This window comes from Micropterus salmoides, unplaced genomic scaffold, assembly GCF_014851395.1.
Source record: "Micropterus salmoides isolate LMB-PRFRI ecotype aquatic unplaced genomic scaffold, ASM1485139v1 Ms_hic_scaffold_3, whole genome shotgun sequence".
Classification (NCBI taxonomy): Eukaryota; Metazoa; Chordata; class Actinopteri; order Centrarchiformes; family Centrarchidae; genus Micropterus; species Micropterus salmoides.
In genome coordinates this window covers 1,228,608-1,492,110 of record NW_024042261.1, presented here as the reverse complement: position 1 = coordinate 1,492,110, position 263,503 = coordinate 1,228,608, and the positions used below count along the sequence as shown (strand labels likewise).

At 41.3% G+C, this 263,503-nt stretch overlaps 2 protein-coding genes across 6 annotated transcripts; both read left to right on the top strand.

Moving 5' to 3' along the window:
* Positions 1-34,503: 34,503 nt before the first annotated feature.
* Positions 34,504-70,446, top strand: aldh1a3 (aldehyde dehydrogenase 1 family, member A3). 4 transcript variants are annotated; one of them, XM_038693742.1, is made up of 13 exons: positions 34,504-34,663; positions 34,828-34,932; positions 35,460-35,600; positions 38,419-38,548; positions 43,881-43,942; positions 48,252-48,380; positions 51,052-51,165; positions 52,239-52,341; positions 55,048-55,232; positions 64,460-64,624; positions 66,415-66,572; positions 68,496-68,570; positions 68,672-70,446. In XM_038693742.1, the coding sequence occupies exons 1-13, from the start codon at positions 34,565-34,567 to the stop codon at positions 68,739-68,741; spliced, it is 1,536 nt and encodes a 511-aa protein (XP_038549670.1). In that variant the 5' UTR covers positions 34,504-34,564; the 3' UTR covers positions 68,742-70,446. The 4 variants fall into 4 exon arrangements, with proteins under 4 accessions (XP_038549670.1, XP_038549668.1, XP_038549669.1 ...); XM_038693740.1 differs by having other exon boundaries at positions 50,998-51,165; XM_038693741.1 differs by having other exon boundaries at positions 35,460-35,615.
* A 6,221-nt stretch (positions 70,447-76,667) lies between these two features.
* On the top strand, positions 76,668-256,558 carry lrrk1 (leucine-rich repeat kinase 1). 2 transcript variants are annotated; one of them, XM_038692603.1, is made up of 38 exons: positions 76,668-76,817; positions 82,387-82,533; positions 118,662-118,852; positions 122,223-122,394; positions 122,504-122,683; positions 129,644-129,780; positions 131,474-131,700; positions 132,871-132,998; positions 137,754-137,917; positions 146,572-146,709; positions 147,177-147,289; positions 152,787-152,857; positions 157,433-157,562; positions 158,683-158,795; positions 159,829-160,043; positions 162,161-162,325; positions 166,088-166,260; positions 166,379-166,499; positions 174,724-174,883; positions 177,231-177,409; positions 177,518-177,615; positions 178,506-178,677; positions 178,767-178,936; positions 182,254-182,393; positions 185,225-185,534; positions 194,999-195,168; positions 201,991-202,188; positions 202,293-202,432; positions 202,547-202,684; positions 219,934-220,128; positions 227,638-227,789; positions 229,947-230,064; positions 230,483-230,599; positions 231,029-231,226; positions 237,947-238,161; positions 239,263-239,712; positions 241,113-241,214; positions 249,962-256,558. In XM_038692603.1, the coding sequence occupies exons 2-38, from the start codon at positions 82,464-82,466 to the stop codon at positions 250,137-250,139; spliced, it is 6,108 nt and encodes a 2,035-aa protein (XP_038548531.1). In that variant the 5' UTR covers positions 76,668-76,817; positions 82,387-82,463; the 3' UTR covers positions 250,140-256,558. The 2 variants fall into 2 exon arrangements, with proteins under 2 accessions (XP_038548531.1, XP_038548530.1); XM_038692602.1 differs by having other exon boundaries at positions 131,471-131,700.
* The last annotated feature ends 6,945 nt before the right edge of the window (positions 256,559-263,503 follow it).

Here is a 263,503-nt window from a genome sequence, read left to right as displayed (position 1 = left end):
TTTTAAAACGTTTCAACATTCCTCAGAATGTAAAGACAGATAAGCGGTATGAAAACCTTCCAGCTGTGTTTTCCTCTGCCGTTGTTGCTGCAGCGGTCTGTGTGACGGCGGGAGCAGAGGGCTCTGTGAACGGGCGGCTGGCCGGCTCGCCAGCTCCTCCCGCAGGTTGACACAGGCTTCCCCCGCAGCCACTTGCAGAGCTCCTCAACTACTGAAATATTCAAGCACATTTTTGTTCCGCCATCACTTCTGGTAAAACTGTCAATATTGGAAATCTACACAGCTGATTTCTCACCTCAAAACTTCTCAGAAGTGGATTTAGTGATGAAATTCCATACAAAAACTGTAAAAAAAAAAAAAAAAAAAAAAAAGAAAAAACAACTTTCTGCTGCTGGCCTCTGTCTGGCGCACGCGATGATGATACAGTGAATAGTGACGATTCTCTCTGACCGATCGGTACTCTGCCTGTTTTCACGTCACAACCAACAAAAGGCGAGTAGGGTCGAGGCTTGTCGAGCTGGTACCATGCAAAGGGGCTTTCTGAAACACAATCAGTTCACCATGCCGGTAAACTGAGAGAAATCAGATTAAAAATGGCAGTAGCTTTAAGACAGCAAACAAGACAAGAAAACAGAGTTAAATTGAAAGACCACAACCATAGACATACACTCCCGCGTCCCATTTCAGGGGCTGCATCCCTCAAAGTCTGCCTTTCAAAAGTAATTCCACTATACCCAGCCCATTCTCATTACCAGGACGTCAAATAGCTATGCTTTCTCATGTCCTTCAGTGTCTGGTACCAACGCACAAGGCACCCTTTAACTAATTTAATTTAGCGCACTGGGGGAAGCTAAACAACACAAGAGTCTGAGTAAATCCAAGTAAGGCGGTGGATGGGTGTGCCAGAAACCGGACTTTCATCCAGGAGACCTGTGTGTACTTGTGTTCTTAAAAGTTGTCAGTGATGGAAATGTTGGGAAATCTCTGCTCATTAAAGGTGCCATTTAAATGGTGAAAGTTATGTTAACATTTAGCATTACGCACCAACCACGCGTTGCGTGTATCCATGAGGTCTAACAAACCTCTGGAGCGCATTTGCTTCCTCATCAAACCTTTGCAATGCCGATATTTCTTAAACGTTTGAACCCTGCATTGTTTAAATCCACATTTGCTAGCTAGTGCTCTTCTTCTTCTTTGACTTTGTTGGCACATTGCTGCATTTTGTTTTTTGCATTACCGCCCCCTGTCAATCAGTGTGAAACAAATGTCTTTCATATGTGATGAGTTGGGAGGGAGATCCTGTTGAATTCTCGCAACGTGACTGCAGCTTTGACATGGCAACCAATCAAAAAACAGCGTGAAATTACGCAATGTGTCTGTTGCAACATTCTAAGCACCCATAAACACACACACTTTATTAAGTATATTATGGTACGTGCCACTTTTGCGCAATGGCTAATGCATTTATCTTTTCTTTTTCCATCTAGATTCACAAAAGCTTCACACAATCTGCTGACATGCCTCAAAATTCATATCACAGATTGTGGCCAAGGTTATGTGTGTGTATATATATGTGTGTGTGTGTGTGTGTGTGTATATATATATATATATATATATATATATATGCAGTATACAGCAAACCTCGCCCAACTGACATAGGCCTTGATTCTTTGTCTATATTGGTGCGCAGGTACAGCCCACTAGACCAGAGTCGTCCGAGTGACACACTTTTGCAGGCTGCATCCTCTAAAAGAGTCAGCTGCTGAAATGGAACTTTAACAAAAGCAGGAGTGTTTGTTTAACAAGGTGTTTATCTTCACTTATTTAAGGTGTGTTTTGTCATTTTGGCCTGGGTTTTTGCTGATGTTTTTAATCCATTTGGCTATCACTGCTAATTCTTTTCATTATACGTACTGAATACAGCGTTCTCTCTCCCGATCATTTTTATAACACAGTATTCTAAGATCTGAGTGAAAGCAAACGCTGGAAGTTCTTCCGTGTTCATTGTGCCAGAATATTCTACAACACATTTCAGTCCTGTTTCATGTTCCATACTGTCCTGCTCTCTGTGAGGCTGAATTTGATACAATGCCATTTTGCAGCAGCCATTTTGTATTTTGTGTGAATAAGTCTTGACTGCCTTCTCCAATCGGTTCCTCTGCAGATTTTGGTTGTCACAGTCAGGGAAACACTTTGTACATGTGTTATGTGGCTATCAAATGGCTGTAAGTCTTCCTCACCATTAACTACTGAATGTACAGAATATGCAGATTTTCAAATGTACAGACCAAAATGTGTGAATAAACAAATGTTTCTGGGTTGTCAGCTGTTTGCTCTAAAGTTTGTGTGTGATATACTTTATTGGAAGTCAAAATGTGAGTTTTTAAAGGACTCCTTTTCAGCCTTTTTGAAAACATACAGTAGATCTTTCAGTACAATGCACTATTAGTGATAACACTGTACTCACCAAGTTAATACAAGGGAAGTCAGAAAGGTCAAGAAACACAAGCAGTCATATTATCAGAAGAAACTACCAAGGTGAACAGTGAAATTATTACTAAAACTATCTGTTTTAAACATCCTTCAATTTACATTCCCACTGTTCTTGCTTGCCTCTCTTTGAATAGAATAGAAAGCCTTTATTGTCATTGTGTAAGTGCTACTCCTAATCAGTGCAAACTGAACAGAAAAAAGCAGTTAAGACAACAATCTACCAAAGTGCATGAAAAAATATTACACTTATATATATACTCATAATATTGCATGTAAGAGGCTATTGTACTGATTGACTGACTGTATTGTAATAAAAAACTTAAAAGAAATAGCAGATGCTTTCCTGAGTAAGTTATTGACAAATTGAGTCTTAAAAAGACACTGATCTTAAGGCTGCTTTTAATGCACCTGTACCTCCTGCCAGAGGGCAGGAGATTGAACAGGTGGTGACCAGGATGGGAGGCATCTTTAATTATTTTCCTGGCTCTGCTGAGGCCCCGGGAGCCGGAGAGATTTTCCAGGGAAGGCAGAGAGCAGCTGATGATTTTTTAAGCGGTTTTGATGACCCTCTGCAGAGTTCTCCAGTCTGTTGCTGAACAGCCAGTAAGCCACATGTGATGCAGTACACCACCAAACTCTCCATCATGGAGTGGTAGGAGGCCACCAGCATAGACCTGTATATAGGGGAAACTAAACAACCACTACACAAACGCATGGCTCAACACAGAAGGGCCAACTCCTCAGTTCAAGACTCTGCAGTCTACTTACATCTGAAGGACAGAGGACACTCATTTGAGGACCACCAGGTGCACATTTTAGACAGAGAAGATGGATGGTTTGAAAGAGGTGTCAAGGAAGCCATCTACACCAGGGTTGAGAAGCCGTCATTGAACAGGGGAGGGGGTCTACGCCACCACTTATCCCCCACTTACAATGCTGTCCTTTCATCACTTCCCAGGAAACTTAACAAACGTAACCTATTGGCCTCAGGTGAAGATACCAACGATGGTCGTTCAGTCTTGGCCTCGGGTAGTCTTAACGACTGTAACGACTGTCGTCACAGCAACAAGGAACACTAACGAACCAGCGGTATCGATGACCCGGGATAACGACCCCACTGAGGTTAAATAGCTGAGTTTCCCTGCCAGTCAGTCAGAACTGAAGAAGTCCTTTGGATGAGGGACGAAACGTCTTCCAGAATCTTTAACCAAGTCCATTTGCCGTTGACTTTAACCTTCTTTGGATAACTTGGACCTGAATGACTGAGAACCTTCATAGACGATATTTACCACTGTGTTTCATTTTTGCCAGCAGAGGGCTGCAGCCCCCACAACATCCCCCTTCTATTGGAAACAGGATTAGAACTTGGAAAGTGTCTTTTTTTTATTTTCTAGTCTTTCAAAGACCGTAAATTCAGTAACTGTGGCCCCCTACAAAGCATGACACTGCTCCCTAACAACTGCTCTAAAAAGGATTTATGACTGATGGAAAGGGTTGACAGTATCCCTCTGTAAACACCTAAGGCATAGGTTTTGATTTAACCTATAGTTAAAGTCAAATTTCAGCTGATATCACCACTCCAAAACTAGACAGATGTGTTGTACACGATCAGGTCTTAATTATTTTCGCATTCACAGTCACTGTTTACTTTGTGATACAGAATGATGATGGGAAGGTATGCCTCACTTCATCACTGAATTCTTCACTTATTTTTATTTAATCCTTTCATTCACTGTGATGAGTTGTAAATGTGGTGAGCGAAGGTTTGCAGTGAAGACAGCTTCTTATATGTGTGTCACTGAAAGCAACAGATTATTGAGCTTCTTCAGTTTGCTTGATGTTGTCTTCATTATCAAGTCTCTGCCGACATCAGAGTGGAGAGAACCAAACCTTTTAACACACAACTATAAATACCCATTTTATCCCAGAGGTGTTGTCAGTAGTTAACCATGACGTTGAAACTCGATCATTTGGGGATCATTTGATTATCATCAGCAATATGTCATTAACAGTGTCATTACTTCAGTTTTATTACATTTTAAGGAATACCAAATCAAACTAGGGCTGGGCAATAAAACAATAATTATCAATAACAATATATCAAATGTTCGATAAAAGTTTGATTTATTTGATTTCAATGAACGAAACAGTGCTTAATAACTTAATTTTAATCTCTCTATTCTAGGAAAAAGGACTGAAAAATATTTCAAAAAATGATCATAATAGTTTTGTATGTTCTACCTCAGATTTGTGAAGTGATCCACTGTTTGGCATCAAGAGTTTGTTCTGACCATAAAGAAAAGTTTAAAACCACAATTAACCATCTGGTTTCTTCAATTTTCACTCAGGAGCAAAAATCAGCCTCTAAACTTGAAAGAAATAACAATTTGACATTTATCGTGAAAACCATCGACATTGATTGGTATTACATTTGTTATTGTTTTAACATTTTTGCCCGTATTGCCCAGCCCTAAACCAAAGATGAAAATATTTTGGGAATATTTGAGTGAGATGTGGAAGATAAGTTAACAATACTTTCTTCTTACACATCATGTGATTCACCACCGAGCCTGTTCAGGTTGTTCACACTGGCACATTACCAGGGTTTTACCTTTCAGAGGACAGCTGTGCACATGTGTGTGTCTGCTTAGATTGGAGGGGCTGTAAGATATTTAATTGATTTTGAATGGTCACCCCACCCCCACCACCCCCCAAATGCCAAATACAAAAGTATCAGAAAAATTTGAAAATGGCACTTCATCAAGCATCTCTCCTGAGCTCTGTATCATTTTACAAAAGGCATTTTCCCTTTTCTTTCTTTATTTCCCGTTTCTTTTTTCCCTCTGGAAGGCTGCCTTAAAGAAGGTGGTTTCTACTTTCACCTCCATTTGTTCTCAGCAGGACTCAGTCAAACACTACACTGAGCTGATGTGACCTAATAGTGGCTGTGATATACTCCTGTCTTACTTTACCAAACAGAGTGCTATCGTTGAACAGATCACTGGTAGCATTACATGATAAAACAATGCCATCCCTCTGTGGGCCAGTGAGCCTTCAGACATTAGGAACAATAGCAGCTTTGTCAGGAGTCTGTACAGCTCTGTGTGCTGTCTAAAAATATCTACATGCTTCTTCCTTTCCTACCTGATACAGGACATCCATACACCTAAACAAATATGTGCCCATGTCCTCTGTGATGGTTTGGGAAACAATTCATTTCCACTGCTACCCTGATGATACTCAGCTGTATGTGCCCGTAAAAGCTGATGATTTCTTAGTTTAACAGCAAAGAATCCTAGTTTTACATTTGATCCTACTCTCCCTTTTTCCCCAACACATTAAAGAAATATCCAAGACCGCCTTTCTTCACCTCCTCCATTGCTGATGCAGAGACCCTACTTCACGCCTTTGTTCCATCTAAACTTGATTATTGTAACTTGTGTTGTCAGGCCTGTGGCGTGCTGGTCAAATCTGTTTCAAATGGTTTAGAATGCTGCAGCTAGAATTTGAACTAAAACTGGAAAATTTGCCCATATTACACCACTTTAAACTTCCTTTCATTGTCCTGTTAGTGTAATTACAAGCTTCAGGAGAAATGTCCATGTAGTCACTGAGACGGAGCTGAAACCATGAGGATCAGAATACCTGATCTGATTTCTTTCTGAATCATTCTGAATGCTGAAAGGACATCTGCTCCTCTGATTATTTTAGAAAATACCCAGCTACTAACTACATATTCAAACAAGATCCAGTTGTTTGTCTTGAAAATTGACCGTGAAGAAAGGAATAAAATAATTGATCACTTCACTTCAGACACACACAAGGCCTGTACATTATTAACTGTAAGTTATTACTGAAAGATACATTGAAACATATTCATCCTGCAGGAAACTAGAATGCATTCCAGAAGCTGCCATTGGTGTACTTCCACTGAGGCTTTCTCAAGGGACTCTTTATCCTATTGCTTGGTCCAGGAAACAAGCAGCTATCAGGGGTCAGCTGTGCGAAGTTGGACTGCCTTGTGCTGAACTCTGAGAAAACAAAGAGGTTCTTTCTGATGGCCTTCACTCCCTTTACCATAACCAGCTGTTAGCGGCATCATTTTATTAAGACTTCATATTGTGGTGAAAGCACTTCACCTTCTTGCCACTGAAGCAGAACACGGAGGCCAATGCAGGAATTCCCTCATGTTGGCATCCCAAACCCGTCTGTCCCACTGCTCCAGCCTAACTCAAATCACATACTTTCTTGTTTTCCTTTATTCTATAAACATGGTTAATCTTTTTTTCTAACAAACTCCACAACCAGTTTTAAGTACTCATCAATTTGAGATGGTAGTTTACAAAGTTTTCAGACAAACCAAAATATGTTAAAGCCTTAGTTCAGCCACATTACTCAAAAACAGTTTTTGTCAATTACCTCTCCATTGTTCAGGTTCTGAGATATCTGCCTTCACAAAACAATGGAGGTGAATAGTTTGTGCTGCTCAAAGCAATGATAAACTGCTTTAAAAATAAATGTCCATGAAACAATGTTCAGTTTTCATCGAAAACATGGACACGTGCAGGAAAAAAACATTTTAATGCAGGTGCAAATGCACACAGAACACATTGCAATCAAAACGCCGCCAGATCAGCCAGACCACATCTGGAGGGAGTCTGGCCTATGGAGATAATGAGAATACCATTAATACCAGATGTAAATGCAGAGGCCTGTGATCACATGCCTTTATTAGTTATCAGATAAAGATCATATTTTAGCTCCAAATAAACAGACCCTGACAACTGTTGATGGTGTGTTCTATGGATTATCTAGCATAACTGGGACACTGCCTATATATTACTTCACAGTAACAGAAATGACACCTTCCCATTTAGCTGACAACTAAACCTATCACACATGGCCATCTTCCACAGGTAAAATAAAAAGGTTAAAGACAGTCTGCTTGTGGGCTGAGAACACAGAGCTGAGATTGCTTCTGACCTGTATTGATGAATGCCACAGTGTAACAAAAGGTCACACACTGTCATTACCCACACACACTAAGCTATTATGAAAATCTCTGCCCACACATCCACTGCTGTGTGAACGACCAGGGTTTGAACCCACAACTTTCTTGCTACAGCGCTATCCGAAGACCACCATGCAGCCCTAATGCTTTGCGCACACACACAATTGATATCTAGCAGGCTACAGGTAACTATAGTACTGATTTCCTCATTAGCATACTAGGTGATGTAGGTTACTCTTTAACACTACATGCCGTCTCATTTAACTTGCAAAACTCCGACATAAATCTCATTCCTACATCACGAACAATCCGTCATAGTCTTACACCACGTTTGTACATATTTTCATCACTTTTGCTCACCTGTAAATACAGAAACACAAGCACAAGCCAGATCTCAGTCCAATTGAGCGTCTATGGGATGCACTGGACAAACAAGTCCGATTCATGGAGGCCCCAGCTCACATCTTAAAGGATCTGCTGCTAACATCTTGGTGCCAGATACCACAGCACACCTTCAGAGGTCTAGTGGAGTCTATGTCTTGATGGGTCAGAGCAGTTTTAGCGGCAAAAGGGGGACCTACACAATATTAACAGATCAATGTACTTTTTTTGTATGTATGTTTTACAGGCCATACTTGTATGCCTCTGCAGAACATCACAGATGGGCAGCTGTGGCTCATAAGATAGAGTGTGTTGCCTGTTAATTGGAAGATCGGCTGTTCAAAAGTTCTCCATTGTTATAATAATAAAGGTCAGGTCAACTATGGAATGATGGATATTCTGCATTTTTACAGGGTAGTTTAGGGTAGACAGAAACTAAAACACAGGGGCTGGGGAGTTGGTAAAATCAGTGCTGCAGCCTCATTTACAACCATCACAAACCCCCAAAACAGTGCTTGCCACTATTTTATGAAAACAAACTTGATGGGAGAATGAGCAGAAACTCTGGCATACAAACATTTTGGAGACTGGGGGAAACTGGTGAGACTCATGGAAAAGTGTGATAATAAAGCCAATGACTGTCCTAACAATAAATTTGCTCAATATCCCCATTATTAGCTCTAATTATAATGCAGGCCAACTTTACTATAACAAATAATCACAGCAGTGGTGTTAAATGATGTTCAATACCAGCGCAAGAAGCAACACCTTCTTTACCTAAAAAGGTGGAAAGTGAGGGTTTGAAGGTTGGGGTCAGGGATGGCAGGCATGTAGAACGTTTCACTTTCATTCAGGAAACTAACAGTTTGTGTCCTGTCATAGGTCTGCAACTAATGGAAATGTTTTTATTAACCCTAGCCGCTATCTTTCTCTAACTGTAACCAAGTGATGGTGGCTGCAGCTCAATAGGGAGAGTTGGTCACCTGCTATTTGCAGAGCTCTTGCTTTCAATCCCTGACTCCTGCTGTCCACATGTCAAAATGTCCTTAAGCAAGACACTGAACCCCAAGTTGCTCCCGTTGGTTAGGCCAGGTATCGCTGATATTGCTGTGTCAACGGGTGGAGAGGCAAACTAGAAAAATAAAGCGCTTTAGATAAAAGGCAGTCCATTTACTATTTACCAAGTGTTTTAGCTGCCTAAGGCTCTAGGTACAACATAGAATATTTTCTGTTCAGGAAGAGTGATGAATTTCTATTGTACAAACCAGTTTGTAAAGAGACTACAAGAACCTTCTGAACAGGGACCAAAGCAGGCTGAATGGCTCATATGCATGAAAGAAGACAGATTCAATACAGTATAGAAAAAGTTGCTTAACATTTCTGTTCCAGTAGAGCCAATTTAAACTTTGCCTTTGTTCATACATACACTGTAAAAGCACTTAACAACAGCCTAGGGAAAGGTGAAAGCAAACATCGAAAACGGCATGACAGTTTCAAGTGGCAGATGCTCAAATCTTACCAGGCTTCCTGTTTCAAATGGGCTTACTCGACAGCTATTTACAGTTCATTTGGAGCACCAATGCCTCACATTTGACTCTGGTTAAAAAAATAGAAACATTTCTTTCCTCTTCCATTCTTATCTTTGTTCACATTAAGAGCTCTTGATGCTTTCTTTTCTCCTCTCTTTTAGTAAATACTAATTGCTTTCATTGCAGTTGTGATTGTCTCTGTTCTGTAGTTGCAATTTTGGGAGAATAATTGGAAGTTTTCATACTTCACTACATCATAAAAGGAATTTAGATTATTTTTTATTCCCATCATCATCAAGAAAACATTCACACACCTCTAATTGACCTTCAAAAGTAGTGCATCACATTGTTTAATTTCAACAACTAACTGTGTCACTAACTGCATCAATTGTGGATTGACCAGCAGCATTGAGAAGCAGAAGGAGAGTCCCACAAGTTTTTACATTGAAAACATAAAAATATTTTGCACAATCTATTATTTACTTTTCTGGATGAATAGAAATATACAGTTGAACGCTGCAATTCACAAAAGAAATTCGTAAAAATTTTTTATTGCCTACCAGATTGACACATGAGCATTTTCAGACAGATATTTGCTTTTATCCCTCACTGGACGTTATTTAATTTGTTTTCGCTTTTTCTTGTTTATTTCACATGGGGCCTTCTTGCAGGGTGAACAGGGGGCCTGGTCTGTGCACAGCCCAATTTGTAATGTGTCCAGTCAGGATACTTTCAATTGCTCCTCTGTACAAGTTGTAAAACAAGAACTTGGCATGGGAATTTGTTTTCTTAAATTTCCATTTATTGTTAAAATAAATGTTAAATAGCTCTACGTTGTGACAGCCATCACTGTGACACTCAGTAACATCAGTCTCCCAGTCCTTTTGCTGTGCAGTAAACAGAAAATAAATTTTTTGGTATCCACTTCCAATTTTATCAAATCAAACAGAAGAGCAACAGAGTGACTGACCATGGCTTAATAGGCTACCAGCACTCCCAGGAATGGTTTAAACGACTAAATATGCAAAGCTAATGAAGACAGCTAAAGAACTGAAGCCAAGATATGAAAAGTAAGACAAGAATCATACAAAACCTTTGTTGGTGGTTTTTACCCCAATAGCTAGACCCAAAAGTTAGACACCCGTCATGTGTGGTGGACTTCAGCTTGGTTTGTTGTGCAACAATAGCAGAGTCGCTTGTTGTTAGCTAGGTAGATAACTAGCTAACTAACATTACATGTTGTTATATGTGTTATTTTACCAGGCCCATTAGCAGGTGAGCCAAAAAGTAAATTTCTACCCCTGCTTTCACAAACACACACTCCACATAAGGATAAAAAACCAACAACAAGGTTTTATGTGCTGAAGCCCGTCAGGTCAAAAGGCCCTAAAATTTGACGAGGAACTAGGCAAAATCCACAGGATGACATAGAATAAATTGGGCCATTATGAAAGACAGGCGGAACAAGACCAAAAGTAGGAAAACTCCAGAGAACTCCACTGAAAGGCATGATGGTGACTTGGCGCTAACTTGGTCAGCTAGCGCTAACAACAGAAGCAGAGGGGAGCAGCGTCATCCACGGGAACAGAGCCTGCAAAGAGATATGACCTACAGGGACAAGCTGCAGCAGTTCCGAAGAGAGGTCACAAATGCTTGCGTTATAGACCAAAACGGACAACAGGTATTCGTCTTTAATACAGCTAATATTAAAAGAAGGCAACTTTATAATTAAAATAACAGAAATAATAATAACTCAGTATCTTACCTCAGAGACGATCATAAACATAAATAACATAATCATACAAAAAAAGACTACAACTGCCTGTTATACTAACATGCCAAGAAGATATAATTTTCACTGAGATAAGTGCGTGAACTTTGTGGGATTACTATTCCAGACGAGGGCCCCCCTAGGAGGGAGATCTACCCTCTCAAGGGCTCATTCACTCCAGCTCTTCTGGGGTTATTGGAAAAACCCTATGTTTGGAAGTTACACCAGTCCTGTTTTTTTCTTTATGTTTATCTGTACTTTACTCTTGGTAACTGTGTTGTATATTGTTGTTCTGCTGCTGTTCAGCGCAGCACTAAACGGTCTACAGACAAGTGGGAATGTTGAGGTTAAACAGAGGGGTCTCCCCTACCAGTAATGATGGCAGGAACCAGTCAAGGACTGAGGATTCTATCTCTTAATGTAAACGGCATCGTAAATCCACAAAAAAGGTACAAGATCCTGACTAAAGCAAAAAAGGAAAAGGCCCACGTAGCTCCATTCCAAGAAATACATTTGTCTGATACTGAGCATGTTAAATTAAAGAGAGGGTGCTATAAACGCGCTTACTTTTCTTCATATAAATCAAGACATAGATGAGGGGTTGCCATTTTAATTTCCAACCAGGTTCGGTATGAGCATATATCAGAAAAAAAAGATAAAGAGATATATTGGTCAAATAGAGAATTGATGAGATATTAATGACCGTACTCAACACATATGTCCCTCTGGGCAGCAACTTGGCCTTCTATCAATTATTTGTCCACTGAAAATCAGGCCATATGAACATTAGATTATCCAAATTGGACACTTCTCAGATAAGACCTATCCCAAAAACAATCAATTGGTAAAAAAATTAATGTTAAAATTATGCTATGATCGACTACTTTTTTACTTTTAGTAAGGCCAGACATAGAATTCAATTGACTGTGATCGATTTCATCGATTGTGAAATTGGGACAATTGACACATCAGACCACTCCCCTGTAACATTGACAATGAGCATTAATAACAACCCGAAATCCACAATTTCGCGACTAAACTCAAGTATCCTGAACAACCTCCAGACAAAAGAACAGATAAAGAATGAAATTGAAACTCAAGGAGAATGATAATGGAGAGGTTTCTCCCTCAGTACTTTGGGATGCCTGCACAGCAGTGCTAAGGGGTAAAAAAAAAAAACACTTAAAAAGGAGAAACTTAATAAACTACAAGCTGACGTTAAGGAATTGCAGACACAAGGACACATTGGACTAAAACAAGAAATTAGACATAAAAAAACTACAAAATGAAATAGAGACATTATACTCGATAGGAATACGAAAAAATGTGTGTGGCAGAAGAGGAACACTTGCTGAAGAGACGGAACTCCAGCTTCACTGGTGTTGTGCCGAGTTGTTCGCACGTCGTGGGACTTATAATTTATAATTTATCACCGTTGGTGAACCAAACAAAGAATATTTTATCGTTTTTAAATAGCTGGCTACTTGAAATAGACCCGCAAGGAAACGCGATGTGCATGTAGTTGTTGGCAGCACGGCATGCACGTAAAACTCACACAAGATCACTGATTGACAGGCGAGAGAGAGAGAAAAGGGTCTTCAAAAAGACTCAGTTTATGAATGAATAGCTTGTCAAGATTAAAGCAGAGATGGAAGCGATGTTAATGGGACTAGATACAGAAAAAGCCTTTGACTCAGTGAGGTGGTCCTTCTTATCTTACTTCTTAGTCCTTGAAAAATTTGGCTTCCATTACACTATTATTAAAGCAATTCAAACACTCTACAATAAACCCACAGCAAGAATTAAAATTAATGGCAACCTCTCCAACCCGTTTGTTTTGGAACACGTGTACACAGGGATGCCCCTGCTCCCCTGTGCTTTTCTCGCTATTCATTGAACCCCTTAGCCAGTGGATTAGGCAAGATGAAGGTATAACAGGAATACAGATACAAGGAGCGGAATATAAACTAGCCCTCTTTGCTGATGATATTTTGATCTATCTGGGCCAGCCATCAGAATCACTAGCAGTATTAATGTCTACTTTAGAAGAATTCAACCAGCTAACAGGATATAAGCTGAATGTTCATAAAACACAGATTCTGACCTTCAATTATGATCCTCCAAGGGAAATAAAGTGCACATATACGTTCAGATGGGACCAGGAATCAATGAAGTATCTTGGGGTGCACTTACCTAGAAACACCACAAAAATATTTGATATCAACTTTTTACCCCTATAAACTCCAAAATTAATATTATATATATATATATATTTCAAGATGAAAATAAATAGAAGAAAGAAATACTCAAGGTCCCCCAGTACAGGCTATGATGACAGATGGAAAATTGATGTCTAATTTAATAGATAGAGATAATCCATGGACTAATCTGACTCTCAAGACTTGGCAGGAAGTCAGTAAAAAAATAACCTAATGAAGGTTGAGAAAATGTACTGGTGTGCATACGATTCTGACTTGCACCTTCATGCGCAACGGGCAGCTAGAACAATTTGAAACTTTAAGGATGAAATACAACTTAGAAAACCAAGACTTTTACAGATACCTGCAGGTAAGAAATACAGTGCCTTGCGAAAGTATTTGGCCCCCTTGAATTTTTCGACCTTTTGCCACATTTCAGGCTTCAAACATAAAGATATAAAACTGTAATTTTTTGTGAAGAATCAACAAGTGGGAGACAATTATGAAGTGGAACGAAATTTATTGGATATTTCAAACCTTTTTAACAAATAAAAAACTGAAAAATTGGGCGTGCAAAATTATTCAGCCCCTTTACTTTCAGTGCAGAAGTTCAGTGAGGATCTCTGAATGATCCAATGTTGACCTAAATGACTAATGATGATAAATAGAATCCACCTGTGTGAAATCAAGTCTCCGTATAAATGCACCTGCTCTGTGATAGTCTCAGAGGTCCGTTTAAAGCGCAGAGAGCATCACGAAGAACAAGGAACACACCAGGCAGGTCCGAGAAACTGTTGTGGAGAAGTTTAAAGCCGGATTTGGATACAAAAAGATTTCCCAAGCTTTAAACATCCCAAGGAGCACTGTGCAAGCGATAATATTGAAATGGAAGAAGTATCAGACCACTGCAAATCTACGAAGACCCGGACGTCCCTCTAAACTTTCAGCTCATACAAGGAGAAGACTGATCAGAGATGCAGCCAAGAGGCCCATGATCACTCTGGATGAACTGCAGAGATCTACAGCTGAGGTGGGAGACTCTGTCCATAGGACAACAATTAGTCGTATACTGCACAAATCTGGCCTTTATGGAAGAGTGGCAAGAAGAAAGGCATTTCTTAAAGATATCCATAAAAAGTCTCGTTTAAAGTTTGCCACAAGCCACCTGGGAGACACACCAAACATGTGGAAGAAGGTGCTCTGGTCAGATGAAACCAAAATCGAACTTTTTGGCAACAATGCAAAATGTTGTGTTTGGCGTAAAAGTAACACAGCTCATCACCCGGAACACACCATCCCCACTGTCAAACATGGTGGTGGCAGCATCATGGTTTGGGCCTGCTTTTCTTCAGCAGGGACAGGGAAGATGGTTAAAATTGATGGGAAGATGGATGGAGCCAAATACAGGATCATTCTGGAAGAAAACCTGATGGAGTCTGCAGAAGACCTGAGACTGGGACGGAGATTTGTCTTCCAACAAGACAATGATCCAAAACATAAAGCAAAATCTACACTGGAATGGTTCACAAATAAACATATCCAGGTGTTAGAATGGCCAAGTCAAAGTCCAGACCTGAATCCAATCGAGAATCTGTGGAAAGAACTGAAAACTGCTGTTCACAAACGCTCTCCATCCAACCTCACTGAGCTCGAGCTGTTTTGCAAGGAGGAATGGGCAAAAATTTCAGTCTCTCGATGTGCAAAACGTACCCCAAGCGACTTACAGCTGTAATCGCAGCAAAAGGTGGCGCTACAAAGTAATTTTTCAGTTTTTTATTTGTTAAAGTTTGAAATATCCAATAAATTTCGTTCCACTTCATGATTGTGTCCCACTTGTTGTTGATTCTTCACAAAAAATTACAGTTTTATATCTTTGTTTGAAGCCTGAAATGTGGCAAAAGGTCAAAGTTCAAGGGGGCCGAATACTTTCGCAAGGCACTGTAGATATGAAGAAATTTTATAAAAAAGCTGAGACCCTAGATAGTCCCATTTAGCAGATATTTTCATTGACTTATACCACAAATATCAATAGGAAAATTATACCAGGGGCTTCAAGAAAGCAAATCAGAGAGCACGTATGTGAAAAAGAGGCAAACATTTTGCTTTTGATTTTTAGGAAAAAGACTGGGAAGCTATGTGCATCTACAATGGAAGACAACTTTCTCTCTATCATGGAGGGAATTTAGCTGGAAAAACACTAAGATATTTTATTACCCCAACACAGAAGAGATGCCAAAAGACAGGGACAAGTTGCTGGAGACAATGCGGCACCAACAAGGCAAACCACTCTCATATATTCAGGGTATGCCCTTAAATTCTACCCTTCTGGCAAAAAGTACATAATCGTATAGAGGCCATTTTAAAAATGACCACTCCTTTCCATATATAATTTTTGTACCTAGGCCTTGAAGCACCTCACCTTCTGACCCCTGTATATTGACTGGATAAAGAGAAGGTAAAGAGTTAAAGGGGAGGACAGGAAATAAACCAATTTAATACCCACATGTCGTGTCTATAAAGTTTGTTTGTTGGTGTCATGGGGCTACCCCATGCCTTCATTTAAGCCAGCAGTAGTATTGGTCTTAGCATGCTAAGCTAACCTTAGCTGAGCATTAGCATAGGACGGTTACCCTTAGCATATGGGCTAGCATCAATGGACACATGGCTTGTCATTTCATGTCAGTTCATTTAAGTACTAGTCGGAAGAGTTGAAATCATGGTTGGATAAATACAACACATACACAGTTCATTTCAAGTCATTTATTTTAGCTTATTGGATTTACCCAAGGTCATTCAAATGTTTGCATGTTTTATTCACCTGTTCTCATCCTCAAGCAGGGATCTGGGCCAAAGGGGCAAACAGGAAGTGATGGAGTGTAGAGTCATTTATAGGGGGAAGACCTGGAATGGTCCAAGTGTGAGCCAGTACAGAGGGGTGTATGGGAGTACCTTAAAGTTGCTGTTTTGAGAAGCTTTTGTTTAGCATGTAACATTTCATTTCTGGTTTTATAGTTGATGTGTTGTGTGTTGATGTAGCCAGAGATGTGTTGGATTGTTGAGGTAACATAATGGTGTTTAATTGATTGTCAATTAACTTTGGTTTGTTTTGTAGGAGGGGCTTCTGGTATAAAGGAAGGAGGCAGAGGCTCCCCTGGGGAGAACAGCTTTGGCCTGGAAGGGCACATGTGCTAGAGCCCAATAGTCAGGGCCTGATATAGGTTTTGTTTTTGTGTTGTGTAATCTCAGTTTTTAATGATAATTTGAATAGTATGTACTTAGTTTCCTCGTTGTTTGTTTTTGTTAATTTTTGATATATTTTTACAATACTTCACTTGCACAACTGCACTTTCCACGTATCTGGTGAAAAAATAAATTGAAGAACTCCATGTCCATGTCTCCTCCTTCCACCATGGGGCTAAACCTTACAGTTGGTTTCTGCCTTTCTTATTTTTCCCTTCATATATTGGTGAGGAGGTATGAAAAACTTGGATGGGAGATGGATAGTCCAGCTCCTTTAATCAGAACCACTTTTTTTATTTCTTTTAATTTACTCTCCGTGCCATACCAAACAATTGGAATAGTGGTCCAAGGGACGAATTGTATCTAGCGAAACTTAATTCACCTTATATAGTTTATCCATATTGTATTGATGTGTGGAGTTTGTTTGCCCTACATTGTCCCTTGGGTGTTTTATTCATTATTATTACTAAGGTATAGTTTTAATTGCTACCACTAGCAAATGTACGTGTATGTGGGAGAGTGTACAACTAGTGCGATTGTAAATGGGTTCTATGCATGTACGAATATACAAAATATATACAAAACTTTTCGTGTATGTATACATGCATATGGATAAGTATGTGTATATTTATTTGTATAAATTTATTTATTTGTTTTGCCAGTAGAGTTCACAGCCTAACAAAAAAATAAATATGGGTAGAAATTAACAATCTGCTGCAAAATTAACCTATATGGCTGTTTTTCTGGTGAGGACGGGCTGCCGGGAACCTTTGCTGTCACATTACCTTTGTAGGAAAGCTCAATAACAATTTACCATAGGCCTTGAAAAACTCACAGAGCATAAAGAACAAAGGTTGAGGGCCAATTCTTACAACCAAAGCCAGTTTAGTAAATTACAGTTTGCTTTCCCTGACCATGCATAGCACCAACCACCCTTTTCAAGGAACATCTCATAATCTCTGATTTTCAAGTGGAACTCACAACTCATGCTACTCATGTACAAAGGACAAAGAAACCCACTCTGCAATGCAGAACTGAAATGTACATTAATTGATATGTTATGTGTCATTAACCATGTAAAAGAACGTGAAATTTTAAGTTAAAGGTCCTCCAGCATCTTGGCTCTTCTTCATCCAAAATATGCAGTAAACTATTATAAATCTGCTAGTGGTTTATTGCTAAAAGGTCCTGGTTGTGCCAGATTGGGGTATGGGATGTGGGTTATCCAGTTGTTTGGTTGGATTTCCACCCAGCTCCCAGAGTCACTGCTATGAATGGATGTTTGAAACATTTATGTTTTTTGGGTGGGTAATGAACATGGAGGTCTGGGGCAGCTGTGTCTCAGGAGGTAGAGCGGGTTACATATTAATCGGTTCAATCTCCGGCTCCTCCAGACTGCATGTCAAAGTGTCCTGTTAATTTCTGTTTGAGCACTTAGGCTCAGTGAATGAATGAGAGTGAATGGTGAATGCAGATGTAGTGTAAAAGCGCTTTGAGTGGTCGAAAAGACTAGAAAGGTGCTATACACGGAGCATTTTAATCGTTCTTGGCAGTCGAATTGTTCTGTTTCCAGCCAAGGTTGTTTTGATTGTTGATTCTCTTGCAATTATATGAGTATACTGAAGATGATTTTCTAGGTGGTAGAATCTTAAATTTGGGGTGGCTAGGCCTCCATGATCTCTTAGTTCCTGTAGTGTGGATAATTTGATTGGTGGATTCTAATGTTTTCAGTAGAATTAGTTACTTAAGTGACTTAAGTCGATATCGATACATCTATAATGCTTTAATGCTACCTGTTGTTATTGTCAAAAGGGTGTTTTTAGATGTAGTATTCTAGTGTTTCTTACAGAGTGGGATAATTTTAGATTTAGACCAATTTATGGAATGATAACACATTTTGAGAATATGGATCAGGAATGAAGACTTCTGAAGGAATGCTGAGGGATTTGTTAGGTGTACGTCATCTGTATATAAAATAATGTTGTGAAGATGTCTTGTTTGTATATCTGTAATACAAATTTTTGTCAATTGGTGGCTACAATGAGGTTCAATGAAATTGTCAAACAATATTAGAGAAAGTGGACATACTGTGTATGAAGTGCTGAGAGGTGTGACTATTGGTTATAACTGATGCAAACGGAGAGATGTAGAGTTCCAATAGAACAGAACACACTCTGTGCACTAATTCAGGATCCACTCATGCTTCCTTGAACAGCATACAACAGAGGAGAGCCGGTCAGCTATCTTAAATGCTGTGAGAGTCTCTCACAGAACCACGCTGAGTTTCCACACAATAGGGCGTATTGATTCGACATGTATCCAAAACAGTACCACTGGAGCTGTGTGCTGTGTGCAAGTAGCCTAGGAGAACAGGTGATACGTCCTCTGTGGCACTGCCATTAAAGCATTGCATTTCTCAGCAGAGAAACACAGCCCCAGGTGTGTGTGTGTGTGTGTGTGTGTGTGTTTCATGTTTTTATACGGGATTTAAAAAATGTTGGGGACTCTAACCTAAAATTGTTGGGCTTCTGTAAATAGCATCACAGAGTATGGTCTAGACCTGCTCTTTTATGAAAAGCTCTCTGAGATAACTGTTGTTGTGATTTGGCGCTATATAAATAAAATTGAATTGAAAAATTGAATTAACCTGAATGCACACTAACCGATGGGGACTTGTGTCAATAATGTAACAAAAATTGAGGTCTGCAAAGGTAGAGATGCTTTTTGAGGGCTAAGACTTGGTTTTAGGGTTTAGGTTACAGTTGGGTTAAGGCTATGGTTAGGGTAGTTTTAAGGTAAGTCATGTTGTTGTGATGGTTAAGGTTAGGGTAAGGGGCTAGGGAATGCATTTTGCCAATTAGATGTCCCCACAGTGTGCCTGTGTATATGTGTGTGCATGTGTGTAGAGTTTGGGCTACACTAAGGACAGGACAGGACAGAATATGACTGGACAGGGCTGGAGTAGACCATTTTATACTGATTTTAAGACCAATTCAAGACCACTCCCTCTCGAGTTTGAGTCAAGATCTAGTTTAAAAGGGCAGAGATCAATGCAAAACTTACTTAAAAGGTACAAAAATGTATGAGTCTATATAGTTAGGGCCCGAGTACGTACCAGGCAAGGTCGCTATTGAAAATGAAGTGATTTTTTAGGAACCAAGCACGAACAGTGTGAGGTCCCTATTGAAACTGAAGGGATTTTTTTTGAGGGCCTGAACATGAACAGTGCGAGGTCGCTATTGAAAATTAAGGGATTTTTTAGGGCCCGAGCACGAACCGTGGAAGGTCCCTATTGAAACTGAAGGGATTTTTTTTTTCTGCAAAGTAACCTCAAGTTTGGGGGCCTAACCATACTCGAAAACTCACCAAACTTTGCACATAATTCAGACGCAGCCAAAATTTTTGTATTTTATGGGTTTCCCGTATGGGCGTGGCAAAATGGCTCACTAGCACCCCCTACAGAGCAGCCCCTGGACTAAGTTTCACCTACGTGTGGGAAATTTCTGTGGTACGTGTTTCATGTCCAGAAAAGTTGACCGGTCGACCGGTTTGCCCGTCGTAACTTCAGTCTGCATGCTCACATCTGCACCAAATTTTACACGTATAATATGAGTCACGTCCTGAACACATCCACATGCCAATATTCACTCAAAGTTAAAGTTGGCTACAGGAAGTGACACGTTTTACGATGTAATGTACTACTCCTAGCAGGTTGGACATATCAACTTCAAAACTGTCCCAGGAAACCCTTCACACATTGATGCATGCATTGATACATGCCAACACTCGCCCACTGTCATAGCGCCACCTGCTGGCAACAGGAAGTGAACTTTAACAAAGCAGCCCCCGTGGCACGTTTCACCTACATGTATGAAATTTCTGTGGCACATGTATCATGTCCAGATGTACCAAAAAGCCTCTTGGAGCGATGCTCTACACCCAACAGGAAGTCGGCCATTTAGAATTTTATGGTAATTTTTGGATGATTTACACACTCTGTACTTTAACGAACTCCTAGAGATTATTCTGACCGACTTCAGGTTGTCGCTGTCTACTCTAAACCCGCTGATGATTAAAAGTTGTACAAACGATGAGTTTTACGTGGAACGGCATGTCCATGGCGTGGTATCCAAAAAGTGAGGCAAATTCACAAATGCAGCTGTTTTAACGCAAGTAAACACAATCCGCAAATATTTGCCTTTAATCTCTCGTTTACTACAGCAGTATGAACCCAAAATACATATTTTGCTTATTAGAGGAGGAATATCATTCATAGAAGTGATTCTCCATTGACAAAAACCTTGGGCTTGTTGATGATAGATTGATGTTCCTTTCATTTGTCAAGACGTCCAAAGTGAAGTGGGATTGGTTATAGACAAGACATTCTGCTTTCTTCTGGTTTATTGCATTCCTTTATATGTTCTACTACTACTTATACTACTACTACTACTTCTATGTATCACTTCTTCTTTTCTTCTTCTCTACTTTTGAACAACAGAACACAACACTATGTCCCTAAAATGGACAAAATGGGGAATGAGATGAGGATGTTAACATTATTATTATTAGGCAGAAGCCATCACTAATCCTAGGGTGTATTAACATGTGATATGTTGTGAAACCTTAGGCTACTTCAGGGTAATTTGAAAATATGTCTAGCCCTCCACCTAACGTGGCTGTAACCTGAGAGTCTTGTCCTGCATATATTCATATGTTCCTTTCGGTCCCCTGTAAGTATCTTCTGTTTCCCTGGTCAAGGAGGAACAAATATGATATAATAATAAAAATAATATATCAAAGATGGATATTCATGGAAGAAGAACAAAATATCCATTAATTCTTATGAAAGTGCTCATTGGGCACATAAAAGTCTTGAGGGCCCGAAAACATGCACTCTAGATTTTTCTGATTTCCTACTGGGTCTTGTTCTGGAACTTTACAGTGTCAGCACTGAAATGAAATGAAATGAAATAAAATAATTTAATCATATGGATCTCCTAGACTTTCTAAATGTTATTGGACCAGTCAGTTAGGATGGTTGTGATGCTCTGAAAAACAGTTTTACAGATGTACCGGATTTCAGCAGGAGATGAAATCATGGGTTTTGATGATGTACTTTTGTCTACACAAATCAGCAGTAAGTGCAGAACCAAGTATGGCCAAACTGAATCAAAACTATATCACCAAGGGCCAGCCAGGTGGTCTGGTCATAACGATGCTTCATCTTCACCTCAGCAATTGCTGAGGCATTTTGGTTAGAGAGCAGGCTTGTTGAAGACATCAGTGTATGTGATGACATACCCACGATGCATTCTCTTTTCTGGAGTGACACACTTGTCTCCAGAAATTTCTTCTTAAATTAGCGGAATGCCTAAAAACTACTTCATTGGTATTGAAATTCAGTTGTAGAAAATAGAAGACAGTCTTCCAGTTTTTCTGTTATGCACAACATTAAACTGATGAATTTTCTCTAGTGCTCAGCTTGGGTTTCAACATGTTGCACCAGAGATTTTGTGGTCTCCCTTGTTTTTAGTATGTGTCATTTTGCTTTTGTTCCTGTCCTTGTATTTTGAGAGAGAAGCTGGGAGTTAGGATTAAAATCTACTTCAGTACAGTCTTCTTTTTTTCAAATCGGATCTGGACAACATGAATAATGATGGTGGTTCCTTCTTGTTGCTTTGTTAAGTTTTATTTTAAAAATCAGATATCTTCCATAGAAATATTTCCAGAAGATTTTTTACTGCAGCTGGCCTGTTCAGTAAAATAGACCTCTACTTCAACCACTCAAACCAGTTTCCTAGATAAGCATAACTAAGTTTCTTCCCCAACTGTGCAGTTAAATAACTGAAATGCCATCAGGTAGGAAAGTTAATCTACTGGCCATTAGAAACCGTGATGAGAGATTCTGTATCTAAGCTCCTTTTGTTTAATGCTGTTCGTGAATGAACTTGCAAATTGTTCTGATCTGAAAACACAAAGCACTCTCTCACTACTTCTAACAGGCTGGGTAAGAGGATGGACTGATGGACTGACTGAATTGGTGAGAAACAGCCGGGGGTAAGAACCTCTTCCTGACATCAAAAGACTGCCATCTCACTACTGTCAGCTTAGCCAGGGAAGGATGACAGAGGGCCGGCAGGCAGACATATATCCCTCTGCAAGCTGAGCCCACAGAGCGCTCTGTGTTGAATGGATGTTGATGTAGAGGCCTGCACCACTGATGAAACCCTGGGTAAATAAAATGCTGAGAAAATGACCAGTCATCCGTCTCAGCAAGCGAGCTATGGTTCCCAAACATGAAACCTTAGACATTTTGTTCAATTATGACCTAAAAATCTTCTTTACACCAATTCAAAACAACCTCCAAAATATCAGTTAATTTTTAATATCAGTTAAATTCTATAAATAATTATTAAATAAAAGTAAAAATAATAGTAATAGTTCCGTCCTCACCAGAAAAATAGTAACATTATTTAAATATTACTACAGATGCCATTTAAACCCAAATTCCAAACAGTATCTATTAGGGAGCAATTGTCCACTTTAGATGCAATGCATTTAACACTAATAAATTTATGTTTATATCAACATTCACAGCCAACACATGAAGTTGTGTAATGTTCTTATGTAGTGAAAAGGGTTTGTGTTTGTGTTTCATTTGTCTTTGCATGTAATAATAATAATAATAATAATAATAATAATAATATTCTTTTATAGACCACTTTTCAAAACAATGATACAAGGTGCCTTGACAAGAGCAAAGAAGGTAAAACAAAAGCAAACAAAATAAGATACACCGTAACCTCCATCTTATTCCACCAGTCTAATGTATGACATTTAGCTGGTAAACATTTTAGTTTATGAATGGACAGATAATCTGAGTAAAAAGAGTCCAAAGACTGATAACCTCTGCACTCTGATTTATAAACTGTTACTGGGACAAGAGTCCCATGTGTGGTGCTACAAGGAACTCGGATCAGGGTTAAGAGATGATAGTAATTTTGGGTAAATGTTAACGATTTCATTATGTCAAATCACTGCAGACATTTTCTGTATTTAACCAAGGCCACGATATTTCCTTACCTTAACTAAGTGCTGTGACTGCTTAAACAGCAACCATGAAAAAGTTTAATTATGCTGTTGTCACTATGATTGAATATTGGATTGCAAAATATTATATTTTGGTGGAAAACAAATTAACTATATTGTCAAAGACCATTTTAAGGTTATATATATATATAATATAAAGATATATAAAAATATCAAACTGACAAAATGTACAATAAACAAGTTGTAGTAGAAAAATGCTTTGTGCGCTATGGAATTTTAATTATTTACATTTGCATAAAAGAATCAAATGAATTCTTCATTATGTTGATAAAAAACATAATCTTAGTTAGCTATAAATGATTGCCAAATTTATATTTTTCATAAAGGAAATAAATTAGTAATTAGCATTTGTAGCTGGATTGAGTCTCCCTCTGATGAACCAAATATTATGGATGAACGTCTTCCTGTTTTCTCAGAGCTGTAATTTAATAATACCTGCAGCAGAAGTAAGAGATCAAGCTGCAAGTAACCAATGAAGAAGCACTAAAGAGAGCAAAAGTAAAACCACTTTCTGTTAAGCAGGCTCTAACTGACAAAGAAATTCAATAGCAAGACTCGGAAACACAGAGCATGTGGAATAAAAAGTGATTTACTTGTAAGGAAGGTTCAGTACAGCAGTGTTAATCAGTCCAAGAAGGCAAAGGTATCTAAAAACACTAGGCAGAGTCAAGATCATAGACAATAAACAAGGGAGGAAGGGTAATGAGGGACAGGTGACACTATTCAGGGTAGTGTAGGCAATCACACAATAACCCTAGGCTAAATGTACCTTTTGCAGATACACTATAAAGCTATAGCTATGCTGATGTCCCTAACACAACTCCTAAAGCAGTATTTAGTCAGTCAGTGTGGGGGTGGGCATGGTTGGCATTTAGCTGCAGGGGAGAGAGATGGGGAGATGGCTCAGGTCAGCAGCACCAGGAGAGTTGCTTGTCACACTTGAGTAATGTACTCTCCCTCTAAATGCAGTAGCGTGCTGGACCTCAGATAACTGCCACATACCAGGGTCAGACAGGCACACCATTCTTCATTTCTGAACGGTGTTTTGTTGAACTGGTCTGCAGAAGCAAGCGACTGGACTACCAGCCTCTGAGAGCAGGACAGCCAGAGGTACTTGTTAAGGATTTGTGTATTTTGTGTTGAAGGTGTGTGTGTGAACAGTCAGCTAAAATCTGTTGTAAAGGCTCTACTGCATCTGTGATTTTGCTGTGGGAACCCATGGTGGCAGTGAGCTCTGCTACGGTCATGCAGGTGTAACAGGACATACACACTTTTAAGGGGGAGAGTCTAACCCATGTTACTAGGCTTTAACCAAGCAAAATAGTGCACTACTGTATGAATAAAAAAACTTTGATCTTTGTCTGTCATGGAATTCAGGAGTGAGTGAATTAGTTGAATCTGACCTGTGCAAACAGTTAAATGGATAAAAGCAATCATTTCAGTAGTTATGTTGGTTCATTGGTTGTTCATTAGTCTCTTAGAAACCGTCAAATCATTCATTCATGAATTCAATGTTATTTTTACACATGGTGTTTGCAAATCAGTGCATCGTAATTTGACTGTCTGTGTTTATTTTACAAATGTGGTGCTGGTAAAAAAAAAAAGGAGGTAGATTGTTGGTGAGAGCAACTAATTCATACAGCAATGTTTATCTGAAAAAAAAATGTATCCTGAAGGTGATTCTTGATCGTTAGCCATGTGTATAGTTGATTTACAGAAGAGTAATGACACACAGAATGAAGGGGATCATCAGAGGACCGTCACCAGTCCAGATTTTAAAAAGGTCACTGAAAACTACATAATGCCCCTTTAATAATTAATGCTATTAATATTACAAAATTATTAATAAAGTTGAATAAATACACCCTGGAATCAGGGACCAATAGCCAAATGTAAAAACAATCTCAAAAAGGGGTTTGCCTACTTTAATTGACAATAATTAAACACTATTTTACATAGGGTGGACAGTGAGGGTGAATCCAAGCACTGACCGTCACAACCTGTTATTACAACACATCCAGAAATGACCACAGGCAACTGATCTTTAAAAATACAAGAGGATTTATTTAAGCACAGTTCAATGATCATTGCCAAAAAACTGCAATCATTTATTCTAAGCAAAACAAAGCATACATCAATCTGCAAACATATTTATGTAGGTGTGTGTATGTGTGTGTGACAATAGAGGGGGAAGGAGCAAGGAACATGATGATCCACACTTGCGGGCAGGCCCACAAAGCTTAAGAAAGGGTTAAAGACCCCAAATGGTGAAGACCCTCTGCCTGTTCTCACCAAAATGCTGTGGAACACAACTAGAGTTTGGACTACAGCTGTGAGCTTCAGATATGTCTATATGTAAATGTTCGTAGGTCATGTGAATGTGTATGTGTGGAGGTTAGTATAAGAAAAAAGGAAAAGGGAAAAGGCACACAGAGTAAAGTATACAAGATCCACAGCTAGATACATTATAACACCCAGCAGTGAATTTGCATTCAATCAGCAGGTACCAGACTCTAGTCACTAAAGTCTTTACACACAGTAGCAGGAACTAACACAAGCAATTTCCGGAGAAAGACGCAATAATTACCACTTTACCCCACAGGAACCACAAACAAAATTTCATTCAGCACTCGGATTTCTGGACTTCAGTCTTGGTAAAGCTCAGTTGTTGGCTACACACTCGATGTTAGGAATATACAAGTAACAGAACAGTAGCATGGTGCCAAAAATGAAACATGCTAGACATAAAAACACACAGCAAAGAACAGGACACGGCAGCCCTTAAATTCCACAACAAAGCTTCAGATAATCATTACAGGTATAAACCTAATCTCTGCCCAGACACACAGCCTCTTAACTTGGAATCAACACAATTTCATGTGTCAGGCCGTTTCAGTAATCCAGCAGAGTTCTTCTTGAAGCACAGCTGATTCTTCAGGAGGAAGAGAGAAACAAAAGAAAACTTTGAATTTGAATTTGCGCTATTAAAATAAAATTTAATTAAATTATATCACACATTGTCTACTATAGTAAGTTAGAGCTGAGCCCAGTTACAATCGTGTTAAAACATATTTGCTGGTGCAAATTAGTTGTATTTAAATGTGTTTAATAGGAGACAAGGATTACTGTTCTGTAGCCATATTTACAATTACTTACTCTTCCTACTGATGTGATTTCTACTTATAAACCTTGATCCTTTCAAAAACTGATACATATTGCAACTGCAATACACACAATTAACTTATTGTCGGTGGTCACACTTCTGACCAAGCTAATACTCTTTTTACTGGCAGCAATGAGCCTCATGTAATTGGGTAGGGCTTCCCCTGATCCATGTTTTGGTATGGTAACACAATATAAGCTTCTGCCTGGGTTGTGCTCTTTTATCTTCCCTGTATATTTGCAACAAGTGGAGGAGCAATGCGTTCTCATGAGGCCCTGAAAAGAGCCTTTGTTTGGCTCCGAACACCTGGACAGAGTTGTCTCAGTGGTTCAGACTCTCTCCCTCCCTCCCTCTCTCCCTTTTTCTCTGTCCATCCATTCCTTTTTCCAATGTGAGTTGTTCTCTCCTTCTCCCCTCCTCTCTCTTTTACACTGTGTGTCTGTGTGTGTCCAGCTATAGTGACTTGAAATCCAGACAAACGATAGACAGTCATGGGAAAAGTGTTTTAAGCAGCATGAGGTATACATGATATTAATTATCAAGGCAATTTTAATGGTCATATCTAAAGACCTCTTGAGTTTGATTCCAGAGCCTGGCGAATATGTTGGTGTTGCAACATTGTTGCGTCATCCCTTATGACTGGGCATGAACATATCATTTTGTGGCCTTGTGGGTTCTTTATGCCCCACCATGGGCTTTAATTACATAAAATGCTGATATTTATAATTCCCCTTATTTGCTTTGATTTGCTGTATCCATTTACTGCTACAACTCCCAAACTGCATCAAGGATGGCCGCCGCTAACACTTAATGAGCTTGCCGAAATGCAACCTCGAAACCCCACCAGGGAGACTGCTCTAAGTCCGAGATCGATAATGATCTGACAATCCCACGGCTTGGCTCCTGCGTCGCGGAAGTTTCAGGGTTGATGACCAGTAGCGCATCACAGGAGCGCATCCTAAGGAGCCCCTCAATACTACTCCCTGCCGGTCTTCAACAGAGTCAGCAACTTGAGTGCTGTTCCAGCGGCTCAAGCCACGCCATGTCCGTTCGTTGATGAGGGTAGGCTGTCTGCCCTGATGAATTCGACACCACTTACACACTGTCTTCCTGTACAACCCCGACATCTCGGACAAACTGGATGGACTTTTGACAACTCTCCCAACATCCTGGAAAATGAGAAAAATCATTATTCACATCGGCCCAAATGACACTGCACGCCAGCAGTCCCGGGAAATGGTACTTTATCCACCTCTTTGATCTGCTCAACAGCAGTGGAAAGCTGGCATTCATCTCTGGCCCAATTCCTACTCTGGTTCATGGAGTTGGGTGTTTCAGCCAGATTCTCAGTCTCCACACTTGGCTCCAGTCCGCTTGCTGTTCTCATAACATTGGTTTTATCCACAATTTTGACTTATTCTGGGACCACCCCTCCTTCTTCGCACGTGACGGTCTTCGTACTAACAAACTAGGTAGCCGCATGCTGGCAGCAATTTGGCAGTACAGAGTTCTGTCATCCCCGCTGTATTGACTATCTACTGCATGTACTTCACCTGGCTCTTCTTTGGTCTCTACCTGGCCTTCTAGAGAGAGTCCACAGCCTCTGACTCCCCCTTGTGCATAGACATTAATACTATCACCTATAATCCTTTCGATGCGACAGTGTTGGATAGGCCCAGGGCCGCTCTAGAGTCCTATGATTCCTGTTGTAATTTCACATAGGTCCGCCAAGCTCAATAGAAAATCAGTACATAGCAACATTAATTATTTAATCAAGATCCAGGCCAAATCCCCTGCTCCAGGCTCAATGCCAGTTACGACCCTGCACAAACGGCAAAGATGGCCCTTCTAAATGTTTCCTCTTGAACAAAACCTTTATTCTTAATGATCTTATTACTTATTACCACTGATTTAGATTTTAATTTTATAACTGACTCCTGGTTATGCCCTGGTGATCACACCCTCCTTGTCGAACTGTGCCCCTCGGAGTGTGATTGTTTCAGTCATCCTTAGAAGAGTGGTCGTGGTGGCGGTCAGTGCTTGAAGTGGAAAAAAACAGCTGCCAGTACATCCAAATGTTGTAGTGCCGCTACGCCGTTATGGCCCACTTCAAGCACTCGTGGCGGTCTGATAAGTGTCTATAAGAAGCATCTCAAGTGAAACCAAATTCTCTGTGATGATGTATCTACTTTTGAAGTGCTTATGCTGAAACTATGTGGCCCATTCCCAACCATATTGGCTGTTATCTATCGTCCCCCAAGTCCTACTGCCCCTTTCCTGAGGGAATTTCCTGATTTTTTTTATTAAGTCTAGTTTTAAATTATGACAGAATTGCTCTCTGCTGTGATTTTAATATGCATATTGACGTGCCCTCTAATGCCCCTGCTAATGACTTTTTAAGTATTACAAATTCTCTTAATTTTCAGCAACATTTTTCTGGTCCGATTCACTGCCATGGCCACACTCTTGACCTTGTTTTTACGCTGGGATGGGACTCAACTTACCCTCCTTGGAAGTAAGGAATTGCCTGTATCAGATCACAAAGTTATTGCTTTCTACTGTGAAATACTGACAGTCAAATCCCAGCCAAAGTGCACATGAATTTTAAATCAGCACAGTGCTGTGAAATTCTGTACTTTAACTCAGTTCCCAGTTGATTGTGACACTAATAATCTAGTTAATTTATTTAATTCTTTATGCTCGTCCACCTTAGATTTTATAGCTCCCCTGAAAATTAGACCTAACACAAAATCTGCTCGGCAGCCTTGGCGAAATGACACTATTAGAGACTGTAAACTGAGCGCAGATGGAAGAAATCTGGTCTCCAAGTACACTTCACAGCTGTGAAAGAGCTTTTAATCTGCTATAATATAATGGTGAAAGACGCTAGAACACACTTTTTCTCTAATGCTATCATAGCACAATCCTAGATTTCTCTTTAACAGTGTTGACCTCTTAATAAATCCTACCCCTCCTTGTGCTTTGGCTGACAGCGGCACAGATTGGGAAAACACTTCTTTTCAATAGTTTTGTGTCTTAGTCTAAATTTGAGTTCTAGTAAATTGACACCCGATAGAGGTGTCCATCTTCATAACAGGCACCCCAACCTGGTGCCTCCCCCTATTGGTAGAAGTGGTTCTGACCAGCTTATGGTTTGGAGTGGTACTTATTAAATGTGGTGCATTTTAATATGGGGTATCAGCAGTTTGCAGTGTTGCTGTGCGTTTGCAGTGGTTCTCTTAGGGTGTGTGCAAAGTTCCCTTGCAGTGCTGTGTCATAGGGTGGTAGAGTGGCTCCGGTGACCATTAGCGGTTGACCTTTGTGAGGGCTCTCTGCTTGCGGTGTCCTTTTTAAAATGAATTTGTATTCATTCCTGTCTAGGATAAGCGGTTGACGATGGATGGATGGATGGATTCATTCCTGTCTCTGTGGTTCTGTTCTCTGCCTCTGACGCCGGACCAGACCAGGTAAACTAAGGTGGTGGCAGTGTTATGCTGTCTTAAAATCTTTCATTATTTTATTACACTATCTATGGGCCCTTCAGGTGAGCTAAGCCAACATGTTCTTACTCCCAAGTTGTCAACCATGGACACATGGTCAAGACCTTTTGGCGTCAGTTTGTAAGCCCTTTAGCGTCATTGTCGTGGAGCTACCCCATGCCTTCATTTAAGCCAGTGGTAGAATCAGTATTAGCATGCTAAGCTAACCTTAGCATGAGCATTATCATAGGCCTGTTAGCCATTGAATAGATCTAATGGTGCATTCCATTTGACATGGGAAGTCGGAAATTTCCAAGTTCAAAGTCGGAAATTTCAAAGGGAACGCCCCCTTACCCCTTAAGTTGGATTTCCGACTTGGAAAGGTGGGAGTACCACTACCCCGATTTCGTGATCCAAGATGGGTGCTCTGCATATCAACAGTTAGTGAAAGCTGTAGTTTATACTGTTTATTAGCACTTCTGCGTACTTGTGTCTGGAGTACTGGAGTACCTAAGGTTTTCTGTTTTGGGAAGTTTTGTTCAGGATGCAACATTTAATTTCTGTTTTTAAAGTTGTTATATTGTGTATTAATGTGGCTAGAAATGTTTGAGAATGTTGAGTTAGCATAATGGTGTTTGATTGATTTTCAATTAACTTTGGTTTGTCTTGTAGGAGGGGCTTCTGGTATAAAGGAAGGAGGTAGATTCTCCTCTGGGCAGAACAGCGTTGGCCTGGAAGGGCAGCATGTGCTAGAGCAGGACCTCATAGTTTTTTTTGTGTTGTTTCACTAGCAAGGACCACACAATCAACAGGTATGATTAAATTATTTATTGATGATCGAAACAGAAGATGTACGAGGCTTGTGGTTGCCGAAGAGACATTCGAAAGCGTTATGGGGAAGCTACGATAGGGAAATCCGCCGTAGCACCCGGGCACGACGGATCCCTTATAATCCTATGAAGAGGAAGAAGATCAGGAGGCAGGACAGAGAAAGGGGTGGGGGGGAGGGATGCAGGATACAAGAGCGAAGGGGAGGAGTTAGGACGTGTGGGTATTTATGGAAATGCTGGCGATGACGTACGTGGTTGATGTGTGGTCCCGCTCCTGAAACTCTGCTGATTAGCACCACTTAATATAAGTTCAGGATGTTAGTTTGAATAGTTTGTACTTAGTTTCCTAGTTGTTTGTTGTTTTATTTTATTATATTTTTGCAACAATACACTCTTTGCACTACTGCACTTTCTATGTGACTGGTGAATAAATAAACTGAAGCACCAGGTGAAGAGCTCCTGTACTCATCTAGTTGACTGGTATTTGTTTCCCATGTGAAACAAAAAGTTAACATTCATTGTTTTTAGTATGTAGGCTGTGTAGGTTGCGTAAGTAATGTTAAGTAACTTACGTAAATTAGTTATATTTTAGTATCGTAATATTTTACCCCAAACCATGATATTTACCTAAACCTAACCAAGTAGTCATCACATATGGACGCTTGGTCAAGACCCCTCTCTGTTGCTTGTTAACACCCCGGGCTACCCTTTAGCATTGTTTTTTGGGCATGGAGAGCTCCACGTCAAGTTAGCAAGAATAAATATGCAACATCTGGTTAGACTTAAAAAAATAAAACTATTGTTGCACAACTAGTGGTGCACTAGTTGTGCAGCAATAGTTTTATTTTTGATGAGAATGTGTTGGTTTACCGACACACTGTGCATTGGTGTAAGCCATCCGTGTGCGTATTTTCACTATTGTCTGTTTCTATCTTATATTGTATGTTTCTTATATTTTGTCATATTTTTTTACTCTTGCTGCAGCCCAAATGGCTCACTTGGGACAAATAATGAATTGAATTGAATTAAAATGTTGCTAAAAGAAATGATAAGTGGCCATGTGTCTTTTCTGTGACATGCTTTTTAACACATTAAAAGGTCTCAAGACATAATGCTGCAATTAGCTGTGTGGGTAGTGATTCTAATTGGCCCTGAAACCTTCATTAGAAAGTGTGCACTGCCAATTAGCCTGAGCAGCCAAGCCTGGAAGAAGAGGTCACCTGGCTCCACTTTCCCACGACAGGACGCTCTCCTAACTCTTAGTCAGCTAGAGGACGTTTGTTATTCCTTGTAGATTTCAAAAAATATATAATATATAGCCTGTTCCTACAATGAATGAATGAAAATAGTATGGTGGGGGTGGGGGGGGGGGGACTTCTGTATTTGTAATTACTACTTAACTTACTGTAGGTTCAGTGTGCACAAAAGTGCTTTACTCCTAATGTTGGATCAAAATCTAGTACAGCATACAAAATGAAAACACCTGCGTCAAATTAGGCGTTATTTTGTTTATATTCATCATTTGTTTTTATCAGTCATGCATTTTTGAATAAAATTATCCTAATGAAAAATCCATAAAACAATTACTTTTATTAATTTGCATTCTTGTCAAACAGAGTATGCAGTGGTCATTTCCTTAAGTATTTTTAACAAATAACAATGAAAAAAGAGCTTCTTACACAAAAGTATTTAAAATGATACAGTTCAAATTCCTTTAGAAAACCTTACTAAAATACAGTGACGTATTTTAGTGCTGTACTGTAATATAGATAATGTAGACTAGAATCTTACTCCATGTACATTACAGTACGGTGTTGCTGTAGCCCAAGAATTGAGTATGTGCTTTAGTTTTAAGCACTTGTTTTCTTCTTTCCAATAAATGTAGGGATTTGGTGTGAGCCACTTTGGCTCGTCGCATGAATAGATTTGCATATTGAAGCTCTGTTGGGAAAACTGCAAAATATGAATAAATAATGGATAAAAAACAGTGGACAGGATTGCAGCATCAGTCTAACCCTATTTAAAGGATGAGAGCAAAACCAGCAATGACTGTAGTAAGTATTGTGTGTGTATATCCAGAACCTGATATATCTTTTTTACACATACTGCTCTGGTGACATGTTCCTTCATTATTATGAACACACATGCTGTAGTTTATTTTGACTGAATCCCACATGTCCTCCTCTTTTGAGTAACATTTGATAGAAACTACCTGGCCCTGTTAAAAACTGTAATAACTAGGCTACTTCTGTTTGCAAAGAATATTTGAGGTGGGTGTGTTGATTTCTCACTTGATGCAAATCCCTCAAACTGTTTGAGCAATCAACTCATCCCCAGAGCAGGTTCCTGCTTATTTGCATGGGTCTCGGCCCATGCTTTGCATTTCATACCCCCCCTCCCCACACACATGCTCCTGTGTTTCTCTCTCTGGGTCTCTCCCTCCATTCGGTCAATCCCTTTGAGTTTCCCTCTCATTATGAAGTGTTAGAAAGTTGCTGAAGTGAGAAATGAGCCTGCGAAAGCTGTTGTCCTAATTAAACTTTGACATAAAGACAAGAAGCGATGGAGGGGAAACAATAGCAGACTGTGTATGAGTGCGAGTCCGGAGCAAGCGAGCAGCTTTGTCCCCAAGAACAAAAGCAGTTGTTTGCATGTGTCCAGCTACATTCAACTTCACCAGGCCCAGGTGCAAAAAACAACTTTGCGAGGAGAATCACCATTCCTAACACCTTTGCATGGTTGAACAGCCCGCAGTCGGTCCAAATAGGCCGACTTAAGCAGATCAAAGCTGCTGTGTTGCGATGTAAATATTGTGCAGCAGAATGAATTCCGTCTCATTACTTGCATTGCCTTGACTGAAAGACACAGCCAAGTAATTCAGGTGTGAAATTTTACTCGACTCTCCCTTTGCTTTTTGAGAGACCCCCCACCACCACACACACACACACACACACACACACACACACACATTGAATGCGTGCTCACCGTCAACCCACCAGTTAGAATGAAAATAAAAATGCACTGCATTTATTCACCATGCCGTGGCTGATCATGGCAGCCGGGTGCTGCCTTGCTTAAATTGTACAGTAACAAGGTACCAGCACAAGGCCACCATGGTCCACACTATCCACACTGCATTATTAAATAGGATCCATGCTGATGGATGTTTAAAATGCGCTGCAGGAACACGAAGCCCCTCAAATACGGGCTCCTTGATTCTTGACCGGGGCGGAGCTCTCTTCAACTGTTGTGCGAGGAGGGAGGAACTCTACATTCTTATAAAACAGCCAGCGGATGGTCTGACAGCGTTGAGTAGACGGAGCAGACACGCTGGTTCTGGACTATACAGTTGACCTAGAATGGCACAGAACGGAACAACAGAGAACGGAGTGGCCGACGGGATTCCAGCTTTGCCTTTTCCTCAGCCTGTCAAAGTCCAGGAGGTCAGACACACGAAGGTAAGGGGGCTCTGCAAGAAAACCAGGTCTCACCGCTGCAGGTAGGGTGTGTGCGTCAAAGCATCTGCGCTAGTTGTGATTAGAACTTTTGTGACATTGTAGCCTAAAACGGGTGTCAGTTGGGGCACAACAAAGCAATTACAAACACTTTCCACTCTCCACAGATTTTTATCGGCAATGAATGGCACACATCCAGCCGAGGAAGGACCTTTCCGACGTTCAACCCGGCCACATGTGTCAAGATTTGTGATGTTGAGGAAGCAGACAAGGTAAGAAGGCACCAATTCCATTTTATTTATAACATTAATAATAATTAATTAAACTTAGTGGATGCCTTTAATTGCGTTAACTTAGCCCACCCAAAGTTGGAACAAATGTCTGTTTGTGTTTTAATTATGGTGGAATGCGAAATGACGTGCTTTTGTACATAATTATGTACTGTGTGTCTTTGTATTGTGTCGTTTTATACTATTTTATTTTACTGACATTGACCTATGTGTCTGAAATAAAGTTGAGTTTTTTGCCAAACCTCATTTAAACATCTGTTAATTTACTTGTAAGAACTTTATAAAATAGATAAGGACCTTAGCCAAATTCTGTCAATAGGCTATGTTATATAGCCTGCGAAGTAGCATTTTATATCCACAAAGTAGATTTGCTTTTTAAGTTTTAAGCATGTTTGAGTTGATGTGGGTAGGCCTATTTCAAAAGAAATATTGCTGTGTTGTGCTCATACAGGGGATCACTGTCCTGACACTGTCCCACTTTGGCCTACTTAATTTTTTCTTCTGTGTAGGAAGATGTGGACAAGGCGGTGGAGGCAGCAAAGGCGGCCGGGCAGAGAGGCTCTCTGTGGCGGAGAATGGACGCATCCAGCCGCGGGAGGTTGCTGCATACCCTGGCAGACCTGATGGAGAGGGACCGGCTCCTGCTGGCGGTGGGATCATTGCCTGTACTTTCTTTATGCTGCCCACACTGCTCTATAGCAACTGAATGTTTTCTGCAGTAAGCTAGGCCTACTAACTTTTCTGAATCATTCCAAGGCTACAGCCTACTGTTCAATTCTGCATACAGTAGGGTGGTAGCCTACATATTGTAGGCCTACACTTTATTTAAATAACATTGAAAATTGTGATTGCTTTTCCTCATAAATGTGATGGACATAAACCTATACCATTCCAGCATTACAACAGTGGTTCAGTAAGGCTGACTAGAAGACAAATAAGTTAATTGAAAACATATTAACTGTGTGGCATGAGGCTACTTCAAACTACATATTAATTAATTCCAAAACTGAAAAACAATATAGCAATATTAAGTGGTAGGCTACATGACAAGATGATTTGAATTGCTCACTTCCATAGTGACAGCACATTACTGTTGCTTAGGACACGAAAATAACAGGCTGACTGCAGGAAGTTGACCTGATCGATTATTTAGTGGTATAAAAGTCAAGTGTAGGAATGCAAACCCTATACTGAAATGACCACTTCATTAAGAAAGAAGTCTTGCATTCAAAATGTTGCTTAAGTAAAAATAAAGAAGCATTACATGCTAAATGTAGGCAGCTTTAAGTAGGCTATCAAAAGCAGCATGTCCCCTGGCATTATATATTATGTTACTTGATTATTATTACTAGTGCATTGACTTGTAATCTGCTGTAATGTTATGTTCTTAATGTTATATCTGCTCTAGGTGGATTGGTTGTATTTATATTTTGTTCTGTAGCTTATTTTACTGTAGAACAATGCATCATATTTTATTAAGATTAAGAAATCTTAATCTGCTAAGTAACTATATGTTTCAGATAAATGTTGTTTCCTCTGAAATGTTCTGAGGTAGAAATATAGTGTATAGCATACAATGTAAATAATACATTTTATTTGATGGCACCTTTCATGACACTCAAGGTCGCCTTACATTATAAAATATGACAAACAGCAGTAGTACATAGCATTATTAAAACAGCATAATAACAAAGAAAACAAAAGTAAATAAAATTAAAACATCAACAATCAAATAGGAATCAGTTGTACATTATTACAGTGAGTAATTACAGTGGGCAGTTCAGCCACCACTGCTGATTTATATCTGCTTCCAAACAGGTTTCATTTTTGCTGAATGTTTCCTTATCTCCTCGTGTCTTAGTGTCCGATCTGGACCATCACCGGGCAGTAAGATGTAATGACCGGTCCCTGCAGTACACAACTTTTGCATCTGAAAAATGTCCGTGTGTTGTCATTATTGACTTATTCATATCAGGGACTGACCTACATTATTGCATGACATCATGACACTGTAACCCCACCCCAGTCTCTCCTTTTCTCTCTCTCTCTAATGATTGCTGCATTTTACTCTTGCTCTCCTTCAGATATTGTTTGGAAAGAAATCCCAGTTGCTGTTCTTTTGCACTCAGTTTTAGCTGCTAGTTTGCATTAAGACTTAGATTTGTAAATGAACCCTTACAGATTTGAGTAACGTAATAATACCAGATCGCATGTGACTACTAATTGCAAACATGCTCTAGAGTGGTAGTGTGCAGGGTCTGGCTAATTACACTAAACTCCCAGCTATGTTTGGGGAAATAAGGACCAGATTCAGAGCATTTAAATGTAGAGTAAAGCTGTTCAGTGGTTTCAGTATCTGCTAGAGCCTCAGAGACTCACTTCTTCTTCTTTTCATTATTATTTTATTTCCTTTTACAAAGTAATTCCAGTGACCGTATTTGGGAAGGTGTAGGGTGCACAACACAGCGTATATCTTGTCTGGCACATTTAAACAAAATCAATTCATGCCGTAACAAAATGAATTATAAACTCAGTTTTACATGCTTGGCTTATTGCCATGTATTTATCAAGACACTATGCATTGCAGTGTCCCGCTGTGGCTGACACCCTCTGCAATTCCCTTGGCATCACATAGAAACTACCTCGCCATTTCAGCCTCATGCAACTCACTGTTTTTGTTAGGCCCTCGATTAATTATTATAATTTTTATAGTAAACTATTATTATTATACCTGGAGCCAAGTATAACATCATATTAAATTCCACCATATTGTATAAAATAAAAATAAAACCTGCACTAAGCAATGAGAGGCCTGATATTTATTTTAGGATTACTTTCGTGGAATGGAGGATTTATTACAATTTTGGTCTTATTTTTGTCCAACATTTTAGTTAGTTCTAACATTGTATTCATGAAAGTGATTGCTAAGATCTGGAACATGTCTCTACAATAACGTCAGAGAAACCAGATGATCATACATGTTGGAAACAATGCAACAATTTTTCTAGATGACAGATCACTTCATTTGGAGGTCAAACTGAAAATGAATAAAATGTTACTAATCATCCCTCACTGCTCGGGAAAAACTGTAATTTGTGAGGTAATTACAGGGGTAAGACATAGGAAAAAATGTATTTGATTATTTTTTTGGATTTATATAATCACATTCATATTTAATTCTTATCTTTTAAAATACTGAATATTTTTTATTATTAATATTTTTATAAACAATATATAAAAAATATTTGTATTTAAATAGATTGTATTTATAGATTTATATACTACTGCTCAAAACAGTTACAATAAAAACTAATAATTAAAACTAAAACAAATAAAAAAAATATTATTTTAAGAAAAAGCCATTAGATAAATGTGAGTTTTAAGAATGTTATGGGCCTCTTTTTTTAAACATTATTAGATAAGAAAGTGGCGTAAATATTAAACAGTATAATTTTTCTGAATCTTTAGACCCTGGAGACTCTGGACACAGGGAAGCCCTTCCTGCAGGCTTTCTTCATCGACCTGGAGGGCAGCATCAAAACCCTTCGTTACTACGCGGGCTGGGCTGACAAGATCCATGGCAAGAGTCTGCCTGTAGGTGAGTGTGTGTCATCTTCCTCTTACTTTCCTCTTAATTCAACACATGAAACCATCGTGGCCAACAGAGGTGTGAGAGATCCTGTGTGGCATTAATAAGGTCTGGACCCAGGGCCTGCCTTGACAATGTTGGAGCCTTAGGTGAGATTTGAAATTGGCGTCGCCCACATGCCTATTCCCAAAAACACCACCGCTGGGGTTGGGGTCATCACCCCCTCATTAACTGTGTGTAAACCCGGATACTGTTGCATTGTAATAAATTTATGGGGTAATTTTCCTGAAGCGGTAGAACCCTTCTATGTTTGTCTGTTTTAATTAGTATTATTAAAGGGGCATTATGGAGTTTTCAGCGGCCACTTGCAGTGCGGTTCTAAGATTGCAACCAGGTGTGTCCTCATACGCGTTCTCGCTTGAACTTATGAGTGAGCATAATCCGAAACTCAGGTAAACTCCCACTGCAACGTTACAGTAATAGTTTTATCAGCTGCAGGTTGAACTAATCCATGTTCGTTACATGATAACGTTACATTTACTGCATTTAGCCGACATGCTACATCGTTAGCTCGCCTGCTGCTTTTCAGTAACATTAACTATCTTTACTATCTGTGAATCTATCTCCGGAGGCTCAGCAATGTCAGCACAGCTACATGTACTGGATGATAATGAAACAGTTAGTAAGCTGGACTGAATATTATAATGCGATTGTGTCACACTTTATAACAGTTAGACCGCAGTAAGTAACTTTACGGTAACTAGTGATAATGGATGGCTCTTCCTCTGGGTTGTTGTTGTTGTTATGTTGCAATGTTTTATGTTATGTGGATCACGTTAGTTACAGCGACTGAGGTGGAGAAGCTGTGTACCTAAGTAACGTTATTGGTAAAACCCATAGACTGTATATAAAAACCACAATAAACTGAACGTTACGAAGCAAACAGCGGCAGGTCCGAGCTACTGTAGCCTTAGCTGGCTGCTCCTGGCTGCATCACTGTAGGCTAACATCAGTAAACAAATTTGCTTTTTACCGTTACATCCTCTCTGCAGTCTAAATCAACAGTGGTACACAGGATAGTAACATGGGTCGCATTAGTTGGTGAAGTAATATGGAAAGCTAACGTTAATATACGTAACTTTGCACCAGCTAACATAAGCAACTGCTTGGCGTTAGCCTGCGAGCTAACGTGACTTTCTGTGTTTCTCCAGCTTTACTAATGCTCACTTTGTTCTTACTCTACATCATCTGAACCTGTTTGGTCTCATGGGCTTCAGCACATAAACCTTTATTGTTGTTTTGTATCCTTGCATGGAGCCGGTTGTTTTATGGTGTTAGTGGACTGCATGTCGTTAGCTGCCGTGTTGTCGCTGTAGTGTGAGAGCCTCGGGAGCGCGCACAGGGCTGAATCCAACCCGGTGTCCTCACATGAAAAGCGGAATAGTGGCTGATGAAAGCAACGGAGAAAACAGGCGTGTGCTTCATTTCTAAGTGAGTTTTGAGCCAATTGATAATAAGGCAATGAAAATTTGATTAATTTTATTGAAAAACTTACATATAGTCCCTTTTAAGTCACTAGTGCAAAAAAAAGGTTTGAACCCGCGAATGGCCGCTTGCTCTGCTGTGCCGTTTGTCCCATAAACTTCATTCCAACTTCAAAATGTACATCCTGTTCAGGAGATTTATGCTATTACCTGTGTTGCTAATATCTGTAATGCTTGATTTTATATTAATATTTTTATGTGAAAAAAATTAATGAGGCTCAACTTTCTTCCACCTTTAAGAGCTAAATGCTCCGGCATGTGTGCAGCTACAGACACCATTTGAGCTGTAAGTTGCAGAAAAGATGTTGATCTTTCAAAGTTGTATTTGATGTTTGCTATAAAAATGTTTAGTTTAGGAGGTATGTCCTTCCAAAGTGAAGGGTTTTACAGCTTTTAGCAGACTTTAGAGTGTGTCATGTGATCATGTTAGAGGGTGGAGAGGAGGATCTGGCAGACCAGAATAGTTTTTTAAACTGCTGCGTATATTTCTCTCCATAAGCACAAAAAAGGCGGCAAAATGTAGTCACATACCTTTTCTCCCTCAAAATGTCAAAATCCTGCTCAGTGGATGTTTAGTGTTTTTATCTCTGATCCTTAATTGATTGGAAACTCTGTCGTCTCTCATTCACTCCCTGTTGTAGCTGCAGCCTGAGGTCTCCCCCTGTCACTAATTCTTTAACTTGCTGTATCTTCCTCCCTGTTTGGAGTTTGGACACAAGATGTATATTTTTATGCTCAGCTACTCAAGCACTAACTAAGAAGTCGAAAATGATAGTTAAAAAGTTTTTTTTAAGCAAATACACTTTTTGTATCAACAATGGATGAAATTGTGTCACTACCAGCAAGTTGGCTAGTGGTGCAGTTAGTTAGACTTCAGTCACTAGATTGGTACTTCTTATTCCAGTCGTGAGTTTGAATCCCGCAAATGGCAGCAGTTGTAATTGCTTTCAACTTTAAACACCTGTATGGTGTTTGAACTTGATGATAACAAACTAAAGATCTCTCCTAACTTAAAACACCAAAGTCATAGCTGAAAAGCTTTTTTTTAAGTAATTGCACATTTCCATCAACAAATGATCAAATTGTGGCCTCTTCAGATCTCTCCCTGTATAGCTTGCTTGATTAAAATGCTGGTTTCCCAAGCCGCTCTTTTCATTCAGACCCAGGCTTGAATCCCACCTCCAGCAGCAGTGACAATTGCTTTCAACTTCAAACACCTGTGTGAGTTCAATTCCCATTGACTTGCAGTGGTCGTTTTTAAATGTGTATATTGTTAGTCTTTTTAAATGAAGAAATGGTATACGTGGCATAAGTTTTTTATATAAGATTATTCACTTTCTGTGTGTTGGACCGACTTCAGATTTTCCCTGTCTAGTGAGTTTTCGAGAAACAGCGTGCCCGTGGCGTCCAAAATCGATGTTTCGCCATGAAAGAGGAAGTTGCTTTAACTTCAGTGTACATGCTCACATTTGCACCAAACTTTACGTGCTTGATAACTGTCCCACCCCGAACACATCTACATGTTCATTTATAGTTGTAGTGCGAAGTGCTATGTAACGGCAAAAAGGGGACACAGGAAGTGATGATTAACATGTTTGTGCAGCGTCCAAAGTGTGTGGAAAATTCAAAGCTTTAAATTTCTTTCTTTCTTTCTTTCTTTTTTCTGCAAAGTAACCTCAATTTTGGGAGCCTAAACATGCTCGAAAACTCACCAAACTTTGCACAAAATTCAGGAGTGGTGAAAAATTTCGTATTTTATGGGTTTTGTGCCCCCCTACAGAGCAGCCCCCGGACTAAGTTTCACCTATGTGTGCGAAATTTCTGTGGTACGTGTTTCATGTCCAGACGTACAAAAAAGCCTCTTGGAGCCATTGCCTAAACCCAACAAGAAAGTCAGACATTTTGGATTTAATGGTCATTTTTGGCGATTTACACTCTTTAATTTAACGAACTCCTAGGGATTCCCAGGGAATTAGTCCAGTCGACTTCAGATTTTCTCTGTGCAATCTAAATTGACAATAAAAAGTTTTTACCAGTAATAACGGTTATTACCAGTCGACCAGTTTGCCCCCTTTCAAAAATCGATGATTCACCATGAAAGAGGAAATTGTTGTATCATGCTCACATCTGCACCAGATGTCCACCAACAGTCATGCCCCGAACAAATCTACATGCCAATATTCAGTACGATATTCAGTCGTAGCGTCACTAAGGCGACACAGGACATGATTATTAACACCTTTGTGCAGCGTCACACCACCCATAGTCAACCACTTATCCTGCGTACAGGGTCGCAGGGGGGCTGGAGCCAATCCCAACTGACATCGGGCAATAGGTGAGGTACACCCTGGACAGGTCGCCAGTCCATCGCAGGGTCACACATAGACAGACAACCACTCATGCTCACACCTAGGGACAATTTAGAGACACCAATTAACCTAGTCCGCATGTCTTTGGATTGTGGGAGGAAGCCGGAGCACCGGGAGATAACCCACGCAGATACGGGGAGAACATGCAAACTCCACAGTTTGCACTGTTGCCCCGGGATTTGAATCCGCAACCTTCTTGCTGTGAGGCGACAGCGCTAACCGCTGCCCACACCAATTAATTTTAATTTAGTTCTAAACTCCTGTAGTTCCTGTGTTTCAGCAGGTTTTCTCCTCATGTTCAAAACGTTCTGCACATTCAGAATCTCTGTGTTCTCTGACGATGATGTCCAGTGCTGTGATGTGCTGTACATTTTGTAATTGCTTGAAGGACTGAAATGCACACAAAATAGTTTCTGTTGCACAAGAGAGCCTACTGGGGATCAGGCGAGTTTTCTTTATTGCTGTTCCACCAATTTGACAATAATGTGAGAGCATGCATAAGCCGTTTGTAGTAGTTGAAAGCATAATATCAGGCAGGGTTTCAGGTTTCTACATGGTACACTGAATGGGAACGACATGCAACATGGACAAACAACAATCCAGCAAGAACCGAACAGAAAAGGGGCCAACAAATACAGATACAGCATGGAGGGTGCATTACAGGTGACACACATTAGGGATAATTAGGACAAAACAGGAAACAAAGCTAAACACGGACACAAGACACAGACAACTTCAACCCCAAAACAGTAAGTGGAAAGAACTTATACCAAAACACACAGAACAAAACCTGACACAAAACCAGTGTGCAATGGCTTAAAGCCTCATGTGTTTGCAAGTTTACAAAAATCTAAATCATCTCAAATGATTTTCCTTGGTCCTCTAAGTTATTAGTTATTACCTTTGGTAAGATGTCTTCTCATCATGTAATGTTTTTTTTGTTTTAATTTTTAATTTTTAATTTTAATTTTTGAATTGTGACCATTAAAATGGTTGTCATTTCCAAAACAGTACTATTACCTTTACTAACATATATACCACAGCTATGTTAATACTGGCCTGTAATACTAGTTATATACCTGTAACACATATAATATATTGATCCTGAAAGTTCAGTTTTGACCTTGGATACAATTGTTGAATTTAAAAAATAATGATTTCAGGTCCACTCGCAAACTTTTTCTGTAGGTTTCACATCCCAGTCTTTTCTCGTTATGGAACTTAATTTATTTTATGTTATGATGGTTGAACTGTTGAACTGAAACTATCTAAACAATTTTCTTGTGCCAACATCCCTTGGCCTCAGTTTACCTTGATTTTTATGGTACCTTAAAGCAATAACAAAACAAATTTATTGTGGAAAAAAAGAAAAACTTCCACCTAGAGTAAAGTGGATCAAACTGATTGTGCTCTTTCTGTTTATTACAGATGAAAGTTTTGTGTGTTTAACCAAACACGAGCCCATTGGCGTATGTGGAGCCATCATTCCAGTAAGTCCAGACCAGATCTGGTTTGAATTTATGAGCAATAATGTGTAATAGGAATTACGGTTCATATTACTTTGGCTTGGTGTGCACAATATTTTATTGATATATATATATATATATATATATATATATATACACATATATACATATATACACACACACATACACACACACACACACACGCACACACACACACACACACACTATAAGTTCTCAATAAAATATTGTGCAATTGTGCACACCAAGCCAACACACTGTTGTGATGCCAGCTTCTGAATATGTGTTGTGGTAAATGGCTCTGCTTTAGTATTTTGGGAAAAACATAATGTGTCAGAGAATATCAGTATCATCTCTGTGGCTAAGTACAGAGATACATCCAAACCCCCAGTGAGCAGAGCTGGGCTGTGTACACAGTACACACTACACACAGGTCTGAGCTCTGTCCTAACTAGTTTTGGAGTTGCTGGAAGGTGTACTTTTTTATGTTGGTCGTACCGCAACCTTGTAGGAAGGAGGTCGTGTTGGTGGATTGATTTACTTGATTTGTCAAGACAGTACGGTCCTGTCAACGGTTCTACTGGCATATCAGTCTTCTCATCTGACTGCATGGACATAACTGTTCCCCAAAATGTCACAGTGTTACTTTAACACAGTAGTGGTCTTACACTTAAGCAGGTTACAGTGTTTAGTGAAATGCACTATCATTTATACTGCCAACATCTCTGGCTTTCTTGGATCCATATTCAGGCTTAATTGGAAGCACTAAGACTGAAATTAAATTGTGTAGTGCTAGTAAGTCAGCTGCACTCAATTTAAATGCACTGTCAGATTGTAAGGATGAAATTAAATTCTTAAATGTTTGCACTCCCTATAAAGCCCTTTGCTCTTGCAGTATAGTTATTAGTTTTGATAATAACTTCATCATTTTTGAATGAAGGGTGGGGAAATGTTTGGTGTTTCACCGTATTGTGTTGCACTTGAATAGAATTTCAGCATTCTGACAGAATACAGACATTCAGTTTTCTAACTTTGAGCGTAAGCCTATAACCTCTAATGTTGCTTTGGCAACAAAAGAACAAAACAGCTATTGTTTGACATGGGAGATTATATCATAAAGGTGAAAATTTATACTGAAGGACGTTGTGTAATTACTGGAAGTGCTGCTGGCGTGCACAAAGCATGAGTCATTGTCAGAGGACAACAGGAAACCTTTCTCCTGACTTGTGATTCCAAGATCCTTTTATGGCGCTGAGTGTAGCCAATGAGTTGTAAAAGTTAACAATGCTTAAACAACAAACATGCACCACTCGCATATATTGCTGTCTAAATTGGGTTTGAGTGCCCAATTATTTGTTCATTGGTTTCCAACTTGGAAAAGAGCAACTGGAAAATAAATGACCTTTTTCTGAATGTGTTTACTTTGAATATTCTCTAGTCCTAATGACTTAGAGCTCTTAGGAGTTAACTAGGGAAATCAAAGTTCTGATAATGTGTGTGCTGCTTGGATTGTTTCCATTGGAGACTGTTGCAGTGATAATTACAATTGAATTAAAGAAGTAAACCATGGTTTACATCAAAAACTTTAAGTATCAACAAAGCATGAAAAACAGAGTACTTCTGTTTCCATTCCTGGACATTTGCAGGCTGCAGCAAATGCGGCAAACTTTGGCTTAGCTTCAGTAAAAAAAAAAAAAGAGAGAACGACACAGCAAAATGCAACACCTGCAGTAAGGAGGTTTGGTGCGAGGATGGAAGCAGCACCAACATGACAAAGCATTTACTTAAAATCGGCGTGAATCTGAAGGAACAAACCGTGCTCCATGCGTTGCTTTCTCCCAGCTACAAAGACACCCCAGATACAGCTAACGATAACAGCAGCAACATCTCATGCTCAGGTACAAAACACAGGTTAGCTGACCGTCACCTTGTATATTGAAGGGAAATGAACGATGTCTACAAATGATTCCAATATATATTTCTCTCAGATACGAGTCCCCAGAGACGCCCCTCTAATACAGACACTCCTTTCATTTTAGCCATGAAGGGGAGGTAAGAAAGGAAAAAGAGGATGAAGGTCACTGAGCAGTGACAAGATCTGTGGTGAAGGGTCTGGAACCATAACCGAGATTTGATAAGTAGAAGAATCAGAATTGATAAAATTGAAACGATAGCCAACCCTAAAAGAGAAAAGTGAGATGCAATAATTGTTCAAATGGGAATAATGGCACACACTGTCAGAAAGTCTCTCCTCGTACAAATCCATGGTGTTGCAGTGTTGCAACGTAACAGAAGGATTTGTGTGGAGAATGAAAAAGGAGTTTGACAGAAAACTTTTAACCCTGCAAACTGTCACATCCACACACCTGGCCATGCTGCCTGAAGTAGGTTAAATGTCATATTGTCGGTGTCGGAAAGTTACAAAGTTGTCGGAGGCAGCCACCACAACTTTGACATTGGAAAGGTGTGATGGGAGGACCTGAGAGAATGTTCGAAGCACCGATCTTTCAATTAATAAGCAACCCGCTCTACCTCCTGAGCCACAGCCGCAAGGGTGTCAAGCAGGAACACGGGGGCAGCAGGTGACTCGCAACCACAGATCCAGACTCCACAGCTCCAGAGCCAGAAACACCTGCAGGAAGTGATAGGAGGAGAGAGGAGAGGGACGAGAAAGCACAAGACTACCAGAAAGGGGAGAAGTTGTGTTAGTAACATGCAATAATGGGATAAGGTTGCATACAGAGGGAGAGAAAGTAGAGGAGAGAGGAGCTCAGTGCATCATGGGAAATCCCCCGGCAGTCTAGGCCTATAGCAGCATAACTAAGGGATGGTTCAGGACTCACCTGAGCCAGCCCTAACTATAAGCTTTATCAAAGAGGAAAGTCTTAAGCCTACTCTTAAATGTGGAGATGGTGTCTGCCTCCTGAACCCAAACTGGAACCTGGTTCCACAGGAGAGGAGCTTGATAGCTGAACGCTCTGGCTCCTAGTCTACTTTTGGAGACTCTAGGAACCACAAGTAACCCTGCATTCTGGGAGCGCAGTGCTCTGGTGGGGTAGGAAGGTACTATGAGCTCTTTAAGATAAGATGGTGCCTGACCATTAAGAGCTTTTGCCTTCAGAACTGTCTTAATTCTTCGGGGCATACAACAAGGTGTTGGAAACATACCTCTGACTTAGGTCCATATTGACATGATAGTATCACGCAGTTTCTGCAGATTTGTCGGTTGCACATACACGATGCAAATCTCCCGTTCCACCACATCCCAAAGTTACTTTATTGGATTGAGATCTGGTGACTGTGGAGGCAATCGGAGTGCAGTGAAATCATTGTCATGTTCAAGAAGCCAGTTTGAGATGATTTGCGCTTTGTGACATGGTGCATTATCCTGCTGGAAGTAGCCCTCAGAAGACGGGTACACTGTGGTCATAAAGGGATGGACATGGTCAGCAACAATACTCAGTTAGGCTGTTGCATTTTAACAATGTTCAATTGGTACTAAGGGTCCCAAAGTGTACCAAGAATATCCCCCCTTTACACCACCACCAGCATGAACCGTTAATACAAGGCAGGATGGAACCATGCATTCATGTTGTTTACGTCAAATTCTGTTCCCTGCCATCTGCAGCTCAGACTCAGACCAGGCAATGTATTTACAATCTTCTATTGTCCAGTTTTGGTGAGCCTGTGCAAATTGTAGCCTCAGTTTCCTGTTCTTAGCGGAGTGGCACCTGGTGTGGTCTTCTGTTGCTGTAGCTGCTTCAAGGTTCGACGTGTTGTGTGTTCAGAGATGGTATTCTGCATAGCTTGGTTGTAATGAGTGGTTATTTGAGTTACTGTTGCCTTTCTGTCATCTCGAACCAGTCTGCCCATTCTTCTGTCCTCTGACATCAACAAGGCATTTTGCATCAGCAGTGCGCAGTGCTGTTACAAGGTGTGGTGGTAGCACTGCAAAATATATAACAACCAACTTAGTCAAGCAACTCCAGAAGAATCATGCTAAAGAACACTATTCCCAGTCTCTTTCTCACAGTGAGGAATACAGCTTATTTATTTTACACTAGCATCATATCGGTCGGTACTTGGCATCGGTATCTGGACCGAAAAAATAAGATCATAGCATCCCTAGCTTTAGTTAAAAGCAACATACAGTATTATGGTATATAAAATGACTTCATAAATAACTTCTGATTAGGCTGATTAGCCTGATAGAGGGAGGTTATTTCAGTTGGATTGTAGTCTAACTGTGTTGTTTGTGACTTGTGCAGTTACACATTGAAAGCAGTCAGCTAACATGTTCTTTTGTCTGTGCTAGTGGAACTTTCCTCTGCTGATGTTCATGTGGAAGATAGCGCCGGCCCTGAGCTGTGGAAACACTGTGGTCATCAAGCCTGCAGAGCAAACCCCCCTTACGGCCCTCCACGTTGGATCACTTATCAATGAGGTCTGATATTAGGCTCAACATGTACAGCAGGATTGATCCTAGCTGTGGGCTGTGAGAGGTTTTACACTTAGTCTTCTTGAACACAGTCTGGTCCTGTATTCTTATAAAAGTCCTGCTGATTAGACTGCTCTGCTCCTATTATGTTCTGGTGACTGTTCCGAGCACAGGAGACAATTGACAACAAAATTAGCTGTGGATTTTTAAGTGTGGTTCAGAGACTCACAGAGGTCCTTGTCCTTAACTAGATATTTAATAAATATTTAATGTTGAAATTGTAGGTTTCACTGGCACTGTGATTTGCAAATAACTTCAGAAGAAAAGACCTTATCTGATAACATACTAAGGAGTACACTAACACACTTAAGAAACTCAACAGCAGCATTCCTTCCATATGGACAAAGACTTTGCACAACAAGTGTACATTTTATTTACTTTTTTTTAATCCATCATTGTAAAATTTGTTATGCACATTTAGTCTTATGGGTTTCAGGAGTCCAATCTATTGCACTGACAATGCTGCAAAGTCTCATCAAAAAGAACCAAGCCAGTTATACACCTGTATTTTATGAACTGCTAGTTAAGTGCAAGTTATATTTCCTGTCAATTGTATTTGCTTACATCAACATTTTTTGAAATGCTGTTTCAATTTGTTACTTTTCATACTACATTATATTTCTACTCCACTACTATATTTTATATATTTCACTAAATTTATCTGACAGCTTAATTAGTTAGTAGTTTGCATGAAAAACATATGAAGAGCTTATAAAATATGATGCTTGGTTATGGATGAAACTGAACAGTTGAAGCAAGTAGAGCTGAAAGATTGGTCAATTACAGACAGAAAATGGCTTATTTTGATTGGACAAAACAAAGCACTGAAAGTGTTACTTTGGGTAGTTGTGATAGCATTTCTTATTAATTCCTACATTTTTACAAATTGATCAAAGAATATAATCAGGAGCTTAATCCATAATGAAGATAATCTTTAGCTGCAGCCTTATATATAGCCTAAATAGTTTAAAAGTAGCTGCACCTCAACCATCTACAATAGTAAAATGCTGATTTTACATTAATGCTTAAGTAATACTAATACTAAAGATCTAAATATAATAGTAAAACACTAACAGGGGCAATCTTTCTGCACAGAGCACTTTTAATGCTTTGAGCACATTTACCTAATTATACTTTTACTTTAAAAGTTTCAGTTGTAGAATGTTAACTCCCCGTATACATCCCTGAAATTCACCAAAAAATACAGAGGGCATGACCTCCGTGCCCTCAGAGTAGTTACAGTCTGTCACGATTTAGATGAGTGCAAAGCAGGAGAGAGCCCAAACACAACGCACAAGAGAGCAGAGATACAGCGGGAGCAACACAGGTGAGAGGGATCAGACAAATGAGACAGACATGCATGCAGAGTGAACAACAGGGGAAAACAGAGAGACAGGCAGGCAGAGGGATTACTGGGGTAACAGACATAACACAGGTTACTAACACAGACAATATCAAAATAAGACGGAACAGATCAGAAATATATAAATAATAAACTAATCCAGAAACAAGCATACCGTTTACAAGTAAACTACGACCAACAGGGATAACAGACCGAAACTAGGATTAAACAGAACACACAGCAGACAAAGACTAAATGATGCAAACACCGAACTAGGAGTAAATACAAATATACATACAAATTAACTAAGACACAGAGCTAAAATGCAGGGCTAAACCTAACATACAAGACAGACAGGTACTGTGTGAGCTAAACAGAACATGCAAATGAACAATCAAATAAACAAGGCTAAACAGAGAAGACACAAGACAAGGAACAAAACCCCAAAACAGAAAACATGGACCAACTGCTAAACAGAACAGGGTAAGGAACAGAGACAGGACCAACCAGGAAACAGGACAACACTAAACATGGAACAGTTCAGAAATAAGGAAAACACCAAAACACCACTAAACACCAGCTGACAGATCATAACCAGATAAACAATAACATCAGGTAGAGGAAGCACATTAAGGCAGCAAGCAAACTATAAACTAAATCTAAACTAAACAGAAAAGCAACAGGGAGTCAAGGCAAGGCAAAACAAACAGGGACCGAACTAATAACACAGAGTGGATAAAGTAGACAAGATAACAGAACACCACAGACAAACTCCTCAACAGACTAAGATAAATGAACACAACAGATTAACACATAATGATCATAACCAAACAAATCAAGCAGACTGGACACAGGACAACAGACAGGACTGAAACCCAAAACACAGACTAAATAACAGATACCGAACTGGACAATAAACAAAACTCACAGAGAACTAAACTAGACAGAGCAGACAGGCAGAATGTGACACAGTCTGTGTCATTTATTGATACAGAGTAATACTAAAATAGAAATATAATGTGTGACATTATTTAGACATAGGAACTGTGAAACAGTAACAGATCATGTCATGCCATCACCCAGACCTACCCTGAACTAGGCAAATGGGGAGATAGATGACCAACGCTCTAAATCCTTAACAAAGGCTTACATGGCTTCACAGGCTGTTATGGGGTCAAATGCCTTTTGACTCCATATGCTGGGCCTTTTGTTGTTCCCCAGGGTATCACATCACTGGGGATTCCCCACACTAACATGTCTGGGTTGCCATCTCAGGCAGGTTTCCCTCCTGGAGTTGTGAACATCGTTCCAGGGTTTGGTCTCACGGCTGGAGCAGCCATTGCCAGCCACATGGACATCAACAAGGTGGCCTTCACTGGTTCTACAGAGGTATGTGAGTGTATGACTGTGCACTTCTGCTGCATAACTGTCATTTTGACAAATGAAGGAAAGATAAATACTCTCTGATACATTGGTTTTGATATAGAATCTAGCAGCTGAGTGATAGAATGCTGCTTTCAACGAGACCAGACGATTTCTTTGTTTCACTTAGAGTCCTAATGTAGTGGTGACACTGGCCATTTCTAAAACTAAAGCAGTGCAGGTGTTTGTATAGTAAGAAAATACAGATGCAATTTTTGGCTTCTACTACTGTATGTGATCAAACTATTCAAAGTTAATTAACTTGGTGAGTTATAGCTTAAACTAACTGGGAAGCATAACATTATTTTCACTGTTAATAAACATTACAAGAAGTGTCCATTGTCCTAATACTGATACTAGTGGCACTGATACTCCATTGCTTTGTGAATGAAGCTGTACATGATATATGTACATATAACATAGTGTCTCTATTTGACCACTCAGCCCTGCAAACTCTGCCTTGATAGTTTGTGAACCACCAGAAAGTACAAGCACTAGCAGACACTATTTTATACCTGGAGCTTTTATACAGGAACTGAATTTAGTCCCTGATTCCTCCAGCTGAAACGGTGGTACAGTTCTAACTGTTGCATGCAAAGTTCAATCAAAACTACACTTAATACCCCATGTTAGATTACCATAATGGTTGCTTTATAGAGTTGTAAGTTGTTCAGTTTTATAACGCAGAAATCTGAATTGCCACCATGTCATTAACTGTTAACACAGTGATGTAGATAAAGTGTATTTTGTATAAATACACTGCAAAATGCAATTCTTGAAATAAGGGGAAAAATCAAGTTCAAGAAAGATTTCATCATATGAAATGAAGTTGCTTTAAAATAGACTTTCCTAAAAGTTGTTGGCCATAGTCTTACATCAAGAAGAACCTAGCTCATCGTCAACTTCAGATTATTAACAATCATGTCTGAAGACTCTCTTTTTGGTCTAGGTTATATGTAAAGGAGTTTTTTATTTTTTCAGTATTACCCATGATACATTAAGGTATGACTCATCATTGCTGTGTTTCGCCCTCTGGGCAGGTCGGCCAGCTGATTAAAGAAGCGGCAGCCAAAAGTAACCTGAAAAGAGTTACTCTGGAGCTGGGAGGGAAGAACCCCTGCATTGTGTTTGCTGACTGTGACTGTAAGTAAACATGCTCTTTGTCGCTCTCTCTCAAAGTCTCACTATAACCAATCCGCTTAGCTTGTGTGTGTGTTCAGGTGAACAGACAGACAGATAGACAGACAGAGAGACATGTGAACAGACAGACAGTCAGATGAACAGACAGAGAGACAGGTGAACAGACAGACAGACAGACAGACAGACAGACAGACAGACAGACAGACAGAGACAGACAGACAGGTGAACAGAAAGGCAGTGACAGACAGGTGAACATACAGACAGACAGACAGACAGAGACAGACAGACAGTGACAGACACATGAACAGATAGACAGAGACAGACAGGTGAACAGACAGACAGGTGAACAGACAAACAGAGACAGACAGGTGAACAGACAGACAGAGACAGACAGGTGAACAGACAGACAGACAGAGACAGACAGGTGAACAGACAGACAGGTGAACAGACAGACAGAGACAGACGGGTGAACAGACAAACAGAGACAGACAGGTGAACAGACAGACAGGTGAACAGACAAACAGAGACAGACAGGTGAACAGACAGACAGAGACAGACAGGTGAACAGACAGACAGGTGAACAGACAGACAGAGACAGACGGGTGAACAGACAAACAGAGACAGACAGGTGAACAGACAGACAGGTGAAAAGACAGACAGAGACAGACAGGTGAACAGACAGACAGAGACAGACGGGTGAACAGACAGTTCGCCAGTCCATCGCAGATTATTATTATTGTTATTATTATTATTATTATTATTATTATTATTATTATAACACTAGCATGTCAACATATACACATAACACCACATAGCCCTAATGTCCAAACCAACTATATATTCCTTGATTTTGGGTGACCTGTTGGTCAGTAATAAATCACTGCCCAAATCTCAGAGATCTAACTGACAGCTATTTACCCAGTTGAAAAAAATGAGCCAATCAGAGATTTGAATGTGACATCATCTTCCTGTCAGAACAAGGAATAAAGCTGCAGAAATATTGGCCACAAGGCTGTCTTAAATCCTGGCTGCAGCCTTGGTTAAGTTACAATGATATGACTAATCAAGGTTTGTTATACAGTAGTTAAGACAACTAGGGCGGCAGCTAACGATGATTTTAGTATTCAAAGCTTCTATAGATTATTTCAACGATTCATCGATGCGTCATTTAAGAAGTACTTTTACTTGACTGATCGGTGACCAGGGGGTCACACACACTACAGGAGCTGACAACACCTATGGCACCCGAACCTGGTTTCCAAACCACTTTTATCAAAAAAACACATGTGAAATGTGAAACGGGAAATGAGCGATCCTGCACACGAACCAGCTGTTGTTTGTTATTATAAAGATGGCAATTATAAAGACAAAGAATCTTGGTGAAAGGATGGATTAGCACACGCAGGTAGCAGGGATTGTCTGAGCTACAGAGAGAGCTGCAGGGGAGTTATAAGGTGCAGCTCCCCGACACCCAGTTAACTCCTGACTGTGAGGTTACAACTCACGGCCCAAAAGGAGAACAACAAACGCACGTGGTCACATTATCAGCTGAGGTCTGCAGCTTACTTTGGCTTCAACTCAACAATCAATCATGATTTCAGTTAAATGCTAACGTTGCTGTTACTGTTACCTTGTCTGTGGTCCGCTGGCAGAACACCGGCTGCTTTCTGATAAGGCGCCGTCGTGCTGTTGCCGAGGCGACAAAAGTTTCGTTTTACGGTGGACGGACGGTAACATTACAGAGTTGTTGTTTTCTTTAGCTTGAAATAATATCATACTTAATAATAATACCATACTAGCATTTTATGAATCGATTTTATCGATTTAATTGTGAGTCGTTTCAGCCCTAAAGACAACTATACCCAACTACAGGTAGTGAATGTAGGAATGACAAAGAATAACAATGTATGCAAAATGTAAATTAGCCACCATGTTTGCGTCTTTTAATGTAATACCAGATAATGTGTCTCTCTGTTTCACTGCAAAGTGAAGTGAGTCACCAAATATACTGTGGCGATCGTTGTACCTGGGCGGTCTACCCAAGTAAAGTCTGTCTGGGAAACACATTTTTATACTTAAAGGTAGCCCATTACAAATTGTGAGATTTGGGTCATCTTCACTCACAGTGAAGAACTTTGGCGCATGTGTGTGTGTGGCTGTGACAATAGTCTATTTCTGTGCCATTGAGCGCGTGACATGAACCATCATGCAGTATGTGTGTAAATTTGACTGCTGTTCTGTTGATTTATGCCACCTAGCAAAATGTGCACGTAACCCACAATCTTGGTCTCTCTCAATGCCCATAAATCTATGCAACCTTGCTGTCGGGCATGCTGCAGAGACTGTGGCTTTTATTGTGTCTTTTGACCTGTAAATTTTCTTTAAACAAAGGTAAATGAGCTAGCTCGTTGTGTGTACTTTCGACAAGGCAGAATAAATTGTCAGAACACCACCACTGAATCCTATATGACTTTGATCAGCCTCAATAAACGGTCATGGCCTATCAAGCAGGAGTTTGTCCGATCCCAGCCGCCAACTGATCGATCTGTGCATCTCTACACTGAACATCCCAGACTGATGAAACATAGTAGTAGGAGTAGAGAAGGTGTCATTTTCTCCTGGGCAAAAAAATAAATTAAATGTTAACGTTGTTTCTTGTTTATTGCACTTGTCCATTTTGTGTGTGTGTGTGTGTGTGTGTGTCTACAGTGCAGCTGGCTGTGGAGGAAACCCAGAAGGGAGCTTTTTATAACCAGGGTCAGTGCTGCACGGCTGCATCTCGTGTATTTGTGGAGAAAAGTATTTATGAAGAGTTTGTGCGTCGCAGCATAGAAAATGCCAAGAGGATCGTCACAGGAGACCCATTGGACCCCCAGACATCACACGGGCCACAGGTAAGAACACCCAGTTAAGGTCATATTATTTTGAAGTACCGTATTAGAAAAGGTTTTCGAAAATTTCACGAAAACATTTTTGGCAACTGCCAATAAACCTCAGAGTTGGCAAACAACTGGTTTTGCTTTCACTCTGCTTCTTCTACTCTGTTTATTATAGCCATCCGTAATGTAGCCTATACCAACCAACATTTGATAAAAGTAAGCTGTAGCCCAGTTTGTTTGTTGAAAACCAGATGATGGAAACACACCTAATTTGTAGGGCTGGCCCGAATGTCATTTTTTGAGCTTCAATGCTTCAATACTAATTAAGAGCGAATAATCGAAGACCCCCCGCGGTGGCGCTCAGCGGTCCCGTCATGGTGATTCTTTACACATGTGTTTTTTCACGAGCTACAGCTATGTATTTAATGGATAGAAGTAGAACAGCAGAAGAAGGATAAATGCCCGCTAAGTTGCTGAGACTTCAGAGTGAGAGAGTCTGATCCGAGCAGGTCCAGAGCAGTCCAAGCGGAGAGCACACAGGATGAGCGGTGTTTCCGGTAGCGGAACTAAATCTAACACGTTATTATGCAAAATTCACTTTTAATTTTAATTATAGCGACAAAATGCTCTTCTTCTACAATCGGCCTAATACAATTAAATGAAATAAACAATTGAAATATATCAGTCTGTGTGTAATGAATGAAAATAATATCCAAGTTTCACTTTTTGAATGGAATTACTGAAATAAATCAACTTTTTGATGATATTCTAATTATATGACCAGCACCTGTATAATTAGGCTTATTTAAATGCGTTCATTGTGTTGCTGTTTGTTTCCAGCCTACAGTTTGCTACTGATTCATTTTAAAATATAGGAAATTAAGCAATTGTAAAATTAAACACCATAACTTCCACACTACTGCTGACATCACTCAGTTTAAAGTGCTCCCACACAGCTGAGGGCTTCATTTGTTTTCCATTTGATGTGAACTGGAACGTTACGTTCACTGCTGTCGGCGGAGGTCAGGGGTGCGGAAAAAACCTCAATAATCGAATATCATAATTGAAAATCGAATGTGTACCCAACGGTTGAATATTCGTGTCCAGCCCTACTAATTTGCATTTAATTAATTCAATTCAATTCAATTCAATTTTATTTATATAGCGCCAAATCACAACAACAGTTATCTCACAGCGCTTTTCATAAAAGAGCAGGTCTAGACCGTACTCTGTGATGTTATTTACAGAAGCCCAACAGTTCCCACCAAGAGCAAGCACTAGGCGACAGAGGCAAGGAAAAACTTCCTTTTAAGAGGCAGAAACCTCGAGCAGAACCATGGCTCAGGGTGGGCGGCCATCTGCCTCGACCGGTTGGGGTGAGAGAGAGAGAGGGGGGAGGCAGCCTACACAATATACACACAGAGGTACAGACAGTGAAGGTAATGTTGCTATAGACTAAATGAAAAATGGTACAGATATTTATAATAGTGTTAATGGTAACCATCGTAATGTTAATGATTATAATAACAATAATAACAATAAGACTAGCAACAATAGTCGTTGCAGTAGAGGTTGTCGAGCAGGAACACAGGGGCAGCAGGTGACCCGCAGCCACAGCTCCAGACTCCACAGCTCCAGAGCCAGAAAACCTGCAGGAAGTGATAGGAGAGAGGAGAGAGACGAGAAAGCACAAGACTACCAGAAAGGGGAGAAGTTGTGTTAGTAACATGCAATAATGGGATAAGATTGCATACAGAGGGAGAGAAAGTAGAGGAGAGAGGAGCTCAGTGCATCATGGGAAATCCCCCGGCAGTCTAGGCCTATAGCAGCATAACTAAGGGATGGTTCAGGACTACCTGAGCCAGCCCTAACTATAAGCTTTATCAAAGAGGAAAGTCTTAAGCCTACTCTTAAATGTGGAGATGGTGTCTGCCTCCTGAACCCAAACTGGAACCTGGTTCCACAGGAGAGGAGCTTGATAGCTGAACGCTCTGGCTCCTAGTCTACTTTTGGAGACTCTAGGAACCACAAGTAACCCTGCATTTTGGGAGCGCAGTGCTCTGGTGGGGTAGTAAGGTCCTATGAGCTCTTTAAGATAAGATGGTGCCTGACCATTAAGAGCTTTGTAGGTAAGAAGAATGATTTTAAATTCTATTCTGGATTTTACTGGAAGCCAATGCAAAGAAGCTAAAACAGGAGAAATGTGATCTCTTTTCCTGGTTCCTGTCAGAACACGTGCTGCAGCATTCTGGATCAGCTGAAGAGTCTTAATGGACTTTTTCGAGCAGCCTGATAATAAGGAATTGCAGTAATCCAGCCTAGAAGTAACAAATGCATGGACTAGTTTTTCTGCATCATTTTTAGACAGGATGTTCCTGATTTTCGCAATATTACGTAGGTGAAAAAAGGCGGTCCTTGAAATTTGCTTAATGTGGGACTTAAACGACATGTCCTGATCAAAGATAACTCCAAGATTCCTCACAGTGGTGCTGGAGGCCAAGGCGATGCCATCCAGGGAAACTATATCTTTAGATAATGCGTCACGGAGGTGCTTAGGCCCCAGAGCAATAACTTCAGTTTTATCTGAGTTTAACATGAGAAAATTACAGGTCATCCAGGTTTTAACATCCTGAAGGCACATTTGAAGTTTAGCTAACTGATGAGTTTCATCTGGCTTGATCGATAGATATAACTGAGTATCATCTGCATAACAATGAAAGCTTATGGAATGTTTCCTGATAATATTGCCTAAAGGAAGCATATATAAAGTGAAGAGGATTGGTCCAAGGACAGATCCTTGAGGAACTCCATGAGTAACTTTGGCGTGCATGGAGGACTCATCATTAACATGTACAAACTGAAATCGATCTGATAAATAGGACTTAAACCAGCTTAGAGCGGTTCCTTTAATGCCAATGAAATATTCCAGTCTCTGCAATAGGATCTGATGGTCAATGGTATCAAATGCAGCACTAAGATCTAATAAAACCAGTACAGAGACAAGTCCTTGGTCTGATGCAATAAGGAGGTCATTAGTAATTTTCACCAGTGCTGTCTCTGTGCTATGATGAGCTCTAAATCCTGACTGAAAATCCTCAAATAAACTATTGCTCTGTAGAAAGTCACACAGCTGTTTAACAACTGCTTTCTCCAGAACCTTAGAGAGAAATGGAAGGTTAGATATAGGTCTATAGTTTGATAAAACATCCGGATCAAGTTTGGGCTTTTTCAGAAGAGGTTTAATTACAGCTACTTTAAAGTACTGTGGTACATAGCCTGTTGATAAAGATAGATTGATCATATCTAGTATAGAGGTGCTGACTAAGGGTAGAACATCTTTAAGCAGCCTAGTCGGGATGGGGTCTAAGAGGCAGGTTGATGGTTTAGATGAAGAAATTATTGAAGTTAGTTGGTAAAGATTGAGGGAAGCAAAACAATCTAAACATTTATCTGGTTCTACAGCTGTTTCTAAGGTTCCTGAGTTAAGAGATAAGTCGGTGCCAATTGAGGGCAGGTCTTGGTGAATTTTGTCTCTAATAGCTAGAATTTTATCATTAAAGAAGCTCATGAAATCGTAACTACTGAGAGCTATGGGAATACTTGGCTCAATAGAGCTGTGACTCTCTGTCAGCCTGGCTACAGTGCTGAAAAGAAACCTGGGGTTGTTCCTATTTTCCTCTAGTAGTACGCTGCTCTAGCATTACGGAGGGCCTTCCTATAAGTTTTAAGACTATCTTGCCAAATTAAACGAGAATTTTCCACTTTGGTGGAACGCCAATTCCTCTCAAGTTTCCGTGATATTTGCTTTAATTTGCGAGTTTCAGTATTATACCATGGAGCTAACCGTCTTTGTTTTAGTATTTTCTTTTTTAGAGGGGCTACAGAGTCGAGTGTCATTCGCAGTGAGCCTGCAGCACTATCAACAAGATGATCGATTTGGGAGGGACTGAAATTAGCATAGGAGTCCTCAGTTACTTTGTGACTAGATAATGTATTTAGAGCTGATGGAATCGCATCCTTAAATTTAGCTATGGCACTATCAGACAGACATCTTGTATAGAAATTTTTGCCCAATGGCGAGTAGTTCAGCAATACAAACTCAAAAGTTATCAAACAGTGGTCGGATAAAGAGGGATTCTGTGGGAACACCACTAAATGTTCAATTTCAATACCATACACCAAAACAAGGTCGAGGGTGTGGTTAAAACAGTGAGTCGGTTCATGAACACTCTGAGAGAAGCCGATGGAATCTAACAAAGAGATAAACGCAGTACTGAAGCTGTCATTCTCAACATCCACATGAATATTAAAATCTCCTACAATAATAACTTAGTCCGTTTTAAGGACTAAAGTTGACAAAAACTCTGCAAATTCAGATAAGAATTCAGAGTACGGGCCAGGTGCTCGGTACACTATAACAAAAAGAATTGGTTGCAGTGATTTCCAACTTGGGTGCGAAAGACTAAGAACAACACTTTCAAATGAGTTATAGTTTAGTTTAGGTTTAGAGCTGATTAGTAGGCTAGAGTCGAAGATAGCTGCAACTCCACCTCCTCGGCCTGTGCCTCGAGGAATGTGAGTATTAATATGACTGGGAGGGGTGGATTCATTTAGGCTAACATATTCTCCATCACCCAGCCAGGTTTCAGTAAGACCAAATAAATCAATATCATAATCTGATATTAGTTCATTTACTAGTACACCTTTAGAAGAGAGAGATCTGATGTTTAAGAGTCCACATTTAACTCTCCTGTTCTACCGCTTTGCGGTTTGAACCCTAATAATAATAACTAAAAGAGACAAACATAGAAGGGTTCTACCGCTTCGCGGTTTGAACCCTAATAATAATAACTAAAAGAGACAAACATAGAAGGGTTCTACCGCTTTGCGGTTTGAACCCTAATAATAATAACTAAAAGAGACAAACATAGAAGGGTTCTACCGCTTTGCGGTTTGAACCCTAATAATAATAACTAAAAGAGACAAACATAGAAGGGTTCTACCGCTTTGCGGTTTGAACCCTAATAATAATAACTAAAAGAGACAAACATAGAAGGGTTCTACCGCTTTGCGGTTTGAACCCTAATAATAATAACTAAAAGAGACAAACATAGAAGGGTTCTACCGCTTTGCGGTTTGAACCCTAATAATAATAACTAAAAGAGACAAACATAGAAGGGTTCTACCGCTTTGCTGTTTGAACCCCAATAATAATAACTAAAAGAGACAAACATAGAAGGGTTCTACCGCTTCGCGGTTTGAACCCTAATAATAATAACTAAAAGAGACAAACATAGAAGGGTTCTACCGCTTTGCGGTTTGAACCCTAATAATAATAACTAAAAGAGACAAACATAGAAGGGTTCTACCGCTTCGCGGTTTGAACCCTAATAATAATAACTAAAAGAGACAAACATAGAAGGGTTCAAGGACATTCTTTTTTTCATTTTTATAAACATCATTGAAATCCAGAATGCACCGGTATAAGCAACACATTGAAAAAAAACAAGGTAAGCTAATGATATATGTGTATATTCCAAGCAGCAAACTTCCGGTCTCCGGGCTGAAGCTTTCCCGGAAGATCGAAAACCTGCAGTTCATCAAGTGGCCACTTGAGGCTGGCTCCAAAAGGGAGTCAATCCCCATTGACCCCCATGTTAAAATGGCCAACTTTACAGCAGAATAAAACATGCTTACAGCCTGGTACAAAAGATGGTTTTAGTGTATATTGCTAATTTGCCCTCAATGACAACTGTTTCAATTATATTAAGCCTTAAAGTTCTGCATTATTAGGGGCGTGGCCATTTTGAGTGACAGGCGTGTATGTCGTTTCCACGTCAGTCCACACGAACAGATACAGACTTCCACAACAATAACAAGGCTTCCAGGTCTCTGCAGCTCTCTGGCACCAGGTGGGACATCTGATCCACAGTGTGACTCTAGGAGGAAAATGTGTAATAAATGCTTCAGGTGATGAAAAATATAAAGTAAACAATACAGATGAGTCTTTAATAAATAGAATATTGTGGTGAAGTTAATTTTCTAACGTAATTCTTTTCAAAAAGTGAAGCATTTCAAACCGTTTTTGTTTTCATCTTGATTACAGTTTACAGCTCGTGGAAATAAAAACTTCAGTATCTCATAATGTATAAACATTTTAGAATAGCCTAAATACATTTGGAGCGGCTGTGGCTCAGGAGATAGAGCAGGTTGCCTGTTAATCAGAAGGTTGGAGGTTTAATCCCCAGCACCTCCAGGTTGCATGTTAAAGTGCAAGATGCTGAATTGCCCCTGGCAGCTGTTCCGCCAGTGTGTGAAAGTTAGTTTCTGTTTCAGTGCTCAGTGTGTGGATGTAGTGTAAAAGCGCTTTGAGTGGTCAAAAAGGCACTATACAGAGCATTTACATTTCTGTATTATACAGAAATGTCAAATGGAGAAGAGCTCTCTAATCAGCTAATTACCTCAAAACACCTACAAAGGTTTCTGAAGCCTGTAATCTCCTAGTCTGGTTCTGGTGCTCACAATGAACTTTTCCTCAGTATTCTAATTTTTTGAGATGCTCTTCTAAAAAATGCCTCAGTGTTTTAATGTTGACAGCACTATTATGTCACGTGGGAGAAATGGAACAAGGGAGACGGTCTTTAAATGTTTTTGTGTTGTGACAATTTTATATCAGCTGTCAAATGTCCAGTAGCCAAGTTGTCATAGTAACATTACTTACAGTTTAAGCTTTGAGTAGCAGACGTGGAGGCATCAGCTCCTCAACTAAAATCTTGTGACAAATACCTAAAGCTAGAATGTCAGAAAACACGTATGGGGTCAGCTAAATTACTCTAAGCTAGACCTGTCTTACTTTTCCCTGTTACATCAACAAAGCCCCAAAGAAATATTCTCAACAAATATAATCAGGTGACGACCAAATAAACGTAAGTAACGTTATATAAAAGAGTTCATTGATTTGCTTCAAATTGTTCGTTTGAGGTGCAAAATAACGTTTCCACATTTATATATTAAAAGCATTTAAAACCTTGTTAAGTATAATGTCAATAACAGATATGTGAGTTATTTTAATATTTTCCAGTGTCTTACCTTGACTGTGAGCTGGTAACGACCATAAACTGGTAACAAAACGTCCCCAGGTTCCAACCTCCACCGTACAGCACCGGGAGTTTAGAAGCTACCTCTGCTAACACAGAGTAGCATATAGCAATATAGCATTAGCTCCTTAGCATGAGCTAAGTCGGTCATGTCGAACTAGGCAGGAGTGGTTTCAGCAACACGTCACCACAGCTCTACCCACGACCCGCCTCTTTGCCCATTTATGGTTATCCGGGAGTGACGGGTGACATCACGGATACTAAGTCCACTTTTATATACAGTCTATGGTATATTCATATATGTATGTGTGTATATGTGTATATACACACATACATGTATATAAAAAAAAATCCCCCTCTCACCCCTTGCAGGGTGGTAAGTGTCATCCTCAAGCTTGGGTCCTCTACCAGAGAGGCCTGGGAGTTTGAGGTATTTTAGCTGTTCTTAGGACTGCACTCTTCTGGACAGAGACCTCTGATGTTTTACCAGGAATCTGCTGTAGCCACTCTCCCAGTTTGAGGGTCACAGTCCCCAGTGCTCTGATTACCACTGGCACCACTGTTGCTCTTACTTTCCACATCTTTTCTAGCTCCTCTTTCAGCTCTTGGTATTTCTCAAGCTTCTCGTGTTCCTTCTTCTTGATGTTGCTGTGGGACTTCAGTCTGGATCTTGAAGTCCCACAGGATCTTAGCTCGGTCATTCTCAACTACCTTAGGAGGTGTCTTCCATTTTGACCTTGGGACTTCCAGCCCATACTCATGGCAGATGTTCCTGTACACTACAGCTACCTGGTTGTGGCGTTCCATGTACACACTTCCTGCCTGCATCTTACACCCTGTCCTCACCCTCGGGTTTCTGCTGCCTGAGGTTTTCACTAAGCCCTTCATCTTTGGGGGCCATCTTCTTGATGTACTCCTGGATCTTTGTCATTTCATCCTGGACAGTGGTCTTGACACTCACTAGCCCTCGGCCTCCCTGGCTAAGCTTGTTGTACAGTCTCAGGGTGCTGGATTTGGGGTGAAACCCTCCATGCATTGTGAGGAGCTTCCTTGTCTTGTGATGTCAGTGGCCTCTATCTCCTCCTTTGGTCAGTTTATTATACCAGCGGGGTATCTGATGACTGGCAGGGTGTATGTGTTGATGTATGTTAATGTATATATGTATGTATGTGTGTATGTATGTATGTATATATGTGTGTGTATATATATATATATATATATGTATATATGTATATATATGTATACATATATACATATATACATATATGTGTGTGTGTATGTATATATATATAATCGTATAGACACAAAAGTGAGAACCCCTCACATTTTTGTGATACTTGATTATATCTTTTCATGTGACAACACAAGAAATGACACTTTGCTGCAATATAAAGCAGTGAGTGTACAGCTTGTATAACAGTGTAAATTTGCTGTTCCCTCAAAACATCACACAGCCACTAATGTCTAAACTTCTGCCATCAAAAGTGAGTGAGATTCAGGTGATAATTCTCTGAAGATCACCGCGAGTGATGCCTTTCACATTATCACATTGTCATTTGAAACATTGTTATTATAACAATATTGTTTATAACCGCTTGAAGTCTCAAATTGAAACTTACATTTCATTGTGTAACCAAATGTTGAAATTGAAATTGAAATTGAAATTGAAAAGTAAATTGAAATAAAATGAACTTGACCTGCATGTCTTTAATTGCTGTAGGCCATCATTACTCTAGGGACAGTTTAGGTCACTTAAAGAATAGTTCAACTTTTTGTGAAATACACTTATTCACTTTATTTCTGTGAGGGAGATGAGAAGATGGATATTTGATGTATGTGTGTTATATACAGATCTGGAGTCAAAACATGGTTAGCTTAGCTTAGTAAAAAGACTGGAAGCAGGGGTTAACGCCTTACGTGTTCAAAAATACACCTGCCTACAATTCAAAAACTCACTGATTAGCATGTTGTTTACCCTGTACACATTTAAGCTAAGACGCACAGAAATGAGACTGATATTAATTAATTACTGTTTCATTTGTCAGCAAACAAGTGAATTTCAAATTCCCCAAAATTTGGTTTCATTCCAGTGTTATTAAATTGTCTCCTTCCCTTGTCTCCTTGTCTGCCTGATGCTGGCTCCAGATCGACCGAAAGCAGTTTGACAAGATTATGGATCTGATAGAGAGTGGGAAGAAGGAGGGAGCCAGGCTGGAGTATGGAGGAGCAGCTGTGGGCGAGAAGAGCCTCTTCATTGAACCCACCATTTTCTCAGAGGTCAAGGACCACATGCGCATCGCCAAGGAAGAGGTTACAACTTGTTTCAGTTCATAACAAATGAGCCTGACACAGACAGGGAGGGAGAAAGTAAAGCCTGACACCCTGTGGAACAGTGCTGTAGATACACCACAGACAGCAGAGAGGCTGGCTGCACAGCAAGCCAGGGTGATAAAGTAAAACATGGACAGCACACTTTTAGTTCTGTAGAAGCCTGTTTATAAACAACATGAGTCATCAAATTATGGAAACGTATCATTTTAAAGGGGTAATATGTTGTGTGATTTTAAGATAGCATTGCATCATTTCTTGCTGGCTAAAATCAACACTTTGACACAGTTTTTAGTAAGCATGACCCCTTGTAGTCTTTTCACATCAGCAGACAACGGGGTCTGAGCTCAGGTGAATGTCCTTATCAGTGGAAGTATAATCACGTATTAGTGATGTGAGCAGACACATATTTCCCCCTTTATACAGAAATGTTGGCATTTGGATAAACTTGGGTAATTTCCTGCAGAGCTGCCATGCTGACTCAAAATCTTGTGGTCTTCCTCTGCTTTACAACATTTGATTAACATGTGCATTTGCGACACAAAGCCTTTTCCTTACAAGCTTTTGACCAGTGTTTTCAGAGGTCATGTGAAATCAACTTTAAACTTAGGTTGTGTTGACTGTCCCACTACTAAACCAGCACACATCTCAGAGGTAGATCTCCATATTGCTCATCAATTTCCAGAAAGCATAGAACTCCAGATGATTAAGCCCTCTTAATTGGATGGGAAAAATAGTTTTCCCCACGGTACTCACGGTACAACTGATTCCCATATTTTGAAAGTGATACCTCACGTTTACCACAGGAACTGCATTTTAATTAAGTCAATATTATTAAAATTTTACAAAACAAAGTAACTTACAGGCCATATAAATGAAGGTATTGGATTAGTTTTGCCAACCCCTGGACTCAAGAGTCACTTAAACAAATGTTCACATTCACACACTCTTATTTTCACTTTGAAATGCAGCAAGATGTCCGCACTTAAAATAAAATATATGTTGTTATGTTATTATAATTATAATTATCTATTTTTAATTTATATTTTTTTTATAATTTATAGGCTCTCCGAGATTCAAACAGTTAATGTTGTCATATTTTTGTGTTTTTAACTAAGTTCCAGTTATTACTTTCTCAGTTTAAATTACACATTCATTAAGGGTCCAAGCAGCGAAGCTGTTGTTTTGTTTCAAAATTTTATCACCAACATACATACTGTAGCTTGGGATATGAAGGGCCTGAGGGTTCAAGTCCAACGTGCCTCAGTTGCTAACTGAGGTCATAGTAACTCAAAGTTTGCCCATTGTACTTGGACCCTGTGATTGTTTATTAGGGCCTGAGCATGAACCGTGCGAGGTCACTAAAGGAATTATTTTTTTAGGGCCCGAGGGATTCTTTCTTTCTTTTTTTCTGCAAAGTAATCTCAATTTTGGGGGACTAAACACACACATCAAAAACTCAAAAAATTTGCCCCTAATTTAGGGGCGGCAAAGAATTTTATATTTTATGGGTTTCGCTCATGGGCGTGGCAAAATGGCTCGCTAGCGCCCCCTACAGAGCAGCCCCCGGACAAAGTTTCACCTTTGTGTACAAAATTTCTATGGCACATGTATCATGTCCAGATGTACAAAAAAGCCTCTTGGAGCGATGTCCTACACCCAAAAGGAAGTCGACCGTTTCGAATTTTATGATCATTTTTGGACTTTTTCTTCTTAATGGAATTTGAATTGCACAGTGTGACTGGTCTTTACTGCTATCTTTCCCCTCTCAGATATTTGGTCCCGTGCAGTGTATATTCAGCTTTGAGAGCCAGCAGGAGGTCATAGAGAGAGCAAACAGCTCAAAATATGGCCTGGTGTCAGCAGTCTTCACAACGAGCATGGACAGAGCTATGTCTGTGTCTGCAGCCCTGGAGACTGGCACTGTCTGGTAAGTCCCCATTCACGGTCTTGACAGCAGGGGGAAATATTTGGACAGCCATTTGATTCCCCCCTTCATTGTTCATTCAAAAGGATTTATCCATTTTAATTTGACATTGCTGAACAAAATTCAGGCACAAGCCGATTATGTAATGTAAATGTTGTAAGGCTGTTTCATTCAAACACAACAACAATGAAGAACAGGCTCCCCCTGACCCTCAGTACAAGTTCATCAAATTCCTACCATTTTGCCAGAAATAAAGACACTTGAGAGGTAGACAAAGTTTCATTTACATTTACTAATTTGGCAGATGCTTTTATCCAAAGTGACTTACATTTGAGAAACAACATAAAAGCATCAACAAAACATCTAATACAGCACGAGATCTACAACTGACAATAAATACTAGTAAGAGCTAGTATTTGGACACTCGTGTCCAAAGTAGTATATTGTGTCAAGGCACAACTGATCATAAAATAAATCAGTTTATTAGCTGCGAGGAAACAGCAAATTAGACTGAACAGCATGTGAAAACCAGCACAGTGAAACCAGATGCTGCATTTCCATCCAACGTCATAACTGCAAACACACGAGTCCAAGGTAGGTTAAAGCAAGGGCAACTGGACATAGCTGAAGATACTTGAAGACATTTCGCCTCTCATCACCTTGGTTACAAGCTAGGACTCCCTGCCAGTCGGTCAGAGCTGACAAAGCTTCTTGGCTGAGAAGGTCTCCCAGTATCTTCAGCCAAGTCCAGTTGCCCTGAATTTAACAATTATTGGATAACTATGGCCTGGATGACCGAGAACCTTCAGACAGTGAGACTGAGCATTCAGACAGATACATTTTCCATGTGGAAGAACTGATCATTTTCTTGACTATCTTGGTCTTCAGTTCATTCTTCCCCCAACTTTAAAAACCAGCCCTGTCCAAATCTTTACTGCAAACAGCCTGTAAAGTCTACAAACTGACCCAATCTGTGGGACGAGAAAAATGAATAGGTAGATGTTTTTTATTATTATTTGTGAAGGGGAGGATGTCCAAGCTAAAATTGTGTGTTAAGTTGCAATCTACGTTCATATTGCAGGCCGTAATGCTCAATTCTGATATATTGCTCAGATCTGGATTTTTTTGATTGACTGTTCACATAATTTATTTAATGTGGCCCATATTAGACTCCAGTGTGACCTGGCCATAGCCATAAAAGAATAATACGCAACACGCTATTGTACTGAAGTAAATATGGAGGCCACAGACGTTAGCTCATGCTTGCTAACTCTCCTGATTTTCATGAGAGCCTCCCGTTTTTCATCGCCCTCTCCAGGTTTCCTCTTGGGATCACAATTCTCCCTATTTCCTGCATTTCTCCCAATTTATGACAAATGTTCAAACTTTGTGTCCTTTTCATTGCATTCATTACAGCGTCTGGCACTGGACAGTGCGTATAAGCCCTACAACTGTCTCTCTACTGTTTCTACGTGTAGCATGCACATAACGCAGAACTATGACGACGGCGGCATGAATTCCAATCTGACTGCCCACACCGAGATCGCATTTAAAAAAAATTTATCCAAAAAATTTCAATCTGTATCTGATTTGGACCACACATGAAAGCCGCCCAAATCCAAACAGGAAAAGGTCAGAGTCCACGTAACTTGCTGTTCACACTGTTATAAAGAAATCGGATCTGAGTCTCACATGAGCAAAAATAAATCTGATTTGGGTCACTCCTGCAGTCTGAACTCAGCTTTCGTCTTCCACTTGAAATGAAACCAAATTGTTGGACTATTACATTAAAAGCTGTCAGCTGGCCTACCTCTCATTGGATTTATTTATTTGATTAAAATTTTGTTTGCCCATTGAAATGTTTTGTGTATGCTTAACAAATTAAATGAAATCAAAGCATTGCTCTCTCTCTTTCTCTCTGTTAAGGATAAACTGCTATAACGCCCTTCATGCCCAGACTCCCTTTGGAGGGTACAAGATGTCAGGCAACGGACGAGAGCTGTAAGAACCATCACTGTTCCTTCATATTTCATATTCTTCCATCGTTCCTGTTCACTGTGTGCTCCTTAACCCTCCTCAACGTGTTGTCTCTGTCCTCTCAGTGGAAAGTACGCCCTGGCTGAATACTCGGAGGTGAAAGCAGTTACCATAAAACTGAGTAAAACTCTGTGAGAAGAATCAGGACAGTCCATCGCTCTGCACGTCCCATTCCATCAGGCCACAATCACAATCTTTACAACCCATGCCCTCCCTTTGTCTTGAGTTATGCTTGTGATGTTGAGAAGGTTAGGCCAACGTGTCAGTTGGTCTATAAAATGTATCAGCGCCCAAAATGTCATGTCGATGGTACAGTTGTTGTATGGGGGGGAGATGGTAACCCCTGTCTCTGTTTAAAGATGCTCTCTGGTGTCAGTAACCTCTTCCACTGGCTGCTGTGAGAGCTTTTGGTCTGGCATTCACAGAAAGCTGACGTTATCTATTCCTGCTCTTCATTGCGTCTATGTTTAGGGTCCTTGCTCTTTGTACATCCTTTGTTATGTTTCCTGAAAAGTGTTTTCCTGACTCTGTGACTCTCTCTTTGAACAAAGATGGGGTGGCTGTCTCGTCTCCATATGCAACCACCTATTATCAAGTGATAAAAATTCCATTTGACAACAAATGAACCATCTCCATGACAACACGGAAGAAACTTCACCAGCTTATGAAGCCAATGAGTTGGAGACCCACGGATCACCTTCAGTGTCCCAGAAAAAGTAGTATAAGGAAATGAGAGGATGTCTCTGGGGTTGTTTTCTGTCTTGTCCATCAACCGATGAGAGTTCAGAATACTCCAGTGGTTATAATGATACAAATTTGCATGTCTAGTTTGGTCCTTAAAGCAAATTATATGCTGATTATATGACAAATATAAATGCACAAAATATAGCGACAAATTAGTATGACAGAATTCTAGGGGTAATATAACACAGGTTTCTTCCGGTCACGTTAGGGTCAATTGCTGAGCTAAAGTAAGCCAAAGGTGAAAGCCTGGGACTCTCCAGAACAGCAGGTCACACTCTGTCTCACCTCTCTGCCTGCTCGAGTCGACTGACTGACGCAGCTGTCTTGAAAAAGATGCTCTCTGTGATCCATCTCCAACCTATATAACCCAGGGTCAAGACTGGGTTATGAGTTGTATGTGGCTTGAATGCCACATAATGTGACTTAGGTTAACATAGGTAAGCATAGTGTCTTGTTTTGAATCAATATCCCATGGAATCTCACACATTAACCTTATTTGGACACTTGATGAATCTCTGTAGGTCTAGGAGGGGGAAATAATCCCAGATATGAAGTGTCCTTCAGATTAGGTTGTGGTACTGCATTGTATTCTCACTCTGTATCGCTTTTGCCAGTCTCCCTGGACAGGCTTCAATAAACAATGCTTTGTAAGACATCCTGAGATTTCCTGAGACCTCCTAAGAATTTCCAAAACAATCAGCAAAGATAGGGTTTTACATTTGAATTCCACCAGTTGTGTGCGTTCGTCAGTCTCCCTACATGGGACAATGAGGGATGGTCAGAAATGAAAACTGTTTTTTTATCGTTGAGTAGCTGATGCATTGTTTCTAACCTGTTGTGATCTAATATGAATGTTCTCTCTCCTGAGGAGAATGTACCTTCCCTTTCAAATGTTGGAAGGAACTCCATTTCCTGTCCCAGATAAGGTAACATTTACCTTGCCAGTAACATGTTAGTACTGTAACAGCAGCGATGTTATTATTGCACAGATAGTTGTGTGTTTATTATCACACATGGGAAACAAGTCTGTCTCTCCATTTTTCTCACATTAGTTTTGTATTTAAATAGAAATTATGAATAAAGAAAATTGAATACACTTTCTGTGTTATTCTTTGCACCTGTATGGGAATGGATCTCCTGTAACAGAAAGCTTATTAAAGTTGTTCAATCAATACATTTCGCTATGTGCACACACAAAAGTTTGTTCCTCTTATCTATTCATTGCACTGAATTGCGACGAAGTTGTGCGACCGTCTAAACAAGACGACTATAATTAATAATAATTAAACTGAATGCAGCATTGTAGACAATGACATTGTATTTTGTCCTTGTTATGATCAAAGCCTTTAGAAATTGTTCTGATCTCCCCTCCTTAAGGGTAAATTATTATAATAATCATTTAAAAATGCATTGCATTTAAATAGCACTTTTTATACACAAAAAGCTATTACAGTACTTGCACTCTGCCAAAATAGTTGTAAAAAGAGGCCTTTCTGCTGGCTCTGCCTGCATTGGGGGGGGGGGGGGGGGGGGGGCTCTGACTGAGCTGGGGGACTATCGGCCCTGGTTCTCCTGCGTTCTCGCTCCCTGGCAGCGGGGAGCGCCCTGGCACGGCTCTCTGCTGTTCTCCCATGGGGCGGGGCGTAGCTGTCCCTGGGGCATGTGGTCTCAGGTCCTTTGCGCTTTGGGGGGTTGCTGGTGCACTGGCTACTGGGGTTCTTGCCTGCTACACTGGGGGTCCCCAGGCAGCCAGTAAGACGGACAAAACCCACCCGACAACAACGGCCATGTGCTCTCAGGACTATCGCACGCCCTCATTGTGAGAGAGCCAGCAGGGGGAAGCAGCGGGATCGCCACCCCTGCTGAAGAAGGCCCCACCGAGGACAGGAGACAATGGATTCTAGGCCCAGGAACACGTCACCCACCCCAGTTATGAGCAAAAGCCAGAGGCCCGAGGCCCCAGCCCCCCAGCCACCCACACACACGCAGACCCGCCCCGGTCCCCAAGGCAGCTCAGGACAGGTTGCAAGGTTGCAAGCACCCACCCCCACTAAGTGATAGAGCTGATCATGGGGGACCAGATAGACTGGAATTTTGCCAATTGTTTTTTTTGGAAGCAGACATTCTCTCAATGCTAATGTGGTCTATAGGGAGATTACTATATTGGGTGATACTAAAATTCTTTTTAGCCTTCCAGTTCACAAGGATAGTTTAATGGCGATGCAGTGAGACTCGCATCCAGTGCCAGTCTAAGGAATAGCTGACCACTCAAGCAGGGGTTGAGCCATATCAACCACCTATAGAGCCCATCAACGCAGATCACAAACACTACTGAGGCAGCATCGCTTTACAGCTCAAAATGATGAGTTCTTTTCGAGAATCTAGCCAAGACTGCTATGGCTCCTTGGAGTCTCTCTGACAGGATTGACAGCTTTCCATCTTTCATCAGGAAACCAAAGTTTGGCAAAACTGGAGCAACCAGCCAAAAAGCAAGGGAAAAGCTCAGTCTACAGCCACAAGAGGTCTTGCCAGATCATGTGGGTCAGATGAGTAGTGTAAGTAATGGTTCTGATGATGTTGACAAGAAATGAGAGAAACCCCATCCTCTCAGCCATTGCAGGGTGTGAAGGAATAAAGCTCTAGAGGAGATTCTTAAAGGAAAATGGCATATGCTTCAGATGTTATGCTACAACTACTCATCTGGTAAGGAACTGCAAGGCAACCATCAAATGTCTAGAATGTGACAGTGATACTCATATTGCAGCTCTCCATCCAGGACAGCTACCTTTAACCACTACTAGTGTAATGAGGTTTGTGGAGTTGATATGAGTACAAGGTCCTGCTCCAAGATCTGCCTAACTAGGGTTTACCCAGACGACAATTCAGAGAAGACAATCAAGATCTACATATGTATAGATGACCGGAGCAATCAATCGCTTGCAAGAACGGAGTTCTTAGATGTTAAATGAGCAAGTTCGGCACCCTACGCACCTGTGCAGGTGTGACAGAGACCACAGTGAGAAGGGCCACAGGTTTCATTGTGGAATCCTTAGATGGAGCGACAAAGGTAAGGGAGGAAACTGCCGACTCTGATTGAATGCAATAATATGCCAAATGACAGGGCCAAAATACCAACTCCTGAGGCAACGCAGTGGCATGCACACCTAAAGCCCATTGCTCATATCATTCCCCCACTCGATCCACAGAACCACAGAAGCCCAGATTCTTCTGCTCCTGGGTCGTGACATATTCCAGGTCCACAAAGTGCGGGAGCAACAACATGGTAAACACAGTAAAAACCCTAGGCAGACAGACTCGAACTAGGTTGGGTTGTGGTGGTCCGTTTGCCTAGGATCAGTGCACGGGTCTGCGGTTGTGAGTACTTTCCGCACACACGTATTTGATAATGGATGTCCTTCTCTTCTTCCTCCATGTGCTAACCGGTTCTGTGTGATGGAGAAGTTTAGCTTCAAGCCTCCGCCTAAACTCATGTGACACTTTCATCTTCGACAACTGTGCAATAGGAGTCACAATCTTTGAAAGATCAGGTAATGATGATAAAGTTGGACTTTCTTGGACACTTTTTGGACACCATGGACAGAGAGATGGTAATGGATGACAGCAACAGTTGGGTGGTGCTGCTCCCATTCAGAACACCATGCCAGCAACTCCCCAACAATAGAGACCAGGCATTAACACAACCCAACTTCTCTCCTACACACACTGGAATAGAAGCCTGAGATAAAGACCCACTTCGTGATCTTCATGAAGACACAGTTTCATTGTAAGAGAGGACAGTAAAGATTTCCTTTGTTTTCCTTTGTTTAAAGATAACAATACCAGCAAGGAGATCATCAAACACCGCATTATGGTACATGTGTTCGGAAACAGTCCGTCTCCTGCCGTGGCCATTTATGTTCTCCGACGTGCATCTGCATATGAGTACGGGTCAGATACCAAGCAATTTGTGGAGAGGGATTTTTACATCAATGAAGGACTTCTGTCAATACCCACAGCTGCTGGAGCTATTGAACTGTTAGCACAGACACAGGAGATGCTCGCAACCTCAAATCTTAGGCTTCACAAGTTCGCTCCCAACAGCAAGGAATTAATGGATGCATTCCCCATCGAAGACCGTGCAAAAGGACTTAAAACTTGAATGTTAATCCTACTCCTATCCAATGCAGCCTCGGGCTTAGCTGCAACCTGAAGGAGGTTGTATTTGTCTTCCCTGTAGCTGACACCAAGAGGCCTTTTACATTTAGAGGGATACTCACCACTGTCAATAGTCTTTTTGACCCACTCGGGTTTGCACCCATCAACTTCTAGGGAAAGTTCCTGCTACGAGAATTATCAAGTGTAGCTCTTGACTGGGATTCCCCACTTCCAGAGAAGGAGGAAGACCAGTGGAACACTTGGAGGAAATCACTGCATGATCTCGAGCAGTTGGAGAAGCAGCTGTTTTAGCTGCAGAGATAGCAGAGATTGTTACAAGTGAACTAGACTTCACTCTAGATGCTGTGGAGTTCTACACGTGTAGCAGAGTCATTTGGGATATATCTATAACCAGACAAGATGTTTCAATGTGTACGTCAGCAACAGAGTGCAGTGTATCAGGGAGGTTTCAAGCCCATCACAATGGCATTATGTTTCTACAAAGCATAACCCTGCAGACCATGCTACTTGCTCCGTACCAGCAGACCTGTTGAGCATCCCCATCTGGCTAACAGGACCTGCTTTATTGTTGCTGTGAATAGCTGAAGGAAGGGTAGAGGAAGGGATGATGGGATGAAAGGATGTATGTGCACGGGAGTTTTATGAAGACATGACAGATATGAAGGGAGCAGGTACATGGGGAAATACAAAGGAGCTGGTGATGCGTTCTGTGGCCGTCAAGGCCCTGTGACATCATGCATGATGCCACTGGCGGTGGCTGGCACTGGCGGGGAAACTGGAAATGCTGGAGACTCTGTGGTTGTTGTTGCCGGAGTATTGATGGAGGCTAGGTAGAGATGGAACAAAGTTGTTTTATTGTCGTTGCGGTGGTAGGGAATGCCTTTCCCTCTGTCGGGCTCCGTTTGTGGAGGTAGCCGCACTATGGAGGAGGACGCGATGCACCAGGAAGAGTATCAGGTGTTTGTACGGGAGGAATGCTTTTGACAAGGAGAGGGTTGATGCCGACTCCTGTGCCATTTCTGTGGCATCCTCAATTTCCTGACCATGCTGATGGAGGGGATGAGCCTGAGAGCCACAGAGAGTCAAAGATATTTCGTTGGAGAAGCGGAGATCCTGGCGAGACCAGGGTATGGTGACCTCGGATCGTAAGCGGCTCCCCTGAGACACTTGACTAAGGTCTGACTGCTGTGGTGTGACTGAAACATATAGTATCCTCGTATAGATCATTGTCTGAATCGGGTAAATTGATTTCAATGGATGTGGGGGCAGCAGACTTATGTCAGCGGGTGCACCGTGGTCTGGGCGGCGAGTTTGCTGCCAGGCTGGGACTTGCTGCTGGTGTGTTTCTCTGCTGGCTTTCGCCGTTGTGTTCTGCCGCTTGTTCTCTCTCATTTGCTCGGCCTCGCGCGGGATACGCAGGGGGCTGCCGGGCACTGGGTGTCGCGGTGCTCGTGCGGTGTGCGGGTTGGGGTCGTCACTTGTGCGCTAATGTTTATGATTGCGTGGCATTTTGTCGCTTTGGTTGCCCGCTCCGGTGGTGGGGTGCCTTTTGCTTTCCGACAGCACTGCGTTGTCAACTGGCATTTGGATGGCCGGTTACATAGTAAAATGCATAATGTGTCATCAATCAGCAGTAAACACCCAATTCACCACAACTTACAGTTTCTGTGACTGTCTTATTTTCTTTGGTATTCGTGTCACATAGCCCACATATGCAGTGATGATTGCTGAGTAATATATGTACGGCTGCCCAATCTTAAGTTTGTATTTGATCATGTGACAAGACTCCAGAAACTCGGTGAAACGCAAACTCTGACAACAGACTAGCAGAGCACACGTGCAAGCCTGCAGTCATGCTACACATAAAAGTAGTTTCAAGAAGAGACTGGAGAGAAAAGAACAGGAGGAGAAGGTGACAAAGCACCCAGATAAGATTGTTTTGGATTTTTTTACTGAGGACATTGTCAATGCAGGCTCGTTGGATGCCTTTCAAATAAGTGAGTAACATTGCAACTGCTTTTTCAGTGGATTTGGTGTGGCTGCCGTGCCGCTGTTTTAAAGGCTGTTTAATTGTGTGGATGTGCTTGTGGGTATTAAACTGTGTGTGCACCTTAGCTGGCCTTTTTTCAGAACATGATGTTATGTTATGAGTGTGTAGGCTACTTTTCTTTCTTTTTCACCATAATATCTTGGCTCTCTGTCGAAGAGGAATGTGGTTATTGTACTGAAATTGCCCGAAAAGGTTTGCGTCATTTCAGCACTGTAAACACCTTCTGCACTCAGCTGTTTGTAGTGACATTTCAGGATTTTGACAATGACAGCACTGGCCATGCTCCTTTCTCTTTGACTTCTGTACTTTGCAAATACAAAAGTCTAGGTGACACAGTCCGACTCTAAAATCCATCACATGATGGTACTTTACTTACTAGACTGCTGCGTCCAGGTGCACACAACACGACCGCAGCAGCACATGTGTGTTGCACTGCTAAAACTAAAATCTAAGTAAGATTAATTATCTTAATTGAAGGCAAAATATACTTGTTTTTTGTCTGACAAGATAGTTCTTCTTACCAGGCCGCTTTTAATTTCACTTGTTTCAAGTTTTTTACCCTTAAGTAGTAAGTGAAATATTCTTGTTCTGTTGGCAGATAATTGTGCTTCTTTTTAAGTAATATTTCCATCCATAATCCATTTTAATGCCTTTTCCCCTTGTTTTTGAGAGCTCACTTTTTGCAGTGTGGAGAAAAACGCACACAAAGAGAACTGTTGAATTGAATGTGTTAATATTGAATTTAATTGATTTAAGGAGCTTTAAATTAGGTATTTACTGCATCTAATCTTATCAGTTGTTAAACCGTGGCAAAACGAAGATAAATAAATTTGCCAATATGGGTTTCCTTCTAGACAGCAGTATGTGTGCGTGCGTGCTTTGTAACGGTGTAGCCCAAGGGCCCATCATTACAGCCTGCACTGGGGCCCGTTGTGACTAACTTTACGTCTGACTTCAGTTAACCTTATTACTGTTCTTTTGTTTGAATACATCTGTTAAATACTCTTCCTTGGCTTGTTTTAGGCACCAGGTTTTTCTTGACATTATTTTGAAAATTACTACCGGAAGCGCCTCCGCTGTACCGTCTGCCTTGATGGAGCGTGTAAATGGAAAGTTTGCATTGTGGAATCAGGAAGTTGAGTAAAACGTCCGTGTCAGATAGTACTGTATGCCTGCCGCTGCTGAGGACCTTTAGGCTGTGAACCGCTGTGGAGATGCGTACTGGACCTCTGAGCCATGTGGTGAGCCGGCTTATGATAACTGTGTTGGAATGTTTTATGGCTGGAGTGTTATTCTGTGCAAGTGCTCACGTGTCGCTGCATCGCTTCATCAGATCTACGTGACGTTGGCATTAGAGGAAAACAAACAACAAAATCTGCATATTTCATACATTGTCGTTATTTGTAAATAACACACACTGTGAAATATATTTTTCATACTCTCAGAAAGTAACGTTACTTTCCGTTTTGGTAGTGTCATCAGTCAGGAAGAGGCAGTGATTTTAAAACCATCTGAAAGTGCAGCATGCTCACCCTCTGCTGTCTGCTGAGCCGAAGCTAACGTTACTGGGGATAAAATCCGAATTCATTCGAATCTTATAAATCAACTCCCAGTGAATCAATTAAAGCTGGGATAGGCAATGCTTTAGAAAGTAGCAAGAGGCAGCCGGGTGGGAAAGTATCCAACCGACCCCCCCGCCGAAGCCACTCCCCCAAAACAGTTGTACGTGCCCAGTGAGTGCACAGGCAGAGAGCGTGCAGGTAGGCCGGTTGGCCAGCCAATCATCAGGGATGGGCAAACATACAGCAAATGTATAAAATAAGACACCCTAATTTTAAGTGTATCAAAATTAACTTCAAAATACAGCAGCCACGCCATGTGTCAAAATAAACGAGGCTACTGAATTTTTGAATTTCACAATACTAAAAACACTTTTCCAATGTGCATGAAATCAGTTCACAAAACTTTTATCTATCAGCCTATTTCATATATCCCTTCACCAGAGCACTGACTAAGCTGATTAATTGGACAATGTTTGAAAGCAACAGCTTTTCTCTGCCTGATGACTCATGCAATAACTCTGACAGGCAGCCAGTTAACAGATTAAATATTCACATGTCCCTGTGTTTACTCAGATGAAGGTTAGTTTTAAAGTCCCAGTTTCATATTTAACTAACAGTTTGCTAATGACTCCTAATTGTATCCTAATTTAGTTACTTGGTCTTTGGTAATGAAGGGCCTACTTTACATCATTTGAACTACAACAAACATAAGGGGTGGATGGGTGTGCAGTGCATGTGTGCATGTAAGTTACACTATCTCATGGCATTATAGGCAAGGCAAGTTTATTTGTATAGCACATTTCAACAACATGGTGATTCAAAGTGCTTTACATAAAACATATAAGAACCAGGGAAATATAGAAATATTTAAAAGTTAAATAGAAACTAAAAGCAACAAACAGGACTTCAGTTACAGTGCAGTGTTAGTTATCAATCTACTAGTTAAAGGCAGTGATAAAAACAAAAATATTCAGTCTTGATGTAAAAAAAAACTGAGAATTTCAGCAGACCTGCAGTTTTCTGCGAGATTGTTCCAGATATATGGAGCATAAAAACTAAACGCTGCTTCTCCTTGTTTAGTTTTGACTCTGAGGACAGAAAGCAGACCTGCCCCAGATGACCTGAGAGGTCTGGATGGTTCGTAACGAAGCAGAAGATCAGAAATGTATTTTGGCCCTAAACCATTTAGTGCTTTATAAACTAACAGCAGGATTTTGAAGTCAATTCTTTGACATACAGGAAGCCAATGTAAAGACCTCAGAACTGGAGTGATGTGATCCACCTTTTTAGTCTTAGTGAGGACTCGAGCAGCAGCGTTCTGAATCAGCTGCAGCTGTCTGATGGATTTCTTAGGGAGCCCTGTAAGACACAGTTACAGTAGTCGAGTCAACTGAAGATAAATACATGGATAAGTTTTTCCAGGTCTTGCTGAGACATAAGTCCTTTAATCCTTGATATATTCTTCAGGTGATAGTAGGCTGACTTTGTAATTGTCTTAATGCGGCTCCTCAAATTCAGGTCTGAGTCCATGACTACACCAAGATTTCTGGCTTGATTTGTGGTTCTTAACATTACAGATTGAAGTCGAGCACTGACTTTCAATCGGTCCTCCCTGGCTCCAAAAACAATAACTTCAGTTTTATCCCTGTTTAATTGAGGAAAATTCTTGCACATCCAGTCGTTGACCTGCTCAATACATACTTACTTAGCGCTTCTATGGGATCATAGTCCCCTGGTGAAATGGTTAAGTAAATCTGTGTGTCATCTGCATAATTATGGTAACATATTTTGTTCCAGAATGGAGCCTTGGGCAACTCCACAAGTCATTTTTCGTAGCTCAGATGTGCGATTACCTATAGACACAAAGTAGTCCCTGTCCTTTAAGTAGGATTCAAACCAGTGTAGTACTGTGCCAGAAAGTCCCACCCAGTTTTCAAGTCTGTCTAGTAATATGTTGTGGTCGACCGTGTCGAATGCAGCACTGAGATCCAATAATACTAAGACTGAAATTCTGCCACTGTCAGTGTTTAAATGGATGTCATTGAAGACCTTAACAAGAGCCGTCTCAGTGCTGTGGTGTGGCTGAAATCCTGACTGAAAGACATCAAAACAGTTATTTAGTGCCAAGAAAGCACTAAGTTGTTGAAAAACAGCTTTTTCAATGATTTTACTTAAAAACATCAGATTTGATATGGGCCTGTAACTGCTCATTAATGACCAGTGTCGGGGTAGTTACTCAAAAAAGGTAATGGATTACACATTACTAGTTACTTTTTTTTTAAAGTAATGCCTTACTTTAGTAGATTACTCAGTGCTGAAAGTAACTACTTAAACTACTAGTTACATTACTTTTAGATTACTGCGTAACATCACCTGTGATGCACAATAACAATATATAGTTACACCTCATATATGCTCAGATCAACACAAATCCTTATTATAATGAGGACATCTCATTTCTCTTTTATGGTCTTTAATACTACAAAGTGAAGACAGAGTTGTGAACATCAGCCCAACATTTGTTAAGAGAAGAACAAGGCTAGAGGACAGCACTACAGACTGTGATTCTTACTGCTGAATCATTAATAGCTGCAAGCATAGAGGCCTGGGGCTGACAGTGAAAGAATCAGATGTCTTATTAAGGGGTGCTAAGCTCATCCTGGCTCCCCCGTAGTTCGCACCCTGGACAGGAGTCTCTCAAATCATTTGTCAGACAACCTATTCCTCCTTGGAGTCAGCACAAGACTTCTTTCACAAAGACTTCTTTGGCATCTCTGCAATTTCTGCATCATGTCATAATGAACCTGAAGATTTGTTTTCCGCCTCCTGCGTTCAGACTCCATCTTTTCTTACCAGAGACCACCTTCACCTTGGCTGGTGCAATGGCATCAATAATCTTTGTAACTTTAGAATTGAAATTATCTACTAGCTCATTGACTGAGACCCGTGAGAGGACGGGTGTGGAAGAGAAAGCCTTAGTAAATATTTCACTGGTGTTTTCACTGATAGGAGACAACTAGATGAACAACAGCAACAGACAGCACAGAAAAGAAAACAGTCAGGCAGAACAAACAAAACAATACAGCGCAGCAATCACAGGCAGAATAACAATTAATTTAAATAAATAACTCAATGAAAAGCATAAATAACAAGTTTTCTGATGTTGCCTTTCACATAAAAACGATCTCCAGTCTCTTCCTCACAGTGAGGAATACAACTTATTAATTTTACACTGGTATCGGATCAGTTCTCAGCAATGGCCCAGGTATTGGGATGGGTACCAGGACTGAAAAATTAGGCGCGGTGTATCCCTACTAGGAAGTTTTTTTTTTATGGGTTTAAGGCATGGGTGTGGCAAAATGGCTTGCTAGCGCCCCCTACAAAATTAGAAAATTTTGCCCTCGTCCACGTTCAACCTACATGCACGAAATTTTCTGGGGACATGTATCATTTCAAGACGCACAAAAAAGCCTCAAGAACCCATACCCTAAAGTCAACAGGAAGTCGGCCATTTAGAATTTTACGGCCATTTTTGGATGATTTACACACTTCGTACTTTAACGAACTCCTCCTAGGGATTTAGTTGGATCAACTTCAAATTTCTGCTGTGCCTTCTAAAGGCATTGAAGATGAAAAGTTGTGCTATCTGTGAGTTTTCGTCAGTGGGTGTGTCCGTGGCGTGGCGTCAAAGATCAACTCTTCGCCATGACACAGGAAGTTGTTGTAACTTCAGTGTACATGCTCACATCTGAACAAAACTTTACGTGGTTGATAACTGTCCCACCCCGAAGACATCTACACGCCAATATTAATTTATATTCATAGCGCCAAGTGCTATGAAGCACCACAAAGGGGACACAGGAAGTGAGGTTTAACACCTTCATGCAGCGTCCAAAGCGCGTAGCAAATTCACAACCGCACCGGCAGAGCTCCAGAAATGCAATGCGGCCGCCTCACACCCCGACGCGCTACACGTGCGAGGGCCCGCCCAACGCTGCTTGCAGCTTTAATTGTGGTTGTTGTTTGCCTAATAATTCTCAAAACTAAGCTAATCCCCCACAAAGCTATCAGACCTGAGGAATTAATACACAGTATTATTAACTTTACTTACTAAGATATGTTAATAAGATAATTAAGTAATTATATTCAGTAAGCTAATTTAATCAATGTTGTGTACATTTTCCCCGTGGTATCAAAAATGTTTTTTCAAGGTATTGTATCGAAGTTAGAAATTCCAGTATCGTGACAACACTACTGTAATGTCAGTTAACTGAGAAATCCTCTATGTTCTATGCAGTGTCTGCTGCCTTTGTTTTAGAGGCGTTCCACATGATCACACTATGGGTGACTCACTACTGAAGTGGTCCTTGATTTTCTGTGTGGCCCACTTCAACTGGTTTACCTCTACAGATTTATAACCAGTCCTGCTCCAATACTTTTCACCAGGCATAATGGTTGGAAAAGGTGAAATTGAATTTGAAAATGTATTGATACTCATTGTGTTTGATGTTTTTATTTTGGACATTGGATATATCTGTTGGATTAAAAGAAATACAATTCTGCTGGCTTCATTCCCAGCAGAATTTATAATTATTTTCTAAATGAAATTATATTAAAAATGCAATTAAATTAAAGACAAAATTTAATTTAATTGTGAATGAATTTAAAAGTAACACTATTTTATTAAACATTTATTTTTCAATATAATTAAATTTTCAATTATTTAAACTTGTTTAAATTAATTATAAATTAACTTGCATTACAAACTTACAAGTTAAATGAAATGGAATTACATTAAAATGTATTATGAATTATGTTAAATTGATAGATTTCATTATCATACGTGAAACAAAGTAAAAGAAGAAAATCAGCAAATAGCATTATTAATAATAGTTACAGCCAATAAAATTTTTGGTGGTACATACTGGGGACCAAAAGTCAGGATAGCTCAGTCTTTTTTTCTGTTTGTTGTTGTTTCCACATCTTTTATGGAAGTGCAGTACTGAGTCACTGAGTACTCTTCTATGTTTGTTGCACACAGATGCACTCATTAACCAGAAACAGGAATACCTGTGCAATCTAATGCAGTCCAGCATTATGGCCCTGTAATAATTCCTTTTGTGAAAGTATGATTTCTTCAGGAGGTTGTGATATTACTCCAGCTTGTCTGTAAATTCGTTTTTTAGAATATTTGGTCCAAAAAGTGACTAGTTTCTGGTGCAGATTCAGGATTTTTGTCTTCGTGCAGGGTGACAGCTGAATCCAGACCTCTTCTCTGTGGAGGAACTCTGCTCAGATAGTGGTTGACCTTGGACTCCAGTAGGAATGTCCTACTGGTCAGTTGGCCTTCCCCAGGAGTCTGGAGACACTGCCAGCAACATGGAGCAGCAAAGCAGTGAGTAATCACCCTGCATCTCATCCATCTCTAGATTCTGTCACTACACACGGCCTTGTTGTCTTGGTGTTGAAGAGGTGTGAAAAGGATGTGACTGCAAGCTAAAATGTGTCCACGTGACTGTGCTGCTTAAATTTAGCAAAAAGAGAACTGAAACTGTGATTGTTTGATTCGTAGGTCATGCTGTCTAACTGTATGTATGAAATGGACTGAATGTAGGGAGTACATGTTAGTCTCACACAAGGCTTTTCTAGCTTCTCTACAAGCAGATTTCAGTAGAGTGTGGTACAGCTGTATGGTAAATGACAGCAGAGTTAATAATAGATGATAAGGCTTTCCAGTTGGAGATTGAGATTTTAGTAGGTTTACTATCCACTTTTTCCCCCCGCAATAAGGAAGCTGTTTTGATCTGCTGTCCTATTTTGTCTTTAAACTTCCTGTCTATATCAGAAGTGGGGAATACATATTAGAGCAGTTTTACAGTGCAGTTTTTCCACTAGGATGGAGTTATAGCAGCGGAGGTGAAGCAAAGGTTTTGTCTGAATATAAAAGCCCAACACAACATGTCTCAGCAGTATTGCTCTTGTGCAGTGTTGGGCAAGCTACTTGGAAAATGTAGTGAGCTAAGCTACCAGCAACTCTACATTAAATTAAGCTTCACTACACAGAAGCTTCTGATTCACACTCGCTACGCACCTCCTGATTCAGAGTTACGTTGCTCGAGCCAAGCAACCTGATTCAGAGTTACGTTGCTCGAGCCGAGCATTGACTGCTGCCGTGCTCACACAGTGTGCGGGTGAAAACATTTGTAGCGCATAGTTTAATGATCGTGGGAAATTTTAGTAGTGATGGTCATGATTCAGCGGCGGCGTGCCACTGTTGAATGCATATAGGGGAAACACTGCAGTGTTTAAGACCGCCAGAGCTACAACAGGCTTACAAACATCCACTGCTTTTCAGCTTAGTGCTCCTGCATGGTGCTGAATCAGCTAGTTTTGTGAATCGAGCATGGCACTAGTTCAGACAGCCAAGTCAAGCTCAGCTCACACGTCTTATTTATTTTTATAATATCACTAGGAAGAATCCCATTGAGATATAATGTCTTTTTCAAGGGAGACAGCATTTAAAAGTTACATTGACACACACATGACAATACAGTACATTAAAGAGGTCATATTATGCTCATTTTCAGGTTCATATTTTATTTAGGAGTGGTACTAATAGGTTTACATGGCAAGGCAACCCAAATGTATTTACATTTACATAGCACCTTCCAAACACTACAGTCAGTCAAAGGGCTTGAATATTTGCAAAGATACAAATACAGATTAGGTACTTTATACTATAAAAATGGATAACTAACAAGCAATAGATCAAACCGATCAAGAATAAAACAAAAGACATATATATGTAAGTGCTTTATGAAGAAGTGAATACAAATACAAAGAAAAGAAGAAAAAGAGAAACATTTAAATACTTAAAAAAAACAATTAAAACAATGAAATTAAAAGAGAAACGTATTAGACTGAGCTAAACAATTGCCAGATAAATAGCGATGACTATGACTGTAAAGCCTCAGAGAACAGGAAGACCTGATTTTAAAGGACTGTAAAGTGCTAGCCAATCTCAGGTGTTTGGGGAGTTTATTCCAGGAATGAGGAACTTATAAACAGAAAGCTGCTTCTGAAGAGAACTGCAAGCAGCCCAGTATCTGAACATCCTTGGACATGTGATTCTTATTTTTTGAGATATTATTTAAGTGATAGTAAGCTGATTTTGTAATGTTTTTGATGTGGCTGTTAAGATTTAAATCTGAATCAATAATTATACCAAGATTTCTTACTTATGTTTTGGTTGTTAATGAAAGGGTCAAGATGAGCAGTTAATTTCTTCAATGCATTTGGTTAGTGAATCAATTGGACCATATTCATCAGCTGATAATGCTATGTAGATCTGAGGGTCTGTCATCTGCATAATTATTGTAGGAGATATTGTTATTTTGGATAATTTGATCAATTGACAGCATACAAATTAAACAGGAGAGGCCCAGGGATCGACCCCTTGGGAAGTCCACATGTCATTTTATTAGCTTACATGTACAGTTGCCTATGGATACAAAGTAGCCTTTGTCTTTTATGTAGGACTTAAACCCCTTTATAACTGTGCCGGGCAGACCTACATATTTTATTTTTCTATTTACAAGTATGTCATGGTTAAAACGAACATCATTTACAACCTTTATTAAAACAGTCTCTGTGCTATGATGGGAACAAGATATCTAAAATATTATAGGTCAAAAAACTATTTTTCTACTATTATTTTGGATAAATTGCTCGTTGTCCCCCAGTACCCGGGACTTTAGGGCTAGACAGGCTAGTGTTTCGTGGTTGACTGGATTAAACTCTGACATGATTGCTAGGTTCGTTTTGTGTAATTGTACCGGTGTCACTGAGACTAGACTTGGAGTGGAGGAGCTGATTTATTTCCTGATCTTCATTATCTTTTTTTTTGTTGATGAGTTCAGAGAAAAATTACTTTTTTTTTCAGTGCCAGCCTGCAAGTGGATAGTTTTCCTTTGCCTTGATGGACCAGGAGTTTTGTCTTGACGTTTTATTCATGGTATTAACAGACATTTAAAATTAAATACAGTAGGGCTGTACATAACTATTATTTTTCAAGTTGATTAATCAAACGATTATTTTTTCGATTAGTCGATAATTTTGTGTATTCTAAAGAAAAAAGTTGCCTGTTAGTCGATTAACATGCCAATCTATCCAAAATAAATATCAAAAACTTGTCTAATCAATATTTTATTCAATCATCCTGATGAAGCACGTTATAATATTATTATTATTATTATTATTATAATCTTAAAATGAATCCGATTTCCATGTCACTGATATGTTGTGATAATAACGATAACAGTCATTAATTGGGCTGCTTTACTTAAAGAGGTGGTATTATGCTCCTTTTCAGGTTCAGATCCTATGTACCAGAACAGGTTTACATGGTTTCATTTTCAAAAAACACCATATTTTTTGTTATACTGCACATTGCTGCAGCTCCTCTTTTCACCCTGTGTTGAAGGCTTCATTTTAGCTACGGAGTGATACATCTTATTTCTAAATGATCTTTATTGGGAGTTGCACATGCGCAGTTCTTAGTTAAGGACTACTAGCCAATCAGAAGCAGAGAAGGGCAGGTCAGCGAAAAGACAGTAAACTGCTTCAATTCAGCTGTAGGCTACATGTTGCCGACCAGGTTGCCAGGAGTGAGAGAGAGAGAGTGAGTGGTGAGTTATTAATCTGGAACAAAAGTATCTTTCATCCATAAAGTTTTAACTGAGCTAAGGACTGGACGATATTGCCAAAAATGTTATCACGATATAAAGTTTTATATCTTTCGATATCAATAAGAATCATGATAAGTATCAAATCTGTATTACTTTTAAGTTTAAAGGCTGATTTTTTGCTCCTCAGTGAAAATTGAAGAAACCTGATGGTTAATTGTGGTTTAAACTTATCTTTATGGTCAGAACATGACAAACATGTGATTCCAAACAGTGGATCACTTCACAAATCTGAGGGAGAACATTCAAAACAATTATGATAAAATCTTTTTCAACAAATATGCACGAGTAAAATTAAGTAAAAGCTTTCTTTCTGTCCTTTCCTCAACAAAATAAATATCTTAATAAAAAATTCAGTCCTAATTTGTGTGTGATTCAAGTGAATCAAATGAAACATTTATTGAATATTTATTGAACATTTGTTATATTGTTATTCAAAAAAATTATATCGCGATAATTATTTATTTTATTTATTAATTTATATTTATATACAAATGAGCTGTTTTCAGGCAGTTCAGAGCAGAGTTTTCTGTGGGAGATGGGAACTCCCTTTGGGCTTTTTCACTTTGCAAACCTGTTACATGCACAAGAAAGATATATAACTCAATAAAGGAGAGGAAAAAAGCCAAAAACCATAATGCCACCACTTTAAAACTTTAAATGTTTCTTACATTTATTTCAATATTGAGTAATGCAGTATGATAATCAGATGTATTTCTGCATTAGTGTGGGGAAAAGAAAACAACTGAAACGATTCACAGACTGTGCAGACAGTCACAGATGGTCAATAATGGTAGTTTCAGCTACTCGCTCATATGTAGCCGTTAAATAAACAGAAAATGTAAAACGGCCGAATGTTAGATGATACACGGCGTAACGTTACGTTACCATGACAGCAGTGGGGCAGAAATAAATTTTTACCACGGGCGGACTGGCCAATCAGGAGAACTGGGCCAAATCCCGGTGGCCTGCCATTGATAATCTCAAACAACAACAAAACATCATCTAGCAAACTTGAGCCAGCACACACACTATTCACTTTCTACAAATGCAGCTTCACCCCAACAGGTATTAGGAAGCTTCAACTCATCATATCAAATGAAACAGTCTCTTCACTCATGGCCTCAGTGGTAAACCACCACAACAATAACAATTACCTACAAAAAACATTATATTCTAAGCAGACACGTTTTAAAAATACATCAATCATGAAGTAACATTTGTATTTCAAACAAATGGCCAACTTATTAGCTAATTAACAAAACTCCCTTCACTGCTATGCATCATGGGAAGTCTGAGGGGCGGACTTAGGCTACCTAGCCTGTCACCCCGGACTCAGTGTGTGAACCGCGGTTTAGTTCTGTCCTCTGACCGGCTTCAACTTCCACTGGAAGCCCCTCAGCATCTCAGCAGCAGAGTGTGCAGCCTGCACAACATTAATGACTTGTTTTTTGTCCAAGGAGCATGTCAGAATAAGAGCGTTTTGCCTGTGTGATTTTGTTGATTTGGTTATTAGTGTTTGCTTTATGCACTTCTACTATGATTAATTAGGCTATCTAGTTAAATTGTTTCTTTTTTTTGTATGTTTTAACTGTGTTTATTGTTGATATATGATCGGGAGTCTGTACAGGGTATTTTATTTTGAAAATTGACCGCATTCTCGCTGTTTTATGTCTAACTTCCTGCCCGGGTTCATCTGCTCTGTGCTGCTTGACGGAAGCCGCACAATACACTGGTTGCTTCTCTCTGGAGCGGAGCGGGAGACACTTCTGGGGCGCACTGCAGCGCTTCAGGTGTGAGCAAAGACTACAATGGCAATGATCCGCTCCGGCACCCGTGATGCAGACAGACTCAGTGGGTCCGGGGTCATGTAAATTTGGTATTAAATGACTTTGTAGCAGGTGGGCACCGTGATGAAGCTCCGCCCTTGTCTTGAAAACTCAGTGTTCACATAGGCTACTTTAATGATCAGCCCCAAAAGTCAGTAGATGAACATGGCGAAGACTACACCTGGTTTGGTACCCGTTACATCAACAAATAGGGTTTGTCCCATAGACCAGGGGTTTTCAGAGTGTGAGGCGGGCCTCCCCAGGAGGGCTTCAAACTGTTTCAGGGGAGGCTCAGTGAATGGAAATGAAACAATATTTGTTGTTGAGAGCTATGACTGTATGTTGCTCTAGGGGGATTCGCTGGAACACCTCATCCACACAGACACTTCGATTAGAGAGCGAGGCCGGACACAGTAGGACTGTTAACTCTGCTTTACTGATGAAGCACAACTCCAAATGAAATACAGCTCTGTGTTCCTGGTTTGCTGTTTACAGTTTGATTCATTAGAATTTATCTCTATTATCTGTTCTGTCTGAGACTTCACATTGGACTGATTGACTCTCTTTCTGTACTGGTATCTGCAATAAACAAAACATAATATACATGAGAATACTAGTTTAAAGAGCACGTTAGCTCGAACTTAGCTTTAGCTTATTACCAAATCAGCCAGCACGTTAAACATCACATAAACACTGCTACGTTAGTAACGTTATGTTACATTAGCGGCGAAAATCACCGTTTCATTTGCATATCAACGGAACTAATTAGCAATCATTAGCAGATCGTTGCCACCCACCTTCATCACAAACGCAGACAGGTATTGACGTAAAATAAACAAGAATGCCGTGAACGGCTGAATATTATAAGGACCCCCTTAGCTGCCTAACGAGGTTCCTGATGCAAAACACTAAATTCAGCACTGAACAAATCCTGCACCACAAACAGTAATAATAGGGAATTTACAACAGCCGCCCCCAGAATAGCCTAGCTATTATGTAAAGACTACTAAATTCCCGAAGGTGCTGCTGGAGTCCCTGAACTGGTTCCGTCGTCATCTGAAATGGCCGGCAGCTGGACCAGACGCGCTACTGGCCGCAGGTAGGTCTTCTCCCCGACTCGGACCTCGGCCGACCGGACACGGCCATCTGCACTCTCAATCACCTTGACGATCTTCCCGATGGGCCACTGCGCTCTCGGAAGCTGGGGATCGATAATCATGACAACCGTGCTCTGAGTGATGTCATCAGTGGGCCGCCGCCACTTCTGACGGACTTGTAGGGAAGGAAGGTAATGTCTAAGAAACTGAGCCCAGAAGTGGTCCACCATCATCTGACAGTGGCGCCAACGTCGTCTCGTGAGGGTGTCAGGAGCGTATGACACTTGTGGTAAGGAGGCGTCCCTCCGCCCCATCAGCAGCATGTTAGGCGTCACTGGATCGGGATCAGCTATGTCTGACGAGACATAGCCTAAGGGCTTTGCATTGAGGATGCCCTCAACTTCGATCAGAAGGGTGAGAAGGACATCTTCATAGAGTGATTGTGTGCCAACAACCACTTGGAGAGCCTTCTTGACGGATTGTATTTCATGCTCCCAAGCACCGCCGAAGTGAGGCGCTGCTGGTGGGTTGAACTGAAACTTAATCTGGTTCTTGATGAGTCTCTCCTTTAGATCGGGGCCCATAGCCGCAAAGGCCTCTTTAAGCTCCCTCTCGGCCCCTCGAAAATTAGTCCCTTGGTCTGAGAGTATCTCGGCGGGGGTTCCTCTTCGTGCTACGAACCTTCTCAGTGCCAAGAGGAAAGTGTCTGTGTCGAGGCCTGCCAGCAGGTCTAGGTGGACACAGCGTGTCGTGAGGCACTTGAAGATCACTCCCCATCGCTTCTCGTTCCAGCGTCCAACTTTAATGATGTATGGACCGAAACAGTCAACTCCTGTGGAGTAGAAGGGGGGCTTTAGGAGTCGCAGGCGGGCCGGAGGAAGATCTGCCATCGTGGGGACCGAAGGCTTTCCTCTCCATTTGGTGCACTCCAAGCAGGTTCTCTGATATTTCTTCACGGCTTGTCTCCCACGTAGGATCCAGTATTGCCGCCTGAGCTCGGCGAAGACTCTGTCTGGGCCCGGGTGGAGCAGGCGTGCGTCCATGTCTTTGATGAGGAGTCCCGTGACAGTGTGCCTGGGATCAAGCACAACTGGGTGGATGTCAGTAGGACCGGATTCAATGTTCCTAAGTCGACCTCCAACTCGAATAAGACCAGACTCCGGGTCTATCTCTGGTGCAAGTGAACTCAGCTTACTGCTGGGGAACACAGGCTTACTAGCCTTTAGGCGCTTGACTTCTTCAGGAAAGCTCTCTGCTTGGCTGGTCTTCAGCAGGTGGACCTCCGCGTGACGGAGATTAGGAGGCCCTGATAATGGGTCTGCGGCCGCCCCGTGAAGCGACTGGTGCGTAGCCCTAACCAGGTCTGCCCAGTTGTTGAACTGTGAGGTGTCTAGAAGTGGGTCTGGAGGGCGTGTTTGCATAAGGCCGCAGAAGATTGTCTGCTTGAGCTCAGAGGTATCTGCTGGGTTGACGGAGTCTGGAACCGAAGGCCATTCTTGTGGTGGAGAGCGGAGGAACGCTGGACCCTGGATCCATCGATTTGAAGTGGTTAGCTCGGCCAAGGTCTTACCCCTCGTTAGGTCGTCAGCCGGATTGTTTACCGTATCTACGTACTGCCAGGTGTGAGAAGCAGTCAGGTCTTGGATCTCGGAGACTCTGGTCCCAACGAAGACCTTGAACCTGCAGGACTCAGATGTCAGCCAGGTCAGGACTGTAGTGGAGTCGGTCCAAAGATAAGTCTCTGTGATGTTTAGAGTGAGCTCTCGATGGATGAGGGAGGACAGCTGAGCCCCTGTTAGCGCTGCGCAGAGCTCTAGACGTGGCATTGACTGTTGGCGTTTTGGGGCTACTCTTGACCTGGCCATGACGAAAGAGACGTGCACTGCCTTGTTGACGGTGGTTGTGGTGAGATAAGCGACCGAACCATACGCCTGTTCCGAGGCGTCACAGAAGACATGGAGAGTGTACTCTGTAGCTTCAGTAGCCACTTCCGATGGAGCGTATGTTCGGGGAATGGACACACCAGCCAGTTCAGGAAGCTCACTCTCCCAGCTCGACCAGGCCTTGATGATCTCTGGAGGAAGATTAGGGTCGTCCCAGCTCCTCTTCTTGGCCCACAACCTTTGAACGAGAACTTTAGCTCTTGTTGTGTAAGGGATGATGATCCCAAGCGGGTCGTATTGCCGGGCGAGCACCTTGTAGACGTGGCGCATGGTGAGTGTTTGACTCTCCGGAGGCTTGGCTCGGAAGCCGAGTTGGTCAGTTGGACAATACCAGCGCAGGCCCAGCGCTGGCTCTTGCGGGTCAGGGCCTTTCTCTGCCAGCCATTGCTCTGCACTCTCGGAGCGGGCAGTAGGGGGTAGATGGGCGACGACAGATGGGACGTTGCTTGCCCACTGCCGAATCTCAAAACCACCCAAAGCGAGGAACTGCCTTAGCTTATCGATGAGAGCCTTTGCTGACTCGGGCGTTGAGAGGCTCTGCAGGCAGTTGTCAACGTAAAAACACTGTTCAATGGACTGCAGGATGTCCTCATGCCCTTCAACGTGGTCCTTGGTGTGTCTTTGCAGCGCAAACGTGGCGCAGCAGGGGCTACTAGTCGTCCCGAATGGGAGGACACACCACTGGTAGACCTGCGGTTGCTGTTCTCGTTGTAGGTTTCTCCAGACGAATCTCAGTAGGGGCTGGTCATCTGGCAGGAGACGAACCTGGTGGAACATTGCTCGAATATCCCCGCTTATGGCCACTGCATACTGACGAAATCGCAGGAGGACACCAATGAGAGATGGACCGAGGGTGGGACCTGCGAGGAGCTGTTCATTGAGTGAGAGGCCATTATGTACGAAGGAGCAGTCCCACACGAGACGGGGCTTGCCGTTGTGGTGAACGAGGTGATGGGGTATGAACCATGACTCATTGGATGTCTTTACCTCGTCTTCACCGAGCTTGACAACACAGCCTCCACTGATGAGCTTCTGGATCTCTGCCTCGTATTGTTTAGCTAGAACTGGGTCTCTTCGTAGTCGCCTCTCTGTGCCACGGAGAAGGGGGATGACTGCTTCAGGTGTGGCCTTGAGTGGTGGTGCCCCTTTGATACGGAGTAGTGGTGTGGCATAGCGGAGTGTGTCGACCACTTTGACTCTTTCGGTGCGTGTCTCAAGGATGTTGATGGCTTCTTGGTCAAGACGGGATCGGACTGCTAGCTTCTCGTTTCGAAATGGGAGGGTGTCTAGCTGCCAGAGACGTTCGACATGTTGGTAGAGGTCATCTGGGGCTGGTGTGAGGGAGGTAAAGTAGCAGGAAGCAGCAGTAGAAACCATACTGTCTGGACCTTGAAGTGCCCAACCAAGGCTTGTGTGGATAGCCGTCGGGCTGCCCTTGGGCCCAACTCTCACTGGCTCTGCAGCTGTGATCAGGTGGGTGCAATCTGCGCCGATTAGTAGCAGTGGTTGCACTCCACTAAATTCTGGGAGTGGGAGGCCCTGTAGATGGCGGTAACGTTCCTGTAGTGCAGCCATGGGGTAGGATTGCTCTGCTAAAGCAAGTTGGCCTGCTGTATAGGCGTCTCTAATAAGGTGGCGCTCTTTCGGGTGTGCTAGTGGGGCTACATAGAAAGACACAGACTCACCAGCAAGATGGGCGACGTCTTGGCGGATGGTGCGGAGAGTGAGGGTCTCTGCTTTACCTTTGAGGCCTAGACGTTGGGCAGCCGCTGGTAGTATTATTGTTCGTTCGGCTCCATCATCCAGAATGGCGTAGGTCTTCAGTGACTTGTGGCCGTAACTTATTATGATGGGCACCACCTTGAGGTATACCTTTCCTCCTTGCTTAGAGTTGCTGAGGGTGGCTTGGTCACGTGGAGTGATGAGGTAGACACGTGAGTCTGACTCAGCAACGTTGTGTAGAACTCTCAGATGAATTTCTTGACAGTTGCTGCATGGTTTCTTTAAGGTGCATGCTTCGGGCTGGTGGCTTGTCCGACCACAATTACGACAGCGCTTATTACGTTCGAGCCATTTCCTGACTTCATCTGGTGACCGCTGAACGATATCAGTGCACTGTGACAGATAGTGCTCTGTGCTCTTACAGAAGAGACATAACTTCTTGGACCTTTGTGATTTGGGATCAGAGCGGGCTGTCTCTGCAGGATGACTGTTATCAGCTTTGGGTTTGTCGGAGCCATGATAAACAGACACAGACTGCACTCGGGGCTTGGAAGCTGGAGCGTGTCTGTCTCTCCTGGAGACATGGGACTCTTCAGAACGATGGCGCTGTGCCATTCTTGCAGATAGTCTTTGAGCTTCTGCCTTAACTTTGAGCCAATTGGCGAGGTCTCTGAGGTTGTAGGGGTTGAGTCGACTTGTGTTGAGACGACCTTGTGTTTGGAGGTGCTCTACAAAACTGTCTCTCATATGCTTGGGCAGCTTACTAAGCAGTCTGTCGACATGGCCAGTTGACATCAGTTCTGTCCCATTGGGCCCTTCTAGTGAAGTGAGCATTCCTACTAGCAAGTCAACACTGAGGGCGAAACTCTGGAAGCCTTTTGTGTCTCCCGATCTAACTTCAGGGGCATTTAAGATTGCAGCAATCTCACTTTGTGCGAGCTGATGTGGTTGTCCATACTGGCGCTGTAATGCTTCCATTGCAGCCAAGTAGGGTTGGGTATAATGTCTGCAGGACTGAGCAATTAGCTTGGCTTCATCCAGGACTAAGTGCTCCATGAGTACCCGGTACTTGTAGTGCTCTGACAGCTCTGTGTGGGGGCCAAGCAGGTGGTCTAGCGCCATCTTGAGGTCAGTGAATTCTCTCTCACTGTCATGCACCAGCTTGGGCAGTTCAGGTACAGGAACAGGCTGCTTCGGCATCTGGAAACTGTATGGAGACTGCAGCATGGCGTACTGCGGCAAGGAAGTATTGTATACCTGATTAGAATGACCTGGCATTATGGGCACTGGCTGGTAGACAGGCTGCACTGCGGACGGAGGCTGAGGCTGGAGAACAGGTTGTATAGGCAGACCTGGCTGATAGCTCTGTGACTGGATCATGGGCTGCGCCGTAATGGCTGATGGAAGCTGGTACACAGTGTGTGCAGTAATAGCTGGTGGAGGCTGGTACGCAGGGTGTGGAACTGCAGCAGGAGTGTATGACAACTGGCCGTAATGTGCAACGTTACTTGACAGAGTGGTGGGTTGAAGCACAGGGAGCAGTGCTGGTGAAGCCAGGGGCTGGCATGCTGGATAGGTTGGAGTTGCAGAACAGGGCTGGTATTGGACTGGCATATGTGTAGATGGGCTACTATGCTGGACACTTGCAGCCGTAGTCACAGGATGCATTATTTGATAGGCTGGTTGGTATGGCGTAGATGCTGTTGGCTGTAACATGCTTGTTATTGTGGGGAGTGGTTGCTTAGGGGCTGGTGCAAACTCTGATGCAGAGGTTAATGTCACTGGAAGGGATCGGGTTAGAATGTCACTTTGGCCATGGCTTTGGCTTGAGGTAGTGGATGTTATAACTTGGGACAGTAATACTGTACTTGCGGCACTGGCAGTAAATGCAGCTGCTTGTGTGTTTCGCCAAGTTGTAACATCTGGCAGGAAGCTTGGGCTAACTGATCGCTGTGATGCGGGAGAACATGGCTCACTGAGGCCGTACTCTGTGAGGGGATGGCTGCGCAGGCTGCATTCACTTAGGGCAGGAGATGGTGGCCTCTCCCACACCATTGGTAAGCTAGGATATGTAGTAGCTTGTGGTGTTGCGTTCCACTGGCTCACCTTATCGACTACTGCTGCAGGGGGATGACAGGGTGGGTGTCCGAGTGCTTGAAGTAGCTGGCCATCATGAGAAACAGACCCGGTCTGCAAGCTGAGTGACTGCAGCTGCTGTGCACTGGCACCTAAGTCTCCATCCGGATGAGCAGCAGTATAAGGCATGAGGGACTGAGGGAGGCTGACCTGGTAGCCCTGGAGATAAGCTGGTAGCTGCCGTGGCCGTCCTGTCGCTTCACTTGCGATAGTTGATGTTCTCGTTATGTCCATTTTGCTGATATGGGTGAAGCAATCCGGCTCGAAGGACCAGTGTTGTTGAGAGCTATGACTGTATGTTGCTCTAGGGGGATTCGCTGGAACACCTCATCCACACAGACACTCCGATTAGAGAGCGAGGCCGGACACAGTAGGACTGTTAACTCTGCTTTACTGATGAAGCACAACTCCAAATGAAATACAGCTCTGTGTTCCTGGTTTGCTGTTTACAGTTTGATTCATTAGAATTTATCTCTATTATCTGTTCTGTCTGAGACTTCACATTGGACTGATTGACTCTCTTTCTGTACTGGTATCTGCAATAAACAAAACATAATATACATGAGAATACTAGTTTAAAGAGCACGTTAGCTCGAACTTAGCTTTAGCTTATTACCAAATCAGCCAGCACGTTAAACATCACATAAACACTGCTACGTTAGTAACGTTATGTTACATTAGCGGCGAAAATCACCGTTTCATTTGCATATCAACGGAACTAATTAGCAATCATTAGCAGATCGTTGCCACCCACCTTCATCACAAACGCAGACAGGTATTGACGTAAAATAAACAAGAATGCCGTGAACGGCTGAATATTATAAGGACCCCCTTAGCTGCCTAACGAGGTTCCTGATGCAAAACACTAAATTCAGCACTGAACAAATCCTGCACCACAAACAGTAATAATAGGGAATTTACAACAATATTACATTATTTATCGCATTAGTTATCCAAAGGAGATCACATAGAATAGCCTACATGTGAGAAAGTTCAGAGATACAGTAGTTTTTGGGAACTTTTTTCCCCCCATCAGAATCTGAAACTAATAAATTCCTTAGGACAGACCTTTTTTTAAAAACTATTTGGTGTAGTCAGAAGTTATGTCAAACAGCAATATTAGGTTATTTTGGCTCAAATGTTGAGTGTTTATGGGATAAGATAATATAATCCTGATCTTATAGACATCCAGGAATTGAGCGAAATTTACCAACTAAATTAAGGGGGGGGGGGGATTTCCCAAGCTTTGGATGAGGAGAGGCTCAGACTTTGAAAACCCCTGGCATAGACTGTATATAAAAAGGTTAGTCCACAAAAATTAGCGGTTTGGTGGTTTGTATGAACAAGGTGGCCTGGGGTTGAGTCAAATTCCCGGCCTGAATTCTTGTGCCAGTCTACCCCTTGTTTTAATATAAAGGCGATGAAGAAATACTAAAATATACATTTTACCAGACTATGTGTCCTCGTGTTGATAATGTGCCATCAGTTATCGTTAAATCGTTAAACATGATTTGCGGTGCTGCCGTCAGTGCTCTGGGATACTTTCGCTTCATGTGTTCGTGCTGCTTCACGTATTTGTGGACAGCAGTTGTGCTGCAGTGAAGCTATTTCCAATTCACAGAGCTCACAGAGCAGCACGTTGTTGAGTGTCTGTCTAAAATACTCCCAAACTTTAGATGGTCAAAGGCGTGGTCTTGTAGCTGGAGCTTGTCCGGGGGAATCACTGGATGCAACGAAACTTCAAACCACGTAATGCAAGTAGACGTATTTCTGAAATCGATTACATCGACAAATCACCCAGCCCTAAAATACAGTAGCAGTCACAGAACGCAACATCAGTGACTGACACTTTGGAAATATCAGGACCTTTGGATATAATTAAGTCCAGCGTGTGGCCTTTACAGTGCTGAAAAAGACCAGGAGCTGTATGTCATGAAAGTTTGCTGAGAATCCTGGGGGCCTATATACCTTGAGTAATAAGACACCTGAGGATGATTTTAATACAACTGCAAGATATTGAAAGGTTGCAAACTTTCCAAATGATATCTGCTTGCATTGTAGAGTTTTATTAACAGGGCAGCCACTCCACTGCCTTTTTTGTCGGTTCTGACTCACTCATAAAGCAGAAATTGGGCGGAGCTGATTCAAAGTACCACACCACTATTATTTGCATTCAGCCAAGTTTCAGTTAAAAACACAATGTCTAATTGGCGTTATATTATGATTAAAGTCTTTATTTAAACATTAATGCACAGAACAGACAGCATATTCATTGTACAAGAAAAAGGTAAGGAAGCGTTCCCATGATCTCTCATATCACCGTCATTATTGATTCTGGCCAACGTGTTCATAGGCCACTACTTCTGACATAAGTTATATCTATTGCTTAAACTCTGGAGGTGATGTGCTTTTCCACAATCTGAGGATCACTTGAGTGGCTGTTATTGCCCCTACCTTTATCACAGTAAAGTCATATTTCGATTATTGTGGCACCTCTGATTTATTCCCTAATAAGCAAAGCCTCTGTGATGTGGGTATTGTCATATGTAATCCTTTTCCTATGTGCTCCATAACTTTTTCCCAAAATGCGTTATAAATGCTAGCTTACATTCCCAAAGTGCAGGTAAAAATGTTCCTGTCTCTGTCTGGCATTTCCAGCATAAGTCACTGGACAGTATGCCCATCCTATATAGTTTAGAGGGAGTAAAGTAAAACCTGTGTATTAACGTGTATTGAGTGAACTTCCCTTTAGCCTCCCTTATATACTTCACGGTATTTGATAGAGTTAGTGGAATATGCTATCACTCCTAAGACGTCATCTGCATACGTAAATAGCTTATGTTCCCTACCACCTGCAAGCACTCCTTTAGTTCTTGCATCTGCTCTTATTGCCAGGGCCAGTGGTTCTAGGATTATTGTGAATAGTGTAGCAAACCTAGATTTGTTATGCATTTTAATAAATTTATGAGAATTAATACCCAATTACGAATTTTAATATTCATAAAATCAACAATATTCCTCGTTTCAGGGCACCACCGGAGTTGTTATAATCCTAGAGTCTCCGGACCTCTAGGTAGTTTTTAATAACTATACAATTATTACTAGTAATCAGTTAGTTAATAATCGCTAAATTATCTTAAGTCAGTCAGTCTCATATCTAAAGGGTCAATTCTCTTGGCAGGGACGTAGAGATAGTCAACAACACACAGTTCTTGATTATATTACAGTGAATTTATTCTCTAACTAATGCGATATAAAAGGGTGGTTAAATACAGGGAAAATAAACAATTGCTGAACAATGAGAAATGGAGGTTCGATTGTGGGACACATTTGACTCATATTGCAGAGGAGAACTGATGAAAGTAAGCTAACACTATGAGTTTAGGAGTTAAAAGGAAATCTCTGACCACAGAACGTGAGTTAGGTCTTACGGCTTGTCGGCCTGCTTTGGCCTGTTGCAAGGGTCCCGCGCTAGCTGCCCGATCCTGGCTTTTTGCTAGGGATTCTCCGGGGTTCTCCGTGTCTGGCAATTCGGCTGTTTTCAGGTTTCCTTCGTTGCCGCTGGCGAGACCACGTGGCTTGACCTCGGTGAAGTTGGCTCGACGAACAAGCTTAAAAGGGAACTTGGTCATTCCTAAATTAGTCCAATGTAACTTAACAGACTGATAACTTTAACAAAACAAAAGAAAGAAAGAAAATAAAACAAACTGAGGGGCAGATCGATGTCGCGGCACTTCGCGTGTGTAGCTTCAAGCGAACAAAGGGCTGGGTGCACTGGCCGAACTCTTAGGGCGTTGCCTGGCGAGGCACGCCGGACGCGTGCCGAAGCGTACAGAGAGCAGAGCAAGCCGAGAAGAGAAGAGAGCAGAAGAGAAAGAGAGAGAACGACGTCGCGTGTCGCTCTTTTGTTGCCTGGGGCGTGGTTCCCCACAAGGCGTTTCAGGTTTCCCGAGGGACTGCCTTTCTAAACTTTAATGTCTAAAAGAAAAGAAATCTATTTGCACGTATTATAATCAAATATTTTCCACAATCCAACCTCAATGGTCGAACGGTTGTACTGTTCTAAGTTAAGCATTTGGTAACAGGAAACAATTGTCACATTATTGGTCAGGATATTTATACATTTAACAGCATTTCCGATGAGGGCATGTAATACTTATTTCGTCCACTTGGGGGAGCTCAGGTTACATGAGGAAAGCTTAGATTAATCCAAGATCATCTCTCCTTAGGAACTGGGAATATTGTTAATTCATCCTTAAATTCAAGCTGGCGATTAAGAGTATAGTAAAACATTCCTTTGTCATCATTTCTAAAGAAATTTTGTAGGAAAGTATTATGAACAAGCATTGATTACATTAGATGAAGGAGTGTCTTGCTGAACAAACAGATAGCAACAACAGTTAACATAACTACTCAAATAGAGGCAAACGTAATCGGGTAACTAAAGATTTAATTAAACTTTGACTCTGCTTTGAGTCTTTGGAGACTCCAGTCTTTAGTTATTTAAAGTTCGGCTTTCTGGGTTATGTCGCACTTGGGTGAGACAGGGGTTTTCCTTTGATAGGGTAATAAAACAAAGAGCAAGGTCAGTTGCCACGGAAACATGTGTGGGGGGGGGCAGTTTTGATAGGCTGTTCAGGGAAATGCTAATCGCTTTCGTTTCGTGTCACTTTGTCAGTTTAACAGTCAGGCCCCGCGTTATCAGCTTCGGAATCAAAAAGGTGCCAGTTTTATGGTCGGGATAGCACTTAGAGAAAGCAACTTTGACCCCTCCCCTTCTTCTCTGGGGAGGAGAAAGGAATTTGGAGTAGCTCCAAATTTATTCAATATAGAATGCACAAATCCACACCGTTGTTCACTACAATAGTAAGGGCACAGCCTTGTCTTTTCACCCTTGAAACACTGAAGAAATTGGATCTCACTCCATTTGTAAGCACTGCTGCTCTTGGGGTAGAATGACAGAAATCAGGCCTGTTTTTGATCAAGCCTACTTGATCACCATTGATGATGTCTGTGACGCCAGTGTCTTTGTCAGTATCTAACAGTCTACCCCAAATAGGCTAACGCTTGAAATTAGATGGATGTGAAGTGTCTCTGTCCTTTTTAGGGATAAGAGTGATCAGTGCTTCATTGAATGTACTGGGCAGAGAACTAGATTTGAATGCTTCCAGTTATACCTTATGTAGAATAGGAGCCAAAATGTCAATATATTTTTTGTAGTATTCAACCGGGAAGCCATCTAAACCAGGTGACTTTCCTGTTTTCATGGACAGAATAGTGACCCTAATCTCCTCCTCTGTTATTGGCATCTAGACTTTATTAATTTGTTTTGCTGATGTTACTACCCTATTTCCCATCTTAATCATTGGAATATTGTTGGAGGTATCCTGTAGTTTCAATTGTCTAGCTTGTAATTTACCACATTTTTCACCACCTTCATAAAAATTGGATTTGAGTCTGCATAAAGTGTATTCTGCTTTTCTGTTATATATTTCATTTAGCTCATATTTAAGTTTACAGATATTATGGTATGATTTATCAAAGTTTTGTTTTGCTAATTGTTTGTCCAGGTTACGGATCTCCTTCTCTAATTCCTGTTCTTTCATTACCTTCTCTCTTTTTATCTTTGTAGAATGGGCAATGATTTTCCCTCATATGTAAGCTTTGGATGCTTCCCAAACAGAAGATAATTGTGTCGTAGATCCAATGTTAATTTCAAAGAAGGATTTAAGATCTTCTGGTAGTGTGTTGCTAAATGTCTCATTTTGCAGCAGCATAGTATTTAGCCTCCATCGACCTTCTCTAACCTTATCAGTATTCAGATCTAGATGCAGTGCCACTATGCCATGGTCACTAAGGATGATGGCTCCTATCTCACAGTTCATCACTGACTCTACTAAGGTATTAGATTTTAGAAAAAAGTCGATCCTTGAATGCGATTTGTGACAATGGGAGTAGAATGTGTATTCTCTTTCTCGTGGATTCACTAATAGCCATAGATCCACCAGACCCAAATCCTCTGCCAACAACTGTCTGTGTTCTTGAATTTCAGATATGGCAATATTTTCTTCCTTTTAATTTGGTTACCACAATTATTTATGTTCCATGATATTACATTTATATATCTATTAACCACAATATTTACCCTTTTGAGAATGAGAAGTTGGACAATAGTTGACATATATTGCCTTGGATCAACTCCATACTGTCTTGATGCAATAATCAAACATTGAGAATAATAAAAGAAATATCCCCACGCGCAGCATCCCATCAAACCCCCTCGAAAACGAGATGGTGCATCTCAAGGGGTTTATCCTAATAAATAAATTTTGAAACCTTTTGCTGCACAACACTACCCTCCCCACCTTAACAAGATTCAATAACAAAAACAACAAAACTCAGCAACAAACTTTAATGAAACTCCTTTAATTATTTCACTCCGTCTGTGAAGTGCACCGATATTCCTTATGGCAGCATCACCACCACAGCCCAGACAAACCCCATCATAACGGTTACCGTACGTCCGTAGATCCATCCACCATTCAGTGTGTATTCAATTTTAGAACCCGCAGTCTTCTATCCAGCGTTTTGAAGAAATGTCTCTGCCTTTTTACCGTCTCTGTATGTTTTCTGTTGTCCTTTCCATGTGAAGATAAGCGTTGCCGGATATGCCAATCTACGGTTCACAGTCAGCTCATGCAGGCATCGTTTCACCCATAGGAAAGCCTTCCTCTTTTCCACCAGCGCCCTAGTCAGATCCTCAAAGAAGGACAGCTTGCAGTCTTCCCATTTGAGTCCACCTTTTTCATTAGCCATCAGTAGCACCTTGTCTCGAGCAGATGAACGTAGGAAGTGTATCAAAATAGTCCTAGGTCATCTCCCCCGGATCGGGCATTGGGGCGAGGGAACGATGTGCACGTTCAATCTCAAACTCATGGCCGGTAAGACCGTGCCCTTTCGTTTATGATCTTTTCCACGTATTGTATCACTTTGCCCTTCTGTTCCAAGTTTTCTTTCAGTCCCACAAGCCGTACATTGTTCCTTCTGCTCCGGTTTTCCAGGTCCTCTACCCGCGTCCACAGTGTTTCCCGTTTCTCTCTGTATTTGTCCATGTCCTTCACCATTCCAGCATTCATTCATACAGGGTTGGTGTTGGCGCAGTGAATAAGACCCATGCTTTTGGTGTGAGAGACCCGGGTTCAATTTAGGGTTGGGCCAATACACAATGCCATCGTCCATCGTCCAAAGCCGACGTGAGCCACACGTTGGCTTTGACGTAGCCTATCAAACAACTGAAACCAACATCTGCACCCTGTGTGTTCACTGCTGCTTTACCTGGTCTGTGCTTAAAATATCCACTGCGACTTGTAACGTAATAATATACCAATTTTTTTTTAACTGAGTGAACACATGCACATAAGACGACTGTTGCCCCCCTGCGCGTGCCCACGCACCCGATGTCATCGTCCATCCCGATGTTTCATTGTAGACCTCGCCTAACCCTAGTTCAATTCCCCACTGTGACACATCCACCATTGTGTCCCTGAGCAAGACACTTAACCCCTAGTTGCTCCAGAGGCGTGCGACCTCTGACATACTTAGCAATTGTAAGTCGCTTTGGATAAAAAGCGTCAACTAAATGAATAAATGTAAATAGCCACTGATTAGGTGAGAGGGAGGCCAGGTGAGGCGGATGAAGCCAGCAGTAGGTCCACCCTGGGACACTTACCGGAGAGCCCGGTGTGGTTCTCCCAGAGGGTAGCTTCTCCTGCGCTCTTGGGGCATTCATGTGGTGTCGGAATAATCATAATGTATTTTCCCTCCTTAAATCTTTATTGCAAAAAGAGAAATAAAGTGTAGTATACAGAACTGTGGTTTGTGCAAAATTACGTATTGCATATACATATTTTGCAAACATGTAATTTTTAATATGGTTCTAACGGTTTGTTTGCTGCCCATGTAAAGTGAACTAGATGTCTGTGTGTTGTTTATAGGCTCTGATAATGCCAATCCAACAAGTCTCTGTAGTAGCATCCGTGTTGATTCCACATTCTGACTTAAGAGCACATGAATACACCCTGAAGAACAACTTCACAACTCGGGATATGGGACCATCCGAGGAGCATGTGAATGCATCCTGAGCCGCTGGATGCAATTCGCAACCTTCACCACTAAAACTTTCACACTGACATTTTATGTATGGATATGCCACAACCCGAGGAACAGGGAGTGACCTAGTCACCATCTGGACTGTAGCAGATTCCTCTTGCTACGGGTAACCCCAGTACAGACACCGACTCAGGAGCTCGTCCAAGCAGTGACTTTATTTCACACACCCGCACACATATACACTCAACATAAAGTACTTTGCCTGGGCCGGCCGTGCACTTCCCGGCTCATTCACACCGGTCCCTCCGGGCAGTCCTCCACCGGTCACACCAGCGTCCACGTACAGCCTTACTGGCTGTTCTTCATGTCAAGACAGGCAGCAGGCAACTGAAGTCCAGCATACTACTGAGCCACCTCCCCCTACCACTCCCCACTGCAGCTGAATGCAAACCATGCCCACCTCCACAAGGACAGAAACAGATAAAACAACGATGAATTGAATGAAATGAAAATGTATTTTTATAGTGCCAATTCATAACAGAAGTTATCTCATTGCACTTTTCATATAGAGCAAGACTAGACCATAGGACTGGACCCATATATTCGATTGGTACACATTTAATTTTCAATTTTGAGATTTGAATATTGAGGGGTTTTTTTTGCACGCCTGACTATCGCTCGAGTTCAAAAGAAAAACAAAACTTTGAACTTTAAACCGAGCGATGTCAATGGCAGTGTGGCAGTTAATGGGGTTTATTCATTTTACAATTGCTTAATTTCATTACAGATCAAAAAAGTCAAATAGTTGTAGTTTTTAAGTTAATCAGTAAAATGTAGGCTACAACAAACGACAACGTGATGAACACATTTACAATTCTATTAGGACTGTTGTAGAATAACAACATTTAGTATGCTATAATAAAAACAACTCTGGACTCACAGCTACGGTTCCCCCTGCTCTCTACAGCATCCACCAACCCGGTTCTGCAGTATTTGGGCGGCTGTGGCTCAGGAGTTAGAGCGGGTTGCTTGTAATCCTTGCCCCCTCAGGCATGTCGAAGTGACCATGGGCAAGACACCAAACCCCAAATTTCTCCTGGTGGCTGTTCCACAAGTGTACAAAATGAAAGCTTCAGCTCTTTGAGTGGTTGCAAAGAATACAGAGCATTTACATTTAGTCTTTCACTCAGATTCTCCCTCACTCATGTCATTGCCAGAACTTCTTGGGCATTCATTCTTCTTTTGCTCTTCTGTTTCTATCAATCAAATACATAGCTGAAAAATGACAGTCTGCTTATCAACAGATGTCTCCCTCTCTCTTTACCTGTATGTGTCTGCTCTGTTGACTTTCTTCGTCTGTTTTATAAAGATACCCAAAAAACACAACTCTTGTTTGGGATTTTTCCCTCATGATTCTGTTTTCACAGCAGCAGGTGAGCCTCTTGTGGAGGAGGCTTGTTGCGAATGATAGTCTATCAAAGCGATTGAGACCAATGCGGTACAGAATGGCATTGGCACCAACAGTTGTGTTCACTGTTGCTTTTCCTGCTCCGTGCTTTACAATATCCACAGTGTCTGCATCTAACAGCAGATAACATCTCTGTCTGTTTTCTGCAAAGTGCTAAAAGGGGTCACCAAAAAGCCTACTCTGGTGAACTGGGCGGTCGGCCCAAGTAAAGTCTGTGTGGGCACATGGCTTATGGCTTTTGTTGCTTTTCAGCACCTTCATGAATAAAAAATTCCCATTTTAAAGGGAAACAACAGATGCTGGAATTTGGCCATTGGCCAGGCTAGAGGTAGCACTGCTGGGAACTGATACCTTGGTGGTGGCCAAGAATTTTGCTAACAATTTTTATATTTGAATCATTGTTTGAGTCATCAAATAAAATGCAGATCATACTCTGGTTGTATTCTCTCCAGTGTCTTAGATGTTCTGCTTTTCTTTGTTTGATCATAATAAACTGGCTTTTCACTGGTGGTTGGACAAACAACACTTTAGATGATGTCACCTTGGACTTACAGGATTACAGTGGATCAAAGCAGAGGGAATGAGAGACAGGAAGCTCAGAGGCTGGTGTGGCTCTTTAACAAAAGAACATCATTCCCCACTCCCTCTGCCTGCTAGCCCCTCCTTCTGTTCCACTCTCTCTCCTTCCTTGCGTCCCCATTCTCTCTCTCTCCTCAGCCTGTCACAGGGTTAGAGGGGAGGGGGATCATCCAGGGAACACAGCCAGGATGGCTGAGGATGCTGGGTAGAAGCCATACAGCAGTTGAAAGGAAGCCATCTAAAAAAAAGCGATCACCTTTAGATGTAATGGAGGCTGGAGGAAGAGGAGTACTTGCTACTTCGGTATGAGCAGGTTAGTAGGAGAGAGAAGCAGAGCTAGGAGAATTAGTAGCTATACTCTGACTGAAACCTTGTGTATAAGCTGCACTTGCAGGACTGAGTGAACCTTAAAGCTGCTCTGCTCTCAGCTCTGACTCTGTTAGCAGTTTACTGACATCAGATCTGGATCTGCCAGTGTGGTCTGCAGATTTAAGGTAGAGCTGATTAATACAGCAAAGGCTGTTCATGAGAATCCAAGAACCTGGCTCTGATGTCCCACTCTGAATATATTTCCCTTAGGTACGTACTGATGTATTACACTGGGTTTTAATGGAGGATTTTAGTGGGACATTCCACATTTCAAAAGAAAATCAGATATTGGAATTTGTAGTGATTTCAATTAAAAAGATAGTATTGCTTTTTCAACATAAATTTAAATTAAACTATCTGGCTACCATAACTGTGTTGGTCACAAAATAATAGGGAGCAGTTATAGTATCTGCACAACTTTGCCACACATTGACATTTGATCCCACTGACCTAACTTGTATCATACGTTTCAGCAGCTACTATGAACCTTGTAAAATCTCATAATGTACCTTAACAGAGTGGGTTGTAGTGTAAAGAATACAATAGCCTCCACAATTTAAACTTTTTTGAAACAATACTTGCATGTCATATGTTCATTAAAAAAGTTCTTGCACGTGCACATTCTTCATCATCATTTTGAGATGTCTGTAGGTGTTGCTCTTTAAACCTTTTTATTGTATCAATTTTCCACCTCCTGAAAGTACATATGCTTCAAAAATCTGCACCCAGAAGCAATTCAAGGACGGACATGACCAAAACGTATAGCCTATTGTTGCTGCAAGTTAATTTATGGGAAAAAGCAAGTTTGCGAGTTTGTAGCCTGAATGTCTCTGTGTTTCCCCTAGGATTTAGGTGGGGTGGTAACGCAACTACTAGTGTCGTGGAGCGGACATGTTAGGAATATGTGGTGTGGCCCACTAAGTTTTACTTGTCAATTTCTCCTTTACTCTTATACATTTTTAGTTTTAACCTTTAGTTTAGTTTTAAGATACTACCTCCTGATGGAGCTTTTTACGGTTATGCTACATTCATTTATTTAGTTGCCAGATTCCTGGCGTGCAGTCTAGGAGGTTTTCCATCCCATAATAGGTTAGGAAGTGCTAAGCCGCTCTGTGCCCTAGGCCTTTCTAAAAACTCACGGCAGATTCTAAGTTTTCCATCCCATAAAAATGTAAAAATCAATCTATTGATTGGAAAGAGGACTTTGGTATGAAAATTAGGAGATATTTAAATAGGTACAAAAATTTAGGAAGTACATTTATCTTAATGCTTAATGCAGCACTAAGGCTTAAAATTAATGCTATAGAGATCAGAGAAAGCACGCGTGATGATAATTCCTAAATATTTAAAGCCAGATTTGAATATACGAAAAGGTATCTCATTGTCTAAAATCTGGAGGGCTAAATTGTTAATCGGAAAACATAAACTTTTGGATAAGTTTAATCTATAACTATTTAAACTTTCAAAATCGCTCAGTGTTGCAACAAGATTAGGAACACGAGACTGGGTCTGATAAGTACAACAACAAATCATCAGCATATAGGGAAACAATGTTCTATGCCGATTCTGCAGATTCCATGTACGTCTGGCGAAGTTTTTAATTAAATTGATAAGGGCTCCATAGCCAAGGCAAACAGGAGTGGGCTAAGGGGGCAACCTTGTCGTGTGCCTCTAGACATTGGAAAGGGTTGCGACCTCAGGGTGTTGGTTATTAGTGACACTTTCGGAGATGCATATAACAGGCGAACCCTGGCAAAAAAAAAAGTAGCACCAAATCCAAACCTCCGTAAAGTTGCAAATAGGTAGCCCCACTCAATTCTGTCAAAAGCCTTCTCCGCGTCCAGAGAGACAACCACTTCTGGGACATCCTGAGACAAAGGAGAATGCACCACCGTGAGAAGTTTACGAACATTTGTGAAAGAGTGACGATCTCTCATAAAACGTGTTTGGTCCGCTGAAAGCATATGGGACATCACTTTATCCAGTCTCAAAGCTAAAAGTTTGGCCAATATTTTAATATCTGTGTTTAAAAGCAAGATTGGCCGGTATGACTTAGTGTCCAGTGGGTCTTTTCCTGATTTGGGAAGTAGTGTAATAGATGCTTCCATTAAACTTGGTGGCAGCTTTGATTTACTCAACGAGTGATTCAACATTTCAAGAAGGACAGGGGCAGAGAATTTTTTGTAAAACTCCACTGGAAAGCCATCTGGTCCTGGAGTTTTTACATATTGCATTTTACGAATGGAATCCATTACTTCCTGCAGTTTCAAGGGTGCATACAGGCATTCCTTAAATGCTTGATCTATTGTTGGAGTGTCTAGATTATTTAAGAACTCTAACATGTGTGAGGTATCATCAGAGAGAGTGGATGTATAAAGGTCTGTATAATATTTTTTAAAGGTGTTGTTATTTCAAGAGGGTCAGTAGTCAGGACTTGTGGGGACTTGCGGATGTGCGGGATCTGTTTTGCACTTCAGTTGGTGTGCTAGCAAAAGGCCTGCTTTTTCTCCATGTTCACAAAAGTGACCTTTTGACCAGAGTAGTTGTTGTTGTAGGTCATATTATGTTTGTAATGCGATTCTGTCTGTTTAGTTCTGAAGTTGGGGTTATAGAGTATTGTTGGTCTATTATTCTGATAGATTTGATCAATTCCTGTCAAATCCCCTTATAACAGCCTGCACTGTCTCCCATAGAGTGGATGGGGAAGTTGAGTCTGATTTAATAATCAACAAAAAGCCATCGAGTGCCTTAGATATGTTCATCTGCCAGCAGTGCTGCATTCAATCTCCAAACTGGGCGCTGTGTTCTATGCCTGGAGAACACAATGTCTAAAATGACGGGTGTACCTGATACCACGATGGCAGTGTATTCTGCTTTCTTTACTGTCGGGAGAAGCTTTTTGTCAATTTAAAAGTAATCTATTCTGCTGAATGTATGGTGGACTTGAGAAAAGTAAGAACATTCCTTCTTGTGAGGATATAGAAACCTCCAAGGGTCTATACCACCAATCTGATCTAAGAAGTCACAGAGGGCCCGGGACATTTTGGAACTCGCAAACGATTTACGATGCGAACGGCCTTTAACAGGATCAGTTACATTGTTCAGATCTCCAGCAAGACTCAGCTTGTGAGAATTCAAGTTGGGCAAAAGAGAAATTAGTTGATTAATCAAACCAACATCATCCCAGTTCAGGGCATATACACTAGTATATGCCCTGAACTATGAGTACCACATGTGTATAAAAAAAGTCCTGACACTATTATAAATCGGCCTAGTGGGTCTGAAATAGTTTCTGAGGCAGTGAATAATATTTCTTTATGAATTAATATTGCTGAACTTCTGGCTTTAGTGTTAAAATGGGAATGAAAAGACTGCCCCACCCAGTTCTTTGTAAGCCTGATTTGGTCCACTATGGTTAAATGTGTTTCCTTGTAAAAAAAAGCTATTTAAGTGTTTAGTCTTTTAAAGTGGGAAAATATACACTCTCTTTTAATCGGCCCGTTCATGCCCATAACATTCCAGCTTGTAAACTTGGCAGATGCCCCTCCACATCTCCCTGGTGGCCGTTTTAGCCTCAGTTGATATTATACAAAGTTATACAAAAAGAAAAAGGTTAGATACAAATCTGTATGCTGTACAGCCGCTCTGTGGCCCAAAAGGACAAGCCTGACCAAAATAAATAAGCAAACAAAAAAATCCCTCATACGGCAGCAGGAGAACCTATCCCACTATACAACATCACAGTACACAGCATAAAGTAAACATGGCCTATGTCTGCCTCTGGAACATGGGAAAACTGCAGGCCTCTTCCCCGAACTTGTGTCTTCATAGATCCAACTACTTCTACTACCTAAACTCTAAGGAGCTACCGACCTGGCGACAGCATAATAGTTTTAAACCGCAGTTAAACCTGAAACATACATATTTAAGCTAGCCATTTCTCCACCACTGAAACATAAAACCAGACGAGTGTCCCTGTTTCTAAAAGTAAAATTAACATAAATCAATCTTGCCCTACGGTAGCCTACATTATCACAGGGGGAGGGGCTCGACCTCGCGAATCACATTACCTTTAAACTTCGCATTTGACATAATAGATTGGTGAAGGAAAAAACAAACAAAAAACATCTCGTCTTAATTGTGATTGAGTTCACTGGTCCAGCTCACCAATTCGAAAGTGTTTAACTGTGGTGGACACAGTTATAGCAACATTGTCCCAGGCGGCCAACATAACTTATACTTGCCATGCAATCTAGTGAGAATCATCAACCATTACCTTCTGATTGTAGAAAGTCTTTGCCTCCTCTGGCGTGTTGAATTTGAGGGTTTCTCCTCCAAAAAAAACATGGAGGCAGGCAGGGTAGAGCGTGGAGTCTTTGCCTCAGTTCGTGTTGTCTGGCCCATCGCAGCATTCGCTCCTTTTCCTGAAACTGTTGGAGGCAGACTACAAATGGAAAAGGCAGTCCTCCACGGCAAAGTTTCTTTCCCACTCTGTGGAATCTCTCCAAAGCTGGCGCTCTGTTGAAAAACTTGTCGCCCGTAATTTTCATGGGCATGTCTGACACAAAGGCAACAGGGTCCATGTTACCTTCACTGTCTTCGGGGACATTTATAATCCTTAAATTGGCTCTGCGAGAGCGATTTTCCAGATCTTCAATCTGGTCCAGGAGCGTCGCATTCTGTGTCTGAAAAAATATTCGCTGCTGAAACATTCATTCAATCTCTCCAAAGTTTTCCCCTGCGAGGGATTCTGTTCCGGTCAAATGGTTTTAGAAGTTATCTACTGTATCATGTAAAGCAGACACAGAAGCTTGAATAGGGTCAACTGCTTCTCGGATTAAAGTGGAAAAATCCTCCCTTAAATCGGCATGTTGTTTGGACAGTTCTTGCACCATCTTTTTTGGAGGAGCTGGTTTCTGTTAGAGAGGAGCTGGTTTCTCTCAACAAGCAGCTGAGTTTACAAGGATTTGCTAAATTTTAAGGTATGTAGCATCTAAACTAAACAGGCTATGGACAGAGAGGTTTTGTTTTAGCTTGTTTACAACAAGCTACCACATTTGCTTGTGTAGAACCAAAATATAGCTGCGGTGGATGAGACGGAGCAGATTAAAATCGTTTTGTACACATTCCTGCTTGTTGTACTCATGCAGTAGCACCCTTTTACTAGTACTGGTGGTTTTGCTGCACTTACAGTAACAAGCATAGTTATGATTAACTGTTGTAATCTACACTGATCTCCGTTCACTTGGCTCCGAGTGGAGCTCTGCTGAGTCAAAAGGGGAGGGGCTGCAGCGTGAAGGCTGGCTCGTTCCATTGGCTTCTTCCGCACAATAGTGTTGATAGGCTCTTATATTACTCATGACATGTAACCAATCAGCTAGTACCGTGGGTGAATGGTTAGAGGGCGGGTATGGCGAGAAAGCTAGTGCCGCTAAGATGGACTTTGATGGAGTGCATTTTGTAGCAATCATTGACTGGGCGTGCTGATGAAATAAGATGTGGTGACTAGGGCTGGGCCGTATACTGTGGTTATTAAACAAGCCTGTCCAATAATGTTCTGTGTATTTTCCTCTATTTTTGAGGCACTAGCACATTGTTAGTGCGCACACACACACACACACACACACACACACACACACACACTACTACTTTAGATCCAGAGGCTCGATTTATTATAGTTAACATTTTGATTCAGAATACTCATTTATGGATCGCTAATATCTGTGGCCTGAATGTTAACGAGCCCTCCTATTTTCATTCTTTCTTCACCTCACTCTCTGCTCACTCAGACACAGCTCTTATAATAGGAGGGGACTTCAACCTGGTGTGTAATCAAGTAGTTGACAGGCTCAGTACAGCAGGCAATTACCATATTTGAAAATCAACAGACACCCTTAAAGAATCTTCCATCACTTCAAGACCTGTACGCCTCCGGGACTCTGAGGCGAGCAGGAAAGATTGCAGCTGATCCCTCCCACCCTGGACACAAACTGTTTCTGTCAATTTACATATTTTGTTGTAATTCGTCTGCACTACACAAACCCAGAATAATGCACATGTTCTGCAAATAGTTGTATATTCTGCAAATATTTTTCTCTATTTTTGTTAATATTCTTATATAACTTGCATTGTCTATTCCATATTTATATATTTCTACATTTATTTATGTCAGCTGTATGTTTGTCTACGTGTAGCACCTTATCACCAAAGCAAATTCCTCGTATGTGTTAAACACTACTTAATAAAGCTCTTTCTGAACTGATCTTCTTCTGATCTGATCTTTATAACTTGGAAACTACAGTTGTTTCTTTAGATGCAGAGAAAGCATTTGATAGGGTAAATTGGAAATTTCTGTTCACTAATTTACATCAATTTGGATTTGGAACCTTTTTCATAGACTGGATTAAAATCTTATACATATCCCCAAGAGCTTATGTCAGGACAAATGATCATACTTACCAGGTACCAGGCAAGGTTGCCCATTCTCTTTTCCTCACTGTTCACCATTGTTATAGAGCCACTATCGGCTGCTTTCAGACAAAATAGAAATATTAAAGGAATTCAAACAGAAAATGTATCTTTATGGATATGATGTATTGCTTTTCCTCCTAAACTCACAAATGTCTCTTTCTGAGACAATCACACTTACATATACATTCTCATCCATCTCAGACTACTCCATTAACTGGAGTAAATCCATAGTTTTACCTATAATGTGTGATTTCCAGAGTATATATACTACACCGCTAAGGGATTATTAAATATCTGCGTGTCAATATTTCCTCCAGGCTGTCAGAACTGACATGGCTAAACTACGCGCTTGACTTAAATCAATTGAGGATGACCTTGTGCGATGGACAACGTTGCCCGTATCACTCATGGGAAGAGTCGCCACCATAAAAATCATGGTCCTGCACAAAATCAATTACCTGTTTTCAGTGTTACCCACCCAACCATCTGCTGTCTGGTTTAAGTCACTGGACTCAAACATCTCTAAATTTTGTGGAGAAATAATCCTCCATGAATCAGTTTAAAGACTGTGGTGCTTTAGAACTGCCAAATTTTGCTCATTACTGCCTGTCAGACTACAATGTATCTCAAAATAGAGCAATCAAAGCCCCCTGGACCACTCATGGATGGACATAAAACAAACATTCTGTAAGGAAATTAAAATTTCCAATATGCCATTCATCAGCTCCAGTATCAAACATCATACACTGAACAAAATTAAAACGCAACATTTTTGTTTTTGCCCCCATTCATCATGAGCTGAACTCAAATATCTAAGACTTTCTATATGTACACAAAAAGCCTATCTCCCACAAATATTGTTCACAAATCTGTCAAAATCAGTGTTAGTGAGCACTTCTCCTTTGCCGAGATAATCCAGAGGGATAGATAGATATATATGGGATATATAGATGCTTTGAAACACATCATCAACACTGACAAAGAAACAACTCCTTGCTCAGTGTTCTAACATCTGCAAACGGCAGCTCCTATCACAACTAGAGATTGATGCAAAAAACTGCTGCAGATGTTTTTTAGAGATGCCATTCGACTGGACAGAGCGGGCTCAGTGGTGGGCTCAGACCTGGACTCTCTGGTGAAAGTGGCAGAAAGAAGGACCCTGGACAAACTGTTGTCCATACTGGACAATGCCCACCACCCCCTACACCACACCTTCATCGGGCATTGGAGTGTGTTCAGTGGCAGACTGCTGTCCCAGCCCAGCTTCACAAACAGACTCTTTCGTCCCCCTGGCCATCAGACTGTACAACAGCTCCTAGTCATGGCACGGAGGACAAAAGACAAAATAACTATTTCTACCTCCATCTGTACTGTTTACTTCCATCTGCACTTCATTTGCACTGTTTACTGTGGCTTCTGTGTTACAAGTTATTTTTATTTTATTTTAATATAGGTTTAATGTATGTATATTTTGTATGCTACTGGATACTTGAATTTCCCTCGGGATAAATAAAGTATCTATCTATCTATCTATCTATCTCTCTATCTCTCTATCTCTCTATCTATCTATCTATCTATCTATCTCTCTATCTCTCTATCTCAATTTGCCCCCTTAACATTCAAAGACATGAAGCGAATGTTGTACATGCATGAGTTGTTTCTTATGTCATACATGTTGCTCTGACTCAATATGTAAGTGTGTAGTCCAGTGTGCTGAGGAGAAAGGAAGGCAAGGGGTGAAAAAAACAGAGATGGAAAGTGATGCGGCAGACCAGACTAGACCAGGTTGCTAGCTACAACTAACTGGGCAGTGAACCTTCCAAAATTACAACCCTGTTTATAAACTGTGTGATTCAACAACATGGTACGCCCATTCCCGGCTTGCCCAAGTACATTGTCGAAAAACAGACTGAGAGAGAAATGTCCATTCATTTTGCAAGCTACTATACATTTTCCGAGCAGGGCAGATATAAATCCATTGTGTTGTTGGCTGTCTCATCCAGGTATCAGTAGGTCAAGCATGTCCCTTCTCTTGCTACAGGCAAAGTCATTAACTTTCCATGCATGGCAGCAAGGGGCCAAAGTAGCACTGATAATGCTAGTCCACCTCCCCTGAGTAAGCAGCTGGTGTTTAATTTGGATCAGTCCCCAACCGATGGAGAGCTGTGTTTCTGGAATACGTACACGAACTGATGTACCTCTTTCACTGATGAGAGATGCCATCTACTACCATCATCTGTCCTGATGAACAGCCGCGCTGGGTAAAGCAGTGAAGGCTTAAGGTTGTGGCTGAACAGCTGGCTCATGACCTCCTGGTATTTGTCATGCTGCTCCATCACCTCGGGACAGTAGTCTTCATATATGTAGACCAGCTTGTCTTTATAATTAAGTTCGCTTTGGTGTTTGCGGGCTGCCAGAATGATTAAGTCCATAGTCTGGAATTTGTGGAAACGCATAAGCACAGCTCTAGGTCTCTCCCCCGCACCCGGTTTGGCTCTGAGAGCACAATGGGCCCTATCCAGCTCTGGAGGAGAAGAAAGCCAGTACTTCTACCAGGAGGTTGGAGAAGAACGACATTGGCTGGGCACCCTCAACTGCCTCAGGTATCTATCAAACATAGATTACACCGTCTGCTTCTCCCCTCCAAATCAGTGTGTTTAGCTCTCATATGGCATTGTCGTTTACCTTACCTTTGACTCCAGGGACTACAGCTGATTAAGGCCAGACTCCAGGTCAGAGATGCGCTGCTTGTGGTTGGTAACTGTGGTCTGTATCCCGTCCAGCTTAGAATCGATAGCAGCAACTTTGCTTTCGAATCTAACATCTACGGATTCAGATTTGGTTATCAGGTCGGTCCGCAGCTCATCTAGCATGCTAGTCAAAGTTGCATTGTCAGCGGTAGCTGTGTCGAGCCAAGACCCCTCGGACTGTTCTGCCTTACTGGTGGGCACAATATGGTCATAAACCGTTTGTTACTTAGTATTTGTTAAATTAAGCAAAGTATATTGAGTAAGTAATCGAAGTGTTAACTGTGTGGTAGAGACAGAGGATAACACCGCTACTCTGTGCTGCTCACCAGCCAGAAGACCATACTTCTGTACTTTTAGTTAACTAAGGATGTGAAAACGTCTTTCTCCACTGGTTGAGTTGGAAGTTGATTTAACTTGGCTTATAAATTTTGTTGCCACCAGTGTGTTTTGCCAGTTTAGACTGGATACTGTCCACAGTGGATGTGAAGTTGGTTCCTTCTTGTGGTTCAGCACTGACATAGGGAAAGTGAAACAGTTGATGACTGTTTGGTGTTGAGAGTATAGAGTTGGAAATTCCCCATAAGGAAGCATACTGGTACTGATCAGCAGCACTCATGAACATTTGATGATTTGTGATTGTCATTTTGTAAAACACTGTATTGTTTAATATATTAATATCTATAATACAATATATAATACAAATCCCTTCCTCAAGTCTCAAGGGTTTATTTATTTTCAAATAGAAATGCTTCCGAATTAGCATGTAGGGAATTGTGTAGAGCTAAAAGTGCTGAATTAAATTCTGGTGTTTTGCGGCTTCTTAAGGATCTTAAGGCACCATTGAGGCAGGATTCATCGCTATTTTTTCTTTAAAGGTTATTTTTGTGGAAATTCCACCTTTTTATTAAATAGATGACAGGAGAAAAGATAGTCAGTATGTTTCCTTTGATCTGTAAACCAGATGGACAAGTGAAAGGGGAAATTCAGTAATGGAGGAGATGATGGCAGCCTCATCCCACCCAAAGTCTTTTTGTAGCTTTCATGGATAGGTTATGTAAGGCTGTGTGATAGGGGAGTTGATAGATGATGGGATGTACATGAAGGTCTAATGGTTTCACCCTTCAGACTTTCTCATATTGCCTCAGCAGTGAGACTCTCTCTGTCTTAATTATTCATAGAAAACCCACTGTGCTGCAGGAAGCATGCCCATGCAGCTCAGACACAGCTGAAAGAGGAAACAGAAGTGTTTGTTAAATCAATAACTGCTCTGACAGACACATCAATAACCAGCCAAACTGACAGAGAGGTCCAGGTTCACCAGCATTGGGAGGGCAGTTTTTATTTATATTTTGTCCTTTAGATGCTTTAGGTACGAGCAGAGGTTTTATTTTATTTATGTACAGTATGTTGTGCAAAAATAGCCCAGAAAAAGAAAATAAGCAGTCAGCCAGTCCTGCCAGGTCTAAATTTACAGGGCTATCCTGTACAACAACATTCACTCCTTTTACTGTTGCAAACCAGGATACACTTCTTTGTTGTCTGAATCCTGTTTGCACAGGACTAATATGAGGAACTTGGCGCCATAACCTGCCTGTCTTTTTATAGTACAGTAAGTGTCATAATGCCAGGATTGGCGAAAATCGCAACGTTCTGCTAGGGCTGGTCAATAAAACAATAGATTATTATCGCAATACAATTTTCTCAATACAAATATAACAAATGTTTAATAAATGTTCAATTAATGTTTGATTTATTCATTTGAATCATGAATAAATTAGAACTTAATTTACTTAATTTTACTCATACATATCCACTGATCCACTATTTGGCAAGTGTTTTTTTGCATGTTCTAAAGAATAGTTTAAAGCCACAATTAACCATGTGGTTTATTCAACTTTCACTCAGGAGCAAAAATCAGCCTTTAAACTTAAATAATGATTGGACATTTATCCTGATAATTATCAACATCGGATGATATAAAAAGTTTATCTTGTTAACATTTTTGCCATATCACCCAACCCTACATTCTGCTGTGATTGCTAATAGGGAAGCAAAATCCAAGAAGAGATGTTGTAGTTGTTCCTTACATTTCTCCTAGACACAAATACTGTTAATACTAAGGTGAGACCAAAGGCCTTTTCTCCTATTTCTTCAAATTCAGCTCAGGAGAAACAACCATACAGTATAAAATGTCATTTATGTCTTACTCTGATCAAAACAAGAGATCTCTAACTGATCGTAAATAAGTCTTATTTAAGTCTCCTGACCTTAGGACCATGACATCAGAGAAAGACCTCAAAGAAAACTCAGCTATGACTCCTGGGATCTCATGATTCTTCTCAAATATGTCTCATTTCTTCTGTGTCTTGCTCTTATCAAAACATGAGATCTCTAAATAATTTTAAATAAATGTAATTTAAGTCTCAGATATGTCTCAGTTTTGTCTTAGTGACCCACTTTAGGGTGGAAAATGAAGGTATTTTGCTCAAGTACTTTACTTAAGTCAAATGTTGAGGTACTGAGTATTTTCTTTTTAGGGGGCTTTATACTTTTACTCCTGAATTTATTGACCCTGTAACAAGTTACTGAGAAGAAGAATACAATGTATTTCGTCATTGTAAATAAGGCACTTTCAAATTTCATGTTTTCCAATTTGTTAAGGTAGTCACAGCTAGCATAACTGGAACACCCACCACTTTGACATGATGTTTAGAGATTAATTCATGAAGGACTGAATGCACGCAAGAACTGACATACAACGTCACACAGAATAAGCACTTTTACTTTTGATACTTAAGTACATTCACTATAGAATACTTTTTACCTTTACTTGAGTAGAATTTTGAGGACTTTAATTGTGGATACGTTATTTCTCCTCTCGAGTCAAGGAAAATTGTTCTATATTTAAAGACAATCAGTTCTTCACTCTATGCTAAGTGCAGGGGCATTATTATCGCCCTTTGAGCAGCAGGACTGGGGTTCAAATCCAGCTCGGGACAAGAAAGGTTCTCTAAGCATAGACCATAATGTGATACAATAAAGCTCTCTAACATCTCCCTAGTGCTCCTAATTGCTTTTTAGGAGTAATAAGCAAGACATTAATGTACTCAAAAAGATACAATGATGAGATCTCTTCCATTTCTCTGATTGTAATCTAAATTCAATATCCATTTGTCTGACACTAGTCTCAAAACCTCAATCACTCCTTATCTTTTCTCCTAAGTAGGTTTTAGGAGCAACAATTCAGACTGAAGTTATCTCAAAAAGATAAACAATTGAGATCTTACTGCTTTCTCAAGAGTTAAAGAAAAGACTATTCTGAGCAAAAGATTTTTCTTCTGGATAGGGCATGACCAGGGGTCTTTATAGAGAATTAATCTTATCAACTTAAAATTGGACAATCTAAAGACCTTTGCGATGCTAAATTGATAAGCTTCTTAGGATTCATCAAATGTCGTTGAAGCAGATGGCCGCCCACCGTGAGTCTAGGTTTTGCTTGAGGTTTATACCTGCTAAATGGGGGGTTTTCTTTGCCTGTTTGGCCAAGTGCTTGCTCATGGTGGGAACTGTTGGGTCTCTGTAAATAATATTAAAAAGAGTATGGACTAGACATGCTCTGTATGAAAAGATTAGATTAAATGAGTTAATGTGTTTTTTATTAAATCAACTTTCTTTAATAAATATAACTTGTCAGTTATGGTGCTGTTAGATTGCTCCCCCATTAACAGGCAGGTACGGGCTCCTATTGTGTGCGGCAAGCGGGTTAACAAACAGTTTTTTGACCACAGTGAAAATGTTGTTTTTAAAAAAACTAAATGCCAACAAATATGGATATATATTTTGTTAGTAAAAAATATGTTGTGAATTTTGGAATTGATTACATCTATTGTTTTTTTTTCAGTAAATGTTGACTTGGAGCTTCTTTCTACTTTGACTTTTGGACGCTCTGGAGTTATTGGAAATGTTTGGATCACACGAGTCAGAATCAATCCTACATTGGGCAATAGGACAAATATATTAGTTCTTTGTGTCGTTGTCCTGTTCTCAGTTCTGAATTGAATAAGTCTGAACTGAAGTTCTGAACTGAAGAAGTTACTTGGCTGAGGGACAAAATGTCATTTTCAAATTCATTTTAACCTGCTGTGTTAAATTGAATTTCCCCTACGGGGATCAATATTTTTATATCTTATTATCTTATCTGCAGCATGCTGCCAAAAGTCTCCGTTTGATCCCATTTCTCCTCACAAATACTTTTTCACTTCTATTTCACAACTGTTTTCCTTTTGTCTGATGTCCATGCTGCCAGGCCCTGGGGTGGAAATGGGAGCCAAGGCATCACTGGTAGAGGATCAGGGGCCCGCCTCTGCACTGGTTTGTTCTCCCACTCTGGAGAACATCCAGGCAGCGTATGAGGATGGAGCGGAGGAGTCTGCCAGGGAGCTCATCCAACAAGCCTGCTGCTTGGAGTGCAGCGCGGGAGCTCCCCCTATCGATGGGGTGAGTACACACAAAATTTACATAACTATCCCATTTTCACCTGCACCGCTTGTTGGGCTGTGGTCATGATTTTATCATCATGTGTTATGCAGTGTGGAAACTAGGGTTATGGCGATATGCTGATATACTTTATAGAAAACAAAAACAAAAACAGTCTTTCTTGTCCAGCAAGTTAAGACCTTCACCTAGGAACTTCTGTCAATAAAATAAGTAGCTTGCTGCTTCCTGGTCTGAATGTCCTGTCTAAACACTGCAGTGAGCACTTTTAATAACCTATAAGTCCACTACTCTGTAAATCAAATACAGTGTCTGTATTAGGTCTAGTGTACTTGTGTTGTAAATTTATCGATGATGTGTAGCTGCCTACTGCTGCAGATGTAACGATGCTTAGTTACACTTAGCTGTAACCGGCTGGTTCAATCAACCCCTCCCCCTGTGGGTTGTCTGGAGAATGATGAGCGGGAATCTTGTTTGTCTTTTTATGTTGCAGTTTATCTGAACATCTGAACAGGAACAGAATATATTCATATATTCATACAGCTGGCTCACTACAGGCAGCTCACACACAGCACACTCAGGCACGTCTCTCATAAACTGGCATTGTTTTAAAAGTGCCAGTGACATTTATCTACTACCTCAGCCAGACCCAGGTCTGTGTGAACAACAATGACCAGATATTTCCCAGAGCTTCAGTCTGGTATGAATTATTCAAATGTAGGCAATACTTGTTTATTATCCCACATCAAACAAAAGGTTTGTGTTTGAAAGTTGTCGTAGTGTCATTCAGGCTTGGGTTCTTAAACACCAGTAAGTGTTGAAGTGAAAGGTTGCCTTACTGAGTTTGAAGATAAGGGTTGACCAGCTGTGTAGTACTGCAGGGATCTCAAACTTCAGATTCTTCATCCCAGTCTGAGCCTGCAAATGTATTAGATTACTTTTCATACATTGGGAGCTGGTAAGTGCTACTCCACCAGAAGGAATGAAAGTGGAAAAATTGTATTGCCAAGTCAACTGCAGAGGATGGCAAACAACACAACAACGGCAATGTTCATACTTTACACTTCAGTGCTTGTTAAATTATGTCTTTATAATTGCTGTCTTTATAATAACAAACGCTGTTTCGTATGTAGGTTCACGTCATTTCCCATTTCGCGTTTCACGTGTGTTTTCTTGACAAAACGTGGTTTGGAGACCAGCGTCGGGTGACACAGCCGTCAGGTTGTCTAGTGTGTGACCCCCTGTCACTGATCAGTCACGTAGTGTGAACGCCACAACGACTTCAAGACTCCTGTCACAAGTCAGCAAGTTGTGTAGTCGGCACAAGCCTTTAGAGAAACACACAAGATCTCTTCTTCACTGAGATTTATGCTTGTGAAGAAATAGAAATCAGTGATTTCATGTTCTTAGGAATAATCTTAGATCGTCATCTGAAATCTAGCAAGTGAATGAAGATTTAAAAAAATGTAAAGACCAACTTTAATTGTTTCAAATGAATGAGGCCCTACATATCCCACTCAGGCAATCAGTTATTTATGTGCACTGTGATCTTCTCTCATTTTTTAAATTGGATGATGTTTGCTCAAGCATGTTCATCTACAATCAGACACCTCACTGTCACATACTAAAAAGTTATAATCTACTTAGCTTTGAGAGCATTACTCATTTTTGTTTTCTCAAATTAGTTTTGAAATTTATGAACAGACTAACCTCAGAGCCTCTGTCCAGATATATATATATATTTTTAAACCTGTCCTACCTGGTATAGAGTATGATGACCTGGATACCATATTGTACCAGACAGATTTTACTTTAACAAGAGAGTATTAATATACTTCTTTGTGTGTTTTATTATTTATTTAATTATGTATTGATTTGTCACCAGGCCGGACAGGGGGGCAGATACAGGGGAGCACAAACATCGCACAACAGGCAGCACAGAGAAAGGACAAGACCTGTAAGAGAAGGGGGATGGAAGGTGGGGACAACAGGGAAAAGCAGTGGGAAACACCAATTGCAGAAAGCAACGAAACCTGCAATAGAACAGAGAGGGGGGCTTGGGGAGGAGAAAAACAACAAACAAACAAACAAACAAAAAACAAATAATAATAGTAAAAGACAACCAGCCGAACAGCAGCAATGAACAGCTGACATAGTAAGACAACTAAGAGAAAAATGAAAACAAGAAACAGTCCAGCACACTAAATAAGCAACACAACACAGCCACGAGAGCTGGAATAATAATTAATTTAAATAAGTAACTGAAAGAAAAGCATCAGGAATAATTCTACCAGGGACAACCTAAATTTGTTTGTGTCTATGTGTGAGACTGTGTGTGTGTGTGTGTGTGTGTGTGTGTGTGTGTGTGTGTGTGTACATGTGTGCGCATATGTCCAGATATATCCAAAGACAAGACAGTAACTGAGTAACTAGGAGCATGGTTAATGGTAACTGTAAAATACCACATCGTAGATCTAAATATGAACAATCAGCTTTCTCCATAAAGCGCTGTCAACTATGGAGCACTTTACCAATTGAAAATCAAATTAATTTCAGACAGGTTAAGTTCTAGCTCAAAGCAAACCAGAGCTGTACCCATTTTAGCTAATTGTACTCTGAATTACAAAGGTGTATTGTGGTATGTATATTGTGATATGTGTATTTTATTGTATTTCTGTAGTGTATTATTGATACTGAAATTTGTATATTTTACTTGCACGTATGTAAAAGCCCAACTAGGAAAAATAAATTAATATTAGCAGCAATAGCTGAAAAACTCTGACATCACTTTCATGCTCTGTATTGGAACTATGTTGAATTGCAGCGTCCCTATAAAACAAAATTCAAACAAAATAAATATATGAAACTAGTGCAGATGTATTACTTGTGACTACTGTAAATTGGCAGTCTTGGAAAGCTTGGCTTCCTATTGACAAATATGGAGGTTTAATTTAGCTAATAATAAATTGTGTGGTAGAATTCCCTTTGATCAGTGAACTGTCAGTAAAATAACATAATATGTGTTCTCTACTGTACTGTACTGAACTATGAATAAACAATCAAATAAATCTCAGTCTCAGTAAGGTTTAGTGTCACTGTTTTTTGTATAGCATACTGAATATTGTTTGCACTTGCAATTTTTCTTACGCTAATTTAAACTTTTATTCTGATGTCAGACACCCACTTATTGTTCCCATAAATACATTTTTACTGTGCAGTTCAGCAAATCAACGTCCTCTTGCAGTTTATTGTGTGTAATATTTAATCTGGACTAAACACAGACAGAGTCAGCATTACATGAAGCTTGATCGGGAATAATGCATATTCCTACTATTCGTCAATAGTGGTTTTCTCACTGTGTGTGTTGTTATAGGTACGTCTCCTGTGCATAGCCACTCAGCATGGTGATCTGCAGAGTCTGCAGTACCTCCTAAAAGAAGCACGTATTCCTGTGCCCCAGGAGCCATCCAACAGCAACCCAGCCATCCTGGCAGCATACTATGGCCACACAAGCCTGGTTAAAGAGCTGCTGGATTCTATACCTGGTATGAGGAAAATAAACAGCTCAACATTCACGATCTATGGGACAGGCCTGGCCTTGTATGGATTGATCTGTTTCATCCAACTGGTGTTGGGTCTCTGGTTCCCTCTTAGGTCCATGTCTGAGGAGAGACTTGCTGAACAGGATGCTGGCCACGTCTTGCCAGCAGAGTCACCTGGACGTAGTCCGGCTGCTGGTCCACGGCTATGATGCTGATGCTAAGGACTGTGCCTTCCTCAGTGATGAGTTTGCTGTCATCACTGGGCTGCCACTGTATGCTGCTGCGCGAGCAGGTAAGGAGACGCACACATGTCTAGCTGATAGGCTACTTTAATTAGGGCTCGAAGCAAGCGAGGACCCTATTGAAACTTGAATTGAAAAGGATTATTATTCTTGTCCTGAATGAATCGCACTTTTGATGGCCTAAATGTCCCCGAAAACTCACTTTGCACACAAGTGAGGTGTGGCAAAAAATTGCGTATTTTAGGGGTCTTGCACATGGGCATGGCAAAATGGCTCCATAGTGCCACCTACAAAATTGGAAAAAATTAGCCCCCACGCCATGTTCAACGTACATGCACAAAATTTTGTGGGGACATATATCATATCAAGACACACACAAAAGCCTCAACAACCCATACCCTAAACTCAACAGGAAGTCAGCCATTTTGAATTTAAAGTAAAATTTTAACTCATTTTTCAGCGTTTACAGGGTGCGTACTTTAATGAACTTCTTCTCCTACAGAATTAATCCGATCAACTTCAAATTTCTGCTGTGCTTTCTAAAGGCATTGACGATGAAAAGTTATCTGTGAGTTTTCATGTCTGTGGCATGGCGTCCAAAATGAAACGGGAACTTGTTATAACTTAAGTGTACCGTACATGCTCACATCTGCACCAAATTTTAAATGTACAGTAAGACTCCTGCCCTGAACACACATCCATATGCCAATATTCACTCTAAGTCATAGCACCTGCTGGCAACAGGAAATCACACATTTTATGCTGTAATGTACTACTCCTAGCAGGTTGGACATATCTGCTTCAAAACTATCCCAGAAAACCCTTAACACATTGATGAAGCCATGTTGTAAAACTTGTGAGTTTGCAGTTAACGGTGTGGCGGTGGTGTGGCGGCGAAGTTAAACTCTTCTCCATGACACAGGAACTTGATCTAACTTGACTGTACATGTTCACATGTAAATGTAAATGCTCTGTATTTGTATTGTGCCTTTCTAGTCTTTTCGACCACTCAAAGCGCTTGTACACTACATCTGCATTCACCATTCACACACATTCATTCACTGAGCCTAAGTGCTCAAACCGAAATTAACAGGACACTTTGACATGCAGTCTGGAGGAGCCGGGGATTGAACCGCCAACCTTCCGATTAACGGGCAACCTGAGCCTCTACCACCTGAACCTCTCACATCTGCAATTATAAGCTAACAAATGTTTGCGAAAAATGCTAAAAACAAGAAGTGATGTCATATCTTAACTTTGGAATGGCTGATCGACACCAAATTGTGTTATGTGCCATGACCTTCTGACGGGCTGTATAAAATTTGTTGCAGCTAGCCCCCTAACAAGTCAGATTGACATGAAAGTTGAGCCGAATTGTTCAGGATGGTCCCCTGACTCCAGTGATCAAATTTGACCCTAAGGTGGCGCTGTTATTGCAGATTAAAGACGTCAAAAAAAATTAATTTTATATCTCCATAAACACAAGTCCGATTCATTCCAAATATAGGGCAATTGTTCCCCATGGGCCCCTGATGACACCTGACAAATTTGGTGCAATTTGGCTTAAAGGTGGCGCTATAATTGAAGCTGAAATACCGTGGGAAAATCCTATTCATTTGAGCAATGTTTATTTCTGAGTTTTGTTAATACAATAAGACAATTCACTGTTTTAATGCAGGAGTTTGTGTTGCTACAACGAATAAAGCAAGGGAAGTTAATGGTTATAAGAGGTCATCAGTCGTCTTGGAAAGCACATCAAATATTAGCTGCCAAAAGTTTAACAACTTAGGGCAGTCCCAAAACATATGCATTAGTGTAGCTTGGTACAACTTGCAGCGATCACAGATCAACCTATATTGGGTGAGAGCCATAATAGTCTAACTTTGGTCCAGTGCAAACGATGGAGAATTTTAAACTGCATAATAGTATGCTTCATACATATCGAAGATGAATATATTCTCCCGATCATCTTTCACCAAAGTGGTTCAGAGATCTCAATTCCGAGATCTGCTTCCCACTGGGCTCTGAGGGAGTTAAAACTGGTCATATTTTCTCTCATTAATAAAGAGTATATGTCACATATCTTCCCCTTTCTAGATGAAGTAATATCAATAATTGAATCCAAGAGGATATCTGTGAACTGTGAGGCGAATTGAACGATATTTGAAGCTAAGAAGCTGCAAATCTGAAGGTATCTAAAGAAATGTGTTTGAGGAATATTAAACTCCTGACTAAGCTGTTCAAAAGAGGCAAACAAACCATTTATGAACATGTTTTTAAAAGAGCAGACCCCACATGCATGCCAAGAACTGAATGAAGTATCCGTCAAAGATGGCAGAAATGTGTGATTCTTTACAATGGGAGAGAGTACTGTACTGAGTTTACCAATTCCAAAGGATAGTCTGAATTGTTCCAATCCATCCAATTAGCAATTTAATATTTGCTGCCCAATAATAGAACTGAAAATTTGGCAATTAAAGACCTCCCTACTGATTTGGTCTTTGCAGTATAGCTTTCCGTATACGCAGGTCCTTTTTATTCCAAATGAAGGAAGAAAGCTTTCTGTCTAGGGAAATGAGGAACGAACTGGTTAAAAAGACTGGAACACACTGAAATATATAGGGGGGAAATTTGCTGAAAAGAGGTCTTTAAATTTGTGTTTTACCCATACACCCAAATATTTTATTTTGTCCATACGCACTTTAAACTGCATTGTGAGGATAAACAGCGATTCTCTCGCTGCCAGATTCACAGGCATCATTTTGCTCTTATGAGTGTTTGTTTTGCCAGAGATTTTGCCAAAATTGCTCAAAAGGTTAAGGAATGCTGGAAGAGATGAGGAAGGGTCAGACAAGTAAAGTAACATATCATCCGCATATAAGGAAATTTTATGTTCCAATCCTGCCCTTGTAACACCCTTAACATCCTTACTGCTACGCAAAGCTACTATGGCAAAGAGAGGGGCTATAAATTATGTTATACAGACGGTGGATATTAAAGGTGGATTGTCAATTTTTTATGAAGCCTGTCTGGTCCAGTGAGATTATAGTTGGAAGGACAGTTTCAAGATGGTGAGCGAACATATACAAATTACGATAAAACCTCATAAAGCGCGAATTAATGGCAACATGATCTGTACAGACCTTACCAGTTTCGTCACAGATCTCAGGGATTGCCTGATTTGCTGCTTTTTGGTGGAGCTGGTGTGCAAGAATCCTCCCTGATCTATCACCATGTTCATAATATGTGAGGCGAGATTTGATCAATAGGTTCTCAGCCTTCGGTGTAGTAAGAAGATCAAATTCTTTTTGAGAGCAGGCGTTCCTTAACCCGATCAGCCGAGGTTGATATTGCCAACTGTGAATCAATTTTGGTCACCAATTTTGTTAGTTAATTCATTAAAACAGCTGTTCCTAGCTTTTCGTAGCTGCATGGTATAAGAAATAATCTCTTAAATAAGCTTTAAGTGCTTCCCAGATTATTGACGGTGACACACCAGATCTCAGATTAATTTCTAAATATAAACCAATCTGTGAAGAAATTAAATCTGAAATTTTTTGTGGATTGAGTCGCCATGGTCTGTAGGCAGGTTTCGTGGTTGGAAGATCAAGTCTTAACATATGCGGAACATAATCAGAGATTACAATCGCATGATAATCACGTTGTTGAACTGAAGAAATAAAAAAACGCTTATCCATGAAGATGTAATCAATGCGTGAAAATGTCTTGAGGACAGCTGAAAAGAAAGAATATTTACAGGTGGTGGGATTGAGAAAACGCTAGACATCAGTAATACCATAGATGTCAAGAAAAAGCCGAATTGATAGGGCAGTTTTAGAAATTGGCACATTTTTTGCAGAGCTACGGTCCAAGTTGGGTCAGTCTGGAGAAAAAATTTGTGAAAAATGTGTGGCATCATTCCAATTAGGGGCATAGACACTAGCTAAGATAAATGGCGTATTATTTAATTTGCATGTAACAATAACATATCTGCCTTTAGTGTCTGTATCGATCTGGGAATTCTAAATTCATATGGTGTGACCACAGGAGGGGGGGCTAGAAGCCCAATTCAATTTGTGAGCTGGAATGTTAAGGGGATGAACCATCGTGTGAAACGCAAGAAGGTTCTGACGTATTTACATCAGTTAAAGGTAGATATCGCTTTTCTTCAGGAGACCCACCTCAAAATTCACTTCCAAATCAAGAAGCTGCCCCTCTTGATTTAGAATGGAATTTTGAGTGATAAACCTCACCAACCCATCTAGTGCACAAGCGTGGATGGTCACTCATTTTTCTCTATGATTATGCCTATCTTCTAGCTAAAGCTAAATAACAGTTTTCATTTGCATTGCTAAAGTTGGACTAACTTAATTACCTGTCCAGAAAACAGGCAACTTTGGACTCGCATTTCGAAAATCTTTGTCCCACATCAGCGCCTTCCATCTGGGAAAAGCCACACCGATGTTTATATCCGTGATTTCTGGCTTCATCATGTTCTTCGACGTTGACTATTTACACTCTTTGTTCCTATGTGGTCCTTCATTTGTCCAAATTTCACTCCTCTTCTTACTTCTAATAAACCAGACGACTACGACCACACTGTACAACTACTGCTACTTATTCTTCTTCTTCGTATAGATATTCAACGTAGTGATGAGCTTCTACACTGCTAGAATTCCACAAGAAGAAGAAGAACCTAGTGATGAAACGCGCTCTGTAGAGCAGATTGTCCGTTATGGGCTACTGTAGAAACATACGGCCAACATGGCGACTTCCATGTAAGGGGACTCGCGGTGCATGTAGATAGAAATGGCTCATTCTAAGGTAATAAAAACGTAACGGTTCATTATGAAGGGTCTTTGTACACCATTGAAAACATAGTTATGTGTATTATATTGCATTTCTGTCAATAGATCCTCCTAAATATTACACACTGCTTTAACTTCCTGAATTAATATTTCATCTGTCTTACCTCGTTCAATGATCAGAGTTGGGCTATCCATCAAGGAAACATGCTGAGAAGTGTTAGCTGGATTAATGAATATTGGATAACTAATTTATATTTATTGAAACTTTGTTAAAGGTTCTATGTGTAATTTTCAGAAAACCCTTGTTATTAATGACACCAGTGACTAAACTGCAGGCAGCATGCTGTTGCTAGCTCTCACACTCCTTAGACGTGATCCTCCTGGGTATCGGTATCAGTTAGCTATTTGGCCTCCCCTGTCTTGCATTGCTGTTGGCCAGTAGAAAGCAATCGTTAGATACTCTATACGACGGTGCAGCCTATAACAGAAATACACTCATTGACACTAGAAACGGAAGTGCAGGGATTGGATTTAGTGCAGCAGACCTTGGGACTATCACTTCCCATGGCATCTTCCAACTACCTAGCCAGACCAGGCGGACCAAACGCCACTGCAAGTGTTGCAGTTACCCTGGGAAGAGAGTGAAGAGAGCCAGGATTAGAGCTAAACTCACCCAGCTTGGAGAGAGCCACTTTGATTATGCAATAATATAGTATTGTCCTAATGATAATGTTAGCGAGCAAGCAAGGTTTGCCAGTCTGTGTTGGACTCTGTAGCCAGTCTGTGTTGGACTCTGTGTTGTGGTGGGTGCTAGTCGTTTGTTGACGTTAGCAGACTCCATTTCTAAGTTAAATTTAGCTAGTGTTGCAAAGGGAGTGGAAGAGAAGGCACTCGGGAACATGCATATATGTTACATCCTTTCCTTTTTCCCCCCAATAGACTCCTTTAAATAGAAATCAGTCTACAGGTTTTAGACAACCGAGAAAATCCACTCCAGATGAGATGTTGGATCAGCAGCTCATCAGTCCTGTATGTCATTGCCTCCTTTCCAACTTTCTTTCTAACAAAAGTTTTTTTTTTCTTGAAATGCTTTACCGTGCCACCGCTGTTGTCACATTTTGATGTGACCATTTCTAAAAGAAAGTCATACAGTAGAATTAAAACTGAACAGCCTTTAACAATGTTTATTATTTTAGTTTCCATATTATCTGCCTTTAGCAATTTTGTGGTACTTTGTGTAGCTCAACAGATCGAGAGATATTTGTTGAGTTATTGTTGTTATGCTTCCCTGTTATTAGCACTGCTGTTTCAGAGTGATGAGACCAGTAATGTGGCTGCTGCACTTTGCTCTGCTACTCATATACGAACCAAAATCGCAGGTGCACTCGGAGAAGCACACACAGTCCTTACGCCCTAGATGCACTTATCTTTGTGCTTGTGCAATTAAAATAGGGCCCGAAATCTTAAATGCTTTTATCCAAAAATGGAAACTGTCTCAAAAAAAACCCAGAATCATCAGAATCAGAAAGCTTTATTGTCATTGAACAAACCCCAATTCAAGACTAAAGCTAGACCTGGATTGAGCCCAGTTTAACAACTAGTTGGTTGCCCCCGACTAATTTTAGAATTGTTCTGCCAGGTCAGTTTTTTTTTTACATTAATTTTGAGGGGAGTCACAACGCCAGATTGATTGCCTGAACTAGGGTTTTGGGGTTTTTTTAAATTGTAAAACAATTTTAAACTTGAATATTGGTTGTGCAACATGAAAAAGTGTCTTGTCACCCCTATTATTTGTTGGCTTACTTCTATATGGGGGATAATCTTGCTCTAAGTTTTGGAACTACAGTTCCCATAATTTGGGGTCTCTGGGGAATGTAAACAGGAAGTAAATGGTTGCCATGGAGTCTTAGCTGTGGGCTACAACTTGAGCTCTGTATTTATAGTCTATACTTTACGTTTTGGCAAAGTGGTACCATTAAGTTCCCTCTGAAGGTGACTTCATTTAGTACTCTGCTTCAAATGAGCAGACCTTTTGACAATGAAATCTTCAAATGCTTTTATAAACATGTAAGGACACATATTTACAAAAGTCCTGGAACACTTCTGGGGAAAGATGCTGAGTGAGCACTTTGTTTATCTCTGGTACTGCTGCTAACAGTGAGTGGTGGAGGAGAAGAATGAGTAGTATGTTTTGTGTTGTAGGGAACGAGGAGATAGCTCACTTCCTACTGCAGAATGGAGCAGGATTCTCCTCATACACTCTGATGGACCATCCAGCCTTCAGCAAACACCTGCTCAGACTTAAACTCCAGGAAACCTCCAGCGCAGAAGGAGAGAAGGTGTGTGTTCCGGAAACAAAGGGGGATAATGATAATGGGTTTCTGAGCCTTCTTGGAATCTCTGTATAATGATCATGTTTCATTGGGAAGTTGCCCTGTCACAATAAATCACAATATCACATTTTGTCAGTATCATGCAATCCTATAAGAAACTCACACTGACTCTCAGTACCTGCAGAACTAACTTTATGTAGTCTGTGTTAGTAAATTCCCTGCTAGCGGCTGCAATGTGTCATGTTACAGTAGCTAGCCAGAGCTGACAGATGCCCATCAACTGTGCCATTTAGTTTTGGAAATGTGTGGACGAGTGACGCATACAAATGTCCTATTATGGTGTGTTCACATACAACTAAAAGTGAATTTTCTCCTTGCATTACTTGCGTGAGTTTGACCATTGGACCATTTGTGTTTATTTGCGGAACTCCAGTAAATACAATATTACCTTTAATCTGGTTTCCTACGGCAGTATGAACTAAAAAATAATAAAAACATTTTGTTGGGATTTAATTGCAAGAAACACATCAAATGGATGCTGATTTCCTAAACATATGAATTCATGCTTTGTCAGGTCTGTCAAATGGCGTTTGGAACGACCAGGCTATAGTAAAGTACGATAGCTGGAATCAAGTAACAGACATAAATTTACTGAACTTACCAAGTAGTTCAGCTTCCTCGCTTACTTTTCTCTAAGCAATGTCCTGTTGTGTTGGTTTCTGTGTAAATATGAAGTAGTATCACAGCTCTGTGCAACAGAGTGCTACAGTAAGACAGGTTGAGAAGTACGAGTGAAGATAAATCAACTTTTTAATCCCAAACATAAAAAAAAAAAAAAGTTAATCTAATAAAAGAAATTAACTCTGAGCTCCAGATCAAAGCAGAATCCAGTGCGACTATGGGTGTGTGTTTGTCCAAAAACTTCAGTACCGGCCCCGGCTCTCCCCTCCAGAGCTTCCTGTCACTCACTAGCTGTAGTCGGCGAGCAGCGGCTCTGCCCGTTCCTCCCCACACAAGTTTCGCCCAGTTCAAGTCATTTGCATTGCCGGTGCAAATTTGCATCTATTTGCATTGAATAGACACAAATCGAAACAATGTTGCACGAATAAGTTTGTGTGAACACAGTAAGAAGAAATTTTAGAAGTTTCCAGCAAGCTAAATACCAAAAATGTCAGTTTATTGACATTTTTGGTATTTAGAAATATCAGCTTGCTGGAAACTTGGAAAAGGGAGGCAGAACACTCATAACTATAGTTCACTCGCATAGACTTCCTTTGGTAAAAAACTCTGTAGCCTATTACGTTACTGGTCGCGGACACGGTAGATATTTGACAAGCAGGGTCCAGGTAAAGCAACAGAGAACACAGAGAGCAGGCTCAACATTAAGATGTACTGTCAGCCATCGCCGATGGACGATTGTCTATTGGCCCAAACTTAACACACATCCTTGATTGTAAATCAGAAACCTGTCTATGGAAATAAAAATGAGTACATGAAATTGAAAACAAAATAAAACTATTACTAAACAAAGTGCAGGATTTACAAAAAACAAATTGTCTTCAATGGATCTTGAATGGACTAAATATAAAAGTTAAGGATTGTAAAAAAGTAAATAAAATTTCAGTGCAGCTTTGAGGAATGTTTGCTCATGAAAAAAGTATTCAATTCAGTAACAAGTATATCTTCATGATATAAGCAGGCTGTCAGTGTATGTTGGAGTGGTCTGCAGCTGCCCTGGCTGGAGCTGGATTGGTTCATGGATGTCTCCTCACGTATCAACCACCTGGATCTGTCGTCCAACAACCTGGCTGCTCTTCCGTCTGTCGTGCCCTGGGGTCTCATCCACCTGCAGACCCTAGATCTTTCTAACAACCTGCTAAAAGAGCTGCCCGCTTCTCACAATTCCCAAGAAGTCATCTGCTCCAGGTACACATGGCAGGAGGTCGTCTGGTCTAAATGCAGCTGAGACTGCATATATATTTTTACCAGAATAGCATCTAGTCAGTGTCCTCTGTCTTGAATATAATGGATGTCCTCAAGTTAATTACATTTGTTGTGTAATTGCAAATAGATCATTACCACATTGGTTCCCTGCTGGAGACTCTTCATCTGACTGATAATTGAAAACTGATTTCAGGCCAACATGGTCATCTGATTTCTACAGATTACGGCCATATGTGAAAAATGTATTTATTTAAGTTTAAAGTTGGAATTCTGAGAATAAAGTCAGACTTTTAACTTGACACAAAAACATTGTTAACATCTATAATGGTGGCTGAAGTTCTGCTGCCAATTCTGACTAACTGGGGCCTGCCAGTTAGAAAGTCCAGGAGCTAGTCACAGAGCGTGGAGTACAGTCCAAGCGCAGACAGTTTGTGGGGGATGACTGTATTAAAAGCAGAGCGGTAGTCAACAAAGAGCATCCTGATGTGGTATGGCAGCACTACTGCTATGACCCGCAAATGAAGTTAATGTTTTATATTTTAAATTTTTTTACATCTGAAGTTTACATTTTTATGTTTGAATCTTATAATTTATATCTCTATTTATTGAATTTTATTTTTTTATTATAGGCATTTGATGTGGACAGCAAAGAAAGAATTCCCTGAACATCTGACAATAAACACTTTGAATCTTTTAATCTTGAATTTTGAAAACAGTCTTACTATATTGGCTAGCAAGCGATCCATCCAACCTTGGGAACTCCCCTGTGAGGCAGGATCTGCTGAGAGATGCTGAATCCACTTTGTTAGTGGTCAAGAAATGGCTCCAGTGCAAATGCTAACTGCTCCTGAAACCACAATGTCTCGTTTTCTATTTCTGCATGTGTTAAACACTGATAAAACAATATAAATAAATGCATGTCCCCCTGCTCCCAATCTTCCCAGTACTGCTGATCTATAATATGTCCTGAACTGTTTCTGTTACTGTGCACAACGAGATGAAATTAATATTGGTCATCTCTTCCCACTTTGGATAAAATGACAAACAAGCTTATTTCCCAAAATGTCAGTGTTTAAGTATTCCCTCACATAAGTACAGTATATAGCAAACACATCTCTGCCCCTTTCAGCCTCCCTCTTTTTTGTGCTTCAGTTTAAAGCAGGTAAATCTGTCTGAGAACCAGCTCACCAGTTTGCCACCGGGATTTCTCCATCTGACCAACATCCGGAGACTTTCTGCTGCCAAGAACCAGCTCACAATCCTATTTAACATCCCTACCAGTATGTTCCAACTCAACATATATATATAACTATTGTTTGTTTTATTTATATATATATATATATATATATATATATATATATATCGGGGAATTTGGCAGTACATCCAACCGGCCTCACAACCAATGTACCATGTGCACTGAGAAAGATCTATCTAGAGTTCAAATCATAACGAATGGGGGCAAAAACAAAAGTGTTGCGTTTATAATTTTGTTCAGTGTATATAAACTATATATATTTACACTACCCTCCAAAAGTTTGGGGTCACCCTGACAATTTCATGTTTTCCATGAAAACTCACACTTTTGTTCATCAAATGAGTTGCAAAATGAATAGAAAATATAGTCATTCAAGTCACAGTCAAGACATTGACAAGGTTAGAAAAACTGATTTTTTTTATTTGAAATCAGTATCTTATCTGAAGCACCTCCCGCAAGTTAGCTTGATGGGCACTTCTTACGTACCATACAGTCAAGCTGCTACCACAACAGCTCAATAGGGTTGAGATCTGGTGACTGCGCTGGCCACTCCATTACAGACAGAATACCAGCTGACTGCTTCTTCCCTAAATAGTTCTTGCATAGTTTGGAGGTGTGATTTGGGTCATTGTCCTGTTGTGGGAGGAAATTGGCTCCAATCAAGCACTGTCCACATGGTATGGCATGGCGTTGCAAAATGGAGTGATAGCCTTCCTTATTCAAAATCCCTTTTACCTTGTACAAATCTCCCACTTCACCAGCACCAAAGCAGCCCCAGACCATCACATTACTTCCACCATGCAGGAGTTTGCACCAGTCAGGCACTCCTCCAGCAGCTGTTCACTTGTTCTGGGTCTCACAAATGTTCTTCTGTATGATCCAAACACCTCACACTTTGATTCAACTGTCCACAACACTTTTTTCCAATCTTCCTCGGTCCAATGTCTGTGTTCTTTTGCCCATCTTAATCTTTTCCTTTTATTGGCCAGTCTCAGATATGGCTTTTTCTTTGAAACTCTGCCTAGCAGGCCAGCATCCCGGAGTGGCCAGTCACTGTGGACATTGAGACTGACGTTTTGAGTGTACCATTTAATGAAACTGCCAGTTGAGGACCTGTGAGGCGTCTATTTCTCAAACTAGAGACTCTAATGTACTTACTACTCCTCTTGCTTAGTTGTGCACCCGGACCTCCCACTTCTCTTTCTATTCTGGTTAGTGCCCGTTTGAGCTGTTCTCTGAAGGGAGTAGTGCAGTTGTAGGAAATCTTCAGTGTCTTGGCAATTTCTCGCATGGAATAGCCTTCATTTCTTAGCTGTGCTAACATAATTGCACAAGGGTTTTGTAATCATCAGTTAGCCTTTTAACATGATTAGCTAGCACAATGTACCATTAGAACACAGGATTTATGGTTGCTGGAAATGGGCCTCTGTACACCTATGTAGATATTTGATTAAAAATCTGCCGTTTCCAGCTAGAATAGTCATTTACCACATTAATAATGTCTAGACTGTACTTCTGATTAATTTAATGTTATCTTCATTGATTAAAACAGTGCTTTTCTTTACGAAAATAAGGGCATTGACCCCAAACTTTTGAACGGTAGTGTGTGTGTGTGATCTAAGAACAGATCACAGCAATCTCCCAGAACAAGATCCATTAACCATTACAATGGCAGACATCCAACAAAGAGTGGCAGGTATGAAGAGCTGGACAGCACCAGGCCCTGACATGATCCACACCTACTGGCTGAAGAAACTAACTGCACTCCATAAACACCTGGCAGCACAAATGAACCTACTGCTGACTGCTCCTGTCAGGCATCATAGCGGCTAAGATGAGTAGGCTTATGGCTCAATACATGGACAGGGCCCAGATGGGAATGGGCAGTAACACCAGGAGAGCCAAGACCAGCTACTGGTTGATAGAGCGGTCACTCAAGACTGCAAGACCAGGCAGACCAATCTGTGCACCGCCTGGATTGACTACAGGAAAGCCTACGACTCAATGCCACATACCTGGATACTGGAATGCTTGGAAATGTACAAGATCAACAGGACACTAATAGCCTTCATCAAGAACTCAGTGGGGCTGTGGAAAACAAGTCTGGAAGCCAACGCAAAGCCAATTGCACAAGTCACCATCAAGTGTGGCATATACCAAGGTGATGCACTATCCCCGCTGCTGTTCTGCATAGGCCTGAACCCCCTCAGCCAGATCATCACAAAGACTGGCTACGGATACCGGTTCCTAAGTGGAACAACCATCCGTCACCTCCTCTACATGGATGACATCAAGCTGTATGCCAGAAATGAGTGAGACATCGACTCACTGATCCACACTACCGGGATCTACAGCAGCGACACTGGAATGTCGTTCGGACTGGACAAGTGTGGTCGCATGGTATCAAAAAGAGGGAAAATGATCAGAACCGAGGGGGTTTAACTACCAGAAGGCCACATTGGAGATGTTCAGGATCAGATCCAGACTGACAAACTGGTGATGGCAAACCAACCAGACATCTTGTTGATCAACAAACAGCAGAAGAAGGCTGCAGTGATAGATGTGGCAATCCCAAGCGACAGCAACATCAAGAAGAAGGAACACGAGAAGCTTGAGAAATACCAAGGGCTGAAAGAGGAGCTAGAAAAGATGTGGAAAGTAAGAGCAACAGTGGTGCCAGTGGTAATCGGCGCACTGGGGGCTGTGACCCCCAAACTGGGAGAGTGGCTACAGCAGATTCCAGGTCTCTGTCCAGAAGAGTGCAGTCCTAGGAACAGCTAAGATACGGCACAGAACCCTCAAACTCCCAGGCCTCTCTGGTAGAGGACCCGAGCTTGAGGATGACGCATACCACCCCGCAAGGGGTGAGAGGGGGAATTTTTATATATATATATATATATATATATATATATATATACTTTTTTTAATGTATTAATTTATGTGTCAGGGACAATGCAACAAACAACAGGTTACAATAACATGGATTAGATGTGTTGCATATTGTGTACGATCCTTGTCCCTAGTTAAGAAATGCAGACATATAATTAACATAAAATGCCATGATTAATGTAAAATAAGATGAAAAATATAAATAGAAATCCCACTTGATAATAATAGTAAAAATAAGGGTAAATACAGAGTACATAGATATGACATAAAGTCAAGTAAAGTACAACATTTTAAAAGAAGAACTGGGTGACAACAGGAAAAGAAAATACATCAATTGCCGAAAGCAAAGAAACATGCTGGAGAATGGGGAGGGGGGAAAAAAAGAAAAAAGGGCAGAGAGAGACAACAGGAGACAACAAGCCGAACAGCAACAACAAAAACCACAGAAAAAAACTGCCAGTCTAGGCGTAAGTGTGTGTGTGCGTGTGTGTGAGTGGATGTAGACGTAAATGTGTGGCGGTGTGTGTGTGTGCGTGCGTGCATGCATGTGTGCACAAGCCTGTCATGGAATGTGGTTGTTAGTGATAATGGGGTGCCCTAACAGCAATGCACCGACCCCAGCGGCAGGCAGGTGAGAACGCAAGCATCCAGGGCACCCTGCAATCCCCATAGAGCTTGAAGGACCCGAGATCACATGCCCCGGGCACAGCCGCGCTGCGTCCCAAGGAAGAACGGCAGAGAGCCACATCGGGGTTGTGTGTGTAGTGAGACATAACTCGGAGGGAGAGGTGGAAGAGGTCATAGAGAGGCTAGGCAGGAATGGTCCTCCCCTAACCCCCGTCACCCGCCCCCGCAGGCAGGACGACGCCAGGTCCATCTAGCCCCAGGGCTTGTGGTAAGAGCCCCTCGATCCCCGGCAGCCCCCCAGAGCGGCCACCCCGCCCAGCCCTAGGGAAGACCCAGGGAAGCCCAGCTCACACAGACCTACCCAAGATCCAGAGAACTACAGCCCCGAACCACAGATCCCCACACACCCCAAAGGCAGCTTTGCACAGCCGCGACCTGAAGCCCCCCCGCACATGATCTCCAAGACCGACATAAAACTTCCTCCCTTGGATATATGTGTTTGAACCAGTTTAACACAGTCACAAAGACCAACCAACCTTCAAGATGCTCAGTGCATTTTGTCTAGGTTGGGTTTTAGTAAAGGTTTTAAAACAGTTGTTTTGAAGGCCTCCGGGAAGATGCCTGTTTGAATTTCAGGCTGCACACTCTGTGTCCTGCTGCTGGATGACAGGCAGGGGTACACATTTTGTGAAAGTAAAAAAAAAGCTAAAAACTAAACAAAATTAAACTTCAGAGTCTAGTGATATATTTTATAATGTTTTTGTCCAGAAGTTTGTGTCAGTGATGTTGTTCACTTGGAAGTCATTACCTAAATGGACTATCAGAAGCCAGACAAACCATCTGTCTGTAGGATGACAGCCAAAGACAAATCTTGGAATGTCCGTAGTTTCCCATCAGAGTCCAACATGATGTCTTGTTCTGTCCAAAACTCAAATATATTTATTTTACAATGATATGAAAGAGAAAAAAAAAATATATAATTATCACAAAATAGTTATTGATTAATCTTCTATGCTCGTCTTAGTAACCCATTGTATGGGCACTACTTAACTGTTTGTTCTTGAAATCCAGCGTGGATTTATTGTTAATCAATACAAGTTTGTTATTAAACACTAGATGCTAGTTGGCATATATTTAAAACATTTAAAAAATGGATTCAAACTGATTTAGAGTAACAGCTGCTGGACGGACTTTTGTCATTAGTTTGTCATTCGTACAAGTCTGATGTAAACTGTGGTTGTGTTCTTTCATTTAATCCTGTCAGCCACTAACTGGATCGGCCTTCGTAAGCTGGAGGAGCTGGATGTGTCTGATAACTGTCTGACCAGTCTGCCTACCGCTGTCCTGCACTGCTTGAAATCCCTCAGATTCCTCAATGTGTGCAGGAACAAGCTGAGCACCTTCCCTGACCCCTGGGCATGTCCACTGGTAAGAAACCAAACTGATCCACTTCCTGTTATATCTGCTAATGTCAGAGAATTTTTCTTTTAATCAAAATACAATATTCCAGTTGCTGTCGTCCATATTTGATATTTCGGGTATTACTCTATGGAGGTCATCTGACATATTTCACTATAACTGTATACTTACTAGTTAAGAAACCGTCTGTAAGTAGTCCATCACTGAAATTAGTCCATTATAGATGTTTTGATTGTTGATTGTTCAGTTCAGTCCAACTTTATTGACAGACTCAAGGTCCATTAGAAAAACGTACATCAGCATTAGAGACACAGCACCTCCTAAATTACCAACAAATACAAAAGCACAGAAAAAATGGGCGATTTTTATAAAAGACAGTTACACCAATGCTTCCACAGAGGTGACTGGTATTGTACAACACTATTACTAGGATTTGTCAGCAGCTTAATATTTCTGTTCTGAGAGCCATCTAGTCGCCAGATAAATTTGTACATCAGATTTCTCAGTAGAGCCTGGAAAGTGTTGACTCTTACAAAACAAGTCACTTGGACTACACCACCTAGGTTTTTTAAGCGATATCCGCATACAGTCATTATAGGCAACCTGAACCTTATGTATGGTTGTCTTTTTAAACTTGACCCATTATGGGAAGTATAGAGAGGAGTGCAATATGCTTTAAAGAGCCTTATCTTAATATGGTCTGATACATATAAAATTTTCTTGTTAACATATTTGCTTGAGCAGCAAGCATAGGACACTGCCTATACATGTCATGGTCATCAGACAACTGAACTGTGAAGAAATGCCCCAGTTATTTTGTTTTATTACAAATACTTAGCGCTTGCCCTGACAGATAAAAAAAATGCAAAGTTTGAGGTCCTTAATTCCCTTTCGTTCTTCATATCATGACGACAGTCTTCTTAACCTTGTACTGCACATCATATTTGACCCCATATTCAGAAGATTCACCACATGTTGAAATCCAGCACTGCTAGGAGAAACAATAGCCAGATCATCGGCATACATAAGATGATTTATTAGAGCGTTTCCGATCATACAGACAGTTTTGCAGCCTCTTAGTTGTTTTGATGAATCTTTCATATACATGTTGAAGAGGGCTGTGGAGAGTAACCCCCCTTTTTGTACTCTTGACGCCAAACGGAGCAGAGACTCTATTAACCCATCTAACCTGCATACTCTGGTTACTCTTGTTTAGGGCTCTCACCTCCTTCCAAAAGTCAATGGTATTATTACAAAGTAGCTTTTCAGCCATAGAGTCCACTCTCATGACTTGCTTGTGTTTGCAAACATAACAAACTGCATATTTATACCTAGCATTAGTGATCTTTTTGAGGTCCAGGACAGGTCCCTGTCTGGGTCTACCAGCCAGAACCCAAGCTTTAAATGCCTCCTTAGCTTCCGCATTATGTGCAGCTGCAACTTACTCCAACCTGGCTTGATGTTATGTGCCTTATCAGAGTAAGTAAAGTATGGTCAACACAGCTCCCACAATACAATCATACATAGCACAAAGAGCTTCACGATGAGCATTATCATTACAATTTAAATTAAAACACTGAATTGCACTTTTTGGTAAATATACTCAGAAGAATATATGTTTTCCTACAGTATAACGCAAAATAGCATGGGCATCTGTTGTGCTAATGCAATGATCAAGTCATGATGTCGTGTGCCAGGCTTCACTTATGTAAGACTAGCTATCTGCAGGTAACAACAGTTGACTAGATAATATAAGGTTATTGTCATCACAAAACTGTTACATATGTTTAGCAAACAATGAACTTCTGTCTGAAAGATCAACATTCATTTCACCAAACACCTATACACTCGTGGAATGATTATCAAGAATAAAATAATTTATAAAGAAAGTCTATTCAAGTATTCATCCTCATTCTGCTGACACTCATATGGTGTATATACGTTAAGGATAATAAACTTTTTGTTGTTAAACTCTAACTGTACTGCAATGCACCAGTCAACTTCCAGCCTTATGACTTTTATCACTGAGTCCAACTTTTTGTGCCAGAGGATAGCTACACCTCCTGCTATCCTTTCTCTCACTATTCCGATAGAGAGGTTTGTTGTAGATTCACCAGCACCGTGGAAATTGTCTTTAAAAGAGTTAAATTGTCCCAAATCTTGTCTAGGTAAAAATGTTTCCTGTAAACATAAAATGTCACAGCTTTGCAACAAGTTATCAACAACTACATGCTGGGCCCTGTCCCCTGCGCTGCTGCCCCTGACAGCTGTAAGATACAACACGCATGGAAGAATTTAAGAGGACGGTACTGCCATAGCCCCAATCGGTACAGCTGCTCCAAGTGTTGAACTGGGTACACTAATCTTCACCAAACCCGTCAATTCTGCCTTACGTGGCTCATAGTATCGCCGCACAACAGAACCTTCAGGCCAGAGTTCTGGGTTATGGGGGTGGTAGGTAAAAGGGTTAGGCCAGCAATTAAAATAGTCAAAGTGTGGACAGATGAATCTACAGCAGCTCTACAGGACTGTTTTGGGAGCACGGATTTGAGTATGTTCAGAGAGGCTGCCATCCAGGAGAGCCACATCAACCTTGAGGAATATACATCATCAGTGACATCATACATCAGCATATATGTTGATGATGTGGTGATCACTAAGATGATAAAATCATTCCCCAATCAGAAAGCCTGGATGAATGGAGAGGTGAGGGCTCTGTCCAGAGCCAAAAAAGCTGCTTTTCGGTCTAGTGATAAAGAAGCTTACAGCACCACCAGGGAGAGACTAAAAGCTGGTATCAAGGAGGGGAAGCGGAGACCTCAGCAGAGACTGGAGAGAGACCTCAACACCAGCGACACCAGAGATATGTGGCAGACCATCAAGAACATCACAGGCTACAAAAGCAGGAGCTCCCCCATCATGTGTGAGGCCACATTACCAGATGAACTTAACACCTTTTACGCTCGCTTTGATCTCCTCAACAAGGAGTCAGCTGTAAAGTCTACTCCACCTCCAGAGGACCGGCCCCTGTCAGTATCCACAGCAGATGTGAGGAGAGTCCTGCTGAGAGTGAACATGAGTAAATCAGCATCACAGAGAACCTGACATGGTCATTTTACATCTCCACGCTGGTGAAAGCTCAGAAACGCTTCTTGAGGAAACTTAAGAAGGCCAAATTCCCACTCATGTTCTTGTCAGCTTTTACAAAGGAGCAATAGAAAGCATCCTGACTGAAAACATCTCTAACAGCATGGGATGTGCACGGCTCAGAAGATCATTGGTACCCATCTCCTGAGCATCAGTGATATCGGTGAGGTGAGGTGTCTGCAGAGCCCAAAGGATACTAAAGGACAGTACCCACCCAGCCACAGCCTGTTCACCCTGCTGCCTTCTGGGAAGAGATATTGAAGTTTCGGCTGCCGCACCACCAGACTGCAGAGCAGCTTTTCCCCCCTAAGCTATCAGACTCTTAAACTCTAATTCATCCTCAGCACTGCTCCAGTGATTATAGTTTATTTCTGTGTACCATTTCTCAGGCCCGAACAGCGACCGCTGTGAGGTCCCTATTGTGTTTTGTTAGAATTATTAGTATTCTTATGCTTCCCCATTCAACGCATTTTTGGGGGGCTTAACATACATGAAAAGTTGTAGAAATTGGCACACATGTCCGAACTGGTGAAAATAGCTGGTGCATGAGTGCACAAAACCAAAGCTCCCTCCTTTCTCTTTGGCCTACATTCACCAAACTTGGTAGGTATATGTATCGTGTTCAGATTTAAAAATAAGCCTCTTGGACCATTAACCTAAACCCAACAGGAAGTCAGCCATATTTGATTGAATGTGCGAGGATTTTCCATTTACACCCTCCATATTTTAACGAACTCCTCCTAGGGATTTGATCAGATCAACTTCAAATGTGGGCTGTGCCATCTCAACACCTTTGTGATGTAATTTTGCAAAGCTTTTTTTGATTGATCAAACGGCGTGTCAATAGCATGGCCTGGCATGGCGGTCAAATTTGATGATTCGCCATAAAAAAGGAAAAACTGTGTAAATGGACTGAACATGGTCATGGTTGATGGTCATAGTCATGGTTTCCACACATCACCTATGTGATATGTGCAGTGTTAACTTCAAGTTCTGCCTGTAGACATCTACATGCCAAGCTTCTATTACAGTGACGACGCCACCTACTTTTCAACGGGTGTGCTTAACTCCTTTGTGGAAATGACAGAACACACACAATGGATACATGGATGCAGCAGAACCCAACTTGAAGGAAGTCGTACCACACCCTGAGGAGCGGGAGGTGTTCGCTCATCGCTGCTTGCAGCTTTAATTAAAACTGATTCTGTATTAATGTATATTGTCTGCTATGTAGCAGAAGGGAATTGTAAAATTTCACTGTATAACTTATATAACTTATGACAATAAACCTACCTACCTTATAATCTGCGACTTCACTGCATTCCACACACTTAAAATGTTCAGTGTGTAATATTTCTGAGGATCTGTTGACAGAAATGCAATATAAGATCCATAACTATGTTTTCAGTGGTCTATAAAGACCTCACATAAGTAACCGTTATGTTTTTATTACCTTAGAATGAGACATTTATATCTACAAAACCGCGGGCACCCCCTTCTATGGAGGTCGCAGTATTTTGTTGTCATGTTTCTACCGTAGCCGTCAACGAACAGCAACACAGAGCACGTTTCGTCATCACAGCGTTCATTAAATGCATCCATAGAAGAAGAAGAGGGAATAATAACAATAATATACAGTCTCTGAGTAGTCTTCTGGTTTATTAGAAATAAGAAGAGAAGTGACATTTAGACAAATGAACGTTATTTAGCACAAGAGCCGACAGCCTGTGGATCTTTCTACCATGAAGCCAGAGGAGTCTGGACGGATACAAATAGCTGACGGCAGAAATCACCGATGTTGTGGATTTTCCCAGATGGAAGCCTATAATGCGGGATAGATGTTTTCGTAGTGGTGCTGAAGTTGTCTGTTTTTTGCTGGACAGGTAATTAATTTAAGTTTGTCAGACTTTAGAGATGCAAATGAAAGCTGTTGTTTGATAGCTTTAGCTTGAAGCTGGCCATAATCACAGAGAGCTGTGACGTGTTTCCTGTGTCAGTGGTGTGAATCAGTAGTTGCATTAATTTCATGCGGCCTACTTATTCTTTAGCCTGCGTTTTGGCTTTGCCGGTTACATTAGCGAGACAATCAGCTGTAACGTTAGCTTAGAGCACGGAAGCATCAGCCAGCTAAACTTTTACTGCCCTGGTAGAAAAAACACTTAAGGTTAGTTGGATTGGTTGGTCTCCAGCATTGGCTTTGGCTTGTGAAGTAAAATATGTAGTTGGATTAATTTCATGTAGTTACTCTCTCTCCAGCGCCCTGTTTTGGTTTTGTTGGTTATGTTCGTTCAGCTGATCACTAATTACAATAAAACGGTAGCTTACAGCTGGAAGCTCAGATCAGACAGCTAAACCTTTATTGCCCTGGTAGAAAAAAAATATGTTGTTGGATTAGTTTCATGTAGTTAATCTCTCTCTGCAGAGCTCTGTTTTTTTTATTTTATTATTTTTTTTATACATTGGTGAGACAATCAGCTGATCACTAATTAGCAATAAACGGCAGCTTACAGCTGGAAGCTCAGATCAGCAGCTAAACATTTACTGCGCTGGAAGAAAAAATATGTTGTTGGATTGTAATTTCATGTAGTTCTTCTCCAGCAGTCTGCTTTGCAACATGGACAGAAATGTGCCCTTACCTTCCTGAGACCGATGATGAATATTATTGGCAATAAAACGGTAACAGCATGGAGCTCAGATCAGCAGCTATACTTCACATTTTACTGCCCTGGTGGAAAACATGTATTTCTTTTTACTGCTAATGGTGATTTATAACAAGTCCGTGTGCCTATCAAGTGACAAATAATGAATACTTTCCAAATTTGCATTAAAAAACATGTTTTTTTGGATATTGCTTCACCACTGTGAAGTTTTTTTTATTTGCACACAAATATGTAATTTGTGCTTTCACATGCTAAATGCCCATTAAACCGTTGCACCATTTTACCAAAAACTGAAATTAGGGCTGCAGGTACTACTTTGTGTTTCTGTTACATTTAAAAAAAATTTAAAAGACATTTTGGTAAGATTTGCATGCTTACCTAATTAAGCAAAGCGAGAGGAGTCTTCATCCTCACCTGACTATGCCTTTGTAAACTTCATGTATGTGTATGGTTTATAATGGACTGTGGTGCAGAAACGGTGAGGCTTACATTGTCCTGGTATCTGTCAGTGGTCATACTTAATGCACTAGATGTGATATTCTTCATTTTCTTTGGTGTTAGTCCAGATGAGCCAACCCTCCCAAGATCTAAAATAATGTATTACAGGAGGATGAGACATCATGTAGCACTTCATTACTTCAACGACGTGTGTGGAGCAAGCTAGCTTGCTTAGCTAGGTGCAACTCTAACTCACCTCAACTATCATTTTAACAGAGCTGATAACTTTGTCAAGCGAACAAAAGGCTTAAAACTGAATGTTCTCACCAGAGAAAGTGAACAGCCAACTCCTAATAAGCTTTTTCAATGGCGCAGGTTAAATTTACACAGTGCCGTGGGTATGAGTCGGCTCTAGCCTGATTAACAGGTCGCCATGGTAACGACTTGATATCATAGATAATCCCGCCCTGAAACATTCTCTGCTTTGTGGTCTATTTTAAAATAAATGGGACTATAATTTACTAAATGAACATCATTTTTGTATTGAAGAAGACTTGAAACTAGTGATTAAGACCATAAACTCATCAGGAAAGTGTTTATTGGGGTAATTATTCAGGTGAGAAGTAGGGTCATTTTCCCATTGTTCAGTCGCCCCCTGCTGGCCATTCAATAGAATGCAGGTTTCAGGGACTTTCGCATTGGAGTCACGTCACAAGGCCCATAAATACTCCTGCGTAGGTTTTAACCATGCATTTATACTTGTGCGTAGGTGTGTCTGTCATTCTGCAATTACACCCCTTAACGCTAGTCGGCAGTAGCGCCACAGCATCCAATGTATTGACTTTTGCCGGGCGAGCAGGCTAACTTCCGGTTTAGCCCTCCGCTAACGGGAATGGGAGTAAAATTGTATAGGTGCGGCGGGTGTAGCCGTTTCAAATGTTATTGACCGAATGGATCACATTCTGATGGTGAAACGAGTCATTTCGCTCGGGTTGGGACAGTCAAATATATTGATCCACCGTGTTACAGCCGCCGTTTTGGCCGCTAGTAAAAGTTACTTCAAAGCACGGGGCACTACCTGTCGGCTTTGATACATTGCGAGGCTACCCAGCCAACCTATCACAGAGCTTACGGTCCACGTTGCCTCGACGTGTAGTTATATTTTTGAGGAGGTGCACGTCAGGCTATGGCGTCGATTTGACGCAGAAGTATAAATTGCACTACAGACCTGAAGCTTCCCGCTTGGTTTTAATCAAATACCTTTCCACAATCAACTCTTAAATGTCATAAACACAGTTCATAGTTTTAAGCATTTATATAAAAGAAAACAAAACAAACAAAAGCTAGAGACTGTTTGAGGGCTGATACAGTTGCTGCATAAACTATTAAATATGACATCAACATTTGCCAGATCAGTTTTTGAAGCATTTTGATACACGATGCCTCTGTAGTCAAGGCAGTAAAAACTGGGATAACCGCCTCTTTTTACATTCATGGTGAAACAGTTCTTTGATCTTTACAAGACACTAATAGAACAGCAATTATTTTTACATATATAGTCTATATACTTGAGAGTGAATCCATAGCCCTAGATATTTTGCAATCAACTTTAGTGAGTAATGCACCCTCAGATGTAGAGATAGAAAAATGATCAGTAGCAGATTTAAGCCTTTGTATTGTATCTTACTACTGTATATTAAGAACTAATGTATTTGTTACTAACCAATTTTGTATCAGATCAAAGTCTGACTGGAGAGAAGCAGATATCTGTGATATATTTGAACTAGCAGAATAGATTACTATAACATCTGCATATAAATGGATATTTGAAGTTCTGCATAATGATGGGAGTTCATTAATGAAAAATTAAAAGAGAAAGGGCTGCAGTGTAGAGCCTTGTGGAACCCCTTGCTTAATATCAAGAAGATCAGACTGAAGCCTGTCAATAAATACACACTGCCTCCTATCACTAAGAACAAGATACACATTGAACAAGGTCAGTGCATTCTGACTAAGTCCAATGGTATTTTTGTAATAGTATATGATGATCCACCAAATCAAAAGCCTTGGATAAGTCAACAGAAATTGCACCTGTTAATTTGCCTTGGTCAGAGGAGGAGATTATGTCATTATGAATTTTCATTAGGGCTGAGGTAGTGGAGTGATTGGGTCTAAAATCAGATTGAAAAGATGATAATATGTCAGGTTCTGTAAGATAATTCAATAGTTGAGTATAAATTAGCTTTTCAAAAACATTTGCAATTGTACAGATTATTGATATGGGTCTATAATTATTTAGGTCAAGAGAAGAAGAAGATATTTACTGAAATATTCAAAATCTTAAAAGCTGACATTTGCTAAATTGCCGGTATATACTGTATATAGTAAATGACTGATATTCTTTTTCCTCCCCTGCAGAAGCAATGTAAAGCTTCCTCCAATATGATTGAGAGTCTTCCAAACACCATCTCTATCTTCTGGAGGTCTCAGCTGCAGGAGGTGGACTTCTCTGACAACAGCCTGGAGGAGTTGCCCTCATATATCTTTGAACTGGAGGTAGGGACCATCATCTAAATAGCAAGCAAGCGCGCACACACACACACACATACACACACACCATTACTGTTCAGAAAAGAGGAAAGCTATTAGGAATTATAAAATTAGATTTATTACCCAGTACCTTCAGGGTTTCTTTATAGAGTTTATGGAATGGTTGCATTGTTGATTATAAAACCAACAAAGAAGGAATAAAGGAAAAACAGAATAAAGGGGTAAGAACACTCCTTTTCCTGGTGTGTTTTTTTTTTTTCCTGATTATAAAAATTCTAAAAAAGTATTAGGCCACTGGCGTTATTCTGTCAGTGCCTGATTTGAATGTATGAATCATTTAAGACATCAAGAGATTATGTTCTTATCATTCTACAGAAAAGCTGACCAGTGATACAGTCAGACAAGTGATTGTGTAAATGTGAAAGTGTGGTTTACAGCTTCTCACTGCTCCTTCCCACTCATCCTCCCATCAGGCTCTGGTCTCGCTGAGATTATGTGGGAATCACATTGCGACACTCCCAGCCCCCATTAAGTGGAAGTGCTCTCAGCTCCGGACCCTCGATCTTTCCAGGAATCAGCTGGGCAAGTAGGTCCACAGATATACACACTCCCAAGCGTGAACCTCCAGGTCTGAAAAGTGAAGCAAGTGCTTAAGTGCCTTAAAGGTTCAGTGTGTAAGTTTTAGTGGCATCTAGTGGTGAGGGTTGCGATTTTCAACCAGCAATTCACAGTGCATTCACGTGCTCCTCGGATGGTACAGTTTCCTGAGTTGTGAAGTCGTTCTTCCAACATCAGTGTGTGTTCATGTGCTCTTAAGTCGGAATGTGGAATCAACATGGATGCTACTACAAAGATTAGTGTTGGATTAGCATTATCAGAGCATATAAATAACACGCAGACATCTATTTACTCTACATGAACATCAAACTCACCGTCATAACCATATTACAAATTACATGTTTGCAAAATATGTATATGCAATACAGGATTTTGAATGAATCAAAGTTCTGTATACTTCTTTATGTCCCATGTACACTTAGAACCCGACCAATATTGGATTTTTAAGACCAATTTCAATATTTAAGGATTTTAAAATTCGATATGCCGATATATCAGCTGATACTATTTTTTTCCCTTCTTTTCAGAAACACATAACATAAAAAAGATTATCCCTAACATTTGTTGTTATGAGACCTCACCAAGATAACATAACATAACAAAACGTTGAAGAAAGTTTTGATAAATAAGAGTCAAAACTACAAAAAAGATTTAAATATCCATTATAAACTATAGACCACTACTAATGAACATTAAAGGATATAGTTTATGTAGTCTGTAGTGTGGAGCTGCCAAACTCCACACAACAGACTACTACTAGTACTAACAATAATAATAATATCAAATATTACTCATTACAACTATTATATTACATTATAATGATAAACACTCTCCTAGATAGGCAATACATTTTTTGTCGTGCAGTAGTTATTAACTTTCACATAATCTGCCACACTGACTATTTTCAATGTAGGATATTCACATTTAGTTTATCCCTTTATCAGCACGCTAGCCAAAGTTAGGAGAATTTTTCAAACACCGACTATGACACAGTCAACCAGAGGAAACCCTGCTGTTGAATGCATCTAATACTACATGACTGTCTACAACGAGGACCTGCAACTTTGAGATTTCATGTTAACGTTGCACATTTGAGAGAGGAACTATAATTTTGTAATGCAGGCAGCTGTGTTAGATACTTGTTCAGCTCAAGTTTATTTACACGTCCCCTCTGGTTTAACCATTGACTATAACTATAGTTTAACTGCTCATTAAGGGTAGCACTCTGCCACTGATAAACATGGCATTAGTTAGCTTTGTAGCTCATTTAATTTAACAATGTGCATCCTTAGCTGCTGTAAGTGATGTTAGAAAATATTTAGGGATGGACTACTGAGAAGTGTGAGGACCGTTCGCTATAACTGCCACAGTTTCAGAAATAAATCTAAAATTAAGTCTGTCAACAGCGTAGTCTCCACCATTCACCTACTGTAACATTAATACTGCTGGAACCTGGGAGGAAAACGTGAAAGGGCAAAGACAAACGGGAGGGTTAGCAAGTATGGTCATGATTGTTTTCAGGAGAAGAGAGGTGATGGGAGATATTTTATTATTATTTAAGTCATTTATTTAACGTGCCAAATGACCAACTCACCGGTAATACAGCCCCCTCCGTTGTTTCTGCATGCTCTGGCAGACTCCAGTCAGCTGGTTCTTTTGTTTTATGGTGCAGGCAGTGTTACCAACCAGGGGATTTGCAGAGCGCCCTCTGGTGGGCAAACTATGCAACTCTCATGACATGAGTAAAGGATACGACTTTCCGTTTCTTTTTTAATAGTCATAAATCGTCTGTTACAAACGCACATACTGTATCTCATAGCTCATATCGGCCGATAATATCTGCATAACGATAAGTCGGTTGGGTTCCACTTTATTTCTCTCTTTGCCATGAAGATTTAAGGAGGAAAAAAAGATTCTGATTATTCCGACACCACATGAATGCACCGCATCAGTCACCGCTCAGCCCTACCTTTCCAAGTGCGCAGGAGAAGCTTCAGCGGCACTCTGTCAGCTCTTGAGCTAAATAATACGTGTGGTCCTCCGTTTGTCCAAATGTCTCTTCTTTTCTTACTTCTAATAAACCCGTCGACTATTACTACTACTAATGTTATTTCTTCTTCGTACATATTCAATCTAGTGACTAAACACACTCTTTAAGAGCCGTTTGTGCGTTTGGGCTATTGTAGAAACATGGTGGGAAAGAATGATCTGCACACTAAGTAATTATGAATCCCACTAGGTGATATTTATTGTGACGTTGCAAACTCTGAGGTCTCAGAGCTGATCAAATGCACATGTAGTAAATAGGTGAGTCTATACGATGTAAGCCATACAAGACCTTCTCAGAGGTTGCAATAAGAACTATTCAGTGTGCAGATAATTCTTTGTTTTTCACAACACAGTGACTTCTCAGTGAATGTCACATTTGTCTCTTAAAGAAATGTCAAAATAACACCAGTATCTAACATCATCTTTTAATTTTTTACTGTCTTCTAACATAAATGCAAATTGTTAACCTATTAACAATTAACAATTAATTGTTTCATTTACAGCTGTTAACTATAATATATTGTTAAGTTTAGATCACACTATTTACAATTGCCAGTCCTCACCACAGGTGCAAAGTTCTGCATGCCTGTAGAGAATTGTCTGCACCTCGTGGGAGATAATGCTCATATATCCTGAGACAAAAAGGTGGATGCAAATCTCTGCAGGTAGCCTACAACATCTGTTCTGTCAAATAATGCATCCACCTCTTAAGCTCCTTTCCAGACACATTGCTGTGAACACTGAACAAACGCAGTTATCACCTCCAGATTATTTGCTGAATCTCAAAGAATGCTACTTCTAAGTCTAATAATAAATTATTGATGACTCTAAACGTCCTTAAATATGTACTTCGAATCAATCATCCCTACTGATGAACCTCACAAAGAATAGTATATTGTTTTTAAACACTAACGTTGCTTGGAGGTTCATGGCTCTCCTCAGCAGTAAGGCAGAACTCTGCAGCCGCTCCCCCTCAGCTCTCTGCCTTTCAACCGTTCGTGTCCCTCCGTTTCCATTGCAGCTACTTATCCTAATAATATCTGACTAGTATCTAACTTAACAGTGACGTCATAATAGTACATTGCTAAATCTAACATTGCCCATTTGTAAAGTTTAATGTTAACATAACGTCAGCTAACTGAGAGCTGAGCCTTTACTTTACAACTTAACACATTTTCTTCAAAAATATTATCACCCTAATGTCTAACACTAACAATCTAATACTTTTTGGCTTCTCTCTTCTTGCTGACGTCTTTGACTCCTTAAAAACTGCAGTTAGAACACACTCTCAACACACCTGTTAAATATTGTTAACACATGAATAAAATATTAGAATTTCACTCACCAACTGGAGCACGGACTTCCTGGAGGTTCTCTCTCCTGCCAACTTTCCAAAAGGCATAAACAGGGCAAAGCTCCATAATTTGTGACTGACTGTAGTAGCTGAGCTAACAGACGGAGGGGAGACGGCTAGCAGTGACAGTGGCAGCAGATGTCTCATCCTCCTGTAATACAGTTGGCTCATCTGGACTAACATATCAAAGAAAATGAAGAAATTCTCAAACACTATCACATCTAGTGCATCAAGTATGACCACTGACAAATACCAGGACAATGTAAGCCTCACTGTTTCTGCACCACAGTCCATTATAAACCACATAATACATGAAGTTTACAAAGGCATTGGCTGGTGAGGATCAAGGCTCCTCTCGCTTTGACAAGCATGCAAATCTTGCCAAAATGTCTTATTTAATTTTTTGAAATACAACAAAAACACAAAGTAGTACTGACAGCCATAATTTCAGCTTGTGGTAAAACGGTTCAACGTTTTAATGGGCATTTAGCATGTGAAAGCACAAATTACATATTTGTGTGCACAGTGGGGAAGCACTATCCAATTCCAAAAAAGTTCTTTTTATAATGCAAATTCTGAAAGTATTCCTTATTTGTCACTTGAATACAAAATAAATACATGTTTTCCACCAGGGCAGTAAAATGTGAAGTATAGCTGCTGATCTGAGCTCCCCTGCTGTTACCGTTTTATTGCCAATAATATTCATCATCTGTCTCAGGAATGTAACGCCACATTTCTGTCCACACAAAGCCATTACAGAGCACTGGAGAAGAACTACATGAAATTACAATCCAACAACATATTTTTTTCTTCCAGCACAGTAAATGTTTAGCTGGCTGACGCTTTCATGCTCTAAGCTAACGTTACGGTTTTATTGACAATTAACGTTACTGATCAGATGAGCTAATCAGCTAAGTAGGCAACATAAAATTAATCCAACTACGTATTTCACACCACTGACAGGGGAAATGGAGATTATAGCTAAAGATATCAAACAACAGCTTTCATTTGCATCGCTAAAGTCTGACAAACTTAAGTTATTTATTTGTCCAGCAAAAAACAGACAACTTCAGCGCCGCTTTGAAAACATCTGTCCCACATTATAGGCTTCCATCTGGGAAAATCCACATCCGTGATTTCTACTGTCAGCTGTCTATTCAGACTCCTCCGGCTTCATGGTAGAAATATATATATATATATATTATTGTTATTAGTCCCTCCTCTTCTTCTTTGTACGTATTCAATGTAGGGACGGGCGTCTACACTATCGGAATAATACAAGGAGAAAAAGAATGCCGTGATGACGAAACGTGCTCTGTATTGCTGTTCGTTGACGGCTACGGTAGAAACATGACAACAAAATACTGCGACCTCCATGGAAGGGGGTGCCCGCGGTTATGTAGATATAAATGTCTCATTGTAAGGTAATAAAAACATAATGGTTCATTATGTAAGGTCTTTATACACCACTGAAAACATAGTTATGGATCTTATATTGCATTTCTGTCAACAGATCCTCAGAAATATTACACACTGAACCTTTAATATATACTGAACAAAATTAGAATTTTTTAAATTGTGGCCAGTTTAAGGCACACCTGTGCAATCCCCATGCTGTCTGATCAGCATCTTGATATGCCACACCTGTGAGGTGGATGGATTATCTCAGCAAAGGAGAAGTGCTCACTAACACAGATTTTGACAGATTTGTGAACAATATTTGAGAGAAATAGGCCTTTTGTGTACATAGAGAAAGTCTTAGATCTTTGAGTTGAGATGAAATTCATCCCCCTCACAGTTGTCATGAAGGGCAAAATTAGCTTTATACACCAAAACCATCTTTTGAACCAGGCTGTAAACATGTCTTATTCTGCTGTAAAGTTGGCATATTAACATGGGGGTCAATGAAGATTTGCTCCCTTTTTGGAGCCAGCCTCAAGTGGCCACTCGATGAATTGTAGTTTTAGTTACTTCCTATATGTCCTCACAGATGAGACTGGAAGTTTGCTGCTTGGCTTGATTTCAGCAGATGAATTACTGGATTTCAAATTGTGTCTTTCAGAACAGAGGAGGGGCCCAAATCCAGGAGGCTGGCCTTCCTGACTACATGGAACAGGAGGGACCCAGACCCAGGTCTGCTTTACATGGAAATAATTTGAACATCTCTGTCTGTCTGACCATCTTTCAGTGTTCTCAACAACCATTCATCTAATCTTGGAGGTTGTATTGCTGAGGACCCATGGGAGTGCAGTGTCGAATTTGGTGCAGTTTCGCCAGATGGTGGCACAATAACAACGAATTTTAAATTTTAGTCTATAACTGTATGTCAACAAAATCATTTTTTCCCCGGATTCTGTGGGTCCGTTTTTTTGCTACTCCTTCGATAATTGGATAGGAAAGTCAAGAAGAGACAGGAGATGTGAAGGAAGCGGACATGCAGCAAAGGACTGAAAGTTGGATTCAGGATTTGTACACGGGGCGCATACACTACCAGCTAGGCTAAACAAAAAGTTCTTCCAACTGACTCCACACTTGGCTGTTATATTGCTGAGGACTCGAAGTAGTGCAGTGTTGAGTGTGAAGTCGATCAGATGAACGTCCATGTGCACTGCACGAGTAAATACAAATGGGCATAATCATGTTGTCACAGTGTTTCTCCTCCTTACTTGCAACCAATAATTTGGACTTTGGCTATTATGTCAGGACTATAGGGTGAGACTAACTAATTGTTTTTGCCATTATTCAGTCCCTGAATAACAACAGTTAACATACATTCAAATGTAGATGTGTGATTTTGTTCTGGCTTTTCAATAGTTCCACAAACTGAGAAATTTTGCTATCACATGTCATTTAGGTGAGATCTCTTTAACATCCAATGTTACGAAATGTTGGCAATTTATTTATTATTTTCCTGTTGAACCAAGACTTGACTTGAACCAAGATGGCGCTGTGTATAGCCGCCTCGGTGTTAGGTGCGCTTTGTTTTGTTTTTGTGTGTTAATTCAGTTTTCGGCGAAGCTCTTTCACCAGAGAAGAGCTCATGAACATCAGGGGAACAATTCCTGCGGATTTAATTCCCACTTTCCTCGTGTCATCAGTGGAATTATTGGACATTTTGTTGAAGGGCTCTCTCACTGTTTAGGCGGTGAAGCGCTGCAGGAGAGGAAAAAGAGCCGGGTCGCTCCTGTGTCTTCGCCGGCAGGGACTCTGCACGCCGCTACCGGCAATATTTCTCTCCAGTGTGCGCTCACTGTGCAACAAACTGGACGAACTTCGGCTACTGGTGGGGAAAAAAAGAGACTATTATTCATCTTCTATTTTGTGGTGGCGGTGCCTGTTTTTATATTAACAATGGCTGGAGTACTGACGTTACAGTAATTCAGCAGCACTGTTCTCCTAATCTGGAATTTTTAATCATAAGCTGTAAACCGTTTTACTACCCCCGTGAGTTTGCTTCATTCACTCTGGTCTGGTCATCTGGTCGCACGCAAACGTTCAGGACGCAGAGCGCATGCTGGCTGACCGGATACTGTGTGTGGAGCAGACAAACCCGGACTCCCTTGTTATTTTACTCGCTGACTTTAACAAAGGAAACCTCTGCCAAGAACTCCCCAAATACAGACAGTTTATGAAGTGTCCAACCAGAGAGGGGAACACTTTGGATCACTGCTACACCACAGTTAGCAGTGCCTATCACGCCGTCACACGCGCTCCACTGGGACACTCTGATCACGTGATGGTCCACCTGATTCCTGCTTACAGACTTTATTAAATTAAATTAAAACTTTGTAAACCTGTAGTGAGGACAGGAAATGGACCAGTGAAGCTGTAGAGGACCTCCAGGTGTGTTTGGACTGCGCTGACTGGGATGTTTTCAGGACTGCTACCAACAATCTGGATGAGTTTACAGAGGCTGTGACGTCCTACATCAGCTTCTGTGAGGACAGCTGCATATCAACGCGCACCAGGGTGAGTTATAACAATGACAAACCCTGGTTCACAGCTAAGCTCAGACAGCTGAGGTTGGAAAAGGAGGAGGCGTTTAGGAGTGGGGACCGAGCCAGGTTTAAGGAGTCAAAGTACAGGTTTAGCAAGGCGGTGCAAGATGCTAAATGACTGTACTCAGAGAGGCTAACGGACCAGTGCTCTGCAAACGACGCCACTTCTGTCTGGAGGAGGTTCAGACAGATCACTAACAACAAACCCAAAGCCCCCCACTCTTTCAGCGACTCTCACCTGGCAAATGAGCTGAACCAGTTTTACTGCCTCTTTGAGAGTCAGTCGAACATCATCCACGTGACTCTTCTGATCAGCTCCACCCCCTCCCCTCCTCTCTCCATCTCAGAGAGGGATGTCAACAGACTATTCAGGAGGCAGAAACCTCGCAAAGCAGCTGGGCCAGACTCTGTCTCCCCATCCACCATGAAGCACTGTGCTGATCAGCCTGCTTCAAAGCCTCCACCATCATCCCTGTCCCCAAAAAACAAAGGACCACAGGACTAAAGGACTTCAGACCCATCGCCCTGACCTCTGTGGTTATGAAGTCCTTTGAGCGCCTTGTGTTGTCCCACCTAAAATCCATCACTGACCCACTCCTGGACCCCCTGCAGTTCGCCTACAGAGCAAACAGGTCTGTAGATGATGCAGTTAACATGGCCCTTCACTATTTCCTCTAGCACCTGGACTCCCCAGGAACCTACGCCAGGATCCTGTTTGTGGACTTCAGCTCTGCTTTCAACACCATCATCCCGGCCCTGCTGCAGGACAAGCTCTCCCAGCTGAGCGTGCCTGACTCCACCTGCAGGTGGATCCCAGACTTCCTGACGGACAGGAAGCAGCAGGTTAAGCTGAGAAAACTTGTCTCTGACTTCAGGACCATCAGCACCGGTTCCCCTCAAGGCTGCGTTCTTTCCCCTCTGCTCTTCTCTCTGAACACCAACAGCTGCACCTCCAGTCACAGTCTGTCAAGCTCCTGAAGTTTGCGGATGACACCACCCTCATTGGGCTCATCTCTGGTGGGGATGAGACCGCCTACAGGTGGGAGATCGACCATCTGGTGACCTGGTGCAGCCAGAACAGTCTGGAGCTCAACACTCTGAGGACAGTGTAGAGGGTCGTGGACTTCAGAAAGAGCCCAGCCCCACCCTCCCCCATCATCCAGTCACCACTGTGGACTCCTTCCGCTTCCTGGGCACCATCATCTCCCAGGACCTCAAGTGGGAGCTGAACATCACCTCCCTCACCAAGAAGGCCCAGCAGAGGATGTACTTCCTGCGGCAGCTGAAGAAGTTCAGCCTGCCAAAGACAATGATGGTGCACTTCTACACCGCCATCATTGAGTCCATCCTCACCTCCTCCATCACCATCTGGTACGCTGCTGCCACTGCCAGGGACAGGGGCAGGCTGCAGCGCATCATTCACTCTGCAGAGAAGGTGATTGGCTGCAATCTTCCTTCTCTTCTGGACCTGTACGCCTCCAGGACTATGAGGCGAGTAGGAAAGATTGCAGCTGACTCCTCCCACCCCGGACACAAACTGTTTCAGACAGCTTCTTCCCGTCTGCAGCTAGCCTCATTAACAAGGCCCCACATTTCATATCATGCACAAACCTGACATATTGCACATATTTGTTGTATATTTTTATATGTTCAATTTATATATTTATGTACAGATTACTTTCTTCCGTTGCAATACGTCTGCACAACGCAAACGCGGAATAATGCATGTGTAAATATCTGCCATGTTGTTCTTTCTCTGCAAATACTTGTGTTGTTATTCTCAATTTTTTTATTATTCTTATGTAACTTGCATTGTCTAATCCATATTTTTATATTTATTTATGTCAACTGTATGTTTGTCTACACGTAGCACCTTATCACCAAAGCAAATTCCCGGTATGTGTAAAACAGTACTTGGCAATAAAGCTCCTTCTGATTCTGATTCTTCTGATTTTGATTTTGCTTTATCTATACGGAGTCCAAGGTGATTTGATGAGTTGAGAACATTTGTGTAGCAGAACAGTGTTTCTTTTCTTTTCTGTCCCTTTAATTGTCTTGTGACCCCTGCTTGCGACCCATTAAAGGGGTCCTGTTCCCCAGGCTGAGAACCACTGCTCTAAAACACAGCTCAATCTCAGCCTGTATATGACTGCCAACAAACACAACCCTGGATGAAACCTACCTCACAGGCTTAATTTGGGGGAAATTATAATTTGCTCAACCCCTGCCTACCTGCTATTTATTATTTCCGCCTTATAACCTCTCACACTTAGTCATAAAAATATCTGCAATGTCTGCAGTCCACAGATTCTAGTAAAATACAGTATAATGATTGTTGCTGAGTTCACTAAACACTTAAAAGATCCTGGGAAGGATAAATGTCCTGTGAATCCAGCATGGGTCAATCCTTATGTTCATATCTGAAAAAATGGAAATCATGCAGCTTTATTAAATACATAGTTATTGTGTAATGCTCTATTTTATTTGTAGTAGTATTACAAAATGTTTCACATGCTATTTCAAAGGAATTGCATCATGCCAAGAATCCAGTTCTGTGGGAGTTGCTGCTAACTTTTCATTTTCTTTAGAAATGTCTGGCACAAACTAAGCCAAACACAAGTCCAGTATTAATACATAATAAACTGTATCAAGTGATTTTCTGTATGTGTTTATGCATGCTATAGCCCTCTGCATGGTTCTGTCTTTGCAGTGTGTCCGATAGAGTTTCCCATGATTCTGCGGGATTCACTGGAAGTGCTTTTCTTGAACGACAACCAGCTGGAGTGTGTTCCCCAATCCGTGTGTGGTCTGCACAGCCTCACTGAGCTCTACCTCTCCAAGTGAGTCCCTCTGTCTGTCCGCCAAACTTCATATTGTCACACCAATAATACTAAGGTAAGGTTTATCAAGTTATGATCCCCAGATCTGTGTATTTCATCTCTTCCACTGTTGACAAATTATATCTGAGAGGTGCGGTGCAGATTCTCAGTATCTGCTGCAGTTATAACTATTTTTCTGTAAGGGGCACTATTGTCTGTCAGTGGTCAAGATAAAAATGTAAAACGAGTTTCTGTTTGCTAGAACATTTCTCCATAAAATTGACTGTAGTCACTCAATGCACTTCTGGTTATTTGTAACATCACAGCAGCATGTTAGAGTTTTTAAACTTCAAACTTGATATTTAAACATGAGAGACCTACTCAAGAAGTTCATTAGGCCTTACACTGTCCCCATAATGAAGAGCATTTGGAAATCACTTTAGTTTTTGGCCAAATGAAAGTGAAATTAATGTTGTTGATGGAAGATTGTCTGTGGTAAGTATCAATAAACAAACCAATCTTCTAATCTGTGTTGTAGCTGCACCACCAGCAGTCTAAAACGGACTTTAGCAAATCAGGACCAAGCATAAAACACCAGTATGCATTTTCTGCATCACCAACTGAATGCATGTAGGTTCCCATGGCTACGCAACACCTACAGTTTGTACTACTGTAAGTGCACGTCTTTGTTTGGTGGTATTACTACCGTACAGCCAGCAGGTTTGCATATGGAATGTATTTCTTCAGCTGAGAATCTCTTTCGCTCATACAGAATATCTTCAGGAAAAGAAGTGGTGAAAGCGCGACGAAACTCTGAACATAAAATAACAAAGGTTACGTGTGCAGCATAAGTTACCATTGTGATCTAGACAGGTTAAGATTGAGAACATTCTTCTGTTGCTGCTAAAAATTACTTTGGCGATATACCTATCTGACTGTTTCTTAAGATGGAGTTTAGGGACCTTATCGGCTCTTTCGGTTAATGTCTATGAGGTATAAATAGTTTAGTGACATCAGGAATAATTTAATTTATTAAGTTATTCAAAACTGACAAGATCAAATTTGGATGGTAGGTACCTTTGAACGTCCTGTCTTTAATGTCAGTTGTTGACCCATGTTGTCTCACCTGCTCTGGGAACAGTAATCCTGGAATCCGGGAGCTTCCCGCAGAGCTTGGTCAGCTCTCCAACCTGTGGCAGCTGGACATTGAAGACCTCAACATTACTAATGTCCCCAGGGAAATAAGACAAGAAGGTACTGTCTAACTGTCTTTAAAGATTTAAAGTGACAATCCTTATAGGATTGCTGAGGCCTCACATTAACTTCAGATAAACTTTTCAGTACATTTTTGCAAAGAATGAGGACAGCAGTCACACCACTAACACTTGAAGACAATTAGCAAAGGATCTCTTAATGAACAGTTTTAACAGGAGGAGTGTAGAAAGCAAAACCTGTTTAATGCTCATATAGGCACCTGACTAGTGATTTAAGACTATGAAAACACTGAACCTATCCTTTGAAGTCAAACTTTAAAGTCTACAACCTAGGTTTTATTATCGCATCGAGCGTATCGGCCATCATTTCTATCAGCTATGATAGTACTGTACTCACCAAGTTAACAGCTGAGACCTGGGAACATGATGAGATCTCTTAAGAGCAGTCCAACATAAAGGTTGGAAACAAGCCATCAGGTTATCCAGACTTTATTAACCACTTTGGAGATCAAACTGAAAGCGAGCACACCTGAAATGTTGGCAATCCTCCCTCTCTGCACAGGAAAAAGAGTGTGCTCAGTTACAATAAGTACAGTTGGTCAAGCAGGCAGTGGGTCTGTAAACTGTGATTGGTGTTTGAACGGACTGTCTCAGCCTTCGATTTCTCTTTTAAATAAGATATAGAAGAAATAAGAAAGAAAGAAATAAGTCTAACCTGGAGGCTTGTTTTCAACCATCAGATCATCTTACTGCTTGTGTTTCTTGACCTGTTTCTTAATTTATGGACTGTTTGGTAGTCATATGTAGCATCTGACAACAAACACATATAACCAATTTCACACTTGAAATAGGTTATATATAATCTTCTGAATGACAAGTAATTGCAGCAGTCAGATAAATGTAAATGAGTAAAAATCTAATATTCTTAACAGCTAAACCCAAAGTATTTGAGTCAATGTAACTATGTGTTTGGTTTGTTGCACCAGTGGCACCTGTGTTTATAGTTTCTTGGTAATTGATAATGTAATTTCCAACACCCGGAAAACAGGATGTTGACCGCTCTGGTTTTTCAGGTCCTGCGTCTGTCCTGACTTTCCTCCGGGCACACCTTCGAAGGGCAGAGCCTTTTAAACTGCTGAAGATGCTTGTGATTGGTCCACCGAGGCAGGGGAAGACAACCCTTCTAGAGGCTCTGCAGACAGGCAGGGCATCCCCCTTCACCCCAGCAGAATGCAGCATCTCCACCTCCACCTGGGAGCTGGACAAACCCAACAGAGGCAAAAATAGCGTGAGGAAAATGCAGACCACTCATACATATACTGTACATTCATTGCACGGACACACAGTATATGGTCAAGAGATCAGACCATGGTAAATGCTCTGTACTTACAAAGAGCCTTTTTAGTCTTTCTGACCACTGAGAGAGCTTCACACTACATCACGATCACCCCATTCTCAGTCATACACTGATGGTAGAGGGCACTGTAGCCTCTAGGTTTAATATTTTGAAAAGTTTTAATGGGATTTGAAAGTTGAATACTACCAGAGTAGATTTAAAAAAAGAGACTCCACTAAAAGAATCCTGAATAGAACTCTGTGGGGAAAGCCTGTAACACCTAAGATTGCAGTTGTATGCACATATCCCACCCCTCCCGCAAGAAAGCCAGTTGTCTGTTTTTGAACAGCCGAGCAGGGAAACATATTAAGCCAGTCATGTGGTTCCACTGATGTAAGTAAACAGTTGAGGTTTGCAATAGTTTCAGATGTTGTGGTGGCGGCAAGGGGCAGGTGTGTGACCAGAACAGATGAACTACATGTCTGCTAAAATACTGCGTGAGAAGGTGCCAGATTTGATATGCAGTACTTGCAATATGTGTTAGAAAATACCGGGGTGTTTTTCAGTGGTTTTTATCAGAAAGTGATTGGTCAGCAGTTTAAAAGGCTCTAAGTGATTCTATTCATGCCGTTTTTATGTCCCAGTGACCACTGAAAGTGCAGTTATGGCTCTCTCCCTGTTCATTTAGAAAGGGGCCTGATCTTGTTAGTCCACAAAAACTGCCAGAGGCGTTACCAAGATGGCTGCTGAGTGGCGGGACTTGCCTATATAAGGACTTGAATACTACCCAGAATGTAGGACAAATGTTGAACATTTGAATGGAGTTTCTTGTTGAAATTATGAATTAGTGTAGAGAGTAAAGATTTGAACAATCATCCATCCATTTATTTAAGTGAAACTGGAACTGGAAAATGTTAATTATTTCTGAAAGTATGAAAGGCATGAATGACAAAACTTGTACACTGCATATCCTAATAGAGCTGAATATTTTGATGTTTGAATGAAGTTTCAATGTGGCGGAATAATTATAACTTGAGAAGCAATTTCTGACAAAATTGTGGTGTGACTGCTGGCTGTTAAAAGGCTGACACTAAACTGGATTGCTGGCTTTAAATGTTGAATAATACCAATAATGTATGAAAGAGATGGAATATCATAGGGTTTGAATTTAAGTTTTTCCCACAATGTATGAGTAAATAAGGGTTGGAAAATGCAGGAAAAAGTGTAGGACTATGAATAGTTGGGAAGGGTGGAATTAGTAAGAATGGAATTAAAAAATTGAATAATACCAATAAGTATGAAAATGTGGAATATTGTAAAGTGGATTGCTGGCTTAAGTTTGTGTGAAGAAGTAGCTGAAGGAGTATGATGACTTGAAAACATGGGAAAGGGTCTATATAGGGTTCAGGATTTAAGAGTTGAATAGACCTCATGATGCATGAAAAGATGCTGTAAAGCATGGGAGTGCTTTTGATGACAGGAATGTTGATGAATATTCACTGTTTTTATCAATATTTCAATGTTTTGGAAACTTTGTTATTTGGAACGTGGTTGTATGGACAGAAATAGTGTTTTAAAGATAACTCTCAATAAAAGTCAACATTTAAACAGTAAATATTGCCAAAATATGGACATTCACCTGGTATATTTAAATAAAATTGTATGATAACTGTTTATTATCATCAGATTTACAGTTACAATTGCATTCCAGGTGTATTAGAAGATATTCAGTTGCATTATAATCTATTTGATGATGGTTTTGATGGTTTATTGCATTAAAAATATAGCTTATTTTTCTTCATTGCATCTCCATTTTGTCTGTAATGGCAGAATAAATATATTCATTTATAATAGATTTATATCTAGTTTCAGAATTTTTACAATCGAGTAATAGAGAAAATAATCAGCAGTCAGAGACAGTCCATTCAGCAGATGTCAGTTAGAAGCTATAACAAAATCAAGGAGTGAATCTTCAATAATGACTTTCAGATAGTTGCACCTGACTCATCACTTTTTCCTTTTTCCAGCTCCCTCTGTAGTTGACTTAGCTCTCGTCTTGTCACACACAGAAGGACTCTGTGGCTTTCAACGTGTGGGACATTGGCGGTCAGGCCAGCATGTCCACAGTGAACCAGTGTTTCTTCACTGATAAGGCCCTGTACATGGTGATCTGGAACCTGGCTCTGGGAGAGGAGGCTGTGGCCAGCCTGCAGACATGGCTGCTCAACATAGAGGTGAAATTCAGTTCACGCACACACGCCCACTTCTGCAGACCTCCTGAGAACCTGCTTCCAGCTGTAATTAAGTGTGAGCGGGTCAGAAAGGGAAGGTCTTGACTGTGAGAACCAGGCAGTGCTGAACAAAGGGTTTTCATTGGGAGGGACCAAAAATCTGATTTAAAGAGAAATCATTTGGTTGTCAGACCACATAAACCAACCACAGTCCAATTCATTTAATGGAAATGTAATGACGTGGAAGATGGTGACAGCTTGCATCATTTGACTGAAAGGGTTCATTGAAGCCTAATTACTAACTGGAACATTAAATATTGCCTTCCCTTTTCTTCCTACTGATTTTTGTGGTTAGTTTACAGCATTAAATACCATGGTGTTCGAAACAGATAGGAGTGAATGTTCCTCTGTTGTAACTTTGTTATTGCCAATCTCATTTTGATGTGTCACTGTCCCAGACGCATTTTAATCCAGCGTTTCTATTTAAACCTAACCTAGTGTAGTATACCTACTTTACTGTTAATAACAATTATGAATATTAATATTCAGAAATATTAATAATAATTCATATATCTCTCGTTTTCGGGCACCACCTAAAGATTTGCTGTCTGCCGAAGGCTTTAGGAACCTTAAGTATAGCTTAATAATTATGCAATTATTTCCTCATGATCAGTTAGTAGTAATTATTTAATTATCAGTCTAATCAATCAGTCAATCTCATATCGAAGGCGGAAATCCTCCGTTACAGTGACCTGGAGTTAAACAATACACACACACAGTTCCTGTGATTACGGTGAAATTTATTAGCTAAATAAAGGTGTATATAAGTGCGGTTAAATATACATCAAAGAAAGAAAGAATGGCTAAACAAACAGGATGCACACAATGAGAATGTAGTGCAGTTCAATGTGAATTTAGTTGGTCTGAGTTATTGTGGAGAAGGATTTGATTCTAAGAGAGAAGGAGAACTAATAAACACAAGTTATGATAATAACTAGGTTAAATTTGGCTAGGATTAAACTAATGGATTAAAAGACTATTGGACAACAACTCAACCACAGAATGCCGTTGGTTTCTTACTGCTTATGGTTTCTCCACCGTCTGGTGTTCGGTCGGCTCCACTCTGGCTGAGTTTCGCGCGTTCTCGCTTGAGACGGCTTAACAAGCCGTCGGCCGGTCGCTGTCTCTGCCAGGGAATTGCTTCAGAGGTCCGCCCTTCGGCTGCTAACTTAGTTGAAGAAAACTTGCAGTGGTAGGCTGTTAGCTTGGCTTGGTTCGTGGGTTATGATGTCCTTTAGGCTACTGCAGTAAAAGTTAACTTGACGGAATAAAGCTTAAAAGAACTTGGTCGTTCTTGATTCAGAGTTGTGCGACTGAAACGGTCTGCTAACCTGGTTTTAAAATGTCTATTTCTGCGTATTTTAATCAAATACCTTCCCATAATCAAAATCTTAAATGTCATAAACAGTTATACCGTTCTTAGTTTTAAGCATTTGATAAAGGAGGGAAACAATTAACCGTTGTAACGATTAGAATTGTTCGGTTAAACACATTTTTCAAGTTTACAGCAGATGAAGACACTTGACTAAACATTTCCTGGATATTACTGGCAGTTAAACATTCTTACTTAGAGAATATATAAGCAAGTTACACGAACATGGCATCAGATTATGCACAATAAAATACAGAGTGATACATTAAAACAGCGGGAGAGGCATTAAAGAAACAGGGACCTGTAATACTTAGTTTGTCCTCTTTGGGACACGGATTCCACGAGAGAACCATTGATCCTCTCACTAGGGAAGAAATGGTTATTTAACATTAAATTCGAGCTGGAAAATTAATCAAGTAGCACAGGATAATATTTCTGTATCATATCATTTCTAAAGGAAGTGTCAGAAAGTGTTGGGGATAAAGCATTAGTTAAAAAATAAATTAAAGGAATGTCAGTGATCATTGTTGTAGATTAAAGAGCACTGCAAAATTAACTCTTTATGGATTTTTCTTTTGAACAACAACAACAACATGGTAATGTAACTACTCAAATGGAGTGGAGAGACCTGCTAAGTAACTTAACAAAGATTCTTTAATTAAACAAGGTAATAGGCAAGTTATAAGGAGACAGTATTAATTTGTCCACACAAAGGAATTTGGGGCAGCGTCCTTCTCTGGCGTCTGGAGTTTCTCACACCTAGATGTGAAAGTGAAAGGGCATGTTAGGAGTCCAAATGAATGGCTCTTTGGTGGGGTACAGAATCAAGACTGAAGAAGGGGGTTTTTCATGTCTGAGGTAATCTGAAAAAGGAACTTCGTTACCATGGTTACCCTGCCCTCTTGGTCTTGGGAGTGTTTAGAGGTCGTTTAGTTTATGGCTGCTGTAGTCCTCACCGCCTGGTTCAGGCTGAAGTTAGTCTCTGTGTAATGTTAATATTGTCATTTTAATAGTCATGTATAGAGTCTGTTATCTCAACTTCACCGGAGGTGGTAGGTTTTATAGCTGAAACTACCCAACAGCACTTTTCACTTTTCACCCCCTCCTTCGGGGTACTTCGGCTGTCTGTTGAGGGTTGATCTCAACCCCCCTCCTTGTCTCTCAGGGAGAGACAAAGAGAGATTTCGGATTATTCCTTTTTTTTTAATATAAAATAATCAATCCCGCACTGGCTTGTTCACAACACTAGCCTGCTGATCAGGCTAACGAATAAAAAACAGACATTTTATAAGATGTGGTCAGTCTTCCTATAACAGATTAACTTCAGTTGAAATGGTAATAGTACGGTAGTTATGGTACTTGCTGTGATAAAATGAAAACAACAACAAAAAAAGCAAAACAAGAAACGAGAGCATTTTAAGGAATTAAAATACCTTAAGAATACATTCCATTTTTTACTTTTTACTGTTAAAAGTTTGATAATAAATATTCAGGCTCCTGTTTATGGAATGTGTTGAACACATTTTAACCAGTATCAATCAGATGTCAACGCCTGATTCTGTCTGTAGTGCTGTAATGCTAAAAACTCTTAAGATGTTGATTGACACATCTAGCCTGTTGCATATGTCAGCTAAAACATGTGTCAGACACGAGTTTTCAACTGCAACTCACAGTCTTCATCAATATACAGTAGGAGCACTAGTTATCATGTGACTGAAGTTCAATACTTAGATATGATGACAGCTCAGACATCTCCATGATAACTGGCCAAACGCAACGTGCTGAGGAAGATAACAAGTGGTGGGAAAGGCTAGACCCTGGTTGGAGTTAACTTTTTTTGTTGTGTGTGTGTCGAACCTTTTTCCAAGGTCAAGAATGAACTTTCACTTGCTTTTTATTTTGCTGTTCACCGGGTTGCTTTATGTGGTAATTGGTGTGCAGTTAGGATGGCAGTAGCTCAGTCCGTGGGGGTTTGGTTTGGGAACTAGAGGGTCGCCAGTTTGAGTCCAGTGTGGACCAGTGTGGTCATACAGAGCGTGGACTGGTAGCTGGAGAGGTGCCAGTGCACCTCCTGCAAGGACTTGAACCACTGAACCAAGTGCTTGTGGCGACAATGACATGCCACCCCCCTCTCTCTGACATCTCTCTGACATTAATGCATATGTATAAAATATTAACAGTGTAAAAACTGAATTTCCCCCAGAGGGATTAATAACGTTGTCTTTCAAAATATAAAAAGATGACAGTTAACAAATTAAATCTGTGTGTTTTCTTTCTTTCTTTTCTTTCAATACACATTGAATAAATATGTTATCTGTGTGCTTGGCCTACAGGCACGAGCACCCAACTCTGCAGTGGTGGTTGTGGGAACACACTTGGATCTCATTAACACCAAATTTCGCACTGAGAGGCTGGCCACGCTAAAAGCTTATATTCTGGCTCTTTGCCGATCCCCATCAGGGGCTCGAGCCAGCGGCTACCCTGATATAACCTGGAAACACCTGCAGTAAGCACACATTTTACAGTTTATTTATATTGATAAGGAGCTGCACATTTTGCTTATGCTGCTTTCCAGTTGTTGCATTGTTACCAGTATCAGTGTGCTTGTGTGTGTTTTGCCTCAGTGAAGTGTCCTGTAAAACCCTGGAGGGTTTGGATGGGCTGAAGAAGCTGATCTACCAGGTGGCTCTCTCCATGAAGGACGGCAGCAGCACAGCCTGTGGGGGGAAGCTGCTGGGCAGACTGGTAAGTGAGTGTGGTTGCTCACGCTCCACACTGTGTCTCTGTGTTGAGAAAGCTTCACAGTTTGGACTAAGATAGGTAGGTTTATTGTCACAATATAACAAGTTATAGAGTGAAATTGAGTTTTGTAACTCCCTTCTGCTACATCTGCTTCAAACACCAGGTTAAACTATAATCACTGGAGCAGTGCTGAGGATGAATTAGAGTTTAAGAGTCTGATAGCTTGGGGGAAAAGCTGCTCTGCTGTCTGGTGGTGTAGCAGCAGAAACTTCTATATCTCTTCCCAGAAGGCAGCAGGGTGAACAGGCTGTGGTTGGTACGGTCCTTTAGTATCCTTTGGGCTCTGTGTAGACACCTCACTGATATCACTGATGCTCTGGAGATGGGTACCAATGATCTTCTGAGCGGCTTTAATCACCCTCTGCAGAGCCCTCCGGTCCTGGGCCCTGCACATCCCATGTTGTTAGAGATGTTTCCAGTCAGGATGATTTCTGTTGCTCCTCTGTAAAAGCTGACAAGAACTTGGCGTGGGAATTTGGCCTTCTTAAGCTTCCTCAAGAAATATGTGTTGAGCACTAGAGTGGAGGTGGTGAGTCTGCCAATCCAAACAGACTGGGGTCTGTGAGGAAGTCTAATATCCAGTTGCAGAGTGTTGTATTTAAACCCAGAGTGTTGAGTTTGCTGATCAGCATTCTGATGTAGGAGTTGTTTTTCTCAAGGTGTGTGAGGACTGAGTGGAGGGCAGTGGAGATGACATCCTCTGTGGATCTGTTGGTTCTGAAAGCAAACTGGTGGCTGGGATGTTGTTCTTTATGTGCTGAAGAACCAGTTTCTCAAAGCACTTCATCAGAATGGGGGTGAGAGCCACAGGGCGGCAGTCGTTCAGACAAGACACTGCAGACTTTTTAGGTCCAGGAATGATGGTGGCTTTCTTGAAGCAGGTGGGAACCCTCTCATGAGATAGTGAGATGTTGAAAAAGTCAGCAATAACATCCACTAGCTGATTGGCACAAATTTTTAGTACATGGCCAGGAATGTTATCAGGCCCAGCTGATTTACTCATATTCACTCTAACAGAGAGACATGGCTTGCTTACTGAATACATACAGTACTACGTGCATACTGTGTGTCACTGTTGTATCTCCAAAATTGAAAGTTTTCAGGAACAGGGAGTAGAGCTTGAAGACAAAACATTCTTGAAATGATCCACTGGTTTTTCTGATATTTGAATAAGCTTAAGATGAGAGAGCAATATCTCATCCCATACAGCAGCCTGAAAATCACCAATCTTAAAAGTAAAAGATTTGGATACAGCCAGTCTTCACTATATAATTACAAGATTTTCATCTGTAGGATGGATACAGATTCATAAAACATAAGTACATTTACATTTACTCATTTGACAGACTTAGATTTCAGGAACAACATACAAGCTCCAACAAAGCATTAATACAGTAAGAGATCTACAACTGACAATAGATACAAGGAACAGCAGCAATCAATACTAGTAAGAGATAATAGCAAGTATGGTATCAATGACATAAATACCTCGTAAGAGAATTGTAAGGGGATAGAATAAGAAGAGCACAGGAAGTGCATGTAAGAGGTTAGAGGTGTTATAAGAGGAAGTGTTCTCGGAAGAGATGAGTTTTCAAGAGCTTCTTGAAGTTAGAGAGGGACGCCCCTGCTCCGATGGCGTGTGGTAGCTCGTTCCACATCGTGGTGTCACAGATGCGAACAGCTGGGACTGGGATTGCCTTCATTGGAGGAGCGCAATGGATGAGAAGGAACATAAGCTTGTATTATTGAGTTTAGGTAGATGGGTGCAGACCTAGTAGCATTACTGACTTGTTTGATTCAGGAGGCCATGGGGAGCCAGTGGAGGTCACTGAGTAATGGAGTGACATGAGTCTTTTTTGGACTGATCAAAAACCAGACGCGCTGCTGCGTTCTGAACCATTTGTAGGGGTTTCACCGCACAAGCTGGAAGACCTGCTAGGAGGGCTTTGCAGTAGTTGAGGCGACAGATAACCATGGCCTGTACCAGAAGCTGGGTGGCATACTGAGTGAGGTAGGGCCTGATATTGTATAGAGAAAAGCGGCATGACCAAGAGACAGTAGCAACATAGTCTGAAAAGGACAGCTGTTCATCAGACACCCAAATTTCTCACCACTTTGGTTGGAGTGATGGTTGAGGAGTCAATTTGTAGTTTGATTTTGTGGTGATAGATTGCTTGACTGGAATGACCAAGAGTTCAGTCTTTGTTGAAGGTGGCAAGCCTTCATCCATGCAGATATGTCGGAGAGAGAGTCCGTCATCCACACAGAGACGTATAATGTGGAACACTACTTATACTGATAGCAGTAGTTCATTTAAATTTTATTTATATAGTGCCAAATCACAACAACAGTTATCTCTGAGCACTTTTCATAAAAGAGCAGGTCTAGACCATACTCTGTGATGCTATTTACAGAAGCCCAACAGTTCCCACCAAGAGCAGCACTAGGCGACAGAGGCAAGGAAAAACTTCCTTTTAAGAGGCAGAAACCTCGAGCAGAACCATGGCTCAGAGTGGGCGGCCATCTGCCTCGACCAGTTGGGGTGAAGGAGAGAGAGAGAGCAAGGGAGAGAGAGAGCGAGAGAGAGAGGGAGAGAGAGAGAGCAAGAGAGGAACAGATAGAAAGAAAGGGAGGGATGGAAGGAAAGAGAGAGAGGAGGGAGGCAGCCTACACAATATACACACAGAGGTACAGACAGTAAAGGTGATGTTGCTATAGACTGAATGAAAAATGGTACAGATATTTATAATAGTGTTAATGATAATAATCGTAATGTTAATGATTATAATAACAATAATAACAATAGGACTAGTAACAGTAATTGTAGCAGATGGTGTCGAGCAGGAACACGGGGGCAGCAGGTGACCCGCAGCCACAGATCCAGACTCCACAGCTCCAGAGCCAGAAACACCTGCAGGAAGTGATAGGAGGAGAGAGGAGAGGGACGAGAAAGCACAAGACTACCAGAAAGGGGAGAAGTTGTGTTAGTAACATGCAATAATGGGATGAGGTTGCACACAGAGGGAGAGAAAGTAGAGGAGAGAGGAGCTCAGTGCATCATGGGAAATCCCCCGGCAGTCTAGGCCTATAGCAGCATAACTAAGGGATGGTTCAGGACTCATCTGAGCCAGCCCTAACTATAAGCTTTATCAAAGAGGAAAGTCTTAAGCCTACTCTTAAATGTGGAGATGGTGTCTGCCTCCTGAACCCAAACTGGAACCTGGTTCCACAGGAGAGGAGCTTGATAGCTGAACGCTCTGGCTCCTAGTCTACTTTTGGAGACTCTAGGAACCACAAGTAACCCTGCATTCTGGGAGCGCAGTGCTCTGGTGGGGTAGTAAGGTCCTATGAGCTTTTAAGATAAGATGGTGTCTGACCATTAAGAGCTTTGTAGGTGAGAAGAAGGATTTTAAATTCTATTCTGGATTTTACTGGAATCCAATGCAGAGAAGCTAAGAGAGGAGAAATGTGATCTCTTTTCCTGGTTCCTGTCAGAACATGTGCTGCAGCATTCTGGATCAGCTGAAGAGCAGCAGCAGAAGTAAGAAATGCATGGACTAGTTTTTCTGCATCATTTTTAGACAGGATGTTCCTGATTTTTGCAATATCACATAGGTGAAAAATGGCGGTCCTTGAAATTTGCCTAATGTGAGACTTAAACGACATGTCCTGATCAAAGATAACTCCAAGATTCCTCACAGTGGTGCTGGAGGCCAAGGCGATGCCATCAAGGGAAACTATATCTTTAAATAATGCGTCACGGAGGTGCTTAGGCCCCAGAACAATAACTTCAGTTTTATCCATGTTTAACATTAGGAAATTACAGGTCATCCAGGTTTTAACATCCTGAAGGCACATTTGAAGTTTAGCTAACTGATGAGTTTCATCTGGCTTGATCGATAGATATAACTGAGTATCATCTGCATAACAATGAAAGTTTCTGGAATATTTCCTGATAATATTGCCTAAAGGAAGCATATATAAAGTGAAGAGGATTGGTCCGAGGACAGATCCTTGAGGAACTCCATGACTAACTTTGGCGTGCATGGAGGACTCATCGTTAACATGTACAAACTGAAATTTATCTTATAGATAAGTCTTATCAGCCCCAAGACTAATCATCTTAGAGCGGTTCCTTTAATGCCACTAGATCTAATAAAACCAGTACAGAGACAAGTCCTTTATCTGATGCAATAAGGAGGTCATTAGTAATTTTCACCAGTGCTGTCTCTGTGCTATGATGAACTCTAAATCCTGACTGAAAATCCTCAAATAAACTATTGCTCTGTAGAAAGTCACACAGCTGTTTAGCAACTGCTTTCTCCAGAATCTTAGAGAGAAATGGAAGGTTAGATATTTAGGTCTATAGTTGGCTGAAACATCTGGATCAAGTTTGGGCTTTTTCAGAAGAGGTTTAATTACAGCTACTTTAAAGTACTGTGGTACATAGCCTGTTGATAAAGATAGATTGATCATATCTAGTATAGAAGTGCTGACTAAGGGTAAAACCACTTTAAGCAACCTAGTTGGGATGGGGTCTAAGAGGCAGGTTGATGGTTTAGATTAAGAAATTATTGAAGTTAGTTGGTAAAGATTGAGGGAAGCATAGCAGTCTAAACATATATTTGGTTTTACAGCTGTTTCTAAGGTTCCTGAGTTTTGGAGATAAGTTGGTGCCAGTTGAGGGCAGGTCTTGGTGAATTTTGTTTCTAATAGTTAGAATTTTATCATTAAAGAAGCTCATGAAGTCGTAACTAATGAGAGCTATGGGAATACTTGGCTCAATAGAGCTGTGACTCTCTGTCAGCCTGGCTACAGTGCTGAAAAGAAACCTGGGGTTGTTCCTATTTTCCTCTATTAATGATGAGTAGTACGCTGCTCTGGCATTACGGAGGGCCTTCCTATAAGTTTTAAGACTATCTTGCCAACGAGAATTTTCCAGTTTGGTGGAACGCCCATTCCTCTCAAGTTTCCGCGATATTTGCTTTAATTTGCGAGTTTCAGTATTATACCATGGAGCTAACCGTCTTTGTTTTGTTATTTTCTTTTTTAGAGGGGCTACAGAGTTGAGTGTCATTCGCAGCGAGCCTGCAGCACTATCAACAAGATGATCGATTTGGGAGGGACTGAAATTAGCATAGGAGTCCTCCGTTAGTAGTATAATATATTTATATTTTTATTAAATATAAAATGTTTATTCTTATATATAGATGTATATAATGAAATGTTTATCTTATATGTATGTGTATATATACAGTAAGGGTGTGTATGTATTAGGGGCGTAACGGTACACAAAATTCATGGTTTGTTACCTTAGTTGTAGGGTCAGTATATTTCTGGAACAGCTGGGAAATCAATTCAAGTCATTCATTTTTTATTTTCATAATTCTTACTGTAAAAGTTAAGGTAATCAAATACTGGCCGTATGGCCATGACCACAAGACTCTGACCGGCTGATAATTCAACTACGCAGATTTATACAGTGCAGTCTAAATAAAATGCACATTTTGAAGGCACATTGGAGAGTGGCTCAAGAGCTTTGACTGTATATTTAAATTCTGTATTCTCTACCACCGAGAATAGTTGCATATCCGCAGCGATAAACACTCCTGTAGTATTAGTTATTATTTTGGCATGGTCTGAATCTGTGGAGAGACGGACTTGCCTCCCACTCTGTTTGTGTCTTGTTCCGCTATTTGACACATTTGGGTGACGCTGGCGTAAATGACATTTTTTAATTGAATCTGTTGAACAGTGTTGGCAAACAGTTATCACTTAACACAGACACTTATCGTTGGCCATTTTAGCTGTAACAGCAGAAAGAAAGGCTGCAAATCTTCATATTTCTCAAGCTGGTACTATGAAATGTTTTTACATCGATACATGAGGCAGTGTGCTCCCCACACAGAGCATACTTTTAGTAAAGCGCATGTTACTATCATACCATAAGGTCAGCAAAATATTAAATTTTATTCAAATTTAGAGAGCGACCAAGCGAGAAAGTGGTATTCTGGAGCTCTGCCAGTGAGGCTGTGAATTTGCCATGCGCTTCGGACGCTTCACAAATGTGTTGAATCATCACTTCCTGTGTCGCATTTGTGGCGCTACATAGCACATGGCGCTATGACTATAACTGAATGTTGGCATGTAGATGTGTTCGGGGCATGACTGTTATCAAGCATGTAAAGTTTGGTGCAGATGTGAGCATGTACACTGAAGTTACAACAACTTCCTCTTTCATGGCGATTCATTGATTTGGGACGCCACGCCGTTTCACAAAAACTCATCATTTGTACATCTTATAATTATCAGTGGGATTAGACTAAACAGCAAAAATCTGAAGTTGTCAGACTAATTCTCTAAGAGGAGTTTGTTAAAGTATGGAGAGTGTAAATCATCCAAAAATTACCATAAAATTCAAAATGGCTGACTTCCTGTTGGGTTTAGGGCATCGCTCCAAGAGGATATTTGGTACGTCGGGACATGATACATGTGTCACAGAAATTTTGTATATGTAGGTAAAATGTGCTGCGGGGGCTGCTTCGTTGAAGGTCACATCCTGTTGCCAGTAGGTGGCGTTATGACTATAGGTAAATGTTTTGCGTGTACATGTGTTCAGGGCGGGATTGCTATTAAACATGTAAAATTTGGTACAGATCTGAGCTTGTATAGTCAAGTTACAACAACTTCCTGTGTAATGGCGAAGCGTGGGACTTCGCTGCCATACCACCGGCACGCCGTTAACAGAGAGTTCACAAGTTTTACAACATGGCCTCCTCAATGTGTGAAGGGTATTCAGGACAGTTTTGACGTTGATACGTCCAACCTGCTAGGAGTAGTACATTACAGCGTAAATCGTGTCACTTCCTGTTGCCAGCAGGTGGCACTATGACTTTGAGTGAATATTGGCATATGGATATGTTCAGGGCGGGACTCTTATTATACATATCAAATTTGGTGCAGATGTGAGCATGTGTACTGAAGTTATAATAAATTCCTGTTTCATGGCGACACACGAATTTTTGATGATACGCCACGGGCAAACTCGTTCCTCTTATGTGTACTCATATGTGTGCTTACTCATACAATAATAAAATCAGACATAGGCTACAGTATAAAGAACACATATATAGAAACTATAAACTGAATAAACAGAAACAATATTATCATTATTATTATTATTATGATTATGTACATGTTTTAGGTGTATGTGATAGACATGTACACACACACATACATGCATACATGTACACGTGTAAAGAGTGCGATGGAGCATAGTGCTAAAGATGCTGGAATGTATAAGTATTATGTGCAGGTGTTATGAAGTTGAGATAGGTAGATTAGGTATACAGTATCTACAAAATGACAATATGACAGTAGGAAGAGCTCTGAAATAGAGAATGGTGAATAAAAAAGTGGAAACCAGTAAACAGCTGGCTGATTAGAGACAGAGTTACTGGGTAATTGCACAGGAATTGTTCCTGACACACTGAGTCAGAAATCAGCTGTTCATCAGAGTGATGGCTTGTGGGAAGAAACTGTTTCTGAGTCTGTTGGTTTTGGCGTACAGTGCTCTGTAGCGCCTACCAGAGGGGAGAAGCTGGAACAGGTTGGTGAGATAGAAAACTTCCCCTGTGGCGTCTCCGGTAGATCCCAAACAGAGCTGCTGCTCCTCCAACTTATAACTCAGAGAAAGTTCCAGGTTTGATAAAGAGTGGTGGAATAGTGTTAGCAGTTGAAAGTCCAATATTTAAGAGCTCTTCTCTGGTAAAGTTACCAGAGAGGGACGGCAGAAAACAGAATATATAAACAAAAACACAAAAAGCACTACGGAGCATAATCCAGAGACGGCCATCTGTGGCGCCGTCTTCATGGTGCATGTTGCCACCATAACATTTTTATCTGAGTATTTATCCAAAACAGAGACTAGGATCAGTGTAGAGGATATTATGAGTCAAGTAATAAGACTCATTAGTTGAATTCATTTGATTATTTTGTATTTTCCCCTGGGAGCAGGGGTGGTGTCCCTTTTGAACAAGGATGCATTTATTTTAATGTATTTGGCCAAAAGATTCTTAGTTTAAATCATGAGCCTGTCAAAATGTTCAAGTACTAAAAATGTTATTCTAAAGCATAGAGAGATTTTTACCTTCGTCTCCTCCACCAGATCCCCAAGAGCTACCTGACGCTACAGGAAGCAGTGGTAGCAGAGAAGCAGAGGAGAAATGCTGAGGGAGAGGTCCAATACCTAACTGATGCCCAACTGGACCGTCTCATTGAACAAAACCCAGGAAGTGACATCAGGGACTATGAGGACCTGCAGACCGGTACTGTGACTTTTGTTTGACTTTTCAAACAACTAACTAGTAGCATTTCCTTGTAAAGTGGATTGACAGTATTAATTTGAGAAAGCTTCCTGTTTACCTTGGTGAGCTACCACAAAACCTGTAGACAGCACTGTGTTTGCTACTGATTGGCCCTGAGAGCACTGTTCCATTAAAGTAGCTAGCACTAGTTCCAAAAGTTGTTAAAAGGCACCAGATTATGGCATATGCTGATTTGCATATTGATGACATCAGAGGGCTGAACAGTTCATTCAAATTTTGGCCTACTGCAATTTTCAAATCAGGCGCAATATTTACAGGTGATAGTGGAGTCAAAAATTCCATTTTAAATTAAATAGTGTAATCCTGCATGTCCTGGCCCACACATCATATTTTACAGAGAAAACATCTTTGTTCAAAATCCATAAAATAAAAAAAAATCACATCATAATCATGTTTTGCAGGGAAAATGAGAATAATGATGTAAGAATCATTGTTCCCTCCAATACCACCAGTCAAAATAATAGCAATTAATTAATTAACCCAAAAATCTATCAATCGACTCCAGACTGTCCAGAGCTCAGCTGCCAGGCTTTTAACCAGAACAAAGAAATATGACCACATTACTCCTATTTTAGCTTCATTACACTGGCTCCCAGTGTGTTTTAGAATTGACTTTAAAATTCTATTGATCACTTTTAAAGCTCTTCATGGCCTCTCGCTTTGTTATATTTCTGAACTTTTAGTCCCATACGCACCAGCACGTACCTTGAGATCCTCGGGCAGAGGTCTGTTGTCTGTTCCAGAGTCTCGACTGAAAACTAAAGGGGACAGAGCGTTTGCTGTCAGGGCCCCGAGGCTCTGGAACAGCCTGCCCGAGGAAATCAGGTCGGCTGAGTCAGTGAACTCTTTTAAGTCCCTTCTTAAAACATACTTTTATAGGAGAGCTTTTCCCGATCTTATTTGACTTTATTTTATCCCTTTTATTTTATTCTATTTTACTAATTTTATATTAATCTGTATTTTAGTCTTTTCAATGTTTTCATGCTCTTATCTTGTATTGTTTTTGTATTATTGTTTTTTGTATTATTCTTCACACTTGTTAAAGCACTTTGTAACTTGTTTTTGAAAAGTACTCTACAAATAAGGATTATTATTATTATTATATTATTATTATTATATTAGAAGTAAATATTGACAAATGTTGGCAGGAGACCCATGCAGCATGCATGGGAATGTTGATCAGAGTTCGCACATACTCCGTGATTAGTGATCTCTGGCACATAGTCCTAATTAACCTGTATTCTTTGTTAGTGGTTGTGTAATACAAAAATAAAAATAAATACTTATTGTTGAGTTCCAAAGCAAGCTTGTAAATGTGCCGTGTGTGCGCATTCTGATCCAAGAAGGAGGTTTAGGTGATTGGCTACTGTCTATAGCCCCTTTTCTACTGCACGGTACCGCCTCACGTCACCTCGCCTCACCTCACCTCGCTTTGCCTCACTTTGGTTTGTGGAAAAGTTGTACCTGTACCTGCTTCCAGGTCTTTTTTTCGTATCACTGTATCATCACAAGCGACCTGAGACAATACTAAAATATGATGTGAAAACACAGCAGGCTACTGATTGGTCAGAGAGAATCGTCACTATTCACTGCGTCATCATTGCATGCTGACAGAGGCCAGCAGCAGAAAGTTTAAAATTTTAAAATTTTCCTTATTTCATCACTAAATCCACTTTTTGTTTTGAGATGAGATTTCCAATATTGACAGTTTTACGAGAAGTGATGGCGGAACAAAAATGTGCTTGAATATTTTCGGAGTTGAGGAGCTCTGCAAGTGGCTGCGGGGGAAGCCTGCGCCAACCCGCGGGAGGAGCGTGTCCAGCGTGCCCTCTGCTCCCGCCGTCACACAGACCGCTGCAGCAACAACGGCAGAGGAAAACACAGCTGGAAGGTTTTCATACCGCTTATCTGTCTTTACATTCTGAGGAAGGTTGAAACGTTTTAACTTAAAAAAGAGAAAGCTGTGTGTGTGTGTCACATTGAACCTTATGTTGGGGCAGTTGTGTGTGGCGTCGCTATGAAGACCAGCTACATTGAGGGGTACTATCTCTGGGTACTATCTGCAATGGAAAACGGCGCACGGCCAAGTCGAGCCGAGGCACGTTGAGCTGGTACTGGTAATGGAAAAACGCCATAGATCAGCAACACTGGACATTAGTTCTTTATTTTAATTTGCATATGACTGCTCTTTACAGCACCTTAAAACCACCCACCCACCTTCACTACATCATTCAAAATGGAACATAATGCTTATGGCTCTCCTCTTTTTTTTGCAAACCACATCCAGCCATCAGCTTCTTAATAGAGACGGGGACTCTGCTGCACTTCCCTGACACCAGCCATGGCCTGTGTACCCTCTACTTCATGTGTCCTGTGTGGCTTTCAGAATGCCTGGAGAGGATCATGCACCTTAAGTCCTCTCGCTCAGTAGCCAGGAATGGCGTGATCCGAGCTGAAGACCTCAGGGTGAGAACATTCTTCAAGCAGCTTTAATTTAAAAAAAGGTTTTGGCTCTGTGTGTTTAGATGATACCGGCTTCCTGTGGTGATGTGTAGTAATGATGTCTGTGTGCAGATGCTGTTAGTAGGAACAGGGTTCACCCAGCAGACAGAGGAACAGTATTTCCAGTTTCTAGCCAAGTTTGAGATTGCGCTTCCTGTGGGCAACAAAAGGTAAAATGTTTCTATAAACTCACTGATACTCAATCGATACAAATGGTGATTCTCTGCCAGCAATAGTCAGACAACTACCGATAACACCATAACAACTGTCTAGCCTGGTGCCCCAGCAAAAACCCTAGAAAATGCCTGGAACAAACACCGTGGCACTTGCCTTGAAGTTATCACCCTACCAAACACTTAACAACCAACTAGCTGCCACATAGGAAACTCTTCAAACACCTTATCAACTACAAAGCATTCATATACTACATACCTAACAATTAGCTGTCTCAACAGGTTGTGATGCTGTCCAAACTACATGTCATCTTGGACAATGTCTCCCACTCCATGATGTGTTGCTCAAACACAGGAGCACTTTCAGTGCAAGACTCATTCCCCCAAAATGCACCACTGATCGCCACAGGAAGTCATTCCTGCCTGTGGTCATCAAGCTTTATAACTCCTCCATCTAAGTGTCTGACACTTAGTCAGTTATTAAAGTTATTATCTATTATCTCATTATCTATTTTCTGTCCAATATTACCTGTCTAATAATTAATGTGCAATATTCTCTGCTGCTTTTCATTCACTATTCATTTTTGGTTCATCATAATAATTCTTAATAATGTAAATATTGTACATACCCACACACCTTATATTTGTCTTTATTTTTTTATATTTATACTATTATATTTATATACTCTTTATCTATCTACCTTTGACAAGTGTGCAATTGTGACAAAGAATTTCCCCTCTGGGATCAATAAAGTATTTCTGATTCTGATTAAGCCGCCGCTTAAAAAATCCAAATCAATCTGCCAAGCAGCAAGCATACCTCAAGTTTCTTCAAGTATTTTCTACTTTTAAATGTGTTTAAATTTTTTCCTTTCCTCTTGCTGTAGCTATCTGCTGCCCCACCTCCTTCCCCCCAAGCCAGCCATGGACATCCATGGCTTCCGCCAGCAGACCAGCAACACTCTACAGCGCCTCGTTAAGATGAGCTTTGTTCCTGCTGGTTTTTGGGAGCGCTTCATTGCCAGGATGCTCATCAGCCTCACAGAGATGGACCTGCAGGTACTGAAACCAGCAGATTGGTCACCTACTGTACTTCCACACTTTCAGCTTTTCACCATTCATGGCCTAAAAATGTTTTGTTTGTGCAGTCATTTGAGCCCAAACGAAACAGCAGGGACCGGCACAGCAGGAACTCTGTGATCTACAGCTTTGCTGGCAGCCAGCAGAGGAATCGTTGCAGCACCTTTAGGGTCAGACGAAGCCAGACAATCTACTGGAAGGAGGGGCTGCTGGTCACTTTCGATGGAGGATATCTCAGGTCAGAGCTGGGGCTATGGGTGTGGGCAGTAATTTAAATGATAGAAGTGCTTAGTGTGAGAAAGTTAAGGATGTGGAGCTTCAGTTAGATTCAGGCTACATACACACCACTACGTTTTTTTAAAAACAGTTTTAAAACAAATATGATCTCCGTCCACACCACATAAGACATTTTTGCCAAACGTGAGCATCATTTTTAAAGTCCTCCGTTTTTGCCCGTCTGCACTAAAATGCTACCACAGTTTTCAAACGGAAACGGGGTCGGCAGCATTTTTAAACTTCTCTGTTTCAGGTCTTCAGGATTTGCCATTTTAGTCTGGACGGGAGGTGCAAACGTAGCAAAAGGTCTATGTTTTTAAAATGAAAACATAGTAATGTGGATGGGGCATCAGGAAGAAGCCAGGTCCTAATCCTTATAAGCAGACTTGGTCAGAAACCTATCGTAGCAAACAGCACGCTGGAGTTAGTATTCAATCAACTTCAATGGCATACCAGTTCACAAGAAGTGGGTAGGTTCATAAATTCCAGGGGATTCCTGACAAAAGTGGTCTTTTTATTTAGAAGATCTGGAACATTAAGAACTATATATATATATATATATATATATATATATATATATATATATACAGTGGGTACGGAAAGTATTCAGACCCCTTTAAATTTTTCACTCTTTGTTTCATTGCAGCCATTTTCCAAAAATCAAAAAAGTTCATTTTATTTCTCAGTAATGTACACTCAGCACCCCATCTTGACAGAAAAAAACAGAAATGTAGAAATTTTTGCAAATTTATTAAAAAGAAAAACTGAAATATCACATGGTCATAAGTATTCAGACCCTTTGCCGTGACACTCATATTTAACTCAGGTGCTGTCTATTTCTTCTGATCATCCTTGAGATGGTTCTACACCTTCATTTGAGTCCAGCTGTGTTTGATTATACTGATTGGACTTGATTAGGAAAGCCACACACCTGTCTATATAAGACCTTACAGCTCACAGTGCATGTCAGAGCAAATGAGAATCATGAGGTCAAAGGAACTGCCTGAAGAGCTCAGAGACAGAATTGTGGCAAGGCACAGATCTGGCCAAGGTTACAAAAAAATTTCTGCTGCACTTAAGGTTCCAAAGAGCACAGTGGCCTCCATAATCCTCTAATGGAAGACGTTTGGGACGACCAGAACCCTTCCTAGAGCTGGCCGTCCGGCCAAACTGAGCTATCGGGGGAGAAGAGCCTTGGTGAGAGAGGTAAAGAAGAACTCAAAGGTCACTGTGGCGGAGCTCCAGAGATGCAGTCGGGAGATGGGAGAAAGTTGTAGTAAGTCAACCATCACTGCAGCAATCCACCAGTCGGGGCTTTATGGCAGAGTGGCCCGACGGAAGCCTCTCCTCAGTGCAAGACGCATGAAAGCCCGCATGGAGTTTGCTAAAAAACACCTGAAGGACTCCAAGATGGTGATAAATAAGATCCTCTGGTCTGATGAGACCAAGATAGAACTTTTTGGCCTTAATTCTAAGCGGTATGTGTGGAGAACACCAGGCACTGCTCATCACCTGTCCAATACAGTCTCAACAGTGAAGCATGGTGGTGGCAGCATCATGCTGTGGGGGTGTTTTTCAGCTGCAGGGACAGGACGACTGGTTGCAATCGAGGGAAAGATGAATGCGGCCAAGTACAGGGATATCCTGGACGAAAACCTTTTCCAGAGTGCTCTGGACCTCAGACTGGGCCGAAGGTTTACCTTCCAACAAGACAATGACCCTAAGCACACCGCTAAAATAACGAAGGAGTGGCTTCACAACAACTCCGTGGCTGTTCTTGAATGGCCCAGCCAGAGCCCTGACTTAAACCCAATTGAGCATCTCTGGAGAGACCTGAAAATGGCTGTCCACCAACGTTTACCATCCAACCTGACAGAACTGGAGAGGATCTGCAAGGAGGAATGGCAGAGGATACCCAAATCCAGATGTGAAAAACTTGTTGCATCTTTCCCAAAACGACTCATGGCTGTATTAGATCAAAAGGGTGCTTCTACTAAATACTGAGCAAAGGGTCTGAATACTTATGACCATGTGATATTTCAGTTTTTCTTTTTTAATAAATTTGCAAAAATTTCTACATTTCAGTTTTTCTCTGTCAAGATGGGGTGCTGAGTGTACATTACTGAGAAATAAAATGAACTTTTTTGATTTTTGGAAAATGGCTGCAATGAAACAAAGAGTGAAAAATTTAAAGGGGTCTGAATACTTTCCGTACCCACTGTATATATATATATTTGTTCAGAATATGCACCAAACATGATACTGTGTGCCTGAATGTCTCAGCCCGCTGAAATTCAATATCATTACATTTACCTTCATTTTCAATCTGAAGTATTTTCATAATGAGTAATAAGTATTCATAAAGTATAATATAGAGATTGTGCTCCAGTAATGTTCATCTCCCATTTCTTTCGTTGCAGTCTTATGACAGTTTCACAAACAACGCAAGTTTTAAATTTACATTGCGTTTATCACATAAGTCCGACCGCTGGACTACTCACACGACTGTTCACACCATTACTAGAGCTGTATGAACCCAAAATAAACATTTTGCTGGGATTTAGTCGCAATAAACGGATCAAACTAATGCTGAAATTACTACACAATGATACCGATGTGTTAAAAATATTAAGTCATGCTTTGTCAGGTCTGTGAGCAAGAAGAAAAAAAATGCTAGTTTTCCGAATGGAGTTCAAATCGATAAGGGCTATGCTATGCTAACTTCTTTCGCCGTAAAGTACAGCAAAAGCTGGAATCAAGTAACAGACATATATTTTCAGAACATACCCCGTACCTTCCTCACTTACTTCTGTTCTCTGAACTCCTCCTGCCATTAAACGGCTCGGTTATCAGAACAGAATCCAGTCAGACTGCAGGTGTTTATTTGTCTAAAGCCACCTCTTCCAGAGCTCCCTGTAGCTCTGCAGCTGTTTGTCGGCGAGCAGAGACTCTGTCCCTCCCCTCTGCCTGGTGACCCTGTCCTCAACACACGACACTCCGAAAAGCCGTTGCTGATAGGCTATTGCGACACATTTCATGCTCAAGTTGAAAAATTTGAACAACATACTATTGCACTAATGATAAAATATCTCTAGTGTTAAGAAAATCTAATATAAATGCAGCTAATAAAAGGGAAGAGAAAATCAATGTTGAACTGCCTCTCCGTGCCTGGTACCTGCTGCCCCACGTCAGCTGCTGTGTATAGGTCGAATCGGGAGTTGGTGAAAACTAATGGAACTTTCAGTGAAATGAGGCCGTGACATGTTTGTATCTCTGCAGCGTGGAGTCATCCGATGTCAACTGGAAGAGGAGGAAGAGCGGAGGCATAAAGATAATCTGCCAGTCGGAGATGAGAGATTTCTCTGCCATGGCCTTCATCACAGACCACGTCAACTCTCTGATTGAGCAGTGGTTCCCTGGTCAGTGCACTGCTGTCTGTTTATGTGGACACAATAACCCTAGTCGTGTTACCTATTGTCTTTGATCAGATATTTTCTCACTTAAATCATTGTTTTGTTAAATTCATTCTGTATTGTATAAGTTGTTTAAGTATTTGTATAGCTGTTTGTTTTTTAAATAAGTGTGAATTTGCAATATCTGCCACAAACATGCATCCACGTGTTCATGCAATTGGACGTTATACGCCTTTTTTGCAGTAGTCCACTCCCATGGCCAAAGTTACCAGCCAAAGTTAATAATTAATGGGATGACAGCCAGTAAGTGATTACGTTAATTGACCACCACAAGTTTGGCAAGTAAACAAACGCTCACTCATCTTTTCATAACGAACGATAGTCGGAGTTAATCTCTGGTAGGTCATAGCTAGAGCAAGAAGAAAGCTAACATTAGATGGCCAACGCTGAGCTAAACATGTTTACTAACCTCAGGTTACTAACGTATTTTGGGTTCAGCGCTTCTTTGTTTGAGTCTTGCTGTATGGCTCAGCAGCTGCCGCTGCTTGTTGTCCTCTCTCACAGGTGGCCTTGCACAGCAGATATGTAGTATGTGTTAAGTTGGCAGGTTATATGTAACGCAGGGAGGGGAATAACAGCGAGCTCAGTTGAGAGTCTCAAGTTGAGCCTGAAGTCACTGTGGGTGCGACTTAAGTCAGAGTCCGAGTCTCAAACTCGAGTCCCCATCTCTGCCGGACAGTAAACACTGTAGTCTAATATGTGCCACATTTAAGCAATAATGTGAACTGTCAAACAAAAAAAATGAGCATTAAGGCCTGCAGTCTGAACGTAGCCTAAGTGAGGACTGCATGATTTCTTCAATACTGTGACATCTGAGCATTGGAGGAATGTAATTTTTAATGCTTTATTACCTGCTGTAATCAGCTGCTCCATTTGTTTTCGAGAAGAGGAGAAGCCAAAGATAAATGAAACACAAGATAAATGAAGCACTTGCAATCTACAGTATAATTTCTAACCTACATACAGAAAACCCTAAAATCAAACTACCCTAATCCTACTGCCCAGTGGACCCAAGAAATTCATTACATCAGTCAGTAGCTCTATCATTCATGGTTAAATAGGTGAAATACAATAAATGGAGGTGATGGACAGCTAAGAAATTGGAAGATAGAGGAGGCCCCCCCTTGGAGGCCCCCTTTGGAGTCACAAACAACAGGTTCCTAGTTATAATAAAATCTAAAACTTAATTAATCAAAAAATTGTCATTAAAACAATGTGAAACACAAAGAGACAGTTTGGCTGAGATATAAATGAGCCCATAAAACACACACTAGCTGACATGCTGTAAATATAATGACCAGCAGACACGTTAACCCAGAGCAAAGGTTCACCAACAGGTGCCTATCGGCTAGTCACCGCGCGCACTGCTGAACTGCCTGTCCGGCCCCTAGGTCCAGCCAGACCAACTGCCCCGCAACGTCAGTTCAACCAGTATCATAACCACTCGAAATGTAGGCTTATTAGGTCCTATTAAATAAATATATAAATAAACGAAAACTTTTACTCTTTCATTTTAGTTTCGTTTGTCTTCGTTAACGATACTAAGCTTGGTTCAGTCCTCTGGACATTACTAAACCTAAGGTGTGGCCACATTTGTGTGTTGGCCCAACGACATGCTGACTAAAAACAAAGGAAAGAAAAAGCTGTAAAAAGTCCTTAGCTTTGCTATCAGAGACATTGTCAACGTGCAAATTCAGGTCCCCAGGGATAAGAATTCTGTCATAATTAATAAAACAGATTGACAGTAGTTCTGATATTTCAGGTGTAAATTAAGCTGTGTGCTTGGGCGGCCAATGGATGGTGATTAGTAGGATGGAAGAAGAATCGTTATTGAGTAAGATTGCCTGATATTCAAAAGATGAGAAACTGCCAAGTTGTAAATGCTTACATTTGAAAGTATGTGGAAAAAAATGCAACCAGCCCTCCTCCTCTCTTCCTATCCCGTATAGTGTGAATAAAGTTGTAATAAGGAGGAGATGCCTTGGATAAAAGCGAAGCACCATCGGAGCCAAGCCAGGTTTCTGTTAAGAAAATAAAGTCTAAGTCTAAGATCCTTAATATCCTTAGTATTGTTAGTAAGTAAGTGCCCTTATGTTTAACAGAGCCATCTTTATATTTTTTTTATCTTGGTTAAGATTATCAATATGGTGTTGCTCTGACAAACATTATTTGCCCTGCACTCCCTACCGGAGATAATAACCTGAATATTATGAACATCACGGTGCTTAGAACAACAGTTTGTCGCGGTGAGAATCAAGAGAGGCCGGTAGGGGGAGCTAACATTGGAAGCGGCGCATAATTGTGAAGCTGTCAACAAAGAGTGAGAATGAGCATCCGTGGAGGGGGTGTGTTGGTCTGTCACATGGAGCGCACTGTACAGTGTGCTTAATGTGACAAATGACGAACTCACTGGTAACACGGTAACACAGTAACACAGCCACTTTCATTGTTTCTACATGTTGCTCCAGTAAACTCCCGTCAGCTGATTTCTTTTGTGTTTTTTGTGATGTGGCAGTATTTTGAACAGGGGAGCTGCAGAGCAAAAACTATCACAACACAACACTCATGACATGAGTGAAGGATCTGTCTCTCTGTTTCTTTTTTAATATAAAATAATTTTTTCATAACCGCATCTAAACACAGATGCGATATAAATGCAGTTAGGTCATATCGGCCGATAAATCGGTCAGGCTCTACCCAGCTCCGTGTACCAGTCTGTTGTACAACAAGTCAACAGGTCACGTACATGTCTTCTGCTTATGTGTCCTTTCTTGTAGCTTTGACGGCCAGTGAGAGCGATGGGAGTCTTCTCATAGAGCAGTACGCCCCCTGTCCCCTCTGTTCCTCACTGGGCCAACAGGAGCAGGCAGAGCCCCTAGATGGCCGGCCAGGAAAGGTCAAAGAGGAAGGAGGATGTGGGGTAGATGACGGAGGAGGAGGAGATGCAGGGGTTCATTACTTTAACATGGAGGACTGTGTGCTGGCTGCAGTGGAGAAGGAGTACATCATCTGTCCTCGGCACCCTGACCACCCAGTCACCCTCCAAGAGCTGGTCCCAGAACTCTTCATGACTGACTTCCCTGCACGGTAACCTCTAACCATTTAATGGACCCTTTCATTTTACAAACTGAAACTTGTGGAAGCGTTCTGTGTTGGGCCTGACTGTTGTCTCTTGACTTAATATCAGAGAACGTTGGATATAGATGGAAGGCACGATCAGGACAGGTATAATGGTAGAAGGGGGACAAGCATTAATGGTACTGTAAAGTACACACAGTAACAAACGTAATATGTAACATGACAAGTATGCCTACTTGCCCTGTTACATTATGCCATTCAAGGTATTTAAGAAGATACATTTTTCACAAGTAAATCCAATTTTAAGAACAATACATACGAAATCTTTCAAATCCCAAGCAGTCACACTAATCTGCTATAGCTCCCTCCACAAGGCCTCACTATCTAATGAACAATGCATTTAAGAATTCAGGGAGCACATACCTCTGCCAGGGCTGCATGCTGTACCAAATATTTCAAAATAAGTTCCAGTTCAGCACAACTTAATAGTTAACCTAATAGTTTTAGACATTATTTCTCATCATCTCATCATCTTATCAGTTATGATAACACTAGTCAACAAAGCTACTGCACATCTGAGTGTTAAAAAATCTGATAAAAAGGCTAATCTTCATTACCTCAATATACCTCTTCAAGTCTTGTTACTTATCAGCTGACGTGTGCCAATATTGAGAAATCAAATGTCAGCTCAAACTGCAGCAGTAATGTTGCATCTAAATGTTTGGACTTTAGGCAGAACCGGCCCTAGGCCTTCGGGGGACCTATTCAACTTTCAGCTTTTACTGTCTGATTGTCTTTTTGGAAAAGTCTAAATGTCTCTGTCAACGTGTAACTGGTCATTAAGGAAGCCTGAAGTCCAGTCAGCTGGATCCACTGCTCTCCACTTCAGTAGGCACAGGTAGACCTATGAGGAAAATTTACAAAGAAAATTATTAATTTTAATAAATTGACATGTTCATACACTGAGTGTTGCTAAAGGTGAATAATTGTTTAGTTATTGTTGATGTAGGCCTAAACTTACCAGCATTGTCAGCTTCTTGGATGACACCAATGATGGAGGTAGAATCAGAATGAGAAGGAGCTTTATTGCCAAGTAGTGTTTGACACATACAAGGAATTTGCTTTGGTGTTAAGGTGCTACACGCAGACAGACAGACAGCTGACATAAATAGATGTAGAAATATATAAATAGGTAATAAACAAATTCAAGTTATATAAGAAGAACAGAAGAACAGAGAAAAATAATTCAGCTGACAATATAAAAAAATTAAAATAATAATAAAAGGCTGGGGGCTGGGCTCTTTCTAAAGTCCATGACCATCTCCACTGTCTTCAGAGCGTTGAGCTCCAGACTGTTCTGGCTGCACCAGGTCACCAGATGGTCGATCTCCCACCTGTAGGCGGACTCATCCCCACCAGAGATGAGCCCAATGAGGGTGGTGTCGTCCGCAAACTTCAGGAGCTTGACAGACTGGTGACTGGGGGTGCAGCTGTTGGTGTACAGGGAGAAGAGAAGGGGGGAAAGAACGCAGCCTTGAGGGGAACCGGTGCTGATGGTCCTGGAATCAGAGACGTGTTTTCCCAGCTTCACGTGCTGCTTCCTGTCCGTCAGGAAGTCTGGGATCCACCTGCAGGTGGAGTCAGGCACGCTCAGCTGGGAGAGCTTGTCCTGCGGCAGGGCCGGGATGATGATGTTAAAAGCAGAGCTGAAATCCACAAACAGGATCCTGGCGTAGGTTCCTGGGGAGTCCAGGTGCTGGAGGATGTAGTGAAGGGCCATGTTTACTGCATCATCTACAGACCTGTTGGCTCTGTAGGCGAACTGCAGGGGGTCCAGGAGTGGGTCAGTGATGGATTTTAGGTGGGACAAAACAAGGCGCTCAAAGGACTTCATAACCACAGAGGTCAGGGTGACGGGTCTGTAGTCGTTTAGTCCTGTGGTCCTTGGTTTTTTGGGGACAGGGATTATGGTGGAGGCTTTGAAGCAGGCTGGCACATGGCATGACTACAGTGAGGTGTTAAAAATGTCTGTGAACACCAGAGACAGCTGACCAGCACAGTGCTTCAGGGTGTATGGGGAGAGTCCGGCCCAGCTGCTTTGCAGAGTTTCTGCCTCCTGAACAGTCTGTTGACGTCCGTCTCTAGGACAAGACTGTATGGCTACAGCCAGGAGCCTCCGTCTCATGCAGAACAAAATCATGCTCTTAATCTGCTCTCATACAGTGTTTAGATTTGTTTTTGTCTTTTTTGTTAGCAACAAGTGACTTGCCTACTTGCTTTGACACTTGAAACTACGTTTAAAACAATCTTTCTACCAGATTGCTGGAAGAGCATTATAATAGCACTATAATTAGCATGACAGTCCCAGGCGGGAGGGCATGAGATGAGAAGGCATGAGACGGGAGGCTCCAAGCTGCAGCCATACCCGTCTCCTCTAGGATGGTAAGAGAGGGGGAGGAGGTGGGGGATGAGATGGTGGACTGGGGCCGGTCAGTGGTGTGACCGGGGATGGTGTCAGGTCTGTCCCAATGTCTTTCGGAGCGACAGTAAAACTGGTTCAACTCGTTGGCAAGGCGTGAGTCGTTCATGGAGTGGGGGAATTTAGGTTTGTAGCTGGTGATCTGTCTGAAGCCTCTCCAGACAGAAGCAGAGTCATTCCTTGAATGTTGTTGTAGTGTCTCTGCGTATAGCTGAGACACTACAATAGCATCTTGCACCGCCTTGCTAAACCTGTACTTTGACTCCTTAAACCTGGCCCGGTCTCCACTCCTAAACGCCTCTTCCTTTTCCAGCCTCAACTGTCTGAGCTTAGCTGTGAACCAGGGTTTGTCATTGTTATAACTCACCCTGGTGCGCGCTGATATGCAGCTGTCCTCACAGAAACTGATGTAGGACATCACAGCCTCTGTAAACTCATCCAGATTGTTGGTAGCAGTCCTGAAAACATCCCAGTCAGTGCAGTCCAAACACGCCTGAAGATCCTCTACAGCTTCACTGGTCCATTTCTTTGATGTCCTCACTACAGGTTAGCAGGAATCAGGTAGATCATGACGTGATCAGAGTGTCCCAGTGGAGCGCAGTGATGGCGTGATAGGCACTGCTAACTGTGGTGTAGCAGTGATCCAAAGTGTTCCCCTCTCTGGTTGGACACTTTATAAACTGTCTGTATTTGGGGAGTTCTTGGCAGAGGTTTCCTTTGTTAAAGTCACCAAGAAGAATAACAAGGGAGTCCGGGTTTGTCTGCTCCACACACAGTATCTGGTTGGCCAGCATGCTCTATGCGTTGTGCATGTTGGCCTACAGCGGAAGACCGACCAGAGTGAATGAAGCAAACTCACGGGGGGAGTAAAACGGTTTACACGTCAGTACACCGGCCATTGTTAATATAAAAACAGACACCTCCACCTTTTGTTTTGCCGGAAAGCTCCGCTCTGTAGAGTTGGAAGCCAGCCAGCTGCAGCGCGGAGTCCGGTATTGATCCACGTGAGGCACAGAACAGAAGATGAATAAAAGTCTCTTGTTTTTCCCCACCAGTAGCCGAAGTTCGTCCAGTTTGTTGCACAGTGAGCGCACGTTGGAGAGAAATATTGCCGGTAGCGCTGTGAGGAGTCCCCGCTGGCGGAGGCGCATGAGCGACCCAGCTCGTTTCCCGCTCTTATGGCCCTTCATTCGGCAAACAATAAGGAGAGAGCCCTTCACCAGAATGTCCATTAAATCCGCTGGAGTTGTTCCCCTGATGTTCATGAGCTCTTCTCTAGTGAAAGAGAACCAGGAATCACAGCCGAAAATTAACACAAAACAAAGCGCACCTAACACCGAGGCAGCTATAGACGGCGCCATCTTGTTTCAGGTAGAGGTGGAGGCTTTATGGACCTGCTATGAAATAATAAAAATAGATAAATAAATTGACTGAATTGAAATGACTTGTGTTCTTAACTTAGATCAGGAGGATATTATAATTCAACTCAATCTGCAAGAGTTTGATGCCGTCTCCTTTTAAAAAGTGAATTTTAAAGTCTTTTCAACACTGACTGCTTTAGAGGAGGCTACTTGATGTTGCTCCAGAATCAGTCCTTAAAAACAGCAACTACACACTCCCTACATGACATATTTGATTTATAATTAAAGGACAGGACATCTCTATAGGTTTAACTCAAACACAAAACCTACCAGCAGTGTCAGCTTATTAGGTGACATGACCGTGTTCAAACCTGGCCTATCTGGTTTTGTTCTGTTAAATGCTTTATAACACCAGATGTGAATAGCTCAGCTCCAAGGACAATGTTAAAAAAAAGACTAAGGCTAATGGCTTAAATTGAAGACCCGTGTCCTAATGACACTATTAACTTAATCAACTGACTTTAATAATATGATTTAATCCTATAGTATGGTATAATATTAATACCAATTTCTTGCAGTTTGCGAAAGTTGTGATGCTAATCGCGGTTAGCATTTTAGCAAGCTACAGCGTTAGCGTTGTTGATACCAGCACGGCTAACTAAGGCTAATTTAAGACCTTTAGTTCAGATTATCTAAAAATACAGGAACACTATTAAATGTTCAATTTCAATACCGTATACCAAAACAAGGTCGAGGGTGTGGTTAAAACAGTGAGCCATTTTATGAACACTTTGAGAAAAGCCAGTTGAATCTAATAGAGAGATAAACGCAATACTAAGGCTGTGAGTGCTTAGGCAGAACTACTTTAAGAATAAATAAGACCTACGTATAGTCAGAGACAATTTAGAGGAGACAAATCACATCCTCAGTACAAGTCTATGGGGAAAGCCCGTAACGGCAAAGATGGCCAATCGCGAGGTTCCACTGACGTAAGGGTCTGTTTTACCTTTACTATGCATGCGGCAAAGTGGTGACGCAGAACAAGAGTGCTCTCATGTCTGAAGAGTGCACAAACAGACATTGCTTTCCTTCAGGAAACCCATCTATGCCTGTGTGACCACACCAGACTACGGAAGCACTGGGATGGACAGGTTTTCCACTCAGGCTTTAATAGCCGTTTGAGAGGTACAGCTATAGCTAGCCCAAATGGACGTTATATTGTAGTCGTGGGTATGTTATCTCAGACCCCTGTCATTCTGGCTTGCATCTACGCCCCCAACTGGGACTGCCCTAATTTTATGACTTTGTTATTCTCATTAATTCCATCCCTGAATTCACAGCACCTAATTTTTGGGGGAGATCTTAACTTTAGTGTCTGACCCTGCTCTTGATAAGTCAAACCCAAAAAAACAAAACCCGGTCCAATATGGCTAGAGCTCTTTCTACACTTACAAACCAACTCGGGGGTGTTGATGTGTGGTGTTCCCAACATCCAACAACAAAAGGTTTTCATTCTATTCCCACATTCACAAGACATACTCTCGTATTGATTATTTTTTTCTAGATAAAATACATCTACCTTTAGTGAAATAATGCGAATACTCTGCACTAGTTATCTCAGATCACGCCCCTCTTCTGTTAGACTTCCTCCCTAGATGTGTAAAGCACCCATACTGGAGATTAAACACAGGATTATTATCCTCTAATAGGTTTTGCGAATTTATGTCTGAGAAGATTTCACTCTTTATCCAAAATAACAAGTCCGATTCAACTTCCCCTTCCCTTTTATGGAAAACTTTTAAAGCAGTAATACGTGGAGAGATTATATCTTACAATGCAATGATACGCAAGCAGGAAAGGCAGAGACAAGCTGAACTGATGGTTAAAATACTGCAAATTGACAGGCAACTCCCCTTATCTCGTAATCCCACTCTTCAGATGGAGAGACTCAAACTCCAGACTGAGTTTGATCTCATCTCTACAAATGAGGTAGATTTCCTTTTAAGGCTCACAAAGAGTACGTATTACGAGTATGGCGATAAAGCCAACTGGCTGTTAGCATTGCAAACAGCACCAATCTGCCTCTCGACTCATCAATCAAGTTTGCAGGACCCCTAGCTCCACAGTCACAGATCCAGCTGAGATAAATAATGTTTTTGCCCTATACTACTTCAACTTATACAGATCTGAAGCCCCATCTGATAATTCTCCAGCGAATTCCTAGACAACTTAGAATACCCCACAATTGATGAAGCAACCACATCCAATCTGGACACTCCGCTCCGCTTAGAAGAAGTCACAGCCAGTCTCAAATTGATGCAAAACGGCAAGGCACCTGGTCCAGATGGCTTCCCAGATGATTTTTTTAAAAGAAATTTTCCAATCAACTAGCTCCCTTGTTGTTAGATATGTTCAACAACTCCTTGGCACGTGGCTCCCTTCCTTTATCTTCAATTCAAGCATCAATTTCACTCATCCCAAAGACAAATAAAGACCCAGTAGAATGTAGCAGCTGGAGGCCTGTCAGCCTGCTAAACTCCGATATAAAGTTATTGGCCAAGATCCTTGCTTGCCGTCTCAACCCCTGCCTTCCAGGCATTATTTCTAGTGACCAAACAGGCTTCATAAAGGGCAGACAGTTATCCTCAAATATCCGTCGCCTACTCAATATACTACTGTCTAAGTCTGACACACAAAACGCTGAAATGGTAATCTCTATGGATGCTGAGAAGGCCTTCGACCGAGTAGAGGGGGGTTATCTATTCTCAGTCCTCAACAGATTTGGTTTCAGTCAAAAATATGTCTAATGGATTCAACTATTATACATGGCCCCTACCGCTAGCGTGACCACTAACAATATTCAATAAGTTTACACTAAGTTTTTCCCCCTAACACGTGGCTGCCGTCAAGGCTGCCCCTTATCACCTATGGTATTTGCCATTGCGATCGAGCCACTCTCCATTACTCTTAGAAACTCACCGCTTTTCACTGGCATATACAGAAACAGGGTGGAGCACAGAGTCTGGCTTTATGCTGATGATCTCTTGCTCTATGTCTCGAACCCCACTACCGTCATTAATAAGATTCTCGATACTTTACAGAAATTCGGCTCCTTTTCAGGCTACAAGTTAAATATTAGTAAGAGTGAATGTTTCCCTGTAAACAGTGCTGCGAAGCACATCCCGAACCAAGCGCTACATTCCAAACTGGCCTCCTCCAGCTTTCAGTATTTAGGCATTAATATCTCTTACAGTCTCTCTTCACTTTATAAACATATTGAAGTTAGTTAAGGAAGTCAGATCAGATCTCCAACGTTGGAACAGCCTCCCCTTATCACTTCTTGGAAGAATCAATTCAATTAAAATGAACGTCTTATTTCTATTCCAATGCGTACCAGTATTCCTACCCCAATCTTTTTTTAAAGAATTGGATAGGAATGTTTTTTCGTCTTTTATTTGGGCAGGGAAGACCCCGAGGACAAAATACTCTATTCTGCAAAGAGCTAAGGAAGATGGTGGTCTAGCTCTACCTAATTGTCTGGCATACTATTGGGCGGCTAATATCCAAAAAATATATATGTGGCACAACTTTCCCAATACAGACTGGTGTCAATTGGAAGCCGACTGTTGCAGTCCAATTTCCCTGTCAACTTTGATATGGAGACAGTTTAGGTGCAACTTTGAAATCTATTCCCCCTCCCCGCTAATGCCCATCTGTGACAACCAGCTATTTCGGCCTGCGGCTCTTGATCCAGTTTTTTCCTTGTGGAAAAAGAAAGGCCTGGTTCATCTCAAACAGCTTTTTCTGAAAAGGTTTTTACCTCTTTTGAATATTTTAAAACTAGATTTGGTCTGCGACAATCCCATTTATTCAGATATTTTCAAATATGAGACTTTGTTCGCTGTAACTTCCCCAACTTTCCCCATCAACCACCTGAATCTCTCATTGATATAATTTTGTCATGTCCTACAGCCAGAAGAGTCATTTCTGGCACGGTGAAGTATTTATTTATTATCTGCCTCAGCAACTAGGACTACTTAAACTACTAAAAGAGCATGGTACTATATTCTCAGATGAATGGTGGCGGGTGGCCCTCAACAGGGTTAACTCTACTTCATCTTGCACTAGACTGACACTGATTCAGTTTAAGGTTTTACACAGGACACACCTGTCCAAAGCTAAACTTAACAAGCTATACAACACGGGCGATATGTGAGACAGATGCTCTCTATTCCCGGCCAATCATACGCACATGTTTTCCTCCTGCCCCGAACTGGCTTCTTTCTGGGCCTCTTTCTATGATAAATTATCAAAAGCCCTCAGTAGACCGGTGATCTCTGACACTTTGACGTCTATTTTTGGTGTTCCTGGAGATTTTAACAGCTTTACTCTTAGGGAGAGAAATATTATAGTTTTTGCATCCCTTGTAGCTCGTAGGCGCATTTTGCTTCAATGGAAGGATCGTAAACCTCCACCCTCTGACTCCTGGCTTAGCGACTTAATGTCCTTTTTATACCTTGAGAAAATTAAATACAGTATTTGGTGCTGCTCCAATAACTTTAATAAGATGTGGGGTTCACAGAGCAGGCAGATATTCCTTCTTCATTATTTTACTTTATTTTATTTATTCATTTATTTTTATTTTGTAAGTTGTTTTTTTTTCATTCCCTCATTCACACATTTTGTCCGTATGCAAACATGGTTCTTAAGTTTGGAAGTGGGGAATTGATTTGTTCACTATGTTCCTGTATGTCTTAATAATGTTAAACTAGGTGACAAGTCACACTTTCAGCTGTATTTACTATGCTGTACATTGTCAACTCAATAAAGATACTTGAGAAAAAAAACCCCAAAGCTGTGAGTTTTGCAGGCTGACTGGAGCCAGGAATGGAGGTAAAGAAGTCTGCTAAATTGTTCCGTTCAGCGACCCAGTGTGGGGATGGGGCCGGAAATAAAAACAAATTTTCCACAGCTGTTTAAAAAATTAAAAAGTTTGTTAAAGTCCCCTTTTGTCAGGTCAGAGGCACCCCGAGCTACATCATTTGCTCCAACATGCAAGACTAACACGGCAAATGGAGGCTGGGAGTGAGTTGAGCAGTGCTTTTTTAAGAAGAAAACAGGGTTCACAGGCCATTGTTTATATCTTAGTCCCAGTGCTTAAAACAAGCCGGCGTCAGCAGTGTCTTGACAGCTGGTGTCAGTAGTTACTGAGAGCAGGACTTGGATCTAAAATGTATAACATAAAACAAAGTCTAACTATATACAATACATGTAGTTCAAACTTGAGACTAATAATACAACTTGAGATTTAAAAACTCAAACACAACCTCACTCAAGGTAGGCACTGACGCATGCACGGTTGTGTTCTTGTTTTTCTGTCCTGGTGGGGACCATGACCTATCACTCACGCCGCTTGTGCTTGTGCCCATGGGGACCATTACAATCAATAGAAAACAGCCTCCTTATATGCCTGGTGAAGTTTTTTTGAGGAGAAAAAATTGGTCCCCACAGGGTTGATTTCCATTACTTTGTGCGTGCCCTAGTGATCATAGATGGTATTGCAGTGTGAATACAGTGTGTGAATTTGGGGACCTTTTCCTGACTGTGTGTGTATGTGTGTGTGCGTGTGTTAGGCTCTTTTTGGAGAGGGCCCGGCTGGAGTTCTCTGTGGAGGAGAGTAACATCCTTGGCCAAGGTGGCAGTGGGACCATCATCTACCGAGCTCGATACTGTGACCAGCCGGTGGCCATCAAACGCTTCCACTTGAAGAAGTGTCGTCAGCAGACCATCAGCAGCAACACAGGTACAGATGCATGCTCTTGTTTTTAATGACGTGTCTGTTTTTTAATGAAATAGTTTACAGGGTTTTTGAAAGTTGACACTGGTATTTCAGAAGCTGCTGAGGGACATTACAAAGAGCACTTTAACCAGACCAGTTACTTTTATTTACTTTGGTACTCAGCAGAATTAAAGTGAATTAGTGACAGCTAATGTGATCTGCCACTGGGGCGGTCTAATAATAAAATATATTTACACACTCTTCATTTTCCTTGTGATATGCAGTGGAACGCTCACACTGTAGAAGCCATCTGTGATAAAGTGGAGGTGAGGTGGACAAACGCAGTAGAGTACAATAAAGAAGCATTTTGATCTGCTTTATTTTTGCCTATACCAATCCATTAAAATACGTCCGGACTGGCCCAGAAGCCTAATAAATCCCAGAATGAAAAATCTCAACAACTATAGTGAGATATATTGACATATAATGGAGAGAGGGTATACAAGGTTCTTTTTACTGACTTTTTCTGAGTACCACCAGCAGGTCCACGTTTTTGTATGTATCCAGTGCTCACTGTAACACCTACATTTTACTGTAAGCTGCTTTAGCTCATTTGGACCCCTACTAATGCTCTCAGTTACACCGTCAATAGACCATCATAACAGACTGTATTACAGGTTGCAGGTGTAATTAATAACGTTTATAGTGGCCACATTCCATTAAGGTGTTCCAATTTCAGGACCCTCATATAAATACATATACATATAAAACTTTGGGCCTCTTTCAAACCGGATCCTCCCCACTCCCCACTCCCCACTCCGAGTGTAGCACTGTAGTCACACTGACAGCTGAATGAGGCACACTTCATTAAGGTGTAGGGTATAAATATACAGCAGCAAGCTTCAGGGTGAACATTCCTCTCTCCGGTGGAAACAGGAACTGTCGTAACATTTCGTAACCATGCTGTTGTTATCCACATCTTTCGTAAGCAGCAACTGTTGCCATGACCCACCAGCTGTTGGAAGATGAGGTCTTCCAGAAGGCATAGACAAGGTCCCTTGATATTTGATGCACCATCTTTTTTGTTGCATTTTGTCACAATTGTATATATATTTCTGATCTTAGCCAGATTTTTCAAGTTATATTAATGATTAGTTTATAATTAAATAGTGTAGATGTAACCTACATTCTTTGTTGTAATTTGACTGTAATGTGATAAAATTCTTTGTCTTCAATTAATGCAAAGACAAGGAAAATATTGTTAAAAAGTATCGGAGCAGCAACATGATTTCTGTAGGCCTACGTATCATCTGACTGAATGTCCAGAGTAAATGAATGTCTTTAAGGTCATAAAATAACATTTTGTCTTTTAACCCCACCCCTATTGTGCTGTATGGTAATCCAGAGGTCTGCCTCACGAGGGATGTAAGGACTGCAAGGATGCAAGTCCGATCGGCACCAAACTTGGCACAGACAATCTCTGGACCTCGCTGATAAAAGTTTTTAGAGGAAATTTTGATCCAACAAAAAATGTCCCAATTAGAAGATAACAAAAATTTGCAAAAACAGGAAGTGATGTCATATCTTAGGTTTGGAATGGCCCATCAACACTAAACTTGAGGATGTTATGTGGCATGCCCCCCTGAGGGTCTGTGCAAAATTTGACATTTTGCCTCATAACTACGTGACAGTACATCGCACATTCATAAACCCTATATCTACATATTCGAATTGTATGGTATAGGACAAGTCTGTGCAATGATGTTTTCCTTTTGCAAAATCCTGAAAACTGAAAATGCTATTTTAATGAGCTCCTCCGAAGCGGAAAGTCCAATCCGCACCAAAATTGGCACGGACCATAAACTTCAATTACCACAGTCACAGAAAAATAGTTTTGCTGGATATCATGTACGATGTGTAGCACCTCATGTAACATGAGTAGCTATCCTTAACCTAGCTATAGTCATAGTCAAATGCATTGCCAGTCAAGCTTCATGCTAAGACGGCTAACAGTTAGCTTACTATTATACATGTCATTTTAAAGACACCGATAGACTCTGTGGCCTTGCCAATGGTAAATATAAATAATCATTAAATCATGCCATTCTACATTTAAAAGTATTTCTATTGAAATGAGCGACATAACGTCAACTCCAGCTAGCTTGCAAATGTTACAACGCCGTCTTCAGTAGAGCTAAGTGCTGATCGGAGCAAGGAGATTGTGGGCGTGGCCATGCGGTAAATGCAAACCCATGATTGGTCAGTCAAACCAACCAATAGAATCTCTTATTTTGACCATTTTAGACTAGCAAAACTTTTCAACTCGCAAAACACTCTCACTTGCAAAACTGTTTAACCTGCAAAACTTTCTGACTCACAAGGAAAACATTTTGACTTGCAAAACTATTTAACTTGCAAAACTTATTAACTTGCAAAACATTCTGACTCACAAGGAAAACCTTTTGACTTGCAATCAAATAATATAACATAATAGCAAAAAAAAAAGCGACACAAAAAAGGCCTGTTTATTTTTAATTACACACTTGATTTTTGATTGCAGTTCCATAAATATTCTCTCAAAACATTTTTTTTGCTTGCATTAAGAAGACACAAAAATACCTTCATAGTTGGCTTGCACGGCCCCCGTGGTGCTAGGGGCACGGCTGGCGTCGGGAGGCTTGGACCCCGCTTACAACTGCTTGCAGTTCTAGTTTTCCTTGTATTTGCTTCTCCTTGGACACATTATCCAGAAACATGGTGTCTCTTTTCTTGTTTGCGCTGTTGACACACAGATTTACTTGCCCGTCAGATCCACAGACCCTGGAATGCTGAATTTACTTACTAACTGCCTCTGTGATGTCAAAAATTGTATGTCAAATAATTTCTCCCAGCTGAATAAAACGGAGGTCATTAGGTCCCAGCAAATGGCAAAGCAAATACTGCCATCTGCTTCCCTGTTCCTTGGTGAATCATATCAGGCTTGTTGCAAAGAATCTTCGTGTATGGTTTGACAGTAATTTAAGTTTTGAACAGCACACCACAAAGGCTTGTACAAACATGTTTTTACCATTTTAGAAATATATCAAAAATACGCTTAATGTTAGTTTTAAGGACACTGAGACCATCTTACACGGCTTTATATCATCACGCCTGGATTACTGCAACAGCCTTTTTACTTACTTGACCCAAAAATCTGTTGATCGACTCCAGACTGTCCAGAACTCAGCTGCCAGGCCTTTAACCAGAACAAAGAAATAAGATCACATCACCCCTGTTTTAGCTTCATTAAACTGGCGTCCAGTATATTTTTGAATAGACTTTTAGAATTTTAATGATTACTTCTGGAGACTGGCTAGGCCACTCCAGGACCTTAATGTGCTTTTTTTGAGCCATTTCTTTGTTGCCTTGGCCGTGTGTTTTGGGTCATTGTCATGCTGGAATACCAATCCACAACCTAATTTCAATGCCCTGGCTGAGGGAAGGAGGTTGTCACCCAAGAGTTGATGGTACATGGCCCCGTCCATCGTCCCTTTGATGCGGTGAAGTTGTCCTGTCCCCTTAGCACCAAGCTGCTTGGCGATGGTCTTGTAGCCCATTCCAGCCTTCTGTTGGTCTACAATCTTGTCCCTGACATCCTTGGAGAGCTTTTTGGTCTTGGCCATGGTGGAGAGTTTGGAATCTGATTGATTGATTTCTTCTGTGGACAGGTGTCTTTTATAGAGGTAACAAACGTGATTAGGAGCACTCCTTTTAAGAGTGTCTCGTTGCCTGTTTAAAAGTCACCTGGGGGGCAGAAATCTGATTGAGAGGGGGTCAAATACTTATTTCACTCATTAAAATGCAAATCAATTTATAACATTGTTGACATGTGTTTTTCTGATTTTTTTGTTATTCTGTCTCTCACTGTTCAAATAAACCTACCATTAAAATTATAGACAGATCATTTCTTTGTCAGTGGGCAAACGTACAAAATCAGCAGGGGATCAATAGTTTTTTCCCTCAATGTACGTATCATGTCCAGACTTAAAAATAAGCCTCTTGGATCAATAACCTAAACCCAACTGGAAGTCAGCCATATTGGATTGAATGTGCAACGATTTTCCATTTACACCTTCCATATTTTAACTCCTCCTAGGGATATAATCAGATCGACTCGATTCAAATGTGGGCTTTGCCATCCCAAGACCCTTGCGATGTTAAATTGCAAAGCTTTTTTTGATCAAACAGCGTGCCCATGGCGTGGCGGAGGAAGTACTGTGTAAATTAGCTGAAAATGGTCATATCTGCCCCAAACTTCACATGATTGATAAGAATCCCGCCCCGAAGACATCTACATACCAATATCAAGTTGTAGTGATAGCACCACCTACTGGCAACGGTAAGTGACAGGTTGTCACGCTTGTGAGTTGTCGTCAAACAGCATTGCCATGGCAACGCATTTTTCTCCATGAAACAGGAAGCTGTATGCTTGAAATCTCACAAAACTTTGCACACACATCAGAATGGGTGTGTTGTGTTGTTTGATACTGTTCAAGGGCATGTGAGTGGAGACACGACTCTATTACGCCCCCTACAAGATTTCAAAGGAGCAGCCCCAGCTGTCTGTTACACCTAGAGCTACCAAAATTTGTAGGCACGTGTATTTTATTTTTGTAGGCGCCGCAAGCAAAAGTTTTTGATTCGGTGCGAATCAACTCAGCCCAGCTAATGCAACACTGGCATAAGTCATCGTGCTGTGAGTCTAGACAGTTGTGACGAGTAGTAACGTAACTGGTAGAGTTTTGCAATATAAACATGTAAAAACTGATGCGCAACCTTGCTCTGTTTGGGACTGTGAGCTGCACTTTATTTGAGTTGCTGAAGTTAACGTGTGTGGATTTGTGGTGAGATTTCTGCCTGATCACAAGTGTTTTCGGTTGGTTTCGATTTTACTTGCAACAGGAAAAGGGGCTGCAGAGCCGGTGTTCAGGTCCAGCTGCGCCGGCGCTCGTCGACAAACACATCTGGGCCACATTGCGCTGAGTGGACCCGATGTTTGCTGCCTATCTCACTCCACAACACGGGTGGTCACCCTCCACTGCTGCCTCACCACCTGTTCTGTCCACCTATTGGTCGGGAATCTTTCCTGTCCTGGCATTATGCTGACAGGAACACGTCATCGTATGGGTCTGCCTCTGCCTGGTCTGACCTGCGAGTGACCACTAGATGCAGCTGGGGACCAACAAATCGTATAAGTTACCTACTACCCACCTCAGCCACCTTCAGAGGCTGCAAGCCAGGCACCTCCACTTCATATTGCTCTGCTCAACGAAGCATTGAGATGTTCATGTTAAACATGGCCAAAACTCTACTTTTGCCTCTTAATGATGTCATACAGAGCTAGTTTTCCATATATGGTAACTTGCCTGCAGCCTCAATAACAACTGGCAACTATGCTTAGTTTGTCTCTAATAATCATCCTGCTTCAGGATCTTGGCCAATCAGAACACAGTGGGCTTTTGGAGGGGGGAGGGAGGAGCTTAAAGAGACAGGAGCGATCCAGTTTAGCATCAACCATTTCAAATCTCGCCTAGGGCTCCAACACTGTCAGGTGCTGGCCCCGGTACCAAATGGCTACTCATGATGTGAATTTAGAGAGGTAGAATAACCCATGTGTTTGAACTTGTGTCTCTAGCAGTGAAATACAGTGGTTTGTTTGGGTCCTCCATCGTTTCACTGCAGATCAATTGGTTTCCTCTGCTTTAGGCAGACGTCAGAGAGCTGATTTGAAATTACTCTATCTGCTAGCTGTAGCTCACTGGTCACTTCAGGTAAGAGCTACCGCTCCTCCAACCTTTATGTTTTGCTGTGGAAAAGGTGCAAAAGACTGTCAGAAACCTGTACTGTTCACTATAGCCAAGAAGAACATTTCTGGCCTTTAATCATCTCTGTTTTTATTATGTTGTATTAACACACATACAGACCCCCTCCCAAATTTTTTGCAGTATAAACATAGTAATCTATAAATCTGTCCAGAGTAACAGAACTTATACTGGTGATTGTGGTCATGACTACACCCTCAGTGGTCTTAGACACCAGTCCTAGACAATGTATCTTCCATGGCTCAAGGCACCTGATATTTCACATTTTCCTGAACTAAAAATGTTGCATCCTCATTGTTCTGTTCCATTCTAGTGAAGAATAGATGCTGGGGGAGCTCACTCATAGAATATCATAAAATTGAAAGTTACCATTTTTCAGTCTCATTAAATATGATTCAGTATCAGCATATTTCATTGCAGTAAGTATATTTAGAGGATGTATAACAAACTACACTTTAATCCCCACAAGAATCATTTTGTCTGTAACTCAAATTCAAGTGGCAGTTCCAAACAATATCTTCTCTGCAGTATGAGTGCTTCTCCTCAGGAACATGGAAGTTCATTGATCATATATAACAAAATAATCACATCATACGACGTAAATGTGAAACATCAGCCATGTGTTAATAAGTGGTAGTGTATGGTGGATGGTAACCCTTGTCTCTTTCAAAGATGGTCTCTGGCATCTGATGGGAATGGAATCTGGCTAAAGGTCTTGGGAATTGGTTGAAAGCTCCAAAAATGCTAGCAACTGGATCTTTTTAGAGATTTGTTACACATTTCCCTCCTTACATTTACACAGAGACACACAGACCACCAGAGTTACAGATAGTAAAAGAAGGACATAGATGGATTAAAGCATGTAGACTTATCACAGTTAGAATTTTCAGTATGAGTGGGTTTAGATCAATTCTACGAATCCTATTTGGAAGTATCCCTTTTTTAACTTTGGTGCTCCCTATTGTTCCTTTCTCCTTTGTCTCAGACACCATGGTGAAACACCTGCAGTCTGCAGATGCCTGTCGGAGCTTCTCTGAATATCGCCAGGAGGCCAGTATGTTGCACTCTTTGCAGCATCCTTGTATTGTTTCTCTGGTGGGCATCAGCATCCATCCCCTCTGCTTCGCCCTGCAGTTAGCCCCCCTGGGCAGCCTCAACACTGTTCTGGAGGAGAGGCGCAAAGGCACGTACTGTAGAGAGATCGTCGTCCTGTCATTTTCCACCTGAAGTTGGTCTTAAAGTCTGTGTCTATGTTTGTGGAACATGAAGTTATGTTTTGTTTTGTAGGCTCCAGGTATATGCCCCTTGGTCACATGCTAACGTTCAAAGTAGCCTATCAGATTGCAGTAGGTCTGGCTTACCTTCACAGGAAGAGTATCATCTTCTGTGATCTCAAATCTGATAACATTCTGGTGTGGTCTCTGGAGGTATGTGTTTGTATGAATTGACAATATTCTAATATTTTGTGAAAAAACAGACAGACAGACTTGCAGTTTCTATCATCTAATTGAACTTGTTCACTCGTGTGTGTTTTCTTCTAGGTGCGGGATCCAGTCAACATTAAACTGTCTGACTATGGCATTTCTCGACAATCCTTCCATGAGGGAGCATTGGGGGTTGAGGGCACACCCGGTTACCAGGCTCCCGAGGTCCGACCAGGCATCGTGTATGATGAGAAGGTATAGTCCACCTCTTCTTAATCCACGTTAAGTGATATGGGTGGCATTTTTATTAGAAATCTTGTGTCTTTGTTAAGCTGATTGTTATGCACAGAATTGTAAGGTTGTTTATGTCAGTATCAACAATCAGCTAAATAATATAGATGGAATATAAGAATAATATATTTATGGTAATAGGAAATGACATTGAGACAGCAGCCAAGTCACTCAAATCATAAAAACAAAGGACACTCAACAATCAGAATCAGAATCAGAATGGGGTTTATTGCCAGGTACATTTTCACATACGAGGAATTTGCCTTGGTATGAATTGGTTCTTACAGTAATTATAAAACATAAAAAGTAATATAAATATATAAAAAGTAAGGAGATCAAAAAAATGTACAAGTATACAAAAAATATAAAAAATACAATAATACAATGCTGACAAATGCTGTGCAAAATTTGGCAACATGAGCATAAAGCACAGATGAGCGTTGTTGTAAAGTGTGGGGTCAGGAGAGTGTATGAGTGCGTGTGAGTTTGGGAAGGGGGGCATGAGAGTCAGTGACAGTGGGGACCCGGTCATTGTTGAGGAAGCCACGAAACTGTTCTTGTGGCGAGAGGTTTTGGTCCTAATGGACCGCAGCCTCCTGCCGGAGGGGAGCGTCTGAAACAGTTTGTGTCCAGGGTGGGAGGGGTCAGCTGCAGTGTTGCCACATTGCCATGCAAACAAGGTATAATAAAACCAAGTAATCAACTGAAATGAAAGTCAGAGAATTAGACTGAGCTAAATACTTAGACCATATACTCACTTTTATATGTACAAAGAAGTGCCACATACACAGACACACACTGTATATTAGTGCAAGTAGGTAATATCGTGTACTGTACAGTAGGGGTGGGAATCTCTGGGCACCTCACGATTCGATTACGATTCAGAGGGCTGCGATTCGATTATAAAACAATTATCGATGCATCTTGATGCATCACTTTTTCTGTACAGGATCCCTGGATAATTACTAAGCATTTAATTTGCACATTAAAATCCAAAAGAAACATCTCCTAATTAGCTTAAAAGGACTAGTTTGCATCCCTAATTTACTTTATTAACCTCAGCTCTATGGTCCAACATCAGGCTCCTCTGAAAGCAGACATATAAAGTTAATTATAAGGATATAGCCTACAGTATGTGTACAGGACAGAGCTGTACACCAGTTTAGTCTAAGCTTGTACCTGATGTTCTCAACCCTTGACTAGTAGGTTAGTTAGTAATGACATACAGCTGATAATTAATATTACTTACTTAATTTAGCTTAAACGTTACATAAATAAATAAATATTTTAGCACATTTCACGGGACCCAAGGACGCTTTACACATAGTTACAGAACAACAAAAAGTTGTTCAGGATTGAATGCCTTGGTAAAGAGCTGGGTTTTTAGTAGATTTGTGAAAGTGTCCAGACAGGGAGCATTTCTGTGGGGATGAGGTCCAGAGGGTGGGGGCTGTGACCCCTAACTCCGGAGTCTGTGGGACAGAGCAGGCTCTTGTCCAGGGGAGATGTTAGCTAGCACTAACAGCCTTCACTTTTCCAGCCGTTGGGGAAACTACAGACTTTTATTAACGGACACACTATGACCTACGTCTGCACGTTTACTACCAGACAGAAACTTACTGCTAGCTTAATATTTTAATATTTCCGCTAACTTTCACCGTCACGTTCTGCCGCTCTCTCTCACTCACTCGCTCAGCCTCACACACAGGATACAAAGAGAGCTGCCGAGCGTCAAGTGTCACTATGCTCACAGTCTGCGAGTTAAAATCATTACTTGTGCATTGATATTAATGATTGTGTGACATTTTAGTAGGGTGGTTATTCATTTTGTAGGTGTGTCAAATACAGGGCTCCGCAGACGGTCTGGTCGCGGCACTTCCGCGAGTTCCGCCTTTTGCGTTCCGTCAACATTATGTTATAATGAACTTTTAATAATCAATTTTTAGACATTTGTTAATCGATTCATAATCTTCCACGTCAGCATTGCGATGCATCTAAGAATCTATTAATTCTCCCACCCCTACTGTACAGTAAGGTACAGAGACTTTGGTCTCTACTGACATGATAGCATCACACAGTTGCTGCAGATTTGTCGGCTGCACATCTATGATGCCAATCTCCTGTTCCCGACATCCCAAAGGTCCTTTATTGGATTGAGAATTGTGGAGGCCACTGGGGTGCAGTGAAAGTCATGTTCAAGAAACCAGTTTGAGATGATTTGCGCTTTGTGACATGGTGCATTATCCTGCTGGAAGTAGCCCTCAGAAGATGGTACACTGTGGAAATAAAGGGATGGACATGGTCAGCAACAATACTCAGTTAGGCTGTTGCGTTTAAACAATGCTCAACTGGTAATAAGGGGCCCAAAGTGTACCAAGAAAATCCCCCACACCATTACACCACAACCACCAGGCTGAACGGTTGATACAAGGCAGGGTTGATCCATGCTTTCATGTTTACGCCATATTGTGACCATACCATCTGCAGCCGAAATTGAGACTCATCAGACCAGGCAACGTTTTTCCAATCTTCTATTGTCCAGTGGTGAGCCTGTGCAAATTGTAGCCTCAGTTCTTAGCTGACAGGAGTGGCACCCAGTGTGGTCTTCTCCTGCTGTAGCCCATCTGCTTCAAGGTTTGACGTGTTGTGTGTTCAGAGATGGTGTATACCTTGGCTGTAACAAGTTGTTATTTGAGTTACTGTTGCCTTTCTGTCATCTGGAACCTCTGGAAAGTCTGTCCATTCTCCTCTGACCTCTGACATCAACAAGGCATTTTCATCCACACAACTGCCACTCACTGGATATTTTCTCTTTATTGGACCATTCTCTGTAAACCCTGGAGATTGTTGTACTTCTGTGTATTTAATAAAGTGGCTGGTGAGTGTATATTAGGGCGGCTGTGGCTCAGGTGGTAGAGCGGTCATCCACTTATCAGAAGGTAGGTAGTTCGATCCCCGACTCCCCCAGTCTTCATGTCAAACTGTCACTAAGACACTAAACCCCAAATTGCTCAAGATGGCTGTTCCATCAGTGTGTGAATGTGTATGAATAAGTTAGTTTCCATTCTGGTGGGCAGTTGGAAACGTAGCCTCTGAGTGAATGGGGTGAATGTAATGTAGTGTAAAAGCGCTTAGAGTGGTTGGAAAGACTACAAAGGTGCTATACAAATACATTTACACAGCTAGATGTACAAAATAAGATATATGAAATTGTTACTGAGTATTGATAAATATTTTGGTAAATAGGGATGGGGATCGAGACCCAGTTCTAAAAGGACCCGGTCCAAAATTTCTCAAAACCCAAAAATCAATAAGGTGTGAGCATATCAATACTGCTATCGAGACTAGCAGGTCCTATAATGTAATGTGACGTGGTGAGGCAAGAAGAGTCACGTCATCGAAATCAAATCACTGCCAAACAGCGTTAAACTATACGAAGAAGCGCCCTTGTTTGCTTTATTGCATGCTAGGATGGCAGAACGTGGAAAGTGGTCCAAGGTTTAGCTACATTTTACTAAAGACAAAGAGCAAAATGCCATTTCTGTTTAAAGAAAGTTTCTTTTAAGGGGGGGAACACGACGTCAATGATGAAGCACCTCAACGTTGCGCATCAGATAGAGGAAAAAATATCTTTGACTGTCTGCGAGTCGGATCTCCGCCTACTCCCTCTACCGTTGCAGGACAATCCTCCTCCTCCACCAAGGTATGTATGATGAGCGCAATCCAACTTTGTAGCAAGTTCCGGTCATTAAAAATAATCCAATTTAGGGCCCTACAGTGCAACCATTTCACTCTCATGTGTGCCCCTAAAATATACAGTGTTGGGCAAGCTACTTGGAAAATGTAGTGAGCTATGCTACTAGCTATTCTACATCACTACACAGAAGCTACCCCCCAGTGAACTGTAGTAAGCTAAGCTACAGCAATGTGGCAAAAGTAGCTTAGTTACATCAAAGCTACTTATAATTTTGTTTGTTATATTTTACAGTTAGGTCATTTTTATACACACACACACTCACACAGTATAGGCCTAGTTTATATTGAACTAACTTCATTCTACAGTAGCATAGAAGAAAGACTAAAAACCTGCTCCAAACAGTGTGTGTGTGCGAGAGAGAGCAAAATCAAACACACAGAAACTACTTACCGCCATATCATTACAGCTAAATGTATTTCCTCATGCAACAAACGCCGAACCATTGTTGTTTGTATAAGGTTACTTAATTATCACATTATTAATTAATTATATATTTTTTATTGTTTATATGTGAATTTGTGCTCTGGCAACATTGCAACCTGAACAACCTAAACATTCATGGCAATGGGCGAGAAAGAGAGAGAGAGAGAGAGATTTCATCTCATGGAAACAGCTTTCTGCCACTACACATCAAAGTTTCCCCTTCACTAGAGGAAGAGGTGTCCAGGCTGGACCCTGATCCTTCTGACAAGAGGTGTTACAGTAACTATCACAATAGAAAATAAACTCAATCGCGAGTGTCTTTACTCCCCTGCAGCAAAGTCTGCAGAGCTTCTGCCAGCTGCACATACAGGTCCCATGTGTGAGGGTGGCTTCACTTACTGATACTTCAGAAATGCTTGTGGAAATGTAGCGTGTGCGGAAGCTACCGTGCTACTCGGTCAATAAAAGAGCTTCATTACTGAAAAGCTATTTGATTCAGAAAATACCAACGCAACCACCAAGCTACTGAGAAATGTAGTTAAACTAGCAACGGCGCTACTTGTAGCAACGCTACTGCCCAACACTGAAAATATAGTGCAAACCGGATATATGATTGAAATGAAGACTAGCTTTCAACCTACTGTAACCCCCACCCCGCAGCTAATCATTAAAAAATGAAAATGAAATTTAAATATCTTGCTGGTAGTGAGCGATAATATACTAATTGAAATTATAATGAATATAGCAACATTATAAATAATATATTAACATTCTGCAGAAAGTATACTATTAAATGAACATTATACTTATTATGTAATGTAGTAATACTAATACACTCATTTACTCCTCCAGATTGTGGATGGTGTCTTTGCAGTGGACAGATGTAGATTTAGCCAAAGCCAGGATGCCAGTGTCAATGTGTGCTCCCTGTAGAGCAACATGTTCCCCTTGTTCTGTTTTACATCTACAAGCTATTGTTATAAATTCAGTTCAGTAATCTTGTTTAATATGGCATGGGTTGTATGTGGGGTGCTGCTAATAATATATAATATGTTTTATATTTGCCAACTTCATTTATTTAGATGGTGGTCAGCTGTCGGCTGACAAGTCTACAGCTCCACCCCCCATACATCAAACTCCCTTCACCCTGGCTGCTGGGAGGATGTCATCTGATAAAGTGGAGGAGTGTCACAGGGCTGTCACGAAGTTTATAGTGAAGGGGTTGCAAACCTTTGCAACAGTTGAATCACCATGGTTTAGGGACATGACCAAGGCCCTTAATCCACGTTACACCCCTCCCTGCAGGACTGTTTTGTCCAACTCACTTATCCCTGCACGGTATGAGGTGGAGAGGCAGAATGTTATAACAGAGCTGGCAAACGTGGCCATTACGAGCAATAGGTGGACTAGTTTATCGCAGGACCACTACATAACAGTGACTGAACATTACAGCAGGCAAGGCAAACTTCACCAAAAGGTTCTCAGGACCAAAGCTGTCTACCAGGCGCAGACGGGGGAAACAGTGGCAGTAGAGATTGGGGAGGTGTTGGAAGAGTTTGGCATTGTGTGATGACTGTGGACAATGTGCCCAACACGGACGTTGCAGCGAAGAGGCTGGACATCCTCAAACTTGGATGCTTTGCCCACACACTCAACGTGGTAGCACAAAAAGTGACCCGTTGGACAGCAAAACTAAGAGTGGTCATTGTGTGGATGAAGCGATCTACAATGGCCAAGACTGTACTGAAAGAGAAGCAGCTCCTCCTCAAACTTCCACAGCACACCATGCTACTGGACGTCAAAACCAGGTGGAACTCTCTCTTCCTGATGGTTGACAGATTCCTCAAACAGTATCCGGCTCTCCATTCTGCAGCTTTGGATCCACGGCTGAGAAAGCTGATGGAGATGGACAAACAGGATAGGATCACAGATGAAGACTTCACCAGAGCAGACACCTGTACACTGTGTGTATCGAGCAAGAAAAGCCCCACCTGTGGTCAGATTCTTCCTATACTCGAGAAACTGAAGGACCACTTTGCAGTTCAGGAAGGAGACTCTCTGTTTGTGACTGCTATTAAACAGAAGGTTTGGACTGACCTCTCTGGACGTTACCAGCAGGACAACATCCAGGCGTTCCCGAAGAGGTGACTGCAATGGACCCAAGGTTTAAACCCAAGAGTGACAGGGACTCCATCTGGGATCATTTGCAGGAGGCAGCTATAGGAGCCAATGCTACAGATGCAAAAGAGGTCCCAGACCTGAAAGAGGGTCAATTCCACTACAACCAAAGACCGCTTTGGAGGAGCTGTTTGCCGAGGAGGAGCAGCAGCTATGGACCATCCAGCCGAATAACTTAACCAGCATTCAGAGAGTCTGTAAAGAGATCCAGCTATACAGAGGCCCGTCTTCGATCCCTATGGCAGAAGACCCTGTACTCTGGTGGTGGGGAAAGAGAGACACCCTGCCACTGCTAGCTGAACTCTCTTTTTTATTATTGTTTTTTGTAAAGCATTTTATTACTTTTATTTATATGTTATTTATTTTCTTTGTTTTAAAAGATATGTTGGACATGTCTCATCATTATGTTGAAATCAGCAAACAAAGTTAAGGACTCACTGTTTTTGCAATAAAAGCAATACTAATTCAATAAGAATTCATTGTCATGTCATCTTTCCACCAAATAATAGAAAAGCAGTCTCAAAAATGGTATCAATATCAATAAAAACAAACTTTCTTTCAAAGTTCATGTTGAAAAGCTTGTAAAAAAAGCTGGAACTAAGGCTGGGGTTTTACTTTAGAAATAAGGCTTGTTTTAACATGATAGCCAGAAAAAAAACTTGTGCAGGCTATCTTTTTAAGTGTTTTGGACTATGGTGATGTTGTCTACATGCATGCTGCCTCTAGTACTTTCCACCTTTTAGACTCTGTGTACCATAGTGCTTTGCGCTTTTTAACTAACTCTGATTTCTGTACTCATCATTGTACACTGTGTGAACTGGTAGGCTGGCCGTCACTAAGTCTACGTAGACAACATAATTTGCATATTTTTCTTTACAAGGTCATGTTGGGTAAACTGCCGGCATATTTATGTAATCTCCTCAAGCAGAATTCCAGCAGTTTTCATCTCCGTTCCACCAGGTGGCTCTCTTACCAGGTTCCAAGGGTTTTTACTGAGCTGGGAAAAAAGCTTTCTCTTACTTCGCTCCATGGTCTTGGAATAACTTGCAAAACTTGCTACATGTAAATTATCTAGTCCCATTAAATGAATTTAAGGCCATGTTAAAATGCCATGTAACTGCCACATGTGACCTGTTCCTTTCCTTTATATGTGATGCTTGTTTTTTTTTTTTTGACTATGCTATATTTCTATTTAAATTGTAACTGGTGTGCCGTCTTGGCCAGGTCTCCCTCGGAAAAGAGATTTCAATCTCAAGGGACTTCCTGGTTAAATAAAGGCTAAATAAAAAAATTTAAAATTAACAATCCCCATCCCTAGTGGTAAATGTATGAATGAATCCCTGACCCTTCCTCTAGCTCCACCGACACCACCATCAGGAAATAACTATAATTTTGCACTTGGAGTATCTACTACAGAGCTTTAAGCTTTAAGTCTATCATATTTACTGGAACCAAACTAGACCATACTTGGGACAGGCGTCCTCTGTTTCTTGCGAGTGACCGCGTTAGAGTGCTCCAGGAATGAGTCCTTAAACCCTGAAGTGAGTTAGCATTTTGCACTTACGGTTCCCTCATCTTGAAGTCGGTGGGGGTTTTTAAATGTTTTTTTAGATACCTGAGATACCTGATATATGCTTTGTCATGTAGCGAGTCCCGCTCTCTCCTGGTAGGGCATGTAGTTGCAGGCTAACACAGATTCTGGTCCCCCTAAACACGTTTCCCTGCCAATTCTATCAACTTGAAATACATCTTTATATGCCAACTTTGTGAAACTCATCTTTGCCGTATATTTCAACATTAGGATCCTGAATTAAAAGTCTTTTTTTACTTTCTTGGATGCACAACAGTGATTAGCCTACCACAAGCTTAAGAGAGCCAGCGGCCACAGTGTAGGTAGTTTATAGCCTAATGTTAGTTGTTTACTGCTACATTTACATTTATTCATTTAGCTGATGCTTTTATCCAAAGCGACTTACAATTGCTATATATGTCAGAGGTCGCACACCTCTGGAGCAACTAGGGGATAAGTGTCTTGCTCAGGGACGCAATGGTGTCTCACAGTGGAACAGCAGCACAGCATGAGGAAGTCCTACACTGCAGCTGAAATTGATCTGGACTGTCTGATTATTACCATATGGGAAATTACCATCACGGGAAAACGGAGTGAAAAAAATATCTGAATCGATGGCCGTTTAGGGCTTCCATAGTTGAGTATATTTACATTACAAACCTTGTCAGTGAAATATGAGGGCAAAAAAACAACATTCATAAACAAAATAATCATTCAATAATCGTAATTGAGCTGAAATGTTCAATTAATCTGATTTTAGTTTTAGGTGAAATTGTCTAGTCCTACTCTGAGCTTTACTTTGAGCTTTAAGTTGATTGAGCCTGAGATGTGTAACTCTGAGTTTTCGGTTCCAGAACAGCTGTCACCTCTAAGTATGTTGAACCTGATGGAAGCGTGGAGATGGAGGAAAAAAAAGCCATCATCAATGGAGTTTGGATATTACGTTTCACCATGGCAACGGGTAAATAAAGGCAGAGCCTCCATTTTAATCAGGTGGAGCTATAAATATGAATACGCGCCAACGCGGACCATAATAGGCTATTTATGGTAAAACGCAGGAGTGGAGGAAGGAGTCGATACATTGACAATATTACATTTTATACAGCGTAGCTCTTTCATGTTTTGTCAGCGTGCATTTCCCTAATGAATGATAAAGTACTAGAATTCTCCTATAGCCCATTACATTCATTTTAAATGGGCAGGCATATTGTGGCAATCCGCCATTATAATTATTTTCCATTGACTAAAAACATTCACTTCACGCACCAGTCACACACCCCAGTTACACCTCCATTACTCACCACTAACAATCTGACATTCACCGGAGTTTTCCACCCATTTTACCTTTTAAAAAGAGTGACAAGACACCTCGACAACGGAAACCTCTCCCAGGCACTTAAATCCGGTGGGCACTCGGGTCAGGAAGTAACTCTGACAGCATCAGAGAGTTTCGTTTTGTCTTTGTCTGGCAGAGATCCTATTTTGTTTGTTTCGGGGAAGAGTATTCACTCTAGGAAAATGGAATTGACACCTCTTTTGTTTGACTTGTTGGGAAGAGGGTTTGCTCAGATTTAAACTGAGCAGTATTTTGGTTTTGGACATTCCCACTGAGGGGCGGCACAACAGTGCAGTGCTTAGCGCTGTTGCCTCACAGCAAGAGGGTCGTGGGTTCGAAACCTTGGTCATTCCAGGCCTTGTTGTTTGGTATATTCAATGCAGTGTTTGGTTTATTACGTTAACTGGTTTCATGATTTAATGACCAGATTTTGAGAGCTGAGTCATGTATCCGTGTAGAGGATTGTCCATTTAATTTTGTCGGACAAGGCTCCAGCTGGCAACCCAAACATATAGGAAATCCACTACAATATTTATTCAGCTGTAACTTGACAGAACAAAATGCCGGTGGCAATAACTGAAGATGAAAATATTAATCAAACAGATCAGACACAGTTTAGGCTACTCATGGACCTGTGATTATAAAGTCACAGTCCGACCCAGTAGGTTAGCCCATTAATTTTTAGTTTGCAGTGGAAAATGTGTTGTTATGACCCTGGGGTCATATTTTGTTGTTTGTTTCTCTCTCCTGGCACTGTCAGCTGTTCTCCTCCATTAGAGTGTGTGTGTGAGTGTATGCAGGTACTGGAGAACAGGTGGACACACTGGATTGGTCTGGTTGAGCTGATTGGAGCCTCCTGATTGGGCACCTGGATGACAGCTGCCATCTTAAGCCCTACTGACAGGAACTCTCCCTCTCTCTCTGCCATTCCCAACCTGCCTGAGGACTGTGTGTTATGTCTGTGTGTATTGTACATAGTGAACGGTTGTGACTATATTCAACTTAGATTGTAAGTAGTTTATCGTGGTCCTTCTGATTGTCTTATGACAACCTGGTTTTGTTGGCTTTGCCATTTTTGTTGCTATGAAGCAATTTCCTTTGTCGTAGCTATATTGTGTCAGCTACTAGCAGTGAGTAGGAGTGAGAAGCCCTTTTTTTTTGTTTGCACCGTTTTCTCCTGTTTTTGGACTTAGAAGCCTAGTTTTAGAGCTTTGTCTTTTCTTTACCTTTTGGTTTTGGGTTTAGGAAAGATTTAGGTTTTCTTAGTGTTTTGGTTGTTGTTTTGGGCACTGCTCATCTCCGATGTATAATAAAAACTGCTAAATTGTATTTGTTGTGTGCTGGCCTTGTTTGGGAATGGGAAGAGTGGGAGGCCACACATTTATGTTACATCCAGGACACCCCTAGACCTTGGGACGTAACAGTGTCTAGGTTCAAACTGACTGCAAATTTTTAGACATATATTTTACATTAATAAAATATTGCTTATTTCATATTTAATGAAATGGTGCCAAAACGCGTTCTGACTATCAGCAGCTAATAGCCTAATGAAAAACTCACTTTTAAACTAGGGTAAAAAAACTAATCGTCTATCTAACCGATTTCAATGTTTCTAAAGACAGAAATGTGTTCAGATATGTGCTTTGATATCGACAGTATGAATGAGGAAATGTCAGACAGCTGCTTCAGGCTCCGTTTCTAAAAGCTATTTACTGACAGGTGACGTGTGGTCACATTGTAAAGGTTTCTTAAAGCTGTTTACTGACAGGTGACGTGTGGTCACATTGTAAAGGTTTCTTAAAGCTGTTTACTGACAGGTGACGTGTGGTCACATTGTAAAGTTTCTAAAGAATAATTGACAAAGGTGGTTGTTCTTCACTAGAGTCATATGTACAACGCAGCCAGCTCAACACATTGTGTTTCCATATCAGATGTAGGTCTTCAGGTTGAGCGGTGATTTTGAAGTATAGCTGTGGTGTCAGAGATGGATGGATCCTCCCATTTTGTTTCTGCATCACAGTGCGTAGGCATAGGGATGTGCTCATCCTCACAGTTCTCAACCGCATCTGTGGAAATAATATAACCATAAACATATTTTTACATTAGGACTTACATGACATTAATATATCATGGCAACCACAATTATATGGAACAGTGTGTGTGAGAGAAGTGCATTAAAAACAAGACACAACTCTAACTGTTTTGTTAATACGAAGGTCTATATCAGTATCTGAATGAGAGATGTAGCTAACTAAGCTGGCCGGCTAACATCTGCAATCTATTTAACTTACAGGAATAACGTATTGTTAGACTGTAATGGAGGAGATCATAATATCTTCTAAAATCTTAATGTCAAATATGAAATATATAACGTTATAAGCCTACACGCTCTTGTATATTACAGCCTCCCGTCTTGCTCCTGTGCCACACTTGATGCTATCTGTGTTCTTCACTGCTGCACCCTGTTGTACCAGGCCATTACACATGCTTTCCTTGGTTTGAAGTCTGTTGCTTTCTCAGCCTTTCCTGTAAAAAGTAGAACGCCTTTCTAGTCTTTTCGACCACTCAAAGCACTTTTTTTACACTACATCTGCATTCACCATTCACTCACTGAGCCTAAGTGCTCAAACAGAAACTAACATTCACACACATTCATACACTGGCAGAACGGCTGCCAGGGGCAATTCAAGGTTCAGTATCTTGGACACTTCAACATGCAGCCTGGGGCAGCCAGGGGTTTGAACCACTCTACCTCCGGAGCCACAGCCTCCTGTCTGACCTTACTCTCCTGCCAGTTTCAATGAGGGGGCTCAGTCAGGATGAGTGCTGTCATGTAGATGTGATGGCTTACCTAAAAGAAATCCACACAAAAGGGACTGTTCACCCTCAACCTAATACAAGTCAGGGCTCCAGACTAACGTTCTTATAGTAGGAGCACTGTAACAAAATAACATAGTATCATACAAACACTAATTCCCTACCTAGTATCAATGCCAGACCTATATGTTCATAGGTAAGCTACAGTAACTACTAACTGCATTACTGCATGATACTGATGTCTTGTCGTGCCTGCGTAGTACAGCTGTCTGCACTCTCTGAAAACTGTCAGTGTAGGTATAAACTGGGTTTCGGGGATCTGGGTAACTTAAGCCCACAATTTTTGGACATTATAGTATTAATAATACTAATATAATAATGTCTCAATTTATGGCAGCTGCCTGTATTTGAAAGAGTAGTATCAGCCACTGCTTACAGCTAACCATAGGTGATAAAATTATGGGCAGAGGCTTTGCTGTGAGGGTAGTTATCTAAAAACTGTAATGTTAGCCTACATATGATTAAAATGATGGGAACAGACTTTGCAGTGAGGCATCTATCCCTAACGTTACCTGTGGTAAAATGATGGGAACAGACTTTGCAGTGAGGCATCTATCCCTAACGTTACCTGTGGTAAAATGATGGGAACAGACTTTGCAGTGAGGCATCTATCCCTAACGTTACCTGTGGTAAAATGACGGGAACAGACTTTGCAGTGAGGCATCTATCCCTAACGTTACCTGTGGTAAAATGACGGGAACAGACTTTGCAGTGAGGCATCTATCCCTAACGTTACCTGTGGTAAAATGACGGGAACAGACTTTGCAGTGAGGCATCTATCCCTAACGTTACCTGTGGTAAAATGACGGGAACAGACTTTGCAGTGAGGCATCTATCCCTAACGTTACCTGTGGTAAAATGACGGGAACAGACTTTGCAGTGAGGCATCTATCCCTAACGTTACCTGTGGTAAAATGACGGGAACAGACTTTGCAGTGAGGCATCTATCCCTAACGTTACCTGTGGTAAAATGACGGGAACAGACTTTGCAGTGAGGCATCTATCCCTAACGTTACCTGTGGTAAAATGACGGGAACAGACTTTGCAGTGAGGCATCTATCCCTAACGTTACCTGTGGTAAAATGACGGGAACAGACTTTGCAGTGAGGCATCTATCCCTAACGTTACCTGTGGTAAAATGACGGGAACAGACTTTGCAGTGAGGCATCTATCCCTAACGTTACCTGTGGTAAAATGACGGGAACAGACTTTGCAGTGAGGCATCTATCCCTAACGTTACCTGTGGTAAAATGACGGGAACAGACTTTGCAGTGAGGCATCTATCCCTAACGTTACCTGTGGTAAAATGACGGGAACAGACTTTTCAGTGAGGCATCTATCCCTAACGTTACCTGTGGTAAAATGACGGGAACAGACTTTGCAGTGAGGCATCTATCCCTAACGTTACCTGTGGTAAAATGACGGGAACAGACTTTGCAGTGAGGCATCTATCCCTAACGTTACCTGTGGTAAAATGACGGGAACAGACTTTGCAGTGAGGCATCTATCCCTAACGTTACCTGTGGTAAAATGACGGGAACAGACTTTGCAGTGAGGCATCTATCCCTAACGTTACCTGTGGTAAAATGTTGTTCCTTTCACGTTGCTCACCTCTGGGGCAACTAGGGGTTACGTGTCTTGCTCAGAGACACATTGGCGGGTATCACAGTGGGTAGTTGAACCCGAATCTCTCACACCAAAGGCATGCGTCTTATCCACTGTTCCATCACGACACCCGATTTACTATTTGATTAAGGACTTAGGCTACATTCACACTACTACGTTTTTGTTTAAAGACTGATTTTTAATACAAAAACCACACCAGTGTTTTAGCTGCTTATCAGAACCGATATCCATCTATATTAAAATGACTGAAAGCTCACATCAAGTGGCTGTTTATGTACACTGGGCATGCGCGTGCCGGTGTAAACAGGAAGCAGATTGTCCACTCCACTTTTGCAAAAAATTTGTCGAAAGAATTCCATTTTATTTATATAGCGCCAAATCACAACAACAGTTAACTCTGAGCACTTTTCATAAAAGAGCAGGTCTAGACCGTACTCTGTGATGCTATTTACAGAAGCCCAACAATTCCTACCAAGAGCAGCACTAGGCGACAGAGGCAAGGAAAAACTTCCTTTTAAGAGGCAGAAACCTCGAAGAACCATGGCTCAGGTAACATGGGAGTATAAAGCATTTTTGTCTGTGGAAAAGAGACTGGGAGTTGTCACAAAGTAAATATGGCGACATGCACAGTACATTGTATAATTGTTATCTGCACTTTACAAAATATTTATCTATGAAGGTTCTCAGTCATCCAGGTCATAGTTATCCAACGAAGGTTAAAATCAAGGGCAACTGGACTTGGTTGAAGATACTGGAAGACGTTTCGTCCCTCATCCAAAGGACTTCTTCAGTTCTGACTGACTGGCAGGGAAACTCAGCTATTTAACCTCAGTGGGGTCGTTGGCCCGGGTCATCGATACCGCTGGTTCGTTAGTGTTCCTGGTTGCTGTGACGACAGTCGTTACAGTCGTTGAGACTACCTGTGGCCAAGTCTGAACAACCATCGTTGGTATCTTCACCTGAGGCCAATAGGTTACGTTTGTTGACTTTCCTGGGAAGTGATGAAAGGACAGCATTGTAAGTGGGGGATAAGTGGTGGCGTAGACCCCCTCCCCTGTTCAATGACGGCTTCTCAACCCTGGTGCAGATGGCTTCCTTGACACCTCTTTCAAACCATCCATCTTCTCTGTCTAAAATGTGCACCTGGTGGTCCTCAAACGAGTGTCCTCTGTCCTTCAGATGTAAGTAGACTGCAGAGTCTTGACCTGAGGAGTTGGCCCTTCTGTGTTGAGCCATGCGTTTGTGTAGTGGTTGTTTAGTCTCCCCAATATACAGGTCTGTGCATTCCTCACTGCATTGGACCGCATACACTAGATTGCTTTTCTTGTGTTTGGGTGTGCGGTCTTTGGGGTGGACCAGCATCTGTCTTAGTGTGTTCTTGGGTTTAAAAAACACAGGGATGTTATGTTTGTTGAAAATCCTCTTGAGTTTCTCTGATACTCCAGACACGTATGGAATCACAATGTTGTTGCGTTTGACCTTCTTTTCCTCCTCCCCTGTAGTTTTGTTCTTCTTGGATCTTGTGGCTGTTTTCACAAAGGTCCATTTAGGGTATCCACAGGCTGTAAGTGCCCCCTTCAGGTGGTTCTGTTCCTTCTCTCTGGCTTGGGCGCTTGTTGGTATGTTTTCCGCTCTGTGGTGCAGTGTTCTCATGACCCCTAGCTTGTGCTCCAGTGGGTTGTGTGAATCGAAGAGTAGGTATTGGTCCAACAACCAGGAACACTAACGAACCAGCGGTATCGATGACCCGGGCCAACGACCCCACTGAGGTTAAATAGCTGAGTTTCCCTGCCAGTCAGTCAGAACTGAAGAAGTCCTTTGGATGAGGGATGAAACGTCTTCCAGTATCTTCAACTATGTCCAGTTGCCCTTGATTTTAACCTTCGTTGGATACAAAATATTTAATAAAAAAAAATTAGGATTCACTGTTTTAGTCTGGACGGGAGGTGCAAATGTAGCAAAAGTTCTGCGTTTTACAACGAAAATGTAGTAGTGTGGATGGGGCCTTAAAAGAATTTCTCAGGTTTGAATGGTTCATCCCAGTAGTTGGCCTTAACTCTGGGCAAGTGGGCAGTCCTATGAAGGCCATTTTAATACTCAGTGAGCCCTAGTGTTCTGCATTGATTCTGTTTATCCACTCCACTATACTGTTCAGCTTTTTCTTTTAATTTGTCATTGGACTGTGTATAATAACTAAAATATGCTACCGGCCTCTAGCTGTCTTATCAAGGTTTTGTGTAGCATTTCAATTGATGAAGGATGAGAGGAGTGTCTTTGTCTTTCTAGCAAAGGATAAAAACTGCAGAAAAAATGTAGAGTGAGAAGATCCTAGACTAGTCAAGTTGAGGTCAGGAGGACTGCTTTAGAAACAAAAAGTGTTGGTATTTTTTTAATCGCCCATACTGAACAAAGAAGTCAACGGTCTTGACAATTGCAAACAAGATGAAAAAATCCATGGCACTCTGAGTCCTAGTCCACACATTTTTCCTCCTTTGTTTTTAAAGCAAATCTCCGTCCACATGAAAAACAGCATGCCAAACCAACAGGTTGCGATATAACCTTACAGCCATGTTGGCCAATCAGAAGCCTGGAAAAAACTATTTCTGGTAGACTGCTGGCAATGGCACATCTGGGAACTGGGAATTAAATGTGTGGACTGACAGCAAAGTGGAGTTATTCCTCAATATCAAACTCAAATATAAAGTTTGCAAAATAATAATGTTAGAATGAGCATTGTGAGCAACTCTTTAACCTGGCAGGAGTTTTCAAAAAGGTTTATTTTCAGTTACATCAGACACAGTTTGCATATGGAAGAAAGGCTTAAACGCATAGAAAAAGCTATGTTTTCAAAAATACATGCTGCAGAAGATAAGAGTAGACCAGGATTAGCCAAAGTTGTGTTGCTGTGGAGTATCTGTCAATCAATGTCTCCATTGTCATTATCAGTAAATATCAAGCAATCACTGTCATTCACACCCTCCCTCATATTCCCCTGCTGATAGGTATGTGATTATAGTTTCCTTCAGATTTCAAAACGGGCATTATGTTTTCGGGTTGTCCATCCATCTGTCTGTCTCATCAACATGATATCTCAGGAACGCCTTGAGGGAATTTCTTCAAATTTGCCACACATGTCCTCTTGGACACAAGGACGAAACTGATTAGAATTTCCCACTGCAGTAAGAACTTGTACATGGGCATGCGCTCTACCAAGTGAGCTAACCGGTGCCCTTGGTGACACTTCTGAGACAAAGGTCATAGGTCATTGTGACCTTTAAAAAAGATTTTTAGCCATAATTTAAGAATGAATTGGGCATTGCTGGATTTCACACACACGTTGCCTGGGATGACACAATGAGTAAACATTATCTAGCACAGTATGGGCTTTCCTCCATCTCATCCATTCTGCTGTTAATTCTAGTTTCTTCCATCATTACTGCCTAAAGGTGGACATGTTCTCCTATGGCATGGTCCTGTATGAGCTGCTGTCTGGGCGGAGGCCATCACTGGGATACCACCAGCTTCAGATAGTGAAGAAGCTCTCCAAAGGCATCCGGCCAGTGCTAGGCAGTCCAGAAGAGGTTCAGTTCTACTGCCTCCATAGCCTGCTGACTGAATGCTGGGACACCAAGCCCGAGAAGGTGAGCCTAACTGCTTGTTCAAATAATTGTTTTGGCCTAGTTTTCCTGTTTGCTATGCTTTGATACAGCAATCATTAGTTTGCTGAACCGTAGCCCATTCTCTTTGTCAGAACTATCTAGAGATTAATATAAAGAAACCCAAGACATGATGATTTACCTTGGTCGCAACAGCAATGCTCACCCCCTAACTATGGTGTGAGGGACCAAGCTGGCAGGCATGAGGACTCCTCAAATTTCTGACCTCCAGCTATAAAAAGTACCATGGAAGGCCACTTAAAGTCAGAGTACTAAAATATGTACCCCGTCCTCCCATGGAAGCTCTCATTGTAAATGGTAAACCATTAACTAAAAGGCAACAAAATATATTTGCCTGGATTTAATTGAAATAATACATACTATCATATAGTAAAACCTGTTCTGCATGTAAATTGATGTAGAAATATTTGCCAATGTTATTGGCTAGCAGGTTACTGTAAAAATCTCTGAAAGTCCTCTTCTCTGCACAAAAGGTATTCAAGAATAAATTAAAAATGCCAAAAAAAACATTAGGAAAACATGAGGAAATATAGCCTACAGGGATTACCAACTGATGTAGCTAGATGGTTACACAATTAACGAGTTACGTTTAATTATATCACTTTTAATTACCACAAAGGGCAGTGCTGAGGGTTCAATTGTGTGTACACTTGACAAAGAAACGGTCACAATCAGAATATGTGTCAAGTAGGGATGCACTGAATGTTCGGCCACCAAAAGTAATCTGCCGAAAATAGTAAAAATAGCACTTTCGGTGGGCAGCCTAATAAGTCAAAAGACAGAAGAAATTTTACTGAACAATTACGTTGACATGTCAGCAATTGTGGACGCAATAATCGCTGTTTGCAGACACTGTTGTGCTGAATTGTCTCCTAGCACATCCACACCATCTGTGGCTGACTTAGAAAAGACAACAAACGATCTGACCTGCTTTCATTGTTTCTGTCAATTGTTTCTGAGAAGACAATAAAGCTAGCCACACCTACATTTGGAGTGCACACGTATTTAAGCCTTTTATGGTAACTGAAATGGACCAGAGCGAGCTGACAGGCAGGTTAGCGACTTTATCCTGTCAGTTTGTCCCTTTACAAAGACACGTGTTGCAGTATGAGTCCTACCTGAAGAGGCTGTGAAGTCTTCATGTTGCACGATACGAGAACCACATACAACATTATTTATCAAATTGGGTCGGACTTGATGAATTTAGCGCGAGGATACACGTGACAACGTCCGGTTTTCAAAATAAGGTGTCTATACAGGATGAAAATAAGATTAATAGGATTATATTCACAGCAAGTAGAAAACATATTACATGTGTACATTAAAAGTAAACAGACACATGTAATACTTTACCAGACTTTACCTCTCAGGCCTCGGACCCACCCACCATAGACTCTTCAAATCCTGTGGGAAACACTGAGTTAAAGGCACATTTTTTAATTTTATTTTTGCAGTGGTAAAAAAAAAGGCAAAAATGTGAAGTTAATTGTTCGGTATTCGGCAATTTTTTTCATTATATTCGGTTTCGGCTTCGGACAAGGATTTTCATTTCAGTGCATCCCTATGAAGGTATTTTTGTGTCTTTTTAATGCAAGCAAAAAAGTACGTTTTGAGAGCATATTTATCGCACTGCAATCAAAAATCAAGTTTGTAATTAAAAATAAACAGGCCTTTTTTGCTATTGCTATTATGTCATATTATTTGATTACAAGTCAAAAAGTTTTCCTTGTGAGTCAGAAAGTTTTGCAAGTTAAGTTCTGCAAGTTAAATAGTTTTGCAAGTCAAAAGGTTTTCCTTGTGAGTCAAAGTTTTGCAGGTTAAACCGTTTTGCAAGTGAGAGAGTTTCGTAAGTTGAAAAGTTTTGCAAGTCAAAAATAGTTGCCATAAGACGGCTAACAGTTAGTTAATTGTTATACATCTCATTCTAAAAAAGGACACAGCAATAGACTCCGTGGCCTTGCCAACAGTAAATATAAATAATCATTAAATCATGCCATACTACATTTAAAAACATTTCTATTGAAATGAGCGACACAACGTCAACTTACCTCCATCTAGCCTGTACACGTCACAGCGCCATCTCCAGTAGAGCTGAGTTCTGGTCAAAGCCATCGAAGCGAGGGGATTGTGGGCGTGGGCGTGGCCATGCGGCCAATGCAAACCCATGATTGGTCAGTCAAACCCACCAATAGAATCTCTTATGTTGACCATTTTTGACTCGCAAAACTTTTCAACTTGCAAAACTCTCTCACTTGCAAAATGGTTTAACCTGCAAAATGTTCTGACTCGCAAAGAAAACCTTTTGACTTGCAATCAAATAATATGACATAATAGCACACAAAAAAGGCCTGTTTATTTTTTATTACAAACTTTTTGATTGCAGTGTAATAAATATCCTCTCAAAATATTTTTTCTTTTGCTTGCATTAAAAAGACACAAAAATACCTTCATACATCCCTAAGGACCAGTTATTTATCTGGTTATTATGTGTAATGTACTGAAACCTAAATATAAGGGAACACATTAAAAAATAGATACCACCATGTGCTCCTGTTGAGTGTGTGGCTGCTGGTGCAGCAAAGCGAGTCGATCTTATCAGTTATACATTTGTTTTTTACTTTGTGAGAATATTGAATTTTGGCTTGAAGTGTCAGTTATGAAAGTCTCATGAGACAAGTTTTCCCCTGACGAGAAATATTGTCACGTTTTAATCTCACAAGATTAAAACATTCCAGGTTTTTGTGACAAAGATAAATCATGTCAGAACAATTTACCTCCTTTAAAGTGACCTATAACGTGAACAATTCACTTGAAAAACAAACTGAAATAACCTGGTTGCATAAGTGTGCACACCCTCTTATAACTGGGGATGTGGCTGTGTTCAGAATTAACCAATCACATTCAAACTCAGGTTAACTAGAAGACATTACACACCTGCCATCATTTAAAGTGACTCTGATTAATCCCAAATAAAGTTCACCTATTCTAAGCATTTTGTTGACACTTTCTTTGTTGCATCTGAGAGCAAAAGCCATGGTCTGCAGAGAGCTTCCAAAGCATCACAGGGATCTCATTGTTGAAAGTTAGGAGAAGGGTACAAAAGAACTTCCAAGGCATTAGATATAACATGGAACACAGTGAAGGCAGTCATCATCAAGTGAAGAAAATATGGCACAACTGTGACATTTCTAAGAACTGGAAGTCCCTCCAAACTTGATGAAAAGACGAGAAGAAAACTGGTCAGGGAGGCTTCGAAGAGGACTACAGCAACATTTAAGGAGCTGCAGGAATTTCTGGCAAGTATATATATAAACCTTTATTTAAACAGGAAATGTCCCATTGAGACACAGTCTCTTTTACAAGGGAGTCCTGTATAGTACAAATAAAACACAATTTTTCAACCATAAGTTGATTACAATACAGATTTACACAAAGTTTACAAAGTATTTACATAGAAAAAATCCAGTGAGTTTAAAATATATAAACAAACGAAATACTAAATGTAGAGATCTACTGACCATTAATTAAAAACAAGTACATACGTCTGACAGTATGTCAAATATTCTTCTAATGTTAAACCTAGACTGGAGTTCATTCCAGGACGAAGGGCTATAGTAAGACAGACTTCTCTTTCCTGGCTGTATACTACATGTGACAACTATCTCTTGTATTCTTCATATGAATGGGGTAGGGTGGCTTACAAAGAAAAACATCCAAGCCTGGCTAAATTTTGCAAAAAAATGTATTGTCTCCCAAAAGCATGTGGGAAATTTGTTATGGTCTGATGAAACCAAGGTTGAATTCTAAAAGGTACACTATATTACCAAAAGTTTTGGGACACCTGCCTTTACATGCATATGAAAGTTAATGAGATTTATTTCTTAATCTGTAGGGTTTAATATACAGTTGGCTCACCCTTTGCAACTATAACAGCTTCAACTCTTCTGCAAAGGCTGTCCACGAGGTTTAGGAGTGTGTTCATGGGAATGTTTGACCATTCTTCTAGAAGCGCATTTGTGAGGTCAGGCACAGATGTTGGATGAGAAGGCCTGGCTCGCAGTCTCTGCTCTAATTCACCCAAAGATGTTCTATTGGGTTGGGGTCAGGACTCTGTCCAGGCCAGTCAAGTTCTCCACACCAAACTTGCTTTTTACACTTGTGCGCAGTCATGTTAGAATAGGAAGGGGCCATCCCCAAACTATTTCCACTAAGTTGGGAGCAATTTTGTCCAAAATGTCTTGGTATGCTGCATTAACAGACTTTACACTTGGCACGATGCAGTGGTACAACCACTGCTTTAGGGTCCAGTGGCGGCGTCAGTGGTGGAAAGTAGTGAAGCACAAATAGTTTGTTACTGTACTTTATGGCTGTTCCCGACTAAGGATTTACATAGTCGAATCAGAGTCGTCAAGTCCTCCCTTTAGTCGACTGATAGTCAAATCATGTGTGTTTTTGTGCACAGTGATTGCAAGCCGGGGGAGGGGGGGGGGGGGTTCACGCGGTAGCTCCGCTTTAATCTTGAGAAGCTGCAAAGCTGTAGTCTGTATTCATTTAACTTATTGAAAAACGATTAAATATTCTCGTGTGGTTCATCAACAGTGATAAATTATCCGAAAGTGCCGCCAGCTGCGGACAACTCGCCACAACACCAGTGAAGCTGGAGCTCCGTCTCTTCAGCAAGTGTTCCTCTTCTGCCACTGCACACATACACGCTACGCCTACACATGCGCACTGACGACCCAGGGTTATGGTTACAATTTTGGATTTATTCACACACTTCAAAAACATTTATTGAAAGTTTTATTCTTTTCACATGTTTATTTACAGCATTAAACGTTGAAATGTATATTGTAATAGGCTGTATATTAACTTATTGGGAGAAAACTGGTAGTTCTATGTAAAATCAGACGTTGAGCACCACCATATCGCCAAAATGGCATGATCCTTGTTTCGCAGGCTCCGCCCATCGAAGCATCGAATCTTCAACTATTTGCGGTCAGCCCTACTCTACTTAAGTAGTTTTTTTCAGTATCTGTACGAGCAAGAAACATCTGTGGGACCACAGACAGAATGTGATGGCACTCTTCATACATCATGTTAAAACAAGACAGTGAAGTTTAGTTAAAACTCTGGACTAATGCAAGATGGGAAACAGTGGATTCACATTGACTGTTAAAATGTTAAGTGAGTCTGTACAAGGGATTTTATTTTGAAAATCGACCGGATTCTCTTTGCCGTTTCTGTGTCTGACTTCCTGCTTGGCTCATCTGCTCAGTGCTGCTTGATGTGTCTTCCATCAAAAATAGACCAGCTGCCTGCGGCGCTTATGGTGTGAGCACAAGCATTGAATACAATGGCAGCGATTTGCTCTGGCAGCCGTAGTGAGTCACACACGCCTGTGTGAGTCCAGGGTGGTTAAGTCTGTCAGAGTAGTACAGGAACAGACTTCAGCCAGTATAACCACAGCTGATCCTTTGGTGATGTAAGGCTTGGATGCGACTGCTCAGCCATGGAAACCCATTCCATGAAGCATTCTATCCACTGTTCTTGAGCTAATCCGAAGGCCACACAACATTTAGAGGTCTGTAGCTATTGACTTTGCAGAAAGTTGGTGACTTCTCAGCATGCGCTGACCCTGCTCTGTACCACTTCGTTACTGGTTTTCTGTTGTTCCCAATCGCTTCCACTTTGTTATATTTTGTTATAACGCTAACAGTTGACCATGGAATATTTAGTAGTGAGTAAATTTTACAAATGGATTTATTGCACAGGTGGCAACCTATCACGGTACCACGCTTGAATTCACTGAGCTCCTGAGAGTGGCCCATTCTTACACAAATAATTGTTGCAGTCTGCATACCTAGGTGCTTGATTTTATACACCGGTGGCCATGAAAGTGATTGGAACACCTGAATTTAATGATTCGGAGGGGTGTCGCAATACTTTGGCATACTATTGGCAATGTAGTGTATGTTTGGCGCAAAAACAACACTGCATGTAGCGACTATACTTAAAAGCCAAAACAAAGTAGTTGTTAAGAGGCTGAGGTTGGGCCTTGTGGTGGTGTTTGTCCGACTCGCTGCACAAATAATTCGCGGATCTCAAAAATGTTGTCTGTAACGTTTATTGGTGAAAATATGCAACTTATATAATATAATATATGCAAAAGATATATACAAAATAAAAACTATAAACACTGCAGTGTTTAAAAAATACAGCGTCACTCACCCTCTATCCCTCCATTATGTTAACTATACAGAAATCACCACCCACATCCATGTGACTTATCAAAAAAGTGCAAAAACAAATAAGCAATCAAGTTAACCTTATATAAAATTAATTCCAAACTTGCAATAAATCAGTTCATGACTCCTACACTGCACATCACCCAAGGAACAGCATACCCACATTGAAGCATAGTGGTGGCAACATCATGCATTGGCGCTGTGTGTCTTCAGCTGTAACTGGGGCCCTGTGCAAGGTGGAGGGAATTATGAAGTTTCAAACACCAGTCAATTTTGGCACAAATCCCTCAGGCTTCCGTTAGAAAGCTGAAGATGAATTTCACTTTTCAGCTCGACAACTACCCAAAGCATACATCCAAATCCACAAAAGCATGGCTTCACCAGTAGAAGATCAACGTTTTGGTACGGCCCAGCCAGAGCCCAGACCTGAATCTAATTTAACATCTGTGGGGTGATCTGAAGAGGACTGTGCGCAGGAGATGCCCTCGCAGTCTAACAGATTTAGAGTGCTTTTGCAAAGAAGAGTGGGCAAATATTGGACAAATAGTGCCAAGTCAAGATGTGCCATGCTAATAGACTCCTGTCCAAATAGACTGACTGCTGTAATAAAATCAAAAGGTGCTTCAACAAAGTATTAGTTTAAGGGTGTGCACACTTATGCAACCAGGTTATTTTAAGTTTTGTAATTTTTTTTATTTTCACCCTAAAAGATTTCAGTTTGTTTTTCAATTCTGACATGATTTATCTTTGTCTCATTTTTTTTACAACACAAAAATCACAGTATGGCCAGGGTAGTGGCTAAGCTGGAGACCCATTAAAAGACATTCCAAAATTATACTGAAAAAACTCTCATCCTCCACCAGAAGACCAAGGTTCATTAGCCACTGCTTGGCCTTGAGTTCCAGCAAGTAAAACTGGACATGTTTCCAGGTGGAAAGCGTGCGAAGGATTATGCCCTTGTCACATGGGACGATGTGAACCTTCCATGCAATACACCATACATCCAGCTCGCTGGTAGGACAATAGTGGTTGGCGGGACATAGCATGTCTGTCTGCAGCCCTCGGCAGGACTACATGATTAGCAGGGAGAGCAGTTTAAGTACAGTGATATATGTTCTGGCATTAACAAAAAGTCAGTCAGACAGCAGCAAAGTTAGTGTGTGTGTGTGTGTGTGTGTGTGTGTGTGTGTGTGTGTGTGTGTGTGTGTGCGTGTGCGTGTGCGCGCAGAGGCCAGTGGCCATGCAGTGCGTGAGGCAGATGCAGGAGCCCAGCTTCCCCTGCCTCCAGTATGTGTTATCTTGTGACAGCCACTCGCAGCTCTTCCTGTCCCAGCAGCAGGGATACAGCGCTGTGTTCTGGAACGGAGACAAGGACGACAGGTAAGTTTCAACTATTCAGCCTGCTAATAACTGCTTTTCATTTGGCTTTAATGTAACATATTTCTCTTTTGAGTCTAAAATTTCTTGGATGTTTTCCTTTAAATACCTGTCCTGCCATGAGATAAGATCCCTGGAGGGAAATTCAGGTCTCATAGCAGCAACAGCAGTGAGAATAAAACACAGGAGAGGTACACTTAAGACCAAGAGTACAGAATCAAACCAAGATGATCAGAAAAAAATTAAAGGTCAAGTAAAACTCTGAGCAGCTGGCTCTAAATTATCTGCACTGGATCTCTGAATGAGTGAACATAAATACAGTCTGTTGGGTGGTGATGGCACAATGGATAAGATGCCTGCCTTTGGTGTGAGAGACCCGGGTTCAGTTCCCCACCATTTTGTCCCTGAGCAAGACACTTAACCCCTAGTTGCTCCAGAGGCATGTGACATGTAGCAATTGTAAGTCGCTTTGGATAAAAGCGTCAGCTAAATGAATAAATGTAAATAAATATAAACATATTTACATCATTGCATAGTCTCAGTCTATCAATAGATATTGTACATAGATGAAAATGAATGAATGAATATATGAGATGATGTGCAAGTGCACCAGAGTCCATGCAGGATTCAGTAGTTAAAGGTCCAAAGTAAGTAACAGACAGCGCATGTCTTAAAGTTCTCATGTGGGGGTCAAGCCTGATGGCTACTGGCACAAAAGAAATGCGCTTTGTGGTGTGCCGAGGAGTGATAAAGCTGTGGCTGAACGTGCCCCTCGTCTTTGGTAACTCATCATAGAGGGGATGGAAGGAGTTTTCCAGGATGGCGTCCAGCTTCCTACCCATCCTCACCTCTGCAACCACTTCCAAATTGTCCAGTTCAGCTCCAACTCCTGAGCAATCCTTCCTCACTAGCTTAGCTGACACCACCCAACATAACACTGCAAAGAAGAGGAAACTGGCTACTACAGACTGGTAAAACATGCAGCAGCCAATTGCACATGTTGGAGGACCTGTGCCTCAACTGTAGGGACAATTCCGCCACCAGCTCCTTGGTCTTTCCAATGTTGAGCTGGAGGTGATTGTTGTCACACCACCCTGTGAAGCTCTTCACCAGGACTGTGTACTCAATTTGACATACAGTACCGGTGATGGCGGGCTGCCTCCTGACAGCAGGCTTGTATGTTGGTCCAAGCCTTATTAGGTTGTGGTCTGATGCCGTGGAGCTGTATGCCTCCTTAACATTTGCATACAGCAGGTCCAGGGTCTTATTCTCTATTGTGTTACAGGTAACATACTGGGTGGAGTTCGTCAGAGTTTTGGAGACCTTGGTTAAAATCTCAGTTGACCATGATCAAGGCGCTGGGGTGCTCTGTGTGTAGTCCTGTAAAGGTGGAGTCAGTGACAATGATGTCACTTGCTTACGCTGCCACACCACTTGGCTGGACATAAACAATAACAGCAATAACATCTTCTTACCACGTTATTATTATTATTATTATTATCATTACGCTCGTTTTTTTGCAACGTAACTCGCTCCACAGTTTTTCGTCATCTCACACCGCCGTGAAGTCCACTAAACAGTCTGGTGTATTCCCAGTCAGCCATGTCTCCATAAAGCACAACATACTGGTAAACTGGTACTCTTGGTAAGCTACATAACCACTCAGTATTAGCTCAGTATTACTCAGTATAGCTACGTACACTCCTCGCCAGCCCTCCAGGTCGTTCAGTCCAGGCAACATGGTGACTTGCTGAGCGTTTATCCTCAGCCCAGCCTCTCGCTTCAGATCATTAACCACTAAGGAGGACAACTTCACAACCAAGACCTTCTCAGACAAGGACTTTTTCTCAAGACTAAAGGGGACTATAAAAGTTTCTCATTTTCACTTTGGATCAATTCAGGATCTCATGGAGTATTTGCTTGTTTTACCTTAACAAAAGCAGTTTTACACATGAATATCCCAAAATCTCGATAATCTCTGTACAATAAATGCAGCTTTTATCCCTTCATGTAGGTAGTGTTAATGGCTGCCGCATAATACTGTTGAATTCTTCCTACCCTTATCTCCTTACTGTGTCAAGACCCCATTACCGACTCCAACTGCCCTTCAATAGACCTCAGGAGTGGTTATTTCAGTGTACTGCTGTGTCTGGTGTGTAGGAACTACAGTGTGGTGAATGTGGAGAAGGGCCAGGTTGAGGTGAAGAGGATGTCCTGTCCAGGCAGCAGGATTAGCTGTCAGATGAAGATGGGTAACACTCTGTGGATGGCCACTGAGGTACACACCACCTGAAATCTTTTCTACTTGACATAACAGTGCTGGTTTATAGTTTATTTAAGAAGAAGCACCTCTTTTCTTCCAATTTAGGATTAGCAAGAATATGAGTGTTTTCAGTGTAGCTTCCCAAGAAAATTAGAGAGTTCATAGAAACATCCTAGAAAACAATTGAATTAGAATTTTTGTAATTACATATGAATATGGCAATCAGTTTTTCTATTAACTGTCAAAAAGCCAGCATAATGTATTCTTTAATGCAGCTGGCAGCTGACATCAAGACAGTGTTCCAGGACGAATTTATGTTCAAATCACATGGATGTAGTTAGGCTTAGGAATGCTCTAATGGAGTTTTCTCTAATACCATCTGGAGTTTTACACAAACTGTGTGCAAACTATTTTGCTCGTGTTTGTGTGATAGGATCAGGAAGTGTTCATCTACAGCTTGAAGGACATGTGCCCACTCAGTCAACCCCAGAAACAGTTCTCCTGTCCGGCCATCATCACCTGCCTGTTCCCTGTTCCAGCAAGAGAACCGGTCAGCTCACACACACACACAGAAACGCACACATACTGCACAATGCTGTACTTGTCTCTGTGTTGCCGTTTATCTCCACATCAGTTATGTGAGGCAGCAAAGCAAATTTTGTTGACCAGTGTTGGCCAAGTTACTCAGGAATTGTATTGAAGTAACTTATTACTCCTTAAAAAGGTGATAATACTTTTACTTTACTTATTACTGGGTTTTAAAAGTAATTGTATTACTTGTCACGTCACTATATTACTTTCATTACCCCCCCCCCCCCCCCCCCGGAATCTGGAATTGTTTATTATGTGGGTTATTGTAGGGAATTCATAGAGGACTCAAAAGCAAATAACTTTTACAAGATGGGACACAGACTTTTCAACGCAAGAGTTTTAGAGTGTAAGCTGAAAGAAAAACCTCTCTCTCTTCTTCACCTGTAAGAACCTGGCCAGAATGTTTGCTGGGATGTCTGACGGCCTGGTGGCAGTGTACAGCTTGGTGGAAGACCTTCCTCTGGAGGGGGAGACCTACCTGTGTTCACACACCCTCAACAAGACAGTGTTTGGCCTGAAGGATTCAGATCCCAGGCAGAGACCCTACCCCGTCAGGAGCATGGCACTGGTCAGCAGTGGCTCCCAGGTGGGTAGATTATCTGTCAAAAATGGAATCAGAATCCGGTTTATTGCACGGAATTTGCGTTAGTATTTTGGTGCATAAAAATAAACTTAGGAAGTGGAAAATATAAAGAACAATAAAGCAGGTTCTGCCAGTCAAGAAGCAGAAATAGAAAATTGACAATAAGATATAGATATAGAAAAAAATATACTAAAAATAAAATCAGAAAATTTAAAATATGTACATTAGGACTATTATTTAAAAGAAAGAGCTATATTGTTTCGTGCAGCACTTTCACCCCACATTTTTTGTCTTGGGTGGGATGGGTCAGCCACAATCAGGGGTCTTAGAGGTGAATAGGTCCTGGAGGGATGGCAGTTTGCCAGTCACCCTCTTGGGGGGCCAATGTTACGCTGCACTCTGCCCTTGTGCTTGTGTGGTGGAAAAAAAAAGGTGGTTAAATGCATCAAGGAAAATAAGTAATGGCTTAACAATGAGAATGGAGGTTCGATTGTGGGAAGCATTTGACTTATACGGCAGAGGAGAACTAATGAAAGTAAGACAATATTAACATTATTGGCCCTCCCTGACCACAGAATGTTTTGTTGGTCTTACTGCTTGTCGGCGGCCTGCTTTGGCCTGTTGCACGGGTCCCACACTAGCTGCCCGATCCTGGCTTTTTGCTAGGGATTCTCTGGGGTTTTCTGTGTTCTCCGTCTGGCAATTCGGCTGTTGGAGAGACCAAGTGGCTTGGTCTGACCTCGGTGAAGTTGGCTTGACGAAAAAGCTTAAAAAGGGAACTTGGTCGTTTCTGAATTAGACCAGTGTAAATTAATGGACTGATAACTTTAACAAAACAAAAGAAAGAAAGAAAATAAAACAAGTAAAGTTGCTGGAACTGAGGGACAAATCGATGTCGCGGCACTTCGCGTGTGTAGCTTCAAGCGACAAGACATCGTTGCGCTGGTCGAATTCTTAGGGCGTTGCCAGGAGAGGCACGCCGGACCCGTGCCGAAGCGTCCAGAAAGCAGAGCGGAAGAGAAGAGACCAGAAGAAAAGTCGTGTGTCGCTTTTTTTGTGGTCTGGGGCGTGGTTTCCGGTTTCCAGAGGGACTGCCTTTCTACACTTTTAATGTCTATAAAAGAAAAGAAAATCTATTTGCGTGTATTATAATCAAATATTTTCCACAATCAAACCTCAATGGTCAAACAGTTGTACCGTTCTAAGTTAAGCATTTGGTAACAGGAAAACAATTGTCAAATTATTGGTCATGATAAATGAGTAACATTTATACACTTACGGCATTTCCGACGATGGTATGTAATACTTATTTCGTCCACTTGGGGGAGCTCAGGTTACATGAGGAAAGCTTAGATTAATCCAAACAATCTTTCCTTAGGAACTGAGGAATTTAGTTATTTAGCCTTAAATTCAAGCCGGCAATTAATAGAGTATAGTATGACATTTATCATCATTTCTAAAGGAATTGTGTGAGAAAGTATTGTGAACAAGCATTGGTTACACATAAGATGAAGGAGTGTCCTTAATCTTGCTGAAAATAAAAACACTGCAAAAGTAACTTATTTAGATTGTTTTCAGCAGCAACAACAGATAGCAACAACATGGTAACATAACTACTCAAATAGAGGCAAACGTAATCAAGTAACTAAAAGATTATTTAATTAAACAGTTAATGCTTTGAGTCTTTGGAGACTGCAGTCTTTGTTTACACAAAGTTCAGGCTGTCCTGGTGTTCTGGATTTTGTCACACCTGGGTGTGACAAGGAGTATCCCTTTGATGGGGTAATGAAACACAGAGCAAGGTCAGTTGCCACGTTTACATATGTGGGGGGCAGTTTAGTTTTCCTGCCCCCCTCTAAAATGGAGTTCTGATAGGCTGTTCAGGGAAATGCTAATTGCTGGTTAATGTCCCTTTTGTCAGTTTAACAGTCAGGCACCGTGTTATCAGGCTGTAGAATCAAAGGTGCCAGTTTTACGATCAGGCTGCTCAGGAATAGCACTTAGAGAAAGTGACCTCCACCCCCATTCTGTTGGGGTCTCTTCAGCCATCTGTTGAAAGCTGATCTCCACCTCCCTGCTTCTCTCTCTCAGCAAGAGGAGAATAGTTCTGAGTAGTTCAAATTTATTTAATATAAAATGCACAAATCCACACTGTTGTCCACTACAGTGGACACGTTTATTTGCCCATATGAATTCTGTGAATAACCTTCTGATTTTATAAAAAAAAAAACATTGGGTGGAGGTAGTGGTATATTCTGAAATACATACAATATTTTAGGGAGTATATTAATTTTTAAAATATTTTTATTCTTCCAATCTGGGATACAGGCAGGGTAGTCCATCTATCAAACGATTTTGTTATTTCTTCCATCATGGGCCAGTAGTTTGCTTCGACACTCTGAGCTAATTTAGGTCTAATTCGTATTCCTAAATATGTTAGGCAATCAACCACATTGAATTGAGAGGCCTCTGTAATTGGGTTATCCCTTTCTTTTTCATTTAGTAAAGAATTGAGGACTTAGTATTTTTGATGGTATACCCTGAAATGGCACCGAATGAGTTTATTAACTGTTGTAGAGCAGGGATTGTTTTGTTAAGGTGATATATATATATATATAAAATGCCATCATCCGCATATAATGAAAGTTTATGTTCCAACTGTCCAGTTGTTATTCCCACAATTCCCATGCATCTGTAGAGCTATAGCGAATGGTTCAATCGCTAGAGTAAACAAAAGCGGGGACAAGGGGCATCCTTGATGGCATCCTCTTTTGATTACTATTGGTTCAGATATATTTTTGTTTGTTAGTATTTCTGCAGTACGATTTAAGTAATAATTGAACCCATCTTATGAATATATTTCCTTACTCAAAGCGTTCCAAGATTTTGAAAAGGGATGGCCATTCCACCTTATCAAAAGCTTTTTCATCGTCTAAAGATAGGAGGGACCTATCTGTGTCCTCTAAGTATAAGGGTGGCTGTGGCTCAGGAGTTAGAGTTGGGTAAGGTTGGCCGTTAATCAGAAGGTCGGCTCCCCCAGGCTGCATGTCGAAGTGTCCTTGGGCAAGATACTGAACCCCGAATTGCCCCTGGCGGCTGTTCCGCCGGTGAATGTGTGTGAATGTTACTTTCTTAGGCTTAGTGAATGAATGTGTGTGAATGGTGAATCTAGTGTGTAAAAGCGCTTTGAGTGGTCGAAAAGACTAGAAAGGCGCTATACAAATACGGAGCATTTACATTTCCATCATGGAATCCCTGGTGACCAAGAATTAACCCATTTTGACTATGTATTACAATGGGTAACTTTTCTTGCAACCGTGCCCGTGCTAAAACTTTGCGAAGAATTTTGAGATCAGAGTTTAGTAAACTTATTGGTCTCATATTTGTGCATCTATTATTAGTCTTTCCTGGCTTTGGTAATAATGTTATCAACGCACCTGCCATAGATTTGGGAAGACTGCCATTGTTTCCAGGAGTGGATTGAGCATTTTTTATTTCTTATTGGCAATCCGTCTGAACCTGCTGATTTTCCTGTTTTCATCCGTGTGTAAAATTTAGGAGCATGTAGTGGCGAGGGTTATGAATTGCAACCAGCTGTCCAGTCTACCACTGCCCCCTAACCTTTCAAAGAGCATATGACAGCTAGTGTGGCTGACACAGCACAAAAGGTGTCTCTTCTGAGACAGCAGAGTGTGGCTAGTCAAGAAATGAGGTTTCTTTAGGTATATCTATTAAGAAATTATATTTACTTAGTTATTCTGTAAAACCATATGTTATTGTGACTTGGCCACTGACAGAGCGACGTGCCCGCCGCCTCCGTTCGCGGGTAGTCTAGTTATGATAAAATTTAAAAATAAAAACTTAATTTAGGTAAGGTTCTGCTGGGGAACAGGCTGCACCAAAACAACAAAACGAGGCTCAGACCAGTACCGTTTATAAAACCAATGCTGAGGTGTTTATTAAAAACATAAAACAATGAACCACAAAAGCACCTCAATTAAAAGACCTAAAAATTATAAAAAGAGTTCAGTCATTTATAATAAAACTTGTAATAAAAGTCATTGGGCAAGCCTTAATCCGTCCGGTCCTCAGTAGTTAGTCTTTACGATCCCTACTTCAGTCCATCGGCCTGCCGCCTATCTTCCACTGCTCTCGATGCTCGTTCCTCCTCTCGACAGTGGTCCGCAGTAACCTAGGTGACAGGATGCTCACGGTAGTCACAGAGTTCCACACAATACCTCCCTCCACAATAGTTCCGCTTGACGCAATTATAAAAGTTTTAAAGTAACAAACAAAAAATGTGCATGCAAATAAACTACTAAATCACACGTGCAGACGAAACATAAATCAAACCCCAAAACACACACAAGCAAAACTATTGATCTTTCTGTGGCGTGACACACATGACATTAAAAAAAAGGGACTTTAGAAGTAGGACTGGGAATCACTAAGGTACTGGCTCGCTCCTCCCAATACTACAAGTTAAAATTACGACAAAAATAATGACAGCTTGTTCACTGGATACGTCAGGACAGGCAGATCGCGTGGGAGAGCTATTTACAGGGAAGGAGGGGGGAACGAATTCCGACCCCTCTTCGTGTCTCCGATGGCGTTCTTCCCCACGCACTTCCACATAGGCTGCTTCTTACTCCAGATACTCTGAGACGTCTCCTCTTGGCTCCAGGCCGCTGCATCTACCCAAAGTGTTACTCCGCAGTGCGGTAGACTCTCTTCCGAAGTCTACCTCGGTCCCTGTCTCGTCTCCGTCTACGTTGACTCTCCGTCTACCGTCGTCTGTGTGACGACCGCGTCGCTCCGGCTCCCTTCCTTTGGCGTCACTGCCGTTCTCGGTCCCTCGGCTCAATTCTGCCAGACTTCCCGCACCCACACCGGTAGCCATTCACCACTAACAAGGGGGCGTGACCATATGCAGCTCCGAATCTCTCTCTCACATACACACACACGTCACCCCGGTGACAATAACATGGAAAATGTAAGCCAAGAGTGTGTAACATTGTCACTGTTACTGCATCACAGTCCATTATAAATCACACATTAGATAAAGTTTATACAAACATTAACAAGGGAAGCATATTCATTCAGTAACAACAGTAATTCATTTATATTCCCTCGCCAAACTGCCCACCAGCAATAATATCTGGCCCGCTGCAAGATTATGGTGCATAGCGGCAATAGATCTCAGTCATGACAGCAACAGTTACCCACATAATCACTTCCTCTTGAGTGGTTTGCCTACAAAATAAAAGCACGAGAATTTTCTTTGCTGTAATGCAGTATTTGGACTGAGCTTTTATTTGAAAAATTATGAACGACATTAAAAGAGTCTGTAGCCTGCTTGACACACCCTTGATAGAGCCGTGAGAAAAACGTGGTTCCCGTAAATGTTCTCTGTCTGGAGATTCTTGGGAAATGAAAAGGCGTCCGTAGGTTGATGGATGAGGATCAAACACCGAAACAAAAACAGCACATGCCGTGATCTGGGAAACATTCGCTGCAGAATCCATTTGTTAAAGAGAGAAAAAAAAGCACGAACACTCAACCCTTGGGGGCGAGTCCTGCGCCTTACCGACTCAACTAACTGAACATTATATTACACCATCATATATTACACCACATACCACCATCCAATGGTTTAAACTATTGCTCCGATGCAAAACCTATTTGCAGACCCCTGCAGTATATTACTACTACTTCTTCTTCTTCTAATGTATATATTCAACATAGTGATAAGTGTCTGCACTGTCTGAATTCTACCAGAAGTAGAACAAAAATAACGTAGTGACGAAACGTGCTCTGTAGCGCTGTTTGTCCGTTTTCAGCTACTGTAGAAACATGACGATGCAACGTGGCAACGTCCATGGAAGGGGGTGCCCGCGGTTATGGAGCTATAAATGGCTCATTCTAAGGTAATAAAAACACAATGTTTTATTATGTAAGGTCTTTACACTCCACTGAAAACATAGTTATGGATCTTATATTGCATTTCTGTTGAGATAGATCCTCAGAAATATTACACATGGAATTTTCTTCTCAGAAACGAGTTACAGAAACACTCAAAGCGGTTTGTTGCCTTTTCTAAGAAGTCAGCCACAGATGGAGTGGATGTGCTAGGAGACAATTCAGCAGAACAGTGTCTGCAAACAGCGATTTTTGCATCTTTCTCGGACACTTTAAAATGCTTCCACACTGCCAAAATGTCATTGTAATTGTTTGTTAAAATTTTATCGATCTTTTGACTTATTAGGCCGAACACCGAAAGTGCTATTTTTACTATTTTCGGACGATTCATTTTGGTTGCCAAACATTCAGTGCATCCCTAATAAATGTATCTAATAATACATTTCATTTCAGTAAGGCAATGTTTTGTGTAATTTTCTCATTACATATCTTAATAGAAGGTAAGTTAAGGATTTATATACAGTATATCGAGCTTGTCTGTTATTCCAGTCTCGTTCTTTTCTTTCCTTTTTGTGGGGGTTATTTTATATTACTCACGCCTGCCAGCTGGCCTGGTATCGATTAAATTTTCCTAAAACACAAGATTAATAAAATAGAGTATAAAGTCATGTTTGCTAAGTACCTAAGAAGGTTGGTGAATGAAAGGACAGCATCGACTCATCAGTCAAATCCATGTCTTTGCATTATGAACATTGAGCTAACACTCCATCACACACTAATTCTGCCCCTATATGCGTTTGTCAGTTATGGCTCTCAAACGGTCCGGGTGTGCTGGTCATTGACTGTCTGAGTCTTCAGGCAGTCCGAAGGCTAGAGCTCTACAACCCACCTTCCTCCATCGTATCCATGACAACCAGCTTCAGTCTGTGGGGAGAGGAGGCAGTCTGGACCATGGATGACCACATAAACACCCTGCTGCTCTACCATGCTGCCTCCTACCAGCTCTGTGCCAAGTACTGGTGAGTAGTGGTCAAGCGCTACAGGTTTTTCAATAGCCAATGGCGATATTTAGAGAGCAGGGCAGCTGATGGCCAATATATAACGCCACTCAAAACAAAGAAAAGCCACGTATAATTCCATCATTCCATGCAGAGTACAATCTAATTATACATGTTATCTTAGCCAGTAACCTGTTGTTTTAGATGAATTTTGTATTAATTAATGAAATAGAAACATACATTGAGTTATGCTTGGCTATGAATTTCAGACCAGAGGTAAAATTACTATTTCTGTCAAGGGAATCTGACAAAAAAGCATATTACTTTTTAGTAAAAGGCCTATCTCTGTAGGGATCATGTTGTCAGACACAATCTGAGCCTATCAGTTGTGTCTTCCTGGAGTGTTGGGCCAAGTTTGGAAACATTCCTGATCTAGGGCTATGAGGCTCATTAAGACGCTGTGTGTGATACTGAGCTATATTCATAGATTTCAGTCACGTGACATGCACGGTGACTTGGAGGGCAAAACATCAGACCAACACCGTGACTCCCCCGTAGAGATGCCGCAAAAGCAGTCAAATTTTATTTGGATCACCTTTCAACTTAAGAAAAAGAAAGATATGAACACAAACTGCAAGTGTTGGACACTTACGATCCATATAAAGTTACAGCATCCACTGCCGCATTTCTAACGTTAGAAAACGGCAGGTCCCTGCCGCCGCTCTACTGCAATATGTTTACTTTTACCTTCTGGGGAATCCCTCACCTAACACAGCCCAGGCTTGTCTCCTCCTCGATTAGTAAATCCGAAGAACAACCATCCAGCATTTTGGCAACGAAAAAAGTAACAAACTCAAAGTAACAGTGCATCACTCGCCTATTGGTTGGCAGGCAATGGAAAAATAACGTCTTTTTTGCCCTCCAAGGGAGCGTTTTCCTTGGAATGTGATGTGAAAACTACGAATAAATAAATTTGCAATATGTACCTGTGTTAATTCAGGTTGACTAGCTAATGCTAATTAGCACGCTAGCAACATTGATATGAAAACTCCTCAGAAAAAAGCTCCTTATGCCCCAGGAGAAACACTGTTGATTTGAGCACCTGTTTTGACATCATTTCAGCTGCGGAGACAGCAATCCTCTACGGGACGTCTTTGCTGTGCAACGTCCAGCAGGGATTAGCACAGTGACAACCAATGATCTCAAGACCACCGACCAAGATGAGAAGCTGGAACGTATAAATGGAGAAGTGACATTGATCTACAGTGAGGAGGCGGGCACTCAGATCATCCAGCACCAGGATTCACTGACAGACTACTGCTCTATATCATCCAACTGCTCTCTGGAGCCGCAGGGGTCAGACTGTTCCAGCACTGCAGACCTTGGCTCATTAGCCAGCCGCAGCAGTGGGCCACTGCCTGCAGACCTGGAAGAGACTGGCAGGGAAAAGGAACAGCAGGCATCCACAAACCCCAGGTCTGATCTAGACTCTGCAGAGACAGTGAATCCCACACCGCCTGAGCTGCAAGCCTTTACTGTGTTGCCAGTGAACGGAACTCTGTGGATCCCCAGGTAGGAAATGCTGCACACCAACTGAACACAAGACAAAAACACATGAATATGATGCCATTCAAATAGGGACAGTGCAAATGAAGGTATTAAACATACCCATCTACAATAGTCATATTATAATTTTAAAAAACTTGGTTTACAACTTAGTGTACACACAGTTCATGCAACTGTATACAAGTTACAGTATACTGTACATGCAGGTAATATGAAATAAATGCTCAAATACATACTGGAAAAATAAATTACTTCAAGCAATTCAGATTGTAAACAGGAAGTCATCAGAAGGTGCATATAATCCAGTATTATCAATGATTAATAATAAGTAACCCAGAAACATTATACATTTAATGAGTTTGGGATGTGCAGGAAAGGACAAAGTCAGGTGATCTTCGTCGTTAGGGTAACAATAATTAATACAGGGTTATCGTTGCGAAACTGTTGCAGTTCAGTTTAGGCACCAAAGCTACTTGGTTACGCTTAGGAAAAAATCACTGTTTGTACGTAAGTTAAATACTGTATAAGTCAGTGACTACTGGTTTCACACGAGAATCGAACAGTGCCCTCCTGGGTGGAAGTTGACCCATTCTACCACACAGACATCGTCCCTTTACTCTACATCACTTAATTTCAACGGCACATTGAACCATTACCCTTTAAAATCTAAATCCCAAACAAAGTAGTATTCAGAATATTTCAGAGAGAGGGTTCCAGGCTGATACAGTAGGACTTAACTGTCTAGCTAACTTTATCTGATGTCAAGGAGGCGCTTCATGCTGCTACAGCAACACGCCGGGACAAACTGGCTCAATGTTTTTTACACAGAGAAAGAAATTATTTAATGTATGACATTTGCCAAATTTACAAGAATGCACAAAAAAATTTTATATTGTGGCAGACAGCATAGACTAGCTGCTCTAATGCCCGAGCCACAGCCAACCAACAAATATTTCACTGCCACTGTTAATACAAACTCATTCAATAAATAAATAGCCTACTGGTAGTTGGAAATAATAGTGATAATAATGCTGAATTTTGTGTCTTAAATGCACTGAACATGTTGTCTTTTCATATAGAATAGGTCTAGACCGCAATCATTGTAATATTATTTATGAGCAAGTACTTGGCTACACAGGCAGGGAAAACTCCCTTTAAGAAGAAACCTCGAATAAAACCTCGACAAACATTGACATGGTAGGCCTGCTATACTCACTATATTCACTACTTTACTCACTCTAAATGCAACCTGTTTTCATTCAGTGATGCCTATATCTCTAATAAAGAGTTTTATTATAACTAGGTTTAAACTCAAAAACAGCTACTGCAACCATATCCAGTGCCATAACAGACTGTTACTCTTGTGCAACAAAGAAGTCATATATATGTGTGTTGTTGTTTGGCAGGCGTGGTGGAGATGTGATGGTCATCGAAATGCAATCACAATCTGATCAGCTGATGGGGCGTGTCATCGCTGTCCTCAGTCCACCTGGATGTTTGTCTTTGGGGTGAGCTCAATTCCTGTTAAGAGCACTACTACAGCATAACTCCAAAAGTCCACTGACTCCGGCTGCGCTGCGTTATGGCTGCGACACAGTTTTGTTCCGTCCGCTGGAAGCGTCTCAAAAGTGTTTCAGCAGCAGAACATGCAGCCTGCCCCACGTTATTGACTTGTTGTTAATTTGTCCTTTTTTGTGTTTCTACTACCTTTCATCTGCACAGCTGCATATCCCACAGGGAACATTTCAAAATCAGATCATTTTGCCTGCCTGATTTCGCTGACATGTTCAGATTTTGTTGATTTGGTAATCAGTGCTTGCTTTTTGTGCTTCTACTATGATTAAGTAGCTACATAGTTAACAGAGGTGGAAAGAGTACAAAATATTCTAATTAAGAAAAATTATTATTACTTTGATGAAATTTTTTAACTTAAGTACAAGTAAAATTACCAGTATAAAAATCTACTCAAGTAAAAGTAAAAAGTAGCTCATTTAAAATTTACTCAGAGTAAAAGTTACTTAATTATATTGATTTATATCTTATTTATACATAGGCCTGTTAATTAAATTGCAGTCTTTTGCGATTTTATAAGGGAACAAAGCCATATCGTGCTTTCAATTTTAGTTTGTTTGACAGATACTTTGCCAAATCAGTGGCGTAAAACAATGACATTTAATGTTGTAATGAGAAGTTGGAGAATGTTTTGCTTTATTTGGAAACTGTGGCGCAACAGATTAAACTCTGGCAGGCCACACTGGACTGGGAAACACTGGACTGTATATGAAGTCATATCCCTATTTACATTCAAACCGGATGTAATTTTAATGGGACAACATAAGTTTTAGTGTAATAAGCCTAAATAACTAGTTACTAGCAAGTCGCTAATGCCAACCAACATTGCCATGCAACCAAGCTTCTCTTCTCCCTCATATCTCTCTGCTGACAAAGTTTATCAGGCAGGCAAGAATGGGAACAGGTGAGGGCAGAGGAGAGGACTGGCAGCTTGGGAGAAGTCCCAGTACACAAGAAAATGTCCCGGTATGCCAAAGAGTAAAATGTCGGGGTGCCAGTACTGCGTACTGGGGCCTTCCGGCCCACTTCAAGCACTGGACACCTGTAACGTTAGTTAGTGACTCATGGTAACAGCTGCTTTTAATAGCACAGGGCACAGAAGTCTGGAGCAGTTATTGGTATTTTCCATAATTCTGTAAGCAGTCATGATCTGACTTTATGCTGCACATAACATGAGTCTGCTAACAGCGAAAGTGAAAGGAGTTGGTGTGCAGCCTGTTGTATGCAGCTCTTTACTGAACAGCTCACTGTATCTGCTGCTTCTGACTGTTGCATTACTCACTGCAATATTTCAAACTGGTCCACTGTCAGAAAACTGTTGAAAATGACGGTTGTCTTGTCATGTAGACGTATTGTAGCGGTTTACACGACAGCGATCAGCACTGATCTCACTTAAAGACAGATTGCATTTCCTGTGAGTACTTCAAAATAAAAGTCACTTTTAACAGCTTCACTTTTAATGTGAAGCTGCAGCAGCAGGAAATGTTCAGTTTGCATTAGTAGTAACTTAATACAGCATTTTTCACAGCATAAGCTGCGTTTCAACCAAAGGAACTATACCCTGGAACTATGAACCTTTGGAGGAACTCACTGCGTTTCCACCGGAGGGACCAGGGTCTAAATGTAGTTCTGGGGTGAGACTTTATTTTACCCCCCAAAGTCCCTGTTTGTGGGGGTAGTACTTTCCTGTACTTTGGGGGGGGGGGGTGGACTTGCCTTGCAGTAGAGGCTGCTGGCTTTAACTGGAGAATGTCTGTTTTTCTACTGCTCCTTCCTTCTCCACCATTGTTTGCAAACCAATAAATCACAATCAAAAGTCAAATAGCACACGAGAGTTGTTATAACCTTCCAAACTGTCGCAATTTTATTTTTGTGTTGCTTTCTCTGTGCTGAAATTATTTCAAGAACTTCATGGTTTTATCCAGTTTGTTATTAAATTTCTAACAAACTTTATTGCGTGTCTCTTCATTATACTCCCACGGTCACACAAAGCCTATAGTTTGTCATTATATTCCAGTCAAATCTGATGTTCATGTATAAATTTTGCTCATGGATAGTGGTTACAAATAATGATGCCTGTGCATCGCTTTGTACATGGTCTTTAGACCACGGTGGAAACGCCCACAACAGTGGGCTGAAGGAACCTTTTAGTTCCTTGAAAGAGATCTGGGGACTTAAAAGTCCTCAGTACTTTTGGTCGAAAAGCGGCTTTACACTGCATGATTAAGCTGTTCACAAACAAGATGGCGCCGTCTATAGCTGCCTCGGTGTTAGGTGCACTTTGTTTTGTGTTTTGTGTCTTTTTTATAAGATTTTGCTTAACAGGAAGTGAGGCATTTTGCGCTTCCTGCATCATTTTCAATTATTTAAGCAGATATTTGAGGCCTTTAAAATGTTCAAAGAGCCACAAAACTTTGCAGCCAGATTCGAACTGGTAATGTTTAGATTTGATGTAATTTTTAAGAATCAGGGTTGCACGTTGGCTCTGTAGCACCCCCTAAAGCCTTTTTAGCAGTCACATGGCCAGGGATAGTCAAACCCTCACGCTTGTCAAAACGGTTGTTTTGTATTGGCTGAAATGGTTTGGGGGCGTGGTTGCGGAAAATTGGCTCAATAGCGCCCCCTACAAAATTTCTATAAAGCAGCCCGTGCCTTACGTTGTACCTACATGTAACCGATGTATCTTCTCGAGACTTAAAAATTAGCCTCTTGGAGCCCTACCTTAAACCCAACAGGAAGTCGGCCATTATGAATTAATTACTCCGTTGACATGCTCCATACTTTAACGAACTCTTCCTAGAGATTTAACCCGATAAACTTCAAATGTGAGTAGCACCATCTTAAGAGCCTTGCGATGTTAAATTGTGAAGCTTTTTTTGATTGCTCAAACGGCATGTCCATGGCGTGGCGTTGAATGTTCATGATGACAAAGGAAGTAGCAAGTAAATTGACTAGACATTGTCAAATCTGTTCCAAATTTCACATGTCAACCCCTTAGAGACTTGCATGTCAATATCCAGTCATAGTGACAGCGCCACCTTCTGGCACCAGGAAAGGACATGTTTCAAACTTTACCTCAAATACCTCATTTTCATTTGTATGACACATAGCACCTTAGGGACAAAAATATCCATTGTGAGACATTTAGCCTTCACATGGCTAGGGATGCTGAAAACCTCACAAAACTTGGCAGGCATGTCAGAAGGGGTGTTCTTTGTCGTCTAATATGGTTGTGAAGTGTGGTTGTGGGAAAATGGCTCAATAGCGCCCCCTACAAAATTCTAAAGAAGCAGCCCCCACCATACGTTTTATGTAGCTGTACAAAATGTGGGGGGCCGATGTGTCTTCTCTAGACTTAAAAAAAAAACCTATTGGAGCCATACCCTAAAGCCAACAGGAAATCGGCCATTTTGAATTTTTTACAAAATTTCAACCCGTTTATACCCTCCGTACTTTAACAAAGTCCTCCTGAAGCTTTTACCCGACCAATGTGTGGCTAGCACCATCTTAAGAGCCTTGCGACGTTTAATTGCAAAGCTTTTTTTGATTGATGAAACGGTGGGTCCATGTCGCGCTGAATTAATGTCTCGCCATGAAAAAGGAAGTTCATGTAAATTGACTACATATGGTCAGATCTGTCCCAAAATTCACAAGTAAACCTCTTATAGACTTACAGTATCCAGTGATAGCGCCACTTACTGGCATCTGCAAAGGACACGTTTTAAAATGTAATTCTTATGCCTCTTTCATATTTTTACCCCACTTAAGCACCTTAGCGGCCAAAAATTTCCATTATTTATGCTCCTCATAGTACGTTGACCACATCCATCTCGAAGTTCTTGTCAAATGCTCTTGCCTTGGTGAGTAATTATTCGAGAGTTATACCCTAAACCCAAATGGAAATCAGCCACTTTGATACCTCAACCAAACTTTGTGAGATATTTTCGACACATCACCTGTGTGATTTTTGCATTGAAAACTCCAGCTGACATGGCTCTCTCTGGAGCAAAAATCACACAGGTGATGTGTCCGAGTGTCGCTGCACCCGAGGAACACAAGGGGGCAAGGGCCCGCTCAACGCTGCTTGTAGCTTTTATCTATATTGTTTCCACACTTAATAGGGAAATCGCTACAAATACAATTGTTTATTCTATTTTAGTGTGTGTGTGTGTATGTGTCATTGGGTTGGCACATACACAGGATAAGCAGCAGATGAATTTTATTAAGTATTTTATTCATTCGCATGATTGCCGTAACTATTCAATTCAAAAACACCAAAGTACGAGGAAGACAGAACGAACCAGACGTGAGTTTTTATTTTGCACCGTAGAAGCTAGTAGAAGGCACCACACGGGAGGGCATGAGACGGAGGCTCCTGGCTGTAGCCATACAGTCTTGTCCTAGAGACGGATGTCAACAGACTGTTCAGGGGGCAGAAACCTTGCAAAGCAGCGGGGCCGGACTCTGTTCACAGACATTTTTAACACCTCACTGGAGTCATGCCATGTGCCAGCCTGCTTCAAAGCCTCCACCATCATCCCTGTCCCCAAAAAACAAAGGACCACAGGACTAAAGGACTTCAGACCCATCGCCCTGACCTCTGTGGTTATGAAGTCCTTTGAGCGCCTTGTGTTGTCCCACCTAAAATCCATCACTGACCCACTCCTGGACCCCCTGCAGTTCGCCTACAGAACCAACAGGTCTGTAGATGATGCAGTAAACATGGCCCTTCACTACATCCTCCAGCACCTGGACTCCCCAGGAACCTACGCCAGGATCCTGTTTGTGGATTTCAGCTCTGCTTTTAACACCATCATCCCGGCCCTGCTGCAGGACAAGCTCTCCCAGCTGAGCGTGCTTGACTCCACCTGCAGGTAGATCCCAGACTTCCTGACGCACAGGAAGCAGCACGTGAAGCTGGGAAAACACGTCTCTGATTCCAGGACCATAAGCACCTGATCCCCTCAAGGCTGTGTTCTTTCCCCCCTTCTCTTCTCCCTGTACACCAACAGCTGCACCTCCAGTCACCAGTCTGTCAATCTCCTGAAGTTTGCGGACGACACCACCCTCATTGGGCTCATCTCTGGTGGGGATGAGTCTGCCTACAGGTGGGACCTGGTGCAGCCAGAACAGTCTGGAGCTCAACGCTCTGAAGACAGTGGAGATGGTCATGGACTTTAGAAAGAGCCCAGCCCCACCCTCCCTCATCATCCTAAGTGACTCCCCCGTCGCCACTGCGGACTCTCACCTCATTTACATTTACATTCACCTCCCAGGACCTCAAGTGGGAGCTGAACATCACCTCCATCACCAAGAAGGCCCAGCAGAGGATGTACTTCCTGCGGCAGCTGAAGAAGTTCAGCCTGCCAAAGACAATGATGGTGCACTTCTACACCGCCATCATTGAGTCCATCCTCACCTCCTCCATCACCATCTGGTACGCTGCTACCACTGCCAGGGACAGGGGCAGGCTGCAGCGCATCATTCACTCTGCAGAGAAGGTGATTGCAGCCTATCTTCCATCACTTCAGTACCTGTACGCCTCCAGGACTCTGAGGCGAGCAGGAAAGATTGCAGCTGACTCCTCCCATCCTGGACACAAACTGCTTCAGACTCTCTCCTCTGGCAGGAGGCTGCGGTCCATCAGAACCAAAACCTCTCACCACAAAAAAAAGCTTCTAACCGTCTGCAGCCTCATCAACAAGGCCCGGGCCCCGCTGACACCCCCCCCCCCCTCCCCCCCTTCAAATAATACATTTACAGTCGTCTCTGCGCATGTTAATATCACTTCATGTCATATCATGAATAAACCTGTTAATTTGTTGTTAATTGTAAATTGTTGTTGTTCCATTTTTATTTTTTATATTGTATTATATTATATTTTTTTTCTCTATTCTTATGTTATTCATATATAACTTGCATTTGTTTATTACATATTTATATATTTCTACATCATGTATGTCAGCTGTATGTCTGTCTGCGTGTAGCACCTTATCACCAAAGCAAATTCCTTGTATGTGTAAAACACTACTTAGCAATAAAGCTCCTTCTGATTCGGATTCTTCTCTTACACTGTTGCACACAAAGTGATTGCGAGTTTTTCCTTGCACTTTTTTTTACTCAGTAATGGATGTGATTGAAAATGTAGCGAAGTACAATACTTTTAGCAAAACATACTTAAGTAAAACTAAAATTACAGAAAACTACTTTAAAAAGTACACAAAAAAGCCTACTCAATTACAGTAACGTGAGTAATTGTAATTTGTTACTTTCCACCTCTGATAGTTAAATGGTTTCTTTTATTGTTTGGTTTAACCGTGTTAATTGTTGTTTTATGATCAGGAGTCTCCACAGGGTGTTTTGTTTTTAAGGGCCGTGGCCACCAAAGCGTTTTTTGCCAGCTGAGCCACAGCCGCCCGCCATAGAGATACATGGCCTCTATGGAGGGGCGGGACAAATACCACACCGAAGCAACGGTTACTAAACTGGAACCGAGCTTCGTCCTCTTGGACTAAACGGTGGTACTCGCCAGCTGCTGTTCTGAAAACACCCAGCAGGGAGCGCTAGTGGGCGTTTTTGAGGCGCAGCATTTTTTTCCCACTGCTTTGGTTGCTATGATACATTTGTTGCAAGTAGTTCTAGCTAAGTTTACTGAATGTAATAATGTCAACACAGAGTAGAGTAGACTACTTGTTCTGGCTCTTGCTCTGTATAAAGAGAAGGCTGAAGCAGGTAGAGAGAGAGGATGGACTGGCCTTATGTGGGTTCATGATTTTGTGGGCAAAGAAACATCTCGGCGAGTACCACCGTTTAGTCCAAGAGGACGAAGCTCGGTTCCAGGTTAGTAACCGTTGCTTCGGTGTGGTATTTGTCCCGCCCCTCCATAGAGGCCATGTATCTCTATGGCGGGCGGCTGTGGCTCAGGAGGTAGAATGGGGTTGGCTGTTAATCAGAAGGTCGGCGGTTCAATCCCGGCTCCCCCAGGCTGCATGCCAAAGGTGTCCTTGGGCAAGATACTGAACCCCGAATTGTGTATGAATGTGTGTTAATTTTAGTTTCTGTTTGAGCACTATGTGTGTGAATGGTGAATGCAGATGTAGTGTAAAAGCGCTTTGAGTGGTCGAAAAAACTAGAAAGGCGCTATACAAATACGGAGCATTTACATTTACTGTGATTGGACAGCTGAGTAAAAAGTGACGAGTGCAGCGTTTTTCCCAAAGTTGAACATTTTTCAACTCTCGGCGACCGTAAAGAAACGCTCAGCGCCCAGCATGGAAAAAACTCTCAGCACCTCGTCACACTGCTGCCATTGAATAGACATGCTGAAGCAGTGGACTGTATGAGTAAAATAATGTTTTTTTAGCATTAAATGTACTTAAACAGTTTCTAGTAGACACCCAAAATAAAAGTATAAACGTGAAAAAGAGCATAATACGGGACCTTTAAATGTAAGTATGCAGCATTTTATTTGAATCTGGAAAAATATGTCAAAGAAGCTTCTTTTCACAAAACAAGTTTATAGTCCACACTATACACAAACCACCAAATACATGTATGTACAAGTACATACTTAAAAAGTAGAAGCAGCAGCTGAATTGAGTAAGTACATGCAGTTGGTGGTTGAGGCAGGAAAATGGCATGAGATTTAGCTCGAAGCTTGGGGAGCTTTGTCAGTTAAGCCCTGCCCCCTGTGGCTTTTCCAGCTATGCTTGAAACCATTCATCACTGTGGGAGGAAAAGCCAAAGAGCTATATATTAATTTACTGACGCAGCTTCAGTAAATCTTTGCAAGATCCTTCATCATGCACTTATGGGGCTTGCTGAGTCTGTAATTATTTCTGTAAAAAAGGCAGCAGCTGGTCCTTTGCAGAAAGGACTTATGTGTGAGCTTCCACAAAAGAGGCCTGGCCTTTTATCAGCAGGCAATAAAAGGGGTTGTCAGACCTGTAGGGCTTGATTTATATTACATAGCTTCTGTTCTGTTGTTCTTTAGCTGTAATGATCAGGAGCATAAAGCTGCCTGCCCACTCTGAGTGGACATTATTTCACGCCATTACAAATGTATAAAACCCTGAGTTATCGTTTAATGTGTCTATTAGCTCATGTGTGGGTCTCTTTCAGCTCTGGTCACTTTGCAGAGCACAACCTCACCTGTTCTTGTGACCATGAGGCTGTATATCACAGAACATGAACTAAAGAGAGAATAATGATGACCCCATAAAGATGAAACAACAATGGAAGAAGTTAATTCAGGGTTGTTCTGCATCACACATGGGTGGTTGGGCTTAGGATACAGGTTCACCAGAAGCCCTCCCAAAATGCTTTGTGTCTCAGCCTTTATAAACTGAATCAAATTAGATTGCTTTTTCCTGTTCTTTAACAGTGTTTGTTTCATTTTACATTTTTCCTTTCCAGGAGAAAGGACTTTAGAGTAGACGTTTTATGATCAGAGAAGTGCAGGAGTTTAGTTCTTTACCAGCACTATGACAAATACTAACTTCGGTGCTAACAGTAAATTCAGTTTCCTCAGTAGCATTCTCAGGACCTGCTTCCTAGAACTGCCCACTACCTTGTGTGCCACCAACTTTAGCTCTGTCCTCACATTGCATCCCTCTTTTTCCCTCGCAGGTTGATCTCTTTATTGCATTCCTCACTCCCTTTCTGTCCTCTCTCTTTCTCTTAGGATCCTGAAGGAGGCAGCACTAGTGGCAAAGGACACAGTTGTATGTGCCTTTCATAAGGAAAACATGGAGTGGTGCCTGTGTGTCTGGAGGGGCTGGGGCTGCCACGAGCTGGAGGTCTTCTACCAGTCCTACGAGGAGCTGAGCCACTTGGAGACCAGCATAAGGAAAAGAAAGTAGCTGTTGTGCTGCGACGGCAAGGTGCAGAATTGCAGCTCTGTATGGAGGATGACCCGAAGGGAATACACACAGACACTCTGCCAGTTCTCAGAGCGAACACGGACATCAGGTCATTTTCATATTTAGTGCTGTATGGTATTTTTGGCCCCTGTTTGATATGAGTGGGATTCAGTTCAAGATGTGGTGGATTCTGCCTCCAACTGCTGCAGTCCATTGTGTATCCTTTGTCTGTCCAATTCAGTTTCCCTTCATTTAACTATTCCAATCTGCCCTCTGGAGGTGACACTCAATGTGGACATTCGTAAAGGAAAAGGGTTAATTGGTATTAACAGCAATGTTCTTGAAACAAACAGCTGGTTGTGGATTGGTGGATGCAGTAGATGTGTACAGAGACATCATTATCTGTATCTGTTTAACCAACAAAATGATCTGTCTTTATATCTGTATTCAGATAGAGGGCCCAATGTGGGTATGGTTTATAAAGGAAGCCATGTTAAATCACATGTTGTATTTTCTAACCTCATATACACTGGCAATGGAATTGTTTTGCCTTTAAAGCATCAACTTGATAATATAATAATACATCCTACACTTTTCATCTCTCTCTCTCTCTTTTATTTTTTTATTTTTAGCCAAACAAACTGTCTGAACCCTCCACCACCAAACCTTTAACTGGGAGACATTGAACAACCAGAAACTGAAGAACAATGTTTTCTAAATTAACTATATAGAACCATATCCTTCAGTTGAGGGGAATAATTTTAAATTCCAATGGGCTTCAATCACATTAAATGTCAATCCAACAACACTAGTAGAACAACATGGCGCCACCGAGCCATGATGTCCAAACAATCTGCATAGACCGATTTTGCAGCCTGTGCATAGAACTGAGTTATAAGTATACAACAGCCTTCTTCTGTACAGCATCACTACAGTTAACCAGAAAATCACCAAACAAATCACCAACAATAAATAAAAAGAGCTGAGGATACTGTGGCAGGTGCAACAAGCAATATTAGGTTACAGAAATGAAATAAAACATAAGCAATGCAAATAAAACAGAGGTGTATGAAAAATATAAAGTCCACAGCGGCTCCAGCCACAAACACACATATCAAAGCAGAGAGAGCGGCGCAGTTTTCACACATTGTGACAGATGCACACTGCACTGTGGTACACAGGGAACACAGTCATTGTACTCACCTGTCTAAATGTCATTCTGTTTATATTATGGCCAATCCTCTCAGCCTCTGGGTCCAAATATAACCAGTCCACCTCTTTGTCCCACTAAAACCAGTCTGCTTAGCCTACTGCTGACAAACTGCTAGGCCTGGCCCGGGAGAGACTGCATGTATCCCCCAACACTGGCCAGTGGAGCTGGGGTAGAAGAAATATGCATTTTCATTCCATTATTTATGCTTTCCTAAATAACGGCACTGACACTTTCACACACTTGTCCTCTCTCATCCAGTATATTTTAGCTTTGGCATATGAATCTGCATGCCAGCTGCAGCTCCAATTGTTACCAAAGTGGCCTGGAAGCAAAAAATGAACATCTGTGTTCTGTGTTATGCAACAGACCAGTGGTTCCCAGCTTGTGCCAATAAAAACCTAATACTTTTGACGGATAAAAGACCACAATGGTTTAAATGATTCTGGCATAAGCCTCCACTGTGAGTTACTTGCTCGACTGTGTTCCACTAGTATCTGTACCTCAAAAAGAATAAAAAATAAAGATGAAACCACTTTTATTTAAGTAGTAGTTTCCTCTGTAGAAGACAACATTGGATTGTTCAGTATAACTATGGTGGACATTGCTTCTTTAGCCTTATTTATTAAAACAGCATGCTGTGATAAATCCTCTCAGCTGCAGTTTGTTTGGTTGGGCTGTAAACACCAGTAGACCAGTCCCTATTCGGTTTGATTTCTGACAGACTAGCTGCTGGAACTTGTATTATTAAAATACTCGGCCATTACTACCAGTAACCATGGGGTGTCACCAAATCAGCCAGGACACCTGCAGGCGGACTGGATTATGCTCTGACAACTGCGGCGTTTACCAGCGGGAGGAGCTCAGAGTTGACTTTTATTAAATTAACTGTTTATTTAATTTATGGGATTAAAACATTGATTTATCTACACATCTGCGCTTCTCAGCAGCAAGCAACCATGTGTTTCTGACTTCCACTGTTGTTGTTGCCGTCTGTGGGCACCAAGAGCTCTGTGATACTACTTCATATTTATATAAAAAATGGACAAAACTGGACATTTCTCGGAGAAAATAAGGCGAGGAAGTTGATCTACCTGGTGAGTTCAGAATTCCAGCTATCGTTGTACTTTACTGTAAACAAGTTAGCATAGCATAGCCCCGATCGATCCAAACTCATCCAAACATTTGAAAAGTTGTTGACCTGCTGTCTTGCTGACAGCCCCGACAAAGCATGAATTTATATATTGTAACAAATCGGCATCATGTTGTAGTTTTTTCCACTATTGTTTTGATCTGTTTATTGTAATTAAATCATTTCATACCACTGTAGTAATTACGGGTTGTGTTTATTCGTATTTTCACTAGCAAGGACCACAATCAGGTGTGATTAAATGATTTATTGAGTAACAAGCAGAAGATGTATGAAGCTTGCAGTAGCTGAATAGACATTAGAAAGCGTTGTGGGGAAGCTACGATAGGGAAATCCGCCGTAGCACCTGGGCACGACGGACCCCCAAAACCAGAATTGAGTAGCTGCTAGACCGGTCTCAGACGATCTCGCATGGTTGTGCGCTGGATTTCCCTAGTTCACGAGGGTCTTAGAGGGTTCAGAGATGACTAGACTTTGAAGAAAAGATGAAAGTAAGCTGCCCCAATTGACTGGACTTCAGATCGCTTTGGTAGAAAGAATATAGAACCATATCCTTCAGTTGAGGCGAATAATCTTAAATTCCAATGGGCTTCAATCACATTAAATGACTCAATTGCGGGCATGAGATGCAGTGAAATGAAACTGAAGAGAGCGAGCGTGGACGTGACGGCTAAGGTTCAAGTCAAGTGAGGGATGCTGTAACTGGCGCAGATGGTGTGGATGCAGACCGGACGGAGATTCTGCTGTAAGAGAAAGGCTGCCGGGGTCTTGTCTCTTGACGTTGAGTGCCTCTAAGAAGTTGGGTTATCCGGGAATGCGTTTGGAAGCCAATGCTTCCGCTAAGATGGACTTCAGTGGAGTGCGTTTTGTTGCCACTGTGGGCGTGTTGGTGAAATGAGAAGTGGTGACGAGATTGAATGACGGGGAGGTCATGTTGGGCTTGTTGTGACGGTGGCTCAGTTCTTTGAAGCAAACCTGTAACCCAAGAGAGGGCTATGCTGTTGGCTGGCTATGCGGTAGTAGAGTTTCGGGGAGCATTTTAGCAATTAGTCTTCTTTGTAGAACCCCCAAAAACCTGCAGAATATGTGGCGGCGGTGTACGATTGGTTTCTTGGGGTGTCGTGGTTGTTTGTGAAAAGTTGAACCGGTCCTGTTGGCGAAGGTTGAGCCAAAGCGAGGAGGAAGTGGTGATTGAATGCTGATTGCATGGGCTTTCAATCCAGATTAATGTGTGAGGTGGATTGTGTCGAGAGTGAATCCTAGAAATCTAGGGTCTTGGGAACACCTGCTGTTTCTATGCAGACCTTGGAACCCGGAGGTTGGAGAAACCAGAGAGCTTGGAGCGGCGGCAATGGGTTAGAATGAGACCGGGAACCGCTTGGGGGGCATGTTGGGGTTGCGTGGTCGAGTGGACCCTGGTTACACCACTGAAGCAAGCTGTGGCTTGGGAGCAGTCTGGATTTTTGGTAAACCTGTGCCTCTGACTTGGGGACCGAATCTAGGATAATGGCCATGTAATCGTTTTAGTGTATGGAGAAGGTGGACGCAACTTAGAACGAGATATCGTGTAGTTTACAATGTGTTTGAGTAAACTAGTGAGATGAAGAACGGGAGATGGAGATGAAGAACGGGAGATGAAGAATTAGGATTATGAATGACTTCGCTTGTAATGATTAAGAACTCGAAAGAACTGTACTTGAGTGGTTAGCTTGTGTGCTGCTAGCATCATTTATAACAGAACTGGAGATTGCTATTGAAAGATAAGCGAAGAAGTGAAGCATGAAGTTCCTGTCCTTTGAATCGATTTCCATCAATGATTTTTTGGATGGTTCTGTGTAATGGACCATTTTGTGCGGTCAGGTTAGTGGTTGATGGGAACAGACGGTGGGCATCCTGGTGCCTAATGCCCCTACTGAGGCTGCTGAGGTTGTTCGAGGTGTACAACTGGGCGCTAGCATCTCGGTGCTGGGGCCCCCTATGGAACTGGCTGCTGTAGCTGCTGGACGTGTCCAGCTGTGGCACCTAATGAAGCCTGCTGCTGTGGTAGGTAGATGTAGACGCCTGGGGTGCTGGCATATCCCAGTACTGGGTACCTGAAGCTTCGGGAGCTGGATGGCAGGGTGCTGATGACTCGATGTGGTTGTCCTGTGTGATGTAGGCTGCTGGTGCGGTCAACCCCGATGAGAGGTGGAGGCTTGGAATTCTGGTGGTGGTTGACGTCCTGTTTTGCTTTGGTACCGACTTCTCTGCTATCTTGAGATGGAGGTAATATGTGAACTGTCCCTTTAACAGTGGCGCTGACGTCACGGCGTGCGTAATGCGCCACCTGGAAAGGAGCTGGTGTTGACGGAACTGAATGCATGGCACGCTGACATGATAGCTTAAAAAGTTTGCTGTATTGTCTGTTCTCTAAATCGGAATTGTTACATTTATAACCGTTTTCTGAAGAGTGGCTATAGTTCGTGTCTTGATTGTTCGTGAAGACTGTTTGACCCAGGACCTTGCTGGCGCATGGAAACGCTGTGATCAGCTGTTTGATGAGAGGCAGGGGATTCTTCGGGTGCAATGTTTCAGATTGTTGAGGAAAGTGGACCGTGGAAGGTGGATGGCGTTAAGGCTGGACTCACCCGCTCCCTGGCCGACTTTAGGATTGTAGAAAGCGGGGCCTCAAGCGTGGAGACGGAGGACAGAATTTGGCTTCTGGTGCTGGGATTGCTGACGTGAACATGGAAGATGTCTCGAGTCCGTCCGAATAATTCAGCGTTCGATGGGGATAGCAATGTGCCGACACTTCTCGAAGAGGTAAGTGTATGGAAGTAGCTGGTAATAATTCGCATTATCGGATGTTAGCGTAGTGTGCTCCACGCGATGTTGCTTGGTCTTGGTTCGTCTGCGAAATGCGAGGGCCATGCAGGATACGAGGGCGAAGGGGAGGACTTAGGACGTGTGGGTATTTATGGAAATGCTGGCGATGACTTGCTTGATGTGTGGTCCCGCTCCTGAAACTCTGCTAATTAGCACCACATCGCATTATGTGTCTCGGCAGTAGTCCAGCAAGAAAAGCGATGCAAGGATTAAATTTGCATTCGGTCTTAAAGCACAGTTAGAAAGTTAAATTTACTTCAGCTCCAATGAGGCTTTGGCAGTGTGTCAGTAGCTTATCATGGGTATGTTGTTGTTTAAAATTAACAAAATAATATTTTTTCTTGGTTAAAATGACAAGGCACTCGAGTTTCAGGATGTCTTGGATGAGTGAAAGATGTGGCTTGCTCCGGAGCTAGTTTACAATGGTATTAAATGAACTTATTGGAAAAAATAGACTTCTGGCTAAATCTGGCATATTTACATTGATGCAAAGCTGAAATGTTCATTAATGTGCACTGTCCCTTTTGAATAAATAAATAAACAGCCAACTCCTAATAAGCTTTTTTTTAATTGCCGCTGGTTAAATCTACACAGAGCAGCAGACACGAGTCACCTCTATCTTGATTGACAGGTCGCTATGTTAGCGATTTGTCAATCACAAGGTAGCCCTAAAGCCTTCACTGTTTATCGTCTATTTTCCCCAAAATGGGACCATAATTTACAAAATGTTTATCATTTGCTCTTTTGTATCAAACCCGATTCCTCTATAGAACAGAATTGTTTCACTTGATTAATTTTTTTCAGAAGATATTCCACATTATGTACTTAAACTTCATGGGTGGCAATAATGGTGAGCAGGACTGTACATGACACCACTGAGAACAGGGCTTTGGGTGAAGCATTTTTTAAATAAACAATGAAAAGCTGTCAGTCACAGTGGAAAGGCTGAGGACCAATCAGACCTTTCATTTTATCTTTCCAGCCAAATCATTTTGTTGACTTAAATTGGCACATTGAATATCTACTGTGGCCAGGAAAGAACTGTATGTTGTCCATAACAGCCTTGTATAAAGAAGTTATTTATTATTTCATTATCAAAATGAAAGTGTATTGCAATGGAAGTTGTTGTGTACATAATCACTGTATAATATGAAAGTGAATAAAGTTCTTATGATAACTCTTCAGATTTGAAAATTGTGTCCCTTAATCATTGACACAGATGAGAACTTCACAAATCTGTCCTACTACATTCATACTCAGCACACTCTTGAATAGCGAGAAAGAGACGTCTGATGAGGTGATGATGACAGATGGGCTAAGGAAGCTGATAACAAGGCTCCAGCTTGGTATGAGGAAGAAAAGAAGCTGCTTCCTGCTCAGAGATCTGGCAAAGCCTTCTGCTAAATGGTTGGGAAAATCCCTTTTTCAACCTGTTTTTATGTGTAACAAAATCATGTATTTGGCTCACAGCAGTAATCTGTAACATATCTGAAAGCCTAGTTTACTATATCAGGTGAAGATATTAAAGTGGTAATCCAATAATTTAGTATTTGACTATCTACAAAGTTGAGGGACTTAAAGAGAGCTTGAGATATTGTTTCTTTCAGTCCCTAGTAAAGTCAATCTCAAAAAAAACATTTGATACTACTATTCCCATAATGCAATGTGTTAGTGTCTCTCATTAGACCCTCCATGTTTATAACAAGTTCTCCAAACTAAACAAAATATGTTTGTCATGTTATGAACAAAAAATCTAACTCAAGGTCCATTTGTGAAGGACATTCTTGTGAGCTAGTCAACTCTTACTGAGTTTACGTAAACTCCGGAAGATTTGCCATCATTTTAAAGCGACGTCAATTAAATATGATGTGTTGCACAGCTGCATCATCTGTCCACTGTTAGAGCTGTGATCTCTGTCAGAGCAGAGAGCAGCTTTTGGCACTAAAAGCTACAGATCATTTCTTCACAATCCAGAAACATGTCTGTCAACATTATAACATGTAGAAACATCTCGAGGTTCCAATAAACATTATAGGGGTAAACCAGGGTGAAAGTAACAAGGCGATTTTCTCAGAGCCCTGACTGCATTTGCAGTCCAAGCTGTGACAGCACCTTCAGCACGCAACCCTTGATGGAGCTGCCAAATATCGCATGATTTTGTCATCGTTTCCCGCGGCCGTCTTCAGAAAACTGTTTTCGAGCACGGCAAGTAAATTTCTGAAGCGGGACTCTTTTTCGAATTACAAGTTGTGTCTCTCGTTTCACGTGTCACAGTAAGGATTAATCTGCAGGTTATTTAGTGCTTTAACACACTCTGAAGTTTGCCCTGTCAGAGTTTTTCAGTATAACAATAAATTGTGTTAATTTGTCAGGAGTTCCTGTGACAAGTGTTTCTTTTGCCCCGCTGCTAATGTGGTGACTTTCTGTGTGTTGCAGCATTTATGTCATATTATACCAACAGAATATGCCAATAGCGTGGGTCAGAAAGACAGAGGTCTGATTCAGCCAGAAGGCGTTTCTGGACATCTCTATTAGAAACATTAGTCTCAGGTCAGCTGATAAAGTCTTTCTTTGTTCAGATAATGTAGGAGGAGGCCAGAGATAATTGGGGAGAAGACTAGACCACAGGTACAGATCACATTATTAAGTCTTCTCCTTGGACTAGGAGAGGAAGCTGCATGCTTATATTAAGAGAGCGGCTGATATTCTCCTAATGAGCTCAGTGCAGTAGGTGTCAATGCAGATCACTCATACTGTTCTTACTAAAACATTTCAAAATGTGAAATTTATATAAGCCTATTCTGTATATAGCTTTTAAATTTTTATCTTAATTTTATTGTTTATTTTCATTTTTGTCCTATCTCTTTAAATTATGTTTCATTTTTTCGCTGTTGCACTGCTGCAACATGCAAATTTTCCCAGCGCAGGATCAGTAAAGTCTTATTTTATTTTAATCATTTCAGGTTCATAAACAATCTCCATCTAACCATTTCCCCCTGTTTTATGTGCACACATTTGCATATTTATATTATATATTATAATATATCCTTAATATAATATGAAATATTCTAAACAATTCAAGTTTGGACTGTCAGGTTACTTTTGAAACTGAATATTTAAAATAAAAATGTAATTACATTTTTTTTTAAAGATAAAGGACAAAAGATGTTTGCAGTTAGACATTAACAAGGTCACAGTCATGTTTAATTATTAAATACAAGAGTGGTAACACAAAAAAATCTTACTTTTGTTGTTACTTTTGTCCCAGCTGACGGGGTCGAAAGTAACAATGTGCCACTTATGTTTAAAGTGAAATTATACGGAAGTCATTCTACATTTGTAGAAAATACCACCTGATATTGATAGACCACACCTGTGAGTTAGTGACTACAGCAAAAATATATCTCCGTCTAAAACATTACCCTTTAAAATTAAATAAATGGTTAAAACGCAGACAAAAAGCATTTAGGTCTATAGAAAACATGCGACACAAGGCAAAGGTTGTGCTGAAAAGTTAAGGGAGAAAAAAAAAGTTTGCTTGAGGAGGATGCAGCAAAGCGCCTCATTATTAGGCTACAGACTTTTCTTTAGTGCTGCTGTTACTTATAGCCTACTTGAAGACAGTAGGCTACTGGGGACGCCAGCAGCAGGGGCTGGTAGTAGCCTAACCTGTTACAAGTAGCTGAACGCAAATTTGCTAAATAAATAAATAAAATAATATATGTCATTGGCACCTCCTTTTACACGTTCCTTTTTAAAACTGTAGCCTACATTTACTCTTTACTCTGTATTTTCTTTGGGCCAATCTGCTTTTAATTTCGCTACAGTTTTCATTCATACCTTCATAACTTCAACCGTCTGTAATCTGCATTGGGCTTCATTAACCAAAGGGAGCTGGCATCCAGGCTGTGTGCCGTTAGGCAGATCAGCCCTGGTCTTGGACGTTTGTCACAGTCACAGAGCTGGGCAGATGCAATCATTTAGAAAATCAGGCAAACACCTTTTCAGTTTTTATTTCACCTTTATTGTTCTAATAATACAACTGAAATCCAGTGAGCGCACACCATGGCATGGCTGATATGGTGAACATGAGACCGACAGCACAGTCCAAAGCACCAGTTTATGGTAAGATTGATGATGATATGGCTAATTCAGCGTCCCCCCTGGTTCAAAGTCGCTCCTACACCCCTGCTTCACACCACTGAGATGTGGTAGAAAGCAAACCACTCTTGGACTTCCCTCTGCTAGCCTAGTTCCCTCAGTTGTCACAGAGATCATTCACTCATCAGAGCTAAATATGAAACTTTGGTAACGGGGCTTACAGGTGGTTGTAACCCCTGTCTCTGTTAAAGCTAGTCACTGGACTTTGAGTTAAGATTTTTTAATTATTGTTTCGAAGGTCGAGAATGAACTTTCACGCTGGAATCTTCAAACACCGTTAGAAAATGTCTTATAAAAATGATTCATATAAGCATTTTCTTCCCTGACCCTTTCCATAACACCCTTACTGGTGATACACTGTCAAGCTACACTATATTGCCAAAAGTTTTGGGACACGTACCTTTACATGCACATGAAGGTTAATGACATCCCATTCTTAATCCGTAGGGTTTAATATGGAGTTTGCCCAGCCTTTACTATAGCTATAACAGCTTAAACTCTTCTGGGAAGGCTTTCCACAAGGTTTAGGAGTGTGTTCATAGGAATTGTTGACCATTCTTCTAGAAGCGCATTTGTGAGGTCATGCACAGATGTTGGAGGAGAAGGCCTGGCTCACAGTCTGATTACACATGGCTCCAATGGCGGTAGGGTCCTTTAAAGTTCTGGAATAAAAAGTTTGTTTTTGTTTGAAACTTTTATTTCTAAGCAAGCAGTTTAATAACTAAGTTAAAATTGGCTGAATAAATCAGTTGAGAGACCCAACTTTGTAAACCCCACCTAAAAAATTAGGAGAGGCCCCTCTCACCCCTTCCAAAAGACGCAAAATTGTTTAGTTTGCCCTGCATTAGGATTCATCTAAAGCCGCATTTCAACCAAAGCAACTTTACCCTGGAGCTAGGAGCCAAAGTTGTTATAGGTTTTCACTTGTCAGAAAGTCTCCTCCTCTCCAAAGCAAGCGGAACAACTGATTACAGCAGGTAATAAAGCTTGTTAACCAGCCCGTTCCTCTGACACTCAGGCCAACACAGACGTGATGCTGCCAGCTGATCTGCAGCTTTTGTCGGCTGGAAATGTTTTAATAACCTTCCAAACTGTTGTGATTTTATTTTTCTGTTTCTTTCTCTGTGCGGGAGTTATTTTATGAACTTGATGGTTTTGTCCAGTTTGTTATTAAATTTGTAACAATCTTTATCGTGTGTCTCTTCATTATACTCCCACACAAAAAAGCTGTTTTTAATGGTCAAGCAAAGTTTTTCATTATATTCCAGTCAAATCTGACATTAATTTATAAATTTTGCTCATGGATAGTAGTTACAAATAATGATGCCCGTGTATGACGTATAGGCCTACAGCCTACGTCAGCTATTTAATTTGCCTAATATTCCCAGGTCTTTAGACCACGGTAGAAACGCACACAACAGTGGGCTGAAGGAAGCTTTTAGTTCTTTGAAAAGAGATCCGGAGGTTCAAAAGTCCCTGGTACTTTTGGTCGAAACACGGTTTAAACGGTCAACTCGTGACAGTCATATCTGTCCCAGAGAAAGAGAAATCAAGGTAACAAAAGAGAAAAGGCTGTTGAGGGCAGTGGTGGCCCAAAGGTTAGAGAAGCGAGCTTGTAACCGGCCGGTTCAATCCCTGGACCGGCAGGATAAAATCTGGGTGTGGAAAGGGGCAGTGCTTGCCCTCCCTCATTTACCACCACTGAGGTGCCCTTGAGCAAGGCCCATACTCCCATGCCCCAAGCTGTTTAGTGGCCAGCAGACCAGGCTGCAGTTGTAGTGGGCAGCTTCCAGGTGTGAGTGTGTAACAGTAAAAAAGAAAGATAAAGAAAACAAAGTGAAGGAAAACGGCTGCCAACTAATTTCATTCAAAAGAAAGAGGAGCACAATCACAACAAGCAGTTGAAGAATGGTTATCATCAACACACATCAGGCCTGCCAAAGCTTTCCATCCTGCCCGTAAAATGACAGCTAAGTTACTCGCTTTCGCTTCCGGCCCATGGGACCTTATTTCGGAGTTTGGTTTTTATGGTAGACACAACTCATTTCTTGATCCTGTTTGAACTGTTCCCTGAATTACACATATGATGTTTGTCAATTTAAAAGATAATTTTGTTCTTTAAGAAAGTTGCAGTTTGTTGTGAAGTTACATTTAGTTTTGTGTGAAAACCGTCACCAACATATTTATTAGCTACATGATGCCTTAACCCGCAGTTACATGTTAGCTAATGTTCATTGCTTGGTTGCTGTTAGCTAGATAACTATGTTCCACGCAGAATCGTGAAAATTGTGTTTAATCCAATGACTCTATGGCTACGTTCAGACTGCAGGCCTTAATGCTCAATTCCGTCTCAGACTCCAGTGTGAACTGTCCGCGGCCTGAAAGTGACCCGCATGCGCAGAAGAATATCACGACGTCACACGCAGCACGCTGTTGCAGGCTACAGAAGTAAACAAGGAGCAACAAAGCTCCTGTTAGCTCGCGGGAGACTTCTGTTTTTCATCGTCCTCTCACGGGTCACAACTTTCTGTTCTTTTCATTACGGTTTCTGGCACTGTATAACGCATCTGCCCCACAACCCCCCCCCCCATCCCCGTCCCTGACCCAGCCCGTTGGCCACTCTGTCTCTCTGTACATCAAACACAGCTTATATAGGACCTGTTTAGGTATCTGTTAGATACCATATAAGGGTCTGAGTCTCCACATAACCACTGACCTCTGCTCTCCCCTTAAAAGGTCACTAATCCTCTATCCAGCTGCTACAGTGCTATGTTAAACTGTTATGCATCAAATGCACATATGTTATACACCACATAACGTAACTCAGAAGAGAGCCCCGGTCCGGTGGATTTCAGGTATAAGAAAGGGAAATTGTGAGCAGATGTTAGCGAGGTAGAAAAGGAAGAGAGCCACATGTTTGATAAAGGCTTTTTGTGGAGCTTTTTTGTTCAGCACGGCTCCGTCTACAGCAGAACAGCGGCTCTACAGTGACGTCAAAGTCGCATCAAATGCGACCTGAGTGTCCAGACTGAGGTCGCATTTAAAAAGATCCGATCTGTATCGGTTTTGGACCACATATGGAAGTGGCCCAATTCCGCATTGGAAAAGATCAGATTCCATGTGACTTGGCCTGTTCACACATAAAAAGATCAGATCTGAGTCACATCTGGGCAAAAAAATCAGATTTGGGTCACATTGTCATCCCTTGTGGGGTGAATTTATGCTGCTGCCATCCAGGTGCAGATATAGTCTGCCGCGATGCAGAACAAACAGATTAATTCCGGCTGTCATCACCATTGTTAATAATACCCTGTAAATTCAATTTTAAATTATATTGTACTTTGGTTGTGTTTATTGTTGTGGTCTGATAAATATATGTGTTACTGCTGGCTGTAATGCAAATTGCCCCTCGGGGATAATAAAGTTACCTTACTTTACATTGGCCTGCAGTCATCATCTACACATGTAAGTTCTTTGACGTTAGCTTCAATCATTGAGAGAAAAACTTACGTCAATTACAGACTTTTGGGATTGTGGTCTTTGTAAGTATGTATTTTCACAGTCCTTTTTTACATCAAACTGGGACTTTGTTGACTTTCAAATGTATGTTTTAAATTGACCATCATCCTATGCATGCACGTGCAGAGGGGGGTGCAATGGGTGCTTGAGCACCTGCCCTTTTGCCCTTTGAGGCCCAAAGTGCCCTTTTGTCAATAACAAATTTAATTAATTAATTAATTTTTAAATTGGTAAAGGTCCTTTTGTGAAGGCCTGCCGAATCAAACTATTAGTAAAATGAAGTAATAATAATTTTGCAGTAAATAAAATGACCAACATCATGACCTTTCACCTGATGACCTCATCTGTGAAGAGCCCTCCCGTTCAGACACAGTTAGTGAGTCAGCAGCTCTGACTACACCTGCGTTTCCGCCGGTAAGAGGGGTTTGCCTAAATGTGCTTGTTGTCGGAGCAGAGTAG

Bases quoted from the DNA above. Each gene is read 5' to 3' on its own strand.
- aldh1a3 (XM_038693737.1), top strand. From the start codon at position 34,565: ATGGCACAGAACGGAACAACAGAGAACGGAGTGGCCGACGGGATTCCA. The intron at 52,342-55,047 runs GTAAGTAAACAT...GTGTGTCTACAG, and splicing joins TGTGTTTGCTGACTGTGACT to TGCAGCTGGCTGTGGAGGAA. The intron at 64,625-66,414 runs GTTACAACTTGT...TTCCCCTCTCAG, and splicing joins TGCGCATCGCCAAGGAAGAG to ATATTTGGTCCCGTGCAGTG.
- lrrk1 (XM_038692602.1), top strand. From the start codon at position 82,464: ATGTCCTACTGGTCAGTTGGCCTTCCCCAGGAGTCTGGAGACACTGCC. The intron at 152,858-157,432 runs GTCTGCTTTACA...CTGTCTTTGCAG, and splicing joins CAGGAGGGACCCAGACCCAG to TGTGTCCGATAGAGTTTCCC. The intron at 182,394-185,224 runs GTCAGTGCACTG...CCTTTCTTGTAG, and splicing joins GATTGAGCAGTGGTTCCCTG to CTTTGACGGCCAGTGAGAGC.